Below are 268,857 nucleotides of genomic sequence, written 5' to 3' on the forward strand. Positions count from 1 at the left end.
ATCTAACTGCTCCTCCTCTGAAGAGCTGGTTTGCTGAGGAAGGCAATGAAGGCAGCCTTCAAAATTTTGATCATCCCACAAAGGGCAGATAAGGGAATCAGAGATACCAGAAAGTTAACAGGAAGCTGAGGAAAACATCTGTCTGTCTCCAGCACATGTGAATTCACTCCTGACTGCAGCTGTTACAGCTGGAGAGGCTATGCTGTCTCCCCACTTAACCCACACAATTTCTCTGTAACACATTTCTGCTAAAATGAGCTGCACTGGTGTATACCTGCTACTAGAGTTGTTTATAGTAACCCGCTTCATTTTGATTTAAATAGACTAGAGAATGATCATAGAAAAAGCTTAGTTGGCAGTTCTGAACAAAGTAGTTAACAGGTATTAGTAACATCTTTAACTGATATGCAAGAGTATTGATAGTCCTTCACAGTGGAAACAGGCAACAGTCACTGTACTTGCCCTCAAGGTAAGAGAAATTTGTTTCCAGACTGAGTAAATTGTCAGTGTTCCACTCTAAAGCAGCAGAATAATTACCTAGCGTTGAGGTTTTGCTTCTAACAAGGCATCCTGTCAGTGGTGATTTCCTGATATTGACAGAAAGCAGAGCACAAACAAAAAAGACAAACTAGATATACTCAGGAGTCAAGTAAAAGAAAAGTGGTAGCATTGGACATCTCTCTGATGACTGCACCAAGAGAATATCTTTGTATCTCATGAAGGATGCCCGTATAAACACAGAAATGGACTGAAGCATGGATAACCTCGTCACAGCTACTGAGAGAAATCTTGGCTCAAAAGCAGCTGGTGGAAAACTGTCTTTCAGCTCTGGTAGTATCAATGTCAGTTCAGGTGTGACAATAGATCTCATTCTATTAGGACCAGATTACTCCTCAGCTAATCTGATCTCCCTCCAACTTCTGGGACAAGAAGATTCAGTGGATTTCTCCTTAAGTTAAACACTTAGGATATAGTAATGCCTTTGCTAAACCTACACTGTGATTATAAGCCCAAATTTACAGGACAGGCTTGGAATTTCATGGGACAGGACCCTAACACTGTTGACAGAGTGCTGAACCATAAACATCAACATACTTAACATTAGTGTACAAACACTGAACTTCTACTTCAGAGCAACTTGCAGTTTTGCATCAGTAGTAATCTAAGGGTAGAATTCTAGTAGGTAAATCTCCATAAGGCAGAATTTTTTGGGTTTTTTAACCACACAAGGAGGGAAACAGGAAAATATTTGTTCAAAGTTCAAATCCCATAGTCTCTAAAGAAGGAGGAAAGTGCTGGATCAGAAACAGGCCAAAAAGACTACCTCAGCAGGAGATAGGAGGAGGATCAACAAGTGAAATTGCTCTTTGACAATGAGTATTGCTGAGATGGAAAGCACAAAGTACTGGCTGACAAAAAGAATAATGATGATTAGAGTCACATGTGTTTTAGATACAAGATGATGGTGCAGACTGATTTATTCCAGCTGAACAGTAAAATACCCTTGTTATTGGCTATTTCTTTATCAACCTGGCTGAACAGCCCCCTCCAGGCTACAGAAATGCTATATATTAACATTTGGCAGAAAGTTTTCTTCCAGTACAAGTAATGTAACTACCATCCTCCCAAAACTTCAGTAAAAATCTCTACATTAACAAAGGAAATATGAACTGCATTACAAAGATAAGTTAGTAAAACCCCCCTATTTTAGGTGACTACATAGTGCATGGGTCTCGGAGAAGACTTTCGAGGTTCCTTCTCCCCACACTGGGACAGAAATAGGAGGCATACTGAGTTTGCAGATTGGTCAGCAGCAAGTTCCAAGAACTTTCCAAGGTCCTCAATTTTATTTTCTGAAGGGACAAAAGACATGGCATTTATTGTTGCTGAAATTAGCTTCCCTGGGTCAGGGACTACTATTCAAAGAGTGATTACAAACTACAGGGTTTTTCTCTAGTAAAGGAAGGGAATCAAATGCCATACATAAATATTTTAGCAACTCTTGCCACAGAGAAAATTTATTGTCTCAGAACAATGAACATAAATACAAAATTAAATAACTCAATTGACAAATGCTGGCTACAATCTCCAGAAGAAAAAAAAACAGAACAAAATCTGCTTCTTTGGAGCCTTGTCAGCATCTCTCTGAAATATGCTGATTTTGACTGCCTTCCAAGGCTACCATCTCACCTGTTGTGACAGTGGTCTTTTAGCTAAAACACATTTGACTTCACAGTTTCAGGTCAAAAATATTTCCTCCGCACACATGGGCAAGTCAAAGTGCACAGGCTTCTCAACTCTCACTTCATACGAGTTCTTTCCTACATTATTTTCTGACTTGGTAAATTTTTTTGGGGATAGCATGTGTCTTTGGCTGTGTATGGGTACGCTATGCCTTGAACTACCAGGTCCTAAAACTGGTGGTACCTTCAATCATAGTAAAAAATTACAAATAAAAATTATAGCTCAGAGGTAGAAACACTAATTTTTTTTCCTCTTGTGGGTAGCTATTGCAAAGCTATAATTAACCTCGATTAATAGGAAGGGTAAACTTTATACAAAGAATATGCTGTTCAGATGTTCTTAATGAGAGCAGCACTTGGCACTGTTTAACCTGTCTGTAACAGGGAGCTCTGCTGGCATGAAAATTAGAGTGGCTAAAGCTTAATCCAAGAGGAAAGTAGGGTTTCCCCCCCTATACAAAAAGCAATTCTTCTAATAAAAGCTACCTAGAAAAGTTAAGAGTCTATTTGAACCCCAAATGCATCAATAGGCCTTAATTGCCCTAAACAGCCTTATCTGAGACCCCCATCCACACACTGTCCACTGGCCCATTTAAGCTCAGGCTAAAGCCCCTAGTCCTTTTCTGAGCTGTGTAGGTAGGTCTGTGCTCAGTCCTGTCCCCTGCTGTGCCAGACTTGGGTGGACTTCCCAGATTCCTGACCTCCAGCCTGCCTTATCACCACACATTTGTGTCATTTCTGACACAGTCATCACATTTCTGATGATCACTGGGCTGCACCCAGATTCTGTTAGTGTCGCCAACCTCATGCAGCTACTGGAAAACTAGTTTTCTGCAAACCTTACTTTAGGCAGTAGTGTAACAATCAAGATCTTTTCCATTGCTCTCGCTGTTTCTTCCTCCTATTAAAATAAGAAACATTCTAAGCTCCACTTTACACTTTATCTAGAAGAATGGTGGAACTAACAAAAAAGATCAATTTCACTAAAGATGAAAATAGGCGAAAATGACTAAATCCTGAACAGAACTGTTCCCTTCATAGTTTCTACTGTATTAAGATTTAAATTTTCAAGTAATGAAGTTTCCCTCACATCCCTTGAGATACATTTTATATTCCATACACAAGAACTATTTCCTATTGGCTTTCTCAGTGCTATCACAGTTCTAGTAACCTCTTGTGCACTATGCAAGAAGATAGCACTCCATGCACGCTATTTGTACCAATTATGTAACTATCACATAGACCAGCAATATTTACCTATACAGTTTAATCTTTATGCAATCAATCCAGGCTGCTAATCATTTTCATTTACCAATGAATTTTTAAGTAATAGTGTTGCCCAAAGTAGAATATATCAGAGAACGCTTTGTAGAAAAAAAATGTACTTCCCTTGAAGTCAAAGGATTTTAATTTTGACTTCTGAATTTTAGGGTTTTTTAATTGAAAACTTCCCTGTGCATCTGAAATTACGTTATTTGTATTTGTATGCAACTTGGCTTTTTAGTGTATACTTTTGAGGGGAGTTATATTGCATTATATTTCAGACATACCATTAGCTCAGTATGAAGAGAGGGCAAACATCACTACCTGATCCGACGGCTGTTGACCTGGGAATGTCCTTGTCTAACCCAAACAGGCAGGTACAGCAGAAGATCTGAATTAGAGTCTGGGTAAAGTAAGAGTTTGAGTGAGCTTCTCAACCAAGAGGATACATTTCATTGTCTTTTTTTCCCCCTTAATTTTTTGTATTCCCAAGTTATGGTTTTATATATGGTTTAAGTCTTTATAAACCTGTACTGCTGCTGAATGACAAGAGTTGTGTCACCCCACCCCCCTTCCCACTTAATCCTAGCTACATACCCATCCCTACTGGAAAAAAAAAGTGTTTTCTACAGCCACAGTGATCCATATCCAGGTTAAAACTAATCACTTTTGTCAGGTTAGATTTCAGTGCTGGTTTAAAGCATACGTGAAACTGTGGCCTCATTAATCAGAAAATTTTATCTAATTACCAGAAGTCACAAGGGATGACCCTGCTACTGTAACATTTTACAACTCCCATTCCCAAACTTTATGGGTTGTGTTCTCCCCTTTCATCAAGCTCATGACCCAAATACCAGCACATACGAACAAATTCCTATCACCCTTGAGATGCAGTTTGTATCTGTAATGGTCCCTGGCTCACAAATTACTGCTGTACTGCATAGCAAAAAGTTCTTAATAGAAATTTCTCACCTGACTCTGCAGACCTTGCCTTACATGCACCTTATTCCACCTGGTATCAGGAGGCAGAGGAAGATGTAGCCATGTCAGGCTGGGAAGATTCAAAGAAATCCTTCCTCTAGGCCCCTCTTGTAAAGCGGTTCCCTGTTCCCCACTACAGGCAATACAGCATCAGCCTAGGAGACGTCTTTTGTTTCCCACTTTGAAAATCTGTTCCATTCAGGATTTTGGAAAAAAGAGTAATTTTATTCCAGCTAAACTAGATAGCTTGGTTTGTGTTTGTGACAAGTTATTAATCTCTCATATATGACAAGCATACACATTGGAGAGAAGAAAAGCTTTGCTTCTGGACTACTTAGGAAATAACACAGGGTTTTTACAAGTTCTTATCACTAACCCAGTAGAGTGAGGCTAACAACAACACATTTTCTTCTATAACAATTTACTGTATCCTTTTTCTCCAAGAAAGCAACTAAGCTATTCTGAAAGGTTATAGATTATAACACTTATTTAAAATAGGTGAAACATTTTAGTCTTCCCATTATCTATTTCCATGAGAAAATCTCCATGATTTCCCTTGAGTTCCCCTTTTGTGCGTAGTCTAGACTATCATAATAGTTTTGACAATTATTTTTATTACATAACTTTGAAAAACAGACTCTCATAGAATTTGGTTGTTAGAAAAATTCTGCTCTGAATAAGATAGGACAATGTCTGGCTTTTAAAAAAAAATATCATGAATTCCTCTATTGTTGGTTTGCTTTCAAAGTTGGTTTTTCAGTCTAGAAAAGCTAAAGCCATTAAATATATTTTAGATTGTGCCAAACACAGCAATATCTGCAGGAAGATTTCCTTTTCCTATGCTTCCTCCTGTGCATAAGGAAGTAGTGGAACTCCTCACGCAAATAAAAATAGAATTTGGCCTTAGACCATTATTACAAATGATAGTAAAGTTATCATCCCAAACCAACACTAAACAAAACTTGTAGTCACCAATTCACCAAGCTATCTGATTAAAAGAGCCACAAAGCTGTACATTCTGCTAGTCACAGTTAAAAATCCTAGAAGTAGAAGTAAGTTTTTCATTCTTTCTCATTATTCACTCCTACAGTCAGGATACATTTCATACTGCTCTGAGGAATTAGGTGTAATAAATATCTGTAAAGAAGTTTTGTTGTGTTCATGGACATGATACTATACTATTTACTGAGGGAATGTTCCTCACTGTGCCTCTCAACTAGACAGAAGAGACAGTCAGGCTTACATGACATGCTAGATTTTCATATTAAAAATAAGGTTGCTTTAGATGTGGTTTCTTCCAAGTACCTTTATATTAAACTATTTTTGGTGCTATTTTGACCTCCTCCACAATTCAACCTTCTGGAGTACTTCTCTGTACTGTTTTACAGTTGGAAAGGATAAAAAGACTTGATAGTGGTAAGTGTTAAATGGAACTGAGATTCCTGCTAATGGATTATTGATCATACTTGAGCGATCTATGAGTATCACATGCAGAATGCTCTTCTCCCCTTTAGGTTTAAGAATCTAATATATTAAAAATATTAACATTATATGCTAATTATTGTCATGAGGGAAAGTATTAAGCAGGGATGTACATCTCTGCTGTAAAGAGGAGAAGTCATCTCTGTTTTTTTAACCACAGATTTCATGGAGTATTTTAGCAAACCCATAGAACCCCTTTACCAAAAAAAATGCATATAGAAGTTCTTAATTGTTCTGCCATAACCACAAGCTTGTTCAGCTGAAACACTTCACATAAAATTACGCTTTTCACCTGCTAAGTCTTTCACTCTTACTTTGTTTAAAATTGCTAGCTTTAAGGTTGCAGGGAGGTAGAAATTTATTTTATTTCTTGTACATGTCCTGGAAATTTTTTCTCAGTTTTGTAGGTTGTATGCTGACATGCGACTTAAAACTAAGATTCAGAACCCAAAGTCCTTTTCCATCTACAATATAGGACGTATTAGATAGATTTGGGTTTAAGGCTAATTGCTGTTAGGTGACACTTAGCTACATCATACTGTATTTCTTTCCTATACCTGGAGTCATAAATGCCAGTATTCTAGTTTTACTTTATAAAAAGTCACTTCTCGGAAATAACTTGTGAAACAGGTTGGTCAGAAAAAGTCATCTTCACATAAAATCCTGGTGGAGGGAGAAAGGAATTAAACTAGAGACCCTACGAATACACAAATTTTCAACTAAGTTTGTGATGAGATTAAAATGGCTAAAAGCACAACAGGTTTGCATCTGTACAACGTGGTCACACTGTGTTAATCTAGGCTTTCATTCTGATCCAGACAGTTCACTGGAACACTTACAGAAGAACACATGCTTCTAATTACCAATTTTCTCTGTGCAGGCAGCTCTTAAGACTTGCATTTCCTACATTATTGAAATCTAATTCCCCAGTAAGAAAACACATCCAGCCATCTTTCTTGCAGTCCCATAAGGAAAGATGAAATTATAAAAGGCCTGGCCACCAGCAAGTACGAGTTGGCCATCTATACCTGCTAGCACCTTCTTTGCATGTTTCACATTTTGGGAAGTAACTGCAGTTATTTTGACACAATGCTTTCTTACAGGGAGAAGAGAAGTGAAGTTACCTTTTGACATTGAAGGTGTCACTGACATCCCCCTTGGACATGTGGTGACCTCTGTCACAAAAGGAATGTGTGGCAGCTTCTGTTACAGTACTGTTAACCACACACTGCACAAGGTTCACACAGTGTCTCCTTCCCTTTAATTCATTCTTTGAAGGACTTGATCTCTCTTTGCCCACAGACCACCCTAAACCAATGGCAAGCTTTTGCTTTCCAGAGTTTCTGAAAGTTTGTACCTTTTCCTTCTTGTAGAGATGTACCTAGTCTTTGGATAGTACCACAGATAGCGGAGGAGTCATCTACCACATAATTGTGCACTGACACCCTCTAACCTACTGTTCATTTAGAGCAGCAAATTTCCAACAGTCTCAGACACACAATACTTCCATTTTCTTTGGGGTCGGGTGATTTTGCTCTATGTCCTTCTTAGGCTGGGATGAAAAGTTTCTCATTCTACCTGGCCTACAAAATAAATTGCTTATTGGTACCTGGACACATAGAAACAGAGCTTACAAGGATGCTCCCTTAAACTAAAGCTGCCCACGGGATTCTCGCAAGGGAAAACAGATTCTAAGGATAGAAATAATCTATTTTTTTTTTTCAGTCCTAATTTTCCCTGCACAGTGGAAAAGGCCAGCCACAAAGGAGCGTGATCAAAGACTAAGTTTAGTCACAGGTATGACCGAAACAGAAAAGAGCAACATTTAAAAAATATAGCTTGCCAAAGGCTGAACATTAGTTTATGGTGGACTGAAGACAAGAGATGAGTGAAAAGACAGTAAAGCTTACAACAGGAAAAAACATCTCTAAATCAAGGAGTTCACTGTGAAAACCTGAAAAAAACTAATGAAGAGCCTTAATGAATTAGATCAAGATTGCTTACACATTAATCATTTACAGCAGATAAACACAGGAAGCTACAAGCTCATCTTTGAAAAACTTGGGAAGAATGTTAAGCATTTCTACTTCAGCACAGAGTGTTATTTGCCTACAATTGAAAGCTGGAGTTTCCTACAAATTGTTTAATATCACCTCTCCAAAGTGATATTAAGATATTAAGGCTCTCCAAGCCTAAATAGTGATTCGGTTTCTACTCCTTTCCTCTTTCTGTCCCTTTCTTTTTTCAACATAAAAATAATTAGCTGATCGATTTCCAAAATGAGCAAGCTAAAGAAATTTGTTTTGGAATTACAGTCCTGTGTTCATCACTTGGGGAATACATTTGAATTTCACAGGCTATTCAATACAGAACTGGGAAAGTGTCCTGACATAAAGATAGCCAAGTTGTATGTATGACAGTATGGAAAGTAAAGACAATGCATTAAAAACACGTGGAACTGCCTAGGGGCAGTTTAGAATTTAGCCTCAGTTATAATGCTATGACTGGACTGAGGTAAGTCAAAGTTATGTAGCAGTCTCACTCAGAGGTATAACCTGTATTTCATCCTGATGCTGATATGTTTATGAATTTGGCAGCCACAAAAATCTGTCTATTATCATGAAAGCGACATCTACCACAGTCACATTAATATCCTTGCATTCATATTCTGTGATCCACAATCCCAGTTACAGAAGGATGCCAGAGACTGACTGTTGTTCCAGAAGGGATGTTACTGTTACCTGTGGATATAAAGTGCTTTTTCAGATTTCCCTTCCTCTCTGCGGGCAGTTTAAATCAGATTAACGACTGAAAGACATTCATAGTAAAACTGAAGAAGCAGAGATAACTGGAAAAAAAGACTACCCTATGTAGATGAAAAATCACTATTACAGAGCCATTAAGCATTGAAAAATAGTGTAAAGCCCTATAAAGTTTCCAAGCAAAATTCAGCAAAGTTATATACCCACTGAAATCATAGAGAGGACATATAGCTTCACCAACCTTGTAAATATCAAGAATTTACTGAAGACACAATCATCTTTGTTATATCTATTCCTAAATTGCAATCTGAAGTTAAATTTTACTTGTTAGAGAGAAAAGATTATTGTCTTAAAAGTTAAATACTACACAAGAGGCAATACCCCAAATCAATACATTATCACAATTAAGTATTAGCAGTTCCATTTTAAATAGAAAGTGGACTTAAGTAACAGACAATTGCCCAGAGGCAACTGTTAGATTTGATATTGTGAAAAGTTTCAGGTAGAATCAGTGATCTATGCCAATGACATTTAGAGCACTGAACAGCATGGACTGTTTTATCCCAGATTCCCAAGCCACCTTCACAGTTTGATTCTTATTTTAGAACAGAAACCCTGCTAACTACCTTTCTGTAATCCTTAAAGTGCTGTAAAAGTTGCAACAGGTTAGACCAAAACAAGGCTGAGAAATAATATCAAAAGCAGACAAGCCAAAAAACCCACTTTTAGAACTAGTGAATGTTTCAAAGCTTACCAGATCGGGTTTAACAGAAGGGTGATAACTTCGGGTTCAACTCCTTGCAAGACTTTTTAACATGGCTTTACATTAGTCACTGCATTAGCGGAACAGCTCTGTTACGGGACATACACCTCAGACTTAACACCAGTTTTCTAACACAGTTGCCAGCTGCAGATACTAGAATCATTCATAGAGCTTAACCTGTTAAAATTTGGGTAAGGTTTATTATGGTTTAGTAGTTCTTGAAGAACTGAGATAATTTAGATATTTATATCTCTTTAAGTTAGTATTACTATATATAAATATTTCTTTTGCATTATGTAGATATCTCACTGTGTTCACTTATGTATTCACATACTGAGTTCCATTTTAAAGGTTTTCAGTAAAAATTTTGTAAACTCACTTATTTGAAGGATTTGACTTGGGGAAGGGGGGAAAGTTTCTTATCTTTCCCTTCACCTTCTGAGCACATTCAGGCATCAACACTATTCACATGAATATGGCAAGCAAGATTTGGCTAGCAAAAGCATTCCATTATCAGTGAAACAACACAAAGATTACATCTTAAAAAGACTGCAGATGGAGAATTTCTCCCTTGTAACATACAGTGGGTTTTCCCAGTGTTTTGTTTGGTTCCTTCTCAGAATCTATTTTTTCTGGATTTGCACACACTGTGAAAAGTCATTTTACAGTTTTGAGTTTAATAACTAATCCCTTATTTACAGTATTTGCATTATCTTAATATCTTCATCAATAAATTTACAGTTCATAGCTTTATGAAGTTTATTGATGAATATGTCCCCACCTGTTTTTCCCTCAGGCATATTATACATATTTCATACCTTTACTCTCTCTTCCTAAGTGTTAATTACTGAGCATCTCCGAAATTGTGCCCATCTGTTTACAACATACTGATAATGATATACCCAGGCTTAGCTACAATATTCTATGAGGGGTCTCAGAATTACTTTAAGGCAGCCACTAGCCTGCTGCTGTTCAAAGGGATGCCCACAGATACTCCCTAATTATATTGTCCTCCCCTTTGCCCTGTCACCAAGCAAAGGCATACCTAATTTGCTCTCTACTTTCTCCCTCAGCTATTACTATTTTTCAAGTTTTCCCTTGTACTGAACTTCTCATTTCTTCCAGGGACACATCAGTTTATTTTTCCTCTCCACTCAGTTACAATCAATTTCCTGTTTCCAAGATTTTTAGATTATGTTGTATTATTTCTTCCTACTCGGTGTTTGTAACACCTAACTTAAGATCACCTGCAAATGCTGTTAATATACTTTTTACAGCCTCTCTGAAATCATTGATCTGGGACATTCATCAAAACAGGCAAGTTGCTTTCTTCTATACAAGAATAAATTAAACTAAATGCAAAATCAGTTTGGCCAAACTTAGACAGTAAAGGTAGAGTCAAACAAAAGTCATTGAAGAATAAAATATGTACATTCAAATCTCTCCCAAAAGAAAAAACATAAGACAATTAAGAACCACAGCAGATGCTCAATGAGAAGAGGGACACTTAAGCAGGATTAGTTCTGCCATTTCTAGAATGACATGAAGTCAGAGTGTAAGGACAGAACAAGTTCTCTACATTCCTTTCATTAGCTAAACATACTTCCCGGTCCTATCACGTCAATAATCCTAGAACTAAGTTGGGCAGCTGCATGAGAAAGTGGGAACTACAAGACATCTTTCCCTGCTTTCAGGAGGAAGCTTTTCAATGGGCACTGCATGATAACATAAAAACTCTGCAGTCATTACACACAACCCCCAAATGAATGGTTTGGGGAAAGGTTCTTTACTGAAGAATGAGGTAGAGGCTGAAGCTGTTTACAATGACACTCATGACATTAAAAGATTGTTTTACTTGTGTGTTGCCCAGACATCCTTGGAAATTTACAGCCGGCAATTTCCTATGAATGCATCATTCCCTTCACTTCAGCCTCACTCAACACCTGCCTTCTCTTTTCCCTTGCCTTAGTTCCCTTAGCTGTATTTTTCTCCCTCCCCCAGTCTTTCTGTTTACTAATCCTACTTCATCCAGTTAAGAAATTACGTCACTAACTTGTTGTTTTTCTCTTATTTGTACAACTCCTCCTGCTTTTAGAGCATCAGCTTTCCTAGGTGCACACCACCTAGTGCTAGTACACCGCCCAAGAAAATAGTCCTGCCTCTGAAAAGCCTCAGGGGACCAAATTAACCATAGCTAAAGAAGATCTGCTAAACTGATAAAGGAAACTTACAGGAAGAGTGTTCAAAAATCCAAAGAGCTTTCAACAGCAAAAAAATTATTTGCATGAGAGAGAAAAGGCATGAAGAACACTACATAGCTCTCTAGCTTTAGGGTAAAAGCTAGTAAGCACTAAGTACTTGCCCATCCACATCATCTTTATTTTGCAACAATCTCAAACTACAGTGGCCCATCCCATCACCCATGAACAGTATGTGCAGGGATTACAGCAGCATTCAAAATATATTAAAGGCCCTTGTGAAGAACAAGTGGACTATGAAAGCTTATTTTAATTCTGCCCATATATTTTCCACCCCCATCTTGGATTGGTGGCTTGCGTGGAAAACTAACATTTCCTCACAAAAGGTAGAAAATAGCTCCTTGAAGTCTCTGAAGAGGTGACTGTATGATATTACACAGGATTACTTCCACACACTTTTTCCTTTTGCAAAGGAGAACTACAGCCAAATATTCTTACTAACTTTCAACTTCATTCTACGTTACATATTTCTTCCTCTGCCTAGGGAGTAGTATCAGTGATACTGGCATACACTCGCACACACTTAAAAAAATCAGCTCAGAGCACCCAAATTTCAGAGACAGTGAAGTAATAAAGGTTTGAATCAATGGTAAAGATCAGTGTATTAGATGTGTAAACACTCCTCCAATACGGCTCCATCATACAATATGTAGTTGTGGGGTACAAGACAGCTAACCATTTCAGGATGTATTTCATAGGCCACAAAACATTCCTAAGAGTATTTATTAAAATAAAAATTAGTGATGTATGTCAAATGAAGAAAATAATTTGATCACATCAGGAGTTAAACTGTGTTCAGAGAGACCAGAAGTAAGCAACATTTTCACATACAAAAATATTAGTGAATAATTATATACACTAATACCTGACTTCCAACCTGAGTTGTTTGAAAAAACTTGGAAGGGGCCTTAAGACATCTCTCATCCAACCTCCTACTCAAAGTAGGATCAACACTGAATTCAGACCAAGCTGCTCGTGGCTTTGTTGCGCTTAGTTATCTTCACAGTGAAAAATAGCCTCCTCATCTCCAATAGGAGAGAGTACTTCAATTTATGTCTATTGTCTCTTGTTTGTCCTACCATGCTCTCAATAATGCTTACTCTTTCCTGTAAGCTCAACTTAGGTACTGGGGGCTGCTAGTAGGTCTCCCCTCACCCATCTCTTTTCCAGGCTGAAGAAGTCTAGCTCCCTCAGTCTCTCCTCCATCCTTGTAGCTGGCCTCGCACAGAGTTTTCAACATCTCTCTTGTACTGATGGACTAAAACCACACATAGTGTTCCAGATGCAGCTAATGAATGCCAAGTAGAGAGGAATAATCACTTCAGTTGATCTACTGGTTATGCTCCTGTTGATACAGCCTAGTATGCAGTTAGCTTTTATCACTACCAGGGCACACTGCTGACCTGAAACCCAAGCAAATTTTCCTATTGATTTCAGCAAGGCCTAAATACCAGACTGAACATCTAATAAAGGAACCAACAGACAGGGAACGGTGGCAACAAAACAGCAAGCATAAGCTTACAACAACTACTGATAGTATGTGTGTCAGGGAAGTTGGGATCCAGATATACTCATCCTGTTAAAATGCTTTTTACATGACTGCCCTCAGTTTCTGAGCCAGCCTTTACCTAGCTCCTTATGGAATGGAGATGGGAAGTATTCCCTTTTCTCATACTACAGCATGTTCAGCCACAGCTTGCATAAAGATAGGAGGGCCATTTCTAAAAAACATTAAAATATGTTATTTGAGATAAGCAGAGCCAGTGATACTGCTTCCTACTGCAGAAGAGCTAGGAATTATCCCCCTACTCAAGCACTGGATTTAGCTAACAAACTTGCAAAAGTAAGCCCTGTTGTGTTTGTTACTACTGCAATTTATTAAAAACACATTTCATTCTGGGGCATTACCAATAGCTGATGAAAATGTGAAAAGCTGCATCTACTCTTCTGTCTAAACAGAAATAGCTAACATTCAGTTTAACAAACCAGTTTCAAGGATTTAAACTCTCTTCTCCTGCACAAAAAAAAACCAAAGAAAAAAATAAACAGAAGCAAACCTTCAGCACAAGCCGAAGGAGTTAACAAAAGAATCAGACATTTTGGTCTCACATCTGTTTGTTTTGAACACCAGGGCTAGCTAGAACATCAAAACACACATGGAGACAATGTTTATTCTGAGTGCTAGAGTTATAGCCCTGTTTTTAACCCATCAACAGCTTGCTATGTCTATCCATTCTATTTGAATCACTTTCAAATTCAATCCCATCAACTACAATGCTATCTTCAATTATAAGTCACACTGCAAAAACTCAGGGCTGTTAAGTGTTACATAAGCCAACCCACCAGAGCAAGATAAACAAGGTGAGTTAAACAAAGCACTTTGTTACCATCGTGACAGAGATGTTACAGGATGCAGTTACTTTTATGCATGATAAAAAAAGTGCGTTCACATTCCAGCTCTTCAAATCCTTAAATACTGCAAAAATTTTCCCAAGAGATTTGACTTATGAATTAAATACAAAACAACAAACAAGCAGCCCTCTGCTGTGACTGCTTTAGGACAACTACTGTTTGCAAGAAAAAAGTCTCAAAGAGTTAGTTTCCATTTATAGAAAGCAGAATAATTGACAATTTGTGAACTTATTAATTACACAGTCATCTAAATATGGGTCACAAAGCTTCTACAAACAACTTCTTGAACTAAGGCAAGCTCAGATGACATACAACTTTCCATCACACCTCGTCCTGCTCCCCACCTCTCCAGCTGCCTTGTGACTATTCCGGTGGCATGGCTATTTCTCCAGTAACATATCACACAGGACCTAATTTGGTATCACATGGTCTTGTACCTCCTCAGCTTCTGCCTGAAACATAAATGTGTAATTGGATACAAGCATTATTACCCTAGCCATCCCAGCATTATATGTAAAGAAACCACATAACACAAACCCACAAAATGAAGACTGAGGAATTGGAATCCCCACAGCACTTAGAATTGTAAGGCAGTCGAGAACCATAGTTACCAGAACAGTGTAAGTATGTGTAATTATAGTTTATTTATTGAAGTATGTTATGATTTCCATACTACTAGAAATCTTTTGGGGATTACTACAGAAGCCTAACCTTCAATTGTTACATTTCACAGAAGGAATGGATTAAAAAAATCACATGGAAAAAATACAGGTTTTGAGCACAATCCAGCAGTTCATGGCCGAACACACACTACCTGTAAAGGTGGAAAGCTAACAGAAAGACTTCAGAAATATACAATTTAAGTTTCCTTTTTGTGACTTAGTAGCAACAGCACAGTCCCTGACTGTCAAGTTCCTTTCTGCTAGGATACAAACTTCACACCAATGGTAATTTAGCAGTGATCTTTATTTATAGCAGTTGAGATTTTCTGCATGATCCTGCCCTACATCCTACAGTACAAGGGAAGGCAACTATACTGAAGCTAATTTTCCTATATAAAAGGAGCCTGGCGTTTCTAGGATAAAATTTATTGATTTAGTTGTGACAGACTTTCTCTTTGGTGATTCTCTACCAGTGAGGAAGTGCCTGTTCAAACAGGAAGCACATCGCATCATTGCTAAATACCTAGAATTATGTAAAATGTCCTCCATTTTTGGACTGTGATCTCAAAAGCAGCCACAGCTAAAGGAAAAAATGCACTGGGGAACAAATAACCTCCTGAGAGGGTGTAATTCCTCAGTTCAATTCTGAACTACTGCAAATACTTTGCAGTGTCATAATTCCATGGAGCAAGCTCCCAGTATGAATATACATAAACCTGTTGATGGGCTCTTGGTTGAATAAGTGAGCTCCCACTTAAACCTACCAACACCTTAAACTCTTTTGTAGACACCAACTGATTTTTAAAGAAGCATGAAGCTTTATTTAAAGGTAAGCTTTAAGATATTGCCAGCAAGTACTCAAAACATTACCTACATAGCTAGCATCTACAATGCAATTAAAATTGTGTAAGTTGTAAAGAATATATTGTTCCAATAAAGTTACCAATGTTCTCTGATAAAACATCAGCATTCATGTAGAAAAACTCAAAGCTTTATTAAGCTGGTGCTGTAATTATCCCTCAACTTAGGAAAACAAATACTGAAATGCTTTTGCCAACAAAAAAGCCACCTTATAAGATAATAAAAAAGTAGAAAAAGAAAATAAGGAAGATTAAGCAGCTTGAACAACTCATGATTCCAATGTTACTGAACCCTTCATGTTTGCATTCAGAGCTTATAGCATGATCCCAATGCCATTTTCCAGATTATTTTTTCCTCCCTCCCAAATGGTGTCTCACCTTGTCCATTACTATCCCACGCATGCTATGGCAGAGTATTTCTTTCTATACTCACTCCATTCAGTTCTGCAACAAATTTTTAACGAAGCCAGGGAGAACTTATCCTAGCCAGTTCAACCAAAAGCTTTTCAGAGCCTCTAGACAAAAAACCCAACAGTGACTGAAATACTTATACTTCACATGCCAGGAGCTCAGACAACTACCAGGGAAGACCACTTAAAACAATAATTGATAGAGAAATTATACGTGTTGATATAGGAGCACAGATCTTGCTATGTCTCTCCATTTTCCAATTCATTTTTGTAACTTCTATTTTAAATAACTCAACAGTCAGGAATCAAAGGGCTTGTTTTTGCTCGGCTAGTCTATTAACTTGCATAAGTGCATTTTATTTTACAGGTTGCTATAGTTTACAGTGCAAGAAAGTAGTTTGGGGAACAATACTGATATAAAAAAATTAACCTCTATATATCACACTGAATACTCTGGAGCAGTCCAGGGGACTGCTAAGGACAATTTAAGCCTTTTCCAGAAGACCAGTCCCAGAATTTCCAGATGTCTGCTGTTCTACCATTTTGAAACAAACAAACCCCCCAAAAAACAAACAAACCCTCCTCCCACTCCTAAAATCCCACAAAAAGGAACATTTTGCCCAGTTTCTCAAAGACAACTGCAGGTTTAGTTTTTCAGTTCAGGAAAAACATTAGGACAATGTAAAAAGACTGGTTTTGTGAGCAAAAGTCAGCATTTCTGAAAGTACAGACTTCTTTGTGAAGGCTCAAACTGAACATGTACAAGAAATCACTATTTTTTTCTTTTAAATTGTGCAAAAGAGCTTAAGCATAAGCTTCCCTCCCATACACCTGGCCATAGCACAGATGAACATGGCCTCATAGTGCTACGGAGCAAGTTTCCTTTGGATACTACCAAGTGGACATGGCATTCTACAAATCAAAAATATCACTTCTACAACAAGTTTCACTGATAGTATATTGCTGTCCTAAAATCATAATCAAAGGGAAAGTTTTGCCTCAGACTAGGTGATGAAAACTGCAAAGCTCGTTCCTAGAAGGACATTTAAACACTTTGTAGTATTATCCTCCTCATCGAAATTAATGATTTTTGTAAGTTTTCTACAGCTATTATTTTTTCAAATAAGGAGATAAGGTTTTGAAGAAATGCATACACAGGTACCGAGTACTTTCACTGCGTAAGAGTTTTTCCATCTAGAAGTTGGTAAGCGCATTCTTCCGCTCCTTCAAGTATCGTGAGACACACACAACCATAGCCTGTTGAGTTTGTGCCATCACTGACAACCAGTCTCTGCCCTGAGCTCACCCCTGTTCACATCTGGTAGACAAGCACTCCTCACACAGTTCAAGATTTCTCTTATCTGTGGGCAAGCCAACCTTGCCTGAATTACACCTTGGAAGGCAGCTGTGAGAGACTGAGGAACACAGCCGCTGCGGGAAGCTGGATACCCCATGAATACAGGCACCATAGAGGAGGGGGACGCACACCACCCTTCCGACCTGCACAGGCCTTGGTGGAGAGAAGAGGACTGCCTGGGTAGGGGGTAAGGCAGCACCCACCCCTCACTATTGCCCCTCCTGCCCACTCTTTATAGCTGAGCGTTTTGCCTCCCGCCCACCTCGGGACACCAAAGCAGCGCCTCACCCGTGCGCTCAGCATCCACCTCACTGACCGTCCCCGCTGCAGAAGGAGCCCCGCGAGGTGAGGCCCACCATTGCCACACGGCCCCACACCGCCCCCTCAGACAGGCCCCCACCCGCCGGGCGACTCCCCCCCATCTCATCGCTGCGCTCCCACAAAAACAGCGCCTCAGCGGTAACGGGACACCGCCCGAAGGGAACCTGGAGCCCGTCCGAAGGGAGCCAAAGTCCCTGCTCCTCAAGGACCAGCCCCCCCCGCCCCACTCCCCCTCAGGAACGAGCCCGCGGCTCCCAACGGCCACCGCCTGCCCGCGAGCCGCTGCCCCTCCCCCCCTCCGCCGCGCGCGCTCTTCCCCTCCGTAGCCCTAAAAGCCGCGCTCAGACACGCGCGTCACGCCGCGCCGCCGACCAACCAGAGCGCGGCAGCACCTGCGCCCGCGGTTTGCGAACTAAAGGCGGGCCCGTCTTTGAGTGACAGCTCGGCTCGGCCTGTCAGCCAGCAGCGGCCCGCCCCCTGTCCCCCCCGCCCTGCGCGCAAAACGCTGCTGGAGAGGGGGCGGATCCCCTCTATCTTACCCCCCCCCGCGGCCGCTCGCTCCCTCCGCCTCTCCGAAGCGCGCAGCGGATCGACAGGCCCTCTGCCCAATAAGCGCGGAGGCCGCTTGCGCGGCGGCATGTCTCGGGACCAATGGGAGCGGCGGCTGGGCGGAGGCCCGAGGTTTCCAAACGCTCCGCGGCGCCATGGGCTGAAAACTAAACCGAGATGGAATCTCCCAGTCTGAACCGGTTTGAGCCGGTTCCGAGTCTGTGGCATTAGGAGGGGGAGACGCGCCGCGCTCAGTCCCTGCTACCACCACTGCCTCCGCCGCCGTGCGTGTGACCTGCTCGTAGGAGAGCCCGCAGGGGGAACCGCCGGCGCAGCTGAGGGGGCAAAGTTTAGTGCGAGCCGGGGGGGGGTGGGAATGGGGGTGAACTGAGCGCCGGCCAGGCCTAGGGGAGGGCGGCAGCAACAGGAGTAGCGAGAGACCCAGCCTCACGGGCCCGGGCCTGGGCAGCCAGCGACGCGGGAGAGAGAGCCAGGGCCCCGCCGAGCCGGAGCTGGGGCAGCCAGGGCCACGAGGAAGGTAGAAGTTTCGCCCCCCTACCAGGGGCCTTGGGAGGCCGGAGCCCCGCGCCCGCCCCTTTCCCCCACCGCCGAGCGAGAGGAGGGAAGCGCACCCCGTCTCCGGCGCGCCCGGCGGCGGGCGGCCTTGCTCCGGGGCTGAGGGGAAGGCGCGGAGCCGTACGCCGAGGGGAGCGCCCGCCCGGGGGCCGCAGGCTTCTGCGGGGCGCGTAGTGCGGTCAGGCCAGGGCACGCTTGCTAGGGGGTAGTGCGGGGCGGAGAGGAGTGGCGCTACTAATACCTACCCGGCAGGGAGGAGGGTGCGCGCCTCTTCCCCCCCTTCGGATTTCTTTTTTTTTTGGGGGGGAGGGTTATTTTTGGTGGTGTTTATTTTAATTTTTTTTTTGGCGTGTGGTTAGAAACTTCGCTCACCCACCCCTACTTTTTGAAGGAAGAGGCTGTAAGAAACACCTAGGTAAGTAAGTGCTTAGGCGGCGGGGAGGAGGGGGGGTTTGTTGCGCTGAGTAACGCGGTGGGGGCCACGGGGGGAGCGCTCGGGGGAAGGTGTGGGGCCGTGGAGGCGGGGGAGTGGGAGGGGTACGGCCGTGCGTGCGGCTGTGCGGAGGGCGCAAAGTCTTCCCTGTGGAAGGAGAGGCGCGATGGGCTCCGAGGAGAAGCCCTGAGGGGCGGGGGTGTGCTGAGGCTGGGGTTTGGGGTGCAAGCATCCTCGGCCTGGCCGAGCGGCTGGAGGCAGCGCGGAGCCTTCCACGGATGCTGGGGCTGCGGGAGGGAGGCCGGGGAGCCGCTGCTGGGGCGCACGGCGGGGGGCTGCCCCCTCGTTACGGTGGGGCCGAGCGGGCGGGGGGGGTTGGGATCGGGTACGGGCAAAACTAGGGGCATAATCTGTGAATTATTAGGAGTGGAAGTTTCCAGAAATATTTTTGTGTGTCTGTGCAGCAGTATTGAAACGTCCGCCTGGATCACGTGGGGGCCCTGTATAGAGCGCAGGGCTGGAGCCGAGGGAGGGAGCGGAGGGAGGGGCTGCGCCGCCGCCGGCCCGCCGCGCTCCGCAGGGCCCCGGCCCGCCCGCCCGGGGCGCCGCCGCTCCTTCCTCCGCCAGCGCGGTTCTCGCCCCCCCGCCGGGAGCCGGGGCGCTGCCCGTGGGGAGCAGCGCGGCCGTGGCTCTGCGGCGGGAGCGGGGGAAGGCCTCCGCGCTGGGTGGGTGTGAGTTATGTCGGGGGCGCTCCGTGCCGGGCGCGGCCGTGCCGAAAACGAACGCTCCGAGGTGTCGGGCAGATGTTGGCGAAGCGGTGTTATTTAATCTCGTACGCGGGCACGCGTGTGTAAAGTCGTGAGGGAGGCAGTCGTTTCATTGCGATTGCTGCTGTGTGAAGTCTAATGCGAATGCGTTTGTTACATGCTCCGTTTCATGTCGTGCAGCTGCAGGAATTTACAAGTGATGCAACTAATTCGTTGGAAGAGGGTAGTGGGGCGGTAATTCGCTTGCGTTCAGTAGCGGAATTGCACGCTTAGGAATGGGGCAGAGTGACTCCTAGGGCGTTTTTTTAATCGCTGCCCCCAGTGAGCTTTAAGTAGCTGGGTTGAAGGTGCTCTAGGGTTCGTTGTGAACACTCGACATCTCTTAATAGTAAGATGTATGCGTTTATTTCTGTGCACTACATGCTTAAATGAATTAGGTATATCATAATAAGCTAACTGTTGTGTTAAAGGTCCAGGGTCATCGAGAGTTGGGATAACTGTGTAAACAGTGCTGTAAATGCAGTTCTTTTGACCTTCGGTAGATGTCAGATTCCTGCTATGTTGTAGTTCAGATTTTTTTTTTTTAAACTTTTTATCTTCTTTTGTTTCTGTCTCCCTATTTATTGGCAGTGTTGAGGAATTGACTAGTGGTGGCTCTTAGAGCTGAGGTTTAAACCCGTTCGGTTTCGGGCATGATGGGCGGAAAAAGTATAGGAGTGTAGTAAATCAAAGGTTATAAACTTCGTGTGGGTACACTGTTAGGAGTGGGAAATAGTTGATTGCAGTTGGTATTGACCACAAAGCCGCCATTTCTATATTTCAGTTTGCGAGTAGGTAGGTCATTTTGAAGATAATGCTGGGAGTGGCAAAGGGCCCTATTCAAAACATTTCCTTTCTGTATCCATGTGGTTAATAACTTCTCTTGGTCACGTGGCTCCTCGTTTGTCCTCTTATGGCTGCATAAAAAACACCGAAAGAAGCTTAGATCTGAACTGAATGGCCCTACCTGAGGAACGACTGATTTACGACATTTATTGTGGTTTGAAAACCACTTTCCCGGCTCATGGTTTAGCCATGGAGGCCAGATGTGAACAAAAAGGGGTGTGCTTGAAAGCATGTGTGTCTGGTGGGAGTATTAACCGCTCTCAGCTGAAGAGCATATTAATTGGTGCAATTTCCTTCTAGTAGTGCTGCTTGCTGCCCCTCTGTGAGATGAAATTTTCAGGTGTCCTGAGTTAAAAGAATGAAATCGGTCTTCTCTGCTGTTTTGTTTCTTGCTTCCATACTTAACATTGCAATTTTGAAAACTTCAGGAGTTGGGAGAGGGAAGGACAGATGTGGAGTGTTAGTTTTAATTTATTTCAGTTTCTGCTTGATGTTTATTTCCTTCTGTTTTTCCAGGTAGGTGTTGTAAAAAGATGTTGGCTGGATGTTGAGATGGAGCCCTCAAAATGGTTATGTTAGCATAGTAATACTAACTAATGAGGTTTTTTTACTTCAAAATACAATTAAATTTTTTTTTTGAAGTTCGTATCTTTCTGTATAGAAGTAAACTAAACTGCTTGACACTACTTGCAAATATGCATTTCTAAACAAAAGATTCTCCTTGTCTGTATGCTGCTGTAGGACTTTCACTTAATTAGTAACTACTTGAGTTGAGGCACAGGTTTGTCTTGCTCTTTACTTTTGAGCATGACTTAAATATGTAAGGCATAAAACAAATTCATACTTACTGATGAAGTTACTTAGTAAGAGCAGATCTGACTTACTCTAAAGAACAGGTTGGCTGGGTGTATTGGAGGTGTTTCTGGAAGAGTTTCAGATTGTATCTTTCTGAGTATGCAGGTAGTAGCTCTAGTGTAACTTTTTGAGTGATCTTGCAGTTGTCCAGACTTCTTGCTGTTTCTCAAGTGAGCAGTTTTATATGACATTTGTAGCTTTAAGAGAGATTCTGAAAAGGAGAGTGAATGGCAGGAGAGCTGCTGTAGAGGAAAGGGAAGGAGTAAGTGTTACAGTTGCCAGTGACTGTGAGAAGTGGGCAATAAACTTGATCAGGTGCTTCCAAAATGGGGGGTGGTGTGAAAAGGTTAGAGAATAATTGACCAACCACAATTCTGTGGTTCCTGGCTTATTTTCTTGCTTTTCACGATTGCCTTTGTTTTGTACCAGTCTCTAGCTGGTAAGCATCTTATGTGCACACCCACAATCACACACAAACCACCTGACTTCCTTTGCATAATATCGAGGCTGCTATATCTAGGACAAAGAGTTAATGCATGTGTCACTGATTTTATGGGACCTGAAATATCTAGTAGAATTCCATTTCAGTTTGAAGCGATCTAACATGGTACATGGAGTAACCTGCTGACTTAACAGTCTCCTTACTTCATCCTCTCAAAGTCCCTTCAGTCAACTTTCTTAGTTTCAATGGTAATTTTTTACTTGTATGTAGTTAACTTGTAAGGTGTCCGCGCCCCCCCCCCCCCCCCCCCCCCCCCCCCAGGTATTTGAAAAATGCCCTCTGGCTAATTTCTTACTGTGTGTGTAGATCATGTTTCACTTCCATAGTTTAAAAGCTTTTAGAACTGATCTTCTAAATGTGCATGTCGGCCTTGGAAACTCAAAATTCGACTGAGATTGCTAGTATGGGTTTTGGTTGTAACGATACTAGGTACTTCTACTAGCAAACTTACTGTTTTATGCATGTTTAGGGATGGGTAGGTGTTGATGCCTGCTTTGAAATAAGTTTTAGCTTGCTGATAATACAGCATGTTGACTAGTCAGACCATTATTATGTGCTATACCTGCTGAAGACCCTCAGAATTTAGTTGGGGTAGTGATGTGTGAATTTTTCAGAAAGGGTTTGTCCTGCTACTTGCTCATCAATTGAACGAGTGTTGTATTCTGTGCTGTCTAGTACTACTAACATAGCTCATCTCATTCAAATGAGATGCTTAAGTTGAAGCACTTGCTTTACAACTACATCTAATAATGATTTCTTATTAATTGATGAAAATTTTTTTATTTATTTTGCAGTAATCTATGCCAGCAATTATGACAATGTTAGCAGACCATGCAGCTCGTCAGCTGCTGGATTTTAACCAGAAACTGGATATCAATCTCTTGGACAATGTGGTGAACTGCTTGTACCATGGAGAAGGCGCGCAGGTAATGTGGACTTAGAACCTACATTTATTGACCATGTTTAACCTTCTAAAGAATCAGTTGAGCAAAATTTGATTCACTTCAATAAAAATCAGTAATATTAATGAATTTATACTGCTAGTGACTGGAATATCACTGGTAATTCATGTGCCCTGGTTTAAAGGCAGGCCTCATGTAATGAACATTGAAATGACACTTAGAAAAATGTTAATTTAGTGTACTTCGTTAGTTAGTGTAGTTAGTTCATTTCTGGGGTGCCTTCTGCTGTTGAAAGGTATGCGCAAGTACAGTTTGGTAAGGGCACTTCTGCTTGCAGCTCGGCCTCTCTGACTTAGTTCTTCAGGAGGGTCTGAGTTACCTGTTATTTGTTATCGTAGACAGGATTGTGAAGCCATAAATTTAATGTTGGCTTCACTGAAGGATTGTATTTAAAATAAAAATTTTAATGATGTTATTATTGTATTTGTACTTATGAAGCAGCATGTCACAGAGAAGAGTTTGTCCTTTCTTGTGGCTAGTTTTTTTCCCCGTTTGTCTGCACAGGTTCTTCTTGCACTCTTTTCTTTGTACTTAGTGCAGATTGTGCAGTCTTAAGTTTAAATCGGGGGAATGTGTGTATTTGTGTGTTGGCATATATTGTCTTGAAATGAATCTTGTATTGTTTTTATCTATTTCTTGAACTACTTTGGAAATAAGACTTAGATGTTGAAAGCAAGTATTGCTACAAGGGTGTTGGCATAGTTCCTCTTCTGGCAAATTTTAATTGTTCATGCTTAACAAATTGGGAATTTCAGTGTCAGGCATCTCTTACTAAGATATTCTTGCACAACAATAAGAAGTGAATTAAAATGAGACAAAGTAGCTGATACTTTTCTGTTCCTTCCAGCTGTTGGAATAAACAATAATATACTTGCTTATACTTGTTTTGTGTATCACTCTTTAAAAAACCAAAAAGTTCTTTTGTAAGGCTTACTAATGTGGATTCCTACAGGTTCTGAAACACCTTGCTGTTTTTTGAAATACTTGCATTTTGAGTTTCCTAAATTCAAATAGTTACTAGCTGTAGTTTTCTAAATGATCACATGACAGAAAACTGCTTGTAGCTTTTGCCTTAAAAGTATGGACTTCTGAGTGCGTGTTTTGTGAGTGATACGTTTGTTTACTGTACTGCCTTACAAAATAGGTGGGACTTACAGTATTGTTTGGTTTGAATGGAGTTTAGAAAGTTGGGAAGGTTTATAAGGAGAGTAGAGGATTAATGGTAAATACAATGATCAAATTGTCACTGTTCTGGTATTGTGAGAAGTTGCTTCACTTAAAACAGCTGGGTATGGTTTCTGGTATTTAGAAAATCAATGCAATAAGAAGCAGAAATTCAAGAGGCGACGCTTAACTGGCAAAAGTGAATTATGATACAAACCTATAAATGGACTAATATGTGTCACTTGAATGAAAATTTGGTTTGCTATTTTAGTACGTTTCCAAAGCTGGAGACTTATTGCAGTGAGTCTGTGAGCTCTTACTTCTTCCAAGGAGTTCAAAAGTTCCTGCAGGAAAAAATGCTTCTCTATGGAGTCTGGCAGCTTGGATCATGACTTAAAGGGTGACAGGAATAGTAGAAGTTGAGGAGACTAAATATGAAAATTGGGAGACCAACAGTGGTTTGCCTGGAATAGATAAGAGTAATGTGGAAAAAGGATTTAGAATGCAGCCTGGATGGCACGTGCTGAACTTGCTTTCAGATTCACCTGTCTCCTCCTTCTGCTTAATTCTTATCTCTGCTTGCAAAACTCTTACCTGCTGATCTATATGAGGCAAGAAAGAAGCTCTTTTCTGTCCTAGAATCTTAAAATTTTTCTGTTCTTAACTTTTTCTTGTATACTTCTCTGAAAACGAAGAATGCCCCCAACCCCATCCCAGTCCCAACGCATGACTAAGGAGACTTCAGACAACTCTTAGATGTTTACCTGTACTCATCCCAGACTCTTAATTCCATTGATCTGTTAGACCTTCACATGTGCTAACTGATTTTCTTTTTGGTAGCAACAACACAGTGAGACTTCGATCTTGATTAAGCATTACTGTTAAATTTATACTGGTTTTACGAAAGTACAGGAATTGATATCCAGAAAAGGGTTTAGTGGGTGTGAGAGCAAACTTCTCAGTGCTTGGGAGACAGCTATTGAGCATCTGTATTTTGTTGGTGTTGGAATTTGATCCTGTGATATGTCACCCGTATTAGAAGCACGAAGGAGGCCAGTATAAAAACACACCCAGGTTGAGCCTGGAAGTAATATAGCTGTTCTTTCCCTCTTACACTAAATAGCATCAAAAGTGCTGATTTTTATTTTTTTAAGCTCTGATGTCATACTGTGAGAATATGGTTGTACTGCTTTTGGACTTAAAAGGAATACTTGTGTGGTGCTTCTCCATATCAAATCTACAGGGACTTACTTGATAGTCAAAGTCAGTATCAGACTGGGAATTGCTGCACTATGCTCAATTATATTAAGTAGGGATGCCAGTATTGTACAGATATTTTGTATGTCCTTGCTCTTTACTGTTGTAGCTTTCAATTTTAATTTGGTAAATCCCATACCCAATTTGTCTGTTTCTCGCATTATATGTGTATAGATTTTTGGGTCTTGATGGGGTTTCTGTGTTACTGAAAATACATGGTTTCCTACACCAGTTGATGATTAGCTCAAGTATGTGCTTGTAGCTGACTAGAAATCTGCATAGCTGTAGTAAGTTCTAGCTGTTGAAGTTAATCCTAAAGTAAAGCTTTAACTGCTTTGTAATTCCATTGAGTTGGGTCTACAGTGCAGTGAAACAATGAACTAAGTTCTGTTAATTGTGATGTTAAATGTTCATCTTGCCAGTAAGACACTGTCTTACGCTTGGTGGTGGTACAATTTGCAGCAAGATTTGTCAGTACACTGCATTTTTGGTAACAGCTAACATCATTTGGCTCCCTAAAAAAAAAATGCTTATGGACATCCAGGCTTTTGAAAAGGATAGCTAGAATGAATTCAGCTGTTTCAGTGTGTAACTGCTTCAGATGATGTTTTGCAAGTTACTGAAACCATAGTATCTAGTACAATAATTGGTAATGTCAGTCCCAAGGAAGAACAAACCATTAGCATGACCAACTCCCTTCCTCCCCCCAATCAGATTTTATTATTGTTTTGTAAGCTGTTAGATACATCAAGGGATTCCTCAGAAACAGAGATTGGAGACCTTTAATGCTCTGCTTCGTGGTTCTTCAAAACAAAATCAACAGTTCCTACATCAACAACTTTGCAGCATGATACACTACTCCTTAAAGCTGGCATTTTATATGAATGCTTCCAGTAGAACTAAAAAGTTCAGCTGCCCTTGAATACAGTTTTATCTAGGTTACTTTCTTGAATGGGAGAAAACTCAATTTCCTAGTACGTTTTTTCCTATAATGTGTGCTGTTCTTACCCGCTCGCTCACTGCTGGTCTAGATGAATCATTCAGTATGGAAGAGTGGAAGTAAGTAAATGACTGTCTTGCATCAAGGTGTTTTTGGAGTTTGGTTGTTAATGAACTTTAACTGTCACACAGAAGGAGGCTTAAGGGACTTGTTGCTCCTAATTGAGTTCTGTCATGTTACATATTAATGTCTTCACTGACGAAATATAATTTATTAAATAATCTAATACTAACACTTCTTTTTACTCAAACTTGCTTTTAGCAAAGAATGGCACAGGAAGTCTTGACTCACTTAAAAGAACATCCTGATGCGTGGACAAGAGTTGATACTATTTTGGAGTTCTCTCAGAACATGAATACCAAAGTAAGCAAATGAACTTTTATTTATTTCGTTTTCCTCTTTCTTCCATTCATAAACTTTGAGGAAGGTATCTCATTTTTAGCCATAGACTCTCTTGATTCAAACCACTTTTTTATTGTCTTGTTCCCAAAGTTGGCTTTAAACAAGAACTGTAAATGGACAAAATATTTAAACCTCCTTTTACATTGACAAGAGTTTCTTTCTCCTTTTTTAAACAAAAAAAAAAGGAAGAGCTAAATTGGAAATACAGGGTTTTTTTCCAAGGCACATACAAGCGTAATGCCAGTTCCAAAGATTGTTGTGTGTGTCTGTATACATCCGAGTAATGAAAAGTCTCCTAGAGCCATATTTTGTCCTTGGGTAAGTGCTTGGCTGTTTTTGATCATAATGAGAGCCATGTGCACGTAACTGAGGAGAGAATTTGTCCCTAGGTATATTAAAGACAAAATAAAAACCTTATTACGCCAAGATTTTGAGCAATCAATGAAAGTTAAGCACCCCAAACTCTTTGTAGTATGAGATTAGTCTTTACTAATATGCAGAACACATTTGCTTTGTACTGCTGTTTTAAATCCATCCATCATAGTAGAGACTAAAAGGGGCAGCATTCAGTTTTTTTTCGACAATTTTAAATGCTTTACCTAAGACTACTGGAAAGTTTATCGAAATGTGTTTTCACTGTCTTAAGTTGATGATTATTATCTCAAATAACTGACATGCATGTTTTTCTGCTTGATACACGCTGTGTTCGAACAGAAAATAATCGTGTTTGGATGGTTTCTGAAATCACGCAGTATTCATGAAACAGTTCCATTTTTTCATTGCTCTCTGAAGTTTAGGGGAAAACAGTTCAAAGAACTTCCTCAAAGTGCTAACCTTTAAGTAACAGTGTTTGCCTGTTTGCTTGCCTGGTAAACTTTGCTTTTTATACTGACAGACATTACTAATGTTTAAGTTGATTTATCAACAGTATTTTTAAAAACTCAAATTTGTCTTGTGAAAAATGAGATGATTAGAGGAACAGAAAGAAAGCAACAGGTAAAGAATTCTTCAATTTACATAAATTGCAAATGATTTGGTGCTAAATTTATGCACTATGACATTTGGCTTTTATGCAATCATATTTTTTCTTTAATTAAAGCTGTTAACACTACCTGATATTAATCATAATGTTCCATTATGTTGATTGCTTGTAATAGGAAGAAAAGGGGTGTCTTCCTGTGCAACTGACACAGCTAGGCTTTGACGGCAGGCCTCCACAAGGTCTACCCTTTTGATTCCCTTTAACTGAATTCTGTTCATCAATTGTTTTTGTTTCTTGGGAGGTGGGAGGGAAAGGGATTCGGTGCATAGAATTAAGTAATAAGGGTACCGTAAAAATTTCTACCATGGGGATCATTTCATACTTTTTTCAGTCTTAGCTGTTACCTGTCCCTCATCTTCATAACTGAGCAGTGAATTGCTATTAGACAATTAGAAATAAGCAAACCAAGAGCAAATGAATTTTGAAAGAATTCTATTTTATGCGCAGTTTAGATGTGTTTGCATGCGCTGTTGTGAACAGTTGGTTAAAAAAGTATGCTTCTGATAGTTCAGATGGCAAAACTTGTAATTGGTGTCAGTGACTTTTTTTGGGCTTGGTGTATCTTGTTATCAGGGAAATAAAAAAAATTAGAACCATCAAATCAAATGAAGCTCAAAAACAAAATAAAAAACCCAGAAAGCCCCTTGCAGAGTGTTCAGGCAGGCTGATGAAGCCTTCAAACATGGTATGGCAAGAAAGATGTGTAGGTGAAGATCGTATACAGTGATTTTATTACTGCTGCCATTTCACTTCATTTGTTGAGTGTTAAGAAAAATGAGTATTACTAGTACTGAGGAAGAGATGAACAAGACACTAGGAAAGGGCAGAATTGAAGTCACATATGTACAAAAGAATGAGTAGAAACCTAGACAGCATGAACGTTGTCACAGTTTAAGATACATGAATCTGAATTAGATATTTGAGCAGATAATGAGGGATAGGTGTGGCAAATTGCTAGAGGTGTCTGTCCTTTTCTTTGTCTCAGAGGAAATCCTAAGTGGGGAAACAAAAAGACTGAAGATGAGGTCTGTCCTTAGTTTATGTCAGGTTTTTCATTTAAGTTTTGTTTGGTCATCTAGTGCTTTAGTAAAATGAAACTAGACTTGCCATTCTGGTCTTAAAAGCCAAATAAATTGACTTGTGGAAAAAAGTTTGGAAGCGAAACTAATGTTTTTGGTTAGCTGTTATCTGAAAGGGCTGTTAATACATGTGCCTGTAGAATCTAGAAATTTCGCTAGAGTTTAGATTTGCTTCAGGAAAGTTAGCACTGTCTGATATCAATGTTCATACTTTCAACGTTGCTAGAAGCTTTTGTAAGTATGTTTTGTATTGTGAGCCTGGATCAGGTGCAGATGGTGTCTATAGCAGTGGCTGAAATCGCTTCTTGTGAAGTGAAGCGTTTTGCTTAAGAATGTTTTCATACGTTTTCCTATATGAACATTCCCTTGACTTCATTTAGCTTTTATGTTAAGTAGTTAAGTAAATTTACAGATTAAAATCTAGTTGATAAATTTTTTCTGCTGACCATGAAGAAAAAATACCCTGCCAACTTTCTGTTAATGCATAATTTTTCTTGTTACCCAAGATTTTGGAAGGTGACAGGCTATTTTGCAAATGCAGAATGTACGCATGAAGCTCATGCGAACTTGGGTCAGATAGAGAAGCAAAGTGATGTAGGTTATGCTAAGATGAGAACAGCAAAAAATGGTATTTTAATACAATGTAGTTTGGGACAGTCTACATTGTGTTTTTTAATTAAATTGAAGTTTATATGATCCCCTTGGTTGAAATACTAATGATCCTACTTTGTATAACAACTAACCATTTTAAAGAGGAACTCTTATTCTCAGCCAAACTTTGAACTGTGAAAACTTGAGTTTACCTTTCAGGCATTGATGTGATACTTTTTTCTTCCTAATCCACTGCAGATAAAGTAAATGCAAAACTCCTCATCCCCTTTTTTCTCCTGTCTATTCATGCTAATGGGGTTTTACGTATTAAAGTTCTTCGATCATATCATCACAAACTTCTTTCCCTGTTACTGTGAGTTGGCAGTGGGGACAAATGGGCAGAGGGACTGGCCTTATCGATTACTTTGCAAACGTAACGGTTTCGGGTAAGAACATAGGAAGGAATTCCTGAAAGGTAAAAGGATTTCCAAGAGTTTATTCACATTTTTATTATTCTTTGACTGAGCACAAAAGTTCATCTTTAAATAGTAGAAATAGCTGCCATATTGGGGTGGGTATTGAAATTAAATAAACCTGTGGGTTGTCTTGCTGTTCCTAAAGTAACACACCAGTGAAGTTTGGGAAATACTTTCTTTAGAAAGTGCCAGTGTCAGGACATGTGATGCTAAGACAAAATTTTTTTTTTCAGCTCTTAGAGGAACGATAGGAAGCTTGAGACCATCCAAGCTGCTAAATATTTTAGGAGCCTGGTTGTGTTAATACTTTAATGTGTGAGCAGTCATTTATGATGCAAATTCATATCTGGCTGCTACTTTCTCTTCTCCAGATAGCCAAAATTGTCTGCCAGAGGGCTTTTCATTATTTCCCCCCCTGCCCCCCCCGCCCCCGGTGTGAGCATGATCAAACAGCAGGACTTAGTATAGTGAAGAATAAAACAAGAAAAAAAAATGCATGAAACCTCAGTAAATGGGTGAATAGACATGTATTTAATAAAGTTGTTAGTTTAATAATCTTGAAGTCTTAGATGTTAAGTGTGAATGTCTGATTGAATGAAGAGTCCTGAAAGTAAGTTGGTCCTACAGTAATGTACTCACATCTTATTCTTCTCCAATTTCAGTATTATGGACTGCAAATCTTGGAAAATGTGATAAAAACAAGATGGAAGATTCTTCCGAGGAACCAGTGTGAAGGTAAGGAGGGATTTTTGTCTTCTCTTCTTAACTTTGTGTATTAACTGAGGTTTAGACTGTCGGTCCCCATGTAAGTAATTTTCCGTGTCAAATACACTTAGGCTAGTAACTTTTCGTCAAGTAGTAAGACCATCTGTGCTTTTCTGGATGATGAAACCATGTCTTTCCCTTTTGTGATAATGGTCTCAGTGGGGTGGCGAGCACCTGAAATTCTGTCGATGTCATGGGAAGGTAAAAGGTGTGACTGATTAGTTTTGAAACATCATCACTTGTGTTGTACTGACTTACAGGCCAAACTTACCCTAGGCAGCTTGTGAAGTTAGCTCCTGGCTTTGAGGTAGACGTTTTGATTCTCTGTACTTGGCACAGGATGCTTTCTTCAGCCTGTCTGGGCTGTGTATGCAGTCCCACCAGTACGCTGTCATTTTTCTGGTAGACTCTCTGGTCCGTCTGGTAGCCTGTGTAGATTTATGTGACTTTTGAAATTGTAAGCAGTCATAGTTACTTAAAAATAGAAACACTAAGTAAATGCATAGTCTTACCTGTTAATGGTCATTCATTCTTTTAGGCAGTGAGATACTATAAAGTCTGCTTTTAATTCATGTAACTGTATATGAAGCTAGATTGCTGTAACTGGAAGTGCAGTGTAGGGCAAACCCCAGTCTTCTGTCATTGCAAGGAACCTGGAAGTCTTAAAATAAATGCTGCAGTTTGGTTTTGGTTTTTTCCCTCCCTCCCTTATAGCTTGCAATGTGTTGAATTTTAGACGTTAGCTATAGTAAATGGAGGTATCTCTCTGGTACAGGATTAGTGCTTGTTCACGTAGCTTTCTGTCAAGTCATGATAACTTAGACTTCAAAACACAAAGTACAACTACTTAAATTCATGACATTGAATGTTGTCACCATTCTGTACTTGGCTTTTTACTAAAAGCTGGTTTTGGAACTCATTAAAGTTATTCCAAATTTGTGTTCTGCTGTGAGCTTTTATTAACAATGCTAAAATGTGCTTTAAATTTTTACTGCCAGTGCTTAGGTTCTGAAACGATACTGATCAAAATTTAATTGTAAATGTCGATGGAAACAAATGTGTAGAGGGAGACTTCCACATTTTTGTCATTATTATTCTTCTCACCTCCCCTCCCCCCGCCCCGCTCCTTCTAGCTATAGGTTGACAGATAAAGTGTAGCTGCTTTTGAAGGTGGAAGTAAGGTTTCATGTTCATTCTGCTGTTGGCAAGAGACTTGCAGGCTTCTAGGGAGCCTCAACTAAGGCTCAGACACAACTATGTCCTTCTGAGAAACTAAGGGAGCACCCTGAAGTTGTCTTCTGCGTGCTTTTAATAATTAGGGTATCTCAACCTACTCATCTTGTTACATTCCTGAATATGAGCCCTTAGTTTCAGCATTTGGAAGTTGTTCTCTTAAAGTTTTTGGCTGCTCTCCTCGAGCAGGAAGAAAGCAGGCAGTAGTTTGAAGAAGTTACTCAGCTTACTCTACTGCCTGCTGGTGAAGTGAGGTGTAGTAGAATAGGAGATGTCCCAGAGGTAGACTTACTTGGTAGTTTGGAACTGAACAAGTGCCAAATACAAATACAATTCAGTAACTATAAGTCTTAAAAAGACATGCTCTTAATGTGTGGAATAGATGAGAAATAGTGGTGGTAGGATGAGGATGCTGGCTGTGTTTTGGGTCATGTTATCTCATGTGTTCTTGAGATGCCAAGATAATACTGGATGCCAAGATAATACTGGATACATGGCTTAAATTGTGGAACTGATATATTTGAGTCGGTGTTCTAGATTTTTGTTACTTCAGTGCTTGCAGGCATGGTAGTACTGTTTGACTGGTTCCTGTCATCTGAGAAAATGCAATAACTATAGCTTGATACATTAAAATGCAAAATAAAGTTTCTGTCTGTAGCTGTGCAATCAACTTCAAGTATTCTAGTCTTATTTTTTCCTGAGTTGTGTACTTCTGAAGACTCCAGAGGAGAAGAAAATCCTTCATCCTAACAAATGTGTGTCTTTAGTTCAACCTCTTGAAAATATTTTCCCTTTCACTGAGCCAAACTAAAATTGTGAAATTGACTTGTATCCTCACATTTTGGGGGGATTGAGTTAGTTGGCTTTTACTTGTCTGATTTCTTTTATACATCAATAGACGAGGAACCAAACAGATTTAGCGTACTGTGGCATTTGATTCATCTTGGCCTCAATGGTGTGGGAGGGAGAATCAGTGTTTCATCTCTAACCCAGTTTCATCTGGTCTGTGGTGGTGGTTGGATTTTTATTTTTTTGGCTGATGATACTGGCTGGTACAAAAGAACTGCTTGAGAGCTCATTCAGATGGTTTGATTACCTGGGAGATAAGACGACTGGTTAACTTGAGGTTTCCTTGATTCTGACTCCAGTCATTCCTTTAGTTGACAAGATTTTCCTGTTTAAAGTGTAACTAGTAAAATAATGGGTGCAGGAAACTGAAACTCAATATAAGAAAGTAATGCTTAGTAGCAAAGCAATTCATGCAGGTTTTAAATTAGTTAATTTTACCTTACATCTTACTTCATAAAACTTAACATGTCTAATTTGATTTGTATAGGAAATACAGCTGACAAATCTTACTTTTGGTTAAGGTGAAACTAAATCCACTTACGAGAAAATACTGTTTTACTTTTGTAGCAATAGCAGCGCTTAAGAGTTGAAGTTAAGAGCAGACCTGAATTGAACTGTCAATGAATGAAATAGTGTTTTTGAAACAACCTGCCTGAAAGTTCTTGGAAAAATAAAATGATGTCCTTAATTACAGAGCCTGAACTGTAACCTTTCTTGAGATTTTTTTTTCCCCCCTAGTTGTACCTCAAGTTGTACATCGGAATGACTTGTTGGGCCTTGAGGTTAGCCAGGGTTTTGTAATTGCTTCTGTCTGAATACCGGGAGGTTTTAGCTTCCAACCTGGAATTCCATATACAAGTAGGAAAATATGTTTTCTTCAGATGTGTTCTTTGGACTTGAAACTCCATTCTTAAGTTTGCTTTTATTTTAAAATAGCTTTTAGTCTTGAGCTCTTCTGGCCCTGGTACCTTTTAACTTGTAAAAAGTTTTTCTGTTCCTTAGGTGTCATTGATTTTGAAGGTTGAGGACTGTAAGTGCATTTGGAAGGTTCATTTGTATCTTCCCATAATTCTAAAACAGGAAGTGGGCAAAACGATTTACGTGTCTAAAATACTTACGTGGTTACTCTGCTTTTTCTTGTTGTTGAATTTTTTTTGTTTGCTTTTGGAGTTAGCACATTGAACCAATTGATGACCCGGTTATCTAGACAAAAGTGGAATTTATGGAACACAATTGGTAAAATTCAGTTAAATGAGATGCCTGGCCTGCATGTTCAGCCTTCAGACACGTTTAGCAGTAGACCATAGCAATGGGTTAGACTTGCTCTTTATAATGTATTTAGTCTTTAAGAGAATGCTTTGGACTGTTCTTACACATACACAAATGATGTGATATGTGGTTTTCATTCAAACCTTACGGAGGCTCCTTTAATGAAGGTGGGTGGCATATTCCAGAACATCCCCTACAGTGGTGAACTTGGTGTATTTTCAAAGTATTGTACTGTCATTCTCAAGTAAAAATTCTCAGTTTATTGAGGTGATACTAAATTGCTTTAAACTTTGATACTCTGTAGAGTTGGTCGTTTAATAATGCTTGTAAAGGATGTCATTTGATTAAAGTGCTAAGGTCTCAATAGAATTTTCTGTTACAGTGTGAAAACCTGCCTAGAAATAAAGGCTTCTTGGTCTTCCAATTCAGTGATACGTTTTATTAATCCTGCAGTGGGAAATGAAATTATGTTCCCGTGAACAGAGTGAGCTTGTCTGGAGTGTTTTGAGTTGGAATGGATAAGCACGTCTTCATTATGAAACCTGAATTGCTTGTACAACTTTTCTCATTTTGAAATGGGAAAAAAAAGTGAAGCGTTCAGAGAGAGATGCAGTTTAGTGGCTCACAGGAAGGTTGTGGAGTTAAGTATAAAGCTTCTGATGTGGTGGAAGCTGCTGTAGAAGAGATTTTTCTGTGGAGTGATTAGCTATTTTAATGGAAATTTCTGGCCTGCTTCACGAAGAGATGTTTTCTGATTCTCTGTGTAATGAAGGGGGAATGAACTACATGGCACTTCTGTGTGTGTGGAGGAAGACAAGCTCTATGCTCTTTTTAAGAATTTTTGTGAATTAGTGGAGGTTTGTTTTGTGCTGAAAAGCAAATACATAATGGGCTGATAGGGTTCACCACTAATGGGGTCAATATGGGAAAGCATTGTTTCTTAAGACTAAAAATAAAATGGTATTTTGACCACATTTTGTGACTACTTAAACAGTTGAGTGTAAGTGTGTATGCATACAAACATCCCTGGAGGGGACAACTCAGCTTTAGGATTTGAAATTCTAATTTTGGTTGCAAAATAATGTTAATTTCCTGAGTTACATTGTCCACCTGCTTCACTTATGCCTCTTATTCTTTAATATAAGCAGAGAATTTGTTAATTTTGGTAAACTAGTGTAAACTCACATCTGCAGCACCAGTTATGGTAACTTTCAACACTTGTTTGTGCTCTGTAACTGCATAAAAGGATGTGCTTCTATGTCTTAAGTGCAATAAGTGGTTTTGTCTACAGGTGTGTACTCCCTGACTGTTGCATCCATGTTAACGTGCTGTATTCGGTCATGATAAGGAACTCCTCTGAGCTCAGGTTACGCAGCCTAGATGACATGTAACTGCTTCTAAAAGCACATCTAAAGATTAAACTGTAGAATATTTCACACTTCTCAAGTTTAGACAGCAGAACTGACTAATGTTGGATAATGTGATGATCTTCACTGTCCCAGTCCAGCTCTAACCATTGCATAGCTTGGGTCACCTGTGAAAATACTTTCCCTCCAGAAAGTGTTTCAATTTTACTGTAGGTTTGCCTCTCTGTAGAGGAGCAGCTTTCACATAAGGACTACAATATCTGATGTTCACCCAAAACTTTCTAAAAGGCCTTGAATTAATGTCCTTGCTCTATCCTCCTTTTTTTGTACTTACCAGAAAATGCTAAGAGTGGCAGTAGTCCAGGCCTTCTGACAGTGGTGTCCAGCCTTTCTGATAAATAGAACATAGTTTGAGGTTGGGGCTAGGCTGATCTACTACTTTAACTGCTGGGGATAAAGGTGTTCCTCACCTGTGCGCTTTTTGATGTCTTTGAGTCAGTACTGGTGTTTCTCTGGGCCTTTAGTGAACTGGTTCGGGAGCTAAGCTGGCAGAAGATAGTTTCAAAATGGTGTTAAAACTATTGAACGCTTCTGGTAACTCTTATTTTCCTACTAGTTCAGCCTCTGAATAAGTTCTTGAGCAGGTGCCCGGACTGCTAGTGCTGTGTCAATGAAAGTTTGGGAACGGAAAACAGAATCTGCTCCCTTTGGTCACAGTTTGTCATGAGATTAGCGTAGTTGTAATGTCAGATAGTCCTTGAAGAATGTTACATGTGTCCTGAGTGTTGTGGTAGTGTTTTTCTTTCCTTCTGTTTTATTGGATGGTCTGTTTTCCAGGAATGTTTGTCTCTTCCTGTTTGGCTCAGTGAAGGGTCTGAACTTGGCAGTTGTGTTGTTGCCATCTTCAAGAGTTGTTCAGCTGCCTCTGTGATTGAAGGAGACCTTCTAGGCAGGGGTTGTGTGGCTTGTGCATGTCCCGTGCCTGCCTTCTTAAAATACACTTCCTTTTTTAAGTTCTCGAAGCACACTGATTTTAGCAAATCCAGTGGACTGCTACCCTTGAACAGTTTCTTGAACATGTTCAGCTGAAAAATGGTAACTAGCCTATGTGTTGATTTCTGTCAGAGTATAAAGTTGACATATCTTTGTTCTACTGAGAATTATTGTTCATGTGGAATTATAAAGAAATGAGCTATTAAATACGGAGCAGAAACCACAATACTTCAGTTAAAAAAAAAAAAAACAAAACAAAAACAAACCTGGAAAATGCCATTTAAGCCAAAAAAAGCATTAGAGAATTGGATAGATGCTGCTTTTAAGGGATTAAGAACATGACTTTGTTCACTGGATGAAAGACCTTAGAAGCCTGCAGTATGACCAGTGAAAACTAACAAACTTTTTAGGTTGTCTTTTGAGCTGTGGTCACCATTTTTTTTTTTTTTTTTTTTCTAATGGAGAAGCTTTGGGGCTGAGCAGCTGTTTTCATCTGCTGATCTCAAGGCCAGATCAATGGTGCCGTAGCATTCAAGGTCTAACTAAACAGCGTAATACTATTGATGCAGCAAGATGGAAAATATGCAGCTTTATAGTCGGAAGTCTAAGAACAATACTCACTCTAATTCCTCTTTGAAATGCAGAGTTGCAAGAGTAGGCTTCCCTCAGTGGTTTGGCAAACAGAACAGTTTAGCTTCTGGCACTGCAAACCTATTTCCATGCTATTTTGGGGACTTTCATATCTCATTTGTGAATTACTGTAATGCTTCAGCAAAGTTATGTGTTCTTTAGCTTTAAAATACTGTGCCTGGTGATGTCAGACTGATGCTAGTGCTTAGTAATAACTCTTACCCACTGACTGACAGTGGTATTTATTTTGTTCATGACCATTCTCCTGCAGTAGTGTGGATTGATCTTAGTCAATAATGCTGGATAGTTTCATTTGTAATTGGAACTACCTGTAGAACAGCTCCTGTCTAGTATGTATCTAATGGCTTAAAGTCTAGACATAGTTTTTTCCAGATTTCATGAGAATGCAATTACCAAACTGATTCTTTTAATCCTGTTGCTCAGGCCTGAAATGCAAAAAAAAGTCTAATTCTGGTAAAGTCTTAGAAATGTTTTAAAATTTAGAATAGCGGCTAGGAGAAAACAGTGACAACTGTTTTTCTAGAAATCTTCAATGTATGCGTTTTGTCTGCATGAGTCAGTTGACTGTCTTGTTGAAATGATTGAAACCAGATTTTGGGTTCATGAAGTTGAATAGCGAAACATACACCTATTCTAAGACTTCACTATGACAAGAAGATGCTTGCCCGGTTTGAAAGTGTTTAATCCCTGATGTGCTCAGATTGGTCATTGTGTCAAAGCTATGTTGGAGTAGAACTATTAGTAATGTTCATCTAGTTCATGACTCCAGATCCTCTGTGTATGCCTTTTCTTGAAGTCAGATGTTTTTGTACAGGATGGTTTTAGATACTTATATTGTGATGAAAGGTCACTTGGAAAGCCATTGTTACCATGTCTTAAGTAATTGATAGGTTAATGGTGAGGAGGGAGCTGAGGATTAGGTGGCAAAATGAAACTTTAGGCAGTATAGCTTGCTGCAGCAGGGGTATTTTTGTGGTGGAGCTGATAACTCTAAAATAATTTAAAAACATTTATAGAACGAACACAACAAGTGATTTAAATACAGTCTCTGTCCCCAGATTACAAATTGTTAATTTAAGCAAAAAAAGCAAAAGCAATAAACCAGAATTTATTAAGAGTTTTGTAATTCATAGCATCCATGTGTGCCATAAAAGCACAGTAATCCAAATCCAAGTACATCGTAGTATATTTGTGAATGAAGTTTTAAGTTTCGTTCTTGTAAGACTGTGCAGAGAAAACTTGGCTAATCTCTGGCACGGGGTTTCACTTTTAAATGCTGCGCACAGGAATTTCTGTGTTTAAAATGCATTGCCTAAGTAAACTGGAGCATCTCTGAACTTGTACATACAGTGACAATGATCTATCAAAGCTTTCCATGCAATTCTAGCTGCCTGGGCATTAAAACTGGAGTCACGCTTAGAAAGCTCTATTTAGTTTTGGAGTTCACTTTTTGTTAATAAAGCTTTAGTCAAAGAAGATGGAGGACTCTTGTGTTTGTATTTTGTCTTGCCATTGTAAACATTTGGTGGAGGCCATAAGAATATATCTGCCAGCTTTGGAGTTGTTAGGTATGATCTGAAAATGCATAATAGGTACAAATACATTTCACTGAGGGAGCTCTACAGCAGCGTTTGTAAGTACTTATTGCAATATATGTCAGGGTCTGGACAGTGTTGGATGCCATCTTTCCATCTTCAGCCTAATACAGTGTTGTGCAGTGCCTCCAATGCAGGGTTTCTCACAATTCCTTGCAGCCTTTAGGAAGCTGATAGAATGATCTGGTGCAAATTGCTATGAGTACACTCTGATCCTTAGTCTCTTTTCCTTTTGTTTTATTGAAATAGCTTAGGTGTAAAGCCATTTTAAACATCTGAAATACCCTCTTGCAGAATTGATAGAAAGGTGGATTTTTTTTCCATATAGCACACAAGTCAAGAGAGGTGCTCACTGACCCATGTATATATGTTCCTTAGAGGTGTTTCTTTTTTAAAAACATGTGAAGAATCTAAATTCAAAAATATTTATTACTATGTTCGTGATATCTGGCATAGTTGAAAATAAATTCCTAACTCTTCTGCAGGTATTAAAAAATATGTTGTCGGCCTAATTATCAAGACCTCATCTGATCCAACGTGTGTAGAAGTAAGTGAATTCTTTTCAGGGGTGGAAGAGGGAGGGGAATATTATGCATAACCTGACTCTTCTCTTCTCTTCTCCAGAAAGAGAAAGTGTATATTGGGAAATTGAATATGATTCTTGTTCAGGTAAGCTAGAGTTCATAAAGTTTTAATCTCGTTATAAAATCTTTGGCTTTGCGTATGTGTCTAACGTAAGGATGCTTCACTTTTCAGATACTGAAACAGGAATGGCCAAAGCACTGGCCAACTTTTATAAGCGATATTGTGGGAGCAAGCAGGACTAGCGAAAGCCTTTGTCAGAATAACATGGTGATCCTTAAACTATTGAGTGAAGAAGTGTTTGATTTTTCCAGTGGCCAGATTACTCAAGTAAAAGCTAAGCATTTGAAAGACAGGCAAGTATATATATATTAATATCTTAATACATAGGGTAGACTTTGTGCTTGCTGCTTTTGAATGAACACCTACAGCTTGTCTAATTTGATTTCTGAGACTGAGTGGGTTACTGATTTTTCTTTAAAGCAGTACTGTTAGGTGATACTAAACTTATTTGTACACGCAGAAATTTCTGCCTTACTGCAAGCAGCATCTGTTGGCTGATGGGTCCTACCCTTTTAACAGAGTGTTCAGTATTGCTTGTATTTCCAAGCCAGAGTTTGCAGGCACAGACTTCAAGCTACTTCAAAATATGCATTACTACCATGAAATTTGGTAAAAGCCATGTGGCTTGTGAATGCCTCCATGGACATAGGTCTTCAGGACCTGTTCTGTGAGCACAGACATTTTGATTAAAGTAGATAGGGTTGTTCATGGAATGTGGAAATGCTTACTTAATTCATTTTTTTACAGCATGTGCAATGAATTCTCTCAGATATTTCAACTGTGTCAGTTTGTGATGGTAAGTCTTATTTCTTTAATGATGTTTTTTAAAATTCCCCCCATAATGCCTAACAATATCATAAACACTAATGTTTGTTTACAGGAAAACTCCCAAAATGCTCCCTTAGTTCATGCGACTTTGGAAACTTTGCTACGATTTCTGAACTGGATTCCTCTGGGATATATATTTGAGACCAAGTTAATCAGCACACTAATATACAAGGTACTCATGCAGAAATTGATGGCTTTTAAACTTAAAAAAAAAGTTGCAAAAAAGCTTAGTGTACAATGCTCTGGTAATACTCTTTATTATTGTTTTTTCTTCTCTCAATAGTTCTTAAATGTTCCCATGTTCCGAAATGTCTCTTTGAAGTGCCTCACAGAGATTGCAGGTGTCAGTGTAAGCCAGTATGAAGAACAGTTTGTAACACTTTTTACATTGACCATGATGCAGTTGAAACAGGTAATGTTTTTAATACATCTGTCTCTTGACTGTTTAATTTCACAGAATCAGTTTCTGTAGAACCTAGATCAGTTTACAAATTTATATTCATTATAGAGCTCTTGATAAGACAAATATTATTCTTCAGTGGTATTTATGACTTGATCAAAAGATGCTAAGTGTACTTTTCTGACTCTAGATCATAGCTGTATTTCTGCTGCACTGTTTTGATTAATTTAAGAGGCTTTTTGAGTGCTCGGGCTGTCTGATGGAAAGTTGGGAGAGATGCAACAATGTGTACTGCATAACTTGTAAGACCTGAACTGACCTAACTTCTGCAAGTTGCTATTTAGTTTTTGAAACTGATAGAAACATTTGTCACATAAAGCCATGCTTTAAATTTATGTAGTTTGATGAATCTCCTCTGAGCAGTTCAGATTCAGGTACACTAGTTTGTAGCTTTCCTCATTGTTTTTTTATCTTAAGTGAATAGTTGCAAGGTTTTTTGACAATTTTTTCCTCTGTTTGTAATGTTGGTCCATCTTAGAGGCTCTCTAGAACAGGCATGCTTCTTTTAATACCCCTGTTCCCCCCAGCTTCAAGTGGAGGTATACGATTTTTATTTAGCTCTAGTTAAGTTTAGAGGCAGAATTTTGCACACACCAAAGTTACTTTGTGTGTTAGGCAGCTGAACATTACTTCCTCAGTTTTTACAGATGATGCTTTTGATTCTAAATGCAAATATATCTGGCTGGTTTTTCCTCAAAACATCAGTCGAATGCCAAGTTGGGTATTTGGCATGTTTTGTAACCTGCAGGTTATTAGCACGACTGTTGCGTGTGAATCTGATGCAAACTGATGCATTTTTTGCAAATATTTGGCTCTCTCAACTTTGTAAAATTAAGTTGGAGAACAATTAAAACCACACAAAAGCTGGCAGCAGCGAAAGTGTTAAACTTGGTTCTCTGTGTTCTGTAGCTTAATAGGGTTGACTTTAAAGAATGTAGTTCACTACTTGATGACAACGTTGAAAATGTTTTGTTTGAATAGTAATAGAATTTAAAAGCCAACACATCTATTAAGAGGTGCCAGAGTCTCTACAAGATTGCTGAAAACCACGTTCCAGTATCCTTCAGTCTCTTCCGTGCTAATTTCCAAATATTACGGAGGGGATCTTCCATGTTGTTTTAACATAATGATGATGTAATGTTTTCAAACTTAATGTTACTAGGGACACGTAACACATTTTTGGAACATCTTTGCCCGATGCCAGTTGGAAATGTTTGTGATAGAGTATTCTCAAACTTTCCTTGTTTGTAGCTGCTTTTACAAGGAATGGAAAAAGGTTTATTTCATTGGCACTTTTGTATCTTTGCATTTTTGTCGTATTGTCCATCTTGGGATCAAGCATGAAATGAAGGAGCTGTAAGACTTTTTTTGTAAGAAAGCTCTGTAAAGAGGGGATGCCATGAAAAGCAGAGGGCTTTTTTGCCAAAAGAGCAAAGTATTTGTTAATATACAGTAGTCTTACTTCTGTATAAAATGGCAAATTCTTGATTATGTCTGTATTCTTTTTATTAGATGCTTCCTTTAAATACCAATATCCGACTTGCATACTCAAACGGGAAAGATGATGAACAGAACTTCATTCAGAATCTCAGTTTGTTTCTCTGCACGTTCCTCAAGGAACATGGTCAACTTATAGAAAAAAGATTAAATTTGAGGGAAACATTAATGGAGGTAAGTTGCTCAGTTTATCCAGTTTCAAAATGTAGTAAGTGTGTTCTCACGCTCAAAGGATGTGATAGTAGTATAATTTCTAGATCACTATACTGGTAGTGGGTAAGAGGAAAAAAATATTCCTGTTTTCTTCACAGAATTAGTAAATCACATGAATAATACAAAAAACCTTTCAAAGTTTTTGTTTCCTTGTATGCTTCAATGGCACTCTATTTTCAGTGGTCCTATACTGATACAATGTCTGAAGACCATAGGTGTCTGTCTCTCCCTCTTATTACTTGTTCCTCCTTGAAAGTGTTAAGTACTGTTTTAAAATAAATTAATATATTCTTTTTCCATGGGTTTTTACATACTGTATTTTGTGATTAACTCTCATATAGAGAAGGCGTTGCTATGACTTTCATCAGTCTGTGTGAAGCAGCTTGGTTATGTTTTTATTCAGCACTGAAAGCTGGTTTCTAGGGTACAGCGCATGCTGCAGTTCAGTGCTTCCATCCTGGTGTAGCTTCTTGCCTAATTTGCCATGTCCCGAAGTTTAACTGAAAGGCTTTAAGCATAATTCTCAAGGATGATACTCTGTTTCTATGTAATAAAGGCTATGTATGCCAGTAACGCTTAACAGCAGAGCTCTACCAAATGACTATGCATGCTTTATTGTAGTATTACTGGTCTTGGAGGAGGACCTATGGGCCTCAATTATCAGCTATCTTACAGCAGTTGCTGAGAATAACATTTGTAGTTGTCTTTCCTCTCTGCTTGTTCCCTCCTTTTCTTGGAGACTGCTGCAACTTCACTGTCAAAACCACTGGGATCTGTGGAAATTATTGGAAATTCAGCTAAGAATGAAAGGTTGGAAAGGCTTAAATTCTAGGTGACTACTGAACACTCAAGGTACTACCTCAAACTGTAGTGTGGCTAGACGACAAGATTAGGGTTTTTCAGTTGTGCTTTTTTAATTGTGAATAAAAATTTTGCTGAGGGTGAGCTGTTCTGTGATGACTTTTTTGCTATCTCCCTCCCACTGCTAAGCTCCAAGGGGTTGAAACTGGCTCCATAGCCCCTTGAAGCACCACTTCCTGTGCTCAGAATCAAGCCCTTTGCAGGTACAGAGGCAACAGGGTGAGGAACTGCCCTGAGACAGAGATAGAAAAACAATACCACAGTTTAAACCCGAAGACCAGGTTCCACTGGGAGGGGGACATACATCTTGCAGGTGGATTAGCTATAACCTAATGTGTCCACCTGAATTCTAGTCTATTTTCCAGCTAGTACTCTCAATACGTTTATTTTGGAGGTAGCCCTCTACAAAAAACATGTATTAATGTAAGTTGGTTGCAAATACCAAATTGTAGCCCATTTGGAAGAAGGACTAAGAGGAGTATCATTTTTTTTTTTTAAAAAGAACAACTATCAACAGTCCCCAAATAATTCCTGAACTTGCAAGTAGTAAGCTTTCAAAATAACTGTGAATCCGGGGGAGCACAGCTCAAGTTTCTACTTACGTTGAGGCTTTATTAGGAAGACCTATGTAAACAGCTGAAGCTGTTGCATGACCTGTGCAATTGTGTGTAAGTTAGAGTGCAGTTTTTGGGTATTGGCCTCCTCTCTTGTCTGGCATAACTATGTTAAATTCTTCTTTAAAACAGACATTTACAAAAGTAAATTCTGAATGACTTTCAGTCTTGTATAGGGTGGTGAAATGTTTATCAAAGTTCTTAGGCTGGCCTAAAATGGTTGCAAATTTCACTTCTGTAAGTTCTGGTGCAACAGAACCTAGTTCCACAGCTGCTTTAAAAAGCTCTACGTCATTCTAACCTGTTTTTTTTTTTTTTTCCTGCACTTTGGATGTGGCAGATCTTCTGAAATTGTGCCACAGATGCATTGGAGCTGTGTAGACTAGTGAAGGAAGCTACATAAGTTACTGCAAGTGAAATTACCAAGAAAATTGATGTGTATAAGGCTAATATATGGTTGTTTTGAATCCCTCTTTTGACACTGCAGATATAGATGCTGAATCAGGTCTTCAGCATCTAAAATGCTCTGAGTTGCTGTAGTACCGAAGCTATGAAAATGTCTTCACATTTCATTGTTTCATTCTGTTTGTTCACTGGTGGGCTATTGCTTTGATTATCTTTCACCAGGGGACTGAAAAATAAGCTAGGCAAGAAATGTTTGGCTGTGTAGTTCTAATTTCTATAGTTGGTATCTCAGTCTGTCCGAATTGCATCAGTGGCCTTCCCTTCTCTGTCTGCTATGTCTGTTCTGTCAGTAAAGAAGTTGAAAATGTTCTGGTAGACGACTTCTGTGGAAGGCAAGTATTCAGACTAGCTGTTGAGGGTTTTTTGAGGCTCTAAAACAAAATGCCTTCCAGAAGCTCCAGAGGCTGTGAGTTTGATAATTTACAAACAGGCTGATTTGGCTATGGCATTTTTTTTTTAAGATGTCTTTAGGCTACTTTAGATTTAAGAATTGCTACATACTTGGAAAATAACAGTAATTGACAGGGCGCTTTGTTTTTGAGTTGCTCTGCCAGTCAGAACTCTGACTTGTAAGTAATGTCATTGCAATGTTAATGCCTCTTGTTCCTAACTCTTATGTTAATTTGGCATTTTATCAGTATTTGGATAACTCAACTTGAAGCGATGTGGTTTTATCTGTGGATATAATTAATAATCAGATATTTAAACCACTCTTTTCCAGGCTCTTCATTATATGTTATTGGTATCAGAAGTTGAAGAAACTGAAATTTTCAAGATTTGTCTTGAATATTGGAATCATTTAGCTGCTGAGCTCTACAGGGAAAGTCCGTTTTCAACATCTGCTTCTCCGTTGCTTTCGGGAAGTCAACACTTTGATGTTCCTCCAAGGAGACAGCTTTATTTGCCTGTATTGTCCAAGGTAATCCATGCTTAAGTAAAGGTACTGTAAAGGTTTAGATACTGTCCCTGAATTTAAAGATTTTGCTTCATGTGTGGAGTGACGTAAGAAAACTTCTCTTGCTTTGAGTAATTAGTAATTGATTCAACGCTAGTTATTTAATGTGCTGCAATTGCAAAAATACTTCACGATGATACCGGTAGATGACAGGAGTATTAATACAGTGTTGCAGTTTTTAAGATACTTATTACAAATGTAAGACTGATTTTTAAGAAAACAAATCTGTATTAAACTGTTCCTTTAAACAGACGAAGGCTAGAGTGTTACAGTTGGAGGAAAGAAAGTGTGTGTATGTAAAAAGTGATCTTTAAAAGAGCCCTAATATTGCATACTCATTTTGAAGCTCTAGAAAGTGTACCTCATAGGTTGGTTTTTGTGGGGTTTTTTAAACTGCTCAGGTTGTTGGTGGAGAGAGAGAAATCAGCAGGGTCTATTCCTAATGGCTTTTTAGTTAACATGTCTCTGTAGAATCTTAATGTGAGCTAATCTTGTGAAGTGCTGGATATACCCTTTAAATGGGTCAGACTGCCTGACCAGAGTGCTCTGGGAACACCTGTGGAGCTATGTGTGTATTTTCATGTTACAGTTTGATTCAATTTTAGCTTTCCTTTGCAACATACAGGTTCGATTGCTAATGGTTAGCCGTATGGCTAAACCTGAAGAAGTCCTAGTAGTGGAAAATGATCAAGGGGAAGTAGTACGAGAATTCATGAAGGATACAGATTCCATAAACTTGTATAAAAATATGAGAGAAACATTGGGTAAGTGTACTAGCTGCTATTTTTGTGCTCTGGGTCTGTGCAGCCGCATCAGCAGCATATGTGTTACAGAACATAAGCTTATGAGCTTATGATCTGAATTATGTGTGGGCAAAATCATTATCAGTGAGGAGTAGTACACAGACTTGAAAGGGAGGAGGCAGTGTTGGTCTGAAGTTTTCTGTTTTAAGCATGTAGTTTTTGTATAACTCCGTTAAGTAGTAATACACTTCTTAATTTTTGTCTCTTGCTTTTTTCCCATTGAACAACACCTTTTGATACTCTTTTACCAAAACGTTTCAGATCCAATTTTTTCAGAAAGCTGTTAAGTTGGAAGGGTTTTTCTGAAGAGGACTTGCTGGTTATTGCTTCACTTGTAGTGGTAGTCTTGTGTAGACCAAGAACTCCTTAGCAAAAGTGATTTCCTCCTTCAGTAGGTCTTCTGAATACTTTTAGATTTTTTTTTTCAGCATTCTTAAACAAAACACAAAATTCAAGCCTGAACTCAAGCTTCAAAAATCTTTTCCAAAGTTAGTGCTGAGGTCTTATAATGACCTTGCTTGAAAGTACAGAAGCTGCAATTAATTACATACCATGTAGAGAAAAAATTCGCAGGCTGTGAGCGCACTGAACACCAGAATCGGTATTTCTATAGCATTTAATGTAGCAAGTACGTTTTATTTTAGTGTATGTATACTCGTATACCATTATTTTTAGAAGTCTCAAGTTCAACTGTGATGGTTTTATCAGTGATTTGATAGTCCCTATGTATTGTAGTGATAACTTAAGGTTCTTTTGAGGCAAGAAAAATACTTGAGTCCTAACTGCAACTTGAGGGGGCGGAGGACAATTAGAATTGTCACATATTGAGGTCATCAAACCTTATTATACTAAATAAAATAAATGTTATAATACTGAATATTTTTTCTATCAAATTCTTTAAGGGAACAGTGTTTAACAGGTTTATGAACTAAGAGTGGGTGGAAAGAAGCTGTGTGATGCAAAGTGTTTGTGGATTTTTTTTTTATTCTCACCTTTGTACTTGTGATGTAGGTATAGCTAGCGTTGCATTAATTGTTCTAGTATTTTTTCATACGAAACATGGAAAAAAATTTTTTTGTTTGATTTATGGTATTAAAATTACTACTGTATGTCCTGAGCCTTTTGTCATATTCCCAGATTCAGGATTATTTATATGGAAATGCAGATTTAGGTAGTGTTTGATTTCTGGTGTTAACTATTGCTTATAGTGTATTATCTTTAAGATTCACTTAAAAAGAAGCAAGAATGCAGTGGAAGCTGTGTTCTGTGGTGCAGTAAAAATGTATGCCTGAATCTGGCCTTCAATTGCTTTTGACTCGCTGGGATTTAGAATTTTAGATCAGAGGCCCTAATCCTATTAGGGTCTGATGCAAATGTCCAAGTTGTGATACTTGAATCTTCCCACCTAGACTTGTTTAGGAGTACCAGCTCCGCTTTAATGGTGGATTATTGCAACAGCAGACTTAATGACGCTGAAATAAAGAGCAGAACAAAATTGATTGACTTCTTACACACTGTATAATGTTCCCTCATAGGTAGCCAATCCCATATTCCTTATAGACCATCAGTATGTATGCCTTTTGTTAATAATTTAACTTTGCAACTTTACTGATGTGGCTGGTACGTGAGACATCCGTTGATTTATACTTTTCATGTTCCTTGCACGTGGTGTTTTGCTGAGATCCCTTGGAACAAACAAAGATTCTCAATAAAACTTATTGTCCGTCTTTAAAATACAGTTTTAATAAATTTGTGTTTAAATTTTTAGCTCATTCTGTCATGAGCTCAGAAAGAAGCATTGCATTTACCTAAAATTAGGTTGTCTTTTTCTTAAAACAAATTTAACTTTGCCTATGGGGTTGTGATCCAGGTTGTTGCTTTAAAATGTGCCTGTTCAATGTTGATGTCTTTCAGTTTATCTTACACATCTGGATTATGCAGACACGGAACGAATTATGACTGAAAAACTTCACAATCAAGTGAATGGAACAGAGTGGTCGTGGAAAAATTTGAATACCCTGTGTTGGGCTATAGGCTCAATCAGTGGCGCAATGCATGAAGAAGATGAAAAAAGATTCCTTGTTACAGTAATTAAGGTATCAGGGTGCAAAACAAATAGCTTTGTCATGCTTTGTAGTTTATGCTCAAGAAACTTAGGTTTACAAAAATACTGCTGTATGTTCTTAGTAAGCTACCTTGTGCGGCAAGCAGGTTGATAGGAATAATTTAACGGAAAATCTTACATCCTGAATCTAAGGCTGATAATTCTTTAGCCATGAACAGTGCATTAATTCAAATAGTCTTTTCATGGTGAAAACTTCAGGGATAAAATTTAGTTTATGATGAAGTGTTTTTCTTTGGGGATGCAGAAGAGATGGAAAGGGATGGCTAATGAAATAACAGAGTGGCAAAATAACCCACATTTTTAACTAGTTAGCACCCCGCTATTTTGCCGTTTTCCAAATATACATTAGACGAAGTGAATTTTTGGTAAATATGTGAATGGAAGAGTGCAGGAACAAAACATTTTTTCCAAGAGTAATGGACCTTACTTTAACAAGTCATATAAATTCATACAGAAGACTTAGTTTAATTCCTTCTATTTGATGTGGAATCTATCAGTATCAACTGCTCGGTCACTATTCAATGCTGTGAGGTTTGTTGAAGTCCCCCCCTGCAGAAATCTTCAGTTAATTTAAAATGGAGATTCCATAGTTGATAACATGGTGTTCCTGGTTTGGTTGAAACTTAAATAATTGCATCACCCCTTTCTTAACCCACATGGGTTTTTTGTTTGTTTTTTATTTGGACTTTGATCTTGATGGTGGCAATAGCTTTCCTTTATTTTAATACAGCTCCTTGTAGGATTTTTATGCTTGTCTTGTAGTGCTTTTAACTGAAATGGACAAACCTGGAGAGGAAACTAAAAATATGTTATGTTGTAGGATCTCCTGGGACTCTGTGAACAAAAGCGAGGAAAAGACAATAAAGCCATTATTGCATCAAATATAATGTATATAGTAGGTCAATACCCACGGTTTTTGAGAGCTCACTGGAAATTTTTGAAGACAGTAGTCAACAAGCTGTTTGAATTTATGCATGGTAATTATCTGGTTTTTACTTGCTGTTTTAATTGAAAAAAAAATTGATGCCCATACATGCACATGTATGGGGAAAAAATACAAAGCAGTAACTGACATGATTTAATTTAGAAACCCACGATGGCGTCCAGGATATGGCTTGTGATACCTTCATAAAAATAGCACAAAAATGCCGCCGACATTTTGTTCAGGTTCAAGTGGGAGAGGTCATGCCATTTATTGATGAAATCTTGAACAATATTAACACAATCATCTGTGACCTTCAGCCACAACAGGTATGTTTAATTCAGTGTTGTGGATAATTCCTAAAGACTAATCAAATGTTATTTCATGTTGAAATGTAGTAGTGGTTTTCGAGGCTTGAATTATATTCCTTATTTTTTTGTTAGCATGATCAGGTTGCATTACTGAGGTCTCAATTGCAGTGCTTGGAAGGAGAATTAAAGTGCATTTAGTTGGAATTTTGATTTCTGGAATGTTTTAACAAGTAAATAAGATACTGAATCTAGTTTTGTGGTTCTGCTTTGGGAAAGACTAATACCCTACTATAGTAGTATACCTATAGCTCTTGTATTTGTGAAGGGGGGGCGGGGAACAATCCAAAAGCACCTATGTCTTGGAAGGGCACAGCTCGTGAAGTGAGAAAGTGGTGTGCATGTGCGACAAGAAGCTGAGATGTTGCAATAATGTACTGAAACTTTGGGCAGAGTGGATCTAGCATCTGGTAGAAAGGTACTTAAAGGAGTGATGTAATCCAGTCTACAGTTTAAACATGTCTGGTAATATTTAGTTAACAGTTAAATGGCATAAGTCTGAGCTTCCTCACTTCAGGATATGGTGGCAAAATGAAGAAAGACTCCGGGATGTATATAGTGGCATTTGAAGGGAAGGGGATGGAGGTTTGTTTTATACATGATGAAAGGAAAGAACGGAGAAGGATCTTGTAAAGTCAAGAGGGGAAAGAGGTATTTAGGCAGTGAAACCCATTTTCAGCCTTCACTGTCTGTTAGTTCAGAACAGTGTAAAATTTTCCTTAATCCTTTTTAACCTTTCTGTTTGACTACTTCTTGTTCCAATCAGGTGCATACATTCTATGAAGCAGTAGGTTACATGATTGGGGCACAGACAGACCAGACTGTGCAGGAGCATCTGATAGAAAAATACATGTTGCTACCTAATCAAGTATGGGACAGCATAATTCAACAGGCAACAAAAGTAAGCTCATAAATTTTAAGTGTATTCTGTGTTTAGGTAAAGAAAACCTGCCAAATGTTTCCCTTACCCTGGGTTTATTTTTCACATGGCATGACATTAAGTGTACATAGCTGTGGTGGACTTCATTAAACGATGGCTAAAGCTGTGATTGACATGACAGTAAAAGTGTTGTTTTGAGAGAGGAGACTTAAGTGACAAAATACTGGTTTTAATGTGATTTAAGGGCCAGTTTTCTGTTACTGTACAGAGAATGTTTCAGTAGGTTGTTTTCCAAGGCTCCCTTTCACCTGGCTTAGAAGTGCGTTTTCTTTCTGAATAACAGAAAAGTTAAAATGCTAAAAATACCGTTCACTCTTCCTTTTTTCTCTTGAAGTCCATCGTTCTCTTAAAGTACATCTTTATGTCTTACTTTAATCTTCCATTTGTTTCAGTCTTTTCAAAAGACTTTATCTCCACACATTAAAGAACAGTCTTGCACTGCACAAAAGATCAATCCATTTAGAATTAATCTCATTAAGATCGTGAAACTTGGGCAACCTTGAGTTCCTTTTCTTACTGTGGCTTCCCTCTTAAAACAAGAACAGACTGCCTTTCCTTTGGACTACTTCTGACTGTTTTCACCTTCTTAAACCCTCCTTCTTAGTTTTTTCTTTTTTTCCACTAGAGTAATGCTTGTACCACTGCAGCAAAAATACTAATGCAGAAGAGCATAATCAAATCAATTGAAGTTTTATCCTGACTTTCTGTTTGAGGTAGTGGCAAGGGCCATGAAGTAAACAGCAGTATATATACAAGTCTGTAAATTTCAGTGATGTTTCCTTTAACACAGTGTGTAAGATTAAATTATTTAAAGTTATACACTTTCATATTGAAAGCTAAAGGGCAGTTTTATTCACTAAACAAAATGGACTATTTCTTTTTAACAGAATGTTGATATTCTAAAGGATCCTGAAACAGTTAAGCAGCTTGGTAGCATTCTGAAAACCAATGTAAGAGCGTGTAAAGCAGTTGGCCACCCCTTTGTGATTCAGCTTGGAAGAATTTACTTAGATATGCTGAATGTGTACAAGTGCCTAAGTGAAAATATTTCTGCAGCTATTCAGGCTAATGGTAAGAAATTCCACGTTCTTCCTGGAAATGCGGGTTAGCAGTGTATGTCATCAGGTTTCAAAGTACACTCCAAGTAGGCTAATTTTACTGTGTTCATTTTATTGTTCGGGGAAGTGGAGAATGACTGAAAGTGCTTCCTTAAATTTTTTTTTGTTAACAAGATGTTTTATTCCAATAAAGAGCTCCTGACTTTAAAGGGGGGGGAAAACACCTGTAAATGAGAAAGTTTAGGAAAGGTGCAAAACACTGTAGATGCTTACTTAAAATTAATAGGCAACTTGCTGAGACAAAGTTGTAGCATGTGTTCTTTTAGCTTACTCTAATTTTGAATATGAAAAGACTATCTTTAAATAGAATCTCATTCATTTTTTCAAAAGATGTTGGCAGGGTTTTGGTATGATACTGTGCTACTAATAGATTACAGAAATGTAACAGTGGTGAAGATCCCAAAAGTCACGATGACCAGGCTTGCAATCATTGAGAAGGATTTACCAATTACCTAACCTCTCTTTACTAGATAAATTAGGGCCTATGGTATCTCAGTAGAATGTGCTTCTGTAGTAGTTAATGACAAGATTAAATGAGTCAGTTACTGGATTCTGTGTTATTTTCCAGTTTTCTTGCCAGTGCAGATGATGATATTTGGAAATGTGAATGTTAAATAAAACTTGGTAACTGAGCAGCTGCTTGACCTTGAAGTAGCTTCTCAGAATTTAGAATAAAACTGGCTGCAAAATCTATACCTTTTGATTCTGCAGCTCTAATGGCCAGAATTTGTCCTTGTCAGAAACAGTGAAGTTTAGGAAGCACTTGCTAGGACTGTAGTCCTGACGTGCTACTTGATCAGCAACTACTGTGATTGCAGTTGCCTCAGAGTATGTTTTCACAACCAGCTCTATCTTGCCAGAGATGGCTCTGATGCCAGCATGAGTGATCCGACCTTTCTTTTCCTGGCTTCACTCTTCAGGTTTTCCCGTGCGTGTTCTGTAATGGTTGTATGGCTGTGCAGTTAATTAGATCAGGTTTTGCTGATGAGACTACATTGATTTGGGAGTAAGAAACTGAACTAAGGATAAGGTTTCTTAAGGATAGGTGTGGACTTTAAACACAAAGACAAGTGGAAGGGTTATTTCTCTTAGATGAAATTAGGAACTTTCTTGTTCTCTGCCCCGCCCCATCACTTAATGAGGACCAGATGTAAGCTCAGTCCAGGTAATTAAGTGAGTATGTGTGACTTCCCTTGCTTGAAAAGTAAGTTGCAGCTTTGTTCTTGAACTTTGTAAGTAGGGTACTGTCAGTAAATGGCAACTTGGACCTATGGAGCTAGAATGGGGAGGTAGGTTTTTATTTGCACAAAATACGTAAGAAGTCTTTAATAGTCTTTGTAGTTCAGATATAAAAATCCAGCATTCTCTGTTTTGTAATAACAATTTAAGTTAATCTTTTTGTTACACCTTACCCGATTAACTGAAGATTTAAAACTTTTCAGGTGAAATGGTAACAAAGCAGCCCTTGATTAGAAGTATGAGGACTGTAAAAAGGGAAACTTTAAAACTAATTTCTGGCTGGGTGAGCAGGTCCAACGATCCTCAGATGGTAAGTAGATTTATTTTATACAAATAACTTGTAAGACAGAATCGGGAAGAACTCTGGGTTTTTTGTTCTGCTGTTGACTGAATCAGTTGGTCACAGTAACTTCCTTCAGGAGGTCTGTAAAATATAAAGGAGAAAGTATGATCATACAGAGGTAAGTCTGAGCTATGTTTGAGATACTTCACTTAATTTTAGCTGAGAGTAATCTTAAAGCAAATCAAGGAAGTTTAAGAGAACCCTGTTGGAAGCCCTGCTGGATGGATACAGAGGGTGGGGAGTTTATGGAAGGGTAATGCATTTCAGCTTCCTTAGGAGAAGTGTCTCCTGTAACTGAACAATGAACTTTGCTGTAAATTGTATGCTAGAGACTTTGTTCAGTAACTGCATTGTTATAACCATGGCTTACTCTTTCAATTAGGTAGCTGAAAACTTTGTTCCTCCCTTGTTGGATGCAGTTCTCATTGACTACCAGAGAAATGTTCCAGCTGCTAGAGAACCTGAAGTACTTAGTACTATGGCTATCATTGTAAACAAGCTGGGTGGACACATTACTGCTGAAATACCTCAGATATTTGATGCTGTTTTTGAGTGCACATTAAATATGATCAACAAGGTATTTATATTTAAACTTTGGATAAGGCATCTCCCTAGTGACTGAAGACAAAAAAAAATTGGGGTTTTATGAGAGTACTAGTCTTGGCTGTTGGTACATCTCTATGTGAAAGACATGCTTTTCTTGCAATGAAGGGAGGTAGTATGCAGTGAAGGTAGAGTTATTACACAGCTTTCATCTTAGGGAAATTAAGCGGGGGTTCATGCCTTCTTTCTGTGAATATCATTTCCCTATGTGGTGCCTTGTGGATCACCTCCCTGGTGTTTTGCAGTCACAAAGTGCATTTGTGGCACTTGAAGAAATGTCTGCTCAAAGGAACATACTTGTTATGAAGTCTGGCTGTCTAGTTGGATGTCTTAATTTCATTGCCTTAAATTCCTCTGTTTAGCTCTCGATTTAAGTCATTAGTAATTTTTCTGTTCTGGGGACTTGGAATGTCATGCTTCTGGAAGCAGAAGTGTACTTCAGTCAAATGTCAGTGTAGGACTAACCGCTAAAATTCATAAATATTTAAAATTTATGAATATAAGTACTGATCAATCATTTTAAGTATTTCCTCACTAATGCAGTTCTTATGCTATAGTGTGCAATATGTATTTGCTTAATACTCGAGCACTACCAGCTGAATTAGTGCTACTTTGCAATAGGGTGTAGCCAGAAATTGTACCCCTGTAGCAACATAGGTGCTTAACCAGTGTTGAGACCATCTGTCTGTTTATGTGTGGACTGAGTAGTGATTAAGGTTGTGTACTGACAAAATGTGTCTCAGCCTGTCAATGTTGTGTAACTCTAGGAGATGGTCTTACCAAGTTTTGGTGAGGAAAACTGGGGGAAAAAGTTCACTGATAAATGTAACCTTTGCTTTGTATTTAAGGTTATTTTAAACCTGAGGTCTAAATGCTGTTCTATGTCAGCTATTGATTCACTCTACTTAACAGAAGATCTTATGATGGATCTTCAGGAAACTTGACTCCCTTTTTTCCTCCCCTCCTCTCCTTTCAGGACTTTGAAGAATATCCTGAACATAGAACAAACTTCTTCTTGCTACTCCAGGCTGTAAATTCTCATTGCTTCCCAGCATTCCTGGCCATTCCACCTGCACAGTTCAAACTTGTTCTGGATTCTATTATTTGGGCTTTCAAACATACAATGAGAAATGTTGCAGATACAGGTAAATGGAAGTGTTGAATCTGCAGACTTAGTTTGCGGTACCAGATTTTTTTTGGTAGATTGTTGTTTTCTTGTATCTTTTTCTTTAATCAAACTTAGCATTTCAGTAACATGATTCTGTCCTGCATTTGCACAAGAATAATATTCTTCTGTCTCAGCTTCAAGCTGTCAGCCAGGTATACATTAATGGGCTGAATCACTTGGACGCTGTTTCACTCCTGCAGCTGTTTGAGAGCACTGTTGCAGTTTCTGCTTGCTTTCTTTTCCGTGTGAGGGTTGGCACTTCTCTGAAATGGCTGAACTGATGCAACAGCTCACTGCTGCTGAAACTGGTGTTACACTTACACTTTTGTAGTGCTGCCTGCAGTGTTTGACTTAATACCTCAGTAAGACAGTTGCTCAGTAACTACCGAAGTCCAGCAGAAAAGTGAATGATTGGGGTGGGGGCTGAACTCACGGTCTAGGAGCGAGCCCACGGCATAAGGAAAGGGAAACACCTTAGATTGTTAAGAAGGCGGATTATGCTTCCTTTGGACAACGGCAAGCCGTTTAAACTTAGGATGAAATTTCATGGAGCAGCTGAGTGTATCACTTCATTTAGCAGACTTGAGTAATTAAGAAGCCCTCCAGAATGACAGTTATCAAGGGGGACTAGGAGAGGCTATATAAAAGTCTTAAATTATAAAAACATTATTTTTTTAAGATCTTGGTCTTAGTGCACTTATCTTGACTACTGGATAAACAAAAAACCTTTGTGAAGCCATTTAGTTCTTAGCCAATTGTCTTGTATCAGTGTTTGGAAGGAATGGGGATAAAAGATACCTTTCAGTTCCATTTCACCTAGTAAAGTAATTGAAGTTTTCATGTAATTTGCAAAATTAAAACATTTTCCCTTCTTCAATTCACAAACACTTATTTTGGTAGAGGGTTTCTCACCCTCATTAGTACCAAGAAGGTGATGTGATCAGTTCTTTATGCTTCTGTCATCTAATAATGCAAATAAAATCGGCATGCCATGTCAATGTGGCTATAGTCCTCTAGTGGCTACTTGAGGAAGTTCCTGAGAAGATAACTGCACATGCAATACTTGTCTTTTTGGTGCCTGTCAGAATTTCTGGAAATATTTATATTGCTTTGCAAAAGGCAAAAATACACACAGAGGTTTTAATATTGTTCTGTTGGTAACTTAGTTTTTAATGCATATTTTCTAGGACTTCAGATACTTTATACGCTACTACAGAATGTTGCACAAGAAGAGACTGCTGCCCAGAGTTTCTATCAGACGTATTTCTGTGATATCCTTCAGCACATTTTCTCAGTTGTAACAGACACCTCACACACTGCTGGTAAGAATGCATATATGTGAGCCAGTTGATGAAAACCAATCCTTTTGAACATCAAAATCATGTTACACATCCTCTTCTGAATAATAACTGCATATGTATAACTTTGGTCTGTTCAGGTTTGACAATGCATGCATCAATCCTTGCATACATGTTCAACTTAGTAGAAGAGGGAAAAATAAGTACTCCATTAAACCCCGGAAATCCAGTGAGCAACCAAATGTTTATTCAGGAGTATGTTGCTAATCTTCTCAAATCTGCGTTTCCTCACCTGCAAGAGTAAGTGTGCTGTGATTCTTTAATACTTCTACGTGGGTTCTTAGGTCTTGAAATACTAACTGATGTGTTTACTGTTAGTGCCCAGGTTAAGCTGTTTGTAACAGGACTCTTCAGTTTAAACCAGGATATTCCTGCCTTCAAGGAACACCTGAGGGACTTCCTGGTCCAAATCAAGGTATGTTTGGCATGCTTTTTTCAAGAAATGAAAAATGATTATTTGGCAGGATGGTATTGTTGGAAAATACTTGGGCAGAGTTCATTTAGGAGATACAAGTTATTTTGCAGCTGTTTAAAATATAGCGAGAACTGTCAAATGGCTTGCATGACTCTGGATGGTGCATCATATAATCTATTTCAGTATGATTTAATTTTACAAATTAGGCTTAAATGTCATCACTTGTGCTTTACGCTGTGCATGCAATTCATACGTCTAAGATGACTGCAAAACTTGCTCTAATGGGAAATAAAGCGAGCTGATTTTTAACCAGGTTTCGTTTCAATTCTGCCTGGGATTGGGACATGTTTTGAAACTTGCTAGAGTAATGCTATGCTTTTATTTTTTAAAAGACGTTAGAATTCAGGAAGATTGTAGGAAAGAGTTTGTTGATTAGTTTTGAGACTGCAGTCATCAGGTATTTAAAATTGTCCTGATACTGGTTTAATGGTGATACACTCCAAACATTGGGTTCACTATAGCATCCTGTTCTCTAACACAGAGCAAAAATCTTAAAATATTTTGCATTCCTTTATATTAAACCTGACCTTAGGGACAGAAAGCAAACCAAGCAAATAGTCTGGCAGGGAATGCGAAGGGAAGATGTTTTCTGTATCATTGTGGATTTTGGAAGCTTATTACTCTGCCTAAAGCATTTGACAATAAACTGATGATTTTATGTGAATTATACAGGAGTTTGCAGGTGAAGACACATCAGACTTATTCTTTGAGGAAAGAGAAACAGCCCTTCGGCAGGCTCAAGAGGAGAAGCATAAACTTCAGATGTCTGTACCTGGCATCCTTAATCCACATGAAATTCCTGAGGAGATGTGCGATTAAAAAAAAATAATAATAAAACAAGTTTTGCAGTTTTCTTTCTGTACAGCTACTTTGTTGTGATAGAAGAAAACAGCACTTGGATATTTGTTGACCAAAATGATGCCAATTTGTAAATTAAAATGTCACCTAGTGGCCCTTTTTCTTATGTGTTTTTTGTATAAGAAATTTTCTGTGAAATATCCTTCCATTGTTTAAGCTTTTGTTTGGTCATCTTTATTTAGATTTGCATGAAGTTGAAAATTAAGGCATTTTCAAAGTAATTACTTCATGCCCATTTTGTGGCTAAGGGGAAAATAGGCAAAACATAACTTGTAAAAGACTATATTGCAAAATAATACAATTTCCTGTAAGAGTATCGATTTTTAATTCGGGATCATTTTCTTTCTAGTCTGTCCTGCAGTCTAGGAGAAAAGGTAATGAGTAAAACAGACTGAATTAATTGTTAAGCAGAGGATTATAGTGCTGCATTTGTTTTGATCAGTTAGCAGCTTTTTGGACTGAGTGGTAAGGCTAGGCTACATGTATTTGCAAGTTGTATGGCAAGTTTGCAGCAAGATCATGTGCATATCATCCCATTGTAAAGCAACTTCTAAAGAGTATGGGAACACAGTACAGTTAGTTATTTTTACACAGTTCTTTTGTTTTTGTGTGTGTGCTGTCGCTTTGTCGACAACAGCTTTTTGTTTTCCTCAATGAGGAGTGTTGCTCATTTGTGAGCCTTCATTAACTCGAAGTGAAATGGTTAAAATATTTATCCTGTTAGAATAGGCTGCATCTTTTTAACAACTCATAAAATAAAAAAAAAAAACTCTGGCTTTTGAGATGACTTATACTAATTTACATTGTTTACCATGCTGTAGTGCTTAAAGAACACTACTTAAAAGCAAAATAAACTTGGTTTACATTTATTTTTCTTTCTTCGGCTTTTTCTTTTATTGGATGAAAACGCTGTGATCATATTGAAGATTTGTATCCTGAAGGCGTAGAAAGAGTTCCTTGAGGTCTGGATAACTGTTGCTTCTGGCTTGCCTCCTCTCAAGGACTTTGGCTGTGCTTGAAGTTAACGTGAACTAAGTTGGGTTCCATTTGGAAGTACAGTAGCTCTTCTGACTTACCTCTGTGAATAAATATTCCATACTACGTTACTATAAAGTGCTAGGGATAAGGTACTCTTGCACTTTCTCTCTCTATGGGCTCTTTGCAATTTACTTCAAAGAGGTGTCGTGCTGTATCTTGACTAAACAATTGATACTAGTACATGCTAATAACACATGTAGACAAGATCTACGTTTATTTTTCTACCTAAAGTTTTGTAGTTAAATTATTTTCACAGATTCATGAAGTACGGATATGAAAAGCAGTACGAACACTAAGATTGTGTACAGTCTTGGCTTCCCCATTTTTGTAATGCTGTTTTCTAACAGTCGATGTTAAGCTCTCCCAAAGTTTTTCCATTTATTTGGTCTCTAATCTTAAGACTGTTACTATGATGCCATTCATGCAGAGCTGTAAAACAAGGTTAGACAAGGTGGAGGTGTTTTGTCTTAAGTTTGGATCCTGTAGTTGACTTTGTGCTGTGTATTCCTTTTGAAGTAGAAGCGCGTGAGTTAGCAGTGTTCATGTAGAATTCAGCTGTGGCCAGAACGTTTCCAGCCTTAAGTATTGGCCCCTTTCTGTTTGTGAATGTCTCTCCATTGGTTTTACTTAGCTGGCCCTAAAAAAGCATAGCCGCTCCTGCATGAAGATAGCTTGGCAATATCAGTGTTGTGAGCTGGCAGTTGCTGATCCTTGGAGAGAAGGTTCCTCAAACCCTTTATGGCTAGGACTTAGAATACAGCCTACCAAAACTGCTAATTATTTTGATAGTTACAAAACTAATTTCGTTCTCTCCTTAAAGCTCATGATTTAAGCTTTTTCATGTCCTCCTGTCCTGTTGATGTATAGCTTTCTGTTCCGCTCTGTGAAGGCGGTATCATCTTTAATAGGCAGTTTAAAGTAAAATATTTGAAGTACTGTTGAAGGACGCATCTGGAACGGACATTAAATGGCTTGGGACTAGGCTGAGTTGCAGCATTATAGAGCTACAGATTATCAAAAGCTGTGCAGAGAAGTAAAAAACCTTATTAAAATGGAAATGAATACCACCGATAGCGTGACGTCAGAATTATTACATCCCATGAGTCACAGAACTAACTACTGAATTGGTTCTGACATGCAGTGGCATTAACAGTGCATTGAAAATAGTTTTGAACAAAAAGTGCACGTATGCTTTTACGCATGTTACTACTTTCTGTATTTAAGATTCCCACTAGTCTGAGGCTTGTGGTCTGGTTATTTACTGAAGAATTAAATCTGACCTAAACTCTAAAAACAACAAATCTGAAATGTATTTTTAAAGTTGATTCAGAGAAGAGTTGTTTCATTATTTTGATACCTTTTGGATTAACTAATAACAAAATTTTAATATTAGTTTTTGCTTCCCTTTTAGATCTAAGAACTTAACTGTGGTCTTGACTTATATCTTAAGAATTGGTGCCTTTCACTGATCTCTGCAGATGCTTATGCAGAATTCTGGATGCCATTAAAGATTTGACTTGTGTGTGTGTGTATTTCTAGTGCAGTTATCCTGAAAGTGGAAAAAATAATTACAATGTACATCTAAAAGTTCTAGTTCTGATGCACACTCTGTAAATTAAAATATATGGATAAAAAGCATGAACCATCATATAAACATCTATGTAACTTGTAATTAAATGTAAACCAATCTGTATTTCTATACAGATTTTTCAGAAACCCCCCAATTCCGTGTGCTCCAGGTATATTCATAAATACAAATACTGCAGGGTGTTTTCTGTGTTTACATGAATTGATTGCCTGTTAGCTGATGAAAACACCCCCAAGTACTTGTTTCAGGCTACCGTGATGTGTTCACTACTGTAACTGAAGCAGATCATTTTCCAAAGCATTTTAGGTGAGTTATTCTGGGGTTTTTTAACTAGAATAATTTGGTGTGTGTTAATCCGATTGGTTAAGTGAACTATTTTCCAATAAAGCTAGTATTCATGCCAAAAAAAAAAGCTTTAGAAATGCTTATCTCTCAAGGAAGCTTTGAGAGTTACTAATAATTTTTAGGACTGGAAAGGCAGTAAGACTTCAGCTGTGCATTTCTTAATAGAAAAAAAGATTAGGAAAATATGCTGAAAATAATGCATTAAAATGTCGAGAGGCTGACTGAAGAGAGGAACTTGCGTTAGTGCTGTGTTGTGACTAGGGGCCAGTCCGTCCGGTACACCATTTATCGTTGGATAAATGGTTGTTGCCGATCCAAGGCCTCTGGGGTACTGTTTGTATTTGCTGGAAGATAAATCTAGGTTTTTTTTCCTTTCTCCCCACTTTCTAGGTTTGTCTCCAAATGGTATGGAGCAAAATTGAAATGATGGGGATATCTTTTTTTTTAAAAAAAAAAACACATTTTGGTGCCAAAAATGAGTAAAAGAACACGCCTTTCCCTTCGTCTGCCCTTCATGAATGCGCCTCTGCACTTGGTTTCTTGAGACTTTAGACTTTTTAGACTTTCAGACTTAGGAGATCCTTGCTTCATTGTCCAAGGCTGATTATGGCCAGCAGTGTTCCCTTGGGAAAAGGCTTAGCCATTCCAGTTGAGAGATTCACTTTTCAGGTAAGATTTCACATGCAATGCACCTGAATTACTTAAAGCACGTGAAATCACTGGTTTTATACATATGTACCTGCTTCGTGTGCTGCTATTGCTCTTTGTACATGTGTTTCTCACTACTTGTGAGCGCTTGTTTGTGCTGTAAGTGGGTACAAGAAAATAGAGCGCTAAAAAAGTTGGGGTTGAGGAAGGAGGAATGCTTTGGAAGTTAAGAGCATGGATGAGGATGACAGAAGTCAAAGATGAAAATGAGACGCTCACATTCTCACTTTTTTTTATCCCTTTTAAGTTAAAAGTTAAACGGCACTTTTTCCTAGGCACTATGTTGGGTAGTCTCTTCCAAGGCCCCCATCAAAATATGTCAAGGGACCTCTTTTTTTTATTGTGAACACCTTGTAAAACTTAACTCTTTCTAAATATTGTCTCAGTTTTTTTCTCTTGAGTCTTGAAGTCTAGCCTTTCATGGATTCTGTAATTTCAGCAAAGACCATCAGGAAGAATTGGCCAATTTAGGTTGGAGGATGGGGGGAGGAGTTAAAATCGTTTTCTCTGATGTGGCTACATAGCAAGGGTAAGTGTGTACGTGTGCTGCAAAGAGCTGACTGCAGCCCACTTGTTACCGCTGCTGGTTATTGTAACATATTTTGATAAGCAGGCAGCAATGACTGGATTTCTCTTGTGGCATGTCTTTAGTGTTAGATCTGGCTTGAGCATTTTTGCATGAACCTTCATAACTGGTTTTAGGAACTTCTCAAATCTTTGCCATTAGCTGGTGAACTCGCTCCTCAGAGCTTTACCTCTGAGTAGTTTGCTTTCAGGGTTACCTTGAAACTTGCAACTGTGCAATCATAGAAGCAAAGTTCTCCAAAGGAAAATCGTAAATACGTGTTCTACCAGTAAAAAGTCCAAAAGAGGCCCAAATGTAAAAAAAAAAAAGCTGTCTGCCTTCTTTCTCTTCAACTGGTAAGATGGTTCAGTTGCTGATGGCGCTGTCGCTCGTGCTTAGAAAAGTAGCTGCTGTCTTGCTTTCAGATCAAAGGGATGGCCAGTCATCTGACAACTACTTTATAGACAGGAGTAATCTAAATGAAGATTGAAACATACTGTGAGGGGATATTATCCCAGAGTGAGGTTGAGAATGTGGGTATAATCCTCAGGCTGTCTCACTGGGGAAAAAAGGAGTGGTTAGACGAGTAGCACTGAATCTCAAGCTAGTACAGTCAAATCCCCACCAGACCTTTATGGGTACAGAAGTACTCAAACAAAATAACTTCAAATGAATTGCTAACCAAGATTGCAACCTAAGAAACGGGCTCCAAGATGCAGTCCAAAACCACTCTGAAGTGGAGCTTGCCCTGTTTACCTGGCTGTGCAGTGTGATTCTTACCACACCCAACAGCTGGTAATAATGTTTATTAGAATGCAGACTATTTTCCTACTAAAATGCTGAGCAGCCAGTTGGACAGCTGATTTTGGAGCAAACTGTTTAACATAGCTTGGCGGTGTAGCGAGCATTATCTATTCTTACATGACATGTTTTTGGCCTAGCAGGGCTATAAATGATGTTGAGTGTATTCTCTAATATTCAGGGTAAGTCAAACTAATTGAATTTGTCTTCACAGGGTGCTGTGATAGCAAAGTCTAGTTAGACATGAACCTTGTTAAAAAAATTAAAATGCTAATAGAGCAATGAAAGTCAAGTGCCGAAACTTCAAAGTGTGTAAATTCAATCTGATTCTGTTGCACTTCAGCCAGGCTTCATTTGGGAACTTTACATTATGCAGCCAGAGACTTCTTTTAGTGAAATTAAGGATTTCCTAGGCAATGGATTCCAACCATTTCCAGCATCATTCCAGACTAGAGGTCACAGATACAACTGGACTGGCTGGAATTCACCTTTTTGACATTATCCTCTGTGTAGCAGAAATTACTTCCTTTCCAGCTGTCACAGCTCCCATCTCCTCTTAGCATCTGCTGAAATCACTGGTAGTTTACCGTTCATTGTAAATCGTGGCAGCAGAGAGGTAAACATGCAATCCGTTTGGCTATTGCTGCTACAGGAATGGGAACCTACAGCAGAGCAACAGAAGGTTCAAAGATAATTCAGCCATCCCACATCAGATAAAGCTCTGGTAAAAGCAGTCGACATGACTAATATAAAAAAAAAAGTTTTCAGTTAAGTCTTTCACATTCCACAATTACTATTCTGAGGTCAAATTACCAACTATATATGTTCATTTAGAGATTGAAGGCTTAAAAATCAAGTATGAGGCAGGCTAGGAGTGGCTGAAGTGTCCCAAAAAAGGACCAGGGCAGTGACCAGGCTTACCACCTCAACGCCTAATTACCTCGGGGTTGTTGGCTTTGTGTTTGGTTGGTTGTGTGGTGCTTTTTTTTTTTGGGGGGGTGGGGGCAAATGGTTAACTCCATCTTTACCCTAAAGAAAGCCAGGACTACAGTATTAGTTCAGTGTTGGGGCATAGTGAGGCACCATTAATTTCTAAAGTATATGTATATATGTTCTCAAACTCTTAATCCAGTCCTAAATTTGGATTAAGAATTTTAATTTTGCTCAGGTCTTGCATTTATCGAAGTTACTCCTCTAGAAGAACTGTGCTGGCAGTTGACCAGAGCAAATACTTGCAGATTAGGGGCACTGCAGTCGAGGGAAGGAAAGAGGGCCTCCTGGGGATCAAACAACCTTGCAAGGATGGCACATGAGGAGAGAATAAAGGTCAAGAGGAAAAAAAACAACGTGTAGGAGAGCAGGAGGCTGATGATCACTGTAACCAGGCTAGTTACAGCTCCTGTTGTCTTCTGCTTGGAAGCTAACATTTAATTTTAAAAAAATGCAATTTAATCTCTATTAAAAAAAAAAAAAAATCTTGTGTGCAGTAAAAAGCATTTGACTGGCAATATTCCAGTCTGCACAAAAGCAGGAGTGACTCAAGGTCACCCATACTCTTCTGTTGTTTTCATTGAACTTGGCATGTGATACCATGCTTCAAAAGGCCCCTTCCTTGTGCTGACTCTGGTGTTTATGTGGTGCTGCAATCAGATCAAAGAGACGATTTGTCAGAAAAACAATCTTTTTAAGACGTTTTGGCAGTTAATTTTGGTTCTGTTATAAAATTTACTGTAAGGTCTGTATAACAAAGGAGGAGGGGTAAGAAAAGTGCAAATTCAAATCAGATTATGCAGATTGTGGAACTGTTGCTTTCTATCAAATAAATGTGGTCTTTTTCCAGATGCAGACACCTCACTTGTATCATATAGCCACTGAGTCATTCCACGCTAGCGGGAATACCTGCACAATATGGTGTTAAAGGTTATGGAAAAGAATAAGCATGACTTCATGGAGATACAGGGTTTGTATTATTTTGGTATAAGAAAGTTAAGATGCTTTTTAAGCTTCTCTTTGTACAGCTCTGGCTTCCAACTTCAGTAACTTTGGTTTTGATAATGGTAAGAAGTAAAGGGTGTTTCAGCAAATAAAGGCTGGTATGATTCAGAAAATAGCATGTGACATATTGCAAAGACAAGTCATGAAAGCCGTGGAAAAAAAAAAGACATACAAAATGATAATTGAAATAATCTCAGGCACATAGAAGGTAAGACAGTACAACATCAAGTGAAAAATGACACTATGTATATACATGACATAAAAGCCTCTGATCGATCTTTGGTGGATCTTCAGCTTTGAAAGCAGTGGTTGTAGAAAAGTCAGGCATGAGCAGAATGTGGTAATTGTAATATTCTGGACTGCTCTTTTGTTCTTCCATTGTACAAGTTTTCAGGCCATCTGGAAGAGATCACACAACCAAAAAAGGCCTTACAGGCTCCAGTACATCTATGCCATTTTAATAACTAAGCCACCACACCTATGTCTATCAATAGAAAATAAACTTTTTAGAAAAGACTATGACTGTCAGGAATTAAAACATCTTTAAGTTACGTAGAACACGCAAAAAAAAAAATCAGTAAAAAGTTTCAGGGGAGTTTAGTTCGTTATTTACTTGCAGTCCTTCTCCTGTCTCTTGAACTAGTGTCTTTTGTTACTCTCAGAAATCCTGTTTGAAAGATTCTTGCATTAACATATGATGTGAATTAAAGTGACAGAGAACAAGGAATCTATGTCTCACACAGACTCTTAAATAAGAGTACTGTATTAGTTTAATAAATGGAAATTTCAGCAGGGAATATTATGGAATAGCTATTCTTGTTGATATCCCTAACTTGGAAAGTATGTCAAAAGCAAGTACTGACACGAAGTCGGGGTGAAAGATCATTCTAGTGCATTCCAGTTGTAGCTGAAGTTAGGTCTATCGATGACAGTAACTTGTCGTGTATTTTTAAATGGTAGTGGGGGTCTTTGTTAGGCTAAGACAAACTGATGCCTTGAGGATTGTTGGGAGGAGAGCATTCCGTGCACTTGAGCGTGAGGTTACGTACACAACCACCAGTGGTGTTACCAGTCTGCGTAAACGTGCTTATGGAAATAAAAAAGGCAGAACTGCATTTCCACAGTGACATCAGACTTACACATTTTATATTTCTTCCATTTAAGTCAGTCACTGAGGAACCCACACTAGTGCTCTGGTTTTTTTTCCCTAATTTGGCAATTTTGATTTATTTCTATTTCTACTAAGCTATACTGCATCTGCATTGCGGCTATTAATAGATTTGTTTCCTTAATCCTATGTACAAGTCAGTCAACTACAACCATTCCGAATAATACACTCGCTCACCACGGGGTGGTACTACAGAAGTAAAAAACACTGCACAATATTAGAGAAGTGCCTACTTTGGGGAGAAAAAGCAGCCCAGATCTGTCATGCGCTCCATACTCCAATTACCTGGGAGAGGGAGTGTGTGAGTGTGGAAGGTTAATAGATGGCAAAAAAGGGGTTTTGTACGGAAAACTGCTGTTTGCCTGAAAACTGGGCTTCCAGGGGTCTGACATCTTGTTCAAAACGTGCCCAACGCAGCGTTAACTGAAGTGGTAGCTGTAATCAGTGTAAATTATGTAACTTTAAGTGAAGTTCTTTCATTTTAAGAGACAGACTCTCTTTTACATGAAAATGTATTTCCAGCTGTTCACAGATGCCATACTTGCCCTCAGACGTTTATTACGAGAACAAATCGCTGTCCAAGCGAAGAAAAGCAGGGTCGAAAGCTATATGAGGTAAAAATAATGTAATTATTTGCATACAACGCCCCCGTAGTCCTTCGAACGCTTATTTTCGGGAGGCCGAGATCGGAAGTGCCCCCGCGAGCCCGTCCCTCAGCTCCCGCTCTCCTCAGCCGCGGCCGGGCGGGAAGGAGATGGCCGACGACTCCTCCGCCCCGCGCCCCGCCGGCGGAAAAGGCCGGTAACTACCGAAAGACCCGAAAACCCGCCGAGAAGTAGGACGCTCCCTTGCTAGGCAGCCTGCCCCCGAGGCGCCCGCGGCAGCTCGGCGCCCTGTGCTAAGCGCTCCCTTCAGGTCGGAGGGCCCGCAGGGCTCGAGGGAGACGCCTCCAGCTCGGCCAAGGTGTACGGCAGTAGCGAAGAGGGAGCAGCCGGGCAGCGCTCGAAACCCGCGGCCCGCTCAGCGGGTCGAGCCCGCCTCGGGGGACATCCTCCGGCAGCCCGGGGACAGGCGAGAGCGGCGGAAAAGCGAGGCACGGCGGCAGCCCGGCTCCAGGGCACCCGGGGGGGCGGGCAGGGCGAGTCCTCCGGCGGCGGCCGCTCGCTTTAAGCGTGAGAGGCCGCTCCTCTGTCCCTGTCGCAGCAGCGTGTGCGCGTTACTGGAGGAGATCCCCCCCCCCCCCCCCCCCGCGGGAGGCGGGAAGAGGGCAGGGAAACGCGCTTCCCGCCCTACCCCAGGCGCGCGCGGAGCCGCAGCCGCCGCCATTTTACCCTCCCGGCCCCGGCTGCCGGCCCGCCCCCTTCCTCCTCCTCCCCGCTCGCCGGCCCGCCGCTCGGCCCGGGCTGGGAAGGCGGGGCGAAAGGAAAGGGAGGAGGGACTCGGCCACCTTCGCCTCCTGCCTGGTCGGAAACTGCCGAGCTGAGCCCGAGCGCCCTGTCCCCCTTCGCTCCCGTCCCCTCCTCCTCCTTCCCCCTCAGCAAAATGGCGGCGCGTGGAGTCACTGGGAGCTAGTGAGTGACTCGGCTTCTCCTCCCCGCCGCCGCCGCTACCGCCGCCGCCACAGGCTCATTTGCATTGATCAGCCGCCCCATCCCCCCCTCCCCCGGATCCCAGACCGGCCCCTGCCTCCCCCCCTTCTCTTCCTATTCCTTCCCGCCCCCTCCTTCCCCTCCCCCCCGACTGACCCCCGCCCCGGCCCCCATCAATCATCAATCAGCAGCACCGAGTGGATCAATCAATGGTCGGGAGGAGGCGGCGGCGGCGGCTGCTGCTGTTAATGAACAATGTGTGAGAGCTGCGCCGAGCTGCTGGAGGTGTTAAATGAGAGTAAGTGCGGCCGCCCTCCCCCGCTACCCTCCCCCCAACACTCCTCGCCCCGGGCCGGGACCCCACGTACCCTCCTCTACACGGGCTGGGTTATAACCCCGCTTCATCTCCTTCCTCGCCCCCCCCACCCCTTGCCTTCCCCCGCTTGCCGCCTGGCTCGGGCCTCCTGGGCGCGGGGTTACCCCTCTCTCTCTGCGGGGTGGCCGTAGAGGCAGAGCCTGCCCTGCTCTGCGGCTCCTTTCCCCCTTCCCTCCTCTCCCTGCCGGGGCCGGGCGACTTGCGGCCTGGGGAGGGTGCGCCGAGGGGGCTGTCCCCGCCGGGCCTTCCGCAGAGCCCCCTCCCTTTCCCCCTTTCCCGCCTGCCCCCCGGGTGTCTGCGTGTGGGGCCGGGCGGGGACGTGACCCCGCCGTTGGCGTGAGGAGCCCGCTCCTCGCCCTGCATCCCCGGGAAGCCGCAGCGGGGCCTAGCTGGCTCCTCGCTCGGCTGAGGAGGTGCCTGGGAGCTGCTCCGGCGGCTGCTGAGCAGCTGGAGGCCGGGCCTGGGCTGGGTCCCTTTTAAGCGGCAGACAAGGCGGCTCTGAGAGATCCTGCCTCCCCCCTCCCCCTCGCCTGCCCGCGGTGCGGTGCGGTGTGGCGGAGGGGGCGAAGGGAGGCGGCGGAGGTGCTTTTCGGGTACCTATTTTCCCGAAGCGGCTGCTTGGCTGCGAGGGCACCGGCGCCTAAAGGAGCCTGGCTCGGCTTTGCGAGGGCCGGGCTGGCGCGGGCGGGGGAAGGAGCTCCCGGGTGTTTGGCTTCGGGGGTGGTCTCTTGCTTCCTTCCGAAGTTTCCTCTTTACAGGTGTTACCCAAACAGCCGGGAGGGTCGGCGGGTTAATGCAGTAGGTGTTCCCCCCGGCACCGCTGGAACGGGTTTTCATTTTGGGCACGAAATCCCTTTTACCCCTATGCGGTAGGCCTCGTGTATGCCTGGGAACCTGCTCTCGGCTCTCCGTGGCAGGCAGCTTACCTTCCCCGCTTCTCGGAGGCTTGTCTCTGCACTGCTTCATGAACAAAGACTAAAAAGCATGGTTTCTAGAGATGCTGAGGAATTTAACGAACTCATCAGTTGAAGTTTGTGATGAGCGGGAAGTTTAGCTATCTCAAATCTTAAACGTATTTCCCGGTTGCGCACCGTAGTCTGCTTAGAGGCAAATCATGTTCCAATGAAGTGAAGCACAGAATGTTTCCTAGAACAGGATCTGGGTAGCGTTTTCTTTTTCTAACTCTCGTGAGGCCCGACTGTGGTATTTGTTCTTTCCTAAGATAAGAGGGTAGATACTATGGTGGCCTCTTTCTTGCTGGGGACGTACGATACTCGGTGATGGCCAGGGTTTTATTTGGAAGGTAAAAATGTATGTGTAAAACTTACTTTCAGGAGAGCCCGGAGGCTGGAATAAATCCGATTAAAAGGTTAACATCAGAGAACTGTTGGGTTGTTAAAATTGTTTGCCAAGTTTGGTTAAGCTTGTAATTTCAATACCTTGTTTTGAACAATCGTTGTGATGTTTACTTAATTTAGCATGCGTATCTTATCTTTCTCAACTGGAGAGGTGGGGAATATGTTGGTATTATAGACTGAATGCTTATTTAAACAGTAGGCTCAAAATAAGACTAAACTATCAACGGTACACTGATGACAGCTGTTTGTTGGAAGAGATAATTTCGCTTGGTTTTGGTGGATTGATAAATAATCATTGTTTAAACTTGATCAAGATTGGTATGATCAAATAGAAAAAAGTGGTGATGTTAAATTTGGTATGTCAAGAAATCTCTGAAGTTCCAGTATGAATTTCTTTTCAGAACCATTTTAAGGTAGTTGGGATTTAGGAAGCTAGATATTCCCTTATAGATAAAGCAGTATCTTAAATCACTTCAAGGGTTTTAATTTTTTTAATATATAACAAGGGTATGGATAATTTAATGGTTCTGTATAATTTAAGATATAAACCTGCTATTTATGAAAAGGAAATTTGGCTTTTTAGTCAAATTTATTAGCGAAGTTATGCACTGCTATTGCTATACAGTTGACTTCCAAAAATGCTGGTCAGATATCATTAGGTTTGGCCTTCCATTCAGAGAAACAAGCATACTTAACATAGACATAACTATTGTGTGTGTGTGTTTGGACACTGAGGCATATATGATGGTGCATTGTGTGTGCCACCTACCTTCTCACTGTATGAGAATGAGTTATAAGGGAGGTATACTTTAATTTTTTTATAACTTCAAGTTGTGTTCTTTGCATTTCTTAAGTAATTTTTAAAGGTAATGTACAAAAATAATGTCAAGCCTTGGATTTTAAAACACTGCAGCAAAAATGAAAAGTGGTAGTAAAGAATGAGGTCATGCCCAAAACGTGTGAGCCAGAGACTGCCAGCAGTTTCCTTTTCTGCCCGCTGAGCATTTGGGATCGCCTCTTCACTGAAACAGTGTTTTGAAAGAGGTCCAGGAAACATAAACTAGATTGTTTTAGAAATTTCTTGCTAAACTAAACATTTTTACACAGAACACATATTGCCCTTTGTCTTCGTTTACCCTAATGTTTACAAAATAATTGTTTGGTATCAACTGTATGGTAGGTCACTTAGAAAGTGAATTGGCTAACAACTCTTAATGTATTGTTTTGAAAAGGACACATGGGAAGCTCCGGTTTTCTTCAGAAGTTGTTACCAATTTATGGGTGACAGAAGGATGGAATGTAACAATTCTGCAAACAGCCAGGTGTATTTTTATTATAAGCATATTACCCCCGCTGTAAACTGCTACAATATTAATCCACACCCCACAACAATGTGCAGAGCTGAAGCTTTTGTCTAGTAGTGACTTTTGTGGGTTATGTCTGGCTGGAGCTTATTGCAAGACTCCAGGTCCTTAGGCCTGGCTTTGTAGCAGGTAGTCAGTGGGCCTGCTTCTGTGGCACTTGTAAAGGCTGCCTGAGATCTTGTGGAACTGGAAACCTGTAGTTTGAAAAACTTACTTTTTGGCCAAAGGTCCGTATATACGCGCGTATATATTCAACACAACGCTTCATTGCTATGCTTAACCATGAGAAGCAGGCAATGTTCTATGGACAGAAGCAGCAATGTTGCATGGTTTGTTTGGTTTTTTTCCCTCCCTCTTGCAGCATCTTTATTTTCAGCATTTGATCTAAGTATGAAACCCAGTAAATTCCCTGATCTTGAAGTTACTTCCTGAGAAGTAGTAGTAGTTTCAAGTTGTGATTTGATCCAGGAACTCAGTAAAACTCAAATTCTTCTATAAAATGCCCAGGCTTTAAAGCAGCTTTTGCGTTGCAAGACAATCTGTTGTTCACTCGGAGTACACAGCCTAATTTCTCGCTGAGTGCTCTAGGTACATTAACATCACTTATGTTTTCCCAGGCAGGGGTTTAATAGGAGTAAAGTCTATGTAAAAGTCTGGTCTGATTTCTGAAATAATCTTCTACAGCATAAAGATTTTTAGTAGTCTTAAATAGAAAGAGAAAAAGAAGGAAGACACAATTGTTTACTTTTTAAGATAAGAGCACTTATTTACAAAGGACTTAAGAAAGATTCTCATGGCATTAATTATAGGGGCTCATTTAAATGTACACACTTTCTACTGGAAAAATGCATGGAGGACATTATATGCTTTTATGTTAATTTACAGCATTCTGTGTCCCAAAATGAACCCTGATATCGCCACACTGTACATTCCTTGGTTTCTTTGGATGCCAGTTCTTGTCAGCCTAGCAGGGATTATATTGAGTTTCATTTGTTCTTTAGCAATAGTTACATTACTGTGCTGTCCAGAGGCCCTGATCAGGATAGTTCTGTTTTGCTAGGCACTGCACAGATATCCAGATAGTCTTAACCCTAAAGTAAGCCAGAAAATACAGAAATGTAACATTAAACACGGATTTTTCTGTCTCAGGTCTTTTACATCACAGTTTTACAGGTTGCTGTGTCACACCTGAAGCCAGGGTAATAGTTTCCAGCTACCTATAGAACCATGCTATCACTGGCCACTTGCACAGGCTTCACTTGAAAGTATAGAGTACGTGATGCTCCATGATAAGTGTTTGTTGAGTGTAAGATTGTCGTCGTGTGCCTGGGAGTGCCTCTTCTTGGCTTAAAGTGGAGAGTTAGTTCTCAGACTGGTCCTGAGCCAGCTGTGCTTGTAGTCCTGGCTGTGGCCATGTTGTAGAGAGCCTGACTGGGCTTGGTTGCCCAAGAGGCTTCCGTTTGGGACTGCAACTGGTGTTGATGTATGTTGACTTAGAACTCTGTAGATGGTTTTGGTTTAGGTTTGTTTTGTTTGGTTTGGTTTCTATAAAAGTAAGAAAAAAAAAATACAGCATGGAAAAATAGTTTGTATTTTACAGTGGCAGTTGTGGTTTTAGGTAACTTTGGTAGGCCTAGGTTATTCCCAGTTCTTGGTTTCTGGGAACTAAGTTTGTTTTCTTCCTAGCATGCTGCTTCGCTTTCTTTAATGATTGCCTCTTTAGTCTATTTTTTTTTTTCCTAGCAGGTCTGAAACCTTACAAAATCAGTGCACATTGGTGAAAAGAGGCTTCTAGGTATTATTCTACTCACAAGCTTGCAGGCCATTTTTCTTGCTATATTTTCTCTTAAACCTTTAGTAAAACAAACAAAAAATCCAAACCGAAACAAAAAAACCCACACAGTTTACTCAAGCACAAGAGATGGATGTAGGCTAATGCTGTAGTTTTCTGTCTGTTACCACTGCCAGCTGGCCTGCAGAACTGCTCCCAATATGATCAGGTACATAAAACACTTGAGTGTGTTACTGTTTGTATAGCTTCAGGATAGCCCTGAATTTGGATGCTGAAGATGCTTGACTTGACTTCTTCTCACATAATTCTGGCATTAAGGAAGTACAAAAAGTAGACTTAGAGGTTGAGTGAGGCTAAGTTTACCTTGAGGTAGATAAGAAATCGAAGAATTCCAAAACATTGCAGCATTGTTTGCTCTTTGCGATCTGGAGAGGATGAATATTTTATGCTGTGAATATTCATGTATTATTTTATCTATTGAGTATACATTAGAATAAGATTATTACAAACATCACATAATTAACATCACTTGGTCTACAAGAGCAACTGCTGTCACTTGTTCGGTGGTTGCCTGTAAGCTTCGGTATTGATTATTTGACTACCCCTAGTGTTTTGTGCAGACCTAGTGTTTCGTTTGGCTGACTATTCCTCTTGTGTAAAACTGTAAAACAGTTGTCTCTGTTGCATGGCCATTTTTTTCTTTTGGCCTTTTTTTTAAGATTAATTTTTTCTTTCCACTTACATGATATTTCCACGTTCAGAACCTCTGCAGAGACTCTATGGAGGAGTTACTGGAGTAGCTGCCCAACTTTATTACTCTAACCTAAATCTTTACTGTCTCTCTCCTGTTGAGGAAAAGAAGCCCAATTGTTTATAAAACTTAAATTCAGTGATTGTTTCATGTTTACTTTTGTCTTTCATCCTTTTTAAGGGGATGAGGAAAATGAAAATAACTTCTCCTTTATTGCCAAATTGCATGGACTGTGGTGAAGTGCCACTCCAAATGAATTGGAGTAACCAGAGGAAAAAAATGGGAGGAGGAACTTGTATCCTTTCTAATTGTGAACTTTGTAAAGCAAAAGGGAAGGTGACACTAAGATAAAGTAGTTTTAACGTTGTTTGTAACAGTAAAGCAGTTGAAGGAAGAACTCTGTGACTTCAATAGCTAAAAGACTTCTATTTTTAGAAAGATATTTCAGCTTTTGTTCTGTACAATAATTTTGGTTCATGCTATTTGATGTGATCAAAAATTATTTTGTCCTGAAACTTTTCCTGTTCAGGCTGCTGAAGACTGGTTCTTTCTCGTTGCTCAGGCCACTTGATCACTGATGCTGAAGATTAGTTAGGTAAATCCCGTTCTGCTGAGTTTTCTTGTGAGTTATGGACTGTTGACATGTATTTACTGAGATCTTTGTATATAAGGAAATCTTATGCTGGATAGGTACCTGTTTCAATACCGTAAAAACTTAAGAAAGCCATGGAAGCTAACATCCTTACATTTCTTGCCACATGTCACATTAAGGAAATCATTCCTTTATTGTAGAGATTCTCAAATTTTATGCTGCAGATGCTCTCAGCCTTCCTAGTAAGGGGCCTGCACAGACCCTACAGTTCTATTCCTGCGTAGCTATGTGAATAACTTCAAGGAAATTCAAGAAAGAAAGAAAAATATCCCTTGCTTTATTTGAATTTTTAAACGATATTTGACTAGTGTAGAACTTGAAGTCATCTCATTCACTTTGTAGGAAAACTTCCTGTTAAATTTTTTTCATACCTTTTGGTGCTGTATGTCTTTTCCTCTGTAAGGGTTGTTTTCAAGTTATGGAAGTCCCAAGCAATTCCTGAGACGTGTCCAAGATTATGTGTTTTACGCTATCCTGGATGTTGTCAGCATCAGCTCTTGGGAGAGACTAGCTATTCCAGCTGCCCTTAGATGCTCAGGTGATGAGGAGCGTAATGGGATGTTGTCGGTAAGAGGATGTTTGGGCAAGAAATTTTGAGCTGTGCTTGAAGGGACAGTACCTTGGAGAGCAGACGCTGGCCCTGTTTCCTTTTGCCTGACTTGGAGGGGATGCCTTGGCTTTTGGAGGACCAACGGTTTTGTCTTGCATGGAAGGACTTGCATGGCCTCAAGGGGTTATGAGATTTGCCCTTTCTTTTAATTTGTAGAATTCCTTTTTGCTTATTTTTCTTCCATGTTAAACAGTAAAATATATTTCTTCATTGTTAATACTGACTTTTCACTTTGTGGCTTTTAATTCCTTGCTACTTTGATTTCTCTGTGTCACTGCAGTTTGCTTCTGTCTTCCTGTGTTCAAATAACATTGAGTCAGAAAAGCAGATCTTGCTTCCTGGAATCGTGCTCCATGGACAAGTGATAAGCAGTCTGCAATTTGGCGTTTTGGAGATTGGAAAGGGAAAGCAGTATTTACTACTTGGTTCCTATTATTTCTTCTATTTTCTTTGAGTATTTAGTTTAATCTAAATACTTGATCATATTCATACTCTATCCTGCACCTCATCTTCGTTGCAACTCTTCTGTTAGCTTTCAAAGTTGTTATTTTTCTCTGCTTGTGATTTTTTCCATTTCTCAGTTTCCGTTCTGCTTACTCGTATGCTCTTTCTGCTCTTCCCTCTATCCTCCACCCTGCTTAGGTCTTCAGTGTTGCTTTATGTATAGTTCTGTGTCTTTGTATTACTCTTTTTCCTTTAACAGGCTTCCATCGTAGATTTTTTTTTTTCCTTTCCAGTATTCTCTTGATGACTGTTCAGGTCTGATTCAGAAAAGATGAGAAATATCACAGTCAGAAGTTGCCTGTAGATGATGGTAATGCTACTTTGGTGTCTTGGTGCTTCCAACAAGTCCCGTTAAGTCTCCAACTGTATGGAAGAGAGTTTCTTAGGGAGGGAAAGATGCTGTGTAGAATGGCTTTTATGATGTACTTACTTTTTTTTTTATTTCTTTTTTTAAGGTAGCTCATCTGTTAGTTTTGCCAGCTCAGGTAGCGAATAAGTCAGGAGTTTTGCAGGCTAAGCTATGCATTTATAGTTGCCAGGATGCTGGGACAACCTGAAAAATAATCTTACCATCTTCAGGAGCAAGTGGTTGTGATGACTACTCAATGCTGTTTATACTAATAGCATGCTGCAATTAAACATAGCTGTGGCCATTTCATTTCTGTTGTTTAGGCATATGTTGTGGTAATTTCTTTTTTTCATTTTGTGTAGCAAATGGGCAGTTTCTAGAATCTAATCTGTGAAGAGGTGGGAAGCCATCATTTTCACTTTCATTCTTTCCTTGTGTGGGAATTGATTTGCAATCTGAATGCTAAACATGGACATAAACTGTGAGGATCTCTGGTTTTCTTAACATCTGGTTAAAATACCCAGCTTTTGTGTAGTTTTACAAAGTTTTAATTTGGGGATTTTTCCAGATCTGGCTTATATGGTGAAAGGTGAACAACTTGAGGAAATTTGGTGCAAATACTTTTCAGCTATTTTCAGATAGTATTAGGAGAGGAAAGAATTGGCCTGTTTATCTATACATACTTACGTATGTATGTATAGAACTCCTCTGGGAGATTTAGTGCTGGAACAACTGGTTGAAGAAGTTGAAACTTCTCGGAAAAAGTCCTTGTGGAGAGAGTGCCATTGAGTGTTGACTTCTACTTAGCTAATGTGTAGAAGGTCTGTAAATAAGACTTCAAAAACACATGACAGTTGAGGCATGATTTCTAGATGAGCATCCATGGAGATCATTGGTTCCTGTGCAGGAAACAAGTGGCGAAGCTTTTTTTGCCTCTTCTCACACTAGATTGAAGAAGCCTCCAGTTCTTTGTGCCGTTTTATTAATAGACTTCCACTTGAGAGTTTTCAATCTATGTAATTGTATACAGAAACAGGGAAGAGTTTAGGATGAAAACTAAAGCAAAGCAGGGCACTGTGGTCTTAAATGTGTTAGCCAAAAGGCTTACTATATACACTGCTCTTCAGTGCTGTATAGATTCCTTAATAGCTGAGAATGTGCTACTTCTGTACCTGCTGTGCTAATGAGCAGGCGAGGATGATTTCTTGTAGTTGCTTTTTGTCGGGTTCATGAAGGACAACTGAAGCACTGGAGCTTTCTGCAAGCCTTGAAAAAGTTGGGTGGGTTTTTTTTCTTCTTCCAGCTCTAGAAGTGCATCACTTTTAATTTCTTATTTTGTGTAAAACTAGTGCCCTCAAAACATGAAGTATTTCCTACGCTTACGAGAGTAGAAGTCCCACTTTTTAAGCTGCAGGTGGATTTTTCTTGAAAGTAGTCTGTTAGCCTCTTACGTGTTCCTCTGTAAGAAAGCATGGGTACGAGAACTGTATGAATTGCATGGAAGTAGTGTGTGTGCTTTATGCTGTGTTGTGCAACATTCATTGTCTTTATCTCACTACTGTGCTTCTCAAGTCATTTCGGGGGGATTTGATAATTTTTGAATGCTTAATTTCATTTTCAGGAAGTGGTCAGTTGCCTGTTTATTAATTTGTGACACGTAACTATTAAATTCTTCTAATCTAATTTACAATACAAACCCCTTTGTTTTCACCACTAGTGAAATTATTTAAGTGTATGGGGGTGTGTGTGTGAACTGAAAACCTAGTATTTTTCAGAGTTGTCTTCTGCTGGTAGCCTTTGTGTTTTACATATCTAGTGATCAGTTTTCATTCTGAGCATCAACAAAACTGGCAGTGCTTTCACTTCTGCACTCTTTCTGCTTGTAGAAGCTATGAACAGTGCTGGAAATAGACAATGGCATGTTTGCAAGGGAGGACAACTCCAGAAAAGCTGTAGAAGGGCCAGAATATCAAAATCTACTGGGGAATTTGTGAAATGGTCTGTCTGTAAGCTTACATAGTACAACTTACGCCACCCTTTTCAGTCACCTGGTGTTTCAGACAGGAGGTGTGTGGTGGAATTACATTCTAGGCTAGCGGTCATCAGTTGATAAAAGAACCTGAACAACTTTATTTTTCCTTCTTGGACCTAGTATAGGATAGCACTGGGGAGTGTGAGCTCAAAGGTCAATAAAAGTAAGTGATTTTGCTTGGTTTAAGGATTGCCAATGCGGTAAATTCTTCGCTGCATTGGCCAGTCTCTGACTTCTTTCACAGTTAAGAATGTACTATTGCTAGTTTTACCTATGGTTGAACTAGTTTTTTTTTTCTCTGAGCTACTTTTTTTTCTTAATCTTTGAAATTAAACTTTTACCACAAAGTATTTCAAGTTATAAGTCTTGACGCTTTATCTGCTGATGTTATATTTAAAGTAGATACAGTCTGGTCAAGTTGATCAGATTTGAGATCAGTTTTCATCACTATCTTGGAAGCTCACTAAGTCTTAACAACAGTTGCCGGTTTGAATCTTTCCCAAGTAAGCTGGCTTTGTACGTTGTGTTAAGCCAGAGTTGCAGATACTGACCTGTGTGCACTTGCTGATATGTGATTTGCAAAATATTCGTTTATATAAAAATGACATCTGTAAATACATTGTTTTCTGATTGGGGGGGATGCTTGTCATGAAACTTAACTGCAGTCTTGGTGATACTTGTATAGACCATAGACATTGCCTTCACCCATCTTTTATTTCTTTCAGTCTACCAGCTTTCAGAAAAAAAGTATATAATTATGCATTAGCCAATAAATTACTGCATACACCATGTGTTTCACTGAATTATTAAATACAGATTATCTAGCAAAAGTGAGTGCAAAATTTGAGCATACATTTGAGAGAGAATGCAACTTTGCTGCTTGCCTATCCTTTCTCAATGTTTTATTCTTCTTTTTGAATGAGGGTTGCTTGCGTCTGTGTTGATGAAAATAAATAATGCCTTGGAGTTCAAATACTCAGAATGCTGTTCTTGGGCTTTCAGTGAATTGCCTGAAGCTCTGTTTAGTATAATGACCCCATTGCCTGTTTATCTATCTTACCTCCTTGTTTAAGCAGTCTCAAATATACTTTGTAAGAAATAAATTAATCATATTTGCCTCTCACAGATTTTGTCCCCAAAACCTGGAGCACAGTCATCAGGTGCTTTTGTTATAAATCTGCTAGTAATCTGTTGCTTCTTACTGGCTGTGGTGGCTCAGTCGTGGGCTCTGGCCTTTTCTTTCTGGTTGTGGGGGAAAAGCTGTTGTTGTTTTCTCTAACTGATTCATAGCGTGCGAAGTAGTACAGCTGAACTAATTTGCAAGGTTCTCTCTTGAAAGTAGAATGCTTCCTGGAGTACATGTTTTAATTTTTGCATTTGTTGCTACTTTTAATTAAGACTAATAGAAAACCTCTTTAGCATTTGGAACCTTGTTCACGCAATTAAAACTTTGTTCTACTTATAAAATAGTTTGATAAACTTTTGAGTTCTATATTTTCACCTTAAAGTAGTATTTTAAAAAAATCAGAGCTGGAGTATTTAAAGAAATATCATGCAAAATCAGAGTCCTTCAAGTAATGATATTATTTTCTAAGTTAATATGTTATTAAAAGGAAAGAATGCAAGTAAGTACTCTATTTTAAGCTGAAGGTAAGCAATCCTTTATCAGAGCAGTAGTTTTGGCATTGACAGTGTCTGCCCTAGCTTTGACATTTACCTTGGAGTAATTAGTGATGTGCTAGGAAATTCTGGTTTTATGCAGTAGTTGTCCAATCCTACACTGATTCCTTAAGAAACTTGTAGTGGCCATTGTTAAAATATGATGATGAGCACCCTGACTCTCCGCATCTAGTGTACATTTTGGTGATGTCAAGCAGACTTGATTGTATGGAAATACTACTTAGACTGAGATGGATTTTTTTTAACTAAAAGAGGAACTATAACAACTTTAATATAAAGATGAAAATGCACTTTTCCCAGAATTGTAATGTCTTGTCCTGGAGTCAAAGACAATTTACAATACTGAGTGAAAATAGGACTCTGAAATAAGACTACTACTTTTTTCTTTTAACTGCAGCGAGTGGCACAAATGCTTTGAAATTGCTTTATAGGTTTTTTTCCTTAGTAATGTGTAACTTGCCTTTCCCTGGAGAGGGAGGGCTGCAATATCTTTGCTGCTGAAAATCCCAAGGTAACAGAAGCATTAGGAGGTACTGTGCAAAGACACCATGGATCTTTTCGTAGATGCCTTCCATCTGACATGACTAACGTTGAACCAGAGCTGGTAAACCCTGCTGGACCTAGGTTCACCCATGCCATACCACTAGGCTGCTGCTCCCCTCGCTCAGCCTGGACATCACACTGGTCTTGAGCAGACTTTGTGTATTCCTGCTGTGCGATGCTGGGGTCAGTGAGCCCTTTTGGAAGCTGGGAGGGTTGGAAAGGACAATGCTGAGACTTCTGGTGTGTCTTCTTGGGTCAGCAAAGCCAGAGCAATGTGCAGGTTGGCCCATTTTTAATTCCATTCACAGCCACATCATCCACAAGTGGATCTTAGATAATTTTTTACCAGTGTTTGATCAAAAAAACCATACCTGCATTACACAGTATTTAACTGATGCAAGCTCATTCTGCTCCTTCAATTTTCTATGTTAGTCTTGTACTTTTCTGTATCCATACCACTCCATGCTGGATGTGATATCGCTGCTTCTCCCGCTGCTGGCATAACCCAACCTGAATTGTGTATTTCATACTCCCATCTAGTCCAGATCAAATTTCTACTGCTAGATAGTACTGCATGGATTCAGTGTTTGTGAACTTTGAACCGTGGCTAACTCTGTGGGAACAGTGTGGGTTCACACAGCATAATAACTTAAACTTTGCTTTGTCTGAAAGTTGCAGTGCTGCTTCTGGACCTGAACTGGCTAATGAAGCAGCAGAGCTGTGTTTTGTACTTGAGGTGGTATATCTGAGAGTTTATTTAGATTAAAGTTCATCTGGGTAGAACCAGCTCCAGCATTCTGGGTAAATTATCAGCTGGAAATTATTTTAAATGCAGTCAGATCTCAATTACATGTGGAACTGTTCTTGGAAGCAGTTGCTGTGGCATGTTCCCTTTAGGAAGGTGAAAGTCATAAGGTGCTCTTAATAAGGACAATTGTTGGCTGAGGTAGGTGTCTACGGCCATTCTAAAGGGGGCATTGTAACCCAAAGCAATCATGAGCTAGCACGCTGAAAACTTTAGGATGGCATCTCTTTTGAAAGATGACAATTCTTAAATTTCATACAGCTTTTCAGAGTCATTTTCTGCTGTTTTGCTCCAGACTGCCTTGGTGTATTATAGTAAAAGGAGAATAGGTGTTTTCTGGAGAAGATGAGGGAGATAGGATGGAAAGGGAAATGTATGTTAAATGAGAAGAATGAGATTCAAAGAGAGAGAACTTGGTGGTGTTTGCAGGGAAACAGAGATATATAAAGACAGCAATTACCTAAGATCAGCTGATTTGCCCTGTTCTGGTGAAGTTGTATTTTACAAGTGCAGTCTGTCTGATGAACATACCAAGGCTTGTGCTACTCCTAGTTGTACCAAGGCTTGTGCTACTCCTAGTTGTGTAACTATGCTGTGCATTGGAATACTGAATTAAAACTCTTGAGCCCTTTCTGATCTTGTGGTGACTATAAGGAATTACGCAGGTGCTGAATAATGAGCAAATGACTGATTTTGGGGATAGTTCGGGGACCAGTTGTAACTGCTTTTTCCATACTCTTTTGAGTAGCTTCTGTATTTTCATTCATAAGGAGAAAGTATTGTTTAGACTTGCAAACCTTTGTCAGATTTGTTGAAATTGCTTTTATGTGTCTGACAGAGGCCAGTAACTTGATCAGTTTGTTTTTCTGAGGAAATGAGACTTTAAAAGGGTTACTAATTCCTGTCTTTAAGCTATTACATTGTCTCTGTAATATTTGCTTTGTAATCTCTGTATACTTTGTAATCAAAAAATTTGCAGGAAAGAAATTCATGACGTTGGACCATTTGTAAATATAAGAAATTTCGAGTTCAGTTTAGATTTAAAATGAGTTCAGGTGTGTTATGAGGTGGAAGTGGGTATAGGTGTCTGTAATGCTGTGCTGTAGTGGCATGATGAGGGTGGGCATTGACAACTCAGTATCGTAAAGGCACTCGGAAGTATCTTAACCATATGATTATAGAATTTTATTACTACAGTATTTTGGGTGGCAGATCTGATTTTTTTTCCTATGTTTCCTACTTGGCATTTGAACAATATTTCTAATACTGAAGAATTTAACTTGCCTTTTTTGTTTGATAGTACATTCTACAGTAGTGTTTCAGTACTTGTTGATTGTGAATGTCTAGTCAGTATTCTGGGGCACTTTTGTTTTATGGAGACTGAGGAGTGGAAAGGAGACTTTTTTTCCTTCACTGAAAAGTTGTGGAACAGCTTGGACAGTTAAACTGTCGCCATTGAACTTCAAGTTGACACTGTCCTTTTAGGTACTTGTCAAAGATGGCTTTGTAATGGTCTGGAAGAACTCTGGTGAGTAAATCTAAGGCAGCCGTGAATTCTTTATAATAAAAAAAGGAGTAATTCTTATAGATGAAAGCAGAAAGGGAATGGGAGATACTAAGCTCTGTGGCTATAGTCTTACTTACTGTTGATCATAAACAAAAAGAAACCCCCTACATATAACAGAAAACATCTCAATGCATATATGCATAAAAAAAATTAATGTGCTGGTTCTCTGTGTGAACAATGGTATTATACAAAAGATTACGTATGTGTTTCTTTCAAGATTAGTATTATTGTCCCTAATACTGTTTCGCTTAGTATATGGCTCTTCTTTCCTCTATTTAGTCTGTATCAGGGAACAATTTCTGAGAATAATGTCCATTTTGAAAGTGATCTAGTCTTTCCCATGAGAAGCTGATACCAGATGAGGCTTGGGGGAGGAGGGGGAGGGAGCAGAATCTGTTGCAACTGTACCTCCTTACAGTTTTGAATATGTAGAAATTAGTTATATATATTAAAGAGTTTTCTATTTACTTTTTACTGTTTTATATTTCTGAAAGTAGAGAAAGTATACTTAAAAAAATTATTATTTTTACTTGCCATTTGATTTTGTACTTAGTGTGATAAGTGACCTTTGGATATAAGATATTCCTCGCAAGTCTAGCATGGTAGTTGTCCTTGAGGTCTAATTACAGTCTGTTCCTCTAGCTGGGGAAGTTCTTGCTAAAAATGCACTCATGATCTGAGCTTCGTTTGTTCACAGCTGAAATTATATTGTCCTCTTCTTTGCAGTTGGTTTATATTTTTCTCATCTTCTGTAATTTTCTTGGTTTGGTAGCTTTATTAATAGGTTTTTTCCTTAGCTGGGGAGATCGTGTTGTTTCTAGTACTATAATGCACTTCTAGCAAATTACCCTTTTGTGGAAGATTTAAAGCTAGCCAAGTAAAATGGGAGACTGGGAAAACAGCAAGGAAATTTTCTTTTTTCTGAAATGTTTTTAAATTTTGACCATTGTGTGTTTTGGCTTCTCATCAGCTACTTGAATAAAAAGTTACATTTTAAGTATGTCTGATTTATTTTTTTTAAAAGAACATCTGAAAACTTATACACTAGAAGATGGTAAAAAAAATCAAGCAATAAATAATTGTTACTTTGGGTTAGTTAAGTAGCTCAGCTCTTTCTTATATGGTATTACTGTGACAAAAAGATCTCTAAACCATCTTGTTGTAAAGATTCAGTGAAATGAGACACTGCAAGTATGCAGAAAGATCCCATTTCCTACATTGTATTTGTAGAATATATTTACCTGGAATTTACCTACATACTAGTCTTTCTTCTTTCTGCTGGTTAGTTCTGTCTTGAATGGATCTGTTTAAGGCCTTCACCGTTCTGTTTTTTCCATGCTCTGATAGTAACTGTATCTTCAATTTCTTTGCCTACAGATGAGCAGTATTAGGGTGAAGTTACTCCAGGTGGAGTGGGGCAATTATACCTTTGCAGTTTACTTCTCTCAGCCTCACACTCCTCACGCTTTCCTTCCCAGCTCCCCCCTGCCCACCCGTCCCCACTTACATAGCTGCCACCCTGAGTATTCAGTGGCTTACAAAGCCCAGAAAGAAGTGGGTAGTTTTGGTTAGACTGGCAAGGCAGATTTGCTCAGTTGCCAGTCTGGCTCTCTGGGTTCCTGCAGGATCGCTAATGATTGTTGGGAGTAGTTGAAATGCATGGCTATGGATGCTGTTAGTAGTGTGGACTTGAACTGGGTTATGTTGATCTTGAAATTGGATCTAGCACAGGGAAAGGGTGTTTGTGTGCATGGAAAGTAAGAGGGAGAAGGAAGGACTGGAGGGTGAGAACGTCTAAGAGGTTTCAACTGAGAAGAAAAATTTGCTAGAGCAAATTTAAGGAAGGAGAAGGAAGTTGAGCTCAGGAGTAAATTAGGGAAGGCATCTCCAACATTGCTACCTTGTTGAGTGCCTGGAGAAAGAAACAGCCACTGGAGACGGGGCAAAGGAGCTGAGCCTAAGATTGGAGTGCCACTGCTGAGAGAGATACCAATAGATCATGGAATGACTGGCTGTAAAGCTCTGTAGCACATATTATCAATTCTTATTGATGAAAGCACACAAGCTGCCACTTTGATGTGCTTCAGATGCTCTCAAAGCACATAAGCATGCCTTAGCGCGTCCTGAGGGGATCACTGCCTTAGGTATGAAACTAGGGGAAAGTCTTATTCACGTCAGTCTGCAAGAGGGAGGCTTGTCACAGTAAAAGTTTTTCAGAAAGTTGGACATGATTGTTACTGCTGGGTTTGAAACACTGCAAGTGTGGGAGACTGGGGAGACTGCAGATTAAGGAGGATTTGAGGCATGCAGGATGCTTGAACATGAGAGAGAAGAAAAGGACGTGCTTTATTTACAAGTGAATGAGTCAGTTTTAACTACTGGCTCGTTCAAGGCAGAAGAAAACTAGTTTGAAAGGAGAGAGAGACATCATCAATTGGCAGTGAAATCATATGCAGCAAGGGAGTCCTTACAGAACTGGGTAAACTCAACAAATGTGCAGTAATGATGATGTGCTTTTCTATCTGTACTTTTTAATTCAAAAGATATTAGAAAGGTTTCATAACCAATTGTTGCTGTATTTCAAGCTGCATGTGTCCTTGAAGAGAGATGCTGTAAATTGAGAGTATCTACAAAGTTGATGTTCAGAATAAGCGAGGAACTTGAAAGCCCAAGATTTAAATGTTGGTTGAGAGGACATAAATTAGCTGAGCTGAAAAAATCATTTCTGCTAGGGAGCAAAAGAGAGAGCTTCAATTAAGGTCCAGTGGGAGAAGCCCTGCCAGATGTGTCACTACCCCTTTTGGTAGTGGCACAGACTTAGATCAACTTAAATTCAGTGGAAAACTGCAGCCTCAGTGTAGTTGCTCCTGTTTTGAGCTTCCTGAGTGTTTTCAGGAACAAAACCAATATTATTTCTAGGTGCAGAAAACAAAAGGGAAATGGTGTATGTAGCCACTATATTTATTAATTAGCAATGATTAGTAAATAAGACCAGTTCAAGTTGGTCTGCCTGTGACATGTAGAATGTATAAACAGGAAAATAAAAGGTTTCTGCAACTAGTGCGTATACCTCCCTATTTTTTTGACCTGGAGCATAAGCTTCAGTGTTTCCGTAACTTCTACATTCTGTACTCTTTACGTGGCAATTGTGGCTTTTAAAGGACCAGTTTACTTAACTTTCAGTTCTTCAGTTTTTCTTAATCTAATAGAGGGAAATTTGGGAGCATTTCAAACTATTGCAGTGAAAAGGCTGCTCTAGAAGTTAGGAGTTACTGTCCTACTTGTTAGAGTGTGTGTTTAAGTAGGGTGACAGGGGGATGAAGGAAATTTTATAAATGTGTATGCGAGATCATATAAGTTAGAGTTAGGTTTGTGGCTACTAAATTATTGTCAACAGTTTTTGTGTGAAGTTTGGAGGAATTCATCTTAATGAAACAATGCTCACAAAATTCGGAAAACAAAGGTTTTATGAATCTTTTATGCTGGACAAGTCTTTTTTTAGATACTAGCTATAGTTAAGGATCTGTCTTTTGTGGTCAGCTTGACCTAAATTGTTTGACAGAGCTGTTGGTTTCTTCAGCACTGTGCTTTGGCCTTAAGAGAGTCAAGTGTCAGGGGAATTTGTGGTGTTTAAAATAAAAACTAGTATCAAGTGATACCCACCTTTTAGTCTGCTTGTCAATTTTGTAGTTTGTCGAGTGTTATGTAGGGATCTTTAAAGCTTTCTAGGAGTGAGACAGAAAAGTGATTTTTAAAGTTGAATGGTATCCTACTGAGACGCTACTTTTTGTGTAGTTTTATTTGTGTGTGTGCATGTGTAATGTCCTTATTTCAAAGAAGTCCTAAGTATTTGTTTTGTGTGATTGTTCTCTGAAGTGGTATTCTTCTGAACTTTACATTCTGATCTGTGCCAGCAGACTTCATTAGCTTTAGTTTTTGGGAACCTGTATTGATAGATCATGTAGAACCTTGCAAGGCTGAGGTTGGAAAAGAGGTTGAGGTAGGGATTCTGAAGAGCTTGCTTCTGTTAGAGAACCTTTCCCACAAAGCTTGCTTGTGAGGTAGTTTTGTAAGCATGTCATACTTGACATTTCATGTGAAATGTGGAAGTGAAAACTTATTTTGTTACAAATGAAATGGCCAACTTAAAAGGAATGCTGACATTCTCAATTTGTATAACAAGTAGATAATTGTAGAAGTGTATGGAAATGTAGGACAAGGAGGAAATGAGAATTGTGCATTGATAGTTGCAGAAAGGTATGCGGCCAGTACACAGCATCCAGTGCCCTAATGTATAATCGGTTGATGCGTAAGTGGAGATGTGGACTACTACTGATGTTTGGTTTATTAGAGTGTACAAGCATTTTTTTAGATAGAAGTGGGACAGTTGGTAATACCTCATTGAAATATTTCCATTTTGAATTCAATACATAACTGTTCTGGTTTCTGGCTGTAATAAATGTGATAAGCATTTATCATTTTGCCACTTAGTGATTCATTATGGTTAAATGTCTGTATAGATGTGTTGATATTTGAAAGTAATGATCATCAACTTAGCTAGTCTGAAATAACTTTGTACATACTCTTGATAGTTTTGTTGTGGGTTTTTTTGTTTGTTTGTTTTCACCCCAATCTTTATTTGGTCAGGCAAAGGAAGTTAAGGTCTCATGGTCATCTCAAAATGCAGACTTTTAAAATTGGGTGGGTGGGTGGGGTGGGAGGTGCCTGGTTAGTGAGTAAAATTGTTGAAGAAGGTTCATATTTGAAAGTGCACATCACTCAGTAGTTCCCAGTGAAGCTTATGAAGAGAATTTCATAGAAGAGGATTAGAAGGGGCTGTTCTCAATCACTAATTTTCACAGCAGTATTCAAGAATACTGTGCAGTTTCTGTTTTCAAGTTAGTTGCATCTAAACCTTACCTCTACTTACTGAAGCAAAAAATATGTAGATTTGGTTGAGGACTTAAGTTTACAATATGAAAATATATTTGCAAAATATATTTTTTTTATTTTTCATGCTATCAAAGATAATTTCTAATAAAAATAGAGCAATGGCACGGGTGGGGTTTTTTTGCTACTAATACATTTATGTTTTTTTCTTTAGTATCAGACGTTGAAGGTGCTGATGGGTTGCAGCTCAGAAAGGAACATGCCCTCAAGATATTTGCTTACATCAATTCCTGGACACAAAGGTAATTTTGGATTGAGTCTGAGTGTTGATGATACTGGATCTCAGCAGTACGTTTCCCTTCTTAAAAAAATACAGTAGAGTGAGTTAGAATGGGCAATTTATTAATGTGTAGCTAAGTGATACTTGGAGAGTAAAGGACATTTTACTACTAATAAAAATAAACATGTTACCCAGGTCATTTTGGGCAAAGCATATTTGGAATCTGACTGGCATTCTGGGTGCTGCAATAATTGTGTGGCAATAAATAGCTATATTGCAATGACAAATAATGTGTGTTGCTGCTTTAACGTGATGTTTTCTGACCACCTTCTGTGGGGGCAGAGTAGGGTAAGAAGAATTTAAGAGAAGATCACTCTGAACGGGACCATCATGTTAAATTTTTCTTAGTGTCCTAATACTGTGAGTCAAGATGATGAACAATTGCAGCCCATAGCTGCTAAACTGATGAAGAAAATCCTTTGCATATGGTTGTCTTAAATCAACTACATTATTCCTTTTAATCTATTATTGAAATTACTGTTGTTGTTGGGGTTCTTTTTTGAAGTAGTTATATCAGCTATTCTGCTTACCTCACAGCTACTTATTTTTTCCAGCACAAGGAATTGTATGGCTATTTGGTTTTAGAAAGAATCTACAGTAAGGATGTTTGGAATTCAGTGCTCAGCGGTGGTCACAAGACCAAACTGAATCATGAGAAATATTGGGAAAAGCATAGAGAATAAATTGGAAAACATTATTGTGGTGTTTAGAAGACTCCAAGAGGAAAAAAAGGAATGTCACATTTTGGATACCTGCGAAAGCAGAATCCTCTTCTTCGTCATTCTGCCCAAAGAAGGCACTCAAAGCAAATTAATTATCTTCTGCAATATGCTGTTAGACACAGAGAATGAATTTTAAATCAAAATTAAGAGCAGCAACATAATCAGAATCCTGTCATTTCTTGACAGGTCCTAGATCCCAAGTTTGTCTGAGAACAATTGCAACCTAGTCATTTTCCAGGTCATCGTCTGTTTAGAGTTTTGTTCTGTTCAACAACTATAGCATGGCAAATCCAACCTGAAGAAAAAATAAAGCCTGGATAACATTTAACTCTTTATTTTCTTCTGATTTCTTTTTACCTTCCATATGTATGGTCTCATACTATAAAAGACTATGGAAAAGAGTCCTTAACCGATTGAAAGCAGAGTCTAGCGAAGAGGCCACAGGAAGGAGTTTTACTTCACGTTTTAATTTCATGTCCTGTTTCTGCTCTGCCAAATGGGCTTTTGAGAGTTCTGCTTGTTGTTTTGTGCTTGAGGCCTTCCTTAAGAACTACTTTTTATTTTGTTACTTGTAGATTAAATCTCTGCTTTCCTTCAGAAGATCAGTTGGCAACTCAGCCTGAAGAATACCTTTTTCTTCCATCTGCGTGTAGAGTTTCAATTTCAGTTTTCTTCGGAAAATTGTTATATTCAAAGAAGTCATATTAGTAGCATACTAATTTTTTCATAGATCTTTAATTTTTGGTGGAGCTTTTCTTCTTGTGAACACATTCAGATACGGGAAGACTTAGAGGTTTTGTACATACCTCTGTCATGAAAAAAAGTGCCTTTGCCCAATAGAGAATTCTCCAATATCGGTTGGCATTCAAATACAGATATGTGAAAAGTATTCACCAGACTGTTTTCATTATCATTGAGAATAATTTGTTACCCCCAAGTGGGGTAGTAAGTTGTAGGCATAAGTGATGGACCTATTGCATATAGTTTTTCCCAAGGATAAGTGCTTAAAGTTACGCTTGGTTTTGCCAACAATTCATTGTTGTCATTTGTTAATATGAAAATACATTTACAAGTAAATAACAAAATCTGTTTTTTCAAATGGGTGAAGACACTCCACTTACACAATACTAAAAGGATTTTTCTTCCTGCATGGATGGAACAAAAGGGTTTAGATGCTTCCATCACTGTATCTGTGCTGAAATTAGGGAATACTGAGTGTTATCTTTATGTCTAACCCACTGAAAAAAACCCACACCTGTATTCAGAATGTGTATACTTTAAGAGCTGTAGCTCAAGAGCATGCTTTTATTCCTTCAAGAGAGGCAGCACCCACTACCTGTCATAGTTCTGAGTTCTCTGTCTTTTTTTTTCCTTAGAAATTATAATTTATTAAGACCAGTTTCTAGATTAAATGTTACGCTTTGCTGAAGATTTTCTTAATCACTTCTTATTGGTGACTTCTTGCCCTGTCTTTTACCTGCTAATTCCTTTCAGGAATGGTATTTTATATTAATTTTATTCAGAATGAGGAGATTGCTTGTTTGTACGGAAGAAGCGAGTGTTCCCAGACAATAGCTTCTAGGATATCTATCTGGGGGCGTTTATGCACCCAGAATCTCTTTGACACGTATAGTTATCCTTGCCCACAACTAGAGCTATATTACAGAGTTTTCTAACTTGATGATCTGATGGACTTTTCTTGTATTGATAAAGGGGTGGTGTATATAGTTTTCCCCTTTGCTCTTTTCAGTTTGCAGTGTATCAGTAGATATTCAGAGGAATAATCTCTGAGTCTACATAGTGAAGAAAGTAGTGAAGATACTTGATACTGCTTTTTCCCATATGGGTAAAGGGTACCAATGTGCACGGCGTTTCTATCCAAATGCAGGTAAAGGAAGTGAGCTCAAATACTCAATTAAAAATAAAATTATTTTGCAGCCCTATTGATTTAAAAATAACAATAATTAGTTCTTAAACAGCTAACAAGCATGTCAGGTGGTTTATTGCAGTAAATATCGATAGAGAAAATCAGATGAGGAAAGGGATTCAGGAACATACTGAAGAACACTGCTTCTTTAGTAGTATGGTGACCTTGCCCCTAAGATTTCTTTTGTGTATTTTACTCACAGTGGCAGCTGCTAAACGGTAACAGGGACTTCACAGTTTTGGTGAGCATTTGGAAATAACGGGATGTTCACAGGGTGTAAGGAAGGCTTTGTGAGTCCCACTTGCTGCTGGATAGTGTCTGTTTCATTTGGATTTCCTTACTTCTATGGGTCTGTCAAATAATTTGTTGTTTAAAATGTTTTAATATGAAGAGTCCTTTTGGTCAGTTACCTGTTCTGATTTTAGCTACTTCAGAATTTTTATTTTTATTTTTTTCTGTTTTCTTACAGACAATGTCTGTGCTGTTTCAAGGAGTATAAACATTTGGAGATCTTTAACCAAGTAGTATGTGCGCTTATTAACTTAGTGATTGCCCAAGTTCAAGCTCTGCGGGACCAGCTCTGTAAACATTGCACTATTAATATAGATTCAACATGGCAAGATCAGAGTAATCATGCTGATGAGCCCCTGAATGTAGAAAGAGAGTCTCATGAAGAAGAAAATGGAGAACGGCAAAAATCTATAGAGAAAAAATTAGATTCTGCAAGAACTTGTGTGCTGACAGAGGAGGAGTCTGCAAAGAACACTGATGCTTTTAGCTTATGGAGCACTGATGAGAAGGAAAAGTTGTTGCTGTGTGTGGCAAAAATCTTTCAGATTCAGTTTCCTCTGTACACTGCTTATAAGCATAATACTCATCCCACAATAGAGGTATATCTTATCTTTATGTGTATATTTAATTATTTTGTGAAAGGTTATTTGTTCTCATTAATGAGTAGACTGTGCGTGTTTGGCGATAGTTGCTTTCACACAGGATGGGCAAGTTCAGCTCTCCTGTTGACTTCAGTAGAACTTTTCAGAGAAACTTTTTAAATGACACATACTCTTACACTTTCTTTAAAATATGCTTAATTGTTATAGGTAATATATTGATAAGTGTTGGATGGAACTGTACACTGAATTATTGTACTGTTTAAATAACAGGAAGGCAAAAAGGGGACTATAGCGAAGCCTTTCTTCCAGAAGGTAACCCATTAATAGTTTACTAATTTCTTTTCATTACAATCTGTGGTAAAAGGCAAAGCTTCATAAACTAAACTTTGTGCAAGACCAAACTTACTTGCTAGAACAGCTGTTTAATTGACTGCAATAACTGAGCTATACACAAGTAGCTTTGTTCTATGGTGCTGATTTTTCTCTGTGATACTTGTTACGGCTACCATTCATGTTTTCCATATTGTCTTCTGAAAAAAACACCAAACAAAAACATTTTCAAAAATCCTGCAATGTTTAATTCACAGTTTCTGAACTAAATATGATTGTGTTATCATTTCCTAGTTGAAATGATATAGTTCTTGGAAAGGTTGGGGTTTGATCCAACTTGTGGTAGTTTAATAACAAATAAACAGTTCTTTTACAATATTTGTATGCAAAGAAGATGTATATTTAGCTATATAAAAAAAGCTTCTATCCAACAAACTTTTGAGAAAGTCAAAGTGGAAAATTAAACTACAGTTAACGCAGCCTTTTTTTATTTTTTATTTAGAGAGTTTTGGGAGTTCTGTTGGAGCTCTGAGTGGTTAAATTTGCTTTTTAAAGTTAAGTCCAAAATGAGAAGATACCAAGTCACATACAATTTTTTGCTTACATATGCTAGAGTCATCATAAGATATAATCAATTCTTGTTGAATGAATCCTGCCATATCTGACAAGAAATCTAGATAAAACCTGCAACATAGCAGGTTTTTTGGATGGGCTGGATTTTGGTTTCTTGTCTTATTCCAAAACATATGGGCATAAGTTAACAGAGGTTGTTTCACAAATGCATGTGTATAGAAAAATGAGGCAAAGTTAGGATTTGTGGATTTCAGGTTTCCCATCATTCATTTTGGCTTGCCTTTTAAACTTTCTCCATACGTAAATAAACCTGTAGTTCAGCCTCTGCAAGTAGGAACTGTAGAGGGTAGATCTATCTTGTCAGTTAAAAAAAAATAAATCAATGACTACTTAAGTGATTTATCTTTTGTACTCCTGTGAGACGCCTACTGAAACTAGCTTCATAGGAATATGCAATGAACAATTCTGGAACAGCTTTTCAATGTGTAAGCACACTTGCTGCTTTTAAATGACAATTTCATGTATTTTTTCCTTCCCTTTCAATGTCACTTCCAAATGATAAAAAGAAAAACTCAAAGTGCCTGGTGGGATTTCTTTTTCACTTGATGTGCAGCCATAAAGTGATTTGGACACAGATATGCTGTAGATTGCTGTACTGTGACTGGCTATCACTCTAGACATACTAGTGTGTGTGGTTTGTTGATCATGGGAATTGTTGAATACGTTCATTAGTTATCCTAAAAACATAACTTAAAGGGAAGCTGAGAATGAAAAACAGTTTACTGAGGTACAGACAAATGAGGGAAAAGTTTTTTTTACTTTTTAGCTAGACTTCTTGTGTTTCCAGGTGTGGATTACAGAAGTATGCTAGCTTGCCATATTTGTTGTGTACCTTTTCCCTTTTTTGGGCGAGATTTGTTTGTTTGCATTTAAAAGGTCCCAGCATCAATCATTTTTCTCACAAACTGAGATTTCCTATATTTAGGAAGCACTAGGGTTCTATTATTCTAAAGTAGTAATGTTAGCTATTTTAATGTCAAAACTTTCTGCTACCATGAGTAACTCATTTACTGAGGTTTAGAATTTAATTTTGGATTTCAGTCTAGAGCACATCTTAGTTCCCATGCTCCCAGTAATGGGAGCACTTTTCATTTTAGATCAGGCTTGGCCTCAGTCCTCGAGAGGTCATAAAATAAAAATCCCTGGTTTGAGTGTACCTTCTATACTTGTACGCTGAACAGGCCAAATCTGCCAAGAATTTGTTGGGAGAAGCTTGTCTAGCTCTCCCTCTAACAATTTCTTTTGCCCTGGAAAAAGGGAATTTTTATGATGCAAAACAGACTGCAATCTCCACCCTTGCTGACTTCAGAAATACCTTGTTCCAGATTCTTGAGATGAATTTACGCAATTTCATTCAGTCATCACACCAGTAAGGTTTCATTTTGCCTAGAAATGACCAACTGGGCTGTCATTTAAGAATTTCCAATGTAAGGCTTTCACATGGTATTATTACCGTCTGGTAACAATTAACAGTCAGTATTACTGTTAGCCTTTGCTCTGCGTACACCTCCAAGATCTTTCTTCCTAATGACAGCAGACAGAAGACAAGTCTTGAACTCTAATCCTCTTACCAGGTGCTTGCCAAAGCCATTTTACACTTGACTGTCTAGTGGCAAAGAAAAACAGTCATGTGAAAGTAGGAGTTCATGAAGTTGGATGGAAATGAACAGTAAAGCAACGCTTGTTGGTAGTCGAAAGGGGGTCTGCCTGTATGTGATCCTATAGATTCTCTCCTTAAATTATATGGGCTAAGAATTATTTTTGTCCCTTACAACATATCTAAAGTAAGAGAGTGCAGATATGGAAGCCTGATTGGTAGCCAGAAGGGCTGTGTACTCTTGACAGCAGAAGCTACCTTGAATAAGTGGCCTTGCAAAGGGCAGAAATGTCACAGAAATACGCCGTATAGAAGGACAGCGGAACTACATCATGTGGCAGTAAATCAAACTTATTGACAAGTATAGAGTCTTGACCTGTGTAGAATGAATATGAGTGTGTATAGACAGAATGTTTGTCTCAACTTTTTTTAAACTGATTAGAAGCCTAATGAAAAATGTCTTTCTGCTAAGATTGGGTTTCCAGAACAGCACAATTGGCTGCAGTCAGTTAGAGGTCAACCCACTTCAGGACATAAATATTGAAAAAATAATAATCTGTAGAGACAGCATCTGGAAACATACCATTTGCTTCTATTGAAATCTACTAATATTTTTGGTGCCCAGAGAGAGAGGCCTTTGTGTCTATTTTTCATCTGAAACAAAATTAAATCAAAATATTTTTAGAAATGTGGGGGTTGGAGGGTTTTTTTTTGAGAAATGTTCATACTTTGGAATTAGTTAATTTTTTTATATATGGGATATCTTTTAAGAGATCTTGCATACAGGGTAGCTTAAGACTGTATGCCCTGTTCTTTTTTCCACACTTTGTGCAGCAAGTGTAATGCCTAGAATGGACGCTTCAGAGAGAAAAAAAATCTAGAAAATGGAGGCTCTTAAAATCCTCTAGAGAAAGGAGCAACGACGTAAAGTGCAGTCCTGAACTTTGCACTTTCTCAGAATGAACAATGAATCTGAAGGGAGTTACCCAACCATTTAGCAGTTCTTGACAGAGGATGAAATGAAAGAGGAAAAAAAGTCTGTTGTGTAGGTGTCTGTAGCTGTAATCCCTGATTCTTCGGAATCTTGCTATTTGCACTTCTCCTTTTCAAGTAAATACTTTCTTGGAAGTTATCCCTAATTAAGTGCCCTCCACCAAGATTGTGTCCATGTCAGACCTCAGCTAGTACATTTTATCTGAAGTGATGGTCTTTTTCAATGCCATATTAGATTCCCATAAGGAATTCTCTTATTTCCTTATAAACTTGATCTTAAAGAATTCTCAGTCTCTGTTCTGTTTCACATCTGCAAGAACAGAAGTCACATTTCCAGACTCAGTCTCTCAACTGCAACACTTTCAGTAAGCTTTGCAGCACTCGTGCAACAGACCTCCATGAGTTTTTGATTTCTGTATTCTAAGATCTGTAGTTCATTTTACAAGTCTCTACTTTATTCAAGAAAACTAATGAAATTTCTCACACTATTTCTGTAGTTTTCACGAGCAGAGCACTGAACACCTTTTCTTGCTACTTGAAAACATACCACCTACTGGCTTCAAAGCTGTTTTAAAAATAACTGTTAGAGTATCACGAGTTCAGGCATGACTTAGAGTTCAGCAGAAGAAAAAGGAAAATAAATGCTTAGATATAATATGAGCATATTGAATAATTCAAAATGTTTGTATCGCACTTAATCCATCCAAAGTTGCTTGCCTCCAGCATCCTCTGGTACAGTTTTAAGAAGCTTACTCCTACACAGCTATTTGAAATGTTTTCAGGAAACTTCATTTAAAAACTTAACTTTATATTAAATTTACATTTCATTTGTGAATAGGAGAACTGGGTGTTTGGCATGGAGGGATGGGAAGAAGAAGAATGTGTGCTGTAACTACCTGCAAGTATCCACAGCAATGTTGTGGTTTTACAGTCAGGTTTTATGGTATCTTCGGTGCCCTTTCGCCCCCAGCCATATGCAAGTTACACACAATGTGTGTAACAACCCTAATAAAGAAAATTCCTGCTTTATACTGCCCAACAAGTGGATGTTGTGAACATCAAAAAGAAAAGCTATTTTTCCAAACCCTTTTCAGTTTAGTACTTCTAGACAATAGATTTCTTGTTGCAGCAAATAGCTAACAGATTGATAGGGTGATACAATTCCTTCCCCCTCCTTAGTTAGCTTAATCCTGGAAAGAGTATTGGACACTTATTTTATATGATGTGTTTTGTTATATGTAAAAGAATATAGCAGTTGAAGTTAAAGATTTGTAATATTCTGATAGGAATGAATGATTCAACAGTTTAGCCCCTGAAGTCATTAAATGTAGGATTGTAGGTCATCCTACATTTCATCTAAATTCAGGTGTTTGGATATATGTCTCATCTTTATGCAAAATTTGCATTCAAAAGCACCTAGATTGGTTCATTCTGTAATTCTTAGGCTGGTGTGCAGTCAGTGTGACAGACTATCCCCTTTGCAGCATTCCTGTTGAAAAAAAATTGGTGATCTGAAGGGGAGTGGGATTGAAGAATGACCTGTTAATCCAGCTGTTGAGAGCCACTGCTGAGATGTTATCCTAAATGTATGTTTGTGTACTTATAAATACATCTTAACAAAGGTAAAATGATGAACTGGAAAAGTATGTGTTGCAGTGTAAAAGTGGAGCAAAGCTTGAGTTTCTGTCTTCTAAGTTAGGGGTTTGTTTTTTTCTTAGTTGACTATAATGTTTGTAAATGGTCAGTTGTTTTTTGTTCTACAAATGTATTCTTATTGCTTCAGTTAATTTTAATTTTTTTCTTTCTAAACAGGATATTTCTGCTCAAGAAAGCAATATATTAGGGGCGTTCTGTGATATGAATGTAAGTTGTCCATTTTTAAATAGGTGCCCATTTCCTAGAAACTTAAAATAGCCGTGTTCGCTCCTCTGTATTGATTTGTGTTACACTAATGAAGCTTTTGAATTTCCTCTATGTCTGAATGGATCTAGTATTGATTGTTCAATTTTTCTTCTTTCTTTTTTTTTTCTTTTAATATTTCTAGGATGTAGAAGTACCATTGCACTTGCTTCGCTATGTTTGTCTGTTTTGTGGAAAAAATGGCCTTTCCCTCATGAAGGACTGTTTTGAATACGGAACCCCTGAGACACTGCCATTTCTTATAGCACATGCGTTTATCACAGTGGTATCGAATGTAAGTATTGTCTTTAAATTGTTTAACCTTAAACACAAAAAGTAAAAGGACTGAAGTCTGGAAGAATTCTGTAGGACCAGGAAGGGAGAAAAACACTGGAAGATTTTCCTTGTTAAGAATGTGAGGTTTGCTGGTCCACTGACCATTTCATCATCCAAACCCTATACATCTCTTGTAAGCACACAAGTAGTTTTGCAAGTTTGTACCTAGATGTGAAGATTGTAGCAGCCCCAGAAAACACTTATAAGAATGTTGTCAGAGGTCATTTCTGTTTCTGAAATTGTGTCATGGAAATGTTTCAGGCTTCTTCAGGCTATAATAACTTTTTATGTATTTCCTATGAGGCACAAAGGAAAAGCCTGTGGATTTCTTTTCTCAATTTCCTGTGATTTTATATCATTATATACATTTGCAGCATGGAGGTAACTATCTTTTATTTTCACTTGGTTTTAGAATACATATCCTTCATCGTTTCTCCATTTCAAAGTAATTGTGATTTTTGACTAGCAGAATTAGGAATTGATTTTAGTGGAGATTCGAAGGAGATTGGTGAAAGAAATAAAAACCAATATCTGAAGAAGGACATAGGAAGACTTAGTGTAATGTGAGAATGTGAAGTCGTGACTTGTCTTGTGGGTGTTACATATGGACATAGAGGAAAACAATAGTTTGTTATGCCTTGTGTGAAGTGAGTTTAACATAATTTTGACATTGATTGCAATTTTAAATACTTAAAAGCAGATCCTTCCTTCCACACATCTTCCCTCCTTCCTTGTTGCTGTTACTGACCAGCCAGGATGATGTTCTAAATAATTATTGGAATATGTGTGTGTAGAGGAAACCAGTGACTGAAATAAAGCTAGTGTTGGTGATCTGTATCACTCACTTCTGATCCTTTTAGTGTAATGGTTCTTAACTTGTAGGTCAGAGAACAAATGAGTAAGGCCATGATATGCTCTGTTCTTGTAAGCTTGCAGAGGAGGACTGCTGCAGGACCTCTGTATGTTAAACTGTGGAGATATGTTCTCTTCTGGCCCTTTCTGTATGATCTGATGAGCTTTCAGGTGATAATTGGCAGAGTTCTTCATCTCTAGCTGTTGTCAGTGCAGCCTGCAGTCGTCATCAAGCCATCTGCTGAAAATATATGGTCTTGTAGGTTATTCTGGTTTAGAAGTAAATTTTGGTCATGGAACCAAACATTCTTGCATGTCTGATTTTTTGTTTTATTTTTTGTGAGAATGGGCAAAACTGTTCTGAACAATGAGTGGCAGCTCCCTAACGCACCAGCATTTTTTTCAGCAAGAATTCTGACTGCAAATCCCATTTCCTAGATACCCTGTACCAGTGCATGTTTATTAACTGCATCTGCCTTTCTTCTTTGACATTTTTTGAAGTCTTTATTTTTCTCCAAACAAACTGCTTATTTTCTGTATTCTTAGTGATGTGCCCTAACCCAAAATACTTTTCAGCAAAGTTTCTCCTTTCAGATAATTATTTAGCAACTTTGCATTTATCTTCTGTTCTAGTAGGTAATACATTTAGCTGTCTCCTGCAGCTATTTTAGATGAATGCTATGGTTAAACCTGCCAGATACAACGAAATTCAACCCAAACCATAACCACTAGAAGTACTGTTTCTTCAACCTCTTCCAGCATTGTATCTTTTACCGTTCAACTAGAATCTTTCTTTTGAACTCTGTCTGGCTTTGCTGGCAAATCTGTCTGAGTTAGAGGAAAACTGTTTTAGAAAAAAATTAATCTTTAGATTTTATGTCCAGTTCACTACAGAAAGTATAAGAAAATGGTTTGTGTGTAATATGCTTTATTCATCCACTTCCCACATTTTGGTGTCACTACTTGTCAGCAGTGCTTCTGACTTCCGAATGCAATATGTTTATTAGTTCCGAATGAGGCAGCTAATTTTTTTGACAAAATACATTTTAACTTGCTGATACTAAAAAAAAAAAAAAAAAAAATTCTCTACCTTTACAATGGTGCATAAGCTTCTAATTTTGATGTAATGTTTCTCTTTCCCTGTTTCTTTTTATATCCTCTCACTATATAATTAATGTAATTTAGGTAAATACAAATAATTTAATAAATGTTTCTGATTGTCTGTGAAATGATATCCCAAACTCCAATTAAAAAAAAAAAAAGCATTCACAAAACTGTATTTTTTGTGAACAAAATATTGGTGATCTCAGTAAGAACTCTGCTAATTTGACTTGGTTTTATCCCAATGCATTTCAGTTTATGAGATTTATAGATAGTGTGAGATTTATGAATGACCCTGTTGATAATAGCTCAGTGAACAGCTCTGCAATGTCAACTGTGTTAACCAGTTCACAACGTGTAAAGCCAGAACCGTACTGTATAATAACTCTTAAATACATTTTCACACTCGTACCAACTCTTGAGAATGGCAGTTAAGTAGCCATTATTGTAAAGACTCCTAGAAATACCCATGCTGGAATTTATTTTGAAGTCTGCGCGGTGAATGAGTTGTTTAGCTACTACCATGAATGTTTCAAAAATATTTTCAGAAAGATTGTAGTGTGGATGAACCAATCAATGTCTCATTAAAAAATGAGGCTTAGTAGTAAGCTTCAGGAAGTAGAACAGGTGAAGTTGGAAATAGTGAACTGAAGTAAAAAAAAATCATTTGCTAACATCCAGTAACATTCAGCTTTTTAGTAGACAAGACTGCATAGTGGTGTGGAAAGCATTTGCTTTGTTTCTTCTACAAAGGAAGCTGAATATCTCATTAAGTGCACTCTACAGGTGCATGTAAGTGAAGACCATTACCACAAATTAGTAAAGCCTGTGGGGAACTGAGCTACTTGTTTGTGATTACTGGTGTCTCCTTTATATAGGGGACATTAAAATTATTGAAAAGATGTTTCCTTGAAATTTTTTATCCAGCAAATCTCATTTCAGTAAATGTCTTTGTCAGACAAGCTTGTGTTTGTAATAATAAAGCCAGCAAATGTAATATAATGCAATTTACTTCACACAGGGAGTTGGCTAGTTGGCACTCTTGTTTTTTCTCCACCTCATGGCTCTGCAAGATGCTTTCTTAGCAACCTGTATTGTGGTAGGACTGACTGTTCCTTCTTAGGATATTTCTTTGCTGTCTTTTTTAGTTAGATACTTGGTTCTTCCTTTCTTCCCACATTTCATATTTTGTGGTATTTGCTCAGTTTAACTACCTGATGTTGTGTTGGTCTCCTTAAAAAGCTATCAGATGCGGAGAAATCCATGACTTACAGCTTGTTCTGTGGAGGGTTTAAACCTCACTGAAAAAGCCCGTCGTTACTTCATTCTGTATCATTTCAGTTTTGTGGATGTTGCGGAGGAATAACTGCCCTCTCAGTGGACATGAATTAATTGAAATAATGCTGATGGTTTCCAAATGTTGGTTTAATTTTACTGTATGAAACTTCAAAACTTAAGTCAGAAGTAAGAACTGTTGAGAGATGTACTGCCTTTTAGAAATTAATTACCTATGATAAAAAGCAAATAATTAAAAAAAACCCAAACCTCTGAAGCTTGAGAACAGAACAGATGCAGTAAATAATTTGTCTTAAAAGCAGGTAGAAGCAAAAAAAAAGTATGATGGAAGTTGTGGATTTTTAATGTAATTTTATATATGTTATTTTTATGTCATTTTATTGATGTTATTTTATGACACTTTATTTAAATAATTTAGTACATTTATATTTGAGTTCATGATGAAAGTTACATTTTCACTTATAACATGTGAAATTATCCATTAATTCAATTCTGAGGATGAAGGTTGTATGTAGTGCAAGTATACAGATGAATGAAATGGCTTTAGAGGTTTGAATTAATACAGAGTGAAAATTACTATGAACAATGGAAGCTATAAAACCAAAATTATAAAAACATTTCCTACTTTTATTTCACAAAGAAATATATTTGCTTTTGTGTTGGATACTTGCATATGAAAAAGAGCACATCGTTGTGTTAAAAATCAAATTGTGTAAATACAATAGTATCTTTGTCATCCTTGCAATTCCTTGTCAAAATGCTATTTAATTCCTGTTTCTAGAACAAGCATCTTCTAGTTACACTTTCTGCCTTTGGGATGTTAGCATTTTTTTCTTCTTGAGACTGCCAGTAGGATCAGAAGCTTATTCCAAATGTAGTCTTTTTTGCACTGTGAAGATTTGGCTGGTTTGTCTTGCAAAGTAGGCTAGTATTGTTACTGTGTAGTGTTAGTTGCATTGTGAAAAGTAAGTCTGAAAATATTTTTTTCAGAACTGACTCAGAAAGTTATTTGGCTAATTCCAGAAATGTTTAAGATAAATGCTGGTGATGCAGTTTTACTCTACAGCCTAGTATTTTCCTCTCCTGGCAAGAAGGAGAATTTAGATTTTCTGCATACAGAATTTTCCAAAATCCTGGTGAGAATTTAGTCCTTAGCCAGAATTTATTGCATCAGTTGCAAAGATTAAACATTCTTTTAAGAACAAACATGGAGATGTAAATTGACATGACAGCTTTGAGTGACTGAGGGTGTTAGCTATTCACAGGACTTGTGTGCGCACATGATTAAAATTACGTGAGCAGTAGTAACAGCTGCTAATGTTTCATCTGTGCTAGATCCCTTACCTGGCACGTAGCTGTCTTCCTGTAACAGGTTTAACAGGCTCAGCATTCCTTTTTGAAATGCAGATGGAACTTCTAACTTTGCCTGTGTAAGTAGTTTGGTTGGTCCTCTTTTCCTCACAGCGGTGTTAAATAGCTGTTTCGGGGTTTTTTTCTCTGCATACATTCTCTTCCTGCATACAGTTTTGCAAAGGTGGTAAAGGCAGAATGGTAAATATGGGAATGCAAATACGGTAGTAAAAAAACTGTGCTTAATCACTGGTTATAAAACAGGATTTTATTTTGTAGGATATATAAGCCCTAAGAAGCAAAACATCACCACAAGTCAAATAATTTTACTTGATTTAGGAGACATTTGCAAGGAACAGAAAGAATGGAATCGTTTTCTTGTAGATTTTAAAAGAAAAAGGAATAAGAAGCCCCACAAGGCTGAGTAGCAGTTTTTCCTATTGAAGAAACTACAGAAAATTCAGAAATGAGACATCTGGGCACTATGATACTATTTATACGAAGTTTATATTTTCCAATTGACTAGAAGAAAAGATGCAACTCCTGTTTATAAGTCACAGAAACATTCCTCAGATAACAGCTTTGAAAATTAGAAAATTAAGAAATTGAAAGGATTGAATGAGAAACAACAACAAAGCCTTTTTTTAAAGTGGGGTTGCATGTGCAAATGTACCAGCAATATTTCATTTTTTTACCATTCTCATTAAATGTCATTAATGAAATTTTTATCTATTTATGTTTTTGCATTATAGATCAGAATATGGCTACACATCCCTGCTGTCATGCAGCACATTATACCCTTTAGGACTTATGTTATCAGGTAAATTTTTAATTTAAGAATTTTTCTTGTGGGACTTTTTGACAGCACCTATTTATAATTTCAGCTGATTCACTTTTAATTGTTCAAGTTGTTGCTCTGACTGTATCATTTCAACAAGGAGAGTGAAGGTAATGTTTAGAGTTAGTTTGGGCAGCTCCTTACATCTGTCTGATTTCAGTATCAATCAGATCAATCTCGTTAATAGCATTTTTAATGTGATATCCAGCCCCATTCTGACATGTTGTGTCAGGTTCAATTGTAATACAGTTTCACTTACTGCAGTATCTTCATAAAGCTTTACATAAAATTTGCAATGAGACGATGTAAGTAGAAGAGCAATATGTAGGCATTGAGATCTCATATACTGAGTTTCACTGAGTTTTAACACTGCTTCACATTTTGATGTTCTGTATTTCCAGCTGGCAGGAACTGAAGTGTGATCAGAAGTCTACTCGCACTTTTATGTATCTAAATATATCCAGTCCCAAAGATTTTCTTTATATCAAGCTGCCTATCGTGAAAAACACTTTGAAAGTAAAGTACTTATAAAGCTATTTAATTATACAAGCAATTTATTTTTATTGGCTTTCTCAGGATAATAGGAAAAATCCGATGAGCTGCTGATGAAATTATCTTGTGTATGTCTATCTGCTTGAAGGCGGAGGGGTGTGGTCACAGCTAATTCTCCTTCTAGTGGCCCAATGTTATACTTTTCTGGTGCAGACAACCTAAAAGGCCACTGCTCTTGCATGGGCCCACAGCTCCTCCAAGGCTTTGGATTTTCTATAGCTGTAATATTAGAAATGTGCTTATACTGGTCATAGCTTACTTCCATGATAGCAATAAATGCGTCTTTATAGATTTTATTGTCTTAACTATACCAGTATAAAATCATGCTCTTAACAAAAAGGATTACATTGGCAACAAGAAAGTGCACAGAAAAATGAGGCTCAGAACCATGTTTCATATTTTAAAATGTTCTGGTTTTAATTGTAAAGAATTTTTACTGTAAAAATTTAAGTACTGGCTTGGCTATTGATCTGTCTTGCTATAACATGGTCTCTACCGAAATGATACCAGCAGAGCAAAGAGTATTCTGATCTTTTATTGAAACATAACACTCTTGAGTTACAGTCCAGCCGTGTGCACTTCTTTAATGCTGATGTGTTATCGTTGAAATCTTATAAAGGTAATAATTAATCATGAAGCAGTCTAGGAAGGACAGGCAGAGGATCTTCAAGTTCTTGTCTCTGTACATGTTCCATTAATGGCTGTTCATGTACCTGGGAATTTGGTACATGAGCCTTACCTATCTTCTTGCAATGTATGGAAATTAAGAGCATTGAAGGATCAACAATTAGAGATAGGCTGATAAGAAGGAACTTGAGTGAGACCGAATAACACAGCCTGCAGTCTTTGCTGTTAATCCTCACTTCCTTGTCATCCTATAATTCTTAAAGCATTTTCTCTTTTATAACTGTAGGTGTAATTAGGATCACTGGAATGATCTTCTCATCTGTGTTCTTCTCATCTCTTTTTCTTTACTTTACGCATAGAATATTTGCATCTGATTTAAAATGTGATTTGTCAGCAGCTTCTTGATGTCAGTTCTTAGCATTTCCAATACGTGCCCGTCAATCAGAATGGTAATATTGATCCAGGATACATCTATGGAAAACACTAACAGTTTAGAGAAGGAAGGGGATGTTCTCCCAGTTTCCGTTTTTCACAAATGATTCCTGACTGGAGATCTGGGATTTCTCAGCATTATGAAATCCAAAGCTTTGTTTGTGAAGATGCACTTATGGAGTGGGACATGAGGCTTGGAGGCCATATAACAAAAATAATCTCTAGTGCTATACCTTTATATGGGACAGAAGTTAACACAGATGCCTTCTGTAAAAGATTACTTTCTTGATGTATGCAGCTCACCCCATGTGGTTGTCAAGCTTACAGATCTTGTCTTAGCAGCTTGGGTCTCTAGGTCTCCATCTGCCTTCTACTTTAGTTTTTAAAAAAAAAAAAAAGCAAACATAATCCTGGGCACAGCAGCACAGCACCTTAGAAACAAATCCTGCAATAGCTTCTGCTGCTATGCAAAGTAAGAAAGAGGGCTTGGAGAGGGTTTTCATCTAGAATGAGCTCTTGGGGCTCTAACTGACTGTTAGTCCAAATTGCTGCTCATGTAGATTCCTTGCAAGAACATTTTGGGGTGCTGATCAGCATAAGCAGAAAGAGAGATCACCTGACTGGCATCTCGGTCGAATCTTTTATCAGATGAGGTTGACCTTTATGTTCCTGTTCTGTGGTTATTTCTACTAAGAGTGGATGAAAAGAATAGCAAAATGTGTATTTGTGTGGAAGAGGCCACTGCTGGAATTTGCAAAGATCATGGACACAATTCTGTCATTATTGCTGCTACTAAAACAAGACTAATAAATAAATTTTCTGCCTGAGGAATGGAGCACTGGCATTCATATCTTGCCACTGAAGGGCCTGTGTTTTTAAGCAGTTTAGGAAAGAAATAAAAGTCATGAATTAAAAATTACACCTTTCAATAAGGAAGCAAAGTGGTTTTGACCTCAGAAGGAAGCTTTTATTGATCCTAAAACCTTAGAATTCTGCATTTCAAATTGCAAAATTCTCATGAAAAAAAGAAGCGGCTTATTGACAAAGTGACTCAAGAAAATAAGTCATAGCTTATTGCAGTTGTAGATGAGGGCAAGTTGTTGATGATGTCTTTTTATAAAAGACGTTGGTTCCAGCTGACTTCCACCTTAAGGTCAGAGATGAGAGGTGCTCTACATGGTTCCAGATATTGAATGCCTCAAGAGAGCAGTAGCTATAAACAGCGGTGTTTTGAGGACAATGTTTTTTCAGTGGCAAGATTGTTGGTTGAAAGTGTCACGGATAGTTACTTTAGAAAGAAAAAGGCTAGCAATGAAGTCCAGTTTTATGAGAAGTAAGAGATAAAGTTGTATGTCTGATATTCTAAGTGCCTCTATAAACCACCAAAAAGTGCTGGATAGTATGAAGGAAAAGACTTAAAATTCTTCTTTCTTTGACATCACAGTTGGTATCTTCCTCTGGTAAAATCTGAGACCTATGTGTAGCATTAGTGCTGACCAATATCATGTTTAGTTCTAACCCTTTCTCCTCCCCTCCCTTTTTCCTCTCTCCATCTTCAAAATGGATCTTAAGAGATTTTTTACAAAGGATTCATCTCTCTGCCCCAGTTAGGGAGAAACAGAACATTCTGTGCTCAAGCACATTGAGAGGAAATTGCAAGTGGCAGTTGCTCCTGTGTTAGCCATGTGGTCTCGGCACAGGACACAAGCATAGCACTGGTATATGCAGAGGAAGTGGAAGCTCCAAACAGAATTGTTGATCCTCGATGCTTCCTGTGGAATACAGTGAGAGGGAATGCAGCTGAAAGAATTCAAATTACTCTTCTGCTTAAAAGTCTTTTTCTTAAGAATTTGGGTTTTATGGGACTGCCCGAGGCCACTCCTTGCTACTAAATGTCATGAAAAACTCTTGTAATAAGCCTTGAAGTTTTCAATTGCAAAAAATACTTCACTCCTCCAAAAATCTGAAAATTTATGCTGTAGATACAAAGAAAAGGCAAGTCAGGAGACAATAGCCAGGCACTTAAGTGAATTCTTCATATCACTGAGGGGCGCTGGCTCATTCTGCGTGATATCGCTTTTGCAGCTGTGGTCCAAAGGAGTCATATTAAGGGAAAAAAGATTATTTCACAGCTGAGTAGCTGAAGTCTTGAAGCATAAGATGTGATTGTAAGCGTTACATTAACATGGAAATGCACATTTAAAACTGAACTCTCTCTATCCCCAAATACAGCAAATTTAAATAGTTTCAGTAGACTAAAACTGATTTTTTTTAAAAATTATATGTATATGTGTTGTCTAAATGTAAATAGTATGTATTAACTGATTATTTTAAATATGCTAGGCTGGCAGGACAGGTCCTATACATATATAGACTACCCTTTATGTATATGTATAAAAAGAGGTATGTTTCTTTCCAAAAGTCTCATTTAGGCAAAAATGTCGGAATTGCTAGATCGTACAGATCATGAAGTATTGTTCATGTATTCCTTTAAGACTTAATGCTCATCAGAATCAAAATGACAAAAATTTAGGTATTAAAAAAAAAAAAAGGAGGACAGAATGGAAGCCATTATTAAGCCATTATATGAATCAGTCCATATTCACATGTATATACTGTATACAGTGCTGATCGTTCCATCTCACAGAGGTAATAACACAACTAGCTAAGTGATAGGAAGATTATTGAAGAAGGTAGGAGATAAAAAATTACGTTGATAGGAGGGCAGACATAGTCCAGGATTTTTTTTTGATAGGGAGGTGGTTGTTATACGAGTGACATGAAGACAATAAATAGGGAATTATAGTTCACAGTTTTTAAAAAATAAGAAATGGAGAGCATGCAATGCATGTCAGGTTGCAGACTTAAGAGTCTGTTTTTCACGCAACATAATTGTGAAACTAGCATACATTAATGAGAAAGCCAAAGGTATAATTAGAAAGAGATAAACAAATTCACAGTAGTAGATAGGTTCATCCATTTTTTCATATGTGGAATAAATCTTTCATCTGCTTTTAGAGCATCTGTTTGGGGCTAAATAGACCTTTTGCCTTGCTCCAGTACCACTGTTCCTATGCAAGGCAATGCAGCAAATTTTCAGTTAGTCAGTGTAAGGAAAGATGTGTGTTAATTGCAAGTGCTAGCTAAAGATTTATTTTCTGTTAATAATGTTGTTCTACTGGTAAAAGCATAAAATGGACCCAGTTTACTGATAGCGATGGGCTTAGGTCACTGTATTTTTCCACAATAAAAATGAGGCTTGGCCTACTCTGCAAGTTTCTGTAGTTTTAATCCTGGTAGTAAAGATATGATCATATTTGATTTATGACCAGTGTAGTAGTGCCAGTAAATTTTCTAGTGTAGATGCAGTTATACTCCTAAAGACAAGTTTGCTGTCTTCTACATTTATACTGTGCCTGGTTAGAGTAACCCGGTTATGTTTAAAAAGCTTAGTTAGGATGCAGATTAACAAGCAGAAAGTGCTCTTTTCTCTGTAGCTTTCTCAAGGGCCCTGGCAAGACAGGTTATACTGTTGAAGTACTTCTGTAACGGTGAAAATGTACCTATGCTGCAGTTTCAGTTAGTCTGATTCAAGCTTGGACTAAATACAGTAAATGCGCTGAAAGACCCTTAAAAAATGTCGTGTAAATTGTATAAATTAAAGTAGTTTTATACTGATACTTTTGCATTAAAGTAAAAAAAAAAAAGTTTTGTTATATTAACTAGAGTAGCATAGTTACTTCACCAAACTTTCTAATGTGAGGAGGATTTCAGTTGAAAGTCCTGTTACAGAAATCTAGTGCAGCCACAAAAGCACCCTTCTTTCAGTGTATGTAGATCTGTGTCCATTCCCACCTGCCTGTTGCGTGCAAGCACTCTTTATCTGTTCTATGTAGAATAAGAAAATTCATATAATTTATTTTAACATCTTTGAGATCTTTAGAAATCCTTCACAAAACAATCGAGTATGACTTGATGTGCATTATGAACATTGAAGAGCTTTGGGAACCAGGGCTGATGATCGTTTCCATATAAAAATGGGGAGATAAAAACTGATCTGAGGTTGCTGATAGACATATTAAGATTATTATGTTTTGGAACATGGACCAATGCATTTTTTCATCAGAGTGTAGCTCCTCTCACCTGTCTGTAGGTTAAAGATAGGTCAGTGGGTCAGATTTGCTGAGGAACTTTTTCAAATGAGTATTCCCTTCTTATTGCTACTTTTTTTTGTTTAGAAATCATAGCACAGAAGCATTACTTTCTTGCCATGATCTGATTTCCAGTGCTCCACATGAGAAGACAAATTTCACAAGTAATGACAGTGAAGGATCTGTTTGCCTTGGCCCTGAATGGTCCTTCTTTTGTCCTGCCGTTACTTATCTGTGATTTCTATCATGGTTCTACAGTCTCTGTGATTATTTCACTGAAGTCTCTTTTCTATGTTTGACAATGTTAAGTATCGTTTAAGTGTGTTTATTTTAAGGCCTCTGCACAAGAGCTGTGAAAAACGACCTCAATCTAAATAAGAATCAGGGCCTGTATTTTTGCCTTTTTTTTTTTTTAATTTACTGATGTTTATATGATGTAAATGCAAAGGAATGGTGCATAAATCTAGTTAAGTGTAGTTTAATATCTCTTGTGTTTTTTAAAAGATTCATGCATCTATTTGGCTGGTCTCCAAGGATAGATCCAGGCTTAGGTTGTCAAACAAATGGATTTTTAACGCATTTCTGTGTAGTTAAATCTAGTTTGGATGTAGTTGGAACTTCAAAATGTTGAAGTACAGCAGAAAAAATTAGTTATGCTAACCTTGCATGTAGGTGCCTTTCACTGTGCAATCTTTAACTGCTTTAAAATAAGCTCAGGAAAGCTTGTTTCAACATTTTTCTCTTATGCATTCAGTTTAGAAGAAATTCTCAACTGTTTCAGTGTTTTATGTGTGAACTTTACAGGCATTTCAGTATAGATTTTCTTGGTATATCTTGATCTTGTACTTGCTTAGGTAAGACTAACGTTGCACTAGCTTCTGTAAGTTAGTTTTTATAAATTATTATTTCTTTTGCCTCCCATTTGCAGAGGATATCTATATTGTGACTCATTGTGCATGATTAGATGACCCTTATCTAAGATGTCTGCAGTAGGAAGAACGTAGCTGTTTAAAATTCTTTAGCATTTTTGGTTTCTCTGTAGGAGTCCTGGGATCCTTGGTGATGCTTCACAAGCACCCTTAAAGATCATAATTACTGTCAATAGAAGAAACAATTTGGGCATGTGTTCCTGTACTAACCTGTTGCAAAAGAGTAGTGTGGCACACGGATTACTGATGTACGAGCCCACATGGCATATGGTTACGGCAGAAAAAATGTGCATGTACTGCATTTACTCTAATTGTATCAGAATGTCATTGCACGATTATAATTTTTTTCTGTTCTGTGACTGAGGCCACAAACAGGGATATATTCATCTCCAGAGAATTGTCACTGTCCGAGCATGCTGTTTGTGGTCCATTGACACTGTTTCCAGAAATTCAGTTTTAACGTATATTAATCTGTTAAGCGGATTGTGACATTTCAGTTTTAAATAAAGTAAACAGACATGATGCAGCTATCTGGAGAGGGCACCTTCCCATGAAACAGGTATGATGTTTAGGCTTCCAAATAATTCCATGGGTTTCCTGTAATTTTGTGGAATGAAAGAAATCTGAAGAGGTTTAAAATAAGAAATCTATTTACTTTTTAAAATATTCTGCATAATTCTGTTTTTCCTCAGTGTTTTTTTTTTATTGTTGCCAACTTTTGATAGTGGTATTTTAAGGCTTAGTACTCTTACAGCTATTGGAAATATGGATTTGCTATAGTCAAGATGGTGTTGCAGGAATGTTCTAGTTTGAATCATACCCTTTTTTTTTTTTTCTTCCACTTGTAATTTATTCTAGGTATTTATGTAAACTGTCAGACCAGGAGTTGCGACAGAGTGCAGCCCGGAACATGGCAGATTTAATGTGGAGCACAGTTAAAGAACCATTGGATACAGCGTTGTGTTTTGATAAAGAAAGTCTTGATCTTGCGTTTAAATACTTTATGTCTCCAACTCTAACAATGAGATTGGCTGGGCTGAGTCAAATAACAGTAAGAACTTTTTAAAAATATAAATAATATTTAGAAAAAATGTTTCTTTTTGTGTTTTATGAGCTATGGACTTGTTTTGGGGGCTTTTTTAATGTGTGAAAATACCAGAATCCTCTTATATGCAGTGTTAGGAAATTATAGTCATGATTGTGAATATAGGGTTCGCTGAGAGATAAGTCCAAGTCATGGCTATGTTCTGCAGTATATGGAACTGTAACACATCTCCTGAACAATTTACCATGCTAAACAAAACTCTTATAACCATGTTTTGTGACAGCTATGTTGAAATTGAGTCCCTTCACACAGCTATATTTGTTGTTTACAAAGGCTTTCAGTCTGTTTTCATTTTTACCTTTACAGTGTCTTGGCTCTACTGTAATTAGCTGCTTCTTGTATTGTGCGTACCTCTTTTTCCTGTTTGTTTGGTATAGTGTGTTTCTCAAGAGAGAGCATTTCTGCATTAATTAGCAGAAGACTGAATTGAAGAGGTAAATATATGTAGCATCATATAGAAATAGATTAAACCCAAAAAACCTCACCCTTCTCTTTCCCATGGAAATGCTCCACATTGCATAGGCAAGATATGTTGTGCATCCTTTGTCATTGCTTCCTACATGTGTATTATAGCCATGGAGAGACAGTTGTATAGAAGGTCAAAAGTGAAGTTTTTTATTCATCTGAGCCTTTTCAATTTTGTGTTTCTTCTGTCACTCCTGTATTTAAGATTTATAGCTCATATTGTCATGTTTGCCTTAATGCACAAAACGGTCAAGAGGAACAAACTATACTAAAATGAACAAACATGTGCTCCTTAAGTTTTGTAGTATTTTCTGACCATGTTTGGCCTTCTCTGTTCTGATGACATAGTATCATTCAGTGACTCTCTTCCTTACTGACTGTCAGTAAATATAAGACAAGTTTACTTAAATTTGATTTTGCTTCTCTCTATATTTATCTATAGAAGTACTTACAATTGTTTTAATAAATGGCAATAAATGTTTTAAAGTAACCTGTAAGTATTTCCAGTCAGAGTATTGGTGGTTTTTAACCAAAGTAAATCTTTAATTTACATAGGTATGTGACTTATTAGGTTAAAAAAACCCACCAAGTTAAGTTAAAAAAATCCACTCAGTATTAATGAAATACTATTCTAAGGGTAACTGCATTTATTGGACTTGAATGCATTGACCATACAGTTTTGCATGTATATGAATGAAAACATAATGCAGTTCATCAGGTAGAGATGCTAAAGCAAGATACAGAGCAAGTTAACTTTTGGAAGAAATAGTGACATTACTGTAAATATAATTTATATACATAAGTAATTTGTATGACTTTATATGAATGCTACATACAAGATACTCAGTGCCTGAATTCTAATCTTCTGTCATAATTAATTAGTGTAAAGTGAATGCTCAGGTTTCTTTTTGTGTAATAAGAAAAATTCAGAGGATTGATGAAGTCTCAGGTGAAAATATAACATATTCTTGGTTTGATTTTTCGTTGCCATGTGCTTTATTATTTATACAGTTACAGATATAATATCTGGCAGATAAGTTTTAAAATATGTCCATTAATTGGGCATAAAAGTAACTTCCTTTTTTTTTATTCTGCACAGTTTTGGAAAATGTCATTTTCAGTATCATATATTTTAAAGTAAATTTCCAATGTTTGCGTAGTTCCAATTACGTTAGATTTTTATTCCTAGTTTTGTATAGTTGTCCTTGTTCAACTGCTAAGGTATGTCTTTTTGTGAATCCTTACCAAAAGAAAGTGAAAATAAGAATGGCATCAATTTGTTTATTTTTTCAGTCATGTAGTTCATTTAAGGGAGTGTGAAATTGTGTAATTTTAAGTAGTTACGTGTTTTGACCTTTTATGATTGATAAATGTGAATGTAAAAGTGAGATTTTTTTAAATAACAGAGATATCTTACCAGAAGCAAAATTTTACAGTATTTTGCGACTAAAGCATATTGGTTTCAGCTTGTAAAAAAAATTGAATATTGTTTGTTAATAAGCTATTGAGTCTTTTTTTATATGAATAGTCTCTAAAACTGCTCTGTAACACTGAGACAATTTTTTCTTCTTTCATATTCAAATCATAGGAGATATTCTCTTCTTTGGCTCTCTTTTTAAAGATCTTATGAAGATATCTTTGGAAGAAGCCTCTTTTGATTTTTCTTCTTTGACTTTTGAGTTTGAGAAGCATTTTGCTTCATTTTGTTTTGTATGCCTTGCCTGGAACAATTTTAATTGCCAGGTCTGTGCAACTTTGAGTGTGAAATCTGAACCAAAATTTACAGAAATTTTGGCTGCCTGAAGTTTTCTGTTCTCTTTGCAAACAAAGGTGTTTTTACAAAGGTGTAATGTAGTTCAGCTTTGTTAGTTAGTATTTTCACACAACCTTCTCTATTACAGATGTACCTTCATGACTGCCTTTTTGAAGTTTCTTTTTTCTATTCATGTCTTTGATGGCTAGAATTTGTCAAAGTAATTTCATTGAAATGTTCTTCCCAACCAACACAATTTCAGCTTCCTGTTTTGTATTCAAGACTTCAGAATTACGATACCTACAACTGCAAAATGTTTTCCTTTCCTGGACTTTCATTTGCCAGAAGTTGAGCATTTAGTCTTGAAGCAATTCTTCATTTCATTTTGCAAATAGATGTGAAGATTCAAAGAAAACTTTTAGCAAAATTATGTGCAAAATATTTGAAAGTGTGAATTTTTGTATATATACTTTATTTCAAAGAACAGTTATTTCTGAAAATTCATATGGAAAGTTGTCTCAGATGCAGATTTCTAATTTCACTCATAAGATCAAGACTGAAATAGATTTGGTCAAATAATATCTGTGGCTTGCCTAATTGTTCCTTTTGCAAGCTAAATGTACTTTTGCTCTCATTGTGGAGACAGAAATTGTTGACCAAAAATATCAGTCAATCTAAACAGATGAATGTCTTCTAACACGGAGGTGTTGATTTGTGTCTGCCAAGAGATTTTTTTTTTTTCCTGTCTGACAGCTGACATGACCAGTCCTAAAATTAAACCTTTGGGTTTCGTGGAACCTCTTGGGACTCACAGAATACATGCTGAATGGTATACAGAGATTATATTTGCTTACCACCAAATATAGACTTGCCTCCCTTGAAGAGTAGCATGTACATAATGTGTCATATCATCTGACTAAAGTTCTTATTTACAAAACAAGGTTGAAGACAGACACATGAAAGTTAATTTTAGCAAAGTCGAAGCTGGAGTGGTTGAATATGAAGTTGGAAATAGCTACAGCAAAATGTAAACCAAGATATACCTGAAGCTTTACTTTTGCTGTTACCTTGTTTCTATTTGATTTCATCTCCCAGTCATCTGTTGAGGTGGTTCAGCTCCAAAATACCCTCTTCTCTCTCTACTATTCCCTCACAAATAGAACTCTTGTTTTCCTATCCTTCCAGTTACAGATGAACTTAAGTATGTGAAAATGAATACTCATAACTGATCTGGCCATCCTTCCTTTTTCAGTTTTTCAACACCCTTTTATTTGGTTCTGTGCATTAGTGCAAATGCAAATGCAACATCATCAGGTTTTTCCTGAACATATTCAGTGCAAAACTTGAACAGTGCATATTTATTCTTCTTGTATTGGTTTCCTGTGTAGAAAGTTTAACTACCTTTGATGCCTGGGTCTGGAGAGAAGACTAGCTAGGGAGATGCCTTTTTGTTCTCAGCTTTCTTTGCTGAAGATGTTATACCTTTGTTGTACTTCATAACTAACACATTTGTGTTACATTAATCGAGTGTCTGGGCACAGGCGTCTTTAGTTTCTTACAATGTTTCATCTATGGTAAAAAAGCATAAAGGTATTTTATTCCCTCTGGCATTTCATTGGTACGAAACATGAAGTGAAAAAAATGTTAGGAGGTGAGTGAGAATAAGGTGATGCAACACTATCCCATGTGTACTTTGTTTTGCACTGTTATGTCAGAATTCTAAGACTTCAGTTGAAATTATTGTAAAAATTGTTTGAAAATTCCAATATGGAAAAGAACAACTTTTGTCAAAATTCCTTTGGATAAGGGTTTTTTATGGGAAATTTGGATCAACATGTGACCATGGATTTAAAATGGATGATAGTAACAGCTCAATACTCTTTCACTCTTTGATCCCTTTCAAAACATTTTCAGTTGGGGCACGAGTCTTCTGAAAAGCCAGTGAACTTTCACTTCTTTATTTGACCCAATTCTAATTGGTCATAGCAATTTCTTCATGAAGTTCTGTTCACATGTTTTTCCACTCCTAAATATGTTTCCTTTGAAAGTATCTATTAATAACTTATCTGTTAATGATTGTGTAATCGTGCTCTCATGTCTAACTAATTTTAATGCATATTTTCAATTTTGTTTCTTCAAAAACATTCTTTCCTGTGAAAATTGTTGAGATTAGACACAAATAAATCTTTTTGTAAAGACTGCAGGAGACTAGCTGTCACCCGAATTACAGAGTCCATGTAGCAGACTTGTTTCAAGAAAGAAAAGAATAAATATTTTGACAAAGTTATGCAACAAGTTTAATTTGAATTTCAAAAATTCATATTACTCCGTCTTCAATTTTTTTGAAAAAAAATATGACAAATAAGTTTTATTACATAATTTTAAATATTTTAAAAAATGTTATGCACATGTAAAGAATTGGATACAGAGCCGTCTCTGTATTGGGAAAGTTGATGCTGAGGAAAAGGGTGGAAAAGAGATGTAAACCTTTAACAGGCTTTTTTTTTTCTCTGGGATGTCTTGAATTTATCAGTTCGGATACCTTTGAAAGCTTCATTTCATATAAAAATATGTCATTTTCACTCTCAAATTTTGTAGACTTTCAACACTGATAATGTGACAAAAGAAATCTTTGCTGTTGTAGTAAGCGTTACAATAATGGGGAAACTCATCCTAAACCATCGGTTTCGGGAATATGTGTTTCATTTCTCGTGAAAACCTATGTGCAAAGTGACTGCTACACACCTTGTTTTGATTTCTGGAGTAGGTGAAGTTTTGTGACATCATTTAATTGCTTTAGTGAATGAAAGGTTGATTAAAAAAGAAAATTGATCTCTCTTGCCTACTAGAATGCCTCTTTAAATTTTTGTCAAAGTGGTTTATTTAAAAAAATTGAAAGTACTAGAAAAATTTGTTTACTGTCACTAATACAATTTTAAATGTAAGAAAAATACCTCACAAACTATTTAGACAAAATTTTAATTTTTTTCTTCCTTTTTCTAACTATAGAACCAACTTCATACCTTCAATGATGTGTGTAATAATGAGTCATTAGTGTCAGACACAGAAACGTAAGTAGGAACATTATTATGAATACTTTAATTGCGCTCTATGATTGCAGTTCTTATGTATTGTTGTTATGGATTATACACAGGGGGGAGTAGTGGTAATCTGAGGCATTTATTAGAAATATTTTAATCAGGGGTTTAATAAATGGTTTTAAATGGTAATCTAAATGTTTCTGGATTTTTTTACTGTCTTAAAAGATAGAGTCAAGGTAACCTTTAGAAAAATGTAGATATTGAAATAATAAATGCTTATAACGGGCCATTATCTCCATTGTGATGTATAAATAAGAACCACCTAATTCATATCCAAGTAGTGTTTTTGCTGTCTTTTGCCTGATTATTTAGTTAACTAAGACCTGTCTTGCCATCACTGGCTGCCAGCCTTGTTACTAGTTTTCCACTGAGTTTGTGAGGCTATGCTATTTATTGTTTTTCTTCAAAGTCCTTGTTTGTATAATTCGTATGTGTTTTACAATTCTAAAGGGAACTCCCATAAATCTTCGAGTAAATTCATGCGTGGAATTGTATTCCAGTGAGGAAATGTATTGATTTTTGTAGTAACTCTAAACTGAGTGTTAGAACTGTCTAGAATTTAGACAAAAGTATGTCTTTAGGTAGTTGAAATAAATGTTTTTTTGAAAGAATAGGTAAAGTATGTAAAATCTAGGATTTTCCTTGAGATACACTCTTTACATTTATCTTGGAGTGCAATATACTCTCTATGTTTATCCTGGGGTTTTATCCATGTGCGCATCTGTCTCACTACAGACACACACTCGCCACTCTCTTTTGCTTATTAATGAGAAGTCTGTTACAGCAGCAGTTGGCTTGCTTTTTTGTCCGGGTAGTTTTATTATAGATGGGTTTATTTTAACACTTGCTTATTGAAATCTGGCAGCAGTCAAGATCACCATACTGTAGATTTCATGTAAATAACAACTTGAGTATTTGAAGTTAAATTTATGGTAATAGGTTGATATTTTAAAAATAAAGAATCAGAATCTAGGGCAGTTTTGCTTCCATAAAGATGTGAAAATACCTTGAGAATACAAAACAAATAACCACTTGTGATCAACTTTTTCTTTCCTTTGTCACTAAATCAATAGGTGACCGTGAATCCATGCTATCCATTTATTTCAAAGTAAATTTTGATACATAGCATCAGAAAAAAATTAAAGAATTCTCATCAAGTATTACACAAATAACTTACTGTGATCTGATGAAACCTGAATGTAATGTCACTAAGCTCATGTACACTTAAAAATTTTTGCATTATTGTAATAAATGTGACCACACATTTATTACTTTAATATAAATATACTACATAATAATATATAGTTATTATTTATATATTTTGTGCCCTGGGAGAGGTGTTGGATTTCTTCCAAAGCCTCTAGTTCTGTAGCAGTAGAAGTAAATACTACAGCAGCGTAACACGTTGAGTATGTGAGGTGGCTTGGTTGGCTGGGGTATTTTCAATATTGTACTGTCAGTTTATGGTGTATTGTTACAATGGGACTGCCAAACCTCAGTTTTATCTATTTCTTCTCCTCCTTCCCTCATGTTGAATATCTGAAACGGAGGTGTTTCCTGCCTAGTTTACCTTCTGAAACACATTGTGAATGAAAATGTTTTTAAATAGTACTAACTAATTAAAGAACATTAACAAGAAGTTATTCCGCCAGTTAAACCTAATAAAAAAGTGTTTGATTTTCTGTGTCACATGTAAAAAAGGAAAGTTATCAACAGGGGAAAAAGAGAAGGGTGTTTAAATTTCCCTGCAGAAGAGCAGATGTACTATGCAAGAATATCAGTGTTATTTTAAAGCTGAAGGAAATTGTCAAATTCTCATTTGGGATATTTCTTGGCAAGGGCATCTGTAAACAGCCTATCATTTGAAAGGAATGCAGCATGAGCAGAAGACCTTCTTTTCCACTTTTGTAGTATGTGATTTATTTTTTTTTAATCTGAACTCCAGTCATTCTGGTGTTTTACCTGAAAAGTTGGGTACAAATCAATATCAAGTATTGCTGCTCATCTTCAGATATCTTTTGAAATCACTGATTTCTTCCAGCCAAATAATCACAAAAGGCTGGTGCGGAAGGATGGGGAAAATGTCTCACTTCTACAGTTTGTTCAGTACAAAGCTTCCTTCTTATTAGAGACTCTGTTCATGAGAAATTTTTGGATGAGAAGGCACTTACAAAGTTGGCAGTGATTGAATGAGCAGCAAAAGGAAAGCTTTCAATTCCTATTTTCTTTCCTTAGTGGAGAAAGGAAGTCTAAGATTTATTTTGTACCTTCGTAGCCTCTGCAGATGTGTCAAAGGAAGATGTTTTGCATTATCCCCATTATGTGTTTTGACTTTCCAGATGCGTTTGGAACTGTCAACCTTTGGGATTTCTCCTTCTGTATCTTGGTAAGGTGGGTTTGTGGGAGGTATCTTTTTTTTTAAAAAAGAGCTATCAGTTATTCCTAGCTCTTCCCTTTTGTTTGGAAGTATCATCAGGATTTTTTAGCAAATACTTTACAACAGTAGCTTCCCACCTTTATCTGCACGGTTGCAAATTTTTGCATGGTAAGACCAGCTAAAGCATCTTCTGTCTAGGAAAACACTGGATTCACAATTTGCGCTTGAAAGCAGCAGAAAGCTAAGACAGAGGAATCTGTTTTCTAGCTGTAGGTATTTGTATGTCTTTTTAGATTTAGTTTACTTGACTGTCTTCTCTAGGGTTGAGGGTTTGTGGTGGCTGAGTATGCGTATTGTCCAGATATGTGCAATGTCTCGGTGACTCAACTTCATAATATCCCTCAGAGATATACTTTTAATTTAGCTATTCCTGGCTCTTAAGATAGAACCAAATTCTTTGCCATCTGAGATACTGAAGAGTATGAAATCTATTGAAGCTAAAAATAACAAGACTGAACAGAAGAGTTTTCAAGTCTTTGAGTAGTGATTCCTAAAACTATTTTGCTGATGTCACTTAGTGAATAATGATCATGCCTTTCAGGGAGGGAAAGATTTTTTTTGTGCTGTTTGGACCACAAAAGGAGAAAGTGTTGTTTTTTCCTTAATGAGGACACTGTCAGCTTGTGGAAATAACATGTGTAAAAAGATATTTTGTTTTGCTGTTCACTTGGCAGGCAGCCAAGAATTTGAGTTTCAGGATTCAGGTTGATGCTGAGATGACCTCCTGCCTCATTTAAAAAAACTTGATTACCCTCACTTAAAAAGCTTCCTACAGGGTAATTTCAGGTGTCCAAAATTCCTTTCACCTGTGCACAGAAAGATCTGGACTATTTCTTCTCCTTTCTTTTCCCTCTCTTTCCTTATTTATTGAGCTATTAAACTGCAAGTTTTGTATTGCTTTTTCTCTTCACCACTGTTCTCTTAGCTCATGCTAACTCTTGCTTTCTCAATTTTTGTCGAAGCTCACCAACTGAATTTATGGCAGCATCATTTAAACGCCTCTTCCCCTCTCTCTATTCCACGTTCCAGGGATCTTTTCAGATTTTCTCTGAAAAAAACAGTAGTAAAGTTTTCCACTCAGCTCACTAATGTTTCTTTCTAGTGGCAGACACCTTGCGAGTGGCATACATGGTAGTTTAGTAAATACTCAAGATGATGTCAGAGTGGTGGTTTTGGAACATCAAACAAGAAAATACGTTCTCATAAACAAAAACGTGCGCTGAAATGTGTGTTGGGAAGGTGCCTGCTATGTCATCGTTGCGTTCCTGATCCTAAATAGTTGAGATCAGTGTTTCTGATCCGTTGTTATGTTGTAGATGCTATTTCAGTGATTTTGTCAAGAAATACTATTCTTCATCCTTTGCAAGCTGCTCGTTATATTTCTACGTTTTCTTTTAAGGTTTTACGTTGTATTTTTCAGTGATGTTGCTGACTTGCTGTTGTATTTCATCCAGTACTGAGCTGGTCTGTTTTTGTAGCTGCATGGTGAATTGTGTTGGGAATTGGCTGGTTGGATAACTAAGGTTTTCTTTGGGGGGGTTATTTTGCTGTGGGATTGGTTCCTGGATCTAGGTCATCATGTGGCTACCAAGTATTGCACCACAGCCTTAGATTAAAATGTTTCTGGGACTTTAACCCAGTCCTCTTATAGAGAGGCACATTCTTTGACCTACCGGGAAAGTGCGTAAACTGTAGTTTCCTTCCGGATAGTTTTATTTACAGTAATGAAAAAAATTCAAGCTCTAGTACTTGCCTTTCGTAAGTACAGTTCACAAACATCAAGTTATATCAGAAACTACATAGCTTCTACTCTTCCCCGCTGTCTCATGGAATGCCTGGGGAAACTAATGTCAACAGTGCTTGAATTTCATTTCTTGGAAGTAAACCAGTTATTTTTGACAGACATGAATTGTCAGTGAATTTAAATTAAAAGTCTAGGGGGAAATTGATTGTCTAGAGATCATCTAGCCCAATGTGTTGTGTAGATTTCCAGTGTGACAAAGATTTAGAGAAAATTAAAGTAGAGTAGCTGCTACCTTTTTCATTCTCTTCTCCCTCACCCACAACACACACTCATAGAGAGTGTTATGTTCTTTAAAGGACTTTTCCTCTTGCTATCCCGATTACTAAATCCATGAAAAATAGCTAATACGTGTGATTACCAAGTGAATGTTCTTACTACTAAGGTCTGTATGACTTAGATATCTACTTTGTAAAACTGTTCTTTGTACTGCTCCTTTTGTGTTAGAGGGAAAAGCGTACCTATACTTTGATCATAATGCATGTTTTTCACGCTGAAGGAAACAATGAGAGTGAAAGAGGAAAATTTTTCTACAACCTTTTGAAGAACTTCTTTTAAAAGAAAATTTGAGCATATTTTTACTGAAAATAGAGTTCTTGCTAAGTTGCCTGAATTGTAGTGATATTTTATAGTAATAGTCATATAATAATTTGTAAATTGGTCTATTAAAAAAAAAGTTTTGAATGAGGAAAAATACAGGTTATATGAAAGAAATTTTAACATAGCTAGAAATCAAAATTAAACCACATTGAAATATACTGAAAATTATACTTTAAATCTTTTAATAAAAAGTTATTCTGTGTTGCCCTGCTTATTTGGGGCAACTCAGAACTCGGTGAATTTTTATAAACTTGAGTGTGTCTGAAATTTCTCAAGGCTATAGGGCTTTTGGTAATTATTAAAGTAAAAATGGGATAAGTGACAATATACAAACTGAAATCATAGGTTAATTTATCCATATGCTGGCAGTTTAATTTTATTTGTATGAAGTTCTGGAATTGCTTGTGAGTTAAGGTGTTCACTCTGTCTGAAAGTGAGGAAACTTATCAAGGAGCTGGAAAACCACCAGACAAAAAACATCTTTCCTGAAATGGAAGTGTTGAGGAAATAAAGTCAGATATACTTCATTTACACTGAAATTAGCTTTCTTTGGTGAATCCTTGAATGGGCTATCATAAATATATTTCTTAGTATATCAGAGAACAAAATCCTTAGTTCTGGTAATAGCTTTGTCATTTAAAGAGGCAGTATATTTAGTGATTGGTGTGCCCTCAGCAGAACTTTCTGGGAGGAACAGTTCTCTCTGGGAAACACAAAGGCTGCATTCTGCCTTTCACAAGGATCCTCTTGTGTGTGGTCATCCTCAACAAATCCATATCAAATGAATGTTTACCTTCAGAAATCTGAGATGTCATTTTATCACAATTGAGCTCACCAGTAAGATAAAGAAGTTTTTACTGCTGAGAATACATCTATTAAAAAAAGGCATTCCTTCAAAAGAATAACCCATTATTTCTTTGAAGAAAAATGTTGCAGATTAGAGAGAGAGAACTGCTGTACTAATTCAATAAAATGTGAAGGAACTCACTCTGTAAGAGAGTTTTCGTTCTTTCCTTTGGAGTAGCTAAAATGCAACATAGGACTCTGGATACAATGTCTAATGGACGTTGTACCACTAGCAGAAGTACTTGGTTTAAAGAGACACACTGAACAGTATGTCCTTTCATAGTAACATTGCCTAGCGAATCTCGCAGTGTTTTTGTGGGATTCATTCTGAAAGCTACAGGTTTAAAAATTCAGATCCAAGAAGAAATTAAGTGGGCCTGGAACAGAATTACCTCCGTTCACATATGACTCAGCTGTTAAGGCTTTTGCCTTTTATGGAGGACCATATGCAATGATTTTTTTCACATTTCATAACCAGAAGGGCATCCATTCAGGTCTCCTGCATCTAGTGGGTGTATGTTCACTCATGTGACCAGATCTGCCTTTTATACCTGCAAAATTCAAACTATGAGGTTTTCTGCTTATATTTTGGTCACGTAGCAGGAGCACTTCTGCCCACAGCAAGGGGAAGCAATGTGAAGCCATACATACGAAGGAGCTGGGGGCGAATAGGCCATAAGTTCAAGGAACTTTTTTGCAGGCTGCATTCCATTTTCAGGGTGTGGGTAGGGTATTTGTGATTCAAGATGAATCTGTAATATCAAGTCTACCAGCTGTCTCACAAAAGGAAAAGTAACAGAGCTGTAGACTCTTGAGCTATATGGGCAATGCCACTATGGTCACTTGTGCTTGTCAGCATGGAGGCAGGTGGATAAGAGCATTTTTAGAGCCATATTCGTTGCTAAAGGAGACTGGTAGCATATATTCAAATGAATAATAAGTTCCTTTAGCTGTAAAATCTGCAGAATCACAGCTCACATGTGAAAAGGTCTTACTTCAGATTTTGTTAGACAGAAATCCAAGCCCTGAATGAGTCTGTAATGTGCACGCTCCAAAGTTTGTCTTTTAGTAGGCATCTTTGGGGTGTTGGGGGTTGTGGTTGGGTTTTGGTTCTGTTTTGAAATGAGGCTGTAGAAAGTTAAGTAGATCTTGATTTCGTGGAACAGATCTGGCTTAACTTTTTCATCCCTCTTTGAGCAGGTACCCTATCAAACTGACTTTACAGTGTGAGAACTAATTTATTAATAAGCCATAAGTGATATTGTTGGTAAATTGTTGTACCTTGCAAGCCAGTTATTACTTAAATGTTAGGGGATGTTATCTTTTTTGCACAATATAAGAATATTTGATTTACCATATCCTGGAATTAGAATAGAAGAGGACAGTATAGGTATGGTGTTGAGTAATAGGAACTTTGCTCCTTGAGTTCATCCATAGGCATCGGGCAATTCAAAGCAATTGAAGAACTGGCAACATGCCCTGGAAAAGTGAATCCTGTTTGGAAAACCTACAAAGGCTATCTCTTTTTACCTAAAGAATCTTGTTTTCTTATTGTGGATGATAAAGATTGGCAATCCTGTAATTTTAATAGTGATCATAAATGTGACACAGATTGCAGCGGTAAAAATAATTCTTCCCGTAGTCCTCTAAGACACCCTCTCCCTCCCATCCTCTCCTCCTCGTGAAACAGAGTGCTTTTATTCCAGGGCCATTTAAACTACAGACTGTGCTTTAAATACTGTGATATCCTCCAATTGCTTCTGGTGCCAAAATCTGGGTAAACAAATGTTTGCTTGAAAGGAAGGAATAAAAAGGAGCTTATGCACTAGTTTCCAGACAGGGCAGTCCTTTCTGGAAGTTCAACTTCTGTTTTGGAAAATTCAGTTTCCTTGTCCTCTTCTGTTCGAATGTTTGCTTGTGGATTGGTAGTGGGTAAAGTTCCCTATTGTTACGGATGAAACAAAATGAGAATTTTTAAGTACCTGTATGCTACATGTGTGTAGGTATGGCCATGTAAAAAATAGGTTTTTAAAGCTATGTGAGTGGCTATTTATGCAAGAGAATCTAAAAATATTTAAGTGGTTTTCTTTAAAAAATAATTTCTATCACTCCCACCTTCTGGAACTCAATAGTTCCGGAATTCTGTTATAAACTCAGGTTAAACAGCAGTTTTTATCAAAATCTTACCTGTGAGGTCTTTGAAAGTGGTCTGCAGGTGGTCTGTTGAGCTCTATTAACTAATAAAATTGGTAGAGTTGTTGGTTACATGTTTGATCCAGAGGGGTGATTGGGAAATGTTGATATTTGGCATTAGTCTTCCAGCTAAGGAAAAAAGTACGGAAATCATTTGCTTCCTACCCGAATGAATGAATGTTGAGTATGCTTTGTGTTCAAAAAAAGTCTTCATATGCTTACTACAATTACAGATATTAATTTGAGACAAGCTGTGCTAGGGAAGAGCACAGTGTATGTATTATAGGCAGATAATTTTACATATGTTTCCACTCCTTTTTCGTCTCTAGGTCAATTGCAAAAGAGCTTGCAGACTGGCTTATCAGCAACAACGTAGTTGAGCACATTTTTGGACCAAATTTACATATTGAGGTTTGTATAAAATTATTTTTAGTATAAACATGGAGGAGTAACTTCTTGTTCTAGTAAATCTTTTCTCAATATGTTCTCAATTTGCAGATCATCAAACAGTGCCAAGTGATTCTGAATTTTCTTGCAGCTGAAGGGAGACTTAGTACTCAACATATAGACTGTATTTGGGCTGCAGCACAGGTATATATAAAACTTCTATAATTGCCAGAGTGATAAAAAGACAAAACAGAAAATGTCAAGTTGATTTTGTTTATATTCGTAAAGCTGAGTTGTTTCTTACATTTTCTTGTCTGTCTGTCTGAGTGTTTTGCTGACCAAAATTTTAAGTTAGGTAACTGCCACAATTACTATTCTTTCATTAGATGCAAGAATTCACCTAGGCTACTTCTATACAAGAAAAAAAAATGAAGTTGTATAGCAAAGACATAGTGTTTTCACTAAGAATGGGAATGAAGATTGTGGGTTAGATGTAATATTTTTTACTGTTGTGCTAAATTGCCTTGCTCCTATGTATTGTAGCTTCCATTTCTGTTTCTCCTGGTGGGAACAATCAGGTGAAAATTGTGGCAGTGAAGTTTACAGCTGCGCTACAGTGGTGGCGTTAAAATCTATAGAAGGCACTGAGATTTTATTTTTTCCTTGGTAAACCTGGAAACTCTGATAGGCTTTTTTCCTTCAGAAAGGTATATTTGTTTGCTACTTTTAATGGATTGCTATGCTTTTTATTTTAGGTTGTGAAATTTTTTGTTTAGGGGATTGGAATACAGTAGACATTTTGATTTGCTGTTGTGGAAACTGTTCTTCCATGGTTTCATTCTGCCTTTATTATTAAAAAAACCCAACCAAACAAAAAAATCCAAACCCGGAAAAAAACTCTTAGTGTCAATTTTTTCTGAAAAACACACAATTTTTTCTGAAAAAATGAAGGTCAGAGAAATAAAATTGATCTTTTTGAACAGGTATAGTGAACATATTTTTATACAAGTTAGAATTCAAAGGGGGTTTCTTATGTGTTCAATATTTCTCTGTAATTTTTTTCAATCAAATACTACTGTATACACATTCTGAAACCTCTGTAGTCCATTGCCATTGTAACATGCAGCTGGTATGTTAATAAATGTTCATTCTAACAGCATTCACTCTAATAGGCTCCAACAATTTTCTGTATCAGAGTAATTAATAATTACTTATTTCACTTACATTTTTAAAGCAATATTTTACCTTCCTTGGTGTTTTCACACATACAGTAACTCACACTAGCATTAGACCTCTGGAATTTTTGTATCTTTTATACTATTTTAAGAACTTAGTACAATTACCCAAATGCGATAATTTTTCTACGGTTCACATGTTCATTTTGACATACTGATATTTTCAACATACGTATGTTTGGTATCAGAATCAAGCATGTCCTGATTAGCTCCTGTAAAAGGTTTAAACCTCTAATGTTGTTTAAAAGGCTGACACCTTTGGAATAAAAGAATAGAAAGCCTTAAAGAATACATTTTCCACTTTTTAAACTAACTTTTTAACAAAAAAAATCTTCTCTGAATTGAAGCAGGTATCTCAAGATGTTTAAATGCATCCTTGTGTAGAATCACATAATTTCATTCCAGTCTGAATCCTGTGAAAGATGGTCTGTATCCCGTAAACTACTGACACGGATATTTTATATTCCAGGAAGGCAAAATGAAATAAATAATGAAAAAAATTTTGGGGTGCATATGTGGTAACCAACAAGTTTTTTTGAGAAGCTTCCTGTAACCATTATTTTTTTTTATTATTTTATTTTTTGAGTGTCAACATCCTTACAAACATAATGAAAACTTTTGAGTGACTATGAAAAGCAGCATTTAACCTAAGAGGAAAAATCTAGGAGTGCTGCCACTGTAATGTGTAAATAGAGTTGTTAGCTAAACCCATTGTCGTATTTTTTGACATCCATTACTGGAAAGACAAAAGAATTATAAGTAATCCTCACACAGTCTGTTCTCTCAGTCTCATATTAGCCTGGTCTCATGTTAGCCTGTAATGTCTTTATTTGTATTTACCACAGTCTTTATTTGTAATTACCACAGATTTGTATTTCCCTCAGAATTTAGCATATACACTAATATTTCAGAAGTTATATTTGAGTTAAAATACAAAGTAAATTTTCAGTTCTTCTTTTCACCAAATCTCTTAGAACTGGAACTAAGGAAGGTATTATTACATTTGATTTCACTTAACCTTACGTGCTTTACAATATAAAAATTAAGGTTGGTCAAAATTGCAACTCTGATGTACTTTGAAATTATTGGACAAGTGCTTCCTGAGAATTTGTGCAAAGATGCTGTTTAATTGCTGCAATTGTATCAATCTTTGAATTTATTTTTCTTTTTAAAGTTTATTTTGCTGTTCCTGTTATCTTATCTGTTTGTTTGTACTTCGTAGCTAAAGCATTGCAGTCGTTACATACATGACTTGTTTCCTTCTTTGATCAAAAACTTGGACCCCGTCCCACTTAGACATCTTCTTAACCTAGTCTCAACTCTTCATCCAAGCGCTCACACTGAACAGGTAAAGGCAAGGCGAACACAATCACTGTAACGAGAAAAGAAATTATGTTAGTATATTAAACAGCCATTATGGATTTGTCTTTGTCTTTTTAAAGAAATGCGTGTAAAAGTAATATTCAGTAATGCGTAAGAGAGGAAACCATATGAGTAAAGTTGTCGTGTTTCTTCAAGAAGGCCTCTTCTGGCTTTTGGATTAGAATCTGTTTCAGAGATTATTGCATAACCACTGATAGAAGGTTTTAATTTCATGTCTGAAGTTAAAAAAGTGTTTCACACAACATTTTTTGTGCATTCATTTATTTTGATGAGTTTATTTTGGTGAACTGTAGTATTGGCATATAGAAAGATTAACAGTGGATCTTTGCATACAAAACCTACTGCTTCTTAATGGCGTTGTTACCTGATTTTGTTTACAGACCTTGTATTTGGCATCAATGCTTATAAAAGCACTGTGGAATAACGCACTAGCAGCTAAGGCTCAGCTGTCAAAACAAAGCTCTTTTGCATCTTTACTGAGTACCAATCTACCCATGGGAAACAAAAAAGGTATGTGGTTTTCCAGCAGATCTGGTAGTTAAATTTTTAATTTTCATAGTCTCTTTGTTGACTTTGGACAAAAAGGGTGTATAGAACTTTTTACTTGAAGTATTTTTCAAAATATGTCATGCTGGCATATTTTTCAAGCAGAAGTTGAGGATAAAGGCGAAAGCATTAAAACTTCGTGAGCGCATTTGAAAAGCTTTCTATTTCAGAACAATTCTATTTGTATATCTAAAGTAGTATGTATTTTTCTATTTTTTTTTTTAATTCAGAAGATGGTCCATAACTCATCAGTTAACTATTCTTGTTCTGCTGAACATCTGTAACTTACATAGCTGCATAAAATCTTACAAAAGCTTATTTAATTTTTACCTAGTTTTTGGTATTACATGCTATTTCTGTGGGGTTTTTTTGTTTTTTTTTTTTTTTACTTGACTGTGTATTTCCCCACAGTCATTACTAAAGGTGCTGCCAAGCCATTTTATTATAGTTTCCCTTTCTTTTCCTACTGCTGATTTTTATGAATCATGGACAACTATACGCTGACAAAAAAATTTTTAGTCACTTATTTTTCCATCCTGCTTTTTTCCTTCAGAAGAAGAGGAGCTCAGAAGAGCAGCCCCTTCACCTTGTAAGTATAGTTTTAGAAGTACACCACAATCTGATACGTTTGATACTGCAGTGTTTTCTACAGCTATCGAATTTGAATAGAAGAAGAACTAGTAAAAGTTTAAAATTATGTTTTTATGAGAAGTCAAATGAAAATTATATTTCATGTAGAATCTAGGCAATTCATATAGCTGTGCTATATACTGGCAAGAAGAGATATCAGAATACAAATTTTGTAGTAAAATGCTCAGTGTTCTAAAAATAATTTTTAGTGTTTAGGTACATGGATTGTTTGAGTTATATCCCTTGTTCAGCTGTTCGCAGGAAGAATGCTTTTGAGTTCAACATTTGAGGCAGATTTATGTAATGCTGTTACATTCCAATTAATATATAACACAAAGTAACTGGGAAATGTGGTTTTGAACTAGGGTCACCAGCAGCAAGCCCTCAAAGTAGTGACAACAGTGACACCCATCAGAGTGGAGGCAGTGATATTGAAATGGAGGAACAGCTTATTAACAGAACAAAACATGTACAGCAGCGACTTTCAGATACAGAGGTAAAAGTGTAAATCTTAGTCTGTGAATTTTGTTACTGAGTTGCCTATTATTAGCTATGGAAATAATTTTTTTCTGTAATCGTTTCAAAACCTGAACAGGTACGTAGCATGTATGCTTATCTGCAGCAGCATAGTGGACAGCTAGAATCTTTACTTATGTTCTGTGCAGTTTATGTAGAGTATATTGTACCTTGCGTATGAACAAGTGCACTGCAAAGAAACACCTTGAACAAATAGATTCCTGCATTTAAATTGTATTTCAGTTAGATTGATCTCTTAGTAAGGGATTGCATGTGTCACACTGTGACTAGGTATGTGCAAAGCCTGCACGTATACCCTGTTATGAATAAGTTAATGCAAAAATTAAATTATTAAATCTGAATCTTCCTCAGGGCATTTTGTCATTGGCAACCAAATTGAGAAAGAATGAATGAAAACTTGCAGATTTGATACATTTCCTCATAAATGAAGAATGGTGTTTGAATGATGATGATGTTGATTATGTATTTTCAGTGACATTTTATTTTTCTACCAATCTTAAAAAAAAAAATAATAATAATTTCAGGAATCCATGCAAGGAAGCTCTGATGAGACAGCCAACAGTGGTGAGGATGGCAGTAGTGGTCCTGGTAGTAGCAGTGGCCACAGTGATGGATCCAGTAATGAGGCCAACTCCAGTCACGCAAGCCAGTCTGCCGGAAGCCCTGGCAGCGAGGTGCAGTCTGAAGACATTGCAGATATTGAAGCTCTCAAAGAGGAGGATGATGAAGAGGAAGAAGATAGGAGTCATAATCCCCAGAAAAGCAGTAGGAGCACAGATCTACGAAGCAGGAAACTGGAATCACAAACAGGCATTTGTCTGGGAGATTCACAAGGGGCATCGGAGAGGAGTGGTGCAAATAATGGGGCAGGAAAGGACCATGTTTTTAATGCTGACTCTGTGACACCGGTGGATAATCGAATTAGAATGCTAGATGCTTGTTCTCATGCTGAGGATGCAGAGCATGATATGACAGGGGAAATGAGCACTGCTCACATTTCACAAGGGTCTCAAGATTCTTGTATAACTCACACAGGGGACTTCCTTGGGGAAACTATTGGAAATGAATTATTTAACTGTCGACAATTCATTGGGCCACAGCATCACCACCACCACCACCATCACCACCATGACGGGTAGGTAGCTTGACATTTCTTCTGATTCCTTCTACAACAGAAATAAAAGTGGTAGCAAAAAATACACAGTTGTGGCAGAAGTTTATATGGACATTTTGCTATAGTTCAGGATAATTTTTTCTAACAGAGATGATCTTTATTGCGGATAGTTACGCAGTAATCTGTCTTGTTAACATCTGATTAAAGTTTTCTGTAAAGTTTTTGTATTGAATAAATAGGACAACATTTAACAAAAAGTTAAAATTGTTTTGGAAAATGCTGTATTTAGTTAACATTAGAGAAGTCAACACAATCATCATGATAATGAGACCTTCAATTTATCTGTAATTGTTTTTCAAATTCATATGAAGGTCTGCTCTTCAGACAGATGATTCATCCTGACTTCAGCTTTAGGGAGATGTCTAGTCACTTGTAGTCTGCTATAAACAACTCTCTCTTTGGTCTTGTCCATTCTAATACTCTTCTTTTACAGGCATATGGTTGATGATATGCTAAGTGCAGATGATGTCAGTTGCAGTAGTTCCCAAGTTAGTGCAAAATCAGAGAAGAATATGGCTGATTTTGATGGGGAAGAGTCTGGTTGTGAAGAAGAGCTTGTACAGATTAATTCACATGCTGAGTTAACATCTCATCTTCAGCAGCACCTTCCTAACCTTGCCTCTATCTATCATGAACATCTTAGTCAAGGTAAGAGTGGTAAAAAGAAACCAGAAAAACTTTGTACTTCTAACACGGTTTTATATAATTTTGAATTAGTCTCTAATAGTTAAGATAATCGAATTATTTTAACCATACATGTGTATTTGTCCGAAGAAACCACAGTGACTACTGAGATTTTACTGTTTCTCCAAAGGATTCATTTTTGTATCGCATTAGATATAGCTATATTTATCTTTATAAAATTTTTTTCCCCCCATTTCTACTGGAGCTTTTAATGCAAGTTAAAGGCACAAAAAAGCCTGGCAAATGTTTTTTCTAGTCAGTTATTAAAGTAAAAAGAAAGGTGGTACTGAAATGCGAGATTTTTTTTTTCTCTCTGAAATCTTATGCGATTTTTCTTCTGGTGGGTGGATTTTATTGTGCTTCTGTACATTTGACATCTTAAATGAATTAACCATAATGGGCTGTACAGAGGATAATTTTGGAAAAACGAGTTAAATTATAACTTGATATCTTAGGGATCTTGCCTTAAAGGGCATTTTATGCTATTTCATCTTACACTGCAAAATCTTCTGGTTTACTTCAGGGTGCAATTGAAGATGCTGCTAAAACACTTCTCAAGAATTATATCATCTTTCCATATGCTATTGTGGCAGCTTTATTTTCTGTTTTATCCTCCTTTTAAACATAATGGAGGGTATGGTTAGTGAAGGTTCGACATTTTTCTTCACTGGTCTGGCAGAACCAAGTTTGCTATCTTCCAGCAGACAGTAAAGCCATTACTATTTATATCTTTTCCTGAAGCACAGTCGAATAAGAAGTCTCTTCTTTCTTTAGGCTTAACATTGCTTGTTATGTGGAACTGAATTATAATTTCAGCCTGACCTTGAAAATTTGGAAGGATTTTTTTTCTACACTACATAGTTGAATGAACTGCTAAAACTTTGTAGTTGAAACATGCTGTAAATCAGCATATTTTTTCAATATTTTCCATAGATATTACACATCTTACTGAGGATCCAAATTATTGTTTGAACATGAGGCCTTCAGTGCAGATTATTTTTGACACCCCTAGTTTTGCACGTGCAAATAATTACAGCGTTCTGCACACAATCTTAAATTTCTACTTGACTTTGCTGTTACATGAAAATAGTATCAAATAGTTGATAAATGAATGGTGCCAGCTGTGGCCACATAGAAGGAGGAAAATGTCTATCAGTGTCTATGAAAACATGATGAGTTACTAAAATCATGCACTTTGATACTCTATCATATATAAAAAATGGTGTTTGTTTTTCCTGCTTTTTAGTTAGATATAGGAGAACATGTATGAGGGGAATTTATTGTAATGTGCTTCTTTCTTGCTTTCCAAACGTGGTAGTTTTAAAGATAACTCCCTTTGGACCACAGCACTACAGAAAGACTTAAGAAATATTGTAATTACACTATGAATTAAATCTAGTTAAATTAAAAAGCAATTGCACCTGCATCTGCAGTTCTTAAGTACTGTTTTTATTGCACCTTGCCGTTAGCCAAAAACAGTGTAAATATTGGCTTAACTGTCCTGTTGACTTCTTGTATGGTCGTAATGTTTTGTCTTCTTTTAAGAACTCATATGTAGGAAAAGGCTGCAATTACAATATTGTTGTACGCACTTTAAAATAGCCAAGTTTACATATAAAGCATGTTGTTGTTCATGCACTTAGGGAATAATGTTCAGATTAGATAGTTCCTTCTATTTATTCAATAACGGTCTTTGTATTTTGTTCAGGACCAGCAGTTCATAAACATCAATATAATAGCAATGCCGTGACGGACATTAATTTGGATAATGTTTGTAAGAAAGGAAATACCCTTTTGTGGGATCTGGTCCAGGATGAAGATGCAGTAAGTTGAATACCAGAAAATAATATTTTTTTAAAAAGAAAATGAATATATACTATTCAGTGACCTTTCTTTCTACTTGCTGTAGATTCATCTCTCTGAAGGGTTAATAAATGAAGCAGAGAAGCTGCTCTGTTCTTTAGTATGCTGGTTCACTGACAGACAAATTCGAATGAGATTTATTGAAGGCTGCTTAGAAAATTTAGCAAACAACAGGTAACTTAAATGATAAATTATCTGTTTTTACATTTATCTATTTTTGCAACATATGGGAAATCCAAGCTGATTATAACAGTTATTTAACTTTACAAGAAGGCAAGTTAAACCAGACAAAAGCAAAAGTATAAAAATAGTTTTCAAGGTGTTATGGATGTATCTGATCTTCCATTTTTCTATTCTATCAGTGTCCTGAATTTCTCATCTTGTTGCATTTGTCTGTCCTCCCTTCTGCCAGAGATTACTGCCTTCCTACCAGTTGGTAAAATTGGGTCCACATCTTAGCCGATTGAGCGCAAGGTCAAGTGCCTTAGCATAAACATTTTGAATTGAATATTTAAATTGTACATGCAAGTGGCTGAGGAACAGACAAGTTCTTTTCCACCAAGTCAATTGTGGGGTTTAATTTCTGCGAAGAAGCAGCTGGAGGTAGAAGCAATACCTTGACCTCAGATAACTTGTTTTAATGCCAGCCAAAGCTGTGAGATTGTACAGTTTGAAAACTGGCAAAAGTGGAATTTATTTTGTTGATACAACCAATCAACTGCTGGACATCACCTGCAGTGTTATGTTGTTACCTTTTTGCTAAGGACTGTATTTGTGAGATGAGTTACGAGTATACTGAGATATTAATTAATAATAGAAATGTGAAAATTATTAGTCACTGATAAGAAGGTTCCGTTACATGCAGTTTATGCACCTCTTGAGTTTTCCGAGATAGTTGTCTTGCAATACACACCTACTTGTGTCTATAATGAGTTTGAGGCAGATTTATTTCTGCTATGTCATCTGTTTGCAGAAAAACCACTCATTTTGCTGAAATTGCGAAAGATAAGTATTATGAAACTCAAAAATAAGAATTTATCTTTTGAAATTTAAATAATTTTTAATAAGAAATACGTATACTGTTTTATCTTTATACTTGTCCAACAGCGGTGTCCAAGGTATTACATGTAAAAAATTTGAAGTATATGTAGTTCAGATTCAGAAAACTAATTGGCTGACATGATGGTAAACTTCACATGGACATTTCTAGTGCTTTCAGTTAGCCTGTTTGCTCGCTGAAACTGAGCTTCTCAAAGTAATCTTAGAATGGACTATTTTAATTTTGTAACAATCATATATTGTCATAATTTTTCTCTTTCTCCTTTAGATCAGTAGTAGTTTCACTTCGTCTTCTTCCAAAGCTGTTTGGTACGTTTCAACAATTTGGGAGCAGTTATGATACACATTGGATAACAATGTAAGTAGCCGCCTGTCCCCAACAGACTAAACCAACAGAAGTGATGACATTTAGGGGACTGCTGCAAGGCTTGCTTCTTTACTGTGGTCCGTATTAATAATGACCTAAGGTTATCATCTGTTTGTTGTCTGGCCTAGTTGTATGAGCTTGTCTAATCACTGAGGCCTAGATTTCTTCATAATCTGCAGTACTGTTGTAACTGAGGTGAAGACTGATTTGTATTGTTTTAAATCCTCCCCTTTAAATCCCAAAGGACTTGCAGACAGTACTAGACATCCACTACTAGTATATTGTAAAAGGTTGTAATAACTCAATGTTAACGTCATTCTGTTCTGATTGTATATCAAATGCTTCTCAGTAATAAAAAACAGGGTTTATAAGAAAACCTTTGAAATGTGAAGATACATAGTATAGCATTCCTTACTGGAACAAACTATATAACTAGCTGGTCTAACTAAAGAGAACAGATGACTGGAACTTCTGGGAAAGGTTACAGTGATGATCAGCAATTTTTCTTGGCCTTTTTGACATGACATTTAAATATATGCCCCGTTCCGAGTTTTGGCTTAGACTTTTTCTGAATTAGGGCCTTTAGAAACAGTTTTTGTGGTCTCAATAGGGAGTGTTCTATCAGTGCTATGCCTGAAAATAACATTGTGGAGCCTTATGGATGACAAGGAAGAAGAGAGTACTGTACTGGAAAATACTCCTGAATTCATGGTAGATGGAAAATGGAACGTTCAATTTGGTTTTATGTGTATGCAATTTTCCTATAATAGCTGTCTAATTTCTGTAGCTTTTCTGATCTTTTTAAGCAAACCATAATACTTTCTGCCCTTTAAATTGACACAGGTGGGCAGAAAAGGAACTTAATATGATGAAACTTTTCTTTGATAATTTGGTACACTACATTCAGGCGGTCAGGGAAGGACGACATAAACACGCATTGTAAGTACACAACTGACTTAGAGTATTTGATATTTTATGTTTTTACACATTTCTGCTTTTCTTCTGGTGCTTCTGATTCATTCTTATAAGTAAATATTTTCTGTAGGGACATTATATGCTTAGGGAGAGAAAGGTCTGTAAAAATAACATTTTAAACAGCTTTCCTTAGTAAAACACACACAACAACTCATGTCATTTTTGTTAGACATTATGTTGAATATTTGTTTACAAATAAAACACAAAGATATTATATATTCAAATCAATTTCAAGTGGTTTCATATCATAAAACTATTCAGGTGTTTCAGTTTTAAAATTGCTATCTTTAACCTTTGCAGTAGTTTTTTTCTGTTTAACACATTCACCTGCACTTTCCAATCTGTATGATTAAAATTAGGTGTATATACACAACTGATACAATTTCTAGCTTCCCAATCCTGGAGGAATAGACTATTCATGTTTTGACAGATGTCAAAGCCAGTGTGTAAACATGGGCATACACAACTGAAAAATGTTGCTATTTATGGGTCAAATTTTTACTTCATCATATTCCTTTATATTGGACATTGCTGTAGTGAGAAATTAGTTCAAAAGCTGTTTGAAAGTGGGATGAATTGCTTTAAATTTAGGCAAAATGATTCATTGTTCTGCTCCTTTGACCATTAAGCTTCTATCTTATAAATAGAAATAAATTTAGTATTTTTATATAAGTTATGAAAATATTTTTATAAAAAGTATGTATCAGCTGGAATCAGAAATTCAGAGTAGAAATACCAGCATTTGACAAGTTAGGTTAAAAATTAATGTCAAATCCTACAAGGTGCTAATGATAAAATGATGCACTTGCATTGGACTGTATGCCAAGAAACCCCCACTCCCACACCCCCAAAAAACAACAGAAAAAGTACCTTATCTAGTAATGACTAGCATGGCATTCCACTTGCTTGGTGTAGTTCTGTAATGTGTACAACTGGAGTCTAGAATATACTGAACTTGAAGTTCAGAAGAAACTTGTAAGAAAAAGTTATTTATGCTTTTAAGAGGTGTATGAGTGGAGAAAAAAGTTACAACAGTGAACAATTAAATAAACTTCTGGTTTTATACAAATTTAAATTTTAGATACAGCCACAGTGCAGAAGTTCAGGTTCGTCTTCAATTCCTGACATGTGTGTTTTCAACTCTGGGATCACCAGATCATTTCAGTAAGTATTTGAGGTTACCTTATCAGAGAAGCACCTCATAGTAAGGCTCACATAGATCTTCATAATCAATTTTAGCTTAAATAAATACAATATTTTAAACAGATACAATTTTAAATAATCTCTGATACTGTTTCAAAAGACGGAGGATTTTTTGATGAAAGCACAGAACCAACATTGGAGTTTAGATTCTATTGAAGTTCTGCAAGAACAAATACTTATGTCCTCTGTGCTTCAGGTTTTCTTAATATTAGGATTGTAGTAATTACTGGAATGAAGATAATATCTTCTGTATTTGTGGGTGTTGGTTTGTGTCGATAATGTTCCCAGAGATCTTTTCCTGGAGTGCACTGTAAGTAAGTTGTGATACCAAAAAGGAATAATAATAGATAGGGTCTTTTGCGAAAATGGTATTCTGTGTGATAGTTGAGCTGTACTGATGCTGAAATCTTTTTACTCTAAAAGGTTAAAAATAGAAATCTTCTGATGTGGCTGTTGGAATTCAAAATCGAACATAATTTTCTGTGTTGGTAGTAACCCTTGGTGGCTTTCCCTTCCATAAATTCTTTTGGCCACTCTCTTCTTAAGCCCTTGTAAACTAACAACCTTCCGTGTTGTCTCAGCATCAGCTCTGTACAGACTTTCAGTAGATTGTATATTGAGGTCATTTATTGAAATGACTGAAGGAAGGAGTCATTTGGGTAGTCTCATAATAGATAGTGAAAGTTGCCGTACAATGTATGGCTTGTCCCTCTGGGCATTAGAGCAGAGTACAGGAAGGAATGTGAGAGTATCTGTAGCCAAGACAAAAAAACCTTATAACACCGTATTTGCTATTGTTGGTAGGATAGCCACAATCCTTATTAAAGAAATTTGTTGGGATCAGAAATGTTTATATGCCAACTAAGAAAATAAACCTACGATTTTCTTGAAAGGAGTAACGATGAAATAGTTGCTGAGATACTATTTTCAGCCACAGTCTCAATACCCAGCTCAAAGCTGAACTCTAGGTTGTGCCCAATAATTATTTATGAACTGAGAAACAACGTGTTGTTTGGTATGAGATCTCGGGTCAGCCCACACTACTCATTGGTTTAGTAACAACTGGCAGCACTGATGACCAAAAACTGTAGATGACTGCCAGCTCTAAAAGGGGAAAAGTGTATGATTCCTAATTGATAGGTGGTGCACTTTTCTTCTGTTGTTTCTGAAAACTTCTTGTTTTGACAAAAACTATTCTGATTTTTCTGTGTGTATTCTTGGGTTTTGTAGAATATCACTGTATATTTGATGTTATAAAGGAGCAGTTAAAAATACTTTCATAATTTTAGGGTTGAGTTTAGAACAAGTGGATATACTGTGGCACTGCTTAGTAGAAGATTCTGAATGTTACGATGATGCACTACACTGGTTTTTAAATCAAGTACGAAGTAAAGATCAGCATGCTATGGGTATGGAGACTTACAAGCATCTTTTTTTGGAAAAGGTATGTAGAGAGTTAATTGCAACCTTATTAATTCTCAAAAGTGTTTCTTTCCATATCAGCGCTATTTAACATATTTAGAATAGTTTCTGTGGAGTATGTCTTCAGTAGTCTGGGAAGACCCCACTTGTCATGCAGTGATTTTTTTCTCTGCTTGGAGGGAAGAGGGGAAGGGATTGGCACTAGTATTTACCTGAGTGTTTCTTTGCAAATAGTCTGTGTGTTGTATCTGAAGCTATGTAGCATTTCATTTCAGTTTGAAAAAAAAGCCACCCAAAGCTATACTTTCCTTTATGATATATAGCTACCTGACTAAAAAAAATACTTCTTTTTGGGAGGGGTGTATAAATCTCATCCATACATCCACTGAAAATACGAACATGCAGCAGTAGAGCTTTTTGCAAGGGATCACATCCATTTCAACAGATGACATTACAAAATTGATTGTGCAATAATTAATGTCATCTAGTTCTTTTTCAAGGTTACACAGTTTTTGTTTAGTTTTGTAAGCGTATGAGTTTTTGAATGGACATGTCATGTATGCTAACAAATTGTCCTGCAGTTGCTAAGTTAGGTAAGCATACATAATCAGCTAATGTTACAATAATTTCTGATCCCGCTGCAATGTTACAGTCCAAATCAGTGGTAGAGAAAACAGGTTTGTTTAAGCCAATTATAGTTGATTTTTTGGTATTGTATATAAAATTCAGAGGGTATGATCTTTTGCAAGAATAAATTTTAATTGATCTACTAAATTCGAATATAATTGGTAGTAACCATGACATTTTTTCTGTGCTAATGAAATAAATACTCTGCAATTGCTGTCCCTTCCACCACTGAATTTTTTTTTCCGTACTAAAGTGCATTCATTTTATTTAGATGCCACAACTGAAACCTGAAACTATTAGTATGACTGGCCTAAACCTCTTCCAGCATTTGTGTAATTTGGCTCGATTGGCTACTAGTGCATATGATGGTGGTTCAAACTCAGAGGTAAGCCTAGATTCTGTGCTCATGCTTTTCTTCTTTCTGAGGGAAGGGGAAAGTTAAATTACTTATCTGCAACAGCATATCTCTTGAGAATTTACTGGCTTGAATATTATTTATTGGTTTGAGATAGTAATGCCACAGCCCATAGTGGTGGGGGCTGAACAGATTTCTGCCTTGAGGAGAGCCCTGGAAGCTCAAAACACAGAAGTTCTAAATGTGGGACAGGGAAATGGAAGTAAAAGGTCAGTGATCCTGACCTTCCCTCATGACTTTGAGCATTTGTGGCTTTTGTCTCTAGAGGTAGAGATAGGAAACCACAAAGAAAGTGATACCTGTTGCCTGTGTATCTTTGTGCAGTTTATCATATCATTAGCATAACTGAACTGTATTTGCTGTTGTGTTTAAAGAATGGGTTTGTAACAATTACTTTTATAAATAAGAAGATTCAGATGACATTCTGTCAGGCATACTTAATTATGACTAAAAATCTGTTGTAAAATGTGTCTCAGTTACGTATGATGTGCTTTAGAAGTTTTTATTCTGTAGTTTTTCATACAGAGAAACTATCTTAGAAATAAAATGGTATAGAGGATATTTTTCTGCGAATTGATTTGAGGCAATTTTTTATTGAAATTTCTATTCTTGCAATGAATACCAATAATAGTTGCTGTTTTAAGGCTTCATTTGAAAGTATTCCTGTTTGTCAAAAATGAAAATTCACTCTTCTGAATTTTAGCCAGTTCTCGTTATGCTTCAAAGTAGGAAAATATTTCTGTGAAAGTTAGGATTTTATAGTAACTGATGTGTGCAGTGATGAGAGCCCAAGCAGAGGAACAACAGAGATATTTTTAGTAATTGCATCAAGAGGCACATGAAATGTTTTGGGTCAGAAAAGCATCACTCCTATTAAAATAATGAGGCAATGTTTTGTTTGTGTGTTTGTTTTCCTTTTGTCAAAACAGTTGTGTGGCATGGACCAATTCTGGGGTATTGCTTTAAGAGCACAGTCTGGTGACGTCAGTCGAGCGGCTATCCAGTATATCAACTCTTACTATATCAATGGTACAAACTTTTGTTTTTGTTTTCTGTTTAAAATGTTGTAAAGGATTATCTAGTGTTATCCTCTTTTTATTCTTAGTATTAAAATGCATAGTCCTAAAGTTGTGCATATATAATTTACTTTAACTGATATTACAGGTAAAACTGGTCTGGAAAAAGAACAGGAATTTATTAGCAAGTGTATGGAGAGTCTGATGATAGCTTCTAGTAACCTTGAGCAAGACTCTCATTCAAGTCTGACCATTATCGAAAGAGGGCTCTTAATGCTGAAGACACACCTGGAGGCTTTTAGGAGAAGGTAAACAGCTCCACTGGTATATTTGGATGCAGAATTTATTTACAGTCCTCTTATCATAATGATGAATGAGTTATGAGTTATTAGTAATTTAAGTAATAGTTTCTTTGTTTTTCTTTGTTGAAGTAAAGACAGTAGTGGATAATTTTGAAAGGTAATATATAAGGTTTAAACAGTTACCAGAGTCAGCCCTTGTCCTTGTATAAATATGTATGCCTGTGGTTCATGTTTCCCCATCTCTCACCAAAGAAACTGTTTCAAAGTTATTTTAGTTTTATTTGAAAAAGAGTGAGAGTATCAATAACTTCCTCTTATTTTGAAAACAAGTGACTAAAGGTGCAAGTTTTGTCTTTCCTCTCATTGTTTATCAAACATTTGTGTTAAATAAACATTGACAAAAATACTTTTTCTATGTTTTCACCTGCTGCTTAAGGTTTGCGTATCATCTGAGGCAGTGGCAGATTGAAGGCACTGGTATCAGCAGTCACTTGAAAGCCCTGAGTGACAAACAGTCACTACCACTAAGAATTGTATGTCAGCCAGCTGGACTTCCCGACAAGGTAAGTTAAAAGCCCTTTTACAAGTACATCCTACATTGTTAAATTTCAGTAAGTCCACTCTGCACTTTGAAAAATAAAATACGTGTTTTATTTCAGATGACTATAGAAATGTATCCTAGTGATCAGGTGGCTGATCTACGGGCAGAAGTCACTCATTGGTACGAAAATTTGCAGAAGGAGCAGATAAATCAACAAGCACAGCTTCAGGAGTTTGGCCAAAGCAGCCGCAAAGGGGATTTCCCTGGTAAGCTATAGTACTCATACCTGTATTTTTTGCCCTTACAAGGGTTCATCCATTTAGAGCTTAGAAGATTGTGGCCTTTTCTTCCCCAGATATCCTAAATAAGCAAGCATTATGATTTATTTTCTTCTAGCTGTAGTTATAGTTAGCACCACCCTCATTTTTAAGTAATAGCATTGTTTCTTAAGCGATACCATTTATTTGAAATAGCAAAGAAAATGAGGATCTGCCAGAAGTCCTTAGATCTAGCCAAGCTCCAAGTCCCAATAGCCTTTCCCCCACATTATTTTTCTTCTCATTGTTGTTTTAATTAATTATGTTGTTTTCTGTAATTTGGAGATTCTGTTACATAGAACCTTATTCTATGTTTCATGAAATTTATACATTTCTGGCTCTGCCATTGATTCAAAATTTGAAGTCATAATTCAAATTCATAATTTATACCCTACTTATATGTATTCCAGTCATGTGTAAGATTTTCCTTACTCCTGCAACTGCTTTTTGAATTACGATCATCCTGTCGCAAAAATGATCATTCATCCTCTTTTGATGCTCTTAATTTGGAATGTCACCTTGCTCTTTAGATGGTCATTGCTTGCTTACAGTGTGATGAATATGCATCCTGTTCTTGCTCCCTTTCTTTATGTGTTTTTGAGTGAATGAAAATTTCTGCTTTATCCTTTGGGAGGAGGACATTTTCTAAATCCTACTGATGCTATCTATATATTATAGCATTCTTACCGGTTATTGCTGTTCAAAATGTTACTTTTTTCTGAAATATCTTCTCATCAATGTTTTATTTCTTTCTCATTATGAGCAAGAGTTAGCATGTAATGCATATGATCTGAACAAACTCTGTCCATGAACATCTTTTTCCAACACCACTGACCATTAGTATATGTGTAAACATGAATCTGACTTTCTTTTCATAGTTTAACAACTTTAAAAAAAAAGAAAAAAGTTTTAATGAGACACACTGTCAGTAAACCAAACTGAATTTTAGACATCTTGTTTATCTTTCTGAAATCCTTTTCCAGCCAGTCACCAGTTTTAGTGAAGAAACCGTCTATGTTTTCCACCAAGTATGGCCATGTAGCAGAAATTTTTATTTTTGTTTTAGCTGGGATTTTAGAAACACATGATTCAGAAAATTCAGAATTGCAGTCCTACAGCAGCTGCAGTACAGTCATGTTACATATATACAATGTCTTTTGTGTCTGTGCCGGTATCCATAATTTTGTACACTTTTCATGGATGTTCTTTTATTTTTTTCTGTTTATTACACTAATTATTAGCATACCATAACTATGGGAAACTGGAGAAACATACAGTTTGTGTCTATTGATTCATAAACCCCCTGTCCTTTGCTAGGTTTAAAACCTGTATTAATGACTCGAAGTGCTTTGTCTTGTAATTGATATCTGTGTTGGCTGATAGATACATAAAATCCGTAAGAGACTAAATCTTTTATTAACTCCTGAAGAATTGTCTCTGCATTGTTCTGTGCATGCCACCAAGTGTTTGGAATAATCTAGTCACGTGAGTTTTACTTTTCAACTGCTAATTTTTGCAAAGATAGGACTGAAACTGAGACTTGCAGTTGAAACCTTCCGTTTTACTCATCTGTACCCTATTTTGGGGGTTGTTTTGTATAGATTAAAAAAAAAAAAAGGAAGGACTTTCTAGTAACATTTTGTTGGTCACAAAGATCTCTGTGAATTATGGTTCAGTGTATTGATTGTTGACACTTAAAAACTTGGGTCATACTGCATCACAGGAGACATGTATTGTAAGGTACATAGTGCACACTTCTGTCTCGGTGACCTTTACTATGTCCATTTTAATATACCTGTATTAGTTAATCTACAACAAAAAACAATTCCTGATTAGGAACCTGAAATGGCGATTATTTCATCAGCTTAGGTAGAAGTCTAGCAGAGTTTATCAAATTCCAGTAAAGGCTCGTGGTATCAGAGTATAGTTTTTTTCTCTTGTCTTGTCCTTGTAGAGCTAAATTTCATTGTCCTTAATTGGTTTTTAGTTGTTTTCTTGGGTGGGATTTCAATTTCACGAAATAGATAGAGATAACCGAATTTTTTTTATCAACTTTTGGCTCTTGGAATTCTAGACTTGCACTTTTTTCTTTTTTTACTTCTTTTTGTTTGTTCCATCTGTTATTAACTGTGACTGCCACTTTCTTATGCTGTTGGCCTCCTGTAGCACTCCTGTTAGCCTGCCTTTTCACCACTGTGTAGATGGCCATTTCATTTCCAGCATCTTTGAATAAAGTGTTATCTTCATTTTCCTGCTCTTGGGATTCATGAACAAATGGTATGTCTGAAGTGATACCAGTCACATCTAATACCTGTTGACTTAAAAGGAAATTTAGTTTGAGAAGATGAAGACACTGAAAATTACAGATTGTTACAGAAGTGAGGTAACTGTTATTGTGGACAGTGAAGCTGCAGGTTCTGAAACGGGCTAAAAGAACCTTAAAGCATTTATTAGTTACTGACACATTTCTGATGTTTTTACCACTGTGCTGCTGTCAAGGGAATATCAAAGAACGCCCACTAGCCAAAACTTTGGGAATGCATCTGTAAGTAGTAGATGCATTCACATTTATTGAATGTTCCTTTTAATTCTCTTTCACTACAGTAAACTTAATTTATGGGATTTTTTTTCCCATTTACCAGACATTTACCATGTAATTCTTTTGAGGTCCCAATATGTTTTGTAACATCTCTTGCTGGCTTGAAATCTGCATTGCTCAGAGAAATGTGAGATTGCATTTGCTTCTCCCTCAAGTCGTTTGTGTATTCTTTCTTCTGACATCTGTTACTAGTTTGCTGAAGTGCAGAGGATGGTAGATTTCTGTATTATTTTTGTGGATCATGTGTTTGCCTGCCTTTATCTGTTGGAAATTATTTTGCATGGCTGCATTAATAAGTTTCAGAGCAGCCAGCTGAGGAGGATGGGAACAGTGGTAGATATGTGAGATTATTCCCAACTCCACATAAAACCCTCATGTTTTTATTCATAAGTGACAGATGTCTTTGGAGGGCTGTGGTCTATCCAGTTTTTCCCAAGAACATCCAAGAAATTTTGTTTGGGCAGGATTTGAGGATCATATGTATTTGCCTGATATCCCCATTTATCCGGCAGTCCCATCAAAGTTACTGTGTGTACATCTCATTGGATTGCTCTAGTTTGGAAATGTCAGCACTTGGGTGTGTATCTCAGCTGGTTTTGGTAAGCATCACCTGGATTTATTGTGTGCACACATCAGCAGAGACTGTGTGGCTGCAGACTACAGGTGACGGGTTTTCAGTAATTACCAGAAGAAGCAGGCTGACTGCACATGCTCTACACTATGCATGTCTTTATCATACTGAAAGAATAAAGTTGGGGTTCGCTGTGTATACATAGGCTTTTTTTGGTTTAACCCATGTCTTTGAATACTATGTTCCTATAGGCAAGTAATATACTGTTTTGAAGCGTTTTCAGGTTACAGAACTCTGTGTACCTCCTAAGATTTCTGTAAGAGGTTCAAAAAAGTTTAAGCCTCATTGAAATCCCAATGTTGAAGTATAGTGGCAGTGTAAGGCTGCTCTTCACTGGTATGGAGGACGAGGGCCTAATGTTGGAAAAAGGCTACTTGTAAGAACAGTGGCTGAAAAACATAGCAAATTTCAATCCATGACAAATATCTTTGTGCAACGGAATTGGTGGTTACTCAGAATACTCGGCGGTATAAAGTCATTGTGCATTGTGATTCTTGGTACTGCTTGATTGTCTGTGCCAAATGAAATAAAATTCTTAATCTTTTAATCGGTCGTATTTCTTGTTCAACGTTGAGAATTCTTTGAAGAGTGTTCTCAGTTTTTCCTTTCTGAAGTATATGACACCTTCAGTTCCAACTTACATTTAAGTAAGATTAATCATTGCGTCTTTGCCTTTGCCGACTTTATCACAGGTGTGTGATACACATGGATTTTGTTGATGATCACAATCATTTTCCATTATGCTTCTCTGGCATGGCGTAATTTACTACAAAATATGGAAGGCGTGTTTTAATCTCTGTTGTGAACACTTTTCACTGCAAGATTGGGTGAATTGTTATGGAAAAAGTTCTTTCTGAATACATGCAAGTAAATTTAGTGTAACGTAATAACCAGTTTTCGTAAGGAAATTGCATTAAGTTTTTGCCTCATTTTAATTGCTATTGAACGGTGTACTATTAAAAATAAGTCTTAGCATTTTCATTAGAAAATGAAACTATGATTCCAGAAATTTACCGAAATATGTTTTTATCCTAGGTGGCCTCATGGGACCTGTGAGAATGATTTCATCTGGGCATGAACTGACAACCGATTATGATGAAAAAACGCTTCATGAATTGGGTTTTAAGGATATGCAGGTATTACCAGCATATAGATAGCAGTCACTGAAAAAGATTGGGTGATATGTTGTGCAGCTGATTATGTAGCGGTGGTGGAAGGTATGCTTTTCTTTGGAAGCATCCTACACTTTTCTGAAACTAGTTGTTTCATGCTATCTAGTATGTGCCTCCTGTAAGCTCAAACTAATGCTGTTGGTCCTTGCTGCTGTCGGTCTTTAAAATAATTAATAATTTTAGAAGCCTAATTCTAGTTATGTTAGCAGATGTGAGAACTCAAGGAATAAAAGTAAAATTTCAGGTTTTTTGATTCATCAAGGAAAATGAGGGACCAGTGAAAACAGAATCAAATATCCACATTTTGTCTGAATTGTTGAACACATACTAATTCCATAGTAGCAGTGACTAGCTCTCTCCTTTCACAGGTTAAATCTGAAGCATTTTTAAATGCTCATCTGTAATTTCTTATCTCAGTTCAGAGTTCCCATCAGAGCGGTCTACTTATAAGTTTGCTGAAGCCAACAGTATGGCAAAGCCTGATTTGATTTGTATAAGTGTGAATGACATCATGACTGTTTTGGGGAGGTGGGACTGTAACAAAACTCACCAGCAGATCATCACATACGTTCTTTCTATCTAAAGGAAAACGGAACTCATACTGTACACCTTCAGGGATCTGTTAACGTCCTTTAAGAAAGATTATTGCTGGCTGATACGCTTACATGTGCCATTGCTGGCTGTTAGCAATTGTAGCAGTTAGTCTGTCTTGACTCTTGTGGTTCCAAATCAGATGATCTGTTGAGCTATGTCTTCGATTGTTCCTTCGTTCTTTTTGTTAAATGAATTGGGTTAATTCAAAAGCAAAACCAGGTTTTAAAATTTTTTTTTTGTATTAACATAGATCATTTTACAGAATTGAACTATGCTTCGATCAGATGAATTCTTATGTTTGCGGAACTTGGAGGAGCAGTAGCATTCAGTTTGAAAGGCTGGGTGTAATCAATATACGGAGGTGATAGCTAGTCAGCAGGAACAGTTCATCTGAGAATGGCTTTCCACAACGTGGTTATGCCAGTGTAAAAAATGTCTGCTTTTCCAGCCACGCTGCTATTTGTGTTGCTATGCCCTCACTAGCATTCTTCTGGTCCTTTGAGCCAATTTGTCTCATTTTTCCTCTGGATTAGTTTTTGTGCCATTTCATTAATTTACTGAGAAGTCAGACCAGTACTAGAATGCCAGACCAGTACTCCCCAGCCTGAATGGCAAAATAAGGGATGAGGGACAAGGGAAGGGGACCATCTACTGTAACAACAGCAAACAGCGTATGCAACTACACCATGAATGCCTGAAGTGAAAGCAAAACCAAGCTTTAATTATAGCAGCTGCCTAAAATGCTGCTCAGTAAAGATCTGACAACAAAGACATTGATGTATCTTTTAAGTTCTTTATTCTGATCCTGTTGAAAACATTCCATGGTTTTAGCATATGAATTTTTAAAATTGTCTCTCTCCTTCTTCTTGTTTCTCTCTGTTTCTAGATGGTGTTTGTATCCCTGGGTGCACCAAGAAGAGAACGTAAAGGTGAAGGTGTTCAGCTTCCAGCATCCTGCCTACCTCCTCCTCAGAAGGACAATATTCCAATGCTTTTACTCCTGCAAGAACCTCATCTTACCACCCTTTTTGATTTGTTAGAGATGCTTGCCTCTTTTAAGCCTCCTTCTGGCGAAGTGGCTATGGAAGATACTGAGGTGATTTAGAGTAATTTTATTAGAATAATTACGTTTAAGTCTTATTTTTCCTATCTAGCCTCATTCTTGTGTACTCTATCCAATTGCTAGATGTGTTTATTGTCTGTATGTTCACATTTCACATACGGTATAATCATTGTTATGATTTTTCTGATTTTCTTAACAATGTTGTTCTGATATATTTTAAATGTTCTAAATCTTTTAGAAGCTATAAAAAAAGTAAGTCTTAAGAAAGAATATTGATTATTTAAATAGATGTGAATAATAATGGGAATGGGCTTGAAGAAAGGTTTGTAAAGGTTTTATTGCAAAAACTCAAGTTTTATGTCTTATATGCCATCATTAGCTTGTGGGAAATTAAATAACCACTAATATATTCAAACAAGTAGTTTATTTTTAAGTTATACTTACACTCAAATATTTCAAAATACGTGATACGCTGTAAAGATAATGGAACTTAGTTTCTTGCAGGTTCAGTGAGACTTCAATTGTCATGTTCCATTTATGGATTTACATTAGCTAGGAAACAGATAGCTCTTAATTAAGAATACATACATTTTTTGACTTTGAAATCTTAGCAAGGTTATTTTCACAAAGAAGTTCACAATAAGAATGGTTGTTCTATGGTTTGTCAGAGTGCAAGATGTGAAGAACTCCATCTCCATGCAGAAAACTTATCCAGACGTGTCTGGGAACTGTTAATGCTTCTGCCAACGTGCCCTAATATGTTGCAGGCATTCCAGAATATTTCAGATGAGCAGGTAAATAAAGAATGCTTGTTTTACATGTTTATCTTTATTGACATGGATGTTTTAGTGTCTAGTGTTTTCGTTGATTTTTCCCCACATAGGAATGTTAAGTAGTATGTTAAGTATGCTGAGACATGAGTAAACCTAATAAACAAACCTAATAATTCTTATGAAATTAAACTAAACAGAGATGTCAGTTTAGTTCCTGAAGTTTGTTTTTATGATTTCTTTAAAAAATATATTTAATAAATGGAAAGAATAGTCAATACTAATTGTCACAGTCTTTTGGTTTGAATTGGAACAGCTGTTTCTTCATCTGCAGCCTTTAACATTATGACTGTTGTGATAGTAATCCTTTTGTACTTTCTTCTGTGATTTCAAAACATGGGTACTGATCTAGTTGTTTTCTTGCTCTACAGATGAAAATTTGCCTCTTTTATGTTGAAATTACATATTAACAGGTTTTAGATATTATGGTTCTTTATGGACATATGCATCAACATTTTGGTGGAAGTTATAGAGTGTAAAATCTGGCCTCCTCTGCTTTAAAATAATGTGTACCTTAGCTTATAAGAATGTTGGAGATTTACTCAAATTTCATTGCTGAATTCACATTATTCAAATTGTTAATTGTGTATAGAAATATGCTTGAAATTGTCTAATTTCAAATAATAGATGAAATTAAAAACCAGACAAATTGTCCGTGTCACTTTAAAAATCCTATCCTTGCATTTTTGAGATAGATCAGCATTACATATAATTGTGTTAATTGCTTTCTGTCTTTTTTATATTTTAAGGGTAATGATGGCTTTAGCTGGAAGGATCTTCTGCGAATAAAAAGTGCCCATAAACTTTTGTACGCCCTGGAAATTATTGAAGCTTTGGGAAAGCCCAACAGGAGAATAAGACGTGAATCTACGGTAATAGAGTTTCTTGCACAGATTATATGTTTTTCTCTCTGAACCAAAGTATATATTGATGAGTTATTTTATAGTATTTTAATTCTTTAACTGTTTTTACAATGAATTGTTCTTTTTTATCTTTAGGGAAGTTATAGCGATCTTTACCCAGACTCAGATGATTCAAGTGAAGATCAAATAGAAAATAGTAAAAACACGTGGAGCTGCAAGGTTTGATTTTCCTATAGTATTCTGTGACGCCTAATACAGTTTTTAAAAAAAGTCAGAAAATGAATGCCCATTTAAAACATTATCCATCTTAGAGTTTTTTATTTCAAATTTAGGTATAACATTTTGAAGTTTTTCTGTGTTATCAGGCCTGTAAATTTGTCATAGTTGGGTACAACTATTGTTTTTCATAAAACATCTCCCTGAATAGTTTATCGGATTTTTTTTACTACTTATAAAGCTTAGATTTGTATCTAAGTGAACTTAGTGATATGTCTATATTCGCTTTTTCTCACATTGGTTCCGTAATATACTTACAGTTTGTTGCTGCTGGAGGGCTCCAACAGTTACTAGAAATTTTCAATTCTGGAATCTTAGAGCCTAAAGAACAGGAATCATGGACTGTGGTAGGTGTTTATTCACCCTTTTTCTCCAGAATAACATAGCTGTCATTTGTAAAGACTTTCATTACTTTCAGCCTTTGTTATAGTTACTTTTTTGGCAGTAAGTGAAATAAATGAATTCTATAATTGAAACCATCAGAGTCTATGCAATAGCATCTTTTTCTTGAATATTTTATATTCCTGGAAGAATAAATTTTCTTTTAAAAAAATCTTCGTACTTCTGTTTTTTTATATGTTAAAACCACTCTTTGTATTTTTCCATGTATTTTTGGTTTAATTTTTAGTCCAGTCTTAAACCCTAGTTCGTAGAATGTAAAATTGTAGGTCATGAGAACATCTTAGAGAAAAAAAAATCCGGGTTCCATCTTTACGAATGATTGCAACTGCATTGATAATGCTATTGCATATCACACTTCTTTTAAAAAGTCAAAATTTGCCAAACAAGAAGGGGGTACTTTATTTTTGCCTTTCTTCTGCTTGTTTTAGGGAAGGTTGTTATTTGGAAACTTTTACTATAGTCTGTTTTAAAAGCAGTAATCTGTTAATTATCTTTCCCTCTGAAGAGATGAAGAAATACCATTTCCCCTTGTTGGCATTGAGACAAAAGTGGTAGCATTGTGGCTATAGTGTTAATAAAGATGCTCTTCAATAATGAACATTATTATTAGTCATTCTGATATAATGTCTCTTTCATTACTATTCATTATTAGTTTGAGCTAAATTCATATCGTAATGAAAACTTTTTTAATTAGAGTTAATTTTTCTCTTTTATTTTCAATTCTATGGCATTTGATTAAAAAAAATGAAATATTTCTAGCTCTGAGTCGTATGTATATAAAAAGAAGTAAATGAACAAGCATACACGTGTATGTATAAAACTGATGACAGTTACTGAAATGCTAAAAAGAAGGCAGGTATACTTTTTACTAGAAGTTTGGTAGTTTTAAACTGATTTTGATGCATTTGTTCTAAAATTATTTCAATATTAGAAACAAATTGTCATTCTTTCTATTCAATATATAAACAAAAGTTCGTATGATTGCTTTTATTGGTCTGTTTAGAAGGTATGCACAGCACTGCAAAAATAGTAACAGATTCTGGAACTGTGTCTTAGTACAGAGTCCTGACTTACGCATGTATAGGTGCTCGATAGCTGACCTGCTTCACGTGTTGCTGTGATGTGGTGCTCTGGTTTTGTTCATTTTACTCTCATGATGCACCTTCTGCTGATGGAGCTGAGCAGGTGCTATGTTTGGCCATAGCCACACAGCTGAGAGCCATGAAAATTGATCTCAAGATTTACTAAATGAATCAGTGGTTTTCATCTACCAAGCGATGTTACAATACAAAATGGTATTTTAAAACTAGTATGTGTTGTCTCTACATGGTTAAATATATTCAACTTGAAAGCACTTCTGTATACCATGCTCTATACCCTGTGCTACAGTTGAACACAAGGCAGGAAAGACTCTTAACTGTAGAGCTTAACCCCTATACTATTTCCTCTTTGTTATTTAATGCACTGAATAATACATGTCTTGAATCCGCCTGTTAATAGGACTAGATCATGAAAATGCTTTCATTAAAAAAGTAAGCTTTTTTTATAATACCCTTCCTCTTTAGCATCTATTCTGGTGAGGTTTTGCCAGTTAGTCCTAGCTGTTTATCCTTTATACCTTACTTAAGCTTTTCATTTCAAATTCCATAGTAGGCATAGAATTATTTGTAAAATAAATCCCTGAAAAAGTAAATTTTCATTTTCCTCTTACTCACAGTGGCAGCTAGACTGTCTTGCTTGCTTGCTGAAGCTGATATGCCAGTTTGCAGTTGATCCTTCAGATCTGGATTTAGCTTACCATGATGTCTTTGCCTGGTCTGGTGTAGCAGAGAGTCACAGAAAAAGAACATGGCCAGGCAAATCAAGGAAGACCGCAAGTGACCATGCAAAGGGCCTTCATATACCTCGTTTAACAGAGGTAAGAGACAAACAGTGTGTCCGTTTTGTGAACTTCAGAAGAATGACTCCTTTGTTGTGCGAAGCCTTTATTTTGGTAATAAAATAATGTAGTGGAAAAGTTACTAATAATTGATCTATATCCTACATGTTATTCTCCTCTAAAAAGTATTTTAGTTGCTTTAAACCTGGCAGTTTTAAAAGCTGGAACCAAAAGGTTTTTTGGCGATTGGTGAGCACATGACTTGGGACATTTCCCATACTTTATCCCTATTTCTTAGATTTTGTTTTTCACATTAATTACTCCTATTTTTTGTGGTAACCTGTTATATGGGCTGTTCCCATCCTCCCTAAATCCATTTTGGATTCCTTTAGTGCACACTAAAATAACTTACTCTACTAAGGATATCTGAGTGAGTGTATGGTAAACTTACCTAAACCTGTAGACCTTCCTACCAGATTCCTGCATGCTCGTTTCCTAACATAGACCAAGCCTGATATGTAATCGGTAGTATTCTGGCATCAGAGATAAGTTCACTATAAATCAATTGCTCTTGGGCACAGGACCAGCTGTCATTGCCAGAAAGTGTAGATCTGAACTGTGAGCTGGAGCCACACCTCCCATTTGTCATTGTTATACATGGGAAGACCTTAACTATTCTAGAAGTATTAGGTATTTTTGACAAAACAGATTCCTAAATTGCCAAAGCTACTATGATACAGGGAAATTAACAAATGTATTAAATTTATTAACATTGGCTATGTGTAAATGCTGCTAGCAGTTTCTATAACTGGTTTTAAATTTTTAATTGTCCATTGATGAATATTTTTTATTGCAGTGGTCTAAATATTTTAGAAGACTTTCTTCAGACTTTGATTTGAAAATTCTGTGTAACCTGTCAGGTTCTCTGAAAATGGATAGTTTAAGTGAATGTATAGTCAGTAAAACGTGTTGATCATAGAGACAGGCGAATTTACATATCCAACCTCATCCTCAAGCCTATGATTTTTAAAAGGAAGTGAATAGTCTATGCTTTAAAAAAAAATACTGTGTTTTTACTGAAAGGATTGAATAAATGGCTGATTTTTCTATTCAGTTAAATTGTCTTTCTTAGAGAAATAGAATGAAATTTTAACATCTAGACTTAGTCAATGAAACACAGGACTTTAGAGCTGCTTTTAATAAAAAACAATGTAAATTTTAACTATGGAGATACTATGATTTGTCTTTTGCTCTTCCTCCCTCTACACAGGTGGGTTTGGTTTAGATTCACACAGTGTGTATAATTTAAAAACAGATCAAAAAGCTTGTTGTTATATTAACTGTTTTTTTTTCTTTTGACTTCAATTTTTAAAGGTGTTTCTTGTACTTGTCCAGGGAACCAGTTTGATTCAGCGACTTATGTCAGTTGCTTATACATATGACAACTTGGCACCTAGGTACAATATCTTTTTACTTTTGTAATAAAGCTAATCACGTGTGCACATTTTCATCGCTGCTTTAAATAAAGTAAATAGCTCTTTCAGCTGTAGCCCCCATTAATACCCATATCAGAAATGTAAGTATAGGCATTAGACTTGGTTTTCTTAGTCACCTCTTCTGGTAGTTATCCTACCCTTATAGGAGGAGTAAGAGAGAAGAGAGTGGCAAGAACTCTCAATGGTCAGGGTATAAGACATGGAGCAACAAAATAGATATGCTATGCTCTCATAAATTCTCATGCCAAAACTGTTTCTTTGTTCTGTCTGTAGCAAATAGCATTCTCAATTTCAAGGCAGTGTAAAGGAGAAATTAAATAAATTTACTTTTAAGCAGCTTAGTCACCTGCCGGTTTTCACTTAACTTTTCCCATCCTAATAGCATTGGCTTATTACTGCTGAAATTACCCTTAGTGTTTTAGTGAGTGTGCATGTACTGAAGGCAAAATTTTACCTTCAGAAACAGACTACTAGAGATTTTTGTCCTTTTTGCCTTTTGTCCTGAGAAAAGCAATTCTGTGTAAGACTGCATCATGACAGAGTCGGACTGGGGCTGGGGAGGTCAGGTTTTTTGCTACATTTGGTGTTGTAGAATTGCTTCATTCCAAGTAATGGATAGTGAGCTTTACCATATTTTAAAAGATTGTTAAGGATATTCAGAGCATTTCCAGTTAAGTCTGCAGGTGTGTCTAACTTTAACCTCTAGTTGAGTTGCAGGAATAATTTTAAATAAATATGGTATGGTTTTGGTTTCATAACCTTTTATTGCAACTTATAAAAAATGTAAGTAAATAAATACAAATGTTTAAAATTTGTCTAAAGTTTGCAAATGTTTGTTCAAAGTGTGGTTTTCTATGAAGAATTCTAGCTTTCTTCTGTATGGGTCAGTACTTAGTTCCATTTTACATCTTCTCTTTTTTGGATAAAATAAAGGGGTTGTGGGTATTTTTTCTAGCCTTTTTATCTTGTAGTCAGTAACGCTTTAAGGGGTCACTTGAAGATTTTCTTAGTTTTATTATTGTTGCTGATTTTGAATACTGCAAAAAAAAATACTTTCAAGATTAAGATTTTAGTTTTCTTAGTGGGTGCTTAAAAATAACTGTTTTGTTACTTGTGTGTACTTGTATTTCTAAGTGATGATCTGTTACGTTCTGTGATAAAGTTCAAACAGCTTTATCTTCTTCCTGTTCAGGGTGTTGAAAGCTCAGTCTGATCACAGATCAAGACATGAAGGTTAGTGCTGCAAAATAGCTATCTGTTACGAACTGATAATAATGAGAACTTATTGAAGATAACAAATTATGTGTTTGTTTTATTCCTCCATTAGAATGCTATAAAATTGTGTTCCTTCGTAGTGTTAGGGCTGTTACAATCTAGGTGGGAATACACAGGGAGGCTTTCCTTCTCTGGAAATTGTTTCATATGAATTGAAATTTTGTCCTGTAGCTATGCCTTCGTCTCCAGAAAAGCTGTTTTTACTAGGAAAACCAGCTGTATTCTTATCTTCCAAAGAGCAGCATATATAAGACCATAATAGAGTCACCAATCAATAGTCACCTTTATTCTGGTTTACAGAAATCATTCTAGGCCCAGAATTCCCCATCTATCCCTCTTGCAGAGGTTTCTTACAAAAGGTCTAAATGACCTGTGTCAGATTAAGTCTGTATCAAGGTAATTGTCAAAAGTACAGCACAGGCATGCATGAATATAGGTATGTCCTCCTAGGCTTACACGTTGTCTTCAGTTTTTCCACTTTCTTCTCTCCTGCGGATGTTAATGTCTATGAACTCAAATTTTCAGTAAATGTTACGTATCATCTGCTAAAGTCTTTCTTTTAGCTGTTAAGAAGAAAGGAACAGATATACTAGTTAGTCCAGGGCAATGTTCGTGTTAAGACATGATGCAACCCATTAGCAAAGTACCAGCTCACTGCTTAAGAAGTAGAGATGCAGGAAAGGATTGTGCCCCAGATTGGTAATACTTAGAGTAATCTAATTTAATTGTCATCGGTAGTACAATGCTCAGTATTTAGAAAGCGTATTGGTAAAATTCTGAGTTTATTGGCACATAAGATACTACCTAAGGATTTAGTCTTGTATGTTAGTATGACTGAAATAGATGTCATATGTGGTAGAACCATGCAACTCTTCCAGCTAAAAGCCTCTTCTGTTAGTTACAGCGTGATTTACTCTTACCGTATTTCCTTTCAGTCACTCATTATTCAATGTGGCTCTTGGTGAGTTGGGCTCACTGCTGTTCCTTGGTGAAATCCAGTCTGGCAGACAGTGATCATTTGCAAGACTGGCTAAAGAAACTTACCCTTCTTATTCCGGAGGTATGTTAAAGGAGAAGTTAGTGCATTACTAATTAGTGCATAATATGGAACAAGATTAACTTCAGTTTCAAGCTTCCATTAAGTTCAGAACATGTTGTTTCCTGCTAAAAGTAGGCAGGATCTGACTCAGTTACTTGCAATCCCATTTAAGAAATAATAATTTGTAGTTAAAATACTGTGTAAGATGGCACATTTGTGCTTGATGGCAAACCAGTTTATAAACTCTCATCTTTGTTCTTGGTTTCTGTTTGAAGGTAATTTTTGCATTATAATTTGTTGGAATTTCTGGGTCGTACCCTCTAACGTGGATTAAATATACTTCTCCCACTATATTGGGTTTTTTTCAGCTATAGTTTTTGTCAGAAAATGAGGTGAATAGAAGTTAATATAACAGTGTTTGTCATTACTGAATCTTTGCCTAGCTTTAAGTAATTTTTCCTGATGCAAGAAAAACTTGAAAATTGCATAAAGATTTGCATAGTAGAAAATTTTTGTGTTTACTAGTGATTGCTTAAAGGTGCGGTATGGACATGATGTGATAGTTACTATCTGTTGCTGTATTACTCAATCGCAGAAGAAGCTTACATGCTGACTCCATTTAAAAACCCTGGGGAAAAAAAGAGTGTAAACTTCCAAAGCTGGATCAGAGATAGTCTGTGGGTATTTTTCTGAAGAAAATCTTCTAGTGAAATTAAACAAATTAACCATATAGTTAGGAATGAGTAAGTGTAGGTTCCAGCTTCACATAGATTTCCCTAATTTGCCCAGATGTGATGTTTTCTGTTTTAGTAACTGGCTGTAATCTTTACTATAGAAAACACATAACACGAGACAAGGGGCACAGACAAATCAGCTTTTTTGTTAGAACGGTATCTTTTGCATTTTTCTGTAAGTAATTTAAATGTATGTTATTTGTAATACGTGTTTTTAGAAAGGCATATTCTACCTTGATAACGTGATAGGTATTATGAGAGGAACTTAATTATGTAAATATGAGAGAAAAGTCAACAAAAGAAGAAAAATACTCTAAATAATGTGTGTAAACATTTAATTCTTCTATTTTTCATAAAGACTGCTGTTCGCCATGAGTCTTGCAATGGTTTATACAAGTTATCTCTCTCTGGTCTGGATGGGGGAGACTCAATTAATCGATCCTTTCTGCTGCTGGCTGCATCAACGTTATTAAAATTTCTCCCTGATGCTCAAGCTCTGAAACCAATCCGGGTAAGAATTTAAGAAATTACAAGACTTTATCAAAGAACTATTTAAACTTACTTTTGTTAATACAAAAAGAAAAAATTATATCACATACTGTCATTATGTCTGACATACTGTTTCTGATACACTGAGGTATTCAGACTTTTGGTTTAGATGCTTCCCGAAACTTCACAAAAGTAGTTAAAGCTGTGACACTACAGTAATTTAGAGCTTGCCTGTGCTTGGAGTAATAAAGAACAGCATTTAGGAAGTGCTCCTGTTCTGGAATTTTAGTGTGCACGTAACAGACTGTTAGGGAAGAACAGTTGTGTTTTCAATATACGCCTCGATTTCCCTTTTAAATGTAGGTAAGTCCATAAATAAGTACGTTCTTTTACATGTACATAGGTACCCTCTGTTGTTGTGGCTGAATGTTATTGTTCCCCAGTCAATTGCTGCTCTTTTTCTGCTGGAGTATTATTGTCCTCAGAGCTCTAATAAAGAGAAGAGATTCTGTGGATGCTTTCAAAGCTACTTCAGGAGGAGTTCTCACTGTTAATGTATGCAGATTAACAGAGATGGTTTGAACTAACCTGGATGGTTTTGCCTGAAGTCAATTTGGGATTGTAGACACAGCAATGCATATCAGGGGAGGCTCTGCTGACTTCAGCTGATGTAGCTAGATCTGAAGGAGAGCACTTGTATGGACTTGTACGGCAGTCAAACGTGAACCTGGATTTTGGGTCTGTCAGGCAGTTATTCGTGTGACCCTGTGTGGCATTTGATTTCAAGTGTGAGTGGTTCATTCAGTTTAAGTCTACTTTCATTTTAAACTGTTGATATTAGGAAAAAAAAGTTAAATTTAAACCATCTACAGAAGATTTTGTATTACTTGACTCATTTTCAGAAGAGTTTAAAATTAGAGTTGTACTAACTAATGATGAATTCAGCCAAAGTTTCTCATGTTTTGTCTAGTCTAGTATTGAAAATTTTGCAATTTGCAGTGGTTAGGATGGAGTCAATACTATGTTAAATTTTTTTTTTTAAAGTGTCTGGCAGATCATCTTGACAATCTTACAAGAAAATTAATAAATATTTCAGAAGAAAATTAGAACGTACACTGTTACCATTGTAAAACACATTGTTCTTGTACTTGGTTTATCTTAAATAGGGACTTGTAGAAAGTAATATTCTTGTAACAGTTACTGGGTTTACTACATATTTTTAATACACAGTTATTTTGTCTGATGTACTTCAGAACAAAAGCAATTTCTTTCCACAGATAGAGGATTATGAAGAAGAGACAGTGCTACGACCAGGTTGTAAGGAATATTTTTGGCTGCTGTGCAAACTGATTGATAACATCCATGTCAAAGATGCAAGTCAGGTAGGTTTTGCTTTGCATTCATATGAATGTTTGCTTTTTTAAATTTGGGTATTCAGACCACTTTTACTTCGGTATGAGACATTTTCACTTAAGATATGGTAAACTGCTGTGAACAGCTCTTGGATCTTTACCATGTCCCAGCTTTCCCTGCTCTCTGATGTGTATTTAGTAGCTCTTGGCCAAAGGAAGCTTCAGATACTGAACCTGTAGAGTCAAGGTACGGGGAATGGGTATAATACACAAGGAGGGTGAACTTAGATGAAGGTAACACATGTTGGGAATACAGTAATTATTGATGAGATTCACTGTTGATAATTTCAATGCTGTCTAAGGAGGAGGTAATCAAGTATTTCACTAAAGCTGAAAGAGGAAAAAAATTCAGTTAACAGCCACTTAGCACAGGTTAGAAAACTTATTCACAACTTGTGAAACATCTCTGAAGAGTTAAAGTTACCTTTTGGGCAAACTCTGCAACTGCTTGTGCTGGCTTGTGGCCCTACATAAATCTGTCTAGTTCATTCTCAGTGTTGTGGCAGGAGTGTGGGAAGGGAAGGAAGATAAAGCCTTAATCCTAGTTTCTCCAGAATGGAAAAGTCTTGTCCTTTCCTAACTGCAGGTGTTCCCAGTAGAGGCAAAAAATTTTGCTTGCCCCCCGCCCTCATTCTTCTCCTCAGTTTCCTTCCATTTCTATTTTATTAATTGAATCTCTTAGCTAGGCTACAGTTCTGCCTACTACTTCTGCATGTTGCTCAAGTTAAGGGGACTTTCCAACCTTCTGACGACAAACTGCGTGTTCGTGTGAGAAATAACAATTAAACACTTCTCTTTAAAATAGTACTATTCCCTTTTTTTTGGTATGGTAGATAGAGTATTTTTGTGGGATCTGGAATTGAAAGACTAAATGTGACTTCATTAGAACTGTACAGCATTGATTTTAAAAAACACTTTCATCACATTTATAAAAATGTATTGAAATATTGTTGCAAGCATGTTTGAAAGATGCGTTTTAATTGACCCTGATTTTCTGTGTGCAGTGACAAAATTTAATCCAAAATCATAACCATGGTTTCAGACTAGGCTTATAAGTTGTAATTCATGAAGTACATAATTATTTTCCATTTATATTCCATTTTCTTTATTTTTAATTAGACCACGCTGCTTGATTTAGATGCACTAGCAAGACATCTTGCTGACTGCATTCGGAGGTAAGGTTCGCTAACAGCAATTTCACTTGTAAGTTGCATTACATTGATTGTTAGTAGGACAGAGTTTTAACATTTCTTTTGTATAATGTGTATATATAGCAGAGAAATCCTTGACCATCAAGATGGTAATATAGAAGATGATGGACTTACAGGACTACTTCGTCTTGCAACAAGTGTTATTAAGCACAAACCTCCCTTTAAATTTTCTCGCGAAGGCCAGGTAAGAAAAGGACACTGAAAGACGGCAAAGAGATCAAAATAGCGTCATCTCTTCTTACTGTACTTTCTTCATTTCACCTTTTTTCTGCTATTTTGATTGCAGGGCTCAATCTATGAGGGCATTTAATATTTCTGGCCTTAGGGTGATGAATAAAAACATACATATCATTCCTTTATTAAAAAGTAGCACATACAGTCCCTTCCCTTTCTAACTAACTATATTTAATTTCAGGATAGAGTTCTTGCATCGTAGAAATTTTATTTATTTTCATTTATTATCTTTAAACGTTTTTAGTACTGATCAGTATTAACTGGTTTAAAAATCATTAACAACAGCTACTTTTTCACCATATCCTGGGACAGTTGTGATCTAAAAGTAGCTTTTAAGCTCTACTTCTGCACAGTGGCAGACACCTGTTATAAGAATATTACGTTCCAGCTGCGCTTATAAGATGGGAAGGTGACTAGGCAGAGGAAGCTGCTAAAAAAATGCTACTTTGTGTTTTGGGGCCACGTTGTCTAAAAATAGAAATAAAAATTCGTGGTGTAAAAGCTGACTTAAACTGATGTTTTCGCCTGGTGTGAAAGCTGGCTTAAACTGCTGGTTTTTTCTGTAGACTGTACTGAGCTTATGATTGGACCTTTAGTGAGGTTTCACCAGGAAAATAGTCCCCTGTATCCAATTATGTTGCATATATCCTGTCTGTTTACTTAGTCTGGTATCATAAAACGGCCCTGAAGGTAATTTTACTGTCCAAAAGTTTTAATGGTGTCCACATTGTGCACTGCCTAACATAAAGTTACATTGCTGACAGCATTTTAAAAGACTACTACTATGTAATTCTCCTGGAATAAATACATTTTAAGTATGGAGAGCTTGCAGATTAAATTAGAGCAAGAATTCGATTCACAGAGTGCAGTGTGGAGGATGATACAGAAATTAAAATAGAAGAGGTATGCAAAAGTCAGATTTATGTAGGTTGGATATATGAAAAGTATAAGAAGAAAACAAAAGGGAAGCTTAAGTAGAGGGGAGTGATACTATACGGAATCCTAAAGTATGTTGCATGTATGTAGTACATCACAGGGAGGCCAGAAATTTGCTTTGAAAAAATGGATGAACGTGAACAGAGCAGTATTCACAGCAAACTTCTCAAAAAGAGTTTGGCTTTTCTGAGAGACAGGGACTTAGTACATTTTCTGAGACTAAGTCATGATCTACTGTTATTTTTTTTTAATTCTGTGTACGATTAAGAACACTTACTAACTGTACATTATAAACCCACATCAGTGAAGAGTTTTGTATTGTGTTCAATGTAATAGAACAGGACTGTGAAACCACATGCTTCCCTCTGAGCAAAGGCTGGTGAAAAAATGCTCAGGAAAACACACCGGTAAATACTGAAGATAGTTTAGACTTGCCCAGAGGATTGTGATGCCCCACTGTGCCTTTTCTTCCCTTCAGATTCATTCTCTTATTAAATAACAAAATTATTGTTCAGCAAATATTGTCAAACTGTAAAGGTCACACTTTGTGACAACAATGGATACTCAATCTACCTTCTTTGATGCCTTTTATAGATAATCACTGCCTACCTTATTCTACACTGTGTAGACAAACCCACATTTTTGACATATACTAGCTAGCACAGCTTCACTAGAAAGGTATATCTTAAGGCCACTTTGATGGTAAAGAGATATATTTTTAACAAGATTGGGGGTTTGCATTTAGCCTCTGAGCAAAATCATCTATAGAGTTCTTTGTCTTCCCTGCTCCAACATGTCGGAATTCAATCAGCGCAAATATAAGATTGAGAGTGTTAATCAGAAAAAGATCGATCCAGATCTCTGAAGTTTCTGCATTTCTAGTCTGGGACACCTTAAGGTGGCTGGTGTGTTCAAACACCTATTTGAAAAAGGCTGCAGCACAGCACTAGGCTGCAGCTGAAAGCACAGTCTGAAACTCTGCTTAGTAGATGCAGCTGGTCTGCTAATGAGCTGTAATATCTACACCTGACACATATGGTTAGGAATGAAAAGGAATCAGACTGCTGCCCCACAAGCACTCCTGATACAGACTAACTGCTGAGAAACCAGGTATCTATTTATTTTTAATTTTATGCATTTTCTTTCTCCAAAGTGTGCAGAAATCTGGAAGAACTTTGTTTAACTATATTGGCCAGGAGAAGACTTCTCCAAATTACTCAGCTATAAACATAAGACCCTGGTTATAAGATTTTATATTAAGACTATAGAAATTTCCCTGCACACTGGAACAAGGCTTTTCATGGTGATTTTGCGGTGTACTCTGCAGAAGGCCGTTTTTAAAAACATTTAGAATTTAGTTAGATTTTACAGCAGAGCCTGCCTTTTAATGTTAAAAGGCTTCTTAACTGAATATACCTGAATGGGGAAATTCAGGAAAAACATTTTTTTTAATTACAGTGTAGAAATTGTAGAATGAAGTATAATAGCTGGATTGGTAGCCTGTGCTTTACAAATGGGGGAAGAATCCTGTCCCTAAAAAAAATTCAAGGAGTTACCTTTTGGGGAAAAAAGCAATCAGAATTCTGCAGAGGTAGAGGATTTATTGTCTGATTATGTAGACAACTAAAATGATACACTACTAATATGATTTAATCATTAAATACAGTTTGTTAAGATTGCAGATGTTTTACAGAAGCAGTGAAGCGTAGGCTACGGATCATGTCATCAGCCCTAAACATAAAGTATGCACACGAATTGCTGGTTGTTCAAGGAAATTTGTTGAAATACTGTTTTGTAAATTCTGCTCCGTTTCTTCCTTCATCATATCTCGTTATACCACTTAAATGACTAATCAGTTCTGCACTTCTTTGAATGTGCTGTAGTTGTGGAAGAGTATAATCATCTGTTCTTACAGACCTATACAGATCTTCTTTTCTTCTTTTTTTTTTTTGTTATCCTTTTAATATTTCACTTTTGGTTTAATTTTATTGAATTAAACTGGCTACGTAGAAAGAAGGTACAGAAGTTTAGATGGATCCGTCTCATTTTTTTTTAGTGTATTAATCTGGGACGCTAAAGATAAATAACAGTGTGTAATATGTACTTATCATCCAAAGGCAACCTGACTTGGTACAGCTATGCTTTGTGCCTTTTATAGTTCAGTTAATATTCCAAACATGAAACAATACAAAAATACACTTACAGTACACATGGTACATAATTTAGTGCATGTTTTAAGATTAATTAGTGATTCTTAAAACTGAAGTGAGTAGAGTGATGAAGGTTATGTGAAACGACTAGAGTGATGAAGGTTATGTGCTGTATTTCACTAGGAGGAACTAGTCTTAAAGTTACTAAAAATGTGTGGTTTGTCAAATTAAATTATCAATCACGAATCAAGCATAATTTGTCGTTCTTTTTCAGTGGACGTGTTTCTCTAGCTTATAGTATGGTTACAGTGCACTTGTACTACATAAAGTTGATGAAATTCCTGATTCAGAACTTGTACACAAGTCAGAAAGTTCTGCAAATTACAGAGGTCTAGAAAGTCTGTAGAAATTTCTAGAAGATTGTAAATAGATGACTGTTGTCTTTTAAGAATGTGTTCAAACTGCTAAATGTGCTGATTGAACTGCTTTGCAGGAGTTTCTGAGAGACATCTTCAATCTTCTTTTCTTGCTGCCAAGTTTGAAAGACAGACAACAGCCAAAATGCAAGTCACATTCTTCAAGGGCTGCTGCTTATGACTTGTTGGTAGAAATGGTGAAGGGGTCCGTGGAAAACTACAGGCTGCTCCACAACTGGGTTATGGCACAACATATGCAGTGTAAGAATCTGTATTCATACATAGCTTTGAGTATTTTGTGGAAAACTAGTCCATTTGCATTTTCTGTTCGTTTTGGGTTTGTTTTGAATTTTCAGATTTATCAAGTTAAGTAAAGAAAATGGGAGCGTACTTGTAATATGGACTCCCATTCTGCAGACTGCGTGTTTATGATGGGGATGGCTAGCCGCCGTTGTGAACAGTACTGCAATCATGGTGTTTCCATTTCCTCCTGAAATACATCAGAAGTGTCTGCATTTAATGAGTTTCTAAAAATAATCATCTGTAAAGAATGCATAGGTAGAAACAGGGAAATGCAAAGGTGATGCAGAATATTTTTAGGCTTAAACTGAATAATCCCGCTTTCCAAAAGTAGTAATGAAGTAAGACATCGTTGCTACTAACACTGCTCTTAAAATGCCACTTTGTGGCTCTACTACTTATCCACCGTCACTTACAGTAGTGTCACAGAGCAGATGTAGGCATCTTTTGCTCACCTAGCAAATGAGTGGATTTAATCCCATGTATAATTTTCAGATCATCTGTTCTTAAATATGGATTATTTAAAGTATGTGGTCCTGTTAAAGGACACCGACAGATAGATAACATTGTTAGAGTGGATTTTACATGTTTCATTGGCTTGTGCTGGATTTTAATTTCTGTTTTCCCTTTCTAACACAAAGAAACATGGTATGCTTGAATGTAAACCAAAGTATAGAAACCACACTGAGGTGCTGTAGATGTATTGGCTATTAACAGTACAGTCATGTTTTCGAAGTCTCTAATATCTTTGTAGTTGACTTCAGTCTGTACCCAGATGTCTGCATACCGTGCTAATACAATTTTGTTATGCCTCTTGGCTTTCATGCTTCCTGTGTTTTGGAAACACAATTCCTATGTATATGTAAATTACCAAAATTTGAAGTTAGTTAATATTTTATCTTTGATTTGCAAACTCTCATTATGCATTTTTAGCTTGGTAGATTTCCTTTCACATGCCCAGTTTAAATTCCTGTAACCTGAAGATCTGTAATTTATTATAATCTATGGAATTGATTTAGTGCCTTACAATTCAGGAAGCAAAGGAGAAATCTGATCGTAATAATGTTTTGTGTTCTGTACTCATATGGCTGGGGCCTTCTAAAAAGCCTCAAAGTCTCCTATGTTCAGGGAAATACTATGAAGAATATATTTTATGAAAATAGCGGATATTTCTGTTTGGTGTGAGTACATCTTCTGCTACTGAGGTTGTCTGTATCTTTCCAGGTGCAATCATTCATTTTTTACAGTTAGTATTTTTCTCACTTCAAATCCCAGTAATTCCTAGGTGCTAAAGTTTTCTGTAACATTTACCACAGTTGTTACTTTCTTCCAAATACTCATCTCTAGATTGTTTGTTCTTTCCTGAGTTCTCCAGAGCCATCTGCTCTGTGCTCCTGCTCCAGATTCAGTATATCTTAGTTTCATGAATGTTAATTTTATTACAGCTGGCAGAGTGCCGTTGTCTCTTTCTGATGTGCAACTGACACAGGACTTCTGATACCCCATTTGTTTAAAGTCTTGTTATTCCATTAGATGTGATCCAAAGATTCTTAAAACTGGATTTTTCCACTTTGCTTATCTCTGTAATCTTATTAGTCTTTAAAAATCTTAGTCTTAGGCCTGTCTCTCCATTCTTCTTAGGAGAAACAGTAAGGAAAACATTATAAATTTCCATCCTGTCTTTGGTTTTAACGTTTTAGTTTTGTGGTTCATTGGAGAAGTTTTCGATCCTGCTGCTTGTACAGTTGTCCTCCAGTCTCACCAATTGCTGTCTCTGCTATTCTATCATTTTTTCTCACACTCCTAATTGATTGAAGCCAGGATGCTTTTAAGAGATGGCTTTAATTTAATGCACCAAAATGAAGTAAAATTTTCAAAAAGAAAACATCTTATTAAAGAATATCTAGTATATTTTCCTTGGGACAAAAAAAAAAAAATTAGGGTTCTAATTAAAAATGATGTTACTAAGACTCTGTTCTGGCAGTCATGTTAAAATGTACAACTGTATACTGTTCTTCAGATTTATACTGGTATGAATAATGTGAAGTACTTGTAGTAAAATTTTAACTGCAGCAGCATTTTTTTGTAAAGTTTCCACTAACGTAGCTCCCTTCATTGATGGATGGAAGTAAAGAACGACTTGCGTGCTTTTGTCTACTTCACAGGCACAGTGTTTTTAACTGAAGACATAGGGATGCCTTCATGCATTTTCAGCAAGTGATACTGTAGGAAATGAACTGCTAAGTAGCTGATGTCAGCTGACTTTTCTCCTCCCTTTTCTTAACAGGGAGCACTAACAATTGATGCAGACCCTGATCTTACTGAAGAGGGGATTTAGATACCCTCTGTTGTTCATAAAATTTCTTGCAGTGTTTTAGAGTTTTGCTTTCCTTAAAGACCAAGACTAATAAAAACGTTCAGTTCAAAGGAGGGAAACAAGACAAGCTGCTTTGCTTTCCGGGAAGTTTTAAGATAGTGTCTGATGTTATGTTTGGAGCAGAAGCAGGGTCAGAAGGTGGACTATAGAAAAATGCATGGTCATTTGAAGAGGAAGAAATTCAGTTTTATTTTGCTTAAAATAGAATGTGAACATTGCAAGTTTGGTTACAAGTTCCCCTATCTCTGCCTGAGAAAAGTCTGCTTTCTGTAATGACAGTGAGGAATAATAAGATGGAATAAAGAAGATAGACATAAATGAGGCTCAAATTTACCTTTCTAGTTAAGATCCATATGGAAGAAAGCTTTTATTATGAAAATGAAGACAGTCACTTAAAAATCCCAGGGTGGAGAAAACAGGATCTTCCTGAGAAATTCCTTGTCAAATTTCTGAAAGCCCTTTGTCACATTGAAGTAGGAGGAAGATACTCCCAACTGTTCTCATGAAGTATAAAGAAGTCAGCTGATTTCTTTGTAGTTAAAACTTGATGAGCTATAAGCAGAGTGATAGATGCTGAGTCCTTACATCAGAAGGGGTGAATTAAGATGTTGCAATTTAAGGATTTCAGTTAAGGGGGGGAATTTTGCGTTCTTCTGCCATGCTAATTACTTTCTTTAGGAGGTTAAACATGGAAGAGAGCTTTGTTTCAACTGGCCGATCAGTCCAATGTAACCAGGTAACATGAGGTCACGCTACTGAGATTTGTTGAAACAGGAGAATTAAAGTTCTTTCCTTCCCTACTTGAATCTGCAGGGCTAATAGTTGTTTTGATGCCAATGCCAGAATGAAGATTACAGCAATTATTTGTTGTGCAACAGAACGTCTTGTGGGTCTGGCCTCTGAAGATGTGAGGATCTGTTCAGAGGATGCCAAATAGTTTCCTGAATTTATAGCTGGTACTATGAATTGAGAAGAACCCTTAATGAGCCTTTAATTTTTGACAAAATAATTAAGGATTTAAAATTTAAATCTTGAACCCACGTAGCTTTTGTGGATTGTGAAATAAATCCAGACTACTTTTTTTTTTTGCCTTTTTTCTATATATCTGAACGTATACTTCAGTAGAGGTGCTGAATCATTTGTAGGACACTCTGCCTTTTTGGAGAATTTTATTCTTGGGGATGAATAGCAAAGCTAGATGCATTGCAATTTTTTGTGTCAAACTTCTTGCATACCAGGGAGGACAGGCTGCAGTGAATTTCTTTGGACACTAGATTAGTTCCTGTGTAATTTAGTTCTTGTGTCATCTAGTTCCCTCTGCAGCTCAAATGATTAATTCCCCATTCCATTCTCCTGCATGGGATGCTAGAAGGAGAAGCCTGTCAGTGTCTAGAAGCAGTACTAATCACTTACAAATGGTTTGTCTAGTCTGGTTACCATCTTCTTGACTGTCAGATGAGGAGGACTTTCCCATTCTTCCGATTTCTTGGCAGCCATATCGGAACAAGGCTTATTAAGAAGAGTCTGTCAGACTTGCCTAGCTTGTCTAGTGCCATGCTGTGTAAGAAATAGATTGCTACATCTGGTATGAAATCTAGAGGAATAGAAAACTTACAGGAAAAGAAAGATGTCTTTTCAGACTGATTCTCTAGGCAATTCACTTCTTGCTTACCCCTATTTTTCTTGTAGATTGCAGATTCCTTTGGTATACATAGCTTTGAAGTGCAATAAAACCCATTCTTTCTCTTCCTATAAAAACTGTTCCCAAGTTTATTCAAGTTTTGTGTATAGTCAAGCACTTTATTTCACTGCACTTTTGTGTCTTATCTCTGATAAGCATCTATCCATCTTTTGTACTGGTCAAAAAGATCTTTTGCTAGCCGGGCATCCATTATATTAGATGTCATTCTGAATCCAGCTTCTCTTCTGAAAAGAAAGGTCTCGCTTCATGTGTGGTTATCTCTGATACCAAATCTGTGTTTTGTTATGTGAAGGGAAGGCTCCCTAACTTGAGTCTCTGGGTGCAGGGACTGCTTTGCTTTCTTTCAGAGTGACATAGGGGTGTGTGGCAATGGGTAGTAGAAATGATGAGTAATTTTTGTGTTGGGGGAACGTTTGGGAGTGTTTAAGTGTTGTATGTTATCAGTTATACGTATGTTCTCAGTGGTTTAGGCAGTGCAAGTGTTGTGAGAGCGCTATAGTTGGTTTGTGTTATAAAAAAGCCTTTCTTATGTATAAAAAAATGCATAGCAGCCAATTTTTAGAATTTATGGATGCTCTTGATGATGAAAACATTATGTGGTTTTACCAAACTTTAGTTTAAAGGTAGAGGCTGGCAGACCATTGCTATGTGTAATACTACCACTAGAACAAGTGTAAGAGATGATGCTTGTCATGAATAATGCTTTGCAGAGCACAGTAAATCACTTGCAGCCCAAAGTAGTGTGGCATCCAGGAAGGCTCGCTGCTGTATCAAGTCATTCTCCTGATGTACCTATAGTGCATTTTCTTAAAGAGCAGGTACAGTCTGGCTCATGTCTTTAAATGTAGAATGCATAAACAGGATGCATTTTATTAATGTAAGCATAAAGCTCTTATTAAATTGCACTTTGAATTTATTTTTTCTGCATGTGTGATTTCATATTTTTTCCAGCTTCCCATGCACCTTACAAGTGGGATTATTGGCCACATGATGATGTTCGTGCTGAATGTAGATTTGTGGGTCTAACTAATCTTGGAGCAACATGTTACTTGGCATCCACTATTCAGCAACTGTACATGATACCAGAGGCCAGACAAGCAATCTTTACTGCAAAGGTATGCTTTGGGGTCTTATGTTCCTTGTGTGCATCTTTGTAGAAGTTTAAATTTAGAATCAGTGCAAATGCACAGTGCAAAAGTATAGACTTACTTTTAAGACCTATTTTTTGATAAAGAATATTTCTTCAGGACTGAAGTTTAATTTTTGTTCAGTTTGGATTCTTTTGCTGATGTCTAAAGTGAACAGATTTTTTTTTAAATGTCTTTGTAATGTAGTAGGTTCTTAAGGTGGCATTGTAGTAAAACATGTTCTCAAATTCATATTTCTGTTGCTATTAACTAGATTTATTCAAGTTTGGTTTTATGTGAATTGTCTGTTGTTTCTTAACTCCTAATTTGTCATTTTTTTTAGAATAAATGTCATTCTTCTTGAATGTTTATAAAGTCCCAGAGCATGTATCTTATGCTACCAGAAGTACAGCAAGTCCTGTAAATTACTATACATTGGTTAACTTCAGAAATATAATATTATTACTTCTAGCTATTTATTATAAACAGAAAGCTTTGTTTTGGTCCCTGACATCAACAGGGCATATATAATGTGTAAAACACCCTAATTGGCAGTGACCTCATCATTTTTTGTTATCATTAAGTTATCGGTAGTTGTCACTTAACTTCATCTAGAATTAGCCATTCATAAATAAAAATGAAAAATAATATAAAAGAGGGAAGCTGCTGGTCTGCACATGAAATGCATTATAGAGAGGGTTGATCACAACTCCCACAACATCTATGAATTGAAAAAAATTATTCCAGAATTCTTACAGTCTTTTGTACTACCTTCCCAAAAGCTCCTAGCTGCAGTAAAGTTTTAGAAGATAGAGTTACTTTTTGACTTAGGTTTAATGTTGACATGCCAGAAAACGAGTAGGTAGTGCTTTATATAAAAGTGTAGAATAGTGTACTGTGTGTTCTTGTACACAATCATTTTTCTTAATTGTCCATAATAAAGTGGTTGGTTTTTATTTAAAAAGATGATTGTTTCATCTTTTTAAGGGCTGTTTTTGGAAACTTGTAAGCAAAAAGGTAAAGTCTTCTTTTATGAATTTCTTTTAGTATTCAGAAGATATGAAACACAAGACCACTCTACTAGAACTCCAGAAAATGTTTACATACTTAATGGTAGGTGCGAAAGAGGATATTTTATGAAGTATCCTATTTTCTTAAAAAAACCCAAAAAAAGTAAGACAAATGTAGTTACCATTCTCGACGTAAATTCTTGGCAGCTTAAGTCCATTGTGCCTAAGTTTTGTAAATGAGTGTCTTAACTGAAATAGTCTTTACCCACTTTAAAGCTGCTATTCAGCAAATCAGTTAAGCAAACACTGGCATAATAGTTTTTATGAAGAGGTAGTGTAAATCCTAATCTAAGACAGGGTTTAATATTGGGCACCAACTATAACGAGCAAGCACCAGCTCTCAAATGTTACTGATTGTCTGCTGTGTTCTTAAAAAAATGTTTGTGAAGTGAATATATGGGAACGTCAAGCTCAGGTGCCACAGTCTGAGCATCCTTCGTTTATTTAAACCTTTTACCCCCAGCACATTAATGCTCAAGTGGACACAGGATGTTTACCATAGCTATGGGACTTAAGTTATGAGTGAGTTACAAGTATGAAAATCAAGTCAGCTTTTTAGTTACAGTGATAGTGTAGCTGGGTATCAGGGCTGTGCTCTGTATGGACACGCTGTGCGCTTACATTGCAAAATCTCTGGGTGGTCTGGGAGCTCCCTGGCCAGGCATCTCCTTGGATGCAATAATGGAGCGGCTTGAGACAATGGACCAATTCGAAACTGGGTAATTGACTGTACCTTCCCAATGAAGTATTGTACTGATTGTTACAGGCGCCCTCCAGGTAGGAATTTGGGACAGTTCTACTCTTGCCTCTGCTGTGTCTAGTCCAATTTCCAGATTGACTTTTGTAAACGGTCGATAGAAACTGTTCCTGCAGAAATGACTGCGTAGGACAGTCTTTTGTATGGATTTAAGATATTTAAGAGGTACTTTGCACGTAGTTAAGGTGAATCAATAGTAATGAATTACACAGATGCTGGGGAGATCACGTAGGACTGTTACCAGCTGGATTATAAGAGTTCAGCAAAATGGGGATTTGAGGAGTCTCTCCAGGTCTAACTGAAGATGCCACTGCAAGGATGCTAGCAACAGACTTCCATCACCACCAAACACCGACTGGCTGTCCCGTTAGGTTGTTTGGATTCCATATGTGAGCACCGTGCCAAGATCCCAATAAATTATTTTTTCTTTTTAACAAACACTCTTCCATGAGTGTCTGTCCAACACCATTGTCATTCATCCTGTTTCACATGGACCTTGATGTAAACGGTTCTGAGCTTAATTCTTCGTTTAATCATGAAACAATTTGTTTGCCCCAGTTTCCCTGGTGATAAAACGTATTTTTTTTGTTCATTGCATTTTCCTTGCTCCAATATTATAAAGGTTAATCTATTGAAATAAAGTATTAAAAGGCAACTAAAAACTTCAAAATTCCAGAACCAAATAAAATTGAGGCAGTTCGCAGGTGTTCACTGTTGTTAAAATAGTGAAACATTTCTGAAATAATGAAAAAAGAAAACTGAGGAGAGCTGAGAGGTTTTGTTCTTGGCACTGGCTTTTGTGAAAGAAATTCCTGAGCACTTTGAAGACAAATAGAGAAAAGGAATTTAGGCATGTAGTGCCTGCCAGAATCATAGAAAAAAATAAATCTAGGTATTTACATAAGGATAAAATAATATAGGAACGTAGAATCACATGAAGATTTGCCATTATTAAAAACTTGAAGAAAGACTTTATTCCAAAAATGGTAATATTTATAGGAAGCACTGTCTTGCCACACATCCTTAGAAGAAAACAGTATGTGTATCGTTGTTAACAAGAACAAAGTTCCTTCTGCTGTAAATAAGTTCTGCATTCCCAGTGTGCAAGGCAGTGGAATGGGGGATGTATTCTAAAGAATTGCTTTATACTGCAAATTCTTTTCTCTGACTGAACGCATGCAGTTGAGAACTAGATGATACAGTTTTATACCATAGAGAAGTCTAAATGAGAATTAAGTACTTGTCAAGATTTAAGTCAGTAATGTCCAGAAATACGTAAACACAGGCTGATGTTCCTCATACTGTATTTCGTATCTGAACAGATGTGCAGAAACTGGATGTGTCATATATTCAGCCAAGTTCTTTTATTTTAATAACTAATTTTATTTAGTATTTATTAAATATTATTTAATAATATTTTACAAATGATATTTTAATAATGAACATCATATTAATGATACTCAGTTAGTTAAAAACTGGTTTACATATCAACAGAAGCATTTAAGTGCTTATACAACTTCATTGCCTAATAAGCATATAGAGATATTGTATGTAAAAGTATGTCCTTTTTTAAACAGACATTCATATATGTATGTTTGGTGTATCTGTGTAACTTAAAAATATAAAGTTTTGTGTTGATTTGTTTTCCTTTTTTTTTTTTTTTAACCTAAAGGAAAGTGAATGTAAGGCATACAATCCAAGGCCTTTCTGTAAAACTTATACCATGGATAAGCAGCCACTGAACACTGGAGAGCAGAAAGATATGACCGAATTCTTCACTGACCTAATAACAAAAATAGAAGAAATGTCTCCAGAACTGGTGAGTTATTAAGAGGGACCAAAAGAGAGCTTGAAAACTTATGGATTTGCTCAAATTTCCTTGACAGAATTTATTAATTCATTCACAGAAAAATACAGTGAAGAGTTTGTTTGGAGGTGTTATCACAAACAATGTTGTTTCTCTGGTAAGTATTCTTTCCCTATCCTTATCTTTTCAAGGTTTTTTTTTTAAACTTCTCAAAACATTTACTTCATTGCTTTTCTCTTTCATTGCTGTGACTTAGGACTGTGAGCATGTAAGTCAGACTGCTGAAGAGTTCTATACCGTAAGATGCCAGGTGGCAGATATGAAGAATATTTATGTAAGTAATGCCAGGCTGAGATGTGTACCATAGATCACAATTATAAATGGGTGCAGTCAAGTATAAAAGGCTGTACCATACGCTATTGAATATGTTGATGCTTTCTGTATCTGTACTCTAGTATTGGTGTATTTCTAGGTTGATATTACTAGGTAATTTGGTTGAATTTTTCATCTTTTCAATGTAACATGCTATCAGCTGGTGCCATTTGGAATTGACTAAAGACTGTGTTGTAGTCAGTCATCACTTACTCCCTTCTGTGCTTTAAAAATGCTATGGCCATGTTTTATATGAGAGAACTGTAAATTTCAAAAGATTTTATATATGCATGTACTATTGCTTATTAAGTTAATTTAAAACTTAGACCAGAATTATTTTAGGCTTTCGAGCTTTTTAAACAACTATTAAACCCCACACTTTGAATTTGAATTTTAAAGCCCTTGAATTCTTTGGGACAGCTTGGAATATTAAGTACTGTTTTTCTCAATTGGTTCCTTAATTTTGTGTTTGAGTTAGGAACTGTTTTTTCTGTAACGGTGTAAAACTTCTCTTAGTTCGGTTGCATGCTCTTTTTGCAAACTTTTTGGTGTCTTTGACCACCTTTATTTCATAACTAAGAGAGATGTAAGTTCCTTTTTTTTTTTTATTGCATGTAGGAATCTCTTGATGAAGTAACTATTAAAGATACCTTGGAAGGTGACAACATGTATACATGTTCTCATTGTGGGAAGAAAGTGCGGGCTGAAAAAAGGTATGATGAAGAATAAACAAACATTTCTAAGGTTTCTTTTTAGTAAATTACGATTTGAATCAGAGTAATCCTTTAGGTGAAACAGGACTGTGTTTTCATTCAGTTTGCTACTGTGTGGGCCTATGAGGATGTGGTCCATGTGCAAATGAGCGCATAAGTAAGAAATCTAATTTCCAAAACATAGAATAGTAGGTATCTTAGAAAAAGATCACCTAGACAGTAAAATGTTCATGACCTTTTTTTAATGTAAATGAAGAGAATTTTTTCTTTAGTACCCTTTGAAATCTGTTCTTTTTCCCGTTTTTAAAAGATCAAATTCTTTCAGAATTTGTTCGGTACTTGTGTTACTTGTTATGCAGGATAATGGCTTAGGTTTCATACATAGCCCCACATTTCTTAAAATTGGTAGTTTTAAAAATCTTCCCATATTTTCAGAAGTCTGCTAATAAAGTGAAATAAAAATTTTGTATTGTCTTAATATTACAACTAACAAATTTCTTTGTTAGAGACTAAAAACCTCGTTTTTGTAGCTGTTATAAATGACATGGGTGAAAGAGTAACCTACTTTAAAACCATTAATGTGAAGTTTATGAGATTTAATACAAGATGTGTTCTGCATTGAAACTTGTCAGTTACAAGATAGTAGCTCTGTCTAATGAGGGGATTTGCATTGTTAAAATCATTCATGACTCATTTTATGATACCATTTTAGAAAACTGTCATTCATACTGTATGAGCAAATTTGATGTTTCTTCCAAGACACGGTGATAGGCTAAATGGAATTGTTCAATAGGCTAAATTTGACCTTTCTGCTGCTGGTGAGACTGCCCTGCTCTAGGGCATTATGGTAGCTGAATTTTATGTTTATGTGACATAGCAACAGATTTCCAATTTTATGTTTGAAATAAATGTGTTTAAAATCTTTGTGAAAATACAATTCTACCTACTAAGCTTTTGTAAATCATGATTATTTCTAATCCTTCAGGGCATGTTTTAAGAAACTACCTCGTATCTTAAGCTTCAACACAATGAGATATACGTTTAATATGGTAACAATGATGAAGGAGAAAGTCAATACACATTTTTCATTCCCTTTACGTTTGGATATGACACCTTACACTGAAGATTTCCTCATGGGAAAAAATGACAGAAAAGAAGGTATGCCTCATAAAATTAATTCAACAGGCTTTGTCTCTTTCATCTGTGTACCACTTTATGTATACATAACATATGCAAACAATTAGTGATTTTTCTTTTTAAAGAAATAAAATCAAACATAAGTTTTAATCAGCCTATATTCCCGAAGTCACTTATTTTATTTCATATGAGAAAACCAGCCAATTATTTTTCTTTTCATATGCTGTTCAATTTGAATTATTCTTAAATTGGTTTTTAAAGCATGAGAGAAATTATGGATAGTTACATACAGTTTGTCACTGGCCTGTTTTGATTTTGCAGGGTAATACTTGAACTTCAGCAAATGGCTGACTAACTGCTAGCATAAATAAGATGTGCTAACTTGGAATAACTTAATTATTAGTCCTAATCTCCTCAGTAGTGATGGTCTGCAAAAAAAAGCTGTAACTGTTTCACAAGAGTTGGGATCTGTGCTGCTTGTTCTGGGATCTGTGCTGCTTGTTCTGGGTATGGCATTTCTGGCTGTCATCGTTGTGGAGTGCTGAAAAGAAAAAAAAATTAAATGCAACTACAGGAAATGTGTAATATTGAAGTTCAGGTGTTTAGGAAATAACTGGTTAAATATTGTATTAAATTGTTTCAGGTTTTAAGGAAGATGGTGACTATTTGAAAGAAACTGAAAGTTATGAATATGATCTGATAGGCGTAACGGTTCATACAGGAACAGCAGATGGTGGACATTACTACAGTTTTATCAGAGATATAGTCAATCCCCATGCTTACAAAAACAACAAATGGTGAGTTAAGCAAAACAAAATTTTATAATTCCTTATGTTTGAGTAACTTAAAACTTGCCGACTTTGTCAGATGCAGCTGTAAGTATATTAATTTATTAGCACACAGGTTGGTTTGTTGAAGCTGTAATAGTTGTGGCGTGCCTTGGACACAGGGGCAGCAGGAGAATGCCGTGCTAACCTCACGTTACAGCCAGTCCTTGTTTCTTGACATGAATATCAATGACTCTTTTATCTGTAGAAATCAATAGTAAGATTTACTAGATTGTCCTTCATAAAATCTGGTTATTACCTTTGACGAGCATACAGCTACGTTTATGATTGTGGAATTTGGTCCTTTTCATTTTGTCCATTTTCAGTGAAATAGCAATTTGAATTTTTCTTCGCTTTAAACTCATTGCATCTCGTGTGGCAGAAATGATGTAACGATGCTTTTATATGTGGAATTGTTTTCACAGCTGATTTTTAAGTTTATCTAGCTGGTGATCTTTTCCTATTGGCCAGCTCCTTCTAGGTGCAATTTACAGTGACATACTGGAATATTTGACAGCATTTATTTTTCTTTCCCTTCTTTTCAAAGATTAAAAAAAGAGACACGATCTTCTTAAACATAAGTGACAGATAGATGAATAAATGCTGTACACTGTTTTCTTTTTTAAATAATAATTTTTTTTTTTTTTTTTTAACTGTGACATCCCACTTCTTATTTGGAAACTTCTGCATACATTGGGCATATCATGGTTGTGATGAGGAAGAGAAAATTGGGAAAAGTAGCCTGGGAAAGGGATGAGACATGGGCATGGAAAGGAGGAGGGTCTTGCTAGGTGACATAACAAAGCAGGGAACACTCTCTGCCTGTCACTTCTGGATGTCGTATCTCAGATTCTCATCTGAGGCCCTGGAACAGGAGACGAGATTTCCTTTATTCCTGTTCTCTAGAATAGCTCGCTGGAGCATTTTTGAAACAGTTCCAACTCAGGACTCAATCCCTGCTCCAAAGGGAATCCGTAACAGTGTACTGTCTTCTCTGCCTCCTTCCAGTTTCAGTTCTACTGTTATATGGAATGATTCTCCTCTTTTTAATTTTGATTTCCATATCACTCAGGCTGAAAAGGAAAAGGCAAATCTTGGCTGCATTAAGAACCCTATCTGTACCGGAGTCAGGCTTTAAAAAATGAGGAAAATAATATGTCTCTTGATACAAAACAAAACCAAGAACTGTTGAAATGCTGATTTCCTGATCTTGTTGAAAGGAAGTCACTTTTGGGATTGGTTTTTAGTTTGCTGTGATTCAAACAAGACTTTAGAAATTAATAGGAATACTTAAATCTGAAAAATCTTTTTAAGTGCTTGTTATGCTTTATTTGCCCTTAGAGAGAAACAGCAGTTGTTTCAAAAGCTTACTGTTTTACAGGTATCTTTTCAATGATGCTGAAGTAAAACCGTTTGATTCTGCTCAGCTTGCTTCAGAATGTTTTGGTGGAGAAATGACAGTAAGTTATGACTTTTATTTTTGTCATGTTCAACCATTATCATATCTGTTCTGAGGACTTCTGCGAAGGATTCCATAGTGTTCACCTTTGGTCTGCCATTTGTTGTGCAGGTGATGCTTTATCTTATGTTCATGTAGATAGCTGTTCTTCCACCATCGATCTCTTCCAGGGGTCTCCCCCTCCTTTGGGGGATGAAAGACTTGGCAGAGTGAAAGCTTCCAAGCTGGTGATGCAAGCTGTCTTTTTACACTTTCTGTGGAAGGGAAGTTAAGCCAATAAAGGAAAAGGGTCTTAATTTCTCCTGTAACAACTATCATGTTGCTTAATTTGTGAATATGAATCCAGATATTTTTATGGAGTTTTAAAAGACAGGTGTCAGCAGTATAGTGTAGGTATTACTAACGAATCAAAATAAATTAGTGAAATCTCTCTCCAAAGAAGAGGTATTTCTTCACTATATCTGTTTTTTTATCATCATATTATTTATTTACCTACAAAAACATAAATATGCAACTGATTTAGGAATCCTTCACTTGGATGGCTTTGTTGCTCAGACTGTTGACTGAAGGAATAATTACTTCAAGCCTATTGTGGAAAAACAGGGCGCTTTGATCTTTGTCTATGCCTTGTGTCAGTAATTTCCAGATTCTGGTCTGTGAACCTCTTATGGTCAGATCCTTTTTCACTGGTGAGAGAACTGAACTAAAAACCTGTCAGACCTGTGCACAGCTATGCTGTTGTTCAGCAGGAAAGTATGAGCTCTGATATTAGTCGTTTTAAAGCTAATGGATCCACAGGCTTAAATAGTTTTGCTTGTTCCTTTTATTGTAAGAAGATAAAATTTCTTAAGTTTATTTTTGTTTGCATTCAGTAGTGCAAGGATTTTAAATACAGTATCAACTTTGTCTTTTGGATCAGCCCACCACCCTTTGACATAAGTCCAAATATTTTTACACAGTATTAATACAAATAACTGTTGAATGACACTCAAACGTTCTCAGGTTATGCTTGAATTGATGATTTTTTACAATTACATATCATTACCTAAAACACATTATTAATAATCCAGTATCTTACTAAAACAGTCCTGTGAATAAGAAAAATCCTCGTCTGATAAAGAGAATACGCAGAAATAAAAAATTATTTTGTTTGGCAAATGGATAATATACCTTTAGGTGCCTCAAAAGAAGAAGTGTCAATGAGATGGATGAGACAGGAAATTGCATGAGATATAGGTCACAATATGGCACAGCAACTTTGAAAAATCAGACTAGGCCACTGTAGAAGAAAAAAAGAAAGAAGACTACTTTGAGCAAGAAATAAATTGTCAGTGGCCTCTCTGCAAATGGCGTGAAATACTTTGCTTGCACGTTTATCTCAAACTGTCAATAACCAGGTCATTAAAAAAGCTTGTAATTAATGGCTTTACTTTTTTCTTGACAGACAAAAACTTATGATTCTGTTACTGATAAATTTATGGACTTCTCCTTTGAAAAGGTATTTCTTTTCCAAACACTTATGGGATTATATTTCTACTTTCATGATTTACCTCTCAAAGCAAAAATTATACAGATGTTTTTTTCTTAAAGACGCACAGTGCTTACATGCTGTTTTATAAACGGATGGAACCAGAGGAGGAAAATGGCAAAGACTACAAATTTGATGTTTCATCAGAATTGCTGGAGGTACAAGTTGATTTGTTTTTACACCAATTTTAAAATACTATAGGAAGTCCTAAACAAATCGGGAATCATGAATAAACATAGGAAAGCAAATATAATTTAAATCAATAAGATGACAATCATTTCATTTAGCTATCTTCCTTAGAAGAATGTTGTTTGATAGGAAGTAAATTAAGGTTTCTGCTGTATGTAAATTTTAAATGTTTTCTCATTCTGTCCAGTATTTTTTAATTCAGAGATCTGAATCATTCTGTTTCATATTTGTAAAAAATGGTAGAGCACTGTTTGTTTGGGTTTTCCGAGTGCTTCTCAACATTTTCTGAACAGTTGCAATATCACAGCAAGCATTTTCATTAACCACCATCCTTTTCATCTTCAGTTCCTCAGCAACTTACTGCTTTGTGGGGGGACAGAGTAAGAGAATAGTTCTAGAACTTGGTTTGCACTTTTGCTAGTGGGTTGTGAAATTCTAAGTGAAAGCCATGTAAGATCGTGACTATTTGTGCTCATGATGGGGAATATCAGTCAGAAAAGGATCCCTTCCTCCCCATAGTCATAGAGTAGCCCAGGTGTTAGTAGAAGGGGTAGGGGAAACAAAAACCAGTAACAGCTACAACTCCTTGTTCTCCTCAGTGATGAGGGCTGCTCTTAGGATGCCTGGCTGTGTATGTAAAGATACTATTTAAGCCATGTATGGTCTGAGGAACTGGAAAAGGCAACGCACAGGAGCAGAGGATTACACTAGGGATCTCACTGTGCTAGCTATACCCCCATTATGGGATTTGTAAGACATTCTTCTGCCTTTTTAGCACCTGAAAAGCCAATTTACCTGTTCCCTCTGGCCAGAAGTATTGCTTTATCTTGTCACATGTTAGGTTCTTAACTTAAAAAGACTCTTCATCCCTAGCCAGCAAATCAGATCGTGCTTTTTATCCTTCTCAGTCTTAAAAGTAATAATAGATTTTATCAGAGTTAAACTTTTAAACTATTTTTCTGTGAAAAATGCTCCAAACAGATTTGGTCAAAGACATCATTTTGGAGAGAGGAATAGGGGGACCTGGCATGAAATCCTCTTCTGGTTAATGATTGGGAGTCAAATGTTACTCTTTAAGAATTTGTCGAAAGTTCCCAGAGCTCATCAGGCTTTGGGTCAGAACTTCAACCTTTAGACATACCTAACTAGGCTGCTGGAAAGTCTAACTGATCTCAATTAGTGAACCGATGTGTTTGGAGAGTTTTTTGGTTTTTTTAAGTTATTGCACTATCGCAGACATCAAAATATGATCTTAAACTGTGGTGGTTCTTTAACGTGTTGGACTGCTCTCAAAATTTCAGCCCAAAAGTGTGAGTAATTAAGTTGTAAAAAGAGGAGGAAGTTCTGAGCTCTGCTCTGCAGTCACATGGCAGGCAAATATTCTCTATAGTATGAATAAAACAACTTTGAGCCAATCCTTTAAAATAAAGAAAATGTTTCTAGAAATAGTTTTTTATCCAAAAAAAATTTTGTTTTCTTAGTGGTGGCAAGCATTTAAATACTCTTAAAATCATGCTTATGTAGTGAAATAAACTGCTTTCTTGTATCTGATGTTAGCATTTTTTCTTCAGTGGATATGGCATGATAACATGCAGTTTCTTCAAGACAAGAACATTTTTGAACATACATATTTTGGGTAAGTTTTTCTTAAAAAAATGTAATATTAATGCTTCTTTTCTTCTTGCAGATTTTCATTATTTATTTTAATTAACAAATAAAATTACTGACTCTAGGTTCATGTGGCAGTTGTGTAGTAGCATCCCAAGCACACTACCAGATCCAAAAGCAGTTTCCTTGATGACAGCAAAGGTGAGTGCTTCAAAAGTTTATCATGCTTATTTTAAGTTTTACCTTGTTTACATGTTAATTTGGGCATTCTGTAATTAATGGTGCAATATTTTTTTTTCCAGTTAAGCACTTCCTTTGTACTAGAGACATTTATTCATTCAAAGGAAAAGGTATTCTATTTACTTGTAAATTCTCATTAAGTAGCTGCATGAATATAGTGAAAAGTATGTCTGCACTTTTTCATTTTAAAAGTATGATTTTGAGATGTAATAAGTACCATAGGTGATACAAAGTTAATGTTTAAAGAGTGTCATTTAACACATTTATAATAAGCACTGCACAATGGAAAAAATGTGGGTTCTGGTTTTAGTTTACTTGCTTTAGCAAAGTATCAGGAACAACAGATCTTGCGTTCTTTTCATTTGAAAATTCCTGGACGATTCAGATCTTAACAAGCACTTGTTGAAGTCTGATGTAGAGGGGATTGTTTACCATTGAGCAGCAGTTGTGCTTGTGAATTTTTAAGTTATAAAGACTAGCATGAACAACAAGAAAATTCTGTTCTGTCTGAACCATCTTTATTGTCAGACAAATTGTACTTCTTTCTCATCTGTGGTGACATAATGCTACTAATTCTAGATTGTCTGGGATTAGTAAGAATATGATTGCAATTACAGTTGGACAGAATTACGTGGATAGGCGTTTGCTTCAATGTATGTACTGTTATTGTTTTGTAGGTGCAAGATATGCCTAGTTGATAAAGTGTTTAGTGTTTGTAACTATATTCTTAAGATTCGGTGTTCTAACTGACCATGTAGAAGTGTTTAAAGATTAAGTTGCAATTTATTATTTTAAGTTATAGTTTTTTCTGTATTTCTTTTTACAGCCTACAATGCTTCAGTGGATTGAACTGTTAACAAAACAATTTAATAACAGTCAGGCAGCTTGTGAAGTAAGTGACTTAGGAACTCAGCAAAGTACAAACCAACTTTCTATATATTGTTTAACTTTCCTGGAGGTTCGTATCCGTGGAATATTTTGGACTATGAACTACTGTATTTGGCATATTTGTGCACTATGAGATTAAGTTCATCCTCTCTGAATACTGCAGATTCTCGGGAATGACTTGACTTTTATTTTCAGAAACCTATGGTGAGACCACAGGCCAAAATAATTTTGTCACTAGAATAGAAGACACACAGTGTCACAACCTCTTTATTTGATTATTACATACGGATTTGTGTAATTAAGAGGTTTTTAAATGAAATTGCTCGAGAGAAATGGAAAGACAGACTGATGTTTAAGGACTAGAACGGCAGGGACTGGAGTTGAATCCAAGGGAAGAGGGCAGCGAGTTAAAAGGCTGTGGTGCAGTGAAGAAGCTTAGAAAGGGAATGAGAACAGCTAATGTCAGACTTAGCTGAAAACAAATTCATACAGCGCCTTGCTTGTGAAGCTGTGGGTCCTGAACCCGATGTGTAGAAGGACGGAAAACTAGAAGAAGGAGAAAAAAATGGAGGAAGGGTTTTATATAAAATTTTTCAGGACGCTGCTTGAAGGGAGTCTGCGACAAAGCGGAGAGGGACTGAGAAACCATAGACAAAGAATTCACTGTGGTCTTGGCGAAAACAATTTTGAGATTCTGAAGAAAAGTTTGTGATAGACTTGCTGTGATAGTTTGAATGTACAATGACCCTAATACATACTGTATCCTGTATTAGACCTTATTCAGTAGGAATGAATTAAATGCATTGTTCTTTTATAAATGGATTCTAGGTTGTTAAATTATTATTCAGTATTTGGGTGATACAGTTTCGTTAGTATGGTGTAATCCTAAGATGCTTAAAACGAGTGAAGACATTTAATATAGTAAAGAATATTCAGGTACAATTAAAATAAAAGGAAGAACAACTTGGATTCTTTATTTTAAACTGTCTTTCCTTGTGACTAAACCAAAACTCTGGGAGTCAGAATACTCAGCTGTATTATTTGCTGAGTCTAACTTTGAATGAATCATTCTCTGTTACTTTTATACCTTTTCAATCTCTGGAGATAGTAAGGCTTTTCTGCATGGGAAAATGCAAAAAATATCTAATTCAGGAACTGCATTCTTGTTTAAGCTTATCCCTATTCTACAAGATTCTCAGCTTATACTTCATTGTAAGCGCGGTTTTGTATTCTGTTGAGACCACTTTTCAGGATAAGCGCCTCCTTCCAGATAACTGAATAATGGCATGCAGAACACAGGGATAAGAAGAAACTGGATATAAATTTATACTGATGCTTACTGCTATTGATCTTTATTCCTTTCTTCTCATGCACAGAAGACATTTAGATTTCCCTTGGATTAAAACTTGCTTGTTCCTTAGTAACGTCAATTTCTCTTCAGACTTTAATATCATGCAAAAAGAAGATTGGACTAGAACAAGTTTGGAACAAAACTAACAAAGTATGTATCTTCTGCAGTGGTTTTTGGATCGTATGGCTGATGATGATTGGTGGCCAATGCAGATTCTAATAAAGTGTCCCAATCAGATTGTGAGACAGGTAAGAAAAAATGTTCCTTTCTAAGTCAGGTGACTACTTGACCCATGAACAGAAATGGACAATTATTATGACGCATACAATGATTCTGGAAGTTCTTATTAATACCTGTAATTGTCTTATTCTTTTCCATTCTTGCATATAATTTAGAGAATATATTTGGCCGTGGCAGCATTATTGTTGTTTGAAACAAAATCCATGTTAATATATGCCATAGTTGTACAGTTAGGATCACAAAATGTCACAATAGATGCAAATTAAGGTTTCTACAACTCCCTCATGATCTCTACAAATTTGAACACTTTAAATAAAAAATGTTTCTTTTCTGAATTGGTTTAACAATAATGCGTCAAGATACACATTCAGAAAATAAAAAAGAATAAATTATATACATTCAGTACGCCTCAGAGCTTCAATTCTAAACTTCTGCATTTGGTTTTTGTGGGTAGATTTAATTTTATAATATTATGCCACAAGATTTTGTTAACACCCTTTTCTGGAAATACTTAAAATTGGAAAAAAAGCCCTCTATTAGTAGCATTTGGATATTCACAAATACAAATATTATTAATAGTTTCACTTGTAAGTATACTTTCTTTGCAAGCTGTTTAGGTAAAAACTTCAGCAATTACTTTATCTCACCTGAATCCTTCAGTTGAGTTTCTGATTATTAAAGTAATATTTCTGTATAGAACATACATAGTTCCTGTATGCAGCGCATCATAAAAGGAATATCTTTCGTGGGAAAACTCTATGCAAGATCTTAGGCAAAGCTCTAATCCTTGGTGAATGTTTTACAAATTAAAAATTACTGGAAGGAATTTCCTTAAAATTTTCACATAAATTCTTATAGCCAGAGGCAAAAAAAAAAAAAAAAAATCTTGCCAAAAATATCTAAACATTTCAGAAAACAGAGATAGAATAAAATATAATGTTTATGAACAGCAGTCTTAAGTCACGTTTCAGTAGTGTACAGTGCACACCAATATTAAAAACTGTTTTTAGGGTTCCTCCATCAGATCTGTTTATAAAAACCAGGTTTGACTATTCTGTTAAAGTACGATGTGTCAGTACACTAATAAATGGAACATGGGCATCTCAATCTCAGCTTTAACTGTGAATCACATAGAGCTGGAAGTGGTACTAGGAGACAGAATATTCTTTGCTTAGAAAATACGTATTGACATATATGTAAACGAATGAAAATGTGGAGTTCATTTACTTATCCATTTGCAGATGTTCCAGCGTTTGTGTATTCATGTGATACAGAGACTGAGGCCAGTGCATGCACATCTTTATCTCCAGCCAGGAATGGAAGACTGGTAAAATAATAACACCTGAAAACTTCTCTTTATTACGTGCATTACAGCAACTGGTTTTTTTTTTTTAATGGATTACTTGGTCTTGTAAACCTAGAAGAGTATAGTTTTAATAGTTCTTTATTATTCTACCCAAAAAGTTCTCTGATTTATTTAAAAATATTACTGTGGTTGGAGAAGCCAGTGTTTAAAGATACATTGTTTGAAATGTTTGTTCCCTTAGACTAGGTTTTCAGTATGGTCTTTCTTTTCACTGCTAGTAATACGCTGCAAGTGTAAATCTCACTACTTATACGTGAGAATCCAATTGTAAATTGGATTCAGAGTCATATAGGTGCGAAGTTTAATTTGTACATCCAGGAAAAGAGGTTGGCGATGAGAGTCTAGTCCTGTGTCATATAGCTAAATCACAGTTTTTGTCAAAAAGTAGAAAAAAACCTATTTGATTCTGTTTTGTTCTGGTAATTGTCAAGAAAACTGTCACTTTGTCTCCAATTATGAAATATTTTTTCTTTTTGATACATAATGAGAAGAAGAAGAAAGTGTTTTTTCTTTCATCTCTGGGGTTACGCTTGTGATCCTGATAATAATTTTTTCCCAGAGCAAAAATGGCAGCGTTTGTAATAACTATACTGCCGTAACAAAATTCAGGTATATGAAGATAGAGTTTTCACGGCAAAAAGTAGAATTTAATTTTCTCAGGAAACCTTATTTTAAAAGACTCTGTCACTTGTTTTGTTCAGTGATAAGATCCAACTTTCAGTAGGTGAATAAGGTTGAAATTGCATGTTTTCTGCCTTGTCAGGATACTGTATATGCGTTGAGGAGACTGCCTTTCCTTAGTTCCGCAGTATAATTAGCTATAACAGCATCCTTTCGTGAAACTCAGGAAATGTGACATGCAAATCAAGAAGATGATTTTAAGTAGCAGATCCCCTAATACTATTTTTTTAAGAATTCTTTTCCTGACTAGAATCTTGATTCAGAATACTAATTTTATTAACCTTTCAACATTTTGAGTGATGGATGCTACCTTACTTTAAGCCATGTTGTTATCTGGGCTATACTTGGCGTAAGAGAAAGTGTTAGAGATTTGAGTGTGATAGTAGGACAGAGTAGAAAACTGTAAGTTTTTCTGAATTTTTTTTTTTTAGTAGTTCAAGATGATTTTATGCTCCATGTATTGTGTGAAATACCTAAAATGGATTTTATTTTCAGTTCGGATGACATGGATGGTCCTGTGGAAGACATCGGCAGTCGCTCTTGTGTAACACGCTTTGTGAAGACACTCTTGTCAATTATGGAGCATGGTGTTAAGCCTCACAGTAAACATCTCACAGAATACTTTGCCTTTCTTTACGAATTTGCCAAAATGGGAGAAGAGGAGGTGAGTATAGCCTTGTAGTTTTGGGAATTAGGTATGTATATGTGTGTATGTATTTTCAAGTAATTCAATATCTGCGTATTTCAGAGCCAGTTCTTGCTTTCACTGCAAGCCATATCTACAATGGTCCATTTCTACATGGGAACTAAAGGACCTGAAAATGTAAGTTTGAATATCTTTATAATGAGAACTAGTCTTTCACATTTTATATACGTGATCATCAGTGCTGTCTCTTGAACCATCTTTCAGCTGTTAAATTAAAATTGCTTCTATCATACAATTTTTTTCCAATGTTTAAGTGAACATGATATTTTAAAAAGATGCTGAATTGGCTATTTCTGTTTAGTATAGAAATAGATATTAGGTTGCCTTCATCATGCTATTAATCATAACAATTGATTGCTTAGTCCTATTGTACAACTTAAGCTTTTAAGTTTACTTGCTTTTTTATGAAATAGACCACCAAACCAGGCTATGTAGTGAGTGCAACCAACCTAGCTTTTGCATTTGTAAATACAATCTAGCTTATGCAAAGTGAATGTTTCAACACGAAAATCAAGTGATTATTTACCTGGTTTGATGCATGCAAGTTTATTAAGTTGTTTTGAATAAAAGAGAGGACAGAATATATGCAAACCACGGACAGGCTTTTTGAAATTAAGGCTCAAATTGTCCACGCTGAAGTTGTCTGGTTTTTTCCTTCAGCCACAGGTTGAAGTACTTTCTGAGGAAGAAGGGGAGGAAGAGGAGGAAGAGGAAGACATACTTTCTTTAGCAGAAGAAAAATACAGGCCTGCTGCGCTTGAAAAGATGATTGCCCTAATTGCTCTTCTAGTTGAACAGTCTCGCTCAGAAAGGCAAGAGCTTCTGAAAAACTAAAGTAACTTCTAATCTAAGCTAGTTCAGAAAGGAATTAGGGATTTTATGGGTTTGGGAGGTTTTTTTGTGGGCTTTTTTAACAGCAGAAATGAGCTTCTATATGGGCCCATTATATTTTTAACCATCTCAAAGATAAATATTTTGTCATTGTTAACCAAATCAAAGACTCAGGCGAATTCCTTGAACACATTCAGTTGCCCATGTTTGGATTTCTTTTTTTATTTGGTCTGTCTAAGTACAAAATATTTATTATTTTTGTTCAGTTTTATGTCAATACCTTTATTTTCTCATATATATTGTGATACTGAAGAATATAAACTAACACTCAGCCCTGTATTTCTCCTTAAACTTACTTGATAATCTCTGAAGTAAAGTTAAAAAGGTTTTTTTGTGTTTTAGGCATTTGACTTTGTCACAAAACGACATGGCAGCATTAACAGGCGGAAAGGTAAATCATTTAAATATGACTGTATAAGCCTCAAAAAAAAAAGCACATATGTATGTACGCATACATAATTGCAGACAGCGTACTAATATCTTATTATCTGCTGCAGGGTTTTCCTTTTTTGTTTCAACATATCCGTGATGGTATCAACATCAGGCAAACTTGCAATCTCATTTTCAGTTTGTGTCGGTACAATAATCGACTCGCAGAACATGTAAGTATCAGAAACTATAGCTATTTATTGAAAATCTTATAAGTGTAATGGGGTGATTTTTATTATTTTAACTGAATAAGCACAAGTCTAAGTGAGTTTTGTTTGTTTTGTTTTTAAGATTGTGTCCATGCTTTTCACATCTATAGCAAAGTTGACTCCTGAGGTATGTAAACATACTACCTGTATATTAAATAATTTGTATTAGTATTTTTCTGTTTTAAATTACTTTAGTAATCCTTTGCTAATGAAAAATCTTGCATGGAAGATGATCCATGGAAGTTTTTGTGACATTAAATGAAGACTAACTGTATTGTATATTAAGTTTTCTAAAGCAGAAATCTGGTATGCAGTTTTAGATGAAAGTTTTATTCAAAGCCAAATAATTCTAGATTCTCCACCTATATGAATTAAAAAAAAAAATTGGTAACAATAAAACATTTATACTAGAATAAGTGGAGATATGTAATTATTGTCTGGTTCAAGCTTTGGGGCACTATTTTGCAGTTCTGTGCATGCAAACACATTTCTCAGACAGAATATATTCCTGCCCTGGTAATAACAAAAATACTGAGAGTTCAAAATGTATTCCACATGAAAAATATATACAGAGTGGAGAAGTGTATGCTCACACAAGGACATTCTTGTATTCTGCTGTCAGAAAAGAAAAAATGATCAGGAAAAATTGAGGGCATGTCTAGCAGAGGAGGCGTGATCATGGTTGGAAAAGAAGCACATGCTAAATCATTCTTATGACAGCTTTGCTTTGTGTGATAGAATGGGCACTATCAGATGACAGTCTACTTCCCTCCTGTCATGCTAACATTTGCTGCATTTTTATGCTTTTTTGCTTTGCAAATATACACATGCACCAGAGGCATTCTTGGTGAGGTGCAAAATATATAATAATAGTAGTAACCACTTTATTGAAGCATTGTTAAAAGCTGGGTGAGTCTTAGCAAACTTAAAAAAAAATAAATAAAATTCGTATTCGATCCAACTTGTTAAGAGTAGAAATGTAGGTAGTTTCAGAGGAAAACAGTATGCCAATAATAATGATCAGTGTAAACCCTCAAATGTGATGCTTTTGGATAAACTTTTCAGGATCCATCTTACATGTTATGCAAATACATAAAAATAATACCTTCTCTGAGATAGTGAAATCTTCTACGTATGTAAAACAGGGTAAATTGATGAATTCTTCAAGACTGTACAGCTTGATTTTTCCCCCCCTGCTTTGTTCAGAACAATGTCTGTGTCAGACAATGTGTACTGTTCTTTCCTTGTAACTATATACTTCCAGTAGGCTGATCCTATCTAATATGATCATGTTGCCTTGCACTAGCTATAAAAAGTGGCTTAATTCTACTGTATCCATATGTAGACACAGTAGGATTAAGATAGATATCTATGTGTGGATTATTTACAGATTAGATAATAAGGGATTCGAAGTAATATAAATGTTCATGTCAGAAATTCGTAGAAATACATTTTTATGCAAATGTTTGGGGTGTTTTTTAAGTCTCTAAAAAAATTAGTGGATGAAATGAAATAGATCAAAATGGATATTTTTATTTTTATGCATTACAGGCAGCCAATCCTTTTTTCAAATTGCTGACCATGCTAATGGAATTTGCTGGTGGACCTCCAGGAATGCCACCCTTTGCTTCTTACATTCTGCAGAGGATATGGGAGGTACAACATGTAAAAGAAAACAGGAGCTAAATTGTCTTTCTGTTGTTTGTTCTTTTATGTCTATGAAAGGGTTTTCCATTTAATTGTCATCCTTGCTGCATCAATTTATGATATTTTTTTTTTGATGACTATTTCTTTTCCAAATAAACAGCAACAGCTAATAGACATTTAAAAGGTCTGCTCTAACTTTTAATGTTATTTTAACAGCATTCTGGTTAACTGGTATTTCAGTTTAACTTTACATTTTAGTTTAATGAGAAATTAATTGATTCATAATAAGGGTCTAGAATGCTGCTTCTAGGTAAATTCGACTTATTTTTCTCCATTATCCTTTTGCAAGGACTATAAAATGTTCCAAGGCCCATCGTTTGTTAGGGGTTTTTGTCCCTTAGGTACTGGTTCTTTGAATATTCGTTTGACATTTTCTGTTCTCTGTAAAATACTCATTAACTTTTTTAACCCATAAAATAGTGCTAAATTGAATCTAGTGGATAATTGCTGTGGTGCGGGACCATTCCTCTTGCATTTCTGAAGCGAGAAAGAGGCTTTTTAACCAAGTTGGCACAGGGATAGATTAGGAATTAAAGCTTTCACTTCAACTAACTGCCCTTTGAGTTCCCAGTACAATTTACTGTCTTTATGACTAAGAACAGTGTGCCCAGCCTGAAGACTGCTGCGAACAAGCTGTTGAACATTCATTCCCTTTAGTACTCTTTAAAACGTGGGGCTGGGGTTGTAAAAGATCGTTACTGTGCAGGATTGAGACCTCTGGTGAAACACAAACCTGTCTCACCCACTGAAGCACTGTGGGACAGAATATGGATTGCTGTTCAAAAGGATTGTACTCCCGGTTAGGAGCAGTTACAGGATAGGAACCACTCGGTAACCTGGGAAGCGTATACCAAGTGTTTGCTGGGTGTCTGATCTGAATGTGAATTAGCTGTAACTGCTGTACCTCGGGTAAAGAGAGTTCAAACAGCGGATCTCATGGTCAAGAATTACATCTAGCTGCTTTCTGTATATGGGGAAGTGCTAGGTTATGAATTTCTCTCAGCAAAAGGAAACCTTTCCAAGCAAGTTTTTGTAATCAAACTTCCTATGACAATACACAAGTTGTGACACGAATTAAGTACCTGTGCTTCATGCTTCCGTCAGCCGCAAAGTTTAGTTATGTAATTTGTTAAGCAAGCCTTTTCTTTATTTCCCTCCTTGTTCTTACTACGCAAACTGGACCTAGAGAGGAAACAAGCTGGTGACAGTTTTCTGTTGGAAAGCCAAGCTTTTAGCAGTAAAGTCATCAGTTCAGTCTCTGGTGTTGCCAGCATTATTATCCTTAGCTTGTTGACACAGGTCTAGAGATATAAATTGTGTCGGCAGGGATGAGAGGCCCAGTAGTTAATGCATAGACAGACAGATTTAGGGTGTCGAACCTACTTTTGCAGCCACTCCAGTTTCCAGAAGTCATTAAAAAGTTACTGAGCTATGAAGACAGTGAACAATGATAGTATCTTTCTTGGAGATACCCTCCAGCTATTATGAAGGAAACTTGACAGATCAATTTGTCATTTCTAAAAAAAGGGAGGACATTGTTCTTAATGTGTTTATTTTTAAATTGAGATTAAAATTTTATAAGCAGAGTTTTGGTCATGTCAGCTGCTCATATTCTTCAGGTGGATTAGAGTAGTTGGGAACAGCTTCAACAATCCAGTTACTGCCTATGGTTTCTTAGGTAGAGTTCCTTTTTCCTTATCTAGGTACCTGGGCTTCAAGGTAAAAAGAAAAGGGTTTTTAAAAACTAGCAAATGAACAAGCTACATTTATTTGCCTAATGATATGTCAACAAATTTGCAACTACACAGAACCAGAAAGGCACAGGAAACTACCTTTTCTCCTTGTTATCTGTAAGGCTTTGATAACTGTACAACAGCACTCCACAGGCTTGTCGTTACCTTTGAAAAGCACTAGATGACTTTATTCCTTGGAATTGCATAATCATACAAACCGTAATAGTTACCCTCAGCATGAAGCTATAGTAACACATTTGCATACCATTTATGTTCTTTTGACATAACTTGTATAAAAATACTGATTCAGTGTTAAGGTTTTGTGTTAGTTATTTAAAAAAACCCAGATTCGTTTATTTATAAAGACAAGATTGTTTCGTTTCCTAAGTGCTTAACATTTCAACTCTTAAATATCTCAAAATCTGCAGAAAGGATACGTAGAGTAACTTCCTGGACTTAGATTGAACTTTAAAAGCTCTAAACAAGATTCAGAAGCACAAAGCAGGGAAATTTAATAAGGATTTTCTTTGTCTGCCAGGTCACCTCAGTCTTGTAGGTGCTTTGATAGCCCTAAGTGATTTGGAAAAAATATTTTGAAAGGATTTGTAATTATTTTTAGGGGGGTTTCAATAAAATCAGTTCATAGTATGAAGGTTAATGTATTCTTTTTGATTTTTCTACTCTTCTTTCAGGTCATTGAATACAACCCATCTCAGTGCCTGGATTGGCTGGCTGTGCAAACACCTCGAAATAAACTAGCTCACAGCTGGGTGCTGCAAAATATGGAAAACTGGGTTGAACGTTTTCTTCTGGCACACAACTATCCTAGAGTGAGAACTTGTAAGTTAATTTAGATTGAAGAAAATTTTTCTTCTGTTGTAGCAAGTTACTATGCGTGGGGTATTCTTGTCACAAATTAAATATGTGCTTTTGTGCTTGTCTTTTCTTCCTTTTCCAATTGTTTTAGAATTGCTGTATTTTAAAATATTAGTAGAATGAGGTGCCTCATCAAGACATGCTGCCTGGTTTTGATGAAAACTATGGTTTGATTTCATAACTTGAACAATACGTTAGCAGGTTCTTTATCTTATGTGGCTAATCTACAAGATCCAGGAAATCCCAAAGAAGAAAAAGAGCTGATCAAGAGGTTCTCCATAGTGTCCATCACATAGTGGTACTGTAGGTAGGAGTAGCACATGCTCCTCTTTCGCCCCTCACAGAGTAATCTTCAGTTGAGTCCTCTGAACTTGTGGATCAAGGAGAAGCAGTCTGTGCATCTCGCCAACTCCGGGGTGTCCTGGCTCTCTAGTTTGTTCTGCCAGGAATCATGCTGTCAGATTGCCAGATCACATTTTCAGCCTTTCCTGTGTCTAAATTTTTTTATAAAGGAGATTCCACAGTAAGAGGCCACACTGAACTTTAATACTTTTTCTGTGGTTGAGTGACATGTGGAAACTGGAGGTACAGCTTTGCCACAGACTCCAGTTGTAAACGTCTTTGAAGAGGTAATAACGTCTTGATCATGCAGTAGACAGTTTAGTCATAGAAAACTATATAGGTTTTGTATTTCTGTGATGGAATGCATTGTGTTAGAACAGTTAGAACCAAGCAGCAGACAGGAATATAGGGTGAAGAGGCCTGAAAGCAAATCTCAACACCACTTTTAACATGCTTTGTGCCTGTCTTAGCCACTCTGATTATTTTTTTTTTCATCTCTAGCGTGAATATTGTAATACCAGATTCTGTAAAATGCTTTGAAATCTGTAAATGGAACATACAATGTGATTTAACTTCTATATAAATGGTTTTTAAGCATATATGTCATTTTCAGAGGTGTAACAAATTTGTTTTTATTTGAAGCTGCAGCCTATCTCTTGGTGTCGCTCATTCCAAGCAATTCCTTCCGTCAGATGTTCCGATCAACCCGCTCTTTGCACATCCCTACACGCGATCTGCCTCTCAGTCCAGATACTACAGTAGTTCTTCATCAAGTCTACAACGTGCTTCTTGGCCTTCTTTCAAGAGCTAAGCTATATGTTGATGCTGCTGTTCATGGCACTACGAAACTTGTGCCCTACTTCAGTTTCATGACATACTGTTTGATCTCAAAAACTGAGAAACTCATGTTTTCTACTTACTTCATGGACTTATGGAACCTTTTCCAGCCTAAACTTTCTGAGCCGGCTATAGCCACCAACCACAACAAACAGGCTTTGCTGTCTTTTTGGTATAATGTGTGTGTTGACTGTCCAGAGAACGTACGCCTTATTGTACAGAATCCCGTGGTGACGAAGAACATTGCCTTCAATTACATCCTCGCAGACCATGACGATCAGGATGTGGTGCTCTTTAACCGCGGGATGCTGCCTGCCTACTATGGCATCCTGCGCCTCTGCTGTGAGCAGTCCCCTGCGTTCACGAGGCAGTTGGCTTCTCACCAGAATATCCAGTGGGCCTTTAAGAATCTCACGCCACATGCCAGTCAGTACCCAGGAGTAAGTAGACTAATACCCCAAAATACCATTTCATTGTTAGTATTTCCTGTCTTACTGAATGTCTCTTTTAATGAAAGAGATGAAAAGACTTATTTAATGTATCCAGTGGTGAAAGGATTGTATTTTGATTTCCTGGTGTAAGTAATTAATAATGTGTTTAGATCCGATTACTGTACTTTGAGGGGGAATTGTTTGGGTGTTTTGGATTTTCTTCCTTGTGTAGCAGTTGGAGAGATATTTTTTTCTGGAAACTTGTGTTTCCACTGTTCTTCAATATTCTGTACACCAGTCTAGTCGTAAGAAACGAGGAATAGCCTTTAATGGTGGTCTCAAGAAAGCGTGTCGCATTCTAACGCACTAAGTTGGAGGAATTCCCAGTGAGTTTCTTCTTTACTTTCAGTTTCTGGAATAGGGCCAAGATTTAGCCTGTTGCATTCAAACGGAGGGTGGTCTGGTGTTCACCTTGGGAACACTTGTGTACCTTTTGCAAAACATTGGTACACTGGGAGTTGCAATGTCTCTACAAAGTTATGACACTTGCAGTAGAGAGTAGATACTAGTTAAAATAGTCCATGTGTAACAGTGAAAAAACAGGCTTACAAAGTTTTTAAGAGGCAAAATATGCATTTTTGTATGATTGCTCAGTGAATATTGCTTTGAGGTCCTTTATAGGTGTACGAGGACAGAAAGAATACAAAGATTTTCATCACTATGTAGAGGTGGAGGAGGCATGGAATCTTCTATGTTGAACTTCTGTCTAGTTCAGCTCACAGAGTAAACTTAGACAGTCCTGGGAGTATTCCTGCTGCTTTTGTTGTTTGCATCTCCCCTCAAAAGTCTCAGTTTGTCTTGCTAGGGACTTCAGTTACTCCACTGTGTTTAGCATTTCCCATGCCTATGGGACTTCAGCGAGTTTTAGCACAGGCAGCTTTCTGATTTCTGTTACTTAGAGTATTATCATCAGAGAATGCACACACCCATGCACCATGTAGATGACGCCCTACATTCCTTAAGGAAACCTGGGAAGTTTGGTCACATGGATCAGGATTTCAGATTCTTTTTTATGTATATATGTGTGCGTGTATATATGTGGCAATGAGCTGTGCTGTTAGGAAGCATCAAAACATCCATTTAAGATTCAAAAGGGTTATCTCAAACATCTGTGTCCTAATCCACACAGTAAATAATAAAGGCTAAAAGCAAACTGCATTCAAGATAGACAAGAAATATCCACAATTTCCGTGTCAGAATTTTAGTTTTTAAGAACTGTTTAGTTTCAATTATTTAAGGTTAAAGTGTTGTCTGCTGATTTTATAACTTTATTGTAATGCCTAAAAATGTATTCGCATCTAAATTTGCTTATGTATGTTTGTTCTCTGTGTTACTTAGAAGTAATACACAATAAGTAATACAAATAAGATATAAACCATAACATACTGAGAGAGATTACTCTAACCTAATATTTTTGTGTGTTTCAGGCAGTAGAAGAGCTGTTTAATCTCATGCAACTGTTTGTAGCTCAGAGACCAGACATGAGAGAGGAAGAGATAGAAGACATAAAGCAATTTAAGAAAACAACCATAAGCTGTTACCTGCGCTGCTTGGACGGACGGTCTTGTTGGACTACTTTAATAAGGTACGTTAGTGGTGAAGTTGTAGTGTAATAATCTAGTCCTGTTTGAATAAGAACTGTATTTTGCCAAATGTGAAGTACAATGAAAATTAGTGTTGTTATTTTGATAATCTTTTTGAAAAAGTTTTGGGGATAATTTTATTCAGAAGTAAGCAAACGGAAAGTTTCAATTATAATTTTTTTTCCCCAAATCCATTGTTCGAGAATATAATTTATTTTAGAATGTTTCATCAGCTGAAAATTCAGAAACTAAGCAAATATTTTACATGAACAGGTGTGAACCAAGATTTACATTGTTAGGGTTCAAAAAGAAACACTATGACAAAATTGCATCAGTTAGAGCCCTTGGAAAAAACCAGAAAAACAAATCAATGTTCTAATTCAGCATTTAAGCTGAAATTCCATTCTCAGCCTACCACGATTAGTCTAGATTGGCAAAGCAGTAATTTCAGCTGCTGTTGCTGACATGTGTTATTCTTGGGCAGAAATGTTTTTTAGAAATACTGCCTGTGGGACAGAGTTTTATTGTATCATATCTTCAAATAGTTTTTCATTTCTGGTCTCTCTTAGTAGTACGTCTATAATTCAGGATAATGATAAATTGCCTGTGTATGTAGGCCAGGTACTGGGGTTTTAAATGCAACTGTTGACGCATTGAAACACTCTTGTGAGAAGGGAAGATGGCCTATGTTAACCGAAGGGATTGCGTACCGTCATCTGCCATAGAGCGCAACCAGATTTTCCCACATGCTCTGGAAGAGTTATGTTGAGAGGAACCATTCATTAGCATAATCCTTTATTTCTGTTCTGCTGTAAGCAGAAATGTGTTTATACATTTACAAGTCCAAACATAAGCTTAACTGAACCTATTTAAATGTATCATTTGACAAGCATAAACTTCTGTCTTTTGAAGTACATTATTTTCCTCACTTTTAGCATTTTTACAGACTTTATTTGGGAAATATTTATGTAAAGGTTGTTTATAAATTACTTTCAGTAACATAAAGTTGACATAAAGGAAGTTGACATCAGAGGCATTTTTAAACAAAAAAGGGGGGGGGAATGAAGAGAATAAATATGTTCTTTTGGGGTTTCTTTGCGCTTCTGTGATTACTTTCCAAAATATAGCATGAGCATAACAATTTTAAGCATTTGTATGAATTATGAAAAGATGATACGTAATTTTCAGTGTTCTCAATGTTTGGATTTTTTTCCCAGTGCCTTCAGAATATTATTAGAATCTGATGAAGACAGACTTCTTGTTGTGTTTAATAGAGGATTGATTCTGATGACTGAGGTAAATACTTTGTTATTTAATTATAATAAACATCTCGCTTTGTCATCAAGTCATCCCTTCCTTCCTGACAATGTGTGCGCTTTAAATTGTTTTACTGTGGTATCCTATGAAATGTACAAAATACATTGATTAAGTACTGGCATACATGTGAAACTTTAAAATCTTAAGGATCATAGGAAGGACAAAAAAAGATTTACCAGACATTTTGTATGTTGTAAACGCTAACGTAGGGGGTTAAGTGAGTAAATTTGAGGCAATACAAATCTTAATACAGGATAAAGATAACGGGTTAGTTGGTAACAGTGATTTGGTAGGATAACTATAAAAGGGTGCAGCTTAAATAGGAAAGAGGAGCAAGAAATAAAGGGGTGATGTGTCATCTCATATATCAAGGATAGATGCAGTTGCTCTGGAGTTCATAATGGAGAGTAAATTAGGTCTACTGAAAAAGTTGCAACTAGCGAGAGACGTCATGAGTAGTCAGAAGTCAGGCTTGGCTTTCTTCACGTAGGTACTTCCCCTGTCATCTTTAATAAGATCTCTTTAGTAGTAAAAAGAAGATCAGGAAAATGTTTGCCTGCTTCTCAAGACAGAGGGAAAGCCACCAACAGATTATGTTGAGAGGAGTGAGTTTATGCTTTTTTGGTGTGATTCTCTTTATTACAGATCAGCTGTGAGTGAAGGGCTGAGCACTGTCACACAATTATTACTAGTTAAAAAGTGTTAAGGCAACAGGTTAAAATACAGAAATAACTTAAAGGATACTCAGATGCAATTGTGATTAGTATTTCTGAACACTTCTCTGAGGCACTTCTGAGGCAATTCTCCCTATCTTTCCTACCTGTTGTGCTTTTGTTTGCAAGAAGGAGTGGTTTAAGAACACACAAACTAGATTTCTTTCCGATGAAACTAAACCTAAAATGCATTTCTGGAGCACATACAGTGTATTCCAGTTGTAAATGGATATTTGCTCCATGAGACCAGACCAGATGTAGTTCAAAATAGAGAGGGGAAAAAAGGGAATAAATAACACAGCCCTGAAATGGGTGCAGTTTGGATGTCAAGCCCCTGCCCACCAATGGTTTCACTCTAGAGATCCACTCAAACTGTCCTGCAGTAATGTAGGAAAAGCCTAAAAGACCTTGCTGAAAAAGCTCTGAACTGTTAGTGGCTACTTTTTAAAGATGAGTGAGATACTAGAAGACTGAAAAAGGACACATACCCTGTTTATCTTTTTTTTTTCTTCTTTTTTTTCTTTTGTCCCTCTTAAGATGGGTTCTTGGATTCTATTCAACACTTCCATTATTGAGTTAATGGACGAGAACGTGTGTTTATTAAGTATACTGGCAATGCAAAATGTGGAAGGACACTAGGTCCTTTTGAGAACAAGAATAAAAATCAAGATTGTCTGGATGTGTTGGAGAAAGTGTAAAAATAAGATGCAATTCATTCTTGGCATATGTAGAAAGGTGTATTCAGGGAGGGATAATAAACTGGTAAAAATTCGTGGTGCTAGACAAGTGGATAGGAGGTAGTTGTAGCTGTACAGTAAATGGGATATTGGAATAGATTGCTTCAGAAGGTGTCAGCCAGCACAACTGGAAGTTGTCAGGAGGACTTTGAGCAAACATCTGTCAAGGATATAAAGGTATTTAGTCTGCCTTAAGGCATGCAGATGGACTAGATGATGCTTTGAGGTTGATTCCAACCCCATTTTTATATAGTTTATATAAAGAAATTCTCTTTCTTTTTATGTCATAGTTTGTATTTTCTGGGACAAAGTGTGATAGAAAAACCTGAAATTACAAGATTGGTTAGAAAAATAAAAATTAAGACATTGCATACTGTTTGAAAATCGAGTTTTCACAAGCTTGTTATAAATGTAAGCCTTTCGATTACCTATAGTTAGTTAGCTAACATTTGCTACACTTGGGCTAAAAAGTTAGGAACTGTGCTATAACTTTATTCGTACATGAAACTCGTAAGTGGACTAAGATACGCACTTACCTATGGATAAAAAGAACTTGTTTAACATCTTAGTTAACCCTGACCCATACTGACAATAGATAATTAAGTTTATAAAGAATGCGTAATATAAGATGCAATCTATCCTATGTAAAACATTGCTAGAAATTAGATAAAAATAATGGTCAGCTTTTAGCTGAGTTGCTTTACAGCTTGAAGTTACCAGGCCTTGTATTTTCACTTGTTCACTGGAAGTGTTTCATGTTGTGAATTGCATCAAGGAGTTGTCACATCCAGAAAAGTTTTCCACTTAGCAGGGTTGGCCATGTATCTCTTATCTTCACTAGAATATAAAAATGGCATATCAAGATTTTGCATTATAGGGAATGAGATTGCTGTTTCTTTATCTTTAAAATATCCCAGCAGATTAAATACCTTTTCTTACATCTTGTGCTAGAATTTTTGCAGTTCGGAAATGAGTTGCTTTTTCTTCCCAGTATTTCTATAAATCACAGATGCCCAGAAGGTATTCTCGTTATAAAAAGAGAGGTAATTCATCTGACGTACAATCATATAGCATATGTCCTTAAGCAGCATTTTGAAAAATTACTACCATCTATATTAATCTTACAGGTTTTTTCCCCAAATTCACATACCTGTGTCTGTCTTCGTCTCTAATATCACTTGTATGTTGGCACAGAAAGATCGGGATTACAGGGATATAAAAACACTGTGTCTCAAGTTATGCTTTGTTTATTGGGCTTTAGATAAATGTGTGAAAACTTTGTAATTATTTTGAGCCACTAATATAAAGCTTTTACCTTGAAAACAAATTAAGGCTGTTTTTAAATGTCTGTCTCTATAAGCTCTATTGGGTGTGCTCACAAAAATGCTCATTTCTTGAGTTGAGATGGTTGGTAGCTACTTGTAGAGGGGTTAATGTTATAATCAATTTTACAGATTCAGTTTCTCTCTGGCATGCACATGATAAAAATTTAATATGACTCTAGTTTTTGGGTTAGGTGGGAAGAACAAAAATCAGCCTTTTAGCCAAAGGCAAGTTTCAGTTTAACCCTCCGTACGAGACTACCTGTGGGTCATTGTTACCGGAACTAGATGTCCACGTCAACAGTTACATTTGGTTGTTAAAGAAGATACCTGGTTGTTCATTTATTTGTTCTCTTTCCTTCTCTCTTGCTGGCCCTCTCCCCTGCCCCACCCCACCCCCCTTTATATATTGATTTATTTTGAAATTTTTTAGTAAATACAGTAATTTTGTATACACATTTATTCTCTTTTTAAATGTCATTGTCTTTGAGTAATTTCGTGATGACATCTAGCACAGTATGTTTTGATACATCTTGTCTGAGCATAAAATACATGTAAAAAGTGGTATCTGTAGGCTAGAAATAGAAATGATAACACGTGTGTTCATTCGGCAACATTAAGTTTTGGCTTTTTTTTTTTCTTTATAGTCCTTTAACACATTGCACATGATGTACCACGAGGCCACGGCTTGCCATGTGACTGGAGACCTGGTAGAACTTCTTTCTATTTTCCTTTCGGTTCTTAAGTCAACACGTCCATATCTTCAAAGAAAAGGTTTGATTATAACTCCTCAAAAGGTTATGCCTCTTGTCTGTTAATTAGTTCTCATGACCCAAAACCTAATATTTTATCTTGCTTATTATCTGTGTTTAAAAACTTCCCATACAGTAGGAGATATGATTAGTAACAGTTCTTAAATTATTACTTATTAAATTATTTATTGACATAATATGAAAGTAGATTAAGTAAATTAATAGCAGTAGACCAGTGAGATTTAACAGATTTCTAGATTGATTAAAATCATGTTGGAGGAACAAGAGATTCTTCAGCAGTAAAATTTATGCTTCATTTAATGAGCTTTTGAGAAATTAACTAAACAGATTTCTACGGTTTTTGCATTTGCAGATGTGAAGCAAGCTCTCATTCAGTGGCAGGAGCGAATTGAATTTGCCCATAAGCTATTAACTCTGCTGAATTCCTATAGTCCTCCAGAACTTAGAAACGCTTGTATTGGTAAGTGGTAGTAGTGTAACTGCCATCAGGAAGGACCTGTTCTACACAGTTACCTGCTTTGAAATTTAAATTCCATTTTTGCAAATGCTTACTAGATACTCTGTAGATTGGGATTGTTTATATTACTACTGTGAATACATCAGTATTGCCGTTGTTCCTATTCTATTCTAAATAAATCTGTTTTCAAGCGGTTAAAATTAACATTCCTGCTTCCCTAGGCACGCAGACTGCGTGCACAAAAAGTCGGCCTTCCTTTTGAGAGACCAATTTGCTGCCTGATAAGGGGCATGATTAAGGAATAACTCCTGAATTCAGGTGGCAGTGAGTTTAGACTTAAATCCCAAATCTTAGATTAAAATTCAAATATTAACTAATGCTCCACTTGGAAGGGTGTGTGGTGACCAAGTTAGTCTGAATAACAGCTTTTAGGGTTCGTTTTTATGACCCATTACTGGAAGGTATAATAATAAAAGTAAAGCTTAAAGAGCTTGTAGAATTGAATGGATTTACCTTTTAAAATTGCAGGTGTAGACATTATATTATATATAAAGTGTCTCTCTTGCATTACAAGACCTATTTCAAAAAGTTTTTCTAGTTTAGTTTTTTTAAATATTATTTAATGGATATAATCTGCCTTTTTATGCATGCTGATGAAGGCCTAAAACTGTGTCCAAATTACCTTTTTTTGTGTCATTTCTATGCATTTTCCCCTTATTTTGAGTGCCTTTCTCATTGTCCTCCTGACTGCTGCTGGTTGACATTTTCCAGGCATCAAACCCGATATGTTTAAGAAGAAGGAAAGAGGGTAATTTTGTTGAGCTTCTACTTTCTACAAGCTGGCTCCCCTCTCACTGGTGGTTGATCTACCACTGAGCAGGTTTTCTCCCAGTGGCAGAGGTGAAGGGAATCTTGACCAATTCAGGGGTGTTCACTTTACGTGCTATTCACAGTAGAGCCTACCTCCACGGTGCACACTGAGTGCCGCAAAAGTGGTATGAAAGAGAGTTTGCGAATGCATGAGCCTGAAGTTAAACTGTTTGCTGTTAAGAAATAACAATATGTAATAGCAAAAACAACTTTTTGTTTGTAGATGTCCTCAAGGAGCTTGTACTTTTAAGTCCTCATGATTTCCTACATACTCTGGTTCCATTTCTACAGCACAATCATTGTACATACCACCACAGTAATATCCCAAGTAGGTATTTCAGTGATTGTATTTTGAAGTTCTCTTATGCTATTATTACTCTATCGTGTTCCTTGCTGATGTCAAATATTGACCTTTTTAATATATCCCTATTTTATCCTAACTTATACTACAGTGTCTCTTGGACCTTATTTTCCATGTCGTGAAAATTTGAAATTAATAGGGGGAAAAAGCAATATTCGTCCTCCACGTCCTGAACTTAATATGTGCCTCTTGCCTACAATGGTGGAAGCCAGCAAGGTATGTAAACGTATGGTCTTATAAATAGCTATTTCTCTGTTGTTTTCCCTTTGTATAAAAGTATTATAAGAATCCAGTAGCATAATGCATCTACGTTTTCTTCGTAAACAAAGCATAATTCTTCTTCAAGATGTGTTGTCCTCATATACTCCATTCTAGATGTGCACTCCAGAAGCACCATTTCCCTGCCCTTGGTGATACACAGCTTCATATTCCAGACATGAGAAGGGTTTGAACCTTGTATTCAGATAAAAACCAAAACACAGATTTTGATAATTGTCCAAGCTGTTTGTGGCATTTATAAAGAAAATTCAGGAGCCGCCCAGGGCTTGTGCAGATGGGTTTCAAAGTATGTTAAGATTTATTACCAGACAGCTAAGTAGATCTTCCAGGTTTCATTACAGTCCGTTGCACCGGGACTGAGGCATAATCTACTAATTGTTTGGGTAAAATACCAGTACCTGAAATACCGTGTAGGGCTTTAAGTCTTTTACTTCCCATTTTCCCGCCTGTGGGCTTCCTGAAGGGATTCCAGCTTCGGTGGGGCTACTTCGTAGTCACTTGCCACATCCCATTATTACAGCTGCAGCAACGGTGGGATTCAGCTCACGTAACTTTGCCTATCTAAAAGGTCAGCGTCCAGCTCTTTCTATGGTTAATGGCGATAAACAGTTACCCTCGGAGGGGGATCAGTAGTTACCCTCCTTCCTGTCCTGGACACCTGAGTCCGGATGAGGTGACTCGTCCTCTGGAGGAGTCTCTCTGTCTCTCCATTGACTGCAGGGAATACTGAAATGACTAGATTTTAGATAGCTGAAGTCAGGTAAGGTGAATCCCACCCTAAAAGGAATATGTATGGACAATCATTTGAAGAAGGAAAACTGGTTACTTGCTGTGCAGTAACTGTGGTTCTTCAAGATGCTTTGTCCACACAGATTCTGTGGTCCTCCTCCTGTGCTAACTCCGAGTCCTGTCATAGGGCATTCTTATCGGTGAAGGAATTGAGTGGTGGTTGAAGCCGCCATACCCCTTATGCCCTCAGGTACAGTGGTCGCAAGGACACACTGGGTGCAGGCACAGCCCCAGTGGACACTGCTATTCAGAAAGAATCCAATCTCCTGCACATGGGGCCTATGTGCACGTAGATGGGAATCTGTGTGGGCAACACATTTCGAAGAAGCACGGTTACTGTAGGGTAAGTAACCCTTCTTTTTTAAAGCTTTCAGAATGATGCTTTGTATATTTGTGCACCATCAAATTTACTGTATAACCAAAGGTTTTTTTAAAAAATGTACAGAGCCAGAACTTATCTGTAGTGGTTTTTTCCATCGTGTATCCAGAGGTAATGGATGCGACACTAAATAATGTAAATATTTTACCTTAACAAGTTGTCATATTCTGTGACACGGTATTTGACACTTTACAATGAATTCATATACATTAGGAACCAGAAGATTTTTAAGCCTCTAAAAGCACATCCACAATTATGTTTCCCTGTGGTTTTGCATGCTTATTTTTCATTCATTTGTTTTGCAAAAGATTGCATTTGTTTGCTTGAGTTTTTGAGATTTCCTTCTGGCTATCTGGTCTACAGAAGCTGATGCCATTTTAAGCATATACATCCAAAATATATTAAAATACTGGCACACAAAACCCTTGGCACGTATTTATCAATAGGTTTGAGACATTCCTGAAAATACTGCTTTGAAAGCTTGTGAAGCTCGGTCTTGAGAAAATGGTGACTTCTACAGATGGTGACTTGACAAATTATGATTTAAAAAGCAGTAGTGTATATCTATTTAGGTATCTGTAGATGATTTAAAATTACTGCATTCTTTTCTTGTCATCTTCAAGATGTGGTATTCGCGCAGCTTTGCGTCTCCTCAGTCTGTTGATTCAGAATCCTCCAATAATAGTTTTAACTGGTGGGGGAATTGCGTTTGCCGTCCCTCCTCCGATCTCACCATTGTGCTTGCCGAGGGCTCGGTGAGGAGACGCAGCTGGCCTGGGTTAGACCTGGAAATCCCCATCATGTTTTCCTCTAGGATTTGATTAAACATTTTAGGGCAAGAGGTGCAGTAACACTAAGCTAGATGCTTAGGAAATCTGGTTGCTGTCCAGTTGCTTATGTAGTTTAAATGAAGCTCTCTTAAATCTTCAGGGCAAAGATGATGTTTACGATCGTATGCTGCTAGACTACTTCTTTTCTTATCATCAGTTCATCCATCTACTATGTCGAGTTGCAATCAACTGTGAAAAGTTTACTGAAACGTTAGTTAAAATGAGTAAGTACGAAGGTTAAACAGCCTAAGGATTTTTTTTTTCTGTGATAACTGTGAATGCTTCTCCACTAGGTTTTGTAGTAAAAAAAAATTAAGAAAAGGCAGAGCTTGTGAAACTTGCTGCATTAATTGTTCTGGACATTATTTTTATCCACAAAACCGTATGATGTGTATCAGGTGGTGCGATCTTACCTACATGACCTGTCACCCTTCAGGCCTGTCCAGAAGGGAGCTGAGGCAACCAGTGAGAATCCAGTCTCCTTGTACATTTAGAGTTTTAACACAGGACTCACTGAAGCTTTGAGTTTTCTTGGTTTGGCAGTTTAAATGGCTTTGGGTCAGATTCTGACTCCTCAGCATCTCTGCCAATGGCATTAATTGGCAATCTGCCCAGGAGCTTCCGTGACCATCTAGACAGCCACCAATGGCACCGGTTCTGTTGTTACCAACCCAGGCTTCTTTTACTCCATAGTTTTGGAACCATCACAACATTTAATTATGTTTATAACCATTCAGTCATGTAGTTTGTACCTGATACTTGTTTCAGCTCTGCCAGGAGATACCACCAGTATTTGGGTTTCTTCCTGTCACAGTGTAAAATTTTTTTTTGGTGTGTGAAAAAGGAGTTGATGGTTTCATCTGTCTGACTACTCCAGCCGTTCAGCTGGTTCTCTGCAGGAGAGCATCCCGCCTGGAATTGCCCCATTAAGTCCATGTGCTACTCCAAAGGCACATGGTGGGGGGGGGGTGTTAAATTTTGCCTCCCACCGCGGACCCTAGGATCAGCCGAGTTACCCAGTGTGGTAGGTGCAGGTGCACAACCCTCGGTGTCACACAAATAGTTATTACACGGACACACAGACTGGGAGCCGTCTCCCTTCAGTTGTCTAAAAATCAGACGTAGAGGCAGATTTTCCTCTGTAGTCACTGGAGAGACGTAGATTCCTTCCAAGAGAAATTTAACTTCTGGTTCTTCAATATCTTAAGCAGAATGAACCACCTTCGGAACATACCCGCTTGTTTGCTTCTTTTCTCTGCCTGCAGAAGCTGGTTAGCTAGCTATGATTAAATACCGCTTCTAGACAAATAAAACTATACAAAATTAATCTTGTCCAAAGAGTGATGATAGTAGAACGTTCTTTTGATCCCCTGAATCACCCATTTACTCGTTGTTTGTCACACTCTACTGATTGTAACTCTAGCATTATTAGTATTTACTATAGGTTGTGTTAGTTACAAAGTGTACTGGGAATGTGTATCGTTTGCTGGTTTTCAGTGTATCCCTTAACTCTTTCATGGTCTAGGTAACAATGGTGCTTGGGTTAATAATGAAGATTACCCTTTAAAAATTATATGCTGTTTTAAAAAAAGATAGTTAAAACTTTTTAAGTGCTGTAGCTGACCGGTTAAAAATGTAAGAAAGTAATGAAATAACCTGATTAAAAACCCAGAACTAAAGCCAGCTCTTCAGTTTTTTTACAGTTCACAGACATGCTGAAGGGATACGTGTTTTATTGAATGTACTGTAAAAACTTCACAGACGATAGGTCTTTCTGATTAAAAAAATGCTTAGAACGTGGTCTTACAGAATGAAATGGCACCTTGGTACTACTTTTATCAGGAAGTGAGTATCTCCAACAAAATTCTCACACAATAACTTATTTTCTCATAAAATTTCAGGTGTCCTAGTTGCGTATGAAGGTTTGCCACTTCATCTTGCGCTATTTCCCAAACTTTGGACTGAGCTTTGTCAGACTCAGGTAAGAGCCAGTGGGTTTGAGAACTAATGGAATGGAAATAGAGGCAAAATACAATGAATGTGAAACGGAGATTAACCCGTAAATTGTAACTAGTGGGTATTGTTTAATCATTCAAAATACTAATAATTTGAATAGAAAATACCTCTGCCTATGTTGCTGTCATCTGATAAAACGAATAAATCAAATATAAACATCTGGCAAATTCTATTTGCTCGCAGTACGCCCTGGGTCCTGCAAAAACTTAACGCAGCGGCTTCACACAGTACGCAATATTGGCAGGATGGCAGTCTGTGCCGTGTACAAAAACTGCTTCATCCTGCCCCTGTGATTTTCCAGCTTTTTCTGTAGCGTAAACGCTGGTGTGATGAAATAAAAATCAGGAGATCTCTAAGGCGGGGTATCGTTGCGTGCCCACTGGAAGGAGGGGCCTTTGCGCCTCTGTGGGAGGACCCTGCAGTAGGCTCACAGGCTGGGGGGCACCGGCCCTTCGCACACGTACCGATGGTGATAAACTGGCATTCCTCTGGAATAAACTTCATAAAAGGAAAATGTGAAACAATAATTGACAATAATTAATTTGTACAATTTACTGACATCTGATAGACCTGAAATATTTTTATCGGTAAGAATGGTCCAGTATGAATTCAGAACACCAGTGGGCCTGGCTAGATGTCACCAGCTGAGATGGCCGTTGCAGACAGCGCTGCCGCGGTGCTGTTCTTCCGGTGATGACTTTGCAGTGTTCTCTCTCTCTTCACCAGTCTGCAATGTCAAAGAACTGCGTAAAGCTCCTCTGTGAAGATCCAGTTTTTGCAGAATATATAAAGTGTATTCTGATGGATGAAAGGACCTTTCTTAACAACAACATTGTATACAACTTTCTGACCCATTTTCTTCTAAAGGTAGGTGGTCTTTTAGTGACAATCTCTATTTCGAGAAATGCAGTCGTATGTGCTATTTCCGTTTGGGATACCGTTTTCACAGTTCTTTTATTTTCTGGTTTAAAAGAAAAAATACGTTCTTTTCACAGGTCCAAGGGCAGGTGTTTTCTGAAGCAAACTGTGCCAACTTAATCAATACTCTAATTACAAATCTAATAAATCAATATCAAAGCCTAGAATCTGACTTCAGCAACCAGAGAGTTGAAATTTCCAAAGCAAGCTCTACTTTAAATGGGGTGAGTCTTTTCTAAGCTGTTCAAATATCGGCATCATTTAGGAGGCAGCTTGTTTTCTATGGAGACTTTTCAGTGCCGTGTGCCGGGTTCTAAGTAAAGAGGTGGGCATTGTTAGCTCTACTCTGTGCGTGAGCTGGACGACTGGTGAGAGCATGGGAGGCCACCTGAACTGGCTGGCTGGAGACGTTCCCCCCTGTCAACAGGATAGCCGTAAATTTACGGAGCAGCAATCCGAGCTCTCCAGAATTCTCCTTTCCATCTCAGCGTGCACAGTGCACATACTTGGGTCTCCCAAGCTGATGGTGGGGACCGTAAGACTGAGGGGTGCGGCTTATTGTGGGGAAAAAAGGTAATGCAAAGTGCAGTAGAATTAATTGTAGAAATGTTCTAACCCAGCAAAAGATTTTGGCTTGCAGTGAGCAGCACAGTACTGTCATCTGCTTAGGACAGATCGACGTTAAGGTCAGTGTGTTAGTAGGGAGTGGAAAATTTCGGTAGTGTAAATATATTTAGAATTTAATCTTTTGGATGTTCAGAACATGTTGAAGCCTCCGTTTATTGCACAGATCTCCGTGTGTAGGGTTAATCAAGCAAGAGTGTGAAATAAGGCTAGTTAAGTTCTTCTACTTCTATTTTTTTAGGACCTCCGAGCACTTGCCTTGCTGCTTTCAGTGCACACTCCCAAACAGCTCAATTCAGCCCTGGTTCCAACTTTGCAAGAGCTTTTAAACAAATGTCGAGCTTGTCAACAACAGAGGAACTCATTACAAGAGCAAGAAGCCAAAGAAAGAAAAACTAAAGGTTTGCCTTCTATAATGGTGTCACTCTAACAATTCTAAGGTCTTATGAACTATGACAAAAGTAATGTAACACATTGTTTTCTTACTGGTGAAGGTGGGCTGTTTCTTGGCTCCAATTCCCAACGCTACACAAGAAGTAATACTTTATTACAAAACTAAAATTCTAGGCAATTACATGAATTTTCTGTCAGGAAAAAAGTATTTCTTGATGCACTGTGTTTAATATGGAAAAGGATAAAAATGTGAAAGGAAAGGCCTATGACTTGGACGTGTGGCCTGAAAACAATGCATTTTCCCTACGAGAGTTTTCCTTTTTCTTACAGACGATGAAGGAGCTACTCCTGTGAAGAGAAGACGGGTCAGCAGTGATGAGGAGCACACTGTAGATAGCTGTATCAGTGACATAAAAACTGAGCCCCGGGAGGCCTTGACCCCAACAAGCACTTCAGATAACGAGACGCGGGACTCTTCGATCATTGATCCAGGCACTGAGCAAGATCCTCCTTCCCCCGAGAACAGTTCTGTCAAAGAGTACAGAATGGAAGTTCCATCTTCATTTTCCGAAGACATAATGTTAGCAACGCGGTCACAGCACATGGAAGAGCAGTCAGAAAACGGTAAATTTGAAGAATGCAAAGAATTTAAAGACCTGCAGACTGCCAAGGATTCCATCGGAGCTGAGGAGGACTCGGAGTTTCCTTCCACATCGATTTCAGCAGTTTTATCTGACCTCGCAGATTTGAGGAGCTGCGATGGTCAAGCCTTACCATCCCAGGACCCTGAAACTAGTTTATCAATCAGTTGTGGCCATTCCAGAGGACTGTTTAGTCACATGCAGCAGCATGACATTTTAGACATCCTGTGTAGGACCATTGAGTCTACGATTCACGTGGTCACAAGGATATCTGGAAAAGGAAACCAAGCTGCTTCTTGACATTAGATGGAGCATGTCTGCTTTTAAGTCTTTTCTTTTTTTTTTCTTCCCCCCAAAACGCTGTTTGTATAAGTTTTTTGCTTATTTCTGTTTTGTGCTTCAGTTTGTCCAGTGCTCTCTGCTTGAATGGCAAGATAGATTTATATGCTTAATTCTTGGTCAGGCAGAACTTGATTTTTTTTTTTCCTTTTTTTTTTTTTTTTTTTTTTTGCATCTACCGTACACTTTCTGAAAGGGCAATCAGATAATGGATATGTTTTATGTAATTAAGAGTTCACTGTAGTGGCTTTCATTTAATATGGCTGTCTGGGAGAACAGGGCCTCCTTGCCCTGTATGATGTAATTTAAACTTATGGCATTTTTACTGTGTATAATATGGTGTCCTCTGTGCCAGTTTTGTACCTTATACTAGAGGCAGATTGCCTCAGATCGCTGTGGTTCTTATTATCAAAATTAAGTTTACTTGTATACTAAACAACCACAAGAAATTTGATTCTGTAAAGAATCCTCTTTAGCTGTGGCCTGGCAGTATATATATGGTGCTTTATTTAACAGAATACCTGTGGAGGAAATAAAGCACACTTGATGTAAAATTAATTGTTTTATTTTTATTGACATGATCAATTGCTATTCTGTGCACTTCATTAAACTGATTGTGATGACTTTTCATTTGTTTATAATATGTTGCTTCAGTCTTTGGATTTCTCATCAAAGACAACATCAAAAATGAAAGAGCTGCAGAGAGAAACGATGATCAAATGTATAGAATTGATGTAAATGTTGGTCCTTTTCCGGTTTACTTTGCATGAGTGTTCAGTCACACAGTTGAGAGGGATTGCTGTTTACTTTTTACCCCCACTATGTTAGAACATGAAGCGGTGTCGGAAGCCAGTGGAACTTTTCATTGCATTTCCCCAATTTTAACCTGTCAGTTGTATTTTTCTCCTGCCCCGTTTGCAGACTTCCTTCCTTTTCCCCTCTGCCTGCGCTGCCCCTGGGGCCCACTCCATCTCGCCGCCTTGACGACGTCTCCACCCCTGAAACGCTGGAATAACTGTATCGCCTTTCCCTGTCGCATTTCCTCCTGTTATTTCTAAGCAATAACCATTTCCTATGTGATCTTTCGGACTGTCAATGATACTGGTTTTAATATCTGATTAAACTCCATTTTCAACTTCATTTTCTAGTTGCTTAGATCCTTTGTTTTTCTGTTGTCTTCATAACACATCTATCGTGGTCTTTCTTCTTTCAAATTCCTTCACTCTGCCCACCATTTCATGTAGTTTAGCATCATTTGCTTCTCCACAACTGTATTACATGATGCTTTTGTGACTTCTCTTACTCTCTTGGAATCAACTCTCATCTTTTTTTTAACCTTCTGTAATTAATAATTTCTTTATATTCCCCTTTATTAGCATTTTTATTCCCCCATTTACAGACACTGTATCAATGCTGGTGAGTGCTGAAGTTGGTCTCTTTATTATTCAGACGTGAAGTAACTATGTTTTCACTCTCTTTAGGAATAATTTTGTTACCCTGTCTGATCAACTTCTCCATAGATTGTAACTTCAGAGAAAGCCACAGCTTCTACTCAAAACTTCTACATAATGAGTATCAGAATTCATGCATCGAGTCTTCTACCAAGCCTACTAGTTTGTGATTGGGCTAAGCTGTTTTTAGGAAGATACTCCCCTATCGATCTAAAAATCTTCCAGAGATGAAGCAGTCTTTGGTGAGTAATCTCAGTTAATTAATTACTCTTATTAAAAATGTGCATCTGGTTTTGGTATGTCGTCTGACTTCACCTTTCAGCTATTGCACTTTGTTGGCTTTAGCTTCTCACACAGGATGAGCTCACACTATAGTTCTGTTAGAAAAGAGTGGGATTCTCTCTTTTGTGCTGTTTTTCTCATTATTTCGAGTCCCCTTTTTGAAGTGTATACCAAGGATAAACAGTATTTAATAATGATTTCATAAATGACACACAAGCAAGTCATACATCCTTCTTCCTCTTCTGTCTTCCAGGATGACCGTTAGCCCTTCCATGTTCAGCTGGCCACTGACAACTGACTAGGTCCTTTATGTTACTTATAGGATGTTTTCCCCTCCAGGCCCATATATGTGATTCGCAAACGCTAGTGGTGCTAATGTTGTGGTTTATTGTCAATTATTTTCTCACAAATATACAACTGGCCATTTAGAATCGCACTAGAAGTCCGCTGGATAACCATTTTCATTAAGTTACCGTTTCAGTGGTGCACTATGTCGGGGTTTGGTGGCTCTCTAAGCAAAGTACCTTTATGCCGTACGACACGCATCGTACACATAAGCTATCTTAGGCCAGCAGTTTGCTTTGCAGGCTCTTTGAAAAGCTCAATCAAATCTGACAAGATATTAAAACCCATGTTGATTAGGTTTAATTAAATGATTATCCTGTAGTTCTGGACTGACTGAATTTAATACTAGCTTTTCTATTACTTTGCTCAAAAGTTGTGTCAAGATTACCAGAAGTATCATTATTCTTTCTTCTCTTCCCTTACATTACCTTCCAATTTCCCCCTCAAGTTGAATACTCCTGTACTGGGAATTTTTTCCCAGTAATCAGGTTTTTCAAAAAGTAAGCGGTACCTGTACAAACTTCTCTCTTCTTCTGTACCCTTGTTTGCACTGGTTTCTTTATCGTCCTCTGTGTCCCTCATTTTATGTGTTCTGTAAGTCGTGGTTTCTTCCATGGTATTCCCTGGCGTTTGAGTCCATTTTCCAGCTTGTATTTCTTGGCCTTCAAGAATGCTTTTTTCATCCGGTCTTTGAAAAGCCCATCTTTAACTGGCTTCCTTAGTCTCTTAAAGCTTTTACCCTCTTCCATGGCTCATCCCACCTCTCATTTAATTGCTGTGCATTTCCTCCTGGAAGTCCTGCCTCCTATTTAACCCCTTCAAAATTAAGCTTCCACAAGATTTTTCTCCTTCTGCTGTCCTCACTGTGCACCGTCCCCAACAGCCAGCCTCCACCTCCTGGACTCAGACTGTTAAGACCATCCTCTGTACTGACTTGTGGCTAGTCTCGTCTTGCACACTTAATTCTTTTTCCTTTTGGCTTTCTCAGAGAGCAGATGGTTGTACAGAATCTTACAATGTTATGAAAAACTGTCTTTTTCCCGTTTCTGCTTTGTCGCTCTCCCTGGAATGTCTTCTGTGCTCATTAGTCTCCTTAGAGCACATCAATGCCAGTAAATTTGAGTGTATTTCTCCACTCCTGCTGTTTTCTCTTTTGTTATATTGGGAGAATTTTAGGATAGGGAACTCTTCAAAGGGACTTACTTAGAAAACAAACTATGTTTATGATACTATCCTATCATCATACTGTTACTAAATTATATCCACTTCCTAACTCTGCTTCATCCAGCTCAAGGGCTAAGGATAACAAGTAGCTCAACTTTCTGTGGTTTTAGTAAACTCTTGGAGAGCCTATGAGGAATTTCAGCACTCAAGAATAAATTGTTTTGCCTCTTTACGGTGACCATTGTCCCCTTTATGCTATGCCTGGCTGACTGTGCTAGAAATTCTCCTGAAGGCTACCTGCTACAGGTAAAGTGAACTTCTCTGATTTTTCTCTATTCTGAAACAACCATGTGCAAAAATTGAACTTTCAGGTCGGCAGTGCAGTACTCACATCAGCCGAGTTCCAGCACGAACAGTGCAGATGGGAAGAGTGCAGGAGGGCTGGTGAAGGCCAAAGAAAACAAGTCCTTTTTTTGACTGTAAGGGCAGTCATCAGGGGCTGTTTGTGGGTGTGAAAGCTGACTGCCCACTTCTTTCGCTACGCCGGCCTGCAAGCAGGATGAAAAGGTAGGTACTTCACGTTTCACCTTGGGAAAGCCTGTACGCACTATCAAACTTGGAGCTGTGCAGGCAGGAGGGAACAAGAAGCACACTAAAGACAACCTGTCACCTTCAGTTCAGTACCCCTTCCCTGCAGAGGACTTGAGGGCTGCCTGGGGCCGTTCCTCCTCGCACAGGCCTGGACCTCCCAGCAGCAGTTGCAGAGAGTTTTCTGGGGCTTTTGGCTGTCCCACACCTGGAAGTGAGTGGTGCAACACTAAGTCACTTCTTTTTTAACACTGATGATTGGCAGTTGGTCCAGTTGAATACTCCTGCTAGTGGAAGGAGACAAGGAAATTCAGACTAGCAAAACACACAAGTAGGGAGCATTTGCGACCCCAAGCTGGAAGGGTTTTACTCAGGAGGGAAAAGCGGTGAGGCGTACTGCCCAGAGAAGTACTAGGGCTGTAGAATACTCTTTTTTGAAGAAACTTGTCATTATCTGTAACAGCCTGCTCTCAGATACTAAATTGTCCCAAAATCTCTTAGATCATCTACACACAAAACGGCTTAGCCTGATCTCTGTCTTCAACCTAGATTTTTCTGTTTTTATTTAAAGGCTGCCCCTTAGTCAACCAATACTCTAAATCATTTTTATATTCAAAATGTTAGGCTCTTTGTCCTTGAATATTTGTCAAAAAAGGTAACTAAATTTTGAGCATTCAGGAAAAGAAAGATGCTAAAACATGACCCTTCTCAAGGGGCTGTTCTCCACCCTCTCTCTAGACAGCTAAAACACGAGCAATGCAACAGTCAGCAACCAGTCTGTCCGTCTGTCCTGTCACTGTGAGGTGTGTGTTCCTGTTACTACAGCAAACCTCACCAAAGCTCAGAGGGGATAACTGACTGCCAACTTGTCAGGGAACACCTCGCCTGTAGAGAAGAGCAGCACATCTTTATCTCCTGCAGGGGGTAAGTTTATGTGCGGTAAGGCTGCCATATGTTGGCGTCCTGTAAAAATAAATAAAATATATAGGACTTAACTTCTATACAGACTCACTTAGTTTGGCAGTATCAGTTAATGGAGAAAGTAAACTGCATGTAAAATCACATACTTTATTGAGCCAACCACGTTTTCCAAAGGCAGCTTGCCCTTTTTTTTTGGTCAATTTGTTTCAAATTGCATACTTAATACACTTTTTATAAAGCATTTGAGAATTAAATTATCCTTGCTCTAACCTCAGTGTGGTTTAAATAAGAGTAACGATTCTCTATTTTCAATATCCCAACTGCTGTCCTGTCAAATTTCTCTAACAAACAAACAGTTGCTCGCTTTAATTTGAGCTACAGAATTGCAGAGGGCCATAAATCATTGAAGTGCCAGGTTTACAGAATTGCAAAAGGAAAGCGTTATTACTGTTTGTTTCTTGCAAAATAGATTTCACACTGAGGTCAAGTAAGGGAGTACACAGTGCATGCAGACTTAACAGTGGTAACTGTCATACTAACCCGAATTACATGACATTGTTAATTATTTTTCCCTAAAACTGTCTACAGCATTAAGAAACAAATTCAGTCTGCAGTTAAAGCAATCTTCAGAAGTATTTGAAGAGGCTGTCAACTATGTATCCCCCACAGCTCTTCAGAGATCTAATGTATCAGCAGTTTTACACTCCCTTCAGTTCACCTGTGATGGGCACACCATTTCCTAGAGGGATTTAATTTTGCCACTCGATACACTGAACGTTAAAGAACTGCACATGCTCCCTGTAGTTTACCTACCTGGGATGGCAGTACTTTGCTGCAGCTGAATCACTGTTACTCTCTGAAGTTGCAGGCAAGCAGAAGAGAGATCAGTTTCCCCAAGTAAAGCTGTTTATGTACATAATCTGACTTACTCACCACCTCATTCGCTAAAAATCCATAAATAATGCTTAAATTATATACAGTATCATAGCAATGGGTCTTTATTCTTCCCACAAATAAATTACTTTTTTTAAAAAACCAAATGTTAACAAAGTATAAAAAGTAATGCCCTAACAAAACTACAGTGCTGTTATCATTCCATGTTGTCTTGGGATTGCTGCAGTAAAACATGTATTTCTTCAAAATGCTGCTTCTTCCAACATTGTCTTGTACTATCTTCATTAGCGACAGGAACTCCTTTGCACTCCAAATGCAGTTCCGTTTGAGCAGCCATACCCTTGAAATTCAAGGCAACCGTTGCATAATGTTCTGCAGGAAGAAAATATGACATTTCAATTAAGTGGTTTTTAAAGGGTTACGTTTGTTGTTGTTAATTTCCTATCTGCTTTTGCCTGAGCAAAGCCTATTTTCACAGATGACAACTGCTACCGCCATCAGGCTGTTCTCTAAAGAACGCAGACTAAGCAAGCTTCCAGCCAGCAAGGCTGTCAACTGCCGCGTTTGTCCCTTCGCCCAGCCAAGTGTAGCCTCTGTTAGAAGACCTCAAAAAGACTCACCGTCAGGCCAGTTTCTACACCTCCACTTCAGGACAATTCTTTGGCTTGGGACCTGTGAGAACATAAGAAGGTTCTCGCCATTAGCATTCAAGAAAGTTCACATTATGACTACTCTGTGCTAATTCTCCCCTGAAAAAATGAGAGGAGCATTATCTTCTGTAACAGCACACATCTGCATGTAGACAATACAAAGATTGGGCTTTGTTGGGTTTGTCAATAAACTGTTTTCATCAAGCTCTGGGCTTGCTCCATTCCACTGTTTTGTTTTCTCTATGGGAAAAGGTCAGGCTGATTAGTTACTAAACACAAAACACTGCTTTTCTTGCAGACCTTGAAATGGGCACAAGCAAGAGTCACGTTTTCACCTCTGAAATTTCTAAGCATGACAGAGAGTATGCCCATGATTTTCTCTTAAGCAATCCCACCTGCTTGAATGTACAAGTTAGGCAGTATTGCATAGAAATGATTGATAGAAATAGAAGAGAAATGCACAGCCTGCCACCAGATCATGGGAGAAGGGGAGGGAGGTACTGCTTCAGCATAAGCATATGCATTAAGTCAGCTGAAGTTTGGGCTAAATCAGGCTCATTGGTTTCACTAAGCCATGAAGTTTATATTTTGACTGTTTCATCTAAATAGTTCCTTATCTAATTGCACTGACTTCCCTCAGCTTCCATAATGGGGTGTTACCACTGAAGCCGAGCTGAGGTACAGTTGTGTAGTGTCTATGTTTCCAGGCCGAGCCCTTTCTGGAGTCAGCAACACATTTTATGAGGTTGAACTGAAAATCCAATTTTCCAAGGCTTTGCTTTTTTAAAAACTGTCCAATTGTCAGTGATACTTCCTGCCTGTCACCTGGATGGACATTAAGATACCAAGTCTGAACACTGCAACTGTGAAAATGTTTTTTCAGTGGTTTCAAAAATGGAGATGAGCTCCCATTATCAATTTTCCCATGCTATTTGCAAAAGCATTCAGTCAGGGAGAGTGTAACATTCACCCTGAACAGAACAAAGATAATTTCTCCAGTTGTTACAAAAAAGAATTGATACGGATTTGGGAGATAAGCCTTAAACCTGCTTTCTCACTCCTCCCAGTAGGAAAGGATGGTGCTGAGAGTTTTCTCCCCCAGCGCAGGTCATTAGGTGTAGTCAGTGCCTGCTCTTTTGATGGGGAAGAAAAATCACACAACATAATAGCAATTTTTGTCTTTGTAGTAGAGGAACCGAACGTGCATTAGAGAAGCCGAAATGTCAGAAACCTACACTACTTTTCCGCTCAGGGAAGAAGCTGACACCCCAACTCCCCCAGTTTTAAAGTGCAAAGTAGGAGCTTTTTACCAATTCCGCATATTCACCGGTGACACAGCCATCAAACATCTGAAGTTTGCCTCCTTTCTCAGCTTCAATCACAGCTGGACATTTAGAAAACTTCTGTACCAACTAGAAAAAAAAAGAACACAACACAAGTCAGTTAGTTAACTGCAAATCCATACTGATACCCAGTGCACCGTATTATGAGACAAGGGAGGTTTGCTGAAGAAATAATTAACTAAACTGTAATATACGTAAGAAGAGTCCTTCTTTAAGCACTTATCGGACTTTTCATTTTATGCAGCATTGCACTGAGATGTGTGGTAGCCGCCGGGGCCAACGAGGTGAGAGAATGAAAATGTAAATGCTGAGAAACTGTAGCAGTGAAAGCAAAGACCAGTAAAGACTCTTAGCTGCCTGCGAGGGGCATGGACAAAGCCCATGCATACACAGACACGACTGGCTGTTACTAGATTTGGCAATGAGGGAGACAGAGCAGCAGCTCTAGGAAGGTGCAAAAGAGCTGCTGAGAGCCATTACTGTCTCCCAGTGGTAGCACTGGGATTCTAATTTAAAGTTCTCTGATACCAGCCCAGGCTCTTTTGAAGGACACAAACCCAAAATTAGTAATTTTCTATTTCGCACCCTCTAAGCAAGAAAGAATATCACTGCATCCAATAGTTAATCTAATTAACCTGTAAACTATGGATAACTACAATGCCGTTGTTAGTGAGCACTTCAGGCTCCTGAATGACAAGTACCTACATAAAAAAGCTAAGCTTTTCCTAACTAGCAAAGGAGCACATGATTGAGCTGCATGCGAACTCCATAAAGATACAACTTCACTTCGTTTAGCTGGCTTTTCTTCCTATTAAGGTAACAACTGGCAAAAATAGGTCTAAGCCACCCTAATAAGTTCTCATTAAAAAGGTGAAAGTGGCACGATCCTACTGCCACCTTCAGTGCTTTCTGACTGCTATCACAAGAACCTGACAACTTGTCGAGGAGCTCAGCGACCCAGCCTTCGTTCCTTGGTTGGAGACCAACTGACACACCGCCCCAACCCTTCTGCGTTTTCACCACTCAAACACCTCAGCCGCTTAAAAGGTGAAGCTACTCAGCAAAAGGTGAGGAGCAGATTCTGACAACTACAACTAGTTAGTGAAGTTACACAAAAAGGGTAGCTCATCAGTCCTCCGGTTTCTGGACAATGACATCTCTCCATTTAACGTACGTAAGGAATATTATCCGTACTCGACACTATGAATGTGACACATTTGTTACTACACGATGATTCAGATATAACAGCATCAGCATTAAGTTATACTGAAAGTATCACTTACTTCCTTAGTTGTGAAGATGCTGTAAAGTTCGTCTGCTGGAGAGTTGAATATTTCTCTCATAAGTATCTTCACTGTTGGAATTTTTACACCAACTATTTCCAAAGGCTGTGGTGAAACAGCATCCTGTAAAGCAAACAACAGTCACATGAATGATTGCAAGACTGACCACTTAAAAGTTCTGGAATGGCAGGATTGTTGTTACCTAACATACCGTGTCGTGAAGATACGTCAAATGCACGATCCACCCCCGTATTTATTTGACGGTATTATTAATCAGTATTCACTAAATAAGTGACAGAATTGTAAGTGTGTGATTTGCTCCAAAGAGACCTGAAGCTAACTTTAGGCTGGGGGAAGTGATCCACACAGGTGAATTCCAGCTTCACCTCGCTGAAGCTACAGCCATTACAGAACAAAGCACGAAGGGGTACGTGCACGCTGCTGTCCTCTTCCCCGCCTGGCAGACCCCTGCCCAGGATCTGTGACAGGTCACTTCTGTATTACAGGCCCTGGTCACAGTGATGAGGAGGCAGTTCCACCGCAAAGGCTTTCACTTTTGCAGATAATCACAGGAATACGCAATTGTTAACACAGCAAAATCTGTAGGGACTAGGTTTATGGTAATACTAAATTAGTACAACACTTCAAGCCAACATACTTGCACGGTGTTCCCACTTAGTTTTTGCTCAGCGGCCAGCTCCTGACCAACAGTAGCTTTTGTTGGCAGAATCATCCCCAAGGTAAACTCTGTAATGAAGAAAAGCACTCTTCAGTATGAAAAGGAGCTGGACAACCACCCTGACATTTAGATATGTAATGAAGATTGCTGGCCAAAACTGTGGAGAGTGGCAGCACAGAACGGGACATACAACTCCAATTTCCCCACCTCACCCATATTTTTTATTAGCAACACAGCTTAACAGCAATTTCCCTTAAAACTGCAGGCTTTTCCAGGTTACCTGACCCAAAATTAGTAATATCTGCCCATTAAGGAATGCACCATCTCCTAAGAACTTCAGAACGGTACAGCAGAGAAATGAGCAGCTGAGGGTAGGGTGCTGCTTTGCTAGCCAACCAGTCAGCCCGCAGGTCTTGCAGTGATCTCTGTGGCCAGTACATGTAACACGGTACAGCCCGGGTCTCTACAGAAACTTCTGGACACTGTCGTGTTTGATAGCAATAAAGATGTTGACTGGTAGGACTAACTTATTTCATCTCAGCTGGTGACAATTAAAAACAATACAAACCCAAGGACTTGTCAATATATTGCCCATCTAGTCAAGAAAGACAACTGCATAAGAACACACCTAATACACTGGTTTAACTTACCTGTTTTAAGTGCTTTCAGGTAATCTCTCAGGGCCTCTCTGACTTTTGTGGTTCCTTCAGTTCTCATGAGGTCCTGCAGAACATCGCCTTCCCCTTTCTTTTTGCTGATGTTTATCTAGAAACAGAAAAATTACAAGATCGAAGAGGCATCTAAACATGAGCCTTTTGGGTTCTGGCAACAAAGGAAAGTACTTTCGCTTTGTTTACTATATTCAGAGGACAGCTGCAATTTCAAGTTCATCATTATCTTCTCAGCTTATCCCACCTTTGCTAAAAATAAGTCCTCTTGGGTTTTGACTTAAATAAATGTAGTATCTCATCTCCACAGTAGCTTAGTCAGATTCAAGTATGACCAGAGTTGCCTACTACACAGCAGAGGTTGAGGAACCTGTGGAAGCCACAGTATCAACTGCTCTACAACCAAGGAGATTCTTTCAGCTCTTAGGTTTGGGTGGGGGGTGTTGGGTTTTGGTTTTTTTGTTTGGTTGTTTTTTTTAAGACTACAACAAGTAGAGTTTGTCTCCAATTTGTAGTTAGTATATCATCACAAACAATAATTAGCAAAGAAAATTGTGCATATTCCTAGTAGGTAAATTTGAGAACAGAGGTAAGTTGTTATTCCAAGCATAAAAAATGAAAACATGAAATGAACTACCCAAGTGGAATTACCCCACTTAATCACAGGATAAATCAAAATATGATGCCTATATGTTGATTAACGCTTTATTTAAGAATTCTGAACCTGTATAGCCATATCAGTATTTCACACCTACCTCTGTATCATCTACCTCATTTTCTTCTGACAGGTTAGGAATTTCAACAGATCCCTTATGTTTCTCACCAGACTCTTTCACTGTACCTGTATTAACATAACGAATTCTTAAATGCATTATTAAAAACTATTTCCCCCATAGCAAGACTTTGATTTTTTTATCTCGGAAATTACTTGTACAAAAGTGTTACTTGAAGCAAGTTGCCTAGAATCTAATTTAAAGGAACTACACAGCAACCGGAAGTCTCAAACGTGCCACAGTACTTTCATTGTACGCTGCTCTCGGAACTGTATTTTCCTGTACGGATGCATTAAGGTACGTACATGCACACGGGTACCTCTTCTCACTCGCCACATTTTGCACTAGCGCTCTGCCACCACCCTCACCTCCAGCTGGCAGCTGTGCTAATGCTCTCCACTTACAACTTACATCTGCCAACGCCAAACGTGAATCTAAAAGGGGTAGGGGAAAAATAGCCTCCTCCTCCCCTAAACTTGCCTGGCCTTCATTTAGAAGCTCCCTAGAATGCTAACTATTCCTTCCTGAATATCTGAAAAGCTCCCAACATACAGGCATGTCACTGTAAAACATATGTATGTATCATGGACGGGTATACAATCGAAATTTTTTAAAACCAGGAAAATTCACATTCAAGTTTTTTAGAACACCCATTCTCACTCTTACTAGCTTTATCGCGAAGTGCCAGTAATCACTGCACATGTCAGAAAGCCTTTGCAGAACAGAAACTGCGCTCCGTGTCCGCATCCTTCTGGGCACAGGCCCGCCATCACTTCCCTGTGCAGCTCTATACACGTGTTCTGGGACACGAATCCTGTACTGTACATCTTTGCCTCAGACCTTACAGTAAAAAGATTGAATTCAAGGGCTGACACTTTTTTTTTCCATTACACTGAAGACTCTTCCCCCTTGCCTTGCAAAAAGCATGTAGTTATTTAAATTAATTCCGTATTTAGAGCATGCTAAAATCTCTTTAGAAAGCAACGGCAGCAACATGCAGTTCTACCCCAAATCCAGTTATCTTCATACTTTTTTATCAGCTTAGTTGTCAAAATGGACAAAACACACCAACAAACTTTATCAATCTATCAGCAAAACTCTAGAATACAAACAACCCAGTGTTAAGCGTGACTGCAGAAGGGGAATTATCATGAAGGTAGACATACTATTTCTCTGGATTCTCTCACCTTCAGAGGAGCTAGCTAGATCCAGCTACTACTTAACATCACTCTCCTTTCATTATTTTTAATTACTACCCCGAAACGGCCACCATGCTATAGCGGGGCACTATGGACTGATACAGCCTAATGTGCTACCGGTCAAGGTCACAGTAAAGTACTCAAACAAATGCTCAGACATTTCTTAGCAAGAAAAAGAGTGAATGACGGTTAGTAACACAAAGTGGCGTACGGTGCAAAGATGCCTTCCTAGTCAGGACTAAGTCAATGAAGCATAGCACAATACGCAGAGTCTGTTAATCGAGAAGTAGACAACCACGACCACACAGCGAAAGGCAGAACTAGAAGACCTCTCTTGGGCTTCTCAAAGTCTCCCAGGAGAACCTGTTAGCTCAAGTAGGAAGCCATGTGAACTAGCTAATTATACTGCCAAAACACTTCTGGGCCCAACACAAATCACATGCAGCCATCTCAATTTGTTCTTTACTGCTTTCTTCCAGCTCCAGGGTTAGTATAGGCAAAACCACACAACGTTGTCTTTGCAGATACTAAAGCAAAGCTTATTTTCAGCTACTCTCCCCAAAAAGGAAGTGCAAGTATGCGGGAAGAAGTTTTTAGGAGAAAAGCACAAACCCGACTTCTATCTATTCAGCTAATTTTATTAACAATTTTCATAACTCTTAAAGATTCCCAAGTAACACAGGCCAGACAACAAATGTGAATTTTTATAAAAACAGCGACTAGGTATTTTTTTTGCCCTTCAAAAAAATTGCTTGTCTGAGGGATTAATGTAGATGGTATCTGTTGGACAGCAAAGTCCAATCCGTTAACAAACAGAGCTGGTCATTGGTCAACACTGCACAGGCAGGACGTTGGTACAGCTTTGCGGTTTTAGTGTCACTGTAACGTAAGCAAAACTATTACCTTTTCATCAAACAAACAGATTATTTGTTTGAGTCCCACGTGACTCCAGTAACAGACCTAAGAATAAATGATTTTTTTGTTTCCTACCAATCCAGTATTTTAGAAAATCAATAATGAAAGCACATGTCTCAAAGACCTACCTATAAACCCGCTATTGAAATACCTAAGTTATAAAAGGACATACACGCTTTCATAAAGCTTCCATCATGAGGCAGAATAACCCACCGAAATCCTCATGACATCATCAAACAAACAATAGAGAGAACAGCCATTTTGCTCAATTTTAGTGCCATTAAGTCCCTTAGTTCCTCACTTTCTTGTTGCTCTGTAATCTAAATTGCTAAAGGCAATGTTTTTCTAACATCGTACTTTTCAAACCAGCTGCAAATTTCAGGATTTATATCATCTTGTTCTTACGTATCCAGATTTTAATCATAGCTTGAATTACTAGTTACCGTAGAAGCCTTCTAGAAGGAAATAATCACAGCACTTAGTATTTTTAGCAGTTCAGTCTGAACTCTGGTTTCTAACTTGGAGCTCTCAGAAAACACCAAACACGACAGCTATGATATTAAGAAAATCTTCAGCCCCAGCTCGTTCAGAATTTCACTCTGTAGTAGCAAACTCCTTTAAAACTAGGCTCTCAAAGACATTATCCACTCAGTGCAACACTGAGCTGTGCAAAGTAGCTAATGCAAATTAGAGTTGTCTGTAGTTAAACACTGAAATGCGTAAAGACCTAGCAGAGGAAAAAGAATTTAGAAAGAATCTGTATAGAAATACAAACAAAATACAGCGTCTGCCTACTTCTAGGCTTTATACACTGAAATAAAGCAAGCAAAAAACACAACAAAAACAAATTAACAGTGTTTAAAACATAGATGATTTTAGCTTATCTAAAAAAAGATCCAAAATGTCAAAAAGCTGATTACAATTATTTAAACTGTACCAACATCAAGTGCGTGGCAGAGTATAATGTTTGCCTTCCACTCTGTTAATATTTAGATCAGAACTTTAAGTACATCCTTAGTTTATAACACGCCTGTAACACTTACAACATAATTAACTATCAATGCAAACAAAAATAAATAAATAACAGTACTTCTTGAAGTCCCCTGTTACTGTGGGAGCAGACTCCTGTTCCAAATCTGTTCAGATACAAGCACTGATCTCAGCGCGGAAGAAAACGTTCAAGTCCCTGTCAGCCAAACCAGGAAAAAGAGAGTCAGGAAGAACAGCACTGGAAGGGGCACTACGAAAAGGAGCAGTGCAAAACGCAGACAGCCCACTGGAGCAGCCCACGGCGTTACCTGAAGCACTGATCCAGAGACTACAGTCCTGTTTTGGGGCGCAGGAATTAAGCGGGGAAAATTAAGTATCCCACCTCTTACAGCAACACCCGAGGCCTGAGAAAGAGGTACAGGATTTTGGGGAGGAACAACCCATCATTTAGCATTACAATATCCATGTACAATTACCCATGCAGGTGCTTTTTATGAGCTCTTCCTGCTTACTCCAATGCAAGAGATGGTCCACAATTTGCCATCAAGTTTTAAGCATCTAATAAACGGAAAGAATTCCTTGACATTACCAAAGGATACGTTACCAGGTCAGTCTGCAAATAAAGAGCTGCCATGGGACAAGAGCACAGCAGAGGATGAACCTCTAGGAGTTGGGGTTGCGAGTGGATGCAGCACAACAAAAACACGTGGGCAGGGCCCCTATTACCCTAAATAATCCAGAATTATTTCTAATTTCCTTATTCCCACTGAACAGGTTTTTTCCTCATGTAATTCACTACCCTCACTGTAAACTACGCTAAATTTTTTGGCACATTTGCACTTTTACACTTCTTAGTTTCTGCTGTTTCCCACTATCAACACGCATTAAGCACATAGCTGTAATCTGCGTCCACTGGGAAACTAAAACAATTCCAGCACCCTCTTGTAAGCGATACGGATCTCACCACGACAGAAGTGTTTACTTCTTGCAAAGCGAAACGAGCAATACTGTGCTGATGCACTGTTACGACAACGCTAAGACAGCTGGGTGGTACACAAAAATTGGGTGAAGGGGGGAGAAAGACAAGCTAGGGTTTCAAGGTTTAAAAAGAGGCATTTACGACAGTTCAGGCCCACGGATCTCCTGCAACCTCTCTACGATTCCGATTCACCGCAGTTCACTGCAACACTCCCGTTTCCCCAACCCAAACGAGACCGTTTACTTCCCAAAGCGATCGCTCCCGATCCCGCGGAGCACGTTCGCAGGGCCAGCCTTGCCAAGGCCACGACAAACGCGAGGGCAAGCCCTAGCAACGCACACCTTCCCACGGGAGCTGGGCCCACGCGTGGCAACAAAGGCGCTGGGCCCGCTGCACCGCGCTCCCGTCACGGGGCAGGCTGAGCCGGCGCGGGGGGCGCGGGCTGGGGGGCTCCTCACCGCCCGCCCGCCACGACCCGTGCGAGGAGCGGGGCCGCGGCGGCACCGCCTGACCACCGCCTCACCCTCCTCCGCCCGCGGGCGGCACCCCCCGCCCCGTACCTCTCCAGCCGAGGCGCAGGTTCCACTCGTAGAAGAAGATGAGTTTCCCTTTGCGGCTGTTGCAGGACGCTTCGCCTTCCACGTGCTTCAGGTCGCTGATCTCGCAGCGCCCGGCCTCGCCCTCCACCACCAGCCCCACCAGCACCTCCTTCAGCTTGCCCTTCGACCAGCTGGTCGCGTCCCGCTCCGTCCTGGGCCGGGAAGCGGGGCCGTCAGGCGCCGCCCGCCCCCGTCCCCCCTTCCCCTCACAGCCGCGCACCCCCTTCTCCTCCCGCCGCCTCAGGGAGCCCCCGCGCGCGCCGCGCTAACGGCCGCGCCGCCCCTCACCAGTGCCAGTTGTTGACGTTGGTGGCGTCCGCGCGCTCCTCCACGATCCAGCGCGGGTCCCCCTGCCCCCACTTGGCCATGGCGCTGCCCCCCGCCCGCCCCGGCCCGGCCCGGCCCGGCCCCGCCGCTCCCCCCGGCCCCGCCGCGCCCGCCTCCGCCGGCAGCCCAACCGCTTCCGCCCGCCGGCGACCCAGCCAGAAGGTACCAGAACCTTCCCCTCCCCCGCTCCGCGTCCCCGCCGGCGGAGGAGGAGGAGGAAGGCGAGGCCGCGCCGCCCTTCCTCCCCCCCACCCCTCAGCCGCCGCGGCCCGGGAAGGAGGGGGCCGCTGGGGGCGGGACCCCCCACCCCGCGGCCGGGACCCCTCTCACTTGCGGCGGGCCCCTGGCCAGCTCCTCCTCCGGCGGCGAGTCGCTGCTGCGGGCGCAGACACCGCCGCCGCGGCCCCTCCCGGGGCAGGCGCGGTGCCGCGCGGGGGCGAGGGCCTCGCGGCGGGGGGCGGACGGCCGCGGCGCTGCGCCCCGCGGGGGGAGAGGCGCGGCCTCGGTCCACGGCGGTAGCCCCGCGCTGCCAAAGGGTAACCGGGAGGGCCGGCGGGCGCAGAAGGCGGCAAAAGGGGTCTCCCAGCAATGCTCCTTCTGAAATAACGACGAGGCGGCCCGGGGGAAGGGGGTTTATTGTCTTGCCACTTTACACAGGCCGTCAGGGGCGAAAGACGCTGCGAGAGGCGGCACCGCGTCCAGGAAAGGGACCTTGCGGTGCAGCCCTTCAGGCTAGCGCTGCTTTTCTTTCTTACCCGTCTCTTGCAGCACCAACAACAGGAGGGGCTGGAATTAAAAGCGGGACAGCATTCCCGTATTCTTATTGCTCATTTAATTCTGTACTGTTCCAATGAGTGTCAGTGTGGTTTTCCCAAGAGTTTTCTTCACCCAGCATTCTTATTGGTGAAAAAATACATCATGAGCATCGGGCTCATCAGCTTCAGGATCTGCGTCCAAAATAACTGCCACTTCTGAAAATTTTACTCCTTTCAGTTCTTTTTCACGGGCAGGGGTCGTGGGATGAGCTGGCTCTTGCTTTGTGTCTGACGGAAAGCAATCCTGCAAGAAAACATAACGCAGATGAAGCAGAAAGCCACAAATATTAGAGCGTGGACATATTCCAAGCAACAGAAGTCATGTAACTTCTACATATATATTCTGTCTCTGAAGGTAGCAAAGCATTGTTTTTAAGGCTGCAAGTTCTAGGAACAGCACATGAGTACCCTTTACTGTACACTTTCTGTACAAAAATGGAAGAGCCTCATCATTTCTGGGTTACAAAGTCCTCCTCCTAAGCAGGGACAAACAGCCCCTCCTCAAAGATTCTTCATTACTTCACAAAAGATTTTAATTTTTTTTTTTTTTGTTCCATCACAGGTTTACTTTTTTGGATGAATAACGATAAAATATCTTTCACTCCATTCTTTGCAAGTGAAAAGCTAACTACCTGTTTTGTTGTGAATTCTGCAGTGAGCGGGGCACCTACATTTCTACGTTCCGCGGCTTTTCCAGATGCTACGTTCTCTTCAGGTTCACTGTTGCACTCTGACAGTAGCGTCTCAAGGTGCTGGCATTTTTCATCAGCCTGAATTACATCTTTGTCAGCATCACCTCCTTTGGTGTCTTCCATGTTGCTAAACGCTATTATTTCAGTTTTCCTGAAAGAGAGTTGAGAGAATTCATAAACACCTTGAGCTTGCAAATAGTTAAGTGACAAAAATCTCAGCCTCTGTAAAACTGAGAGCAGCATGTATACTTGATCTCAAAATTACTGGGATTTTACCCAGAGAAACGTTAAGTAGCTTCTTGTATCCTGAAGGGTTTTTTTCTACGTAAGGCTTAACAATTTGCTAAAGAGTAAGTAAGAATTTGCCCCTGTAATTTTTGATACAAGATTAGAAGGTATTAGCTTCCTTCAAGCACAGAGTTTTTAACTGACAGTTGTAAGTCCTTAAAAATCAATTGACCTATACACTAGTGAAAGATACAAAGAAAATCCTACGTTACCAGAATAAACTAGAACCTCATCTTTTGATGTGCTGTTTTTAATAAATGTCTGATATCAGCATTCTACTTACACATTATTCGTGTGCTCTAGTTCCCCTAAGCTTTTCAGACTTCCGTTTCTGACAGTTGCACATGGATTATCAATACCCTCCATAATTTCAGTTTGCTTCTTAATCAAATACTGTTGCTCATACTTTCTGAAAATAATAAACACATTAAAATAAAACTGTTAATTCTTTTTAAAGATTGGCTTTACAGTTGTTTTGGAAACAGAACATGAAGTATTTGTGTCCCAAGTTTAATACGCAACATTTATTTTCAGTATTATTCTGGGGATTAGTTTGGAGTATTTCCTATTTTTCCGCATAATTGTCAGATTACATATTTAATGGTAACAGGGTAAATACCCGCTGCCCTCTCGGAAATGTATTTGTTTTCCTCAAGTGTGTGGTCCTGCTGCCACTCAAGTTAGCAGCAAAACCTCCCTTGATTTCAGCATTCACGGGGTTAGAGGAGACTTAGGTGGGTATAATACAGCTCCTTGTGCCCCCCCTTCACAGTCAAAATTTCTGCTATCCACATTTCTGTTTTTAAAAGTCTTTGTTTCTGCTGTTGCTGTGTGACAAACACAAGAAGAAACCAACTTTCAGTTATGCATAGTCTAATATCTACAGTACAACGCCAGGCGTTTTGATTTATAGCAAATGTTAGGCAATACTCCATGCAAATATCAGTAATTTATCAGATAAGTATTTTTCAAGTTGACATTTGAAGTAAACTTATTAGTTGTAAGGCTAAATTACATCGTTAAAGTAAAACTATTTGTACCTTTTCCTTTTTATAGTAAAAAGTACGTATACCAGGAAGGCTATGAGGGTGCAGGCTAGCAGAACACTGAGCACAATCGTTGCAATGAGTTCAGGAGTTGCTGAGTCTGCAGGAGCCTCTTCTATGGCAGCAGTAACAGACGTTGAAAATACCTTCTCCAGTTCTCTCTCAATGTTACTCTTCTGCTCCCTAAGTTTCCTGAAGATAGATGAGTAAAATGCTGATGATTTATCAGACCTTCATTTTGGCTTGTAGAGTAGTGAAGAAAATAACAGAATACCACTCCCTGGTCCACCAAGACCTTTTCCGAAGATTCAGAATTGTCATGTCTTTCATTCAGGAAGAATTGTGTTTTCTAGTAACCAGCCCCAGTGCTTATGAACTAAAATGCTGCAAAGCTTGGAAAATTGAACTTGAGAGGTCAGTGTCCTCCAAATCCACATCAAAGCAGCCACATATACTCTTACAGATACCAATAGCACTTTCCTCAGAGAAGGTGGTTCATCCATGGAGACTGCTGCTTGTGGCCACGGACTCTGTTAGTAGTATCAGCCACAAACAATTACTAGTTTAAGAGAGGTGTTGGGTCCAGAAATTGTGTGTTTAAATAGCAGCTGCCCTTCGCAGAATGTTTATAAGAATGTGCATTCATACCACGGTCCTGTTATGAAACATGTAAAATACACCTAAAATGTAAGTTTTTAATCAACATTCTGCAATTCTGAAGTGAAGTCGGTATCTGTTTTAATGATACTCCTTCCGCTTCAATTTTCTTTAAAACTGACTTTTAAATATATTTTGCACAATTAAACAACCTTATTCATGTTTTTTTACAAACTCTGAAAATTACCTTTCAATAAATAATGAAAGCTTTCTGAATTCTAAAAATTCCATTTAAGCTTTGAGATAAGTCTCTGATAAACTGTTATTTGATCTAAACATGTCCAGTCCAAGACATTAATAATTTCAAGGGAAGCAAAACCTAGCTGCGTAGCTCTGACACCCAGAAGACAGACTGTGCCATACAGACCTTTTTACATCTTCTGCAGATACTTCTTGGTTTGCCTCATCAAAAGCAGCAATTTTTACATAGGTTACATCAGTGCTACTTCTTGCTTTTCTTTCAAACTCATTGGAATAGACGTCAACGATGTATACATTCCATGCAAGCTTATCTTCCAGGACCCTGCCATCATATTAAGAAAACATTTTAAGTTAACCGGGCAATGACAAACTCTTTTACTCTGGCAATTAAATTATAGAAAAGTAGTATTTAATACAACACTTTGCAGATACTTAATATTTTAATCTAAGCATGTAAAAATGCAGGATTATCATCAGCAAAGGAATTAAGCTATTTGCCCAATATCATTGAGTGATTGAGTAGCAGAGGGGGGAAAAAAAAATATCCAGTCCTTGGCTCTGACTGGTAAGCAAAGATACTTTTCATTAGTAGATGCTATATAACTTTTGTACATAGCCTGAAAATTCTTAGATAGGGGCATTAGCGTAACTGAACAATTAATTAGAGAAAGGAGGGGTTAACATAATTTCATAACCAATATTGCATAGTATATCATATATGCAGTCATGCTTTTCAAAACAACGTATAGCTCATTTCATGCTTGACAATATTTTTTATAAATACAGGCAGCGATACCTATGGAGTATTATAAACAGTAAAGGTGGGGAGGAAGGAAATTTAGTCTCCTAATCCTCATTGTTTTCTCCTCCTTTTTCACAGAGAGATTTTCACGCTGGATCAGACCATTGGGCCAGTTAATCCATCATTCCGATAGCAGTCAGTACCAGCTGCTTCAAAGAAAGTGGCAGAGCTGCTCTAGGATTTCCATTTAATTTTTACCAGCAAGAAACTGGTGCCATAATAGTGTCAATGTCACAAACTCATTTTTCCATCCTTCAAAGGGATTTCCCCTCAAAAGCACAGGACTCAATATTTCCAGTGTAAATGTATGTTTACGTATAATAAAACAAAAGATCTTGTGTCTTCATTAACATGCCAAAAAGGCCAAAATATATTTTTAATTTTAGCGTGGCCATGCACACATCACTAGCTAATGCCCTAAGCACCGTAGGGCTGAGACCTTGAGAAGCTCTGCTGCTATGCTACAAGGGATTTTTCATTTGTAGCAAAGGTGGGTTTGGTTTGTGGCTTCTATCCTGTCTGTCTCCACATTTGTATCTTGAGCCTACTATCCATGAAAAACTTTATCCTAGGCTGTGAAAAATCACAGGAACATTGAGGTGGGAAGAGACATTTCGAGATCGTCTAGTCCAATGACCTCTGACATTTGTCAGCTCAGGCCACTGGTGGATTCCTGTGAATTCCCTCAAATTACTCTGAACTACATCAAGTTGAAGGCCTAGCTTTTCATGGGCACTGGCTGTATCACCTCCTCTGTAGGCTGTCAGATCCCTATCTCAAAGGGAGTCTAAATTTGTCATTAGATATTATATCAGAATAAGCGTCACAGTTTCAAAAATACCTTTTTACTTCAGCAATGTTTCTTTCAACAACATTGATCATCTGACTAAGTACCACCACCACAACGTTGTTACTGGAACTGGAATCAACGGTTACCTAACAAATAAATAAATCACACGTAAGGTTTTCTAAAGCGTTTGTACCTCTCGTAGATTGACTTGAAAAAAAAACCCAAACAACAAAAACCCCAAAACCTCTGATATAAAATAATTGTCCCCTAAAAGTCAGTCTTCATGCCAACATATTTTTATATGTCAGTGGAAATGGCAACCTCGTAATTTTGGCTTGGAAGTATGTAGTAAATACTGGTGTATCTGACAGTCTCACTGTATGGTATTAAGTAATTTTTTTTGTCAGGACCAAACCCAGTCCTTCTTCTATACAGAGTTTTGACATGGAAACAAATCAAGACTATAAATAGCAATCTTCCTTACATTGACTGTTGTCAGGGCTGTGAGTCTTCTTGTGCCTTGGTCTGCAGCTTGGACTTCCAGATAAAATGTTCCAGCCTTTCCTGCTACAGAAACTGTAAAGATCTGCCCTGTATTTTCATCGATGTCAAATTCGTTCATTTGATTATTCACTAAGCTGTACAGCAGAAGTCCATTGTCTCCTGAATCTGGATCTGTGGCCTGGGTTTAAAAAACAGGTGATTTGTGAAACACAGCTTGTGGCTTTTGGGCTGCACATTTTTCTTCAATCATAAAACTGTGCAGTTTCTATTTGTAAGACTGGAGTATTGTAGGATAATGCTGTCATCTTTTCTTTTTTGCACTAAACAAAGTGGTGCACTAACTATCAGAATCAGAGCAAGGGTATAACAGGGGAAATACGTTTACCAGAAAGCCTAGAGGATTCTAGAGCTGCAAGCATCAAAGGAGCAGGCTAGAACTGAGGGATAACACCAGACTTAGAAAAAGATGAGAACTGGTCCATTTTGTAATTAATTTCCCATTTGGGCCTGATAGATAACAAAGCGGTTAACGGTGCCAAAGAGAGAATGGCAGTCTGTGCAGTATGTAATCCATAACAACAGCTTGGGTCAGAACAGACCACATAGCTCTTCTGACAGATGCACTGGTAGGACAGGTATGGACCAGCTCCCTAAACACCCCATCCTTCACCAGCATTATGTTAAACCTGGATGATGGGCAGAATCTGTCTCAAGCTTTCAAGAGGAGATTTAACAGCTCCTTTAACACAGTTTAACTGTGGAAGAAATCCAAATCTTTCAAAAGATTTCTGTCCTCGTGAAGAGCACAGAAGGATACTCTACCTGAACTGTAATAACCGGGTACTTGTAGGGCACAGAGTTCGGTATCCGAGCAGAGTAGGCATTATTCAAAAATGCTGGCTCTTCATTTACATCCTGCACTGAGATTGTCAGCATTGCCACGTTTTGAGCAAACAGACCTATTAAACAAACACAAGTTAAGGGCAAGAACAAACACCAGCAAAGCACAACTTTCAAAGGCTGGGTCAGGCTGCAGCTTTGCAGCAGTATCTCTACTGCATTTGAGGAAGAGGGAGGAGAAAGGAAACGCAGCAGGGACATGCCCAGAGGAGCTCTGTCTCGCTCCTCCTGGGGCTTCAGCAAGTCAAAAGGTGACAGCACTGCTCCTCTGTCAGCCCTCTCCAGCCAGCTGTGCTGTACCAGGCAAGGGACGGGCAGGTTCCTCCAGTTCCTGCTGAGGAGTCCAATGCCCAGCTATTATATTCTTTTCTGAGACCATGGTAGGGTCCTGGGAGGGTTTGCACCCTTGAAGGAAGGCTGCTGCTTTTCTCTGCACAACCTTGACCTTCAGCTTTTCATCTTTCACATCAGACTTTTCAGTTAAAGAGAATCACGAATCCTATATTGAGTTGCAAATACGTGTTCATTGCCCCAGATTTAAGTTGGAATGTCCTTCAAATCAAAAAGTCACCTGAGCGCTGGACTTCTGTGGCAGTTGAGAGATTTTCATTTGCTTCAATTAAAATCACATACTGAGAAACTTCCTCATAGTTCAAATTAATTGCTGTTCTCAGCTGACCACTTTTCGGATCCAATCTAAAGTGACCTGAAAGGGAAAACATGCACCTTCATTGCTATAGCTACCATTTCACTTGTATCCCTCCTACCTCTTGTGCTTTAGTTGCTCTTAGGATGTTTCCACGCGCCTTCTGCTCTTAAGAATGTGAAATGCAACACTTCCACTGGGTGAGCAGCAAAGGCATCACAGCTGGGGTCCTATCCCAGACTAAACAGGCAGTAAACATGTAAAGGAGCAATATACTTGGAAAACAGAATTGCAGCCTCTTGTTGCACAACTCGTTTTTCACAGATTTCCAAGTTTTAGATCAGTTTCTAATTATTTCCTTTTTTTGTGCGCAAATGGAGTTCCATCACAGCTGGAGGCGGCCAGATGCCCTAACATAGGGCAAGTGCAAGGAAATGATAGAGTAAAAGCGATTGTCGGGGAGGAACCCGCTTGCTAACAACTTCTATTTTGGCTCCCTCACCCTGCAAATTATCCTAAGACTACAGGAACCCATTTTCTGGCAAGTTACCACCACCTCTTTAGCCAAAGAAGTTTAACAAAGTCCACGCTGAAGAGCTCTGAAAGAAATTCTTTGTGTACTTTTGGTTTTTAAAAAAGTGACACAAGTTTTAATCCTTGCTCTCCATCTCCTCATTTACATACAGCAACATCTGCCACACGGAAGACAGGTTATTCTGTTATCTTAGCTATTTTAACTCATAAGGGAGATAGCACTCACCTTTTTCATTGCCAGATACAACTGTATAATCAATCGGTTTTCCCAAAGTTTCAACCACAGTAAAAGCATAAATGAAATAATCCACTCCTGTGTTTTCCAAAACGGAGATGCTAATATAGAAAATAAATGATAAATCATAATGTTACATTTCCCAGCAGGTGTAGCACTGGCAGGCTTTGAAATTTAACTCTTTAAGAGCGAGTTCTCTGTGGAAAATCCTACCCCCTCCCCTCTAGGTGTTTGCTAGAGCTCACTGACATTCAAAGTGCACTGCAAGCCCTATTTTTCCAGCCAGACTTTTGTTTGTCCTTCAGTGAAGGCTAAGGAAGAATGTTTTATTAGAGTATAAGAGGAAAGGGACAAAGAGTCTGGCTTAGATAAGCTGCACGATAAAGAAATAAAATGCGACGCCTCGCATCACGTTCTCAGAACCACCGGCGTAGCAGAATTTCCCGGGCATTTTGCTTAATAAAACCTGATGTCATCATCTGCATAGAAGAATATGAAAATTACCTTCGACTTTACTATGTTTTCCACTACCTGGAGAACATGTACCAGTTATATAACTTAATATGAAAGCCTCACCTGATTTCGCTCTTGTTAAACCGAGGAACAAATGGACGGTTGTCAAACACATTCAGAGTAATCACAGCCGTGTCATTTAAAGATGGAGAGCCTTTGTCCTTAGCCATCACTGTTAAATGGATCTCTCCAGATCTAGACAGGTTTCCAGTTGTAATTATTTTCCCCTCACTCATATCTTCTATCAGGAAGAACGGGCTGAAGTTTTGATCGGGGAGGAGGTAGTACTCAATAAGGCCATTTTGCCCCTGCCATGAAAGGAACACGACTTCATGTAACTATTGCTTGCAGGACCACATTATTTCAGTGCCCCAAATCCCATAGTACAGACTTACTGGAACCTCAGTATTTCCATGCTTAAATGGACAGAATGCCAGAGGCATTTTAAATAACTAGAGAGAACCAGGCTCAGAGATACTCTGTGCTTAAGCTGTAGCACAAGAGCAGCAGTAGGGGAAAGGGCCAATGGGCAGAATCCCCCACCCCCAAACTAATTTTGATGTTCCAAGATCCAAAAAAATTCCCATAGCAATACTAAAGAAAACTACATGCACTGGGAGTATGTTTTAAGGGTAGGATAAACACTGACACAAGGGATTTGACAATGTCTAAATGTCTCTGGTGAATTTATTTAAAGAATACACAGCAAAAATGTCAAAAAGGGTCTCTAATGAAAATAAGTTAAGGACGCGTGCAGAGGGGGACAGTCAGAGTAGTGAGAGAGAGTCATCTAGAGTTGTGATGTCAACGAGAATAAGCCAAAGTCCCTTGGGTCCTTTTCAGACCTCGAGGAGAAGCACAACCTCCCCACTGCTATGGCAAGCCCTATTCCTGCCTGCCACAGGAGAGTTGGACACATTTTACTCTACGCACATCACTTCACTTTCCTGAGACAAGCCATTTTGACAAACCCTTCGGGTTTGTTCTATTTGCACTTCGCTCTGTATTTCTGAAAAGCATTGTATTCTGTTCTTCCGTGGCTCTGCAGCAGCAGGATCAAACCCTACCATGAACATCTCTTGTCACTGAGTAATCTGTGGATTTATAATTATTTCAGGAATAGAGACAAAGTCTAATAATTTCAGTACTGGACTCTGCCCCGGAATCCTGAAAGGGTGGTACAGGGAGGATGAGTGCTGCTCTGCAAGGCAGAGGACCAGACATACTACCTAAAGGATGAGTTTCATTAGGGTCTCAGTGCAGATCTCACAGATCTGCAACTGTCATAAGCGATTTCACTTTTTATATAAAATCATTGAGAAGGATGATTAAAAAAAGGGGCCATTAGATTATTTGCTGCCATATACCACAGCTGCAGCTATTTTAACCAAACCTACGCATTAAGAAATAGGAAGGCAACTGCTACACCTATTTTGTTGTCACTTCTAGATGTTTCATCTTCTAAATTATATAATTAGTAGTGATGTTGTCATGGTGATCTGGTTGACTACTGGATATCTCTGCCAATGCCTAGATACTACTTGGTGGGTGCAGTACAGATACATCAAACAAAATTACTTTAAAAAAAATGGGAACAGAGAGCATTAGCTGGGGTACCACACTTCAGAGGTGTTTGGTGGGCAGACATTTCCATGTTCAAGCCAGTTATGTGATGTTTAGCTTTTACAGATTCTTCTACTTCAGCAGTTCAAATAACTTCACAGACACTAAATTGCTTCAGTCCTTGTATACTTCTGAAAGACCGGTACGACTCCGTATAATACGGAGAAAAAAAATAAGGCAAATATAGCTGAAGAAACATGCCCAAAGACAGGGGGTGCATCAGTGTCAAGGCAGAAACATCAAAAGTCCTAATTTCCAATTCCCAGTGCTGTTAGTCAATCAGAATTCACTTTCTGCTACATTTGGTATTTCATGACTAGAGAATGGAGAAAAATATATTTGGGCTGCAGCTTAAAGCAGTGTCAAAATCAAACCGGAGTAGTTACCTGATCTTTGTCGGTTGCACTCACAGTTATGACATGAGCACCTACAGGATTAATCATGTTTATAGAAGCGGAATAGGAATTCTGAGCAAATACTGGAGCATTATCATTCACATCAATCACTAGAACGGTGACATGAGTAGTTGCCTAGAAAATGAAATGGTTTCATGCGTTTTAGAATATATCTTACTTAGTGATTTTTTTTTTTTGTTATTTGCATATACAACAAAAAGTTTAAATTAGACTTTGAAAATGCTGTGGCAAAATATTGTGTTAGGTTTAGTTTTGTGAACTCAACATCAGAGTTTACTACAGGATTTTAATACAAGAGAGGCAGGCATTCAATGCTGCAGTAGGATTCTACTTCTAGAAAGGTGTCTGAATGAGTAAGGACAGGATGTGTTTAGGAGGCCAGCGTGTCCTACTGCTGCAGCTAGACACAGATAAGGGAACCACACACGCTCTAGTTCTGTTAAATAAGTGTGTAATATCTTTTCAAATAAAAGAAAAACAGCAGAACTAGAACAATTTGCTGAAAATTACTTTTTCTCCCATGAAAAATTACCACAGCATTTACAGTGCTAACAGCAGCAGACAAGAATTCCAGTTCCCCTGCACTGGTTAGTCTGAAAACAATTCAGGGTCAAATTCTACCATGCATGATTATGAAGCGTTCCAAGTAATTATGGAGTATAATACTACTCAGCATGGACAAATGTCGCAAAAGTCCGACCCTGAACATGACTAGGTGACTAACTTATTCCGCACAATAAATGTCTTTGACAGATCTCCCTCCCACTAGTTCAAAATCCACTCTGAATAGAAGGGTCAGTGTTCATTACAGTAATGGTTTTTTACCTGATGGAAAGGGGCAGATTTATTGTTGACTGCATTCACTGTAAGGCTGTATTTATTTATGGTTTCATAGTCTGGAGAGTTCTTTATCTTAATGTTGCCATGTATTTGATCTATTTCAAATATATCTCCTCCTCCACCTGAGACACATTTAAAGAAGCATTATCAATGAATACATCTTAGAAGCATGTCATTAACTACACTCTTAAATTATATGTTTACTTGTGCCTTGAGCTCATTAAAACAATTTTTTAAATATCATATAGATAACGTAGAAGAAAACCAGAAAGTATTTTGAGTGGATGAGCATTTGAAATGTGAGCCAACAGAATGGGTTAATAAGTTTTGCAGATACATCTGTCACACTCAAAAAGTAATAGTGCTTGAGGCACACAAATGATGATGGACAGCACATCGGAGTTCTGGGGTGAATCTCTGGAAGCAAGTTCCTCCAAGCCTGTGCAACTCTTGGAGATTAGAGGTGTTCCCAGGTACTTTTACAGTCCTCTGACCTGTATGCTCGGTTTCATGTTTGCTGGTTGCAACAGTCGTGGAGCACTGTAACAAGACAGTGCTCCTGCCAAGATCTCCAAAAGGAGATGTCACTGAATTTATTCCGTCTCTAATGAAGGTGGACTGAGTGGCACACAGATCTAAAGAGAAATCAGTTTGATTGCCAAAAGACCTGGCAGTGACTTTTACTGGTTTTGGCCACCCTTGTCCAAAGCCACCTCAAAGTTTGTATGCATATTGGAAATAAGAGACTCTAAAAGCATATAAACTGTATACACATCGCTCTTGATGGTCCATACAACAAAACCAACTATTTTAAGTCCTGCAGGCTTTGGTCCAGAGGGGGTCTAAATCTCTACGGCAGTCAAGTAACGAACGATTTTTTAAAAAGCTGATTTTTAACAGAATTGAAAGTGTGATTAAAAGCACAACAATTTGTAGTTTCTGCAAAAGAAGTTCCTACTCAACCAGTTTGAAAGCTGTATGAGCATAAATTAGTAAAATACCAAACCAGGTGAAAGTCAGCCTTCTTGGCTTATGTGGAAAGGGGCTAGGAGATAACACACATAATGCTATTTATGCTTGTAACAGTATGGAGACAATAAAGTGACAGTCATTTCAGTGCAGTGACAGAATTCCTTGTTACCTGTAAGGCTATATAGAACAAAGGCATTGTCTCCTGTGTCTCTGTCCGTTGCTGTGATTTTTCCAACTATGAATCCCACAGGTGCATTTTCATTTACACTGAATTCAGTCACGGGATCAAAGACAGGTGGCCAGTCATTAACATCAATGATCTTTATGACAACTGTGCAGTAACCTCTTTTCTTCTCAGGGATTCCATCATCTTCAGCATATATCACAACCTGTAATTTGCACAATTATTGGTAATGAGAAGTCATGTAAGTAGGTACTTGCATAAAGATTAAAAAAATCTGGGGGAATTTTAAACTTTAGAGTATTCTTAGAAATGTCAACTCAAATTCTGAGTTCACCTCAAAATGATTATTGAAACTTAAAGGAGTATTTGGTCAATAAAAAAAGTCTTTCTATATAGAATCAGCAAATTCACCAAAATTTTTACTTGAGGCAAAGTAAGATCATAAAAAATATCCAGCAGTGGCAGCAACAGTGAAGAAGATCAACCGAGAATCGTATCTGCAAGATCTCAGTCCAGTACAGACTGAGGCTAACAGACACTACTGAACACATGAGCTGTCGTTTTGAAGTTAGTTATTCATGTGCTGTTGTGTTTGAGAGTTTGTAGGACAGGTGCACAATGAGCCTTGCTTGAATTTCATTGTAGTCTAAAGGCAGTGTCTTGCTTTAATAATGCATCACATCTTGAGATGCTCATATTCTAAAACAATGCATAAAATGTTCAAGCAGTATCAAGCTAAACAAAAACAGAAGTGTCACCTGTTATCCAAGGGAAAGATAAAGAGTTCTGAATAATGAAAAGATGAAAAGACTTAAGAAATCTAAAGCAAACCTGATACTCTGTAGGTTCTTCTTCATAATCAAAGGAGGCAGTAGAATAAAGAATTCCAGTTGCTTCATCTATCCTGAATTTTAGCCTGTCTCCACTGAGAATGCCATACGTTACGAAACCATTTCTACCCGTATCACTATCCTGAGCTTTCAGCTGGACGATGTCAGTAGGGGGTAAATTCTGTGGATGAAGAACAGATTGAGGCTGTCAGAGATTTTAGTTAGCTGCAGTTTCTTGAATTATGTGAAAGGGGGGAAGTAACAGACACTACATACACTTAAAATAGTATAGACATTTTAAAAACAAAATTATACAACTAGTTCAGCACAGTAAGAGAATCTGTTGTTTTCTCTAATTTACAGAAAAGAACTATTTCCTCCCCCGTGTCTCTACCTACAGCAGCATATCTTCAGGAAGAAAATTCACCATGATTTCAAACAGGCCAAATGTTAACCTCAAGCATCTGACTTGCTGTTGAGGAATTATTTGTGTTTAATAGCCTCTACTCCTATGAAACTCAGTAGATGGTCTCAACTTCAAAATCATGTTTCTTTTTGAACACTATTTAGCTAATAATTACTCTTTTCAAAATAAATAATCTATTTCTTCCTTTTTAAAAATGTTATTTGCATTAAGATTGAGAGTAAATATCAGTGTTTCACGGCCATTTGAGACCTGATCTAAAGTTATTTGATCCAACAGGGCTTCCAGCAATTCCTACTGTTTAAATATTCCGCATGGAAATCAATTTTTAAGGTTGGGAAGTGTGATTCTAACTCTTCTCCATTAAACTAACTGGGAACATTAAAAATAAATATAATAATTTAACCTATATTTAGCTCAATGTTGGAAATGGACTACATTTGAAAGCAGTTGTGGCTGTAAAAGAGAAGCGTATGAATCAGCCGGCAATCTCAAAGGCAAGGTACGTGCTGTATAAAATATAAACATGATCAATGTTGTTCTTTTTAAAAACGTAGCTAGCAGATTAAAGTGTCAAAAGTGTTGTCTGAAAATTAAAGAGTGAAATGTTGAGCTAGATGCTTTTGCATAATGAAATGCTGTGGCTTCCTTTGCAGGCTATCATAACGTAACAGCCACAGACTGAAATCTGGCTTGATTTCTGCCACCGATTACTTAGCGTCAGGAAGAATCACAACAGATTGTACACGTACAAGAGGAGAAATGTTACTAAATTGAGAATTTTGCCTGCTACTTCTCTGAATGAAACTCTCTTACAAAAGGCTGAGAGAGTCTGTAAGGTGCCCAGCACATCCACTAGATTGTGAATGCACATTAATATTCTCTGTGTACAAATACGCAAGACGGAGTGGTTGTTTTTCCTTTGTGGAGCCCCTTAGTAAAAGATTCACTTTGCCTTCAATATGTCCACTGGGATTTTCAGCTTGAAATAAACCTTAAAACATCCTATGGCAGAACAGAATGGTAAGCCTGTACAGTTCCAGGATATTTACTTGTATACTCACCAAAAGATTTTTATTATTGTTATTTTGAGGGCTTATTTTTGTGATTCCATTTGGATGACATTTTCTTACCTCTTCCAGTCTTTCTTCTACTAGAGAGGATGGGAAAACCGGAGGGAAATCGTTTTCATCAATAACTTCCACCTTCACAGCAACTTCATTAAATATGCTAGCATCAGATGAATCTGTTGCTCGCACGCTGAAAACAACTGGAAAATCTTCCAGTTTCAAATTCTTTCTTGTTCTTACAATACCAGTGGATGAATCTATAATGAAATACCCTGTTTAAAAAAAAAAAAACAGAAATTATTCTGATTATGATTTTGTTAGTTAAAACTGAAGATATGTACCCTTCAATGAAAACTGTACATTATGTATATGACTATCATGTGTTACGGTATTCTTCAAAGAACAAAATAAAATTCAACATTTACAAGAATGTCAGATGTATCCAGGGCTGTAACGAATAAAACCAAATAATTTAGAAGGTCAGATGGGCACCAAAGGGGAGAAGTTCACCACTCTCCAGTCAGAAGGTCTTCACCTTCCTCTGAAACAGTCAGAGATTATTTGTCCCAGTTTCAGTCAGAAATTATTTTCTTTCCTATGAAGTCCTGTTCCTACTGAAGATGAGGACTTCGGCAAATAAATTCAAGGAGACCACAACTTCATACAAAACATTTGGCACAAAAAAAAACCCCAACAGTGGCTATGTTTGACAAGACAATAAAATCAGCTCTATGTTTAGTAAAAAAAGGCACGTGACAAAGCACTGATCTAGTTGATCCCATGTAAACTTACTCTACGCATTCACATTTGTTGAGAAAATGTTGCCGAGTTAGTTTTTCTACCAGCAGTCTTTATGCTGAATTAGGTATTCTTTCTCCAGTCACTGTAACTTTATGGCTGATCAGGCATCACCTGATCTTCCTGTAGCAGACACAGAAAAGCACAGGGCTGGTGCAGTCAGCTCTGTATCATGTGGCTCTAGCTAATCTGACAGAAATTTGATCATGTGCCCACACCTGATCCATATCAAATTTGTACACCTGGTTGATACACATCCAGTATTAATGGCTGTAGAACTGAGATAAAAGCAAAAGGAGAAAGAGAAGAAACAATCCAAAAGCTAAGTGCTCTGCAGCGCTAGTTGTTTAACACATCCTCTTCCCTATTAATTCACATAAAGAGCTTACCCTTTTCATCTCCAGATACAATACTGTATATCACAGGGACCTTATACAACACACTGATCTGTACAACAAACGTATCAGGCTGCGTCTTCTCACTCAGAGGGGCAGGCTGATAGGCTGCTTCAGAGAACACCGGGTATGAAATGTTCATGGGAGCTATCGTTATTGACACCTGCAGAAACAAGGAGATGACTACGGGGTTATGTTTTCAGGTTTAGCAGACTTTTCTATTCAGGTAAGCAACAGCAGAAGTCCAGAACTTTGTCAGTAAGAAAAAGCCTATGATTGCTGCCTGCTGAGTTTGACATGTTAGTGCCTAGAAGGCAGCGAAGGTTAGTGAAAAATGCCAGCAACCTCATCAATTTCGGCTCACCTGTATGCTTTCCTAAATATAGAGAGGGATTGCAGTTCATCGCACACAGCACATTTCAAATGACTTTTCTAGCTAAACAGCTCTCAGAGAGAGGTACTGATCTGTATTTGCAACAAATTCTTCCACTGGAGAATGTATGACCAGAGCAGGAGCTTAAGTACAGTATTTTAAAATTATTATAACTGACTTTATATACAAAAAATAGTGACAGGTGGTAAATAAATAATGCCTACTGCTTCACAAAAATAAAGATAATTTATTTATGCCAGACAGCTGCTGTCCCATGCTCTGAAGAATGATGGCTCATACGTCTACATTTTGAGGTTCTGTTGAATATGATTTTCTACATGTCTTTATACATATACATTTCTAGTCCTTTTTTGAATTCTGCTAGGCTGTTATATTTAGCAGCAAAAGATCACCAACCAGCTATAAGAACTGCGTAAAGAAAAATACTACTTTTATCATATTTAAATTTCTCACTCCTCAATTTAGAATTTATTTTTTCTTGTATTATAGGAAAATGAACAGGAACACCTTATTTGCTGTCTCCTGTTTATTCTATCACATACTTCCATTACATCCCCTCTGACTGTCCCGCTCTTTGACCTTGCACAGAAGTCTCCACTCCTCTAATCTTCCTCCCACACAGTCTAGAGCTTCTGTCTTTCTTTTCTGAAATGGAATGATCAAAACAATGATGGGTGGTGTGCCAGCAATTGCTATAGCAGCATAACTTTGTAACTGTTATCATCTTGTACGCTGTTCCTGAGACATAAGTGGGACTCTGACATTCTGATTCCTGTTTTGCATGGTTTGCCTCACTAATACCCATTTCTTGGTGTAGTTACACTCAGTTTAGAATAAAACAATCTAGGGAATAAACTGCGCAAGTAGACACTAAGGTAAAAATTTTAGTACCTCTACAGAAGTTGAAAGAGGTGGCAGACCCGAATCCGTAGCAGTGACCATCAAGGAGTAATACAGGGGAACAGTCTGTTTGGATAAGTCTCTTGTTAACGTGAGTTCTCCTGTGGTGCTGGAAAGGCTGAAGAGGCCATCTGAGTTTCCACCTGAAGAGACAAAAACAAGCGTTGGAGACGTTCAGGGGAGCCAGCAGAGACAAGCAATTGAATTATATGCCCAGGACTTTAGAGACATGGGTTGAAATCCTAATCTATGTATGTGATTTGGAGCAAGACACCTGGCCTCTCTTGATTCCGCATCCGCATCACAGAATCATTTGGGCTGGAAGGGCCCTCATGAGGCCTCTAGCCCAACCTCTCGCTCAAAGCAGGGTCATGAATGAATTCAGAGCAGGTTGCTCAGGGCTTTGATTTGTCACGTGCTGAAAACCTCCAAGGACAGCCTCTCTGGGCAACCTGTTCCACTACTTAGTTATCCTCACAGAGGACTTTTTTTCCCCTTATATCCAGTCAGAACCTGCCATTTCAATTTATGACCATTACCTCTCATTCTCCTGTCATGCAGCTTAGTTTAGCAGTATGCAACTACCCCAGTAATAAAAGTCCATAAGATTTTTTTCTAACATACCTGAAATATTGTAGAAAATGCCTTCGTCATAACCCTTACTTTCATCTCTTGCATTGATATCTACTACTAGTGTGCCAGCTGTAGAATTGTCTAGAAGGATCTGGTAATATGAGGGCTTCTCAAATATGGGTCCTTCTTCATTAGCATCTTCCACAGTAACTAAGGAAAAGAAGGTCCATGTCTGAGTGTAAACATGAGTTTCACCTAAAGAGTTACAAGCTATTTCTTCAGCTAATATAAACCAGCACAGCTCTGAATTGATTTGGAGCTCTTTCAGTTTAAACCAGACGGCAACCTTGTTTTCTGTACTTCAAAATGCTTGCCTTTGTGGATTAAATTCTTTACTGCACAAGCACTAGTTTCCCACAATAGCTGCACTTCTGGCTAGCGTGCTATCAGTACTATCTGTCATGAATAATATCATCTTATTGTTTCATTGGGCTCCCTTCTGCGTCTGTATTCATCTAATATCTCTAGTCTTTGGCTTAGATCACAAGCATGGTGAGAGAGGATTGCTTAGTTTTATATTTGTACACGACCTGGCACGATAGGGTCGTGGTCCACAATTAATGAAGCTGGCCGTACAGTAACATAAATAACACAGAACAAGAAGCAATAAATAAACCAATACTTCCAGTCATACTGATCAAAAGCAGGGCTGGCCAAAAACTAGGATACCAACTTCACAGAAATCATTTATGTCGTGTTGGGAAAAAGACAGTATTTTTTTTAAAGGAAAAAAAAACAACAGCAATCAAGTACTGTTATTTTTAACAACCTAAAAATCATTGTCAATATTTTTTTACCACCCTAGAAGCAGGCTTCCTGTAAACAAGCAGAAGAACTGAATTATGTTTTTGGAAACCTTTTCAATCAAAATGTCAATAGGTACTCAAAAAATGCCATAGAAAAATTTATGAATACATTGAAGTAATTAATGCCAGTTTCTGTGAAAAATCTTCATTTTTGACAAGCCAAACATTTTTTGAGAAAAATTTCATCTGGCTGTAGTGAAAAGGTCACATCACCATTTCTGATAATTTACTTTAGCAGACTGTATTACTACTGAAGGCTATCTTTACGCCTCGTAATTACACATGCTGAAATATTCCCTAAGGGAAATGAAGGTAAACTTTCTGTGGTAAACTAGAGCTACCTGTAATGTTTGCTGTGTCCTGGAGATATGGCTCTCCAGGATTGAAAGCTTTCAGAATAAATGTATACTGGGAACGACTTTCATAGTCCAGAGGTTGAAGAGTTGTAATGTTTCCTGAAAGTTCTCCAACATGAAATGAAGAAGTCTCTCCAATTATGGTGTAATGAATAATGGCATTGTACCCTATATCTTCATCTGTGGCTGCTGCACTCAAAATCTAAATGAGAAAACAAAAACAAACAAACAAAAAAACCCAACCCCAAACCCACCAGGTTTAGAGCAGAACAAAGAGAGTGTCAAAACATACACACAAGACTGGTATTTAACTACATAGTGTTTACTGACTGAATTACTCTCATGGCCATTAATTGCATTGCTAGAATACTGACACAGCATATAGCAGGGCTGGTAACAGATACTACAGATTCTTAGGTAGTACCTCTTCCCTTGATTCCTGTAAACCATTAGCTCACATCTGCAAGGCAGATGTGGAGTCAGAAATAGATTCGCTGGGAGAATACAGAAAACCTTAAGAACAGGGGGATGCTGGATATATGCACAACACCTACAGCATCTTTAAAACATATTGCCCGTAGGTCCTCTGCAAACTAGATCCATACAGTGTGGCATCACTGCTGGGGACAGTAGGGAAAGGGGGAGCGGCACAAAGACGACTTTAGGAAGAGTCAGTGGGATAGGCACTCCACTGTCATCTAGAAGAACATGCTGTGTGATTTTACAGACTCCACAGAGTAAAAAAAAAAATATGTTCACCAATGCAGAGTCATCATAGATTACTATCACTTCCAAGTTTACATAAAGAAAACAACTGCAGAACAGCCTATTTATTCTTAATACCACATACCACATGTGGAGGCTCATTCTCTTTTACAGTCACGGAGTATGATTTCTGGGGGAACACTGGTGGGTTGTCATTCACATCTTCTACAGTGATGCTTAGAACTAAGCTTGCAGATTGCGATGGTTTGCCAGAATCAGTGGCCTGTGAAGAAACACCTTGTCATTAAATGCAGCACTACATTGACACAAACTTATTTTATCAGTTCAATTTTGTTCCAAAAATTGTGAAATTTTGTCTCGGAAGACTTTCTGCTGGATCAGTTATCGCCCAATGACATTGCTCTAGCCCTGTACTTGATTAGGTGTTGCATGTCTTCCTGCAGCTGGTATCCTCACCATATCACATGCCCTGCCTCATTTCATGAACAATAATCAAAAGCTCAAGCCTGGATCCAGATCAAATGTGTCATGTGATCAGATGTGGCACTAATCAACATAAACCCATGGTATACAGATGCAGATCTGTGATGTGGCATTTAAAAGAATAAGGAAATCCCTTGCATTTGGGGGGTTTGAAGTGCCTACAAAGCAAGCTGTGAAGAGTAGCTAGTATGTTGCAAATTCACAGTCAGCTTTACCTTGCACGAACATCCGCCATAGAAAAGTTTTAATCTATAGGTACCTATACACAATTTTCAATTAGTCTTAAGAAATGTCCACTTTCAGTAATTCTAAAATTTCCAGAAGACACTGTTCTGAATATGTTCCACAAGTTCCTTGACCTGTTAAATTATTTGTTAGCAGTAAAGATCTCCTTAAAATATATTTGTACATGGGTTGTACATGATGGCCAGTGGTGGAACACTTCGTTGTATGCAGAATAATTCACCTGATTAATAGCAGTAAAAAAATCAATGAAATCAGCTAGAATAAATAGATACCCACATGAATGTTGGATGAAACTTTATGCTTTCACTTTTTTTTTTTTTAAACTTGGAAATCTGTATTTCAGATATTTTAAAAAGTTCTAAAGTACATCTATTTTGAAAAATGAAAAAAATAAGGAAAAGGGACAAACAATATGGATTGGTAAGGCAGTAAAAGCAACACAGCAGTATGGCAGCTGCATGGTCTAAAATGGACTCGGGAATGCTCTGCAGATTTCACAGCAAGCTATCATGTGACTATGACCTTTCAGATCTGATGTTCATGGGTCATTTATTCACCAATACCAATTTACACAGCAGAAAACAAAGCTCTGGATGCAAAACAGAACAAACAGTCAAAATTCATTAATGAATTCTAATGGAATTCACTATGATTAGTGTTTTTCTTCTGATGATTCAGTATTTTCCCTCTTTTATGTTGAGAATTTTGTGAACTTGCATCAAATTTGTCAACTTACTATTACTGTCAATTCATAACTGTCCATCATCTCTCTGTCTAAGGATTTTTTTGTCATCAGTTTGCCAGTAGAACTGTTAATATGGAACATTCCAGCAAAATCATCTTGCAGAGAGTAGCTTGTAAGTGCATTAACTCCTATATCCAGATCAGTAGCAGAAAATATGCCCAAATCTAGACCAGCTGCATTCTCAGGAGCTGACAGTTTAGTTTGAATCAATGTTGAGAAAACCGGAGGATTGTCATTGATGTCATTTATGTTCACAGTTACCTGTATTTTAAAAAAAAAAAAAAAAAAAAACCAAACAAGGAAAAAAAAAAAAGAAGAGACAGACATATTTGAGCTATAGAAACAGTATCCAAATGAGAATTTTGATTCATCTTAATCTATGGAAGCCTATGGGGGGGAGGGGGGGGACAAACAACCAAACCACAACACAAAAACCCAAGGGATATGTTACAGCTTCAGCATTTGAGCTGAATGGTAATATCTCCTTGGGAAAAAAAGGGAAATTAAATAAAAGGCTCTCAAAATCCTCATGCTTGCATAACAGATGACACTTATCTGGATATTGCTTGATTTTTTTAATATATTTTTAAAAATATTTTATATTAATTTTTAAAAAAATATTTTTAAATGCAGTATACTGTACCAAAGCAACAGCTGTATTGGGTGGCACCACAGAATCAACAGCTTCTACAATGATGCTGTATAGGTCATCTTCTTCTCGATCTAGCCTGGCAAGAGCCACAATGTCTCCTTGGTCGCTAACAGAGAACTTGTCACTATGAGATTTCAGAGAGTACGCTACTTGTACAGCTATGCTTCCAGTCAGAGCCTTCACAGAGCCAACAGCAGTCCCAGCTGGTTCATCTTCTTGAATGCTGAACTCATAGCTGGAGCTATCGAAAGTCAGACCGAAGCTAGTGTCGTTTACCAGCAAGTAGAGAGTAACAGAGGCTAATGAGAGAAAACAAAATAGTGAAGTCGCTTCTAAAGTAATCATGATCTGTGCTCTATTTCCCTAAATTTTTGAGGAACTAATAGAAAATGACAGAAACTGACATGAAGGAAAGAGGAATGAGAAGAAAAAAAATAAAATCAATAGTAATAAGGATTAATATATAACACATAAAACATGATGCCTTTTATACCTAACTAATGTTCTAGAATAACCCCATTTCATTGATCACAACAGCATTGCCTCAATATGATAGGAGAGCAAGGATCACCAATTTGAAGTTAACGCGATATGCAGGTGTTTTCCACTCAAAAATCTTACACTGAATTGCTTTGTAACAAAAGAGAAGGGATATACATAAGACCTTAAGAGTGCAAATTGTGTCGTGGCCACTCATCCTATTTTAAGAACATCAGTTGTTTCTCCTGTTCATGATAAATCAAAGCTAACTCCTAAAAATACATGAAAAAGTTATGGAAAATACCATGTGACTGAATATTTTTTGAAAGAGCAGAAACTTGTATGAGGGTTATTTGCCAGTTTATAATTTGTTTAAATGTTTCTAATTCTACGAAAATAAAGGAAAACTGAAAGAGAAACACACATTATCAATACTATTTTAATACATGTTTTTAGAGTGGCTACTGCTATGAAGTCCTGGTTTTTATACCATAAGCACCACTGCAAAAACTACAAAACTGTATTTCTAACCAGAATTATTAAACCAATCTTTCTGTTAATACGATCAGCTGGGAGAAAATCAAAGGGTAAAAAGCAAATATTCATCATTGCTGAAATGTAACATGGATTCTAGCCCTAATTCATTCTGACTTGACAGCAATGGGATTAATTTCAAATTTCAATGTTTGCAAAGGTTACATTTATGGGAGGGGGAAAGGTGAAAAGACATCATTTACCGTTTGATGTAAGCTGAGGAACTCCATAATCAGAAGCCATAACTAGCAGTGTAACAACTGTGTCAGATGTGATATGGTCCAAGTTACTGCTGAGGATGATTTCTCCACTGCGGTTATTTATACGGAAATCATTAGAATGGTTCATGAGGCTGTATGAAGGAGAAATCAGTGTAACATTTGTATTAATGACATTGGAAGTACTATCTACTTACCGTTTCTTCTGTAACAAGCACTCGACAGTATTTGCCTGTTTATAAAGAACAGCTAAGCAACAGGTTTTAATTGCTGTGTCATTATCCTAAGTATATATTGGCCTTTTTATTTCCAAGTATGTCTTCCATCACGAAAAAAGACTCCATTCATGCCTTCAGTTCCCATTATATCCCAAGCCTTTGATGTTCCCATGAATCGAAGGCAGATACTGCACACTCAGCTGCATATTCAGCAATGTAAGAAATCCAGGTGATACTTGTACGAAGACTGCAGACCTGCTAATTCCTAGTATTCTGCAAACTCTCACAGATAACTGGATTGCTCACAAGAAAAAGTAATGTGTTTAAGGTAGAATGCCATCTCACAGTAAAAAAATATTCTCTTTCAAGACACTAGTTTTAAACACCCACAGTTTACCAACTTATTCATCTGTCCTTCTCAATCTATACTTTTCATGTCAAGGTATTCTGGCATTTTCCATGATATAGGGCTCATCCTAAAATCTTTCTCAATCAATTTTTTTATGCATAGTGCATTAGGAAGGTTAGTATTTCTTGATCTCCTCCTCCCAGCAAACAGAAGATGTGTGAAAAGACAGTCGTTCTTGGGGATTCATTTACTTCCTACTCACACAGAATCACACAGAATCACACAGAATCAGTACGGTTGGAAGAGACCTGTAAGATCATCGAGTCCAACCTGGGGGCGGGGGGGGGGGGGGGGGGGGGGGAGAAAAAAAAAAAAAAAAAAAAAAAAAAAAAACAACCAAAAAAAAAACCCACAACACACAACATCAAAAAACCCACAAAAAAAAAAAAAAAAAAAAAAAAAACCCACAACACAACCACAAAACCCACGCCACACAACAACAATAACAAGCCACAACCCACCCAACACCACACAGCACCATGTCCATCAAGCTACATCCCACAATGCCACATCCACACGCTCCTTGAATACCTCCAGGGAGGGTGACTCTACCACCTCCCTGGGCAGCCTATTCCAGTGTTTCACCACTCTCTCAGTGAAGAACTTTTTCCTAATGTCTAGCCTGAACCTCCCCTGTCGCAACTTGAGGCCATTTCCTCTAGTCCTGTCACTAGTCACTTGGGAGAAGAGACCAACACCCACCTCTCTGCAACCCCCTTTCAGGTAGTTGTAGAGAGCGATGAGGTCTCCCCTCAGCCTCCTCTTCTCCAGGCTAAACAACCCCAGCTCGCTCAGCCGCTCCTCATAAGACTTGTGTTCCAGACCCCTCACCAGCTTCGTCGCCCTTCTCTGGACACGCTCCAGCACCTCAATGTCCTTCTTGTAGTGAGGGGCCCAAAACTGAACACAGTATTCGAGGTGCGGCCTCACCAGAGCCGAGTACAGAGGCATGATCACCTCCCTGCTCCTGCTGGCCACACCATTTCTGATGCAAGCCAGGATGCCGTTGGCCTTCTTGGCCACCTGGGCACACTGCTGGCTCATATTCAGCCGGGTGTCGATCAACACCCCCAGGTCCTTTTCTGCAGGGGAACTTTCCAGCCACTCATCCCCAAGCCTGTAGCGTTGCCTGGGGTTGTTGTGGCCGAAGTGTAGAACCCGGCACTTGGCCTTATTGAACTTCATCCGGTTGGCCTCAGCCCATCGATCCAGCCTGTCCAGATCCCTCTGCAGAGCCTTCCTACCCTCAAGCAGATCAACACTCCCTCCCAACTTGGTGTCATCTGCAAACTTGCTGAGGGAGCACTCTATCCCCTCATCCAGATCATCAATGAAGATATTAAACAAGACCGGTCCCAAAACCGAGCCCTGGGGGACTCCGCTTGTGACCGGCCGCCAGCTGGATTTCACCCCATTCACCACAACCCTCTGGGCTCGGCCATCCAGCCAGTTTTTTACCCAGCGAAGAGTGTACCTGTCTAAACCACAGGCCGCCAGCTTCTCTAGGAGAATACTGTGGGGAACAGTGTCAAAGGCTTTGCTGAAGTCCAGGTAGACAACATCAACAGCCTTCCCCTCATCCACTAGGCGGGTCACCTGGTCATAGAAGGAGATCAGGTTGGTCAAGCAGGACCTGCCTTTCATGAACCCGTGCTGGCTTGGCCTGATCCCTTGGGTAACCTGCACGTGTCCCGTGAGCGCCCTCAAGATGAGCCTCTCCATAACCTTCCCCGGCACCGAGGTCAGGCTGACAGGCCTGTAGTTCCCCGGATCCTCCTTCCGACCCTTCTTGTAGATGGGCGTCACGTTGGCAAGCCTCCAGTCATCCGGGACCTCCCCCGTTGACCAGGACTGTTGATAAATGATGGAGAGCGGCTTGGCAAGCTCTTCCGCCAGTTCCCTCAGCACCCTTGGGTGGATGCCATCAGGCCCCATAGACTTATGAGTGTCCAGGTGGCATAGCAGGTCGTTAACTGCTTCCTCCTGGATCATGGGGAGCCTATTTTGCCCTCCATCCCTGTCATCCAGCTCAGGGGGACGGATACCCTGAGGATACCCGGTGTGGCTGTTAAAGACTGAGGCAAAGAAGGCATTAAGTACCTCAGCCTTTTCCTCATCCTTCGTGACAAGGTTCCCCGCCGCATCCAGTAGAGGATGGAGATCCTCCTTGGCCCTCTTTTTGCTGTTAATGTATTTATAGAAGCTTTTTTTGTTGTCCCTCACGACCGTGGCCAGGTTGAGCTCTAGCTGGGCTTTCGCCTTCCTAATTCCCTCCCTGCATGACCTAACGAGGTCCTTGTACTCTTCTTCACTTGCCTGCCCCTTTTTCCAGAGGTGGTAAGTTCTCTTTTTTTCCCCAAGCCTCAGCATAAGCTCCTTGTTGAGCCAGGCCGGCCGTCTTCCCCGCCGGCTCTTCTTACGGCACACGGGCACTGCCTGCTCCTGCGCCTTCAAGATTTCCTTCTTGAAGAACATCCATCCTTCCTGGGCCCCTTTGCCCTTCAGGACCGTCTCCCAAGGGACCCTCCCGACCAGTGTCCTGAACAGGGCAAAGTCTGCCCTCCGGAAGTCCATGGTAACGGTGTTGCTCACCCGCCTCCTTACTTGGCTAAATATTGAAAACTCTATCATATCATGGTCGCTAAGCCCAAGACGGCCTCCGACCTTCACTTCACCCACCAGACCCTCTCTGTTCGTAAACAGCAGGTCGAGCAGGGCACCTTCCCTTGTAGGCTCGCTTACCAGCTGCGTCAGGAAGTTATCTTCGACACACTCGAGGAACCTCCGGGACTGTTTCCTCTTAGCTGTGTTGTACTTCCAGCAGACATCCGGTAAGTTGAAGTCCCCCACAAGAACAAGGGCTTGCGACTGCGAGACTTCTGCCAGTCGCTTGAAGAACACTTCATCAGCTTCTACGCCCTGGTCGGGTGGTCTATAACAGACCCCCAGCAGGATATCCGGCTTGTTGGCCTTCCCCCTCATCCTTGCCCATAAGCATTCAACCCCGTCGTGACAATCATCCAGCTCTATACAATCAAAGCACTCCTTGACGTACAGAGCCACCCCACCGCCTCTCCTTCCTTGCCTGTCCCTCCTGAAGAGCTTATAGCCCTCCATTGCAGCACTCCAGCCATGCGAGTCGTCCCACCATGTTTCTGTGATGGCGACCACGTCATAGCTGCCCTGCTGCACGATGGCTTCCAGCTCCTCCTGTTTGCCGCCCATGCTGCGTGCATTGGAGTAGATGCACTTGAGCTGGGCTATCGGTCTTGCCCCCGGCAATGGCATGCCACCCCTAGGCTCACCTCTGGGTAGCCTGGCTTCATCCCCTTCCCCCTTCGAGTCTAGTTTAAAGCCCTCCTGATGAGGTTTGCCAACTTACGGGCAAGGATTCTTTTCCCCCTTGGGGACAGCTGGACACCACCTGCACTCAGCAGGCCCGGTGCCACGGAGACCACCCCATGGTCAAAGAATCCAAAATTCCTCTGGTGGCACCAGTCTCTGAGCCACGCGTTGACCATGTTTGCTTTCTTATTCCTTTCAGTGTTCCTCCCCGCCACTGAAGGGATTGCAGAAAACACCACCTGCGCACCCGATCCATCAATCAGTCTCCCCAGCGCCTTAAAGTCCTTCTTCATCCCTTTCACGCTTCTTTGCTCTATCTCCTCGCTGCCAACCTGCAAAACTACCAGCGGGTAGTAATCGGTGGGCCGTATCAGACTGGGGAGTTTCCTCATGACCTCCCTCACCCGGGCCCCAGGGAGGCAGCAGACCTCCCTGTGGGTCGGGTCAGGCCGGCATATTGGGCCCTCCGTTCCCCTCAGGAGGGAATCACCTACAACAACCACCCTCCTTTTTGCCTTGGTAGAGGTGGTTGTGATGCGTGGGGCAGGCTGTCTCGCCCTAGGCAGCCCCGCAGATGGACTTTCGTCCACGTCCTCGTTAGCCTGGCCCTCAAGTTCCAGAGCCCCATATCTGTTATGTAGGGGCACCTGAGAAGGTGAGGGTGAGGGAGGCCGGGAGGGGATTCGCCTGCGGCCCCGAGCAGGGACCTTTTTCCATTCCCCTTCGCCTCCTAGGTCCCCTCCTTCTGCCCGGTGGCAAGAGGGTAAGGGGGCCTCTGCTTCTCGTGGAGCCTCCGTCCTCTGCCTTTCCCTCAGGGACGGTAGGGCGTGGCTCCACCAGTCTATCTCCCTCTCGCACTCCCTGATGCTCCTCAGCCTCTCCACCTCCTCCTTCAGCTCTGCCACCAGGCTGAGCAGATCGTTCACCTGGTCGCACCGCACGCAGGCGTTGTCTCTCCGGTCCTCCGGTGCCAGCAACAGGCTCAGGCACTCCTGGCAGCCGGAGACCTGGACAGCCGCGTGCCTGGGCGGGAGTTCCGTCTGGGTCGCCACATTCCTTCTGGCGATGGCTTTCGGCCGAGTGGAGACCATGGCTGGGCCTCTTCTGGGGGGGCAGTGACCACTCGTCAAGAGAGCCTTCAGAGCCAGGAGGGCAGGACTGCGCCCTGCCCGCACGCCTACCCTGCTCGCCCTGCCTGCGCGAACTGACGCGCAAACTGACGCGCCACGCCCTTCTGACGCGCCACGTCCTGTTTGCCCGCCCTGTTCGCCGCGCTCCGGGTCGCTCGCGCTCCCTGGGGGCTGCTCTTGTACCCGAGGGCCTTGGAATGCCGCCGCTCTAGTCCCCGCCCACGCTGAGTCAGAGCTCCCGCTCGTCAGCAGCTCGTCAGCAGCTCGCGCTGCCGGCTCGGGGGGGCGGTGTGGGGGCGGGCTGGGGCACCCACTCTCTCCCTGAGCTTTCGCCTTCGCCGTTAGCCGCCCTAGGAAGGGTCCCCCGTCGCGATCCTCTGCTCCGGAGCCCTTCGCCTCGGTGGCTTCGCCGAAATGGCGGGCACTCTGGGTTTTAAACTGCCGCCGCCGCTCTAGTCCCCGCCCACGCTGAGTCAGAGCTCCCGCTCGTCAGCAGCTCGTCAGCAGCTCGCGCTGCCGGCTCGGGGGGGCGGTGTGGGGGCGGGCTGGGGCACCCACTCTCTCCCTGAGCTTTCGCCTTCGCCGTTAGCCGCCCTAGGAAGGGTCCCCCGTCGCGATCCTCTGCTCCGGAGCCCTTCGCCTCGGTGGCTTCGCCGAAATGGCGGGCACTCTGGGTTTTAAACTGCCGCCGCCGCTCTAGTCCCCGCCCACGCTGAGTCAGAGCTCCCGCTCGTCAGCAGCTCGTCAGCAGCTCGCGCTGCCGGCTCGGGGGGGCGGTGTGGGGGCGGGCTGGGGCACCCACTCTCTCCCTGAGCTTTCGCCTTCGCCGTTAGCCGCCCTAGGAAGGGTCCCCCGTCGCGATCCTCTGCTCCGGAGCCCTTCGCCTCGGTGGCTTCGCCGAAATGGCGGGCACTCTGGGTTTTAAACTGCCGCCGCCGCTCTAGTCCCCGCCCACGCTGAGTCAGAGCTCCCGCTCGTCAGCAGCTCGTCAGCAGCTCGCGCTGCCGGCTCGGGGGGGCGGTGTGGGGGCGGGCTGGGGCACCCACTCTCTCCCTGAGCTTTCGCCTTCGCCGTTAGCCGCCCTAGGAAGGGTCCCCCGTCGCGATCCTCTGCTCCGGAGCCCTTCGCCTCGGTGGCTTCGCCGAAATGGCGGGCACTCTGGGTTTTAAACTGCCGCCGCCGCTCTAGTCCCCGCCCACGCTGAGTCAGAGCTCCCGCTCGTCAGCAGCTCGTCAGCAGCTCGCGCTGCCGGCTCGGGGGGGCGGTGTGGGGGCGGGCTGGGGCACCCACTCTCTCCCTGAGCTTTCGCCTTCGCCGTTAGCCGCCCTAGGAAGGGTCCCCCGTCGCGATCCTCTGCTCCGGAGCCCTTCGCCTCGGTGGCTTCGCCGAAATGGCGGGCACTCTGGGTTTTAAACTGCCGCCGCCGCTCTAGTCCCCGCCCACGCTGAGTCAGAGCTCCCGCTCGTCAGCAGCTCGTCAGCAGCTCGCGCTGCCGGCTCGGGGGGGCGGTGTGGGGGCGGGCTGGGGCACCCACTCTCTCCCTGAGCTTTCGCCTTCGCCGTTAGCCGCCCTAGGAAGGGTCCCCCGTCGCGATCCTCTGCTCCGGAGCCCTTCGCCTCGGTGGCTTCGCCGAAATGGCGGGCACTCTGGGTTTTAAACTGCCGCCGCCGCTCTAGTCCCCGCCCACGCTGAGTCAGAGCTCCCGCTCGTCAGCAGCTCGTCAGCAGCTCGCGCTGCCGGCTCGGGGGGGCGGTGTGGGGGCGGGCTGGGGCACCCACTCTCTCCCTGAGCTTTCGCCTTCGCCGTTAGCCGCCCTAGGAAGGGTCCCCCGTCGCGATCCTCTGCTCCGGAGCCCTTCGCCTCGGTGGCTTCGCCGAAATGGCGGGCACTCTGGGTTTTAAACTGCCGCCGCCGCTCTAGTCCCCGCCCACGCTGAGTCAGAGCTCCCGCTCGTCAGCAGCTCGTCAGCAGCTCGCGCTGCCGGCTCGGGGGGGCGGTGTGGGGGCGGGCTGGGGCACCCACTCTCTCCCTGAGCTTTCGCCTTCGCCGTTAGCCGCCCTAGGAAGGGTCCCCCGTCGCGATCCTCTGCTCCGGAGCCCTTCGCCTCGGTGGCTTCGCCGAAATGGCGGGCACTCTGGGTTTTAAACTGCCGCCGCCGCTCTAGTCCCCGCCCACGCTGAGTCAGAGCTCCCGCTCGTCAGCAGCTCGTCAGCAGCTCGCGCTGCCGGCTCGGGGGGGCGGTGTGGGGGCGGGCTGGGGCACCCACTCTCTCCCTGAGCTTTCGCCTTCGCCGTTAGCCGCCCTAGGAAGGGTCCCCCGTCGCGATCCTCTGCTCCGGAGCCCTTCGCCTCGGTGGCTTCGCCGAAATGGCGGGCACTCTGGGTTTTAAACTGCCGCCGCCGCTCTAGTCCCCGCCCACGCTGAGTCAGAGCTCCCGCTCGTCAGCAGCTCGTCAGCAGCTCGCGCTGCCGGCTCGGGGGGGCGGTGTGGGGGCGGGCTGGGGCACCCACTCTCTCCCTGAGCTTTCGCCTTCGCCTTCGGTGGCTCAGAAACTCCAACGTATTATACAAAATTTCAGAAATTCAAACAAATCGTAGCTTTCCGTTCTTGTTGCTATGTTTATCATTTTCTTTCTTATGGCATAATCATGATTTGATAAGTTGTAAAACACAGTAATGACCATCCTTTTTCCCCAAGTTTAAAAATCATTACTGATTATGGCACTTGTAAAATATCTATGAACAGGTCTTACCTTCTTATGACCAATAAAAATACCTTGTGAGAAATAAAAACACCTTTCTGTTTCTTTAACAAAAGGTACTTATATACCTCACAGAAATTTACCTGTACGAAATAACAGAATTGTTCCCAACATCAAGGTCAGTAGCAGACACGGATAGTACAGATGCTCCTTCTTCTGCCGTTGCTACACGTATGCTGGCCGAGTATTGTGCTTTTGTAAACTGAGGAGGGTTATCATTCACATCTAATACTTGAATGCTGACATATGTGAAATTCTGGCATGTGACAGGAGAAAACCATGATTCAGAAAATGCGGAGACACTTAAATTTATGAATAAAAGGAAGTTGCAAATAAAGAATAATGCGTTTCTCTCTATTACCTGCCTTTGAGGTACTCCGTTGTCAGATGCCACCAACAGCAGCTCATATTTCTCTTTAGTTTCTCGGTCTACATAGCCATTAACCGAAATGGTTCCATCCTAGAGAAGGTAACACAGTTCACGCACAGATCGTTTTGATAACTCTTGTACACCGAGTTATCAAAAGAGATGAGGGATTTAAATCCTCTGTCTCCTTTGGACAAAAATAGTTCAGATTCCAAGCAATGCCTGACCACTATATCTTAGTTTTTGGACATTGATGTATATTTCCAAACTACAGAGCACATACAGGTTTTGATTTCATGTGTACTAGAATGGTTACTGCCTACTCTTTTTACCTGTTGTATCTTACTATGTCAAGTAACTTCATGAAAAGCAGTATCTAAGTATTGTTTTTAGCAAATCCAAACCCTTACCGTACCTGTTGGATGCTATATGGATTATCCCCATCCTCAGCTGATAAGTAATAAGTAATTTGTGCATTCTCTCCCTCATCCAAATCAGTAGCAGTCACATGTCCAACTGTAGCAGGAGCACCCAACATGTAATCTGCTTCCAGAATCGTAAAACTGTATGGCTGCATCTGAAACTCAGGGTTATTATCATTGACATCCAGAACAGTGATGTGGAACAAGGCACTTGAATTAAGCCCATTCATTTCAGCATCAACTGCCCATACCTGCCAAAGAAAGAAACAAAAATGGAATTTTAGTTGACTGTATTGCCATTTTAACCATCTGATGAAGATACAAAAAAAGGTTCAAAGGAATAAAGTAGAAATGAGCCAAAGCTGCAGAGCCTGTCCCAAAATTTACTTGTAAAGTGAATCCAGATGTAGTCTCCCTGTCCAGTTCCGTGCCATTCCTTAATGAAAGTATTCCAGGGATATCCACAGTAAACAAAGTACTGTTGTGAATAAAGTGTCCCTGAGAAAAGCCAGCCTAAAAAGAAAACATAGTTCATTTAAGATAAAAATGATGAATATTTAAGTTAAAAAAATAATTTTATTAATACCTGACATTTCTATAGGACTTCTTATTACAGAAGTACGAGTGCTTTACAAGGTTTAATAACCTTCTCCGATATAGCCAGTAAACTATTTTGTACAAGGTCTTAACTTCCTTGGTTAAGGAAGTTTTATTGCTGGCTCCATAGAAAGCAAGATGAAGTTTTTGTGACCCAAAATGTACTTATTGCCAACCATTTAAGAAATTTCCTTTGGCCCATCTACTACTACACTTTTTTGCAGATTAATAAAGAAAACCGTATCATTTTGATTTATCAGGATGAGATTAATTTGGTACCTACCTCATCCTTGTCAGTAACACTGAATGCGTAGATAGGACTACCCGTTTGTAGGTTTTCAAACACAAATATATCATAAGCTGGCTGATTGAATTCTGGTGGGTTATCATTGACATCTAATACATGCACAACAACAAGCGTTTTGGCGCTGAGACTTGGCTGCCCTCCATCTGATGCCTCCACTTCTACTTCAAATTGCTTTACGGTTTCATAATCCAGCTGCTGGCTCAGGCTGAGCTGGCCTGTGGTCAAATTGACAAGAAACACCGGCGAGGAGGTTGGAGGTTGCTGGCTAACAATTCTGTACTTCAGGAGAGCATTGGCCCCCGCATCCAAATCAGTAGCAGATACTGTCAGCAGTGCCCTTCCAAGCACTTCGTCTTCAGGGACACTCACTTCATATCTACTCAATGAGAAGACTGGAGGGTTGTCATTCACATCATCAATGATGACTGTCAAATTGAGAGCTGTAGACAGCATGGGTTGGCCTTGGTCACTGGCAATCACTGTTAAGTTATAGAAGCCTTGTGTTTCTCTGTCCAATTTCTTTTCCAGCAAAATTAATCCTGAGGTGTCAATATCCATTTTTCCTTCTCCACCCTTCAGAGTATAAACCACTAATCCATTAAAACCCTCATCCACATCTTTAGCTGACGCACTGGTAATACTAGTTCCAGCCGGTATGTTCTCCAGAATGGTAATGGTAGTGCTGGTTATACCAAACACAGGATGGTTATCATTGACATCTATAACTTTGATAAACACTGCAGCATAGTCAGTAGCATTTCCATCTGACAAGGAAATATTTAGTATATAATTATTCTGGGATTCATAGTCCAGTTTGGTTTTTGTCGAGATGATTCCATTGCCATCGATGCCAAATGTAGCAGATTCTGTCAGTATTTGAAACGTTACTGGTATGTGGGGATTTAAAGACTCATACTCTACCTGTATAAAATACAGCATATTATCCATAAGTGAATTCAAAACAATAAACCACTGTCTAAAAAAAGAATAATGGTTTTAACTATGTCTGAACTTACTTTACAAATTTTGTTCATTAAAGAAGAATCAAGCCATAATATACATAAAAATACAGATGGGGACGACTGCCTTTTCTTGGAACATCACTAGTACAGAAATGTGAATATATATAATACGTAATAAAAATAATAGACTGCACTTTAACCTTTGGTTCTGCCTTTCTTGGTACGAAAAGAAGCGAAAAATTAACTTGGGAAGTCAATAAAGCAAAACACTAAAACGCATTATCTTCTCACTGCTTTGGCATCAGACCTCCCCTCTGTCTTCAGAACTGCATCTAAGAAGGTGCTATCACAGTGCATTCTGATGGCTGTTTGTCTGAGCATTTTTTTGATCAAAACAAAGAGCAAATTCTAAAGCCTTCTTTGAAAATACCTTTATGACAGTTCTCAGATGGTAATTCTCCATTTTCTAGCTATATCATGTCACAGGGTTTTAGATTTATCACCAACAGATGAGCAAATATTGCCTAACCTACCTTTGGGCCACTGTAGGCTTTGGAGAATGTCCAAAATCGACAAAGGGCTAAGCATGAAAGTTTACTTTCCCAAGCAGTTCTGGAGTTAATTTTGTTTTGGTTTTTTGTTGTTGTTGATGGGTTTGGAGTTTTTTAGGTTTTGTTTATTTGTTTTTTTAACGTTAAATGGTAGCAGATGCCATTTAAACATTTACAATGGAAGGAATAGGCTTCATGGGTGATAGGCTTCACCTGAGGGATGTGATCAGTATGTAATGTATGTGAAGCTTGATATGCAGAAAAGAAAACACCACATCTAGTTATCCATAACTCGGGGGGTCATAGACATTTAGAGCACATATGTTACAGGATTTTCTTATAGCTGTCATGTCCTAGACAAGTGATAGAATAAAGTTGTTCTTACTCTTGCTACTTCAACAGGACTGAGTAGCTCTTCTTCCACAGACACGTTATATGTTTTCTTAATAAACTGTGGTCTGGAATCTCCAACTGCAAAGATTTGTACTGGCACTGATGAACTTCTTGGAATCATCCCACCTGCAAGCAAAAGAAAACAATTTCCCAGGAGATGCACAAAATACCTTCTGTGTAAAAAAAAAAAAAAATTATACTTTTTTCACTGGTACTTATGTTTTGGTTTTTTTTTTTTTATCACTGCTACTATTATGGTACTGTTGAGAGGTCCTAACCAAGATAGAGTTTCATGTATTGGGTGTTACACTTACAATATATGAACCTGAATACATACAACAACAATATTAGCACAGACAAAGGATGGACTGATGAATCTCTTTCCCCTCTAGTACCCATTTTATCCATGCAGCCATAAATTTGAAGACACAGAGCTCATATTGACCAAATCAGGGGAAAATTGGAAGGCTGAAAACCACTTCGTACACTCATGCTACCGGGAGTGGGATACCATTCCTAGGTTACGTTTATCTCTGTCCTTATTCAGATCATGAATGTTCACTGAGTTCTCTGTTATTCTTTAAAACAAAGAAACCCTCAATAAATATGGCTAAGGAAATGATGTTTGTGCTGGTTATCCTAAAAACGGCTTGGGCATCTCCATTTTAGCTTTTCAATACCCACATGGATATGCAAACAAAGACCAAGTTACTCTTCACATTTTACTTTCATTTTACTCTGTTAACTGATAACTGAATTATAAATTCCTAGCTTGTACCTGAATCTCTGTATTCTATGCTGTGCAACACCAGTCAATAATTAAGTTAAAGGAAGGTGTGAAGTGTATGTTATTTTGCACCTTCTTCCCATAACCATAAAGAAATCTTACATTTGATATAACAGCATCAGCAGAGATGCAGCAATTACTTTGGATGAGTAAGAATATTTTCTTCATATCTTCAACAAACAAGAGCAGATAAAAATATATCGTATTTTGAAAATAAAGTCTGGGAACCTGTTTTGAAAGCATTCCTTCAAGTGAAAAACAAAACAAAACCAAAATCATCACCAGAAATAGCTGTGTTGACCTGTACTAAAATCTTGTCTTACCATCAATAGCTGTTATCCACAAGACAAAGTTCTTAAGCTGGTTGACTCCTAATGGGATTACTGCTTTTAAACTGATTTGTCCTGTGGATGCATCCAATTCAAAGTATCCTTCTTCATTGCCACCAGCCAAGATAAAGCTTATCTCTCCATTGATACCATCATCCGGATCATCAGCAGCAACCTGGAGAAAAAAAATAATTTTACTCTCGTTTCTTATACTGTTATCAAATAATGCAGAATTGCTTATTCTTGTGTAGTTTACAGAGAAAATCATTGAGGTAGCAGATAATTAGGAATTAGTTGCGGGGTTTTTCCCTCTCATTTATAGAAAATAATAGGTCAGGATAATTTTATATATATAAAAAATCAGCTAAATATAGCCACAGTAAAATTCAGTTATACCTTTAATTGACTGACTGTCTACTTCCTATATGATTCCTGGGTTAAACCTCAGTAAGAATGTTTGCTTTGATGCACACACAATATCACTCCAGCAGCAAGAGTGAAATCCCACCCCTGTGGAACTCACGCAAATGACACCAAGTTTGTATCACAGAAAGCTTGTTTTATAGCAATTCCAAAGTCACTAGAGGTAGATTGTTCAAGAGATACATCAGGAGCCATTAAATCAGTACACCTGGGTATGAGTTTTGATAGTGACTACCTATATACCTCAGCTCCTGAAGTGATTTTTATCTTGGTTTCTTGTTTTATTTGATTAACCGGTTTACCATCTTACAAGAAGTATATCATATCTAAAAATCATCAACAATGCTTCAGCATTCAGCAGCCTTTCAAAAAATTTTATGATTATTTAAATTTCTGGACTCTAACAGCATTCAGTTTTCGTTAAACACCTTACAACAACTAAATCCAAGAATCTTATTTTCTGTCTTAGTTTGTGGAATTCAGGCTGGTGCAGAGCATCCAAAATCAAGAATAAAAATCCTTTACCATTTATTTCCTGAGCTGGGATACAATTAGAGCATCCAGGACACTGTGATTATGGAATATCGTGAGGTGTAAGCTTTTAAATGAAAGGTGAATTGTTTCTGAAGCCAGAGGAGTTCAAAAAAGAACCCCTATTCAATAGGACCACTACACAAGTTCAAGCAAGGACTCGTGCATACATTCAACTCATTAAAATGTCGTTTTTACTTAGTACTTCTAGTACCTGAAGAATGGACATTCCTGCAGTCATATTGATGAAAATATCTTGTTTATATGGCGTCCCTTTAAAGGTTGGGCTGTTGTCATTTTCATCTAGCAACAGTATGTTGATTGTAGAATGTACCTCATTGTAAGGTGACAAATGATCTCTAGCAGTGACCTTTAAAAATGATGCAGGAAAATTATTGCTTTGTTCAAATGCATGTTCTATAAGTAGTAAGAAGGATGAATGACAAATACAAGCTGAGTAAACTGCATCACTGGTGGTGTTTCCCTCCAGACAGTCAGATTGGATTCTTCAAATAAGCTGCAGATCAATATCAGAGTCGGCTTGTTGCCAGGACAGATCAGATATCACCTGTTTGCCTCAGGTTGTTTTGGAAAGGAGTAGGCTTATTTCTAATACCTGTAGGTGAATAGATGGTATTCTCTCCCTATCCAACAGTGTGGAGTTCCTCACAGTTAGGGTCCCAGCTTGACTTAGCTGGAAGGGACTGTCAGCTGGAGTGAGAACGAATGTTCCCTGGAAGCCTCCCTGCAAACAGTAATGATATTTGTTATTAAATAGGACAATCACCAAGCTAGTCCCTTAGGATGTTGTTTTCTTATTTTCCTGGTGGAGAGCATTTAATTTTCTGGTTTAATTGAGGTTAAAAAAAAAGGGGGGGGGAAAGACATGCAGACAGAAGGCAACTTGCAGCTTTGTGTCTGTTTTGCACTGATGCACTTTCATATTTGGGACTTTATGTAAACCAGAGGAGTTTCAGAGACAGCCAAAATTTATTCTTTGGCTGCAGTACTCTACCCCTTAAAGAACTGAAATTAAGTTTGATTTGCTTAAGCATATTTAGGTAGTCAGAAAAAAAAATATATCTATAGCAGAAAAAAAAAATATCTATAGCAGTATTCACTATGCCTGTGTAACACAAATGCATTTTATATTATATTTCAGAAGTGCAGTATTTGTAGCAACCATAACGACATTGTCATTTTACCTCATCTTTGTCAGTAGCTGTTACTTGAAGAACTTCCATCCCATTTGGGAAATTTTCTAGAATTGAGACATTGTAAATTGATTGTGACAATACTGGATCATTGTCATTCACGTCTTCAATAGTAACCAGCACTACTGCATCAGCTGTTTTGAAAATATTGTCATGCTGAGTTGCCTAGAAAACATAGTTTGTAGCTGTAAATTCCATATCCTGATAACAGTGAGCCATTCCAGCTTAACACAAGGACATGACATGACTGCATACATTCAATGAATGAAGTTTTCCTTTGTTTTGCATTTTAAATGGCAGGATGGAGCCTTGATACCAACTACCTTTTAACATTACTATGAGAAATACTATTAACACCAACATGGATTACATATTATTTTATGAAAATGAGACTCAGTATTAACACGCTGAACTCTAAAGCAATCACTACCTGAATGCCCACAACAAGATACGGACATTCTTCTCTGTCAACTGCAGTCTTTATTTCCAACACTCCAGTGTCTGCATTGATTGAAAAGGTGCTTCTATAGGCCGGCGGTTTCACTGAAAAGCAACAAATTGCAATGGGTTAATGAGAACCAACCAGAACAGTAAGCCTTATCTGTCCTTTTTATGACTGTTATCTTCTCAGCCATAGCAAAAATGAACAGACACTCCAGATAAAAGGCTTTTTTTCAAACACACTATCCTCAAAACAATTCTTAGGAAATTCACTCACACTTCAAGGGTCTCAAATTAAGCATTTCATGAGCTTTTAGCAATTCTGTCAGGAGAAGGAAAAGCTCCCGGTGGAACTGATCTCTGTAGATGGTCCTGAATGGAAATCCTTTGATCAAATGGAAGCCGCTAAACTGACTTATACTTTGAATCAGGAATTGTTTATTGGACAGAGGTTAAGAACATCTAAACATTTTTAAAATAGTTGGACTTTCCTGTAATGACTGAAATTAAGCCTATTTAGATTGTGGAGCAGCACTGTAGTGAAGATGTATGCAGTTAAGACATTTAACTGTACACTGCACTTCCTTATCATTCTCTTCAGTAATACAGACGTCAGAAGTTACTGTGTGAATGTCTAGAAGAAAATAAAGGCTCTTACCTAGTTTGATGCTGTAAACTACTTTTTCATTTATACCTGTGTCTCCATCTTTAGCCAGTATCTTCTCTGGGAGAATAGCCAGAGGACCCAACTAGAAAACATGTATTAACTTGATTAACTTGAAAAAAATACACATAAACTTAAAATTGTTCTTTAAGTCACGATTTTGATTAAAGAAACAAGAAACATGTATTTAATCACTGGGATCCAGAAAAAATTCTCTCTCTGCCATACACGCTTTACAAAGGAAAATGATGACCAAAATACTTGATGGATACACTGTGTTTGAGAAACACCAAACTATGAAGCAGTAGTTGCTGATGGAATTCATGTTAAGAACATTCAATATTTCAGTTCCATTCCTCTCCTGAAAAACAATATGCAAGTCTACACTGCAGCCCCAATAAAAATAGTAATTTATTTAAAAGATAAAAACATTTTAGAAGATCTAAAATTATTCCTTTCAGACAATTAAAGATGAACTTCTAACAAAAGGGACACCAAAGGTATAACACCAAAAGCTTATACGGTTTAAAATATGTTAACATGAAGATAATGATAAAGAAATAGGGATAATGAAGAAGACAATTAACTATTTTAATTTTAGTGGATTACTCTGGTAATATTATAGTGTGATTTTTTTTTTTTTGTCAATACATACAGAAGCCTGAGTTAAACAAGTAGATACCACCCAGAAATTTTCACCTTCTATAGAAAAAAAAATTTACAATATAACATAAACCACAGTTTACCATTCAGATTCTTATTTTGCTTACCTGATTGTAATGAAGTATGAAGAAATTACTCTATTTAAAACTGAAACAGGCAGCTATCTCCAGGATTGATGGGCAGTCAACTGCCCTTCCAAGATTATAGTAAAAGCCCTATTACAACACCTGTTTAGTTTTTTTTTTTTTCTTTCTTTTTTTCCTCCAAACACAAAAGAATCTGTTTCTGCAGCAGAAAGTTTTATGCTTCGTATAATACGTGACCTGTTTACCTGGTACTTGGAGGTCTACAGTTGATAACCTTACAATTCACCAGTTAGCACAAAACAAAGCAGCCCTCCATCTTAAGCTGCTCAATGATGAAGAATCCTTGAAAGAAAAGCACTGTGGACAGGAATAACCTATTTACATTTGCAGCATTCAGTGAAAAAGCTTTTACCTGGTTTTCACTGATTTTTCCATCATACACTGATTGACTGAAATAGGGGTTCAATGTGTCATAATCTTGTACATTAATTAGTAACGATGCAGTATCACTGTTGTTTCCAAATTTTTCCTGCATCCCAAGAGAAGGAAGAAAATAAGAAACATTGTAATGAAAAAGAGCCATTTCTCAGTGGAAAATACAGCAGAATATTGTTATATGTGCTTTGTAGCATCTAAACACTTTTTAACCTGAGAACTCTCACCCTGCCAGATTTCTTCCATTTCTAGAAATCCAGTTCTAGGAATAATACTATCAAAAGGTAATTGTTCTTAGTTATTGATTTTATATCAGGCAGGTGTTACACAGTAGCACATAGAATGTAGTACAATTGCTGCATCTGTACTATTTGCTAGATACCACAATAAATGTGGCAAAATTACTTCTTTTTAGTTCTAAAAGGAATTGAAGGCAAATACATATTCAGATGTTGAAAAAGACACACAAAGAATGCAGGTGGTAAGATGCAGCAAAAATAGGACAGATCCTCCAGAATGAATAGGTGAATACATGTTAGACTAGCAGAGAATAAATACGTACAATACACATACTTAAAGAAAAACACACAGAAAGAAACCTGGGCTGGTCTTTGAGGGGAGACTTAAACAATGGCTCAAATATTAAGAATGTGCTACTTTGTCTGCAGTATAAGCCCAGATGCAGACACAACTTTTGGCTTGGTTGTAAATTCATAGAAACTGGGCTGTTACAACAAAGTAAGTATCATTGTAGAACTATTGTGGTTCTCATTCTTCTTTTAATTTATATCATACCTTTGCTTGGACTGTTAAATTGAAAAGGTTGATCTTGTTGTAATCCAGTCTTTTCTTCACCATGATGTTTCCATCTCCTTCCCTTATATAAAAGTAATCTGAGTTTGGACCCTATTAAATGAATAAGTCACATATTTTACATTAACAATGAAATACATTTTCTTTTCTCTTACCACCTTTATTATTGGACTATTCTTCATAAAGGACCAGGAATCTCTCAAACACCACCACTGGAAAGGAAAACGCTGATCCTTTTCAACACATTCTATTGCCTCTCCCATCAGTGCCATTAGACTTTCTATCTGATTTATCTCATCCTATGGTCAATAACTAAAGTAGATCAGATGAATGGCATCAGCTTCCCTTCACCAGCTACAAAAGGAGCAGAGACAGCAAGCTCAGATGTGAAGATCGCCACTGCAGATACCTAAAGTTAGTTGAAATAATCTTACTTCAAGTGCCCTACATATACACCTCAGGAGGACTGGAGATCAACAGCAAATCAAATACAAACTTTAAGAGGAGAAACTCTTTCACTCCTGCTTCTAAAAAGGACCACTGAGTTCCTTAGCTGTAGCTGAAGAGTGCCACAAAACATTTCACAAATGTTAAGAAACAAGATTCAGGGCTCACTGCATGCTAGGCTGATCCTGTCCTGTAAGTTCTAATTTTAAATGGCTTTTCTGATGCTAGCATTTTGCAGATTTGTAATAGGAACTGGGCAGTGCAAGACAGCATACTCGGATCAGGTCCCAGGCTGTATTTCGTATGAAATGTAGACTGGTGTTCACAGTCTCTGACAAAGGGCACTCACCTGAAGACTGTAAGTAATGAGGCTCAACAAAGGTGAAAAATCTTTATCCAGAGCTTCCACTTTTATAACTGTGAAGTTTATTGCAGATACCTAGAGGAAATAAAGATCATCAAATGCTCAGTCAACAAGCCCCTTTTGGTATCCATCCTAACTTCTGGCAGGAAAGCTGTGCCACCTCCTTAGCATCTGCAAATTACTTCCAATTTCCATTTTAGGTCAGAAAGCTGAATGTTTCTTCTTCACCCCATGCCCCCAGCTGTACCTGCAGCCCAGCCATTTCCACACCCACGCGAAGGTGTGGAAAAGTCCCATACGAGTGCATGTAATGATGTAATATGAGTGTGGTCACATTAGAACCTCATATGTTTTAGCCCCAGAAAGAAATGTGAAAATATCACAAGAAAAAATATTAACATTTGCCATAACCCACCTCTGATACTGAAGTGATATAGTGAGTTTGTAGAAATTGTGGAGAATTGTCATTTACGTCTTCTAAGGCTAAGTCCCGTGCATTCTCTATCTCATTAGTCTTCATAATGGAAGCAAAAGACATGTTAGAAATGACAGCAGTGAGGTGGCAGCATACTGCTGACATTTAATTTCATCATACAAAATGAGATCTTCAAAGAGACACCCTTTCAGTTCTAAAAACTGTAATGAGAGAGTTAGGCTACCATTTCTAATAATGGAGTAGAAAGTTTGTGAAAATATTTTAAAATTAACTTTTTGAAATTCACCTTAGGTTTTCTGTGAACAGAAATAATCATTCCAATTGACACATTTAAACAAATATATCTTCTACAAGGTACTCTTAGCCCCCCTGCATCATATCTTTAAATGAAATAGTATTTCAGAAAATAATAATTGGCATTAAACTTAGACAAAAAAATACAGTTGATAAAACATGTCTTTTACTTACCGTTCCAATCCTTTGGCAAACAACAGCATAAAAGAGATGGTCACTCTAAAAATTAACAAACAAGCAAATAAATAGTATTATCGATAAACTCTTAATATGATTGTCAAAGAACTTTTATGTCAAAATTATACAAAACAACTTCTGGTACTTGAATCCTCAGGTATGCCATGCTGAGTGACACTGACAGTGAATTGTTCATCTGGTTCAGTTACAGGAGCTTACTTCAGCTGTTTTTGTCATTTCAATATGTTGTACTAAAACACACTGCTTATAATATATAGCAAAGTCATTACAGATTATTAATTGTGAAGTTTATTTAGCTGCCATTCATCTGCTCCTGCTATCTACCCACCATGCATGTGCCTGACTGTTCTCCCCGATAGAAAATTGGCAGAGAATGGGAGAATATGTGTAAGAAGCATAAAAAGTGTTTTAAGCCATTTGGAAATTATCCACATGAGAAACGTGAATGTAAAAGTTGTAAATACATTTTCTTCAATTAGAAGTCTTGATTGTAACAGTGCTTTTTAAAATGTGTGGTATGATGCTGTTAAGTACAGTGCTACTCTGAAATAGTACTTGTCTAAAAAATAGCCTCCACTTACTCTGTAACACTACACCATTTTCATATTCAGAGACAACTTCAGCCAGGAAAACCATTACTATTGCTTTACAGATTCCTGGTAGTCCTACAGAGCAAGAATGGCCTAGGAAGAAGGACTTACCCATTTGTGCATCAACCAGCAGAGGCCAATGGATCTACTCATGTGTGAAGTTAAGCACTTGTATAAATATTCATAAGATTAAGGATTGCCTTCTACCAAATTATATCTGATCAATCTCACTCTGATGAAATAATTCATGTTACCGAGAGATGAGTTTTAAGAAAGTGACACCTATCATAACCGTGTATTTACAACTTCCGTTACAAGTGACAATACATGATTAGGAAAGAACCTGTCTGACTGTCAGATCCCAGAAGTTTACAGGTACAGGAAACTGAAGACATTTAACAGATATTACTGAGAGGTAGATACTGAAGTCTATGCTGCTCTTTCTGATGAGTCACGTTTTTGGAATACCAAACTGTATCGTGAGGGAACGAACAATCAAAATCTATGTCTTAGTGCTACTTTTTTTTCCACCTGTCAATAAAACCTTTATACCTAGGTTTTACATGCAGTGAAAAGAATACCTCAATAGAATCAACGTCCAGTGGCTTACGAGTCCTCACTGTTGCATTATTAGATCCAGAATTATATACTAGCTCCACATATGGTAAGTGTTCAGGGAACAGATATTCTTTTAATTTCAAATTCACGTTGGGTGGGATATTTGTAATCCATTCTATATCACCTGTAAGAGAAAGCATAATAAATTAGATTGCTTTATGGAAAAGAAATCCATAGGTTTATTTCACATGTATTGACAACTAGATTACTGGTTACCTTTTGGTTACATTTTATATTATTCTGGTACATTGAGCTAAACAGTGAGATCTGTTAAAGTCCCCTTAAGTACTGTGCACAAGCAAATTGATACATTTTTAAAACCACACAAACCCACTTCTTCCAATATATTCACACTCTGTAACAACATGTCCAGAATCAAAAAGCTTGGCATAATTTACACCTGAATTTCCACCATCTTCTGGAAATAGTTTTATGCTGCAAAACTTTTTTCACAGTTAGTGTGAAAACGTAATCAAAGTGTAATCAAAGTCAGGGAATATAATCAAAATCAGCAAGAGGCTGATTTTGGGCTGCATGGGAGGAGATTCAGTATTTTCCAACTACAAGGGCATTTCATATCTCTTAGTTGAATCTATCAAGCAGGTGGAATCCAGTGTGAATCTGGATTCAAGATTGCGGTTGTTTAAATTTTGATTTTGGCACAGAATAGTAAGCGTATGGCTGCTCCTTTAATCTGTTCCTATACGTACAGAATACTGAAACACAAAACAATGCAACCTTTGAATCAATTTAAACATGATTTTCCGCAACCCTGCGTTTAGGAACTATTGTCTTGAAAATATTAAAATTTGTTACTAGTAATTATCATGATTGATATTAGACTCATTATCTTTTCAATAGCGAGTATATTGCTTGCTTGCTTAAACACCAAATCTGTGTTTGAAAGGTATCCTTTTAAACCATCCAGTGTGGTGCTATTGGCCATTTTATTAAATAGATTAAAATTACCTTACTCGCATTATCAAGATATTTTTGTTTATCAAATAATGTATTCCATGAGAAGATAAGTATTATCTGGATTGCAAACCCATAATCCCCTCTCGCCTCCAAAATCTTTCCTGACATCTCCAATGTTTTCCATGATCTTCAGGAAACTTGCTAGCTGTGTTTCTTTCTTACTCCATCATTACTAATTTAAGCTAGTAAACCCTTTCTGTAACAGCCCCATCTCTGATCTCCACACGCTGACTCTTGGTCTTGGTCTCTAAGGGCCTAAAGGAAGGGAACCTTGTCTTCTCCCAACAGCAGGGAGTGTCTGGAATGCTACAAGGCCAAAGATACTGAACTATAATTGTGTGTAAGGAGAAAGTCCAGTCAGATGGCAGTAAGCACAGAACAACGGGGCTGTGTCCCAGGGGCACAGTGTTGTGTGGTATCACACTATTTAGTGTGCAGTGTTGAAACTGTTGGAAGAAAACGTTCCAAGAAAACAAAATCTATCTTTGCCTGCTGATATACTGTCTAATCCTCCAACCAGATTTGGATATATTCAGGCAAAAAATACCAACCAGCTGCCTCGGAAGTAGTATTCCGTCCAGCGGAGAAAGGCTAACAAAAAGGAAGTGCTTAGAAAAATGGAAGCTGGTTGTCCCTCTTGCTTATTTATTACAGATATGTCAGCAAGCACACTCATACATGTGACGCACAAAGAGCCAGACTTCTTGCTAGCCGCTTAAAAATTAAACGAAGAGGAATCAGGGTGAAAGGCAATTCTTTTCCTTTCTGTCTGTATGCAAGAGTCAGACACAGCAACTAAGCCCTTACAGCTTTGAAAGAAATGTTTCAACAGTGGCTGGAAAAAAACCCTGCTCTGTATCATACCTGCTTTCTGTATCTTGCCGAAAGCCAGAAGCAACGAAGATTGCCTGTGGACAGTCAGCATGGGCCTGGCGCGT

At 38.3% G+C, this 268,857-nt stretch overlaps 3 protein-coding genes across 3 annotated transcripts; 2 read left to right on the plus strand and 1 right to left on the minus strand.

Annotated features, from left to right (window-relative positions):
* Window positions 1–19,139: 19,139 nt before the first annotated feature.
* Window positions 19,140–57,889, plus strand: XPO1 (exportin 1). Its single transcript, XM_059828412.1, has 25 exons — window positions 19,140–19,314; window positions 23,136–23,267; window positions 26,986–27,087; window positions 30,977–31,049; window positions 39,522–39,583; window positions 39,661–39,705; window positions 39,793–39,974; window positions 40,429–40,477; window positions 40,562–40,681; window positions 40,793–40,921; window positions 42,482–42,640; window positions 45,341–45,538; window positions 46,200–46,338; window positions 48,292–48,473; window positions 49,323–49,479; window positions 49,590–49,753; window positions 50,559–50,693; window positions 51,620–51,803; window positions 53,293–53,399; window positions 53,815–54,009; window positions 55,012–55,180; window positions 56,391–56,525; window positions 56,642–56,801; window positions 56,880–56,976; window positions 57,709–57,889. Exons 2-25 carry the CDS (start codon window positions 23,142–23,144, stop codon window positions 57,853–57,855), a joined length of 3,216 nt encoding a protein of 1,071 aa, XP_059684395.1. The 5' UTR covers window positions 19,140–19,314; window positions 23,136–23,141; the 3' UTR covers window positions 57,856–57,889.
* A 10,057-nt stretch (window positions 57,890–67,946) lies between these two features.
* USP34 (ubiquitin specific peptidase 34) lies at window positions 67,947–206,898 on the plus strand. The gene is made up of 81 exons (XM_059828447.1): window positions 67,947–67,989; window positions 87,179–87,266; window positions 90,423–90,843; window positions 96,212–96,262; window positions 96,444–96,593; window positions 101,986–102,053; window positions 109,621–109,813; window positions 115,095–115,156; window positions 123,393–123,474; window positions 123,562–123,654; window positions 125,908–126,033; window positions 126,449–126,578; window positions 127,168–127,203; window positions 127,610–127,740; window positions 128,306–128,916; window positions 129,389–129,603; window positions 131,348–131,463; window positions 131,549–131,676; window positions 132,830–132,919; window positions 133,772–133,867; window positions 134,985–135,067; window positions 136,396–136,550; window positions 137,427–137,540; window positions 138,500–138,599; window positions 138,735–138,894; window positions 139,325–139,451; window positions 139,548–139,695; window positions 144,012–144,112; window positions 145,629–145,838; window positions 146,474–146,599; window positions 147,385–147,507; window positions 147,634–147,717; window positions 148,035–148,121; window positions 149,894–150,094; window positions 151,430–151,512; window positions 152,744–152,784; window positions 153,762–153,886; window positions 154,958–155,110; window positions 156,342–156,470; window positions 157,620–157,675; window positions 157,775–157,895; window positions 161,525–161,708; window positions 166,778–166,941; window positions 168,001–168,066; window positions 170,453–170,599; window positions 170,667–170,744; window positions 170,844–170,921; window positions 171,578–171,672; window positions 172,658–172,830; window positions 173,453–173,606; window positions 175,018–175,096; window positions 176,540–176,593; window positions 176,686–176,781; window positions 178,384–178,448; window positions 178,546–178,621; window positions 178,723–178,770; window positions 179,487–179,618; window positions 181,067–181,147; window positions 182,381–182,466; window positions 183,682–183,850; window positions 183,935–184,009; window positions 184,553–184,704; window positions 185,126–185,174; window positions 185,281–185,385; window positions 185,504–185,548; window positions 186,973–187,077; window positions 189,554–189,701; window positions 190,722–191,356; window positions 192,835–192,992; window positions 194,208–194,286; window positions 197,727–197,853; window positions 198,205–198,312; window positions 199,403–199,507; window positions 199,632–199,756; window positions 200,799–200,951; window positions 201,918–202,041; window positions 203,719–203,798; window positions 204,560–204,700; window positions 204,829–204,975; window positions 205,617–205,776; window positions 206,099–206,898. Exons 1-81 carry the CDS (start codon window positions 67,947–67,949, stop codon window positions 206,707–206,709), a joined length of 10,914 nt encoding a protein of 3,637 aa, XP_059684430.1. The 3' UTR covers window positions 206,710–206,898.
* Window positions 206,899–211,626: 4,728 nt separating this feature from the next.
* AHSA2 (Putative activator of 90 kDa heat shock protein ATPase homolog 2) lies at window positions 211,627–222,839 on the minus strand. The gene is made up of 9 exons (XM_059828546.1): window positions 222,760–222,839; window positions 222,433–222,623; window positions 217,772–217,857; window positions 216,999–217,113; window positions 216,328–216,416; window positions 215,670–215,792; window positions 214,354–214,455; window positions 213,014–213,065; window positions 211,627–212,765 (listed from the first exon to the last, which is right to left on the minus strand). The coding sequence occupies exons 1-9, from the start codon at window positions 222,837–222,839 to the stop codon at window positions 212,590–212,592; spliced, it is 1,014 nt and encodes a 337-aa protein (XP_059684529.1). The 3' UTR covers window positions 211,627–212,589.
* Window positions 222,840–268,857: the final 46,018 nt, after the last annotated feature.

This window comes from Gavia stellata, chromosome 23, assembly GCF_030936135.1.
Source record: "Gavia stellata isolate bGavSte3 chromosome 23, bGavSte3.hap2, whole genome shotgun sequence".
Taxonomy (NCBI): domain Eukaryota; kingdom Metazoa; phylum Chordata; class Aves; order Gaviiformes; family Gaviidae; genus Gavia; species Gavia stellata.

Bases quoted from the DNA above. Each gene is read 5' to 3' on its own strand.
- XPO1 (XM_059828412.1), top strand. From the start codon at position 23,142: ATGCCAGCAATTATGACAATGTTAGCAGACCATGCAGCTCGTCAGCTG. The intron at 27,088-30,976 runs GTAAGCAAATGA...CTCCAATTTCAG, and splicing joins CTCAGAACATGAATACCAAA to TATTATGGACTGCAAATCTT. The intron at 45,539-46,199 runs GTAATCCATGCT...TGCAACATACAG, and splicing joins ATTTGCCTGTATTGTCCAAG to GTTCGATTGCTAATGGTTAG.
- USP34 (XM_059828447.1), top strand. From the start codon at position 67,947: ATGTGTGAGAGCTGCGCCGAGCTGCTGGAGGTGTTAAATGAGA. The intron at 192,993-194,207 runs GTACGTTAGTGG...TTTTTTTCCCAG, and splicing joins TGTTGGACTACTTTAATAAG to TGCCTTCAGAATATTATTAG. The intron at 202,042-203,718 runs GTAAGTACGAAG...ATAAAATTTCAG, and splicing joins TGAAACGTTAGTTAAAATGA to GTGTCCTAGTTGCGTATGAA.
- AHSA2 (XM_059828546.1), bottom strand. From the start codon at position 222,839: ATGGCCAAGTGGGGGCAGGGGGACCCGCGCTGGATCGTGGAGGAGCGC. The intron at 216,417-216,998 runs GTAAGTTAAACC...TCTTCATTACAG, and splicing joins CCTGAAAGCACTTAAAACAG to AGTTTACCTTGGGGATGATT. The intron at 215,793-216,327 runs GTATGTTGGCTT...TTTGCTTTACAG, and splicing joins TAAGTGGGAACACCGTGCAA to GATGCTGTTTCACCACAGCC.